This window comes from Vanessa atalanta, chromosome 14, assembly GCF_905147765.1.
Source record: "Vanessa atalanta chromosome 14, ilVanAtal1.2, whole genome shotgun sequence".
NCBI classification, from domain to species: domain Eukaryota; kingdom Metazoa; phylum Arthropoda; class Insecta; order Lepidoptera; family Nymphalidae; genus Vanessa; species Vanessa atalanta.
Genome location: NC_061884.1, coordinates 6,458,664 through 6,747,021, shown reverse-complemented (window position 1 = coordinate 6,747,021; position 288,358 = coordinate 6,458,664). Strand labels below are relative to the sequence as shown.

Sequence of the window (288,358 nt, the reverse complement as noted above, 5' to 3'; positions counted from 1 at the left end):
GATCATCATTATCTATATATACATATATTTATAAATAGTATAAAACGAAGTCGCTGTCTGTATCTTCGCTGAATTCATCTAAACCACTAAACGAATTTTGTTGTGATTACCATCAAGAGAGAGAACGATTAACGAGGTAGATTTTTATATAAAATTCGTAAATATTTTGTACAAAATGGCTGAACAATGACGGCGCTTTATAAAAAAATTTTTTGAATGCTGTTTAAACCATAACAGATAAAGAAAATAGTGGGGTTTAAAAAAGTGAAAAATTCGCAACATAATGTACGTCTCTTAAGGTAACTTCTTATCTTTTAAGGTAAACTTATACAATCTGAATCTATTTATTACAAATAGATAACAAACTATAGTTTGTTTTCGAAACCATTTTTAAGTAATCATTATTAAGATAAATGTGTTAATTACCTTGTGCATTTAATATACGTTAATATTGACTTTTACGTTAAAACATTTGAATATATAAACTATAGAAGATAACATCGTTGCCAAATCATTAAAAAAAATATATCGTTCACTGCGAAACGAAACAGGTGGTCGGATAATTGGCTGTAACAAAAACATTTTTACTTTGACATTAAAAAAAATCGAAATTTGAATTTATAAGCCGTGGATACATTTTGATCAAAGTTTCACAATAGAATTATAATTCAAATCTTTCATGAACTCGACTCTCTATCAGTATGTTTAAGTTCTTAAACATACTGATAAAGAATCTTGACGAATAAATGGTCATATACGTAAATAGGAATTATACGAATAGAAGGCGTTAAAGATTTTCGAAAGGAAAATGCATAAAACAGACCTCTTTTATTACAATTCATATCAAATTATTGAATTTCCTTACATACGGTTAAAGTGTCATTTTCTCTAGTTCCTGGGACGAATTCACATAGTTATTTACCTTTATTAAGGTTAGCTCAACATCAAGGGAGGCTGGAGGGTATTTGTATGTTTGTCATATTATATTATCATCAGCCTAGTTTAATTACATTGGAAAATGACTAACAAAATCAGGGCACCTAGACAACGATTAACTACACTGTATAATCATCAATTTCTCTATATAATAACTTTTTTGGCATTGCATTCGTTTATAGTGAGGTCCAAAAAAATGCAATCTTGAAAAGCGTTGATTAATTTAAAACAAGTATATTTATCGATATTACATTTCCACGTATTTAGCTTCTGGACTGTTTGATATTTAGACTGTCTGTTTGATACCGGTTTTATTAACTCCAGCGATGATAGGAAGACTGATTTTTGTTTAGTAAGTATGAATTGCGATTCATCTGGGAAATATTTCTTGCCTCCTTTCTACTCCGTTACAATCGCTACAGTTGTTGCTTGTAATTTTAAATAACAATTTTTTCTATCCTTTTTATAATTGAATATTAATTGTTTAATAACAAATATCTATACCCAATACTAATAAATACAGTTAACATTGAAAATTGGATGAATACATTTAAAGATATATTCATAAAGTTTTTTTTTAAATATTTGACACGTATTGTCAATAATATTTTCCGTATGATGAATAACAATCTAATTGTTACTGATGTATATAACAACATACTCATATTATCTCTTTGTCTTTGTTCTGGTGCTAGATATTTTTGCAATTTTTCTTGATTCTGACTAATTGGATTGATGGAGCAGCCCTCACAAATCTGCCAGTTGTGGATAATGAACGAGCTGGCAAAATGAACTTTTGTCCACGAAGGGGGAACTATTTTCCGCGTAGTGGTGATCTTAACTGACATTTCGATCTTTTATAACAAGGTAAGATATAATTCGGATATTTCTTACGTCAATTATTAATTCAAGTACTCAAGGCATTGACGTAAAAAAAAAAATAGCGCGTTCAATAAATGCTGTCAAAATGTCACTTTTAAAATTATTATTAAATTAAAAAAATAAAATTATAATTTAATGTCTTGTTATTAAGATAAAATATTTAGTTATATGTGAAAACTAATAATGCTTTGTTTTAAAATTATGGCATATAAAATAATAAACTCGTTTAATCTTAGAATTAGTAGAATTTAAAAATATCTCTATTTAAAATTAAACTGGTACAATTTAATGGATAAAAATTATATGAAATATTCTATTACACAAATATAAGCCAAAAATATTAAGAGTACAAGCTGTCCGAACGACACCACGTGTAAATTCAAAGCGTTCGTGTTCCCGTCGCTTACGCCAACGTTCCATCGTGTGAAGGTAGCAAAAAACCGCCGTGAGCGCAGACTCATTTACTAATTTCAGTATTTTGCTAAAATATGTGCTTACAATAACATAAAAATATCCAAATAATAATTCAAATTATATCCATTTATTTAATTAACTTCCTATAGTAAAAATGCACATTGCTTATTAAAAAAAATAACTGTTTCTCTAACTGCGTGAATGATATGTATACAAATGTTTTCTTACTCAATATTAAAGTACATATAACTCTATTTTATCCATGGTCTAAAATACATTCTATGTGATGGTTCAAAACGGTTTTTCGATAGCTTTGCACTGTCAATAACGTCCACAACTTGCTTAAGTTGTGAACGCAACTGCTCTTTCATAAATATCGCTATGTGATTTTTAGAGCTGAAATAAATTTTACACCGAATAAAAGCAATATTAAATCGTAGAAAGTTATATCAATGAAGTTATAGTTCGTATTTTTTAGCATAAAAATATAAGCATAGAGTAAATTATACAATTATCACATATAATATTTCCTTAAACTCGTCACTGTGATGTTGTTTTATTACAGTTCAAAGAAAAGATGGAAACAACTTGTCTTTGTAAGTTTTGTCTTGTACTTGATTCTTCACGTCGTACTCTGATTTTTACTATGCCATCTGCATTTTCGAGTAATGTTTTACCTACCAACTTACATAATAAATGAGGGTTCCGTGCCAAAAACGGAAATAATGGTGTGTACTCAAACCGACATGAAAAAATACTCACGACTACCATTAATTTTCATTTCCTACAATGTCCAAGGATTGCTGTCTTGAGTAAAGCAAGCGGGTATCAGGAAAGAGCGATAGTCATTTTATAGGAGCTACTATATAAATAGTTCCAAAGTTCTACACTTAAGACGAAATTTCTAGACGAAAATCGTGTTATTTCAGTTAAGTTTTCTGATTAAATATTTATTAACATCAGATGTTTTATTTCTAATTAAATTTTTTGGTTCTTAAATAAATCGACTTTTATTATTATTAATAATGAATAATATTTTTAATTATGTTACATTGTGGAAGGTTGAAAGTGAATTTAGTTTTCATAAAATGGGAATAAAAATTTGTGCAAATTTTAGATCGCGATGTTTATTTAACTGTATAGAATAAAAGATTCTATGTTATACAAAATACATACATGAAGTGATGAGTAATAGAAAAACACTCTATTTCTTTTTTTTAATTATTTTCATGCAAGCGTATTTTAATATTTTAATTATCGATTTTCTTTATAGTTACAATATTCAAGCACGAATACAAAAATCGGTATACTCGTATTCGACGACTGATCATTTTCATTAATATTATAAATGTAAGCAATACTTAATTTAGAGTAACAATATATGTATATCAATAAACGAAGTGAAGATGAGCAGTATCGATGAAGATTTAAAAACAAATGAGGTAAAATATTGGAAGCAATTGCCGAATGTAAGTATTGAATTACTAATTGATCGTATTATTTTATATAGAAACTTCGAATCAAATTATGAATACTTAATATAATTTTATAAAACGATTCGGAATTTGCTTACTTTGATATAATGTGACGGCAAATCCTACAATAATATGCGTGGGCGACAATTGAATAATTAGGCGTTGTTTGAAATGCAAACCCAGATTGTATTTGCACAATGGCCCTAGAGGCATAATGATATTCTATACAGGTATAACCATTACCCATATATCAACTTACAAATGTGTCACAAGATGATTGAGCATTTCGTATAAATTATTCGTGCATATTGATACAAATTTTAGTATATTCGTGTTAGAGAATAAATACAAAATAGACGTTATGTTTGTATCAATACAATTCTTAAGTTTTTTTGCTACATATAATCTTGTAATACTGACGAAGTTAATCCACAAAATATTCTTACTAAAATATTTTATGTAATGTAAATCAAATAGGTATGTAATCATTATCGATACAGAGGTAATTAATATGTACTCTTTGTGTCTGTGTTTGTGTCTTTCTTACGTCCGTACGTCGTCTGGGACGAATTCGTCCCAGATAGAAAGACACGCAGACAGCCATCAAAGGCACACACACGCACACACACAGCATTTTAATAATTAGGAACATGGAATTCCATTTTCTTAATTATTAAAATGCTGTCAATTATTTGAAAAATTACATACCTCAGACTTGAGAACCGGTAAATGAAACGGGACGAAAATCGCATTATATCGTTATAAGGATATCACTGAAAGTACTCAATCGATAAATTTAGCACGATGTTATGATTTGAAGCTTATTTTTTAGGAATTTCGAAACCTATGATAGGTTTTGTTTTGATTTCATTTCATTGTAAAATGCAAGTCACTCATCTACAATTGGCGCCAAAATGATGGAACCTCTTTTAAATGATGTTTTTAATATCAAATAGTAGACATTAGTTCAGTTAGAACTGGAGTTTGTTGATAACAATTTAGTTTCATTTTTTTCTTATTCAGTCGTAGTACCGCTTTCTAGCCGGCCAGTAACGTTTTCCCGCACTCAAAAATCAATTATTTGTTAAATTTAATAAATTGCAATCAAGAATCCTCTTTATCTTTCTGCACATATACGGCTGGAATTTTTCAAAATTAGACCATAACTGATTTTTTATATGCAGCTATTTTCCCATGATCACAGGGAGAAAAATCGGCTTAAGCTATTAATATATAAGATTCGGAAAAAGAAAGTGTTGCCATACTGGCAAAGAAAATAATAAACACCATATCAAGCGACCTCGTTGACGTTGACAACAATGTAAGTATTAATGAATAAATTAATTAATATTAAAAAAAAAAAAATGATATTGAAATAAAATAAAGATTCCGCTAACGTTGTATATATTTAATATCACGTGTTTTATTTGAATGGCAATGACAAAAATTACATTTTATTGTAAACTAGTTAATTTCGCTACGGTCATATAATATTTACATGTTATCTATATACATGTAAAGCCCGTGTCGTACATACCGAGCCAGCCACGCGTAGAATTAGTCTGAGCGGCCGCCGTAGTACATGATTTTGACGTATTTAGTATCTATAAAGTCTGTGATAATTTAAGCGTTACAAACTAACTACATAATGTCATCCTACTAGAATTGAAATGTTCTTGCTTTATCATGACATATATTATTATTAAATATAAACTTAATTGTTGTAATTTTAATAGTAATATCGTGGAATTTAATTGGGGTAAGATGTTTCTTGTCGTTTCTTCTCAGTCGAATCTTCATTTTACATTCGGAATCAGTTACGTTTAATTAAATCTAAAAGCTTCTTAAGTTACGTATACTACTTTTATATAAGTAAATTCCTACAAAATACTGTAGATATGGATTTTTTACTATCACAATGGTTTTTTTTATGACAAAGGTTGTCGGACAAGCAAATAGGCCACATGATATTAAGTGGTTACCACCGACGATAGACAAAGGCGCTATAAGAAATATTAACCATTCCGTACATTGCCAATGCGCCACCAACCTTGGGAACTAAGATGTTATGTCCCTTGTGCCTGTCGTTACACTGGCTCACTCATATATTGAGTACTGTTACTTGGCGGTAGAATATCTGATGAGTGGGTGGTACCTACCCAGACGGGCCTGCCTGATCGTAAAGCTAATTTATAATACGTTATTTATTTATGCAGAAACCTGAAAAAATATCACTTTTATTTGACAAGGGATTGCTTTACATTATAGTATAATTAAAAAACAAAACAATTTTATTTTTGTGTAATATCCAAATATTTAGTTTAAGGTTATTGAAGGAAATAGTTGTAATATTTTAGTGTTAAAAGTTGTAAAAAATATTTGTAATATCGCTTAGCTATAGGTTCCTCTGCCAAAATGATACATATCATACAACGCTGCCACACGAATTGGATGCTTGTCCTAAACACTACCAACATTATCATAAGCCAGCGACTCGCTTAAGCCGGGTACTCACTTAGAGGCGTAGCATGTGAATATATCAAGTGACTACGTTTTACGCGAGCCTTCTGCGAGCCGCCAGTCGGTCGGTCTGATGGCGAATTTTCCCCAACGTAAAGATGCCATTTCATCTACGCGAGTTTCAAACGAGTAAACAGCATGAAAGATATGAAAGTTTAATTGAACTAATGTTGTTTGCGTACGTCGCGAGCAGTGCGGATTCGGCTCGTAGCTAACACGCACACATACATACGTAGGGACATTGTATAAGGTGTATTCACTTGTAGATCGTGAAGTTATCAAATAACAAACTAAACCTGTACTGACATATTTAAAATGTATTTTTGTATAAACATGTTATATTCACATAATGTAAATATTTAAAATATTTGTTTATTGTAATTTTTTGTATATCATGAATATGAAAGTTACTCAGTTCAATAGCCTAAATTTAAAAAATGTGAAACTGCTAAGCGAATCGAATAATATTATATAGTAATACCATCTCTGAAACGCGATACATTTATTTTTATAATTTAGGTAGTAGGTGAATGGACTACCTAATGGTAGTTGTCACCATCACCTATTGACTGCACTAGGAAATATCAACCATTCTTTACATTGCTAATGTGACACCAACCTTGTTCCTCTAGTTACACTGGTTCACTCTATGTATAAATAATTTGAGTTAATAAATAATCTAAGTTAAGTTCACCATATGTTTAAACAAAAACTGACAATGAGTTTTATCGTTATAGATGAATATGAATATATAAAATACATAATTGTTCTACAAAAATGTTTAAGTATATATTTTTTGTAATTATGCGAAATTACGTCACACACAATGTCCCAACTTTATTATCTGACTACGTTAACCTAATTAACTTTGTCTCATAAAATATACAACATATAAACATACGATAGTCCTTCGACATCTTGAAGCTATAATCTTTCATGGGATGAGTTGATTAAATTAATCGTATTAGTAGTATTTCCGTGCTAATATTGCGAACAAATGTTTTTGTTTGTAAGAAAAGAATTTAATACATATATTAAATAAATAAGAAGAACTAAGATGTACATTATGTGGTTTATGGTAGTTAATATGAAAACCTCATTTGTTTGAAAGTGTTCATATACATTTAAGAATGCCTGAGGAAAAATTTATGGAATAAGTTGTGGTAGCAATGGGCCGTTTAATTGGCTACGGGTAGAGATATCGCTTGACAAAATACTAAGCGAATTGTTATATATATGAATATACCTACTATATTTCACAGAGATCTCGGAAAAAACTTTGACGTTACCAGTATCGTCAAATATATTAAATTAACACATTTAAATGAATTCAAACTCATATTTCTTACAAAAACTGAGTAAACATATATTAAATATCAAAATGTAAGCATCGAGTATAAATATATTATTTCCATATGCCATGTTTAAATACGAACAACAAAGGATTATTTATTAAGTTACATAAAACCCTTATCTTTCTCAAGCTACACATCACTCTCAACAAAGGAAACTTATTCTCAAAGGAAATTAAAGTCAAGAATTGTATTGTCATCTGCGAGAAAAACACAAACGTAAACATTAAACCTACAGTGCTCCATTTATCAGCATAAGGGTTTTTAGAAGAATTAATTCCAGCAATCACTCTCGGCAGTTATCCTCAATTTTTTTCGGAGAGAACTAATTAGTCCAATGGACTGAGTTGTTGGATATAATTAACTCAATGATAAATGATTACGGAAGTCACGTAGAAAGATTGTCATTTATTGATACGGATTTACAAATGTTAAATGTAGCATCGCCTTAACTGTGTTTGATGGTATTTGTAACCGAAGATAGCAGGTTCGATTTCAGTTCAGACTAGTCTAGTGAGTTTTTATGTTTTATCTTTGACTCGATACAGGAATTTGAAATTAACCTTTTAACATATGTTAATGTTCTATGTTATTGTAGATATATTCTTAAGAATTTTAGTGTGTAAAATTTAATTATAAAGAAAACATAGATAGTTCATAAAGTAATGAGGTATGGCAATCTAAGTATAAGGAAGATCCGTTCTCATAATCTATTTATTAAGATTGTAAACATTTTCCCATCTCACCATTGTAATTAACAATTCTTTATTTGATATTATAACCTGTGAATTTTAACTAACGATTACGGTTTAATTATCGTGGAGAAAACTATATGCGTTGGGATGAAATCCTCCCATATATTGGAGAAATAGGTAACGACATCTAAAACTTCTCCTCGAAACAGAGAGTTCCTTTACTCAGGTACATTTATTTGAACTTTTATTTTATTTAAAATTTGATAATAACTTAAATATAAAAGTCGTAGAGTAAATTTACATTTCAGACAGGAAAAATAAGATTTTCTCTTAAAATTTAAGCATTATCAGCTGTATTTATCAACTCGTGATTGTTACAGTTCACGTTCCGGGAATGTTTGTAACGTCGATCACAATGTTTGATTCGCCACACGCACTAATGTTGTTATCGTATACGATGAGACATGTTTCCGAATTACACAGATTGTATTCGCTTGTCTCTATTTCTGGCTTGTTTTATATTTATCAACTACTAGTTAGTGCTCCTCACTACATATTTATTGACGTAAAAAGTTGAAACTGCTAGGTTGTTTATTTGAGTCGAGTCTACAGGATCTACTTATCTGATTTACAAAAATCTTTTTTTTACTAGATAGCACATTTATTGAGAAATATTAAATACTATATAACATGACGATATGACTCAGCACTAGGCTTTTTTTTGGTATTGGTTGGCGGATGAGCATATGGGCCACCTGATGGTAAGTGGTCAGCACCGCCCATAGACAAAGGCGCTGTAAGAAATATTACCCATTCCTTACATCACCTATGCGCCACCAAAATTGGGAACTAAGATGTTTTGTCCCTTGTGCCTGTGATTACACTGGCTCACTCACCCTTCTAACCGGAACACAACAATAGAGAGTACTGTTATTTGGCGGTAGAATATCTGATGAGTGGGTGGTACCTACCCAGAAGGGCTTGCACAAAGCCCTACCACCAAGGCTACTTTTAACGCAGCGAAAATACCACGTAGCATCTACATCTATCATAATAAATTACCAATTTATTCTTATTTACATAATTGAAAATAATTATCTTTTTCAATAAAATATTAAAAATCAGCATCAATTTGTTGGTGATTGAAAAAATATCAGACCTGTCTTGGTAGATGTATACAGCAAAAAAAAAAAACAAACATAAACAGCCATTATTATTATTATTATGAGTATTCTTATAGCCATTGGCAATAACTTAGATTTCATAGTTGGCAGTGCAACTTTATGAAGAATTGCTCATACTTATCCTCGACTTCTGTATACACTTAACTTACAGATAACTTAACGATAGTAATATAAAAACAATAATACCAAATAAAGATTTAATTTTAACACGAAATTTTCCGATTTCAATATTAAATTTTAAGGAAATAAAATATATTACTTTCTCATAAAATACGGTCTATTGTACATGCAGATCCAGGCAATCAATAATAATGAGGGTTAATAAAAATCGTGATTGGATACGTGGCTCCGACAACAATCGGATTAAAACGCGGGCATAACGAATAATATTTCTAGAATCGAATTATATACACTGTTTTAATCTTACAATATAATTATAAAGCTTAAATTCGCCTTAAAATTATTTATAAATAAATTATAAAAATGATAAAGCAGTATTTAGCACTTTAAGCAGTTTTATCGCTGAATTTTAAAAGTAAAAAGTCACACGGAAGCGTCGCCTAATAAAAATTTAACAAAAATATTGTAACATAAATTAAAACGACATCATAACGTATGGGGTTCGCTTCGCTCCAATTTTTCTTATAAAAGCGCTCACGTCCAGGGCTTCGCAAACGAGAGAAAAAAGGTATTGCTATTAGAACCGCATTGCTCGTTCATCAGAGGCAATTCCTGCGGTTCAACGGAGGGGCTATATTGCTGATGTACGTTTTTGTTTTAGCGCTAAGAGAACAATACGTTCGTTACAACGTATTCGCCTTTAAATACCCAACAATTCAATTTATTAGATTGAGTATATTTTCAGATTGAGATATTTGAATTTGAACGGAAGTTTCGTGGTCGTTGGATATGACACGTGTATTTCGGGGTGGTTTTAAGAACAAAGTTATTTGAATAAACGGAAAGCTTTAAACTTTTTTGCCACGGTTCCTAATGAAAATGTCGGAGCTGAAAACAAAACTATTTTAACGGATTTAACTTCCGGGCTTTATTATTTTTAACATTTCAAAGTTACATTTCGTGGATTTGAAGGTACAAATATAATATTTAAAAAAGATTTAAAAAAATGTTGGATATTAATCCTAAATCAAATATTTACTAAGTTGTTTTAACTGACTGCTTGTTATCTATGTAAATAAAACTTTTAATTTAAAAATTAAAATGAAAATCTACATTTTACACCATTCAAGGTTGCTTGCATTTTTAATTTTCAGTTTAAAACGATGTCAACGGGAATTGCTGTTGAAGAAAGAATAAGTACCGCTATCTCAAGTTCATTTAGATGTTCTCATTACTTTCCTTATAATGCATCAAAAGACATATTGAAAATAATAATTTATTTTCACTGTATCGAATATACAATTTAATATATCTTATGAATGTTGTACCTATTATTCGATATTCACTTACACTCATGTCTTAGTGTGCGTGTGACAACTATAAGTAAGGTCAGCAAAAAAAAAACACAAAATAGATTATATATATTATAAAAAGTTTATGTTATAAAAACGATAATATGTAGTAATACATACATATATTCGTGTGCGAAGAGACCGATAGAGTAATAATAGAAGAAAAGCTCTCGAATTTCTTATTCAGATGATTCAATGGGACTGCATTGAAACCACCGATGAAAGTTCAAGTAAAGCCTTTGGTTTTTGAGGCTAAAACTGTCAACTTCGGACTGCAAGTTCTTTGATAAAAACATCAATAACTTTGCTCGATTGAAATCCGGAGCCTTGGGATCTACAGCCGTATTAACTAGTCGATGTTTTAGTATTTAATTTATGTATTTTTTATGAATATATTCTGCACACAAATATATAAAATAAAAGGTCTATTAAATACAAATCAATTTGTCATAATAAGAGTTTATATTTGTTTTTCATACATAGTGGCGTATTGCCAATGCCGGTACTAAAATTATCAGAGCGAGAAAAGAAATATCTATTTTATTTATTAGCTCCTTTTAAAATGATTCACAGCGGCATACGTAACATATTGCTTATATTTTACACTTTAAATGTTAAAAAAAAAAAACTAAAAATGTTACGATAAAATACCTATATTGATAAAGTAGTAAGTGATATTTTTCCGAACTCGTCTCTGGGGATGATAAATATTTAAAAGCCATCAGGGATTACTGTTCCCAAGCTTAATAAGTATACATTAACGATACAAGCGCAATCATAAAGTGTGTGTGCTTCCGATAAAGTGACGTATAATCGATCCATTAAATAGTCTTTATATTGATCACGATATTTATTTAACCTTAGGAAAAAGCTAAATGTGATGAAAATACACAACGTCGGTAGTTTCTGTACGAGCTACATATAGGCACAGTAGTGTCGCAGAAGATTGATGAAACTATTCGGTTCGACAATATTGTGTGCACCAGTTTAAATAAAATAGATGTTTATACTCTTCTTTCAATTTCATTCACTAAAATTTCAAAATATTTAATAGCTTTTAAATAGATAGACCATCGATCCGTTTTAGACCTGGAAGGTCAATGCTATGAATTTCCAGGTCTAAGCGTCCCACGTGGTTTTTTTGATCAGGTGGTGGTCTTTTCCTTATGTTGTCCATTTGGTTGTTGACGTCGTCCTATTGTAATTGTCAATATTTGAACTCTGCTCTGCCGGGTCCGAGAAGAAATGGCATGACACTCGTATAAAACAAACCAGATTTACAATGATGTTAGTATCCAAAATTATTCTTGTTTGATCAGTCCTGCGCTAGAAACCGACCTTAAACCCAAAAAGTAATCTATATCTAATATGTTTTATAGTTTTCTTTTTACATATATTATACAGTATTCACTGACTCAGAATTAATTCACGATGATACAAATTAACTGCTCGAAAGATTCTGTGTATTTTTTTATTATTTTAGAGTATTTTACTTTTATTTCATTGACAGAAATTCATACATTTTTATTTTACAAATATGTAATATTGTTTCAAAGTTTAAGTAATTGAAGACGAGAAGTGTAAATATACATTAAAACATAAATTTATTGTCGACAGCGATAATCATGAAACATTATCTACACCGACTGTATTATTTGATTGCCACAGTTTATATTTAATTTCACAACATAAACCTAATATTGGATTTCAATTTAGCATTCGCAGCAAGTGTTTTATAAAATAATTTTACAAATAATCCGTTTAAATCAATAATCCGGTTATTGGCGGAAATAAGTGGAAAATGTTTGTTTCAAACCTTATTTTAATATTCAAACAATTTTGGTATAGCATGGAGTTTTCGTGTAATATATACATATACCTAAACTGATTAGGTGTTCAAATTATGCTTAAACAACATCAATAAATTTAATAAATAATTATGTTTGCAAATTTTTTATAGGTATATAAATGTAGCAATCCTTTGTAGGATTGTTGTTACGCTCGTGTTTATAAGATGTCTTAGTGTGCGTGAGAGGACTAAGAGTTAAAATTTAAAAAATATAAATTGATTATATTTGTTAGTTAATTTTAATACAAATAAATTATTTTAACGCGCCTTCATTAGAATAGGCTCTACATATATAGCCAATCAGTGTAACAACAGACAAAAGGGACAAGACGTCCCATCAGGTGGACCGTTTGCCCACCCGTCTACCTATATCATAATATATACTGCAGAGCCGAGATGGGCCAGTGGTTAGAACGCGTATATATTAAACGATGATTGCGGCTTTAAACTCAGGCAAGCACCGCAGAATTTGGAGTCATAGTTAGCCGAGATGGCCCAGTGGTTAGAACGCGTGCATCTTAACCGATGATTTCGGGTTCAAACCCAGGCAGGCACCACTGAAATTTCATGTGCTTAATTTGTGTTTATAATTCATCTCGTGCTCGGCGGTGAAGGAAAACACCGTGAGGAAACCTGCATGTGTCTAATTTCAACGTTATTCTGCCACATGTGTATTCCGCCAACCCGCATTGGAGCAGCGTGGTGGAATATGCTCCAAACCTTCTCTTCAAAGAGAGAGGAGGCCTTTATCCCAGCAGTGGGACATTTACGGGCTGCTAATGCTAATGCATAGCTAGGATAAGGAAAAAATCGTAAGGAAACCTGCATGTGTCTAATTTCAATAATATCCTACCACATGTGTATCCGCTAACTTGCATTCGAGCAACATTGTGGAGTAGGTTCCCAACCTTCTCCTAAAAATTGAGAGAGGCCTCAGCCCAGCAATGGGACATAAGTTGTCGCCCGCGGCTTAGTTCGCATTTTAGGTGTTATCCTTTAGTTGTTAGGTATATAAGTAGCCTATGACCTTCCTTGGAGTTTAAGTTTGCTTCATACAATATTTCACCAAATTCGATTCAGTGGTTTGGCTGTGAAAGACACACAAACAGACAGACATAGTTAATTTCTCATTTTATATGAGTTTTGGTTATGTACTAATTTGAAATAAAATAACCTATTTTTGAGAAGAATATTGAATTAGCTACTAACGTTGCTTTTAGATGACGTAATATGTACCTAAGTGATAGCTACGTCCAAGGTTTTGCAGTCTATGTTGCATAAAAGCTTGAGAGGTTGCGACGAGACGGCTCGGACGTTGAGCGAACAGTGGTCCATGTGAATGTTTTTGTTCTATTTCAAACTTTATTTCTTTATCCTTAAAGACTATAGCAAATTACATATATACATGGCGCAATACGAGTATAAGATCCCACACTTGTAGCACAAAGCGGATTTCACTGAATCCCTCTTTGCTTTTCGTTGCAACTGCAAAATTGGCATGAATGAAAACGGGCTACTTTCTGTTTGGAGTTTCCAAATCGTTAAGTATCCATACTTTGGCATTCATTTGATGTACAATCACTTAAAAATCCTGTCACACATACACACAATACTCAATAATGTATAAAAATATCGTAAGTATAACTTAGGTTCGCTTACAAAAACTCTAATAATCAGGACCCCCAAAATTTACGCACACATACAAGCACTACTTAACCATATGTTAGTAAGCCATAACTCACGAAAAATAAGTGTTGCAGACGGTTTCTCCTCTTTCCCTTTCCATACGTATGGCTATATGTATTCCACTTACGATCTTACCGATAGACCAACGAGCGGGAGTAAAATCTGCTTTCAATTACACAACTAAGGACATCAAATTGTTGGTTTTTTTCTCAAATAATCACCATCCCTTCCGAAGTGTTGTCAGTTCTTTGGTGTATATCTCTATCTATTGTTTTGGTTATGTCTTCTTTGTATGTGTTTGCATGTTTTTATTTCCAGGCAGCATCACAATCATTTTAATTGGACTTTGTAATATTGTGTATGTCTACAAATATATTCCGGCGAGTTTTATATTTTTTTTAATTTATAACTTTTTTGGCCCGGAATGTTGTGTGCCAGTTATCAAATTGATGGATTCAAAATATAAACGTGGACTTTCATTGAAAATTCGATTATAATCACATACCTCGTATTTTTTTATAGTACCCTCGATATATTCTATAATATACCCTATGGTTCAAACATTTACAAATATTTTTAGAGAAATCTGTCTATTATTCTTTAATTATATTCTCGTTGTCCAAATTAACATCAGAAATACATGATAAATATCACAAGTGTTCGTGTAATATAATAAGTAATGAAGCGTATCATTTCAATAAACATTTATATTGCAATGTTTATTTATGAAAAAATAGTATAGCGATGCAAAAGTTTAAGCTGATTAGAATCAACATGAAGTGTGCTGGAGCTGCAGATTGGAATTCCGTTACGTTACAAGGCAGAGGTTTCGAGTTTGAAGCCGGGACAAATTTAATTACGTACTCACGCAAGAGTTGGTTAGACACTGCCCACGATTCATTAGTCATTTTGTCGCTGAAAATATTATATGGTGCCATATATCATCCGCTTTAATTTATTTATTAATAACGTTTCACCACGACTTTGGCGGCGGTAAAGATATTATACTGTGTACACATTTTTTTTTTGTTTCTTTGGAAATATTTCCATCAATGTATCTCCAAGGTCACTCCCGTAGAATTACTATATTACTACTAGGAGATAACAGTTACTGTTGCATTTAGAATATTAATTTGACGTTTATATCTAGTCCAAAAAACCTCGTAATATGAACTTTACAGGAACTTCTTCTTTATTATAAATATAGGTACTTGAGCAATCAAATACAAGGTACATCGATACATTATATGATTATTAAAAATATTCATACAATGATCTATGATTTTATTAAAACCAAATTTACAAGCTTAATCATCTTACTAAGCAACAATAGAATATTAAATAACCTTTTCTCAACCATTTTACTTTTAAACAGGTATTAAACCAGAACCAACAGCCTTAGTAATTAAAGGTGGTTTAAACCGTAAATGGCCCTTCACGTCTGTACTAACAAGTAAAGAAATGCGTTTAATTAACAAGTTGAAGGAAAACCTTAACATTCATCTCTGAATGCACGAGAACCTTGTTAGAATCGCTCCACATCTCTTAAATACTTTACGCCTTCAATGCATATAATTTCCGTATTTTTAATTAATGGCCTTACGCTTGACATAGTGACTTAGATAAAATAATGCAATGAGCCGAAACGGTATCCATTCCATAATATTGATTGATAAAATATTATAAACGATTAAAATAACATTTATTAATTGGATTAATTTATAACATTAACAAGTGTTACGATAAAAAAGCATTCTCGCTCATAAATTCAGAGTTATTGTATAAGTGTATTCATTGAAATAAAGAACAGATTAAAATTATTAATAAATAAAACAGCTATTAAGTAGTAATACTGAAGCCAACAAAACATTGTAAAAGTCAAAGAAATCCACGGTAAGTCCTTTGAACCTCCGTCTGGTTTTAAAAAGAATACTTTCGCCTCTCATCCGAGGTTGATCTCATTAAAATTGCAGCCGGAGTAGACTTTCCCTTAGGAGTTCTATGAAACATAGATTTATCAATAATTTGTATTTATTTATTCAACTATGAGGATCCATTTCAGAACTCGTTTCCGTCTTAACGCTGTTGTGGCATTAAAGGGGCTAAAAAATATTACGGGTGTATATATTACAATATCTTAACTAAAGATTAACCGAGCTATGAATATGCTTGGGGTATTTAGGACAACCTTGTAAAATTTCATTCAAAATGATTCTGAAGCCGCGAGTAAATAACTTTTGTGTAGCTTTTATATTTATCTGTCATATATTTTAAGAATTTCAAAGTTAATTATTCCGTAACTTGAAAGCAAATAACAATTTTATTAAATTCATAATGGATACTTCCGTTAATTAACTAAGAAAATAAGAAAGAAATGAATTATTATCAAAAACTCGATTTTGTAAAAATACAAAACAAACTAAAATCACCGACCCTCTCGAACAAGCACTCGGTTGGTAGCGAGGCACCGTTTAGAATGCAAAAGTGTGGACAGTGCATTCAGACAGCCCTTGTCTTGTAATGGTCAGTAGATTTTTAAAGGCCTTCCCTAGCCTTGCTCATTAAATTTGCATCATAAAGCCAGCTATTCATGCTCCCTCGTCTAACTAAACAGCGTTAAGTTTTAAAGGAAAGTAACAGTTGATATTATGTCGAGATTTATTCAGCTTATTAAGGTTATTACTTTTGATCTACAACGTTTAAACCAGTATAAAATATATCAATTACAAAATTTTGTTAATTTATGAAAATAAAAAAATGCACTTTATTTAAAGCATATTAATATTTAAATTCATATTTTTATAGATACTGTATTAACATAAACAAATAAAATTTTATTCACCTGTGAATAGGAGTATTATTGCAATTATAAAAGGTAGACTGTTTTTTAAAAGTTATCTCCGCTTTATATTATCTTTTCTAGAATTTTAGTTAAACTAAATTTTCCTACATATTATGTTAATTAACACAATTACATCTATGTAATTATAATTTAATGAAGTTGATTTAGTAATGTTCATAATGTTAGTTTTATCTGATGCTGTGTTGACTCGTGACGTAATAAAATAGATTTATGAGGAAACCTTGCATTTTATACCTGGCATATACCATGTTTTCGTTTAAAGTGATTGAATTCATATTTTAAATGATTCTCAATCTTATAGTTTAAAAAGTCAATAAGATTAACAGCAACATAATATTTATTTCAAAGGGAGTGCCGAGACATTTATTTCGTCGTCTCCGCCGAGTCAGATTTGCTTTTTCCTGGTCCCTCAATACCTACTAGCTCTGGACTATGACAGTCTCACAGTATTAAGCAATGGCCCTCCGATTCCTTGCGGAGTATCATTAACATAATGACGTGCAGTAAGAATTCTGGTCCAAACTCACGGACTAGGATCTGATGAATGCCAGGTGTTACATATCGCCGGCGCTTCGATACCGATCTATCATAGTAACCAGTTATTGCCTGTGTAAATCAGAAGATAAATCGCTAATAAAGCAACGGCTTTCGCCTCATCCATAGACATCAGTCTTTTCATGGTACCTTCTACCTTATCGATTGGGATGTTAAGGCACTTGAAGTGCTAATCGTCCAGAATAAGGTCTAGGTATTTCATATTTCAACTAGAAGTCAGAAATGAAGACAAACGAGGTAGTCGAATTAAATATATGTATAAAACATACACATGTCTGTTTTCACAAAACATCAGATTTTACTTGGTGGTAGGGCTTTGTGCAAGCCGGTCTTAATAGATATAATATTCTCATCCTACACCGCAAAACATGGCTTGCTTAGTATTGTTGTTGTGTGAATCATAGTAAAGTAGTACGTAATGCAGGAGTGACCATAATATGAATTGGCAAAGTTATTGTGTGGTGGTGACCAGTCACTCTTTCGGGTGGCGCATCTGCACGTCTGCCTATCATATATATCAAAGTCATTATTCAGGATTCTTTAAGCTAACATAAATTAATGTAATATTTACGATGGCCAATTCAATGGGTATTGAATAGGAAAATATGAAAAAGGTTAAGTATTTATATGTATTACAGTCAAGTACATTCGAAAACATCTTCAAAGGAACTCATCAATTAAATGAACCGCAAAAACTCCTTTAATACCATTTCATAAACAAGTTCCCTTATTTTTTCTACGAATTATGAAAAGCTAATTTGATTTGTTTCAATAACCTCAGCATAAATTTAATTCTAGGTACCTAAGCTATATTGTTTAAGTTTTCTTTTATATTTTTAATACGAAAATAAAAGTAGATAAATATAATATGAAATACGTTAAGAGCAAGATTTATTTAAATAAAGTCTACTAGTGATATAAGTAATGTGATTGACCTATTTTTGCTTTATTTCTTTGTTATGAGAGTTGTAGTTGGAAATTGTTTTTATATACAAGAAAAAACAATAAGAAGATATCTCAAATTCGTAAAAGGAATATATTGGAAATTAAAGAACATTTATATAAGTTTGACATTTACGAGATTTTTCGAGAAATCCGTCGTTGATATAAAAACTCTTTTAGCTTAGTTAATTCAATATAGAATGATAATACTTACGTATAAGTCGACTCTCATCCCCTACCAGATACATTAATTGAGTTAAATCCGAATCTCTAAAAACCTACGTACCTTTTACCAACTATTTCCAGCCAATGTATTGTTACTGTAGATTGGAACTAGTTAGCAACGCCACAGTTCTCTACCAACTACCAGCGGTTTACATTCAATTCCAGTTAAATTGCGTTAGCAACGCGACTGTTTCACAAAAGCGAGTATTGACTTTTGCCGGCGATACGATGATAATGTGTTTACGAAGATAGCACTGATGGTTCGACGCTTTAACACATATATGCATAATTCCATTCATGAAAAGGCATATCATTAAAGTATTTAAATATGCTGTTTAATAAAAAAAATGTCAATCTTCTTAAATAAACTGTCACAAGCACTTTACTTATTTTACAATAATAATGAAAACCACGAAGAGCTGGAATTAATCTCACGTGGACTATACTTAAATTCATTGCTTACAATTATATTTTGTCTATAGTGCGTGAAAATCAACGACTACGAATTCCTTATCCAATCACACCGTACTGTTTTGCGGCAAATTGATGGATATATATATCAGAATCTCCTTCAGCACAATATGTATATAGATTTGACTCGTCAATATATATATATTGACACAAAAAATTAGAAGTCCATGCCCGGATATAAGCATACAACATTTGGTTATAAATACCTCAACCTTTTGGGAAAACGTATTGAAATTCAAAAAAAATCTATAGCAATATACAGACAGACAGGATTCCACAGTTTCATTATATGTATAGATGTTGGTAATAAAGTTAAACGATTTTAGTAGCATTTTCGTTATAACTGAATACTCCTGCATCGCAAACTTTGTCAAGTAGCATATTGCGAAACTTAACATTTTTCTTTAACCTAGTTACGACGTTAGAGGGTACGGGTCGACGACAACTTTTAAATGCAAAAGAATTTGAAATTGGTCCATGAAATTCTCAGTAAAAAAGAACATTATAACCCACCTATTTCAAAAACGAATAACTTTGAAAGAAAACTAGTTTTTAACGCATTTAATCGCGTATATTAATTATTTTAACATCCATATACGCGATTAAATCCGTTAAAAACTAGTTTTATTTCAATGTGTAATAATCGCGAAAATCTAAGACAACATTACGAATAACTTTATTATTTTGAATTAATGGTTCAAAGAAAGTAATATATAAATCTTGTATAATTTTCTTCTCAATTACAAATACATTTTTTATTTTATATAATGTATTCGGGTATTAGCCGCGATCATACTTTTTTAATTTGTTCGACTGTTTGACAGTTACATCTGTCATGACCTGACTGAACTCCACGCGCCCACGGACAGCTAATTTCCGAACACAATGTTTAAAATGGATAATATACAACCCGAAAATTTAAAGCATTTATTCAATTTTGAGATATTGTTTGGTAAGCAGGCAAAAAGGAAAAATTTGTCTTCCATCTTCAATCATTCTCTTATCAGCCCTTTTTTAAATGGTTTTATCATAAAAATGAGTTCTACGAATATATAATGAGATATAAAAGCTATAATTGTAAAATCTGGAACTATTTGACATTTATTAAGTGTAACGCTTCTATATTGAATAATAATTTTTGACTTTAATCACAAATAGAAAATAATACCAAATACAACTAATTAATATGTTAGGCTAATTAATGGGCTAAAAATGATTTTGTATCATCTTACAAAAAATATGAGAACAAATTTAGGCGTTATGTAATATTTTGTATAAAGCTAGGTTAAAAAATAAATATCCGAATATCAGAATCGTATTGTCTTAACTTCATTGACTTGAAAGGTTGACCGAGCCCAAGCAATCGGTCTCGGTTACCATCGCAAATGTGATAGTAATCTTTAATATATTAGACACCTCTAAAAATATTACTGGATTATTTAAGAACCAAATTATTTAGGAAAATCTCGACTCAATATCGATTCATTAAACCATTTTCCAATAAGACTTGTAAATTAAATTATACCTAACAAATAATTACTCTCCGATAAAATAATTAATAGCTTTAATTTTTAAACCTTAGAAGATCTTCATTTAATCACCTTTTAAGTACTTAAATAAATAACCGTTATTATCTGTCAGAAATCATTTTATTTTGCATAGTAGCTTTAAAATAAGATATAATAATATAAGATAAGATAAGATAAGATAAGATAATAATAAGAATAAGTATAGTGAAATTAAGATGTAAAAACTATATTTATAAATTATTTTAATCTTAGGCTTTGTTCAGACGAAGCTAGTACCCAAGTGTATTTAAAATGGCAGAGCAAAGTTAATTCCACGTCATTGTCGTCGAAGCCTCGAGAAACATAAAATTTACTAATAATCTTCTTTATTGCCCGCCCATACATAAACAAAACATATCACTGACACGCGCTCTATCATATATTACGGTCTGCATTTATTACCACTCACGAGAACACCATTACCGTATATTCGCTGTCATTTATATCTAAAGTAAACATCATACCGGCCAAGTCATAAACCTCATATCTGGTGCATACGAAATTATAGCATTTTTATGCTTTACCATCTTTGAACTAGCACTGGCACCTCGTAAAATGTGTTCACTTGATGTTCTCTAGCAAATTCAATTCAATACGGCTTTTATGACATCACTCTGCATGAGTGTAGGACGTAGGTGCATCGTGTAGCTCACCGTGGCTGTATTGAATTATTGCGGTTAACTGGCTTATCGTTTTTCCTCGTTCCAGGCTTCCTCGGGCTAAGTGGAAATATCAAATATATGTTTAGTTATTTTGTATCTTCTATACAATTTAATTCGATTTGAATGTTCCAATATTTTATTATTATTTACATATAGTTTTACACGTGTTTCCTCATATTTTATTAATTATGTCTTATTAATTATTGTTTTATTACTACAAAAAATATATACTTTATAAAAAAATAATAAACTATAGACTACTGATTTATCTCGCTGTGAAAAATACTCGATGAATTCGAGATAAGGTCTGCGTAATAATCTATACAATTCCGCGGGTCGATATATTTAAATAAGCATTAGCTTATACCCGACTGTTAAGACAGTTGCGAAACTTTTTGAAATTAGTGCGTTTCTATATACATTCTATACAAATACACCTTGCTATCAAACTTCATGTCATAAATGTGAAGTTTCACAAAATATCTGTCATAGTTTTTAGGTTGATTTGGATACCTATCCTCAATTCACCATTTATAATACCGGTAAATAGCAATGCTCACTGCTCCGTATCGCTGTGTTTCGGTTTGAATGATGATTGAGCCCGTGTAATTATAGGCACACGGACGAATCGACTATGTAATAAGTTGTTTATCTCTTTCAATGTAAATAGGAAAAGATTTAAAATTCAAATAATGTAGACAATTATTACTTTATAGTTTCCGATTAAATTACTCGACTTTGAGAAAAACAAGGAAGTGTTCATTAATCGTGTTCTGTTTTATATCGCCACGCTTATTAACAGTCTTCAGTAAATGGAGAATCTTTACAAATACAGTTGCTGGGTAGAGGTCTCTCATCTCTAGAGAGCTTAGAGTTCATTTTTACACGCTACGCCAAAACTGATTGCTGAATATACACGTGGCATAGCACGCGATATTTTTTAGATAAATATTCGGCAATACAAGTAAAAACATTAACAACTCAGCTCACTGCTCTTTTTAAAATTTTTGGACTGTTAACTAATAAGGCTTTATTAAAAAAAATAAAAACGGAGGATTGATAAATAAACACAATCAAACTTATAATCGGCTAAAGTTATAAATATGTATATTAAAAATTAATCTGGTACAAATAAGTGTTAACAATTACTTTAACTTTTATAAATAATATAAACCATCCGAATGGTACCACAAGTAAATTCAAAGAGCGGCTCGACGTCCCGTCGCTCCTGCCAAAGTCCAATCGTATGAAGGAAGCAACAACCCGTCGTGAGCGTGTCAGATTAAGTAAAAAATAAATAAATAATTAGTCGTTACAAACAAGGCTTAACTATGTATTGTATGTTTTAATCAATTCTGTAAAAATAATATTTTAATTTAAGTTATTTTTGAATTGTATTGATAACATTGATATTAAATCCCTCTTATTTAACTTACTTACTTTGACTTTTCTGTTCAATATTGTGAGTCACGTTATTCGTAGTAAGGTTTATATAAGTGATGGAAGCTCGCTCCATAACACTTTAGATCGACTACGACTTATTACTTATCACTTTGATCCTGGACCAGCAAGGTGCTAATATTTAAAGTACGATATAATTTTGTGATATAGTATAATTGTTATTGCTTGTTAAATTATTGATGAATATATGAATTGTGTTTTTGCAATTATCAATATAGAAAGTTAGTATTATATATATAAAGTTAGTATAATTGTATTTAACTAACATGATTGTATTTTTGGATATTGAAAAGGGGTAACTACTGAGTTTCTTGCCGGTTCTTCTCGGTAGAATCTACATTCCGAACCGGTGGTAGTTATTCTTTTAAATAATTTGTTAAATGACGATTCTAAAGTGCTTGTAAAAGCCTACTTGAATAAAGTAAATTTTGATTAAGAAAATTGGTTTTATTGTAATTAATAATTGATAAAAAAATCTAACAAGCGCAACTTCAGTCGTTAAATTCTGGAAGTTGCCAACAAGACACTACATATTAAGATGTCCCCTTTTTATTATAGTCCAAGGCATATTATTCAAGTTTATTTAGATATTATAATTCTTGGATAATTCCAAATCTTCCAAAGATTTGGAAGATTTAAATATGAATTATATATATATTTATTAAATCTAATTTTGACAAATTAGAACAGTGGAATTTTATGCCAGTCCGCAAAAAATACATTCAGATCTCGCTGTAGCTCTACGTTTAATTGACTTGGGTTTAAGCAATTAAAATGACGGCTTGAAAGTGCTTGTCTAAAGAGCCTACTTGAATTAAGTATAATTTGATTTGGATTTGTGAAATCTTCATCTATTTATACAAGCTCAGTGTCGAGTTAAACCTTTATTATAAATAAACTGTAATATTTATACGTTATATTTAAGCAAGCCCGAGCTTTTACCGCACGTTAAAATATGAAGATTGCAGTTTCTAACTCGGTCAAGCACCTCTGAGTTTTCATATACTTAATTCGCTTATAACTCATGTAGTTTTCGGCGGTAAATTACATATTAACTATAAGGAAAACTTTTTTACATTATTAAATATCATCAACAGAACATCAGTCCTCATCACGCTTGTTAACCTTTTCTAAAGTATGTTGTTATTACACCTAATTATGTTTTTATTTATTCCCTTATTCTGCCATTATCACAGTCCTATAATCACATTGTTAATAATTGGGTTGGGTTGGAATTATCAGAATGGTTGAAAAGCGCTCGCGCGGTCGAAACCTTTTCATTGCTGTCACATGTGCTGTTCAAATATTATCTGCCTTTGAATATCTAAGCTTATTGCATTATTACATTTATTCACACAAAAACAAATTCTTAATTTTGTATATTGGTAGATTTTTTCTATTGTAGGTAACAGTACTTCGTCTTTTGAATTAATTCATATATTTCTGTAGTATTATTATTATAGAAACATTTATAGAAACATTACAACAAACAACAACAAAGAAATTATTAAATATTTAAGAATCGGGACTTTATTGGGTATAGTTGAATGACCCAAAAGAATTGTAATTTTATTCCATTGGTAGGCTGCATGGTAATAGCTATCCGATGTAGGAAATAAGATCGTAAATTGCTTTCGAACGTTATAAAAATTTTGGCAAAAACGAAAAAGTTTTGATCTTTTTTCCACGGAGACATTTTGCAATATGGCTCTCGTTCGCAAACTTCAGAGGTGACCCGGTCAAAGGAGGTGAAAGAATAAAGGAGTTTTCTTTGCCCCTCATCACTTTCAAGATATATCGCATGAGTTACGTTACGGAAAGTGAAATTGTTTTAAAAGAAACAGGTGACGAGCCGTGACGTTTTCTTATATTGATATTTTTAGAATGTAATTTATACTTTTATGTCAAAGAAGTAAAAATAAACATTATCTGAAATTATTTTGCCTTCCTTATTAGTTTAATTGTTTTCATATTTTTTTTCCTATTTCATAATAAGAAAATATTATATATTTTTAGAGTTAACAATAAAGTTAATAGAATAGCAATAACGTGAATTATTTTAACTTTATATTAAAACATTTAAATCTGCGTTTTATATTGATATAAAAAAAGAAAGACTTTTTTTTTCTACGTGACATTTCATAGAAGGTATATAAATCCGCGTGGGATGTTATTCTCCTTAATGCGAATTGTTTCTTGATCTTTGTAGACTCTTATTCTTTGTATAATATACTTAATGAGCCTCTGGATATACCAAGCGGATCTATCACAAAATTTAAGCTTCCAATTAATCTTAACAAAGACATATTCTTTATTTTTTTTTATTTATCTCATAATCTTTGACGATAAAATACTTTATAATCTCCAATGAAATTATTTATATTTTTTTATAAATATAAAATTTATACAAAATAGTTCTTCGCCGACTTGTTTATATGCTAATGAAGAGCCAAAAATTAAAAAAAAAATAGGGAATCCAATATGCTTTTGAAATCTTTATACTCTATTACAGGTTTAATCACAAAATAATTTATTTCGTAACAAAGTATTTAGTGCTACTAACAATAAGCTACATACTATTAACAATAAACTAAAATTTTTAAATAATAATTTTACACGGCGTATTTACGCACGATATAAAAATATTCACAGAAACACACGCATACGCTCATATTCTATCAAACAAACGCTTATGCATATATTTTTATAAATTTTATTTTGTATAAGAACCTATTTAATTGAAATCAATTTATTATCTGTGTCATGTTAGCTTGATTTGTACGTTTTTTTAATTAATATATTTTTGTTTTGTTGGTCCTAGTAGGACGAGTTTGCCCCAAATACAAGTAATTATTACTGGCTTAAAATGTATATTTTTATTAATTATGAGTATGGGTTTGTCGAGTAATGCATGCAGTTAATTTAAGCTAGTAATGATAAAATAATTCGAGGAAGTTTTTGCCACAATAAAAAAAATCTTTCATATATTTTTTTTATTTTTATCTATGTTAAGAACACTGCAAATTTACCAACGTTTCTAGATTTTTAGCACAAAATAGCTAGAAAGTAGGTCAGGCGCTATCGTTGAATTAAGCGACCATCTGATACCTTTTTTTTAAGAACAAGTGCAACGCGAAAAAATCCTTACAATTGTCGAGTATAAAACATTTTAAATTAGTTATGGTATATTCGGTTTTTATCAGACTTTTCTTATTAAATTATTTTTTTTATTTATACATTTGCTAGATGTTGATTTTTAACAATTGAATCTTAAACAAGACACTATATTGTATAGGGTGTTGTTATGAAGACGTTATCATTATAACATACAGTTCCGAACACTTGTGAAGATTATCAACGTCCGACCGCAGAGGAATTTCGGAAACTCGCATATCCCTTCTATGTTTATGAACGAGAACTTCTAAGAAGGTTTACCATATTATTGAAACTATGGAACTGTATTCTCAGTTCTGGATTCCGAGACTTAGCTTATACTTAAGGATATTAGTGAAAATTACTTCAAACTCTGCAATGCAGCTCTTAGAAAGGCGTGTACTGTAATTAGAAAAGCGTTTTAGTGCTTCGTACCGTTGAAAATTCTGCACAATATCTAAGTTTTATTTTATTGCGAGCAAATTGCGCACCTTCCTCTATTAAGGAGTAGTGTAGCACTATCAAGCTTAGTGGATATACCGAAACCTGTGAATAAAATTTAACGTAAGTGTTTGCTAAACAATTAGTTGGAGCGCGCTTCAAGCACGCGCAATGTTTGTTAGATACTTGAACTAGTTTTCGATATTATTTTCATTTGAATCGTGAGATTATATAAATATACTTTAGTGAATTTATTTTCTTATCATAATTGAATTAATTCTTTTTTAAGTTTTGGTTCGGGTTCATTCACAAGTATCGGAGTTTAAAAAGATATCTAGAATGTGTAGATTTCGTACTTAACATTCATTTGGTAGTTTTTGGGTACGCCCGTTTGGGTAGATAACACCAACTCACCGTATGTTCTTCCACCAAAACGACAATGCTTAGTGTTGTTTTGTTCCGGTATGCAGGGTGAGTGAGCCAGTGTAACTACAGGCAAAAGGAATAAAATCTTAGTTCCCCAGGTTGGTGACGTATTGGCAATATGAAGAATAATCAATATTTCTTACAGTACCAATAGGCACCGGTAACTACTTACCAGCTGATGGTCCATTTGCCAGTCCGCCTAACTATAAGACATAAAATATGTCTTATAGTTAGTTCGTGTTTTTGTTTTAATTACTTAATTTCGATCCATTTTCTATACCATATTGTTATAAGTATAATACTAGATCACACTTAAAGGCTGCTCTATCAGGGATTTCATTCATAAGCGGAGATAAAAAAAAAACGAGGCTTTTCTCTGGGTGTTTTATTGCCCGCTATAAAAAACCGATTGTAGTGCGTCCTTTACGACACCGTACGGTCAAATCATGCAAAACACATTGAACCAGCGTGCATGGCCAAGGCATGGGGATTTGTACAAAATTTATATTGGAATACTATTTAAAAATTGTTTTCCAATATTTCAGAGCAACGTATTCCGAAAAACATTCCCTATTAGTCATAAAAAGGACGCAATTCCATACCCACTTACAATTCTATTATACATAGAGCACTGGATTATTCTTTGATTTACACGACGATGAAATGATATTTATGTACACTGGTACATAAATATTTTTTAAATAAATTATATAAGCAATGTAATTTATTAACAAAATAACTATTGATTTCCTTGTTGTTACTTATTGTTAGAATTTTAACACCCGAGTCGTTGTATATTTAATTGAAATGATTACCTTGAAAAACGACGACGAATTGTCATTAGAACCATCTCGAACTAATTCAATTATTACTTAATACTAAATATGCTATCAAGTTGAAGTTACAACTTTTGACATTTAACTGACATTAACTAGTTATTTGTTAGTAATTATTGATTAAAATTGTTAAGCTTTTTTTGGTAATATTAAAATCCTGAGTTATTAAATTTAGTAAACGAACATTTTTGTTTTGTAATACTTTACTGATTAAAAATGTAAATATAAATTTTGTAATTAAGAAAATAAATTACGTTCTTGTAGGTTTAATTTCAACGCTTATTCGAAAGTATTCGAAAATTTAAAATAACAATTAAAATATTTTAAATAGTAAATTATTTCTCTTAATAAGGCTTGAAGAATGGAAGTATTTTATAATGTTCTTTAATTTAATTATAATAAATTGTGTAAAAAAACTTCATACTCCTGGAATACTATCTCGTCGCCTCGTGAGCATAGTTGTACCTCCAATCTTAAGAATACGCAGTTTTCTCTTGATGTTTTTCATCTCCGCTGAGAACGAAATAAAGTATAAATATAATTTATAATGTTATATAATCAAACATAAAATGAAAAATATATAATGAAACTATATGAAAATAGACGAAATAACGTAGAACTCGTGAATTTTAACCGCGGATTGGGTTTTTAATGTGTCTTGATTTAGCACGCAATTATAGATGAATGAATATTATAAGTATTTACACAGATTAAGAGACAAGAACACTTTAGAATTAGAATATGTGAATAAAGTTGAATCTCTATAATCTTATTAACATTATAAACGATATATTTTATACGGATGTATGTTTGTTACTCAATCACTAAAGAAGGATGGAAGGCTGAACAGATATGAATGAAATATGACATAAAGATACTTTATAGTCTGAAATAGTATTAAATAATACAAATAGCAAAACCAACCTAACCCCGCAACTCACACGCGGACGAAGCCGCTAAGGGAAATTAGAAATTAAAAATTGACTTCATCATATAGACTGAGAAGCTGCTTCTGAGAAGAACAAAACTATCAAAAGGCTAGGGCGACGCGACCTCCGAAACTCGAATAACCCGTTCCATAGAGTGGGCGATCGAACAAAATTGGGGGTCAAAAGTGTTCGTTCGGCCTCTTGGAGCCAACTGACGAAGTGAACAAAATCTTCTGGTCAAGTCGTCGCTTCTAAGCTGGAAGTTCTTTCTGAAATTGAAAACCTCTACGGCCTCAATATTTACGTAGCAAAAATTAAAAAGGGGTTACAATGAATTACATTTACCAATAAATTTCGGTAAATAACACAATATGGCTTTATACGGACGTGTCACATTGTTATTTACCAGTGGTACGTTCCAAATTGGAAACAAATTACAAAGCGATGGTAATATGTTGTAATCAGCGTTCGAATCAGGTATTTAATCAAAGGGAATCAATGATTGTCCGGAACGATTGTGCATGTTGATTGTCAGTAGTATTCTGCACTAACTTCACTACGCTACATGAATTGTATTGGAAAATATTTTAAGCTATTTTGGATAAACCGTGATTGACCAATCAACGTGCTAAAAGGTATGTTTGGCCTTTAGGTTGGGACAAATAAATATCAAACTCTGTACAAAGAGTGTTTTTATTTTTTTATTGTTATACATTTGTGTATTTAAACATTTGTAAGACGTTGGTAATACTGCTGTATTTTATCACTGCTTAATTTAATTGTATGATCATTAATTATATATGTTAATTAATAAGACTTTTTTTTTTAATATCACCTTACATACTTACGTTGTAATTATAATCCATCGTTTTATATTACCTACTAGCTGAATTTTTAAAAGAATGTTCGATAAATATTATATAACCATGCCATTTCCCCTTTAAACTAAAATTTCCAAAAATACGTCCTTACTGAAAGTTTATGTTATACATATTAAAAAAAACCTTCGTTTCAAACATCTATCGCTCTAGATTCAGTAGATAAGGCAGTGCGTTGATATAGTTAGTCAGGACAAATGATTTTATAAGTAAAGACAGGTATCCGTTCAGACTTTTCACGGGTAAATTAAGGATTATATTTCGTGCTATTTTTAAAAAATTAGCTTCGAACATGCGCTAACCAATCTATCCCGTATAACCAATATAACCGTGCTTTGAAACTATGACTTATCTAACTAACAAGCTCCAATGTAATGTCTATCACGCCCCACACATTTTTTAAAACTGCTTAAAATTATAAAAATTAGGCAAAATTTATTTACAAAGAACGTTTAATATTAATATATTATTTGTGTCTGTATAATAAATTGAAGTTATTATTGATTAATCTCTATTTTTTATACATCAAGAAAATACTGTGAATAACATATAAAAAATACCTATAAGTTATCGTATACGTTTTTATAGACATATTTGGGACCTGAAATTTGTTTTTATAAAGTTTATTATAGTTTCAACAGCGTCTGGACCGATTATTTTCTTCTCGAGTCATTTATAATATCAACCAATGTCTGCCGGTTTCACCAGAATTGAATTGTATTGTAAATCGAATAATAAAAAAAAAATCTAATAACGTTAACTGAAGTAAAAGAAAGCTTTTTATTACATCCGGTGTACTGACAAATTGCGTTAGATATTTTAATGACCAAAAAGAATTGAAATAAAATATTTTGATAGACGCTACTGATATTTTAATAAAATAAAGACTTGACTTTACTTTGGAGTACTCCCTAATTATTACTAATAATTAACCCGTCTTAAAGATTATATCTTACACACATAAAAAAATAAAAATAACGTTTTGATAAAACCGTGTTAACTTAAATAAAAGCTTGTAAAAGGGCAGTTGTTTTGAAATAATAGACTAACATATAATATTATTTATTGGTACAAATAAATGATCAAGCTTATGGATAACACGAAGAAGGCACAAGCGAAAAAACAAACGACAATCTATTTTATTTGTACAACGTAACAGATTAATGTTTAATTACCTATACGACTGAATACTTTAATCCTCATTATAATATGCATCTATTAGTAGGTAGCTAAGAGCCGAGATGGCCCAGTGGTTAGAACGCGTGCATCTTTACTGATGATTTCGGGTTCAAACCCAGGCAGGCACCACTGAATTTTCATGTGCTTAATTTGTGTTTATAATTCATCTCGTGCTCGGCGGTGAAGGAAAACATCGTGGGGAAACCTGTATGTGTCTAATTTCAACGAAATTCTGCCACATGTGTATTCCGCCAACCCGTATTGGAGCGTGGTGGAATATGCTCCAAACCTTCTCCTCAAAGGAAGAGGAGGCCTTTAGTGGGTAAATTTACAGGCTGCTAATGCTAATGCTAATGTTAGTAGTTCTATGGAGGTATTAAATTAAATTAGAACAAGGTAGCTACTCTCACATTTTAATCCCTGTCTTTTCGCAAACTGCACAAAAAAATTCAAAGCTGTCGGCTTACTGTCATCTTGTCTCCTTTGTTAAAGCCCTTTCAAATACCTTTCCTTATCCGAATTTACCTTCTTAATTGCAATACAGCGCCCAGCATTGTATCGCTTAAGAAATCGGCCTAACCGTTACTTCTATTTTTCAAATGCGATTAATAATTGTTTCTTTACAAAAGTATTATTCGTTTTGTTTCTTAAAAGAGTTGCTCAGTAAAGGAATATTAATTAAATTTCTATTGAATCAATCTCGAATGATAAAAATTTGATACCTTTCTGAAATGTTTTCGTTCAAAATATTTACATTTGGAAATAAACATTGAAAAGGTGGATGTCTTCTAAATTAATTTGTAACCCTATAAATGTAAAAGGAACCTGAATACCCCAATTTAACGTTACAATATATTTCAAGTATACATATATGTGGAAATTACCAGTAAATTTTGGCGAAAAATAAATAAACAGGCATACACACCTTGCCATTTTGATCGTTGAATTATTCATGATGTCTCACGCGAACCCACCTGAGCGAGGGTAGGAGCGAAAACTCTCCTAACACAACTAGTATCATTTCTTGGGGGAGTAAAATGAAATGGGTAAGCCACCGGCTCGATTTAAAGGCCAAATAAAAAATAACGGATCTTTTTTCTGCCTGACTCAAATTTTTAAATTGCAAAAATAATTTAGCTGACTCTAATTTAACTAGCCTTATAATAAGTATTGGCAGCTTGTACCTACACCTTAATAATAATAAAAAATAAAAATGTTGATACAGTGACTTAATATAAAATTGACACATTTTTGTCAGATAAAAATATCATGGCAAGTATTCATCGCTTATTACCAACACCTAATGAGTTTTATATTGAACTACAAGAACGAGCCGATCTTGCTGAAAACAGGCGTCATAGAAGATTTCTGGCAGTTTTGTTTTTGCAGCGAATGACTCGAGGCTACTTGATTAGAAAATATATTTCTTGGTTATCTAAAAATGCAACTACAATTCAATGCGCCTTTAGAATACATAGAGCGCGAAAAGCATACCGTGCGGCCTTGAGAAGAGCTGTTGGATACAAACACGCTAGGTATTATGCTCATGCAGCAACTACAATACAGGTAAAGTATTTAATATTTCTGGAAAAGTTTAAGCTTATAAAATTTAAATTAAGAATTAAAAAAGATATCATTATATAGTTATTTCTAAAAAAAAAATTCTTTTAAGGCTCTTTGGCGAGGACATTACTCGAGGCGTACAAAATTCTGTTATCGGTCATATAGAAAATGGCTAGCTACAGTAAAGGAACGAGGTGAAAGACGTGCTGCAGAAGCCGCTGAATTCGGTATAATAAGTAGAGCCGATGACTTGAGGATTTTGGAAGAAGAAGCCAGGCAGTGGCTTGCGTTCGTCGTGTATAAATTACATCACCTACTCAGAACATACGTTTGTGCTGGTGTTTATTCTCAATCTGAATCCACAGAACTGTCAGATTTTGAGAAGCTTCTGAAATCTATTCATTATACTGAGTATATGAGAAGACTAAAACGAAAATATAATGAATTCGTTAGAAAATTCCGTCCGCGATTTTCGAATAAAAGATTGTTTCCAATTATCGGCGATGGCGCTGATTATTGGTATCTTTCATTACCAGAAATGTATGAACTGACAGCTCCTCATTCAAAAACTTCAGATAAACGATATCATGCATCACATCATGGCCCGATTCATAAAAAACCCTTTCTTTGGAAGAGAGTTAGGCCAGAGCATTTAGAAGAATCTAGGGGACCACATAAGATTCCTAAACCTTCAACTCCATTGTCGCCGCCACCACCAGCGCCGACACCTAATATCGATGGAAGACCTCAACAAGATCCCCGATTTCATTTATACGTTAAATATTATACTCCTCAACCAGATCTTTTTGATTACGTTGACTACCACATAAATGTTCTCTTAGCCAGGAAATGTTCAATTCAAAATATAGACAAAGACACGTAAGCTTTTTTTAAATCACGAAGTGCTCGTTAATTTTTTGCATTGATATCACAATGGTCTGTTTTAGAATACTTGGTAGAAGGCATGTTGAGTTTTTCTTTTCTTGTTCGGAAATCCGTAATCAGGCTGCTGAGTTTGGAAGGGTCGTCCGGATGTTGCGAGCCGCGAGCCTTTTGTTGTTAAGCTTTTGTTGTTCTGAATTTTACACTTGTAATTTATTTGAGGAAACGCCTCGGTGAGAAAGAAATTACATTAAACTCTCCAAGGCAAATGTGTTTTGTAAATTAACATCTTGCCTATGTAGGTTTTATGGTTGAATTTTCTTTTATTATTCCGAATTTATTTGCATGTCGAGTAAATTTTTACAACATTTAATCACTCTACTGAATTTGTATGCCAATAAGGAAAATACTTTAATTTAACATTTTATTTTTTCCATCTCTCAAAGATAATTAAATTTAATAGACGAAAAATCACTCAACCATCGACTTCTCGATTTTTAATAATCAAGTCCTTGAATTTCAAATTTAAATTATTTACAATATTAAATTACAGCTAATATTGCAGCTAAACTTAGTCACATGTAAATAAAATAAATATAACTTATAGACAAAATAATAAACTGTTTTGTACTTTAAAAGAATTCATGAAATAATTAATTTATAGTTAGTGTTATTCGCGATGATGTAAGGATTTTAACGATTCCCATACATCCAAATTTATTCAGGCATTTAAGAGTTATGATAGTATAAAGAATCTCAGATACATATATACAAGCATACATATGTGCATACGTGACTCCTGAAAACAATACACCCCTTTTTAGTGCAGCTATGTAATAATATACATCTTTAGTTTATATTAACGTTTCATAATTTACCGCCGTAAGTGCCAACTTTTCGTGGTTTCAATTTAGAATGTTTGCCATATTGATTGGCGAGTTTGGTTTTCACGTACTACAGATTGTAGCATACTACCTTCACTAAGGACAGATAGTTCCCGAGATTAGTGCAATCAGCAAACCAAACTGTCCAGCTTTGTAAAATGAAATTATATTTATGTTTATTAGTGTTTGGATATACATAGATGTAATAAAAGATTAATTTTGGCTTTACTTGGTGGCTTTGTGCAAGCCCGCCTGGATAGATACCATCTACTCCTCAGATATTCTATCGGAAAACAGTAATATTTAGTATTATTGTGTTCCGGTTTGAAGGGTGAGTGAGCCAGTGTAACGAAATGCACAAGCAACATAACATCTTAGCTCACAATATTCCTTATAACGCCACTATGAATGTGCGGTGGTTACCACTTACCATTATGTGGCCTATTAGCCCGTTCGCTTTCCTTTATTATAAAAAAAGACGCGTTTTTACTAATCTCATAAATATTTATGAAATTTGATTGACAATACTTTTGTTTAGAATATTATTAAAATTAAAGTATTATATGAATCTATTAAAGTAGAATATTTACAACAGTACAAATAAGCTGTCGCAGCAAGCACCTCTAAATAATATGTTTAACACCGCACGTCTTAGAACTCATTTGTCTAACAATGCCTGTTTGACTCGGCAAATTTATTAGGGTCAGAATAATTCAGCTTGTGGGTTTCTGAACCGGCTCCTTATTGCTGCGTCTTGGGGGGTAACCATTTGTTAGATGTATAATGGTTGACCCACTTTACGTATGTGCTGTGCCGTTTGATATTGGGTGTGATTTGTAAAGCAACAAGACAATAAGTCTCGTGTTTAATGTAGGCTCCATACATCATTGCCCTTTATTTGAGTGCTTATTTCAAGACTGTGGATAAACTATCCGTTGTAGGTTCACTCGACTTTAGTTCCGCGAATTTGTGCGTCAACTGAAACTGTCAGGCTCGGTGAGGGTGTTTGGCACATGAATAATGTATAGGGTAAATTTGCAAGTGTTTCAATTTACACCCGACGCCACTCCGCGCCCGTTCATACGCACCCGAGAGCCGTTGAAGTGCAAAAAGAAAACAAGAGAGGCACACAAATGAGGACAAGAGACGGTCGAATTAGCACGTAGTTAGTTTACATTGTATATATTTTGTCATGTTATCTTCAATCTCGATTGGTTTTGATAATAAGACCATTGTATTTTAATTGAGCATACTAATATTTTATTAAAATTTATATTGTCAAAAATGCAACGTAAATTCATTAATGAAGTTTAAGCGACAATGGTGTACAGGTCGCAGGATCCATCCTGACCCCTTGGCTATTGTCGTCCGCATTCCTAACACAAATGATAAGCTTAAAAAGAGGGGTAAATAGGAATTACTACTATTCTATTCCATTAAAAAAAACGAAATATTACACTCTATTACCGATAAAACAGTTGCATCGTTGACAGTAATTTAATGTAAATCACAGTTACTAGTTAGTTTTTATCGTACCATATCAACACAATGCATGAAAGCATATTGAGAGGTGGCAAAGCCAATTGCGGTTACCTCAAGGGAACCGTCTTTCACCGTACCAACGCGATGAAAACTACTTACGACGGTTTAATTTCATTTCATTTCTACGAACGCTCGCTCACGTCCAGGTTTTCTCGGAAAACTTTTCATTTTCATCTCATTCTTTAAATTTTAGCTTAATATCTTGTTCGCTTTAAATTAAATGACAAAATATATAAAATGTCTTAACATATTTATTTCTTATAGCACCTTTGTTTATGGGCGGTGGTGCCCACTTACCATCAGGTGGCCCATATGCTCGTCCGTCAATCAATGCGATATACGAAATTAAAAATAAAGCTTAAGCAATAATGAGTAAGGTTATATACCTATTTAGTTTTAGTTCAAAATTGTTGTAATTGGTACTTACCGCGCCAACGATACATCTAACTACGTTAAATGTTTCTGCTTCTTTAAATTGGTATTATGTGCGAACCAAAAAGTTACACATTTAGGGTGGTCCCACACCGAGAGCAATCGCCTTTATTGTAACAGTTCAGGTAGCACATTATATAAGTATGGTGAGAAAATCAGAGCATCACAGTGCGAAACTTGTAATGATAGAATTTGTAACATTACATAACGAGAGAGAGGAACATTGCCCAAATTTCCAATATTGTGTCTTGTAAATTATATTTTAAATATAATTGAGTCAATATTATTACAGTAATTATAAACGTTACGTCTAACAATGTAAAAACGTATTGACTGCAAGTGAATCAATAATCAAAATATTTATTATTCAACAATGCCATAATTTAATAACAAATATAAGATTGTTTCATAACAATAATCGAATCTTAGAATGTTACATTACAGACGAATGCTTCCGTTGACAGACCGCCCTTACATTTTACTTACTACCTCTACATACGTTGTTGTACACATATGTAAAACAATTTGGCTAGGCAAAGTTCGCAAATATAATTAAATTACACAACAACAAGAAGAAAAACAGATTTTACAACATCGCGCAATATTAATAGAAATTCTACTGTTAGGTGTTTTTTTTTTTCAAATAGGAAATAATTAGACAACAGCCGATTAGTTATACGTATAACTTATCCAATAATGAAACGTCAAAATTGGTTCGAAATTCGTACTGTCGTGGAACACAAAAAAATGTATATACAACTTATTTTGAATTCCGCTCCAAAATTTAATTGAAATAGCAAATCATTCGATCAGCTGTTTCTTTGCTCGTTAAATTGTGAATAGTATACAGTAGCTTGTATAGCTCAACCCGGGCAGCTAACTCACTCATTATGTATATATGTCTACATACAAAGTTATATGTAGGGATTAATTAACCTCGCTATGCAGTCAAGTCATTATATTAAATTGTTAATGCATACATTCAAATACATTTGTTTTTAATTACACATGCAAAGTTTAATCATGCTTTCATAATTATTATAAGTAGGCAAATGAACTATTTAAACGAAACACTAAAGACTCAACGTTCAGGCAATTAGTATTTCTTTATAACTTTTGCTGAAAGAACTGTTCTAATTCATTAAGTCTTCTTTGTAGCGGAAGCCTTTAAAGATATTTAAGGATGCTTCAAGAAAATTGTTATTAAAAAAAAAGTGTTTTCATATCAATTTCTTTTATTTTGTACTTTTGTTTGCCTTTAATAGTAGATTCCTATACATTGTGGTTATGAGTTCCGACAGAATATATGTGTGGAATGAAATGAAATGAAATGAAAAAATGGGCCGGCAACGCACCTGCAAGCCCCCCGGTGTTGCAAATGTCCATGGGCGGTGGTAGTCACTTTCCATCCGGTGAGCCTCCTGCTCGTTTGCCACATCTAAAATAAAAAATGTTTTTTTTTTTTTTTTTTTTATGACATATTTTTATTACCGTATTTATAATGATTGCACTTTCAAAAATTAATAAAAAAAAACTGAAAACCTTTATACATAAAAAAGAACAAGTAGAGAAAAATATCGATATCAAGCTAAGCGTTCTTTGCTTATCCTTTTCAGGTTTTACATATATTGTAGATATATTTCCACAATTATATTATATATATTAAAACCAAGACGAACAATTAAACCGCCTTATAGATAGTCTCACACTGGCACTGAAATATCACTCACTCACTCCACCAACCTCGGGATCTAAGATCTCTGATGTCTGTAATAACATTGGATAATAAGTCTTATAAATAATCATAGCTATAGAGAACATCGGTATATCGTAGAATAATATTTTGCGACTTTTCTAAAGCTATTAATTGAAACAGTGAAAAGTATAAAAAAATATTTTTTTTTTATCAGAAGATGTTTATTAATATAGTTATAATTAATTAATTATCAATTAAATCCACACGAAAAGATTGTTAATTTTTTTTAGTTTGGAAAAAAGTTCAAATGTTATTTCGTTTAAAAAACTATTTTATTTACTTTCATTAAGCAGTACTGATCATCATTTAATACAAACTAGAGTAATTTAGGAATTAGTTTAGGTTCGTAACTTAAGTGGAATTCTCATTTATAGCCCCTAACAAGAAGACTGAGCTCCACAGTATACGCGGTTAGAAAAGTTAGACAACTAACTGACGTTGATACTGCTCGATTAGTACATTTTGGTTATTTTCGTAGTACTTATGTTATACTTTACGACATATTACTTTTCTTTACTGTGAAACTGTTCTAATCTACAAAAGATCCGTTCCGAAGAGCTCTGTTTATATATATATAAACAGAGCTCTTCCTTCAGAGTCTTGGAGCTCGAGACTCTAATTTCTAACTAGAATAATTACAGTAGCATCACAATATATAACTGAAATATAATTAATATTGTGATTGTATAAACTGAAAAAATAAAGATTATATTAATACTTATAACACCAAGTTTTCTCCGCGCAAAGTTAAAATATCAAGATATAAGGTGTTGATTTCCACAATAAGATATTCCACTGATATATTATGGTTTCATCATTTCTCATGATTAAATTTTATATAAAACTATCAACAATACTTTATCATCAAAAATATGTCGTAATATCTAACGAATCATATTAATTATGGTTTTTAGAATGTTACACGTTTTTATTTCGTTATAAAAGACGTAAATCATTGATCCGTAAGTGAGTCACGCGTAATTGTAAACCCTTTTCACCAAAAAAGTCCCTCACATTCCACCAATTTCTTCACGGAGCCCAAGTAATTCTCAGCAGAAGTTTCCAATCGATCGGAAAGTGAGTCCGTGATCTGTATGAAAAATGCGAAGCGGCTTGGTGGTACGCAGTAATTAGTGAACCGGAGACGCTTCGGTGCGCTAACTTATATTTCTATATTATGTTAGATTCTTGAGAAAAGTAATATGATAGACCAAAGGTGTAAGAGGAAATTGATCAATAAAATCTTTCTTATATCAATGACGCTAGATTTGATATATGTATGTATATTATTATTTAGAAGTACTAGATCCTTCAGATTAATGATACATTGATTGCAGAAAATTAAAACCATATACTCATAAAACTTTATCTTTAACTAGCTGCTCGTCCAAACTTCGCTCGACTATATTAAAAATTATGTCATATATATAAAACAAGTACCGTTAACACACCGTACGCAACGTGAATAATTTTCCCTCGTTTTTGCAACATTTTTCTTTGATACTCCGCTTCTATTGGTCGTTGCGCGATAGGTATATAAATTATAGACTTCTTCGATAAATGGGTTATCCAACACAGAAAGATTTTTTTTCAAATCGAATTCGTAGTTACCGAGATTAGCGGGTTCAAATAAACGAACTCTTTAGCTTTATAATGTTAGTATAGATTAAACCAACTTATAGATTTTTATACTAAATTGGATTTTGCTTCGTAATATAATTTAAATATTGCATATATTAACTTTGAATATTGAAGCGTTTTAAATGTTTCACCGGATATTGAATCGGCTGCACCACCAACAATAATGAACGTTTCTAATCAAGCAAAATCAAATTCAAATAAACCTAAACCCCAAATAAGTTAGTGAATTAGAGTCAAACATTTATCATTCCGAAACGATTGAATGTCAACATTTCAAATTCAAATTCGCGGAGAGCTTTTTAATTGAAATCTGTAACTGCATGCGAAATAACAATTTTGATGAACACTTCACAACTCGTATAACGCTGTTTTAGTGCAGTAAAAGGATTTTCAATTTAGTGAATTTTTAGTTCGGCTTAAAATGATTTATTGGATGTTTTGGTACGTTTAGTAATAGTTCGAAATACGCTCATCTCGTAAAAATCGCTACGCTCATGAACATATGAGCAGTATTAAGTCTACGAGATTCCGTCAGCACATTTTTTAATAATATAAAACATTTATTTTGTATAAGAACTCAGACTGAAACGAAACTCTATTTCTAAATTATCTAATTTTGTATAAAGTATATAATACAATTGCTCTGGCCATAAAAACATTTTTAAGAAAAATGTAAAATAAAATGAGCAGAAAATTAAATTTTAATCTGAATAAAATAGCTGGCGGAAGCAGTCGTGCTTTCTTCTGATTTAATTCAAAATAGTTTCCAGAGCGACCGCAGAGTCGACTGACTGTGACAGGCCTCACTGCTCCTTTAATTTGTGGTCACCGTGATCTTGACTACAATACTTTGACTGCTACATTTGTAAACGTTATTAAAACAGAATTTAATTAAAAATATACGAGTACAGTTTATTAAAATAAAAGCAGTACTAAGTATTTAATTAGTTTGTATGTTACCCAAGATAAAAAGGCTGCAACTTAATTCTTAGCGGCAAATTGGCACTTACATTCGGTTATTTGCCTTTCTGAAATAAATGAAAAAAATAAATGTATTTGATAAAATATTTCTATGACCCACCATTTTAAGCTGCCTAGATCTGTATCCAACACTACGAATTAAATTAAAAAAAATATTATTTACAATTAAAAATATGTATATATAAAAGAATAATACCATAAATGAATTTAATAAACATCATATTCGATTATCGTAACGGAACAACACGACGAAGGCAATCTCTAGCATCCGGAAAATTGCAAGCCACGAGAATTAAAAATAGTATTCCATAGCAATTTTTATAACAGAAACAACGCGACACGTTGCATTCGAGGACGTGTGAAACGTAAAAACAAACTACTGTACTGTCGCTTGCACTGCGAGTGGCTCAGTAACTTGAAAGGTTTTACTTGCCTGAAGCAAAGAGTATACAATAACTTAGGCCTGTAGTCACTTTATGAGAAAGTATAGAAAAGCAAGGGTTAAAACCCCGTTAATATTTCTTTGACTTTAGATAAGATTCTTTCAAACAATTAAAAGTATAGCGAACAAGTTAACTTCGCTGCTTATATGGGAGAAATTTTCATGGAAAATATTAGTTTCATACTAAATATTGTTTTTTATCATCTCTTGGAAATTGTTGAATTATATGACAAACAGGGTACAATATCACAAGCCACTGATATTGCAACTAACAAGAATCCAGACGTGCAGGAAATAATAACAAAGAACGTGCATTCTGTATCAAAATAATCCCCTTGATAAACGTCTCAAAAATTCTTTTTATTCATATAGATACACTCTGGTTATTATTTAGAGTGTGTGAATGTACTACGATATCATGTAGAGCGATGTGATATAATAAGCTTATATTATAATATATATCTATAGTATTTATACCATCATATAAAACTGGTGGTTTATTTCTTTGAATCACAAATAAGTCAATGGTTTGAACGCGATCAATTCAAGATCTACCATTATATTTGATATAATGAATGTTTATAAGAAAATTCGCCATTTTAAAAAAGACACATACTACACAGTATACGCAATTGGATATTTTTTTGTAATATACGGGTCAATACTATAAGACTTTTTTTAAATAAAAAATAAAAAAAAGGATTTATAAAAGCGTGAGAAGTTTTTATATAAAGTTCGTCATTTTTTTCGTTAGCAAAGTAGAAGTTATATATTCTCCTTAGTCATTATAAAGAAATAATGACTACAGACTCTGAACTAATTACTCACCACAACCAAAGGTTTAAAAAGGGTACAACGTAGCAGGTTACCCAAAAAGTTTTTAACGTTTTGACAGCAGTAGGATGGTTCCTGACATGTTGAAACATATTTATGACATAGGAAATGTCATAATATACACAGTAAACAAGATTTTCCTTTTATATTTATACTAGCCTCGCTTATAGGAAAACTTTACTTAATATTTTGCTTCAAGATCAATAAACTACTGAAATTATATGAGTAATACTATTTTATGGTAACATCTTTATAAAAAATAAATAATAAATACTAGTATAAAAATAACTTACACCCGAACCCGAACGAATTTTTTTAATCTAATTTTCATTGGAAATATACATATTTTCCGATCTGTTGTAAGAATTCGTGTAGCTTCTTAAAAATTTAAAAGCAATTTGTCAAGCATAAAATAGTTCCTGAAAGAATCGTAATTTGTTTAACTACTATGAACTATTCTGCAACTTTTTTATCCAGATCTGTTAAATGTTTAGTTCCTATACTACCAGACTGATTCGTTAGAATTGGGTCTGATACGAATGTTTCCAATTGAGCTCGACACATTTGAGCTCAAAAGGTAATTCGGAGCAACAGTGTCTGTCGAACTTTAAGCAGGTTCCAAATAAATATAAAATTTATGATAAATAAAAACAATAAGCAATCATATGAAAAGAAAATATTATAGATAATGAAAAAATGTCGAATTGTACTTGTTATCATTATAAATATAATTAATCCATCAATGTGGCACTAAGCCTTCTGAATGATTGGACCGATTATTTATTTGGGTGTATATATCATATCTCTCGTACAAAGTTGGTACAGGCAGTAATTAAATAAATTTAATTGTAAATAATACCGACTCTAAAATCAATTTTTTAATAGTTTTTGCGGTATAGACTAAAGTACTGTTTAGTTTGAATTACTCAAAAACCACTAACCCGACTGGTATGAAACTTTTTATTATAATAGTTTACAGTTACAGACGAATTTAGCTAAATGGCTTGTTTATATGGTTTATATTGAATTACATAAATATAATAAATTATATTTATGAAATCGCTCAACTTTTTCGTCTCTTTAAAATTATTATATATATATTAAACACAATTGAAGACCAATTAATTTGTTATAAAACAGTTTTTCACAACGGAAGTAATGCTTTAAAATTGAACAAATGTGATTTTAACAAAAACATAATGTAGTATGATACCTAAATACGCTATTCGAACTATACAGAAATGTGTTGAAATGAACTACAGCTTCAACATATTAACTTGAAATGCTCCCCTTCTCTAGCTCCGCTCATCTAGACTTCATACAATGAACCCAATTGACATAATAGCCACAATTAGAGTATTGTTAAAGATAATGGTGCTGACGGTCATTATTTGTAGCGTATGAAAAAAAAAATTGATCGAGAATAAAAATAAAATTTTACGTTTATTAAATTTTATACTATCAGTTACTATCTTTATTTATTTATTTAAATGCTTTATTGACCACCATAAAGCTAATGGGACAAAAGGCGGACTTAATGCCTGAAGTCATTCTCTGCCAGTCAACCTTTGAGGTCAAACAGAAAAACCATGAAATGCGGTAATTAAAAATTAATTAAAAGTTAATTAACTATATATAACAATATATGCATACACTTATATAAAAGTACATAAAAAAAAACAAATATAAATACATATCTATATAGTATTATTATATTTAAATTATAATGTGTATTTAATTGACGTAGATATTATTCATCGTTGCAAAAGATTTAGCATATTGTTTTTTTTAACGTGAGTCAATATATTCGCGGCAAACATTGGCCTACCAACTATAGTAAAAATGGTCTATGAACATTATACAAATCGAGGCGAAGAAATCTTTAAGCAGTCTTAGCTCAATATGATCAATACAATCTAAAATAAGAGGAATTAGTGTAGCTTGTAATAGGCAGCTCTTAAATTAAAAACCTTCTCTCAACAATGTCTATGACTTATTGCCTTAAAAAACATTAAAAATATAAAGAAAAACAAATTTAAAAAGGTTTTAATATGAGGTAGTAAAATGTATGCATTCCTTTCAGTTAATTTATTGGGATAGGTTATTAGAACCAGAACATCTGACATTGTATTAATGTCATCTCTCATTCGTCGACAGCCGTTATTAATGGTTTGTGTAATTATCTCGAAGACTGTACCGTTTACATATCCTCGATTCTATTTATTTACTTTGACATTTAAGTATGAATTATTATTTTCACTTCATTTTACACAATTATTCTTTATTTAATCTTTTGTTTTTGAGTCTATACATATAATTATTTAACAGTCTTGTTGGTGTGGTGTTATATTAGTAGGCAAAAATCCTCCCGGAATACGGGTATTTTTTGAAGATCACCCCTGCGAAGTAAAAGTAGATCGGTAAAAGGTTTAGAGTTTACTAAGTAACTGTCAAGAAATTTTCAGTAGCAGGACAGGTTTAGGAAATTGGTACTGTTAATTTCCCGTGCATGTAAACCGTTATCATTCGTTCTGTCCATCGAACAGTGAGAGTTCACACATGTTTGAGCGCTATAACATCTCTTGCGAAGTTTACTCCTCTTTGAGAGCAAAACTCCGCCGAGAAAACATATTATAGGACCAAACGAAAGTTTACAGATAAATTAATTATTAATAATAATTTATGTTAATGTCAGTTTGTTAATTTATAAATGAACGGTATGTCAGTAAACAAGCTCTGAGATTCTTAATACGTATTTAGACAAACGATTCATCATCATTAAAACTTTGACGCGCTAATGAAATACTCTCAAGAGCGTCATGTGTTCCGACAGAACCTTACACTTCGCTATTATCTATTTTATAATAAATAACTAAATTATTTATAAATTAAATAAATCAAACTTTCTAGTTGTGATTGATGTTGTTAATTAACTATATTCGTTTTAACTTTGGCTTGTGACATAGTTTAATATTATTATAGTTAAAAAGTACAGAAAGATTAAATGGAACCGTTCCTTAAAAACTAAATTACTTCTCTTTTATCTTAATTAATGAAGAATAAAAAAAGCAACGCAGTCATTTTATAGTACTAAAATTTATATAGTGAATTTCTACTGTTATGTTATATTTATATAGACTTCACACACATTCAAAAACATCATATAGGTTTTATACATACATATATATCTGTATAATCTCTCTTAATTTATTTTTACAGTTATGTTCAGTTTGTATAATACTTTTATTGTGTCTTATTTAAAACCAGACTATGAAACAATTTCATGTGCTTAGTTTGAGTGTATTTAATTGATGTGTCGAATAAAATTCTGCAACAATAGCCGGTTTCACCGTTCGGTCTATAGAATATCATTGACGGATAAACAAACGACGTACTTTTATAATATTAATGATTACCTATCATCAATTTTATATACGGTATTATGTTCTAACTTTTATCATACACATATTTTAATTTATTTTAAATAATATTTTACAAAAATGAATTTCTTTCATTATTTTTACGCGCCTAATATTAAAACGAAGTTTTTACGTTAACCATTTTATCCAAAAACAACCAACGAAAAATGTGATATTTATTTTATTTTTACGCAGATTGCCATAATATTTTCACCACATATTAAATATCCCCGTTCTCTATCCGTAAATCTTTCGCGATGTCATACTAAACAAAGCCTCATAATTCACACACATGAATATAATAGGACGGGCGCGTAGCGTGACGCCGTAGAACCGAATATATACGATGCCACGGTCTCTTGACACTTCAGATCAAATAATGGCTTTGATTTAATTATTTTTTACGTAAACCTAACAAATTTCTCTGATGGCTTTTAAAAAACGGTCATTAATTCGGCAATTTGGAACTTTTTTGTTATGTTAATCAATTTTAATAAAATAAAATTCCCACTGCTTGTAATATATTATTTTAATGGCCAAGTTAAAACTTCTATGATTTTAGCCATTTATCTGAAAACTCTTCTCGTGACGAACAATTTATTTAGTTGCACTTAATTCGTAATCGTTGATAATATCACCTAAAATATTCATTCCAATGATAATGTGTGAAAGGTAAGGTAAGGCCCAAGGTGACTGGCATACTTATCTGAATAAAGACTAATAATTAATTGGAAAACATTTCTTCACAAATAACTTCTAATTTGGTACTAAACTGTTATAGATAGAAATAGTTATTATAACTGTACCTTAGCAGAGAGACATGCTTTCCCGCACTTTTTGTACGCCTTTTTAGGTCCTACATCTTTTTAGTACTTTGTTCTGATGTATCTTCTATCGTTTAGCCAGCGTTAGCTATATAAGAAAACTAAAACAGTTTTACGAATATGAGACGGACACAGTTCAACCAATTTGAAAAAATAAATAAAAATAAAGTACGAGCATATAATTCGTTTATGACGAGATTTTTTTATTCGACTTATTCTTCAAACAAAAATGATATATGTGTCTCTGCAAATACTTCATTAATTTAAATAATTATTAAGGACTGTACTTTTCATTGCTGCATACGCTATGGAATAATTAAGTCTGTCTAATAAAGGGTATATTTTATATAATTTCTCACATGTTGAATTGGATATAATTTTTTTTTCAGAAGTTTTTTTTCAAAAATTCTAGGTCGGCAAATAGATCATCCATCAGGTGGAGTACTCCACTCAACCTGATATTAAGTGGTATTGGACCCTAGCTATTTTAGCTCACACGATGTCTCTTCTCGCCTCGTTAATAGTAACCCAACTTGTATGAAGAGGGGAACACGTGTTGGTAGAGTCTAACTGTCAGGTCTTTGCCGACCGAAGCAACGTTATTTCCAAGAGACTGACGTAAAATTATTGCACACACCGTCGTAGTATGCTGAATTATACTAACAAGCGTGACGTTTTGATACCCCTGATGGCAGCTGTATGGTCTGGGGCACTTAGGTGGATATCAGGCAGTGATTCGCATAACCAAGAAGAGCCTGATTCTCAACCTGATACTGGGCTGATCAACTAATTAGGTCAATCAACCCATCTGTCAATCGATCAGTATACAATCCACCAGACAATCATATAGTATCCTAGATATAAACGGGTCAGCGCCTTCTCGACTAGACCTTCTGCTGAAATCTCACCTGGTAGAATTAGCCTGGAAGCATTTTTATATAAATTTTATTCCTCACAAATTCAGATATATTGACATAGAGATTTGTTAGATTATTTGTTAAAAAATTAAGGAATTAAATACTAAATTAAAAAAGTATCTTATATTTATCATATTAAAATAAATAAATGAAGAATCGCAGATTGCGCGCTCGACGCGATTACATATGAATAAGAATTTAAAAACAATATCATCATTTATTTAAAGTTTTAATGTATTCCATGTCGGCACCGAAACAGTATGTGCAAATTTTAGCTCAATCGTTTGGGTGAAACTGGTTTAAAATTCAGTTTCAAGATTTGACCCACACATACTAACTGATGAAGTTAAATTATATTGTCTCGCTGAAATAAAGTTGTGTATTTTGTCCGCAGTTTAACTACAATGTGAATATTTTACTTAGTTTTTCATTTAAATTTTCCTCTGAGTATATCCAAATAATCTCTATTTGTAGGATAATAATGTAAAGGTTATGTTTAATAGTTTCAAAAACAAGGGTTATAATGTTTAGGTCAATTTGGTCTTATATATTTTTTACAAAAACTAGCTTATTAATCAAACATTATATAAATTAGTATCGCTCAAAACAATATTCCATTTCAAACGACACAGAATGACCTTGACATACTTATATATATATATTTTTTCTATTTTGCTTAAAATATACATTGGTGATTCGGTGACCTATCGAGCTATGAATAAAATAGACAAACAGGCATTAAAATTTATTATAAAGCATTTCGTTATTTTATTGAATTTATGAAACACAAAAAACTAGCAACATTTAAGAAGATAATATAACTTGAAGATTATACGATCACCTCCAGGCTGATTCAAATAAAATATCTAATTATATTTATTGTAAGAAATAATAATTGTAGGAAAAAAACATTTATTTGGTCCGTTTATTTGAGGTCTTAAATGAATAAGTAGGTAAGCTTAAAATTGATTTAATATTTAAATCAATTTTTAAATATATCTGTAGATTATTGTTTTCTAGTAACCAATTTCCAACTGAATGTTCTTATATATTTTTATAATGTCAATTTCAATTATAGTATCCGTTAATATAGAATAATATATATTTACAATAATTTAATCGATTATTTACTTTCTCCATCTTATCAATGTCAATTAAATTAAGACTTTCTCATTGTTTTATCAAGTATTTTCCGTAAGCAATATGAAGCAAAGAAAAACAAAAAAGCCATGATACTTGTATACGAAAATGAAAACACAAATATTTTGTAATCAATTTAAGTGATTGCTTTTGAAAAATATAAATAAATGTAATCTATTAAAATTAATTAAATTCGGAATTTCCTCTGTCCAGTGAAATGACTTTTCATGGGATCTTTAAACTTCCGTTTTATATAAAGTATCAACTTGGCTTGGAAATCATATATTATCAAAAAACATCAGGATGTGAGAGTCAGATGCAAAACGCACCAGTCTGCGACGTCATATGACGTCATTTGTCACTGTCGTTCGGACACGCCCGGTGCAAATTGACTACATATTTATAACGTAAACACTTTTATAATATAGCATTAATCGTCTTACTTATTAACGATGCTTAGCGGGTTTTTGGTTAAGCACAGATTTATCTTGCTCTTGCTCTTTTTGTCATCATTATTTTCATATTCAAAAGAAAAAGACAAGCATTGTTAAACTAATCACTCTTTCAACCATATTTATATGTTAAACGATATAATCAGAGTTTCTGGTTCTATAATTGAACAGACTACTCTAGTTCGTTTATTTAGGTGTGTTTTTAAATATGTGTTAAAAATTATTTAGATTTTAGAGTTGTAAACGTTTTCATAATCATAATTTATCTTTTTTTGTAATAAATCACATTTGAACAAACAGAATTGAAGCGGTAAGATGTTTTAATGATAATTAAATGATCGTAAAGGAATCTTATAGAAAAACAAAAATAATTTCACACATTTCAGTTTTCACACTTCAAACAAAACACGTAACTTTTTATTTCGAAAAGTTGTAAAATGTGAAACTTTTAATATACGCGAAGATCTGACATCTTTTATTTCTTGAATTTTTGCCACATCAATCTTGGTTCTGCGAGCAGGTTCATTCTTGGAGTTGCTCTTTATTAAATTTACTGTGCTTGTATCGCGCGGGTCGTTGTCACGTCTCAAACAGATTAATTTTGAGTCACGTCAAATTTACGTAGGCCTTAATTTCGTCTTGTTATATTAAAACATTATTTTGTACACGATTAATGAATGAGTGGGTTTCATGTTTAATTACAGACGTCTATCACGTGTTCCAGAAAGTCAAAAATAATGTAATTTGTTCATAAAATAAATAATAGATAAGAAATCTTTCAACCCTCGCTGGTCAAAGATATATCTTCTTAAGAAGGAAGACTTTAAACTTTGTTTTATTAAAATATTCTTTAGCGGATTTTATCCAACTTTCATAATATTATTAATTCATTATTATATTTAAGCGGACTAGCAAATAGACCACCTGATGGTCCACCTGATGGACCTGAGGTCGCCAATAGAACACTATTAGAAGTTACGTCCTAAAGCTACACTGGGTCACTTCAAACTAAACTATGCCACTCTTCAAATTGAAACACAATGATTTAGTACTAAGTAGTTCGATTCAACGTTAAATTTTGTAATGAGCGGAGCACCTACCCGCACATTTAACACCACCAAGTAAATTTGTATTTATTATAAAATTTAAATCAATAAAAAAGTTGACAAGCCAAAGACGTGAAAGGGAATTAGGCGTCATTTCTCTGTAAGATGTTTTTATAGGTCTCCCCTAGTCTTGCAGATTGCAACTACGTGATCTGAAACTCCAAGTATAACCGTGGAAGAAAAACTGGTTAGTGGATTATGTGAGATTATTACACTTATATGACTAGGATTTTGTAGATCAGACTATTTGATATTAGAATATTAGGAAATACACTATGTATATATGTATAAGTAAGGTATAAATTAGTTATGATTTTTGCAACAATATCGATAATCTATACTAAGTATTCATGAAGGAATAATGTACATATATTATCTCATACCGATATCACTCGTATTCTTATTTTCTGTTCAGGTATATATATTTCCGTAATCTCTTTACACTTAAATTCATATGCATGTATAAAAGTATATGTATAATTTTAATATGAATCACATCAGATAAAATAATGCTTTGATCGATTGAATACTTATACCACTCTGCACATACTAATAACATTGAAAGAAACCTCAAGCTTTGGCGGTTGCCGACTTTGTATATTAATATTTAGAGATAAATTAACTTGTGATATTCTGCGTAGACAAGTACTCCACGAAGCTTTGTTACACGAACATTATCAGGTAGAAGTACGTTAAATACTTGTCAATACATTACATCATTGAGGATCCTAAAGGAAAAGTATTTCATGAGAAAATTTATAATCACTACGTATTTAAGATAACGTTTGTTATTATTTTTCGTTGCATGTGTATTTATGTGTATGTACGTATGTGAATGTTTATGTGTTTGCTGATAAATTATTTACGTATTAATATTTTCTTTATCATGACATAATATTAAAATACCCATCACCGTCTAAATTATCAACTGTCAGATATTTTAAAAATAAAAATTGTAATATATTGTGATTTCCGTAAAATGAATAATAAAATAGGCTATATTGTGTGGTGACAGAAATTAATTGAAATCTATGACGCGAAGCGAGCGCCGCGCCATCTGTTCGAAGGTTTAATTAAGGAGGTAAATGTAGCTAGGGTTGTCAGCTACGAATTATTAATATATTTAATTATATTATAATTAACATTTCTAAGGATACTCATTTTGCGATATCAAAATTCTACCTAAAACAAGTATCAAAGACGGCAGTCAACATGAATGTAATAATTTAAAACATCAAAGTTAAAAGTTAATCTTTTATAATGATTATAATTTCTAATATTACTTTAGTAAATATTTCGAGTTTATATTGTAAAGCTGTCGGATAATAGAGCAGAAGCCAATTGTATTGAAGTTTCCGACTGAACAAAGTCGATTCATTCCTCCTGTAGTTACACACAGACCTTCTATCGTCGTGACACCTTATGCTATAGTTTATCGAAGACGGAATTAATATAAACAAATCGATTTGTTAATAGCACAGCTATGTTGTGTGCTAATAACAGTCTTGATTCATATGTCTTTATTTTAATACAATGCTAATTCACTTAACTACTTATATCCACTATAATTTGACTTTTAAAGTTCCGATAATAGCTTCATAGACGTTTACAACGCATTTTTTTCGAATATCCATAGTGAATATCATAGATTATTTAAGCTCTCGACCAATTATATGGCGTGAATTCGATGTTAAATGTTTTTTATTTGGGTTTTGTTCTTTTGTGGTCGGAATAGACTATTATTTGTTCACAAATATATAGGTATATTGCTGCGGTATAGACGTGCCGTGCTTCATTAATATTTGTATAAGCATGATGTTTTAATTTAGTTTATAATATTTAAGTTTATATTTTTATGTTATTATTTTCATAACTTCTAAATATATATTTATATATATACTAGACGTTGCGGCTTCGCTCGTAAGGCTAGTCATAAAAAGTAGCTTATGTCCTTCCTTGTAGTTCATACTTGCTTCATATTTCATCAAATTCGGTTCAGTGGTTTCCCGCGAAAGAGCAACAGACAAGCAGACAGAGTTACTTTGGCAATTATAATATTATTATAGATTTTTAATAGACCGTGACACCTGTCTTTTTTTTGTTTCATCATCCCTAACTGTAGTGGCCCACGGATTCAACTGAAAGTTGTGATTGATGACGTGTATACGGATTACATGCGTATTGCTCGGGTCGAAATTGTCGACAAATTAGCTATCAATTTTATCCTGTCTCTGGTGTCATCGATCTTTATTATGTTCTGTTTAATTAAATACATTTATATAAAAAAAACAACAAACACCCTTTTTATTAGCAAGAGAGTTCAAATCAAATTAAGCATTGCTTGATATATATTTTTCAATGAACCGTACTTATAAATTCCATAATGGCTTATGGGTAGTATTATTTATTCTATTAAATAGACGTTTTAATATATTTATACTTCAATAATAGTTGTTTTGTCATCTGTTATTAAATACAAGGTACACGTATTTGCACATCGAGGTGGGCGATACAGTACCGAGACGGATTAATTCAAGTTTAATAATAATATGTATCAAAGTCAAAGTTAATTATTTATTAATAGATTCGGATATAAATACTTTTAAACCTAAGAAGAACATTTGAACAAAACTAAACTTTTTTTCAACGATATAAAAAAGTTTTTACGTAAATATCTAACGCATTAAATTTAGCATACAAATTAAAATATAAGCATATAATTAGTTCATTTATTTGGTTTGGCATCGACTTCACAGTATTGAGGTACTTTAAAAAATATTTCTTTTTTTTTTAGAGCAATTAAAGTTAGTGTTTCGTAAAAAGCATAGGTCGTTGACAGTCTCGTAAATAGAGTTATTTTTAATTTTCTAAATAAAGGTACGTTACGTTAACGAAATTTATTTGAAACTATCTCTCGACCTACTTCGACTTTAGAATGTTGATGATGATGTGCTCCACACAGATGCCGACATAAAATTCGATTTACATGTACGTAGGTCTTCTCATAGTCCGATCAGATAGTAAATCCGACAAGATCGAAGAGTTCAGTCACAGGACCAATGACTTTAAGTGCTTACGAGAGTGTAAAATTAGCCAATTTCCAAAATTTATCCACAGAAAAACCCAATAACTTTAACCGGGCGTATTTCTCTATATACTTTCAGCCCTGATAAGAGATTAATTTTCATTTCATAATCTATACAAAATTCGTCTCCCAAATATAGTAAAGTATACATATATGGAAATTTTATATTATATAGCTGTATAGTGAAGGCAAAGAAAAATAATTTAGCTTATATAACGCCGTTGTATTCTAATAAAAAATATATTTAAATACATCAACAAATAAAACAAAATATCTCATAAACGAAATAAAAATAAGCTAACATACACGAAAATAAATATACATTCGCTTAACGTATATATTTATTCTTTGAAAAAAGCACAATAGCAACACTTTGTGGCTTAAACCGCAACGTCTACAACCGCAACAAACAATTAAATGTTTTTTTTTCCAGGGACACATTAATCTATTCTTTTAAGCTCAAAGAGGATTGACTTTTCTATAAAATGTTCGTCGGTTGTTGTTTATAGAGAAACTTCGCCGATATCTTGTATACGTATGAAATATTATTTATTACAAGTAAATTCTGCCACATGTGTATTCCGCCAACCCGCATTGGAGCAGCGTGGTGGAATATGCTCCAAACCTTCTCCTCAAAGGGAGAGGAGGCCTTTATCCCAGCAGTGGGACATTTACGGGCTACTAATGCTAAAAAAAAAATACAAGTAAAGGTGACTTTATTCAATACAAACGGCGGTTAATCTATGTATTTGTCCGGCATGTGGTATCCCGCCACTGCACTATGATTACCCATGTGAAAGTCAAAATACTGTATAATCAATGTGTATGCGAATAAATGACCGTTTAACGTATGTATGTATTTATGTTTATCACAAAAATTGCAAATTACTAAGTGTTATTTTGACAAAAAATTTAAATAATAGTAACTTTTAGTAATAGGATTTTCGTTTATTTCTGATGTTATTTATTTATGAATCAACAAACGTCTCCTTTTTGATGAGAACTTTTCAGTGGCAGCCAGGAGTCACAAGTAACAATGTCATTTTTTTTTAAATAATATTTTATATTAAACTAGAATTGCTTATTTTAAACCTTATTATTATAACCTTATATTTTTGTGGCTTTTATCTGCCGAATTAGCGCAGATTATTGCGCCAAAGTCACGTGTGAGCGTTTGTATTGCAAGGGCATTTGTTTTGTTGACATGTGTTTAAAAATTACTCCCAATAAAATACCGGCTTTATTTAGATAATCTGCTTTAACCGCCGCCGAGTACGAAATAAATTACTATCAACATACATTTTGTTAATGGAATTAGTTACCCCTAAATTAAATATAATTTATACACCCGTCCACTTTTCCAAATTCACAACAATCCACTAATATGCGGGTTAGAACGCTTTCACGTATCCACATGTCCTGCTATATTTTCATCTTTGCGATGAACTCAATGGTATTCCATTATTTAATAGATAGATTACCTCGAGACCAATAATTATAATTTCTAATCTACACAGCTTGAACACACATAATTGAAAGAAATGATTATTTAAATCAGCACACATTGCAAACAAATACTGCGACAATATATATAAAAAAAATGACTTAACCTATTCGAAGTAAATACTTTCTAGAAATAAAACCCATCGAAATCTTTAACAAAAAAGTAATGAGAAGGAAATAAAAATAAGAAATAATATATTATATCAATACATACTAAAAAGTTATAACAAATAAATTAATTTAATTTAATAAATTATTAATACAATTTAGTATCTGCAACATTGGCATAAATCTAATAGACAAACCACTTAATATAGAGTTAGGTATCTGACAAGAAATAATACTATAAATATAAATTATATCAATTATTATAGTCAACACGAGCAGCAATCACAAAGAACCGTTTATTTCAAAATTCAAATTGCATTCCATAAATACCGAAGCTCTAATAAATAATTAATACCTTAAACAATAATTAGTTTGCAGTAATGTCATCATTGTAATACGGATATGTTATGTAATAATTATGATGTGTGGAGTATCATAGTGTTGTCTTCGTATGTTATCATCATTATATGGGAGGTAACTTATTAATTATCACGGCTCGTGACGCATGGCGATTTGAGGAACGGTTAAAATGTTAATATGTCTCAGCAGGGCAAAGGGCTCCTACGATCAAGGAGAAGTTTAGGAGATTATTCCACTACGCTAGTTCAATACGTGTTTGTGGATAGTGGCGCATTAACGATGAAAGGGATGTTTCATATTTACTAGAACGCCAATTTCAATGGGCAGTGGCGACCATTTATACTGAGGTGGCCTATTCGCCAGTCTGCCTATCAATAGCTTCCCAAAAAATCAATAATTAAGTTAATGTTGCATTAAATCATATAATATTGACTCATTGGCTGTATAATTGTCTCCTTTGAATACATTAGTCACAATACTTCATGCGCGAACATATCGGCATTCATGCAGTAAGTGATGCAAATGTTGAAGATCATAACTCATGCTACCAGGATACGGGCTCGACTTAAATTACGACGTCATGACTCTAGATGTGACCCACCACGCATGACTGGACACTGATATCGAGAGCTCTTATGTTTCCGATAGACAAATGACTATCTGCCGCTGATAGGTATTTCGGTGATGGTGTGTGCTTTACCGAAATACCGATAACTTTTGAAATATTTATGATCTTGCCGTTATGCGTCCTGAATATATGATGACAGGATTGTACTATTATAGCTGTTTGATAAATAAACATTGATATGTTTTATTAACTGAAGTAAATAGATATATTTTATATTTCTCGAAGGGTCTATTGAATATTATTTTTCATTGTATTAAGTATATGTCTCAACGTTTCGCGGAAAAAGTTTTAAGGAACTATATTTTATCGGGCACAACTTCGGCTGTTTCAGTCCGACTTTTTGAGCCCTAACACTAAGCGCTTATATTATACACTTATATTAATATTAAATTCCGGCAATTGTTTAGGATTACTATAATAATATTTGACAGTCATTTTAGGAAAGAGAAGACCATATGGTCTCTTTCCTAACTCATAGTCCGTTAGGACGACACATCGGCATGACCATAAAAATCAGACGAAAGTGCTGTACCTACTTTTCAAGGTAGGTTCTCGAGAAATTTTTGCAGAAAGAATCCAATGACTTGTCGAGTCCAAGACGCGACGTCAATAGTTTCAAATTAAGAAATGAATATTCAGAATAACTTCCTGAATAGACTTTAAAGAAACAAGAGAAACTGGAAAAAATGTTGCAAATATACAAAAGTGAACAAGAATAAAACTGCGGGTGGAGCTTGTGTTACATAAAACAGGGCGTGCGTCAGAACTAACAAGAGCGTCATTAAGCATGTTAGAATGTTAGGTAATGGCGACATGGCCTAGATGAAACGCGCTCATTCTGTTACATCCATCAAAAGATGAAATGATTTGAAGACAGATTAAAAGCAATGTTTTCATTTATTGCTATAACATCATACATGACAAATATTCAAAATTGTATGTAGTTTTAATACATACTATTTTAAACTGTATAGAAATATCAACTCAATCGGTTAAATGATGATTTAAAATTAAATTTGAAGATGTGACCGGATCTGTTTAACGGGGAAATAAGATAATGTATTAAAATATATATTTTGATTATGATTATGTGAGGACATATAAAACTAAAAGAATTCGTAAAATTTATTTATTATTGATATAAAATCGAAATAGTTTAAAAAAAGGAACAAATTTTAAGATGAAACACAACATAAAAATATAACCTGAACATGTTAAGACATGCAAAATAATTACTTCAAATAACATCAATGATTTTATATGAAAATTTTAAATTTTATAGTTTTTTTTTGTAAATTTAATACAACTAAATGAAAACTTGACAAAAACAAAAAACACTAACCACACTTTATTACGTAAACGACCAGTTGAAAATCTAATTATAATTTCAAAAACAAACACTTCAAAAGTAAATAAAAATTCAAATTTTACATGCAATGTTACGAAAAACTCTGTAATAAAACTCGTTCCCAGTGAAAGAAACAAAATATTGCGCAACATTATTTTCAAAGTAAACTTTGACTAAAGCTTAGGTGCAATATAGAAGCTAGAATCTGTTAGTTTCACAAAGAAAACTTTTCAACTAAGAACATTTACAACTTCGATGTCGAAATATACTATGCACTTTTATGCCCTGTTGTTTTTCCGCTATAAATATGAAACTATTTTATGAAAATTGTTTTACTGAATTTTTTAAATTTATTCCCAACGCATTAATAGTTCCTTGTTATAAGAGCAGATACTTCTATGATATTTAATAATAATATATATTAATTTATTAATAAAATCAAATAATATTTAATGGCTGTTGTATATTTAGATGATATTGAAAAACATGATTATATTAACGAAAGTTATCTTTAAATACTACATTTCAATATTAATAAGTAGGTTTTTTTTTATTTTTTTTTTTATCATGTTTGAGTATTGCTGTTGGCCCTACTGGCCTTTACAGCGTCACCGAACGTTGGGGCGAGTGTTACGACTCTGCCTTAGAGTGAACCCTTTTGGGCTCGAGAGTGACGTTCGTCCTGAGGGTGTCTCCTATGAGATCGCACCTCGGCTCAGAACGTAGTCGGTGGGGTGTGAATTTAAGCACTGATAGAATTTACTGACGTCACGGCCGCCTCCGTGACGTCGCCAATCTGGGTCCTCGTTTCCGCCGGCGGAAACGCTGTGGGTGTGAATTGTGTAGTGTGGTGGTTGTTGTTTTCCCTACTACTAATGGTGCGTTTGCGATAGTGAAGCTATCGTCTTCGTCGTTCAGGACGTGCATAGGTCGCCTGAGTCTGTTAGGTAAATTACCTCTGAGGGAGGTGTATTGACAAGCTTGTGCTATCAACGGATTGCTATGTTGCTTGGCTCTCTCAAAATACGCCGTGGAAAGTATTTTGAGGTGTTTCGCGATCGAATCGATGTCGAAGTCTTTGTGAAGGTCTACGTTACGAATGTACCACGGCGAATCCGTGGCGATGCGGAGAAATCGATTTTGTATTGTCTGCAATTTTTTGATTTGCGACGCTTTGATATGGGCAAAGACAGGGCTCGCATAGGTCATGATAGGACGTATGCAGGCTTTGTATAGTGTCGTCTTATTTCTAAGAGACATTTTACTCCGCCCGCACAGTATCATATACAGTCTTCCTAGTACGAACGCTGCTTTGTTTCGGACTCTGGTGATGTGTGAGTTGAAGTTTAGTTTCCTGTCTAGTGTGACTCCTAGGTATTTGGCTTCCGATTTCCACGGTATCGGTTGGTTGAATAATTTAATGTCTCCCGGTTTGCCCTGATTCCATTTGATGTAGATGGGATTTCTAGTGAAGTGTACTGCTACGCTTTTATCGGGGTTTACCTCGATTCTCCATTTCCTAAACCAGTTGCCTAGTGCGTTGGCTGCGGATTGGAGTCGTGTGGTGATGACTTTTGTTGAGGTCGAGGTGGTGTATAGTGCGGTATCGTCCGCGAAGAGGGCTAAGTTGACCTTTTTAGTGACGTTCGGTATGTCATTGGTGAAGAGGCAGTACAGAATCGGGGATAGCGCAATAAGTAGGTTGGTAATAACATATTTATATATATAATGGTGACTTATTTATGAGATCTGTAAGCTTGTTACAAGCAGTTCTAAATCATAAATTTACAAGATTGTATGAAATAAAGAATGAACAACGTTTGGGAAAATAAATTCTACTAAGAAACTCAATAGTTACCCTAATCCAACAATTACAAACACAGATGTGTAGTAGTTGAGTTATCATATATCTTATATTTATCTTTTTATGTTGGCAGCAAACGCTTGGAACATGTCCTGACCAAAGTAAGCCATCCCGAACTGCAACATAATAAAAACATAGCATATACCAAACAAACAAAATATACCTCTTTATAATATAAGATCTAGTACAAATGAGAAACACCTGACCAATTGAGTGATGCTAGGAAATCTCTCCTTCCATTAACAAGAAGGACGATTCTGATAAACTACATAATCCTAAATGAGTGTACGACATTTTACCTTCATCATGCGTAACGAAGACAAATTTAAGCTCACCTATTCGGGAGACCGGGATTACAGACTGCGAGCGATGCGTAGACCAGATTATTCGTACGGGGACTTCCATATTTACAAGAGCTGTCGCATAAAGAAAGGAAAAAACATACATAATTGCATTTATTTAATGATAAGGGCTTCCAACATGAATACATACCAAAATACGACTTTAATATACAGTTTTTTTTCTTCATGTAATAGGTTGGCGGGCGAACACATGGGCCACCTGATGGTGAGTGGTCACCACCGCCCAGAGACAATGGGCCGCCTTGAAAAATATTAACCATTCCTTACATCGCCAATGCGTCACCAACCTTGGGAACTAAGATGTTATGTCCCTTGTGCATGTAGTTACACTGGCTCACTCACCCTTCAAACCTGAACATAACAATTAGGAGTAATGCTGTTTGGCGGTAGAATATCTAATGTGTGGGTGGTACCTACCCAGACGGGCTTGCACAAAGCCCTATCACCACCATAAAAAAGGCGTCAAAAACAAAATTTATTTTTTCAAGCAATATTGGATCGTCATTTTACAAAACTATATTAAGTGAAACTACCACCAGGTTCAGGTTCGGAATACATTCCGAACAATTTCTTGCCGGTTCTTCTACTACAGATCCATACTATCTACAGATCCCACCGAGAAGAAATTCAGTAGTTGCCAACGTTTAAAATACAATCTTAGTTAAATACAATTATGTATGCATAATATATCCTGTGAGTTATAAAATTCAAATTTGACCTTGAAACCTCTCACCGCGCTCAAACGAGTATCACGTCAAAGTTATCACAAGTATTATATATTTTCATAAATTTACAATTTAAAATAGAGACCGATAGTAAATTTTCTGCTCTGCTCGTATACATTGATCACGGTAGGAGCATAAGTCATGAAAGTACATTATCAATGCGCTGCCAACCGTGAAACCTAAGTAGTTATGTTCCCTAGCCTGTAATAACACTGTCTCTCTCGCCCTTCACACCGGGGCATTGATGCTTGACTGAAATATATTGTTAGTGGGTACTAAACTAGTCTCGTCGGCTTTTTTCGTCTCAATGAATGATGATATATTTTAAGAATACAACTTACTAGATCGTTGAAAATATAATTTTCACACATTTAAATTGAGAACGTTTTAACGAAAAGTTTTGAAAATTAAAAGGGAAATGCTGCGATTCGTGGATTTAACCTTAATTTAAGGAGATAAAATAAGCGTTTCCTGTCGCTCCTACGCGGCAGAACCTACGTTCAGAACCGTGTTAGCTTTACCATTTACATTCAATTCAATCCTATAAAATGTCGATTGAATGATTCAAAATTACTAAGCATTAGCATTAGCAGCCTGTAAATTTTCCTACTGCTGGGCTAAAGGCCTCCTCTCCCTTTGAGGAGAAAGTTTGGAGCATACTCTACCACGCTGGTCCGATGCGGGTTGGCGGAATACACATGTGGCAGAATTTCGTTGAAATTAGACACATGTAGGTTTCCTCACGATATTTTCCTTCACCGCCGAGCACGAGATGAATTATAAACACAAATTAAGCACATGAAAATTCAGTGGTGCCTGCCTGGGTTTGAACCCGAAATCATCGGTTAAGATGCACGATACTGATTTTATAATATTAACAGTTTTTTAGTACGTAGTTTATTTATTTGTATGTAGAAATTGACTAAGAATGTTACAAACATTTTGGGACCGGTGTTTCTATATACCATTGCGTTTATAAAAGGTTATTAAAATGACAATATATTTTAACATTTTAATTTAATTTAAATACATTTCAGCGTTGTAATACAAACCATTTCGCTAATCGTCCAACATAACAGAACGTTAGTTCAATCTGCGTCCGTCTTTATTCATATGCATAGTCAATTGCTCGTAAATTTCGTATGTTAGCAGACCTTTTACACTAAATAGCTAATGGTTGGCTTATGTTATGCTCGCAACATGAGTGTAGTTAAATGTAAATTGTATGCCGTAAACGCGGTGAGAGAGCCATGTATTTTTAAGAGACACACTCATCTCATATATTCGTTGATACGCACGATATGGAGTTTATTAGCGTGAGCAGCTATTTAGCGCATATTTTTAAATATAAAAAAATACCAGATAAACCTTCAGTAGATAACTACCGATCAACAGAATTTTACCTCCAATTACTTACCTATTTACCGTTTCCATAGTTTTTGATTATTTATTCCATAGGATATAATAACTGCGATTGATATTTATCTCAATATTTTTACCGTTTACCTATAGTATAATATTATCGTATTTTAAACAAGTCGCAATTTATAGTATTTCATTTAATTTTAGCAACTATAAAATACAATATAACGTATTAACATAATAACTCATCCTTATCTAAGCCAGTGTTAGAGGTGCTTTATAAATATTATGTTTGTTATTTTACATGGTATAGTGGAGGTCGTCCTAAGCAAACAACTAAGTGGGCAGCTTTCACAAAATGTAAATATGAATCTCGATAGCATTTAAATTTACCTACATAAATCTGGCAACACTCGCTATGATTTTCCAGATTTAAATAGTAGGTAATTTATTTTGTTTACCTAACAAAACGAATTTTGTTAATTTTTGTTGGTTCTCATAAAATATATTAATTTGAATTAAGAAATGTTTTTATCAATTTAAAATCAGACTACGACGACATAAAAATATATATTTTCATATTATTATATGTGCTAAGTGTATTATTCTATTAGGTGAGTACTTGCTGAATGAACTAAATATTTTCAAGCAGCACTATTTTAATTCCAAGCACCATCTTCAAGCGACGACTAACAGCTCAATTAGCCCAGTAGGTCATATAGAGTAGTCGGAATCTCCAACTTCACTTTTTTAATATGTTTGTCATTAGCGAGGATTAACCTCCTTTTGAGTTATCTTCATTCATAAAAAGAGCTACATTTATTACAGTGTACCTTTTTAATTTACATTTTTATTAATAGCAATATTGAGTAATTTTAAAGAATTGAATCTAATTATTTGACATAATAAAATAACTAATTAAAGTTAATAGCACTGCATAAAGATTAAACAGTCATATATGTAACAGCGTTATTTTATTTTTCGTTTTATCAAAATGTTAATAATATAATTACGTACACGATATTAATCGCATTATTTAAGCAATCTTCTAAGCTTCTTATTTAGCTATTTAATTTCTCATCTTTCTTTGAAATGCAAAAGCAAACAGCGACGAAATAATAATCAATAACGTTAGAGCGTTCCTTTACAAAAAAACTTTGAATCAGCGCCATCTATTTTTCGTTAGTTTTGATAACTTTGAAGTTTGACATATTTTTGCTAGGTGTCGCTAGTGACTTTATCTGATGTTACATGACATTTTGTTGCTACTACCCTCTGCTAGATGGCGTTGAATGAAAAATAGTATGAAACTAAGGAATGTTTTGTTAATATTACTTTCATATTCATATTAAACAACTTGTATTAATAAGTACGGTGCTTATTAATTATGTTTCATCTTTTAAATGGTATATAATTTAATAAGTGGATATAGTCTCACGAATGGAATTCAGGTCGAAACAAAGGCAGCTGATGAATATCCTGGAAAAAATTGCTGACCTTTCACGTGTTTAAATTGTATTTATAATTTATCAACTACCTTATTAGTCTAGTAGCTAGTTTAGATCGCAGCAGATTCCTTGTTCTTGGATTTGAACACCGGACGGGGCAAAAAAACTTTCAGATTATCCGCCGATAAATTCTCGATAAAAGCACGTAATCTGGAAGTATATCCGTTAAGCTTAGTTACTATGAATTCGGTCAAGACTACATCGAGACACACCTGTAGGAGTAGGATAAGATCCTGCCAAGTCCACTAACTCGTACTAGAACGGTATCGTGACAATAGCTCCAAGCCATGGCGAAGCATTTGTCCATTTGTGACATATTTCCAGGCAGTAACTGATACAGTTTTGGTTTTTGTATAAAATGTATTTCAAACGGTTGCTTTATTTCAGATATCAATACGTAGCTTCATTTAAATAACTTCTAAAAATCCAATAATAAACAAGTGAGCGATTTTTGTTAAAACAGCAATTACGTTGATAAGTTCGGTTCACTGAGTTTGTTTCGAAAAACTGCTTTTTGAATGCTTTGCGTGCAATTTGTAGGCCGGGTAACGGCGGCGATAAATCAAATGAGTTCAGTGATTCGCTACGAGTTAATCTGGGTTGTTCGAAGTTAGTCGAATTTGTTAGACTTTGTTTGTGATATTGGCTAATTACATAATGTTAAATATTACGGAATAAATCAATCAATTTGAGATTTATTTCAGTACTTATCGGACCGCTTAAAATAAATGCGTATTAGTTTGTATCTAATGTCATTACAATTTATTTGAAACAAAATACTTATTTTATTTTTACTTCAAACCTACACATATAAATAGGTATTGCCGATAGGGTTGCCAGTGGGTAGATACATCCTGATGCATCCTGGTAGATGCCTCCAATGAAACAAAGAAATAAATATTATTGCTTTGTTTCGTTGGAGGTCAGCGAGGCCGTGTGATTAAGGATACAAGAGATACATACAACATAGTCATATATATTACTTTGATACGAAACATTTTTGGTATAGAGGTATAAGGAATACTTATTCAGCCCCGACACCCGGAGCATAAAATATAAGACTGTTTACATATGTCTATAACCTCTATGGGGTGACCTGTTTTAGGTTGCCCTGACAAATATGCCAGGTTGGTCTTGTACGCAGTTGTGATAATCGATATCACCTCCTAAGTTGAACTTCATCAAACCACGAGTAAAACATGGCATGGCATCTCCGAATCACGTCATGAACGACGAACGCAGGGTTTATGATGGGTAAAATCTTATAAAACAAAGATTCTTACTAGGAAATGGGTACATTTCGAATATTTCAACTGGATAATGAAGGTTGAAGGATAAATTTGATGATTTCACCAGCATCTCGAAAAATAAGTTATATTATTTATTACAATATTATTTTCAGCCTCTCAGCCGATAATATCTTATCTTTTCTTATCGGAAACATTAAACTAAACGTAAGCTTACATGCAACTATTTACGGTCAAAATACTCTTATAATAATTTCACCCTATCCTTTACTCATAAACATACGCGTTAGCACCGATCTCGTATATAAAGAGGAATGACGAATGGTCAAACAATCTTTCATCCTCCGTTTAACCCTCTCAGGAGTTGAATTTTAAAATAGTTGTGCTTACTTGCGTTCCATAACAAATTCCTATGCAAAATAACGTCCTGTCAGTCAGTAATTTAGAAATTTTTATTAAGTAGACTTCATATTATATAATGTCTTGAAATGTAACAATTTAAATAAATAAATTCATTTCGTACCATTTTTTATAGTATCGGTTGATTAAGTAAAGTCGTTTATACGTTATCAACAGATTTAATCCTAATAACTATGACATAAGAAATATTCGTGTACCTATAAAAGATTTACAAGAATAAGATTTTTCTACCTAACCTTTGGTTCTATTTTTCTTAATGCATTGTTTTGTCAACATTTCTATGTAGAAAGTAAATTGAATAAAATAAAATAGTATTGTTGTTTTGTTTTTTTTTTTTTTAATTAGTGTTTCTGTACTGTACCATCCCACGCTAATATTACGCAATCACATGCAACTTCAAAAAACTTAGCAGGAAAACAGTAAACGCCAAACATCGTTTTACTTCATTGTATTTGCAATTCAACGAGTCTAGAAGTTTAAAATTACTTTGGGACAGTTTTATCCTTCGTTTATTATATTTAAGACGAGTCGGAATGAGATTTTAAATTAGCTTTTTAACTATAATGGATTTGAAATTATACAAACATGATAACTTCTGGAGGCTCATACTACATTGTATATTTTTAATTTGTTCCTTTTTAATCACGCAACCTTATTTTAAGTTTTCATATCATGTTAATTGATATTTTATTTCCTAGTATTGCTTTTTTCATTTGTATGTTTTCTGGTTAAAAAGTAAACCGTCGACGTTAGTCTTCAGTCCGTTAACAATTTCTATAACAAGATTCAAAATTTAATCGTTTGTGCCAAAATAAAAGCAATTTCAAGTGCAACACAATTCCATACACAATATGAATAAGTAAGTAAGTATTATTACAGACTATAGAGTTTATTTAAATATCTTCTATTGATCTTATATACACATTTCTATTTGTATGAGATTAATCGTCTTTGAGACTTTCACCGATCATTATGAAAGTTGGTATTTAGATGTGTTTTTCATAAAAAAGCTTTAAATGCTATCCACTTTGATAAAAATTACTACTAAATGTTTTGCAGCACCATCAACTTCTATACCGCTCATCCGATCGTCATGACAAATATTTAATTGTATATACAGGCAGACAATTTCTCATAGATTTTACCTTAGCCTTTATTTTATTAAAATTATGGTTAATTATAAAAGTGTTCCATATGAATTCGAATATTTTTTCAATTCGAAATTCTATATTCGAAAGCTGGCCAGTTGTTATTGATGCATGTGTGAAGGATTCAAGCACAGTACCACCAATTTCATGTTCTCATAATCGATTTTGATCATGGCGATCATTAAGAAGGGAAACTTGTGATCTTCAGAGGACATATTCTATTCCACAAATGTGTGCGCTAACACAAGTGCACTTCTCTCATTCTCATAATCCAATGGGACGTTAAATTGGACGCGACTAGAAATAGTGCTAACGCAAGGTCAGTGGTTTTACGTGCGTTCTGCGTTACATAACAGTGTAAATACTGCTAAGTTCAAGACTGCTTCTTTCTTAACAGATAAACCCAATAACTTTTTAGTAGCCTTACTAACCGCCTGACAAGTAAACGGACAGACGACCGGGCGTGTAGAGAATCTCAGAATAAGGATCAAACGTTCATGTAATACCCATTTCACAGAAATAAACCTATTAATAAAAATATGAATAAAATCAAAATATTAAACATTTATTCACTTGATGGTAGAGTCTTGTGCATGTCCGTCTGGGTGGGTACCACATACTCATCAGATATTCCACGTGTTTATGTTTCGGTTTTAAGGGCGAGTGCGCCAATGATACTGAAGACAGGTTTGTGGTACATTGGTATGATGTAAGGAATAGTAAATATTTCTTCCAGGGCCAATGTCTATGGGTTATAGTGGCCACTTACCGATCGGTGACCCATATTCCCGTGCGTCAAACCTATTACATAAAAAAATCCTAAAGACTGTCATTAACAAATTGAGAAAAATTTGACTATACTGCCAAATGTAATATTGACCTAGAAATAATGCTGACTCTAACAAAACGTTATATTATGATAAACGAAAATATCCCAAAGTAGGATTCTGATAAAATATTCCCAGTAGTAAAACAACTTTATTGCGATAATTCAAACGATATCAAACGAATTGTAATATCGACTTCCACTAAACTCGGATTTGATTCCATCATCGGTTACCATGAATGCCTTGAACGCTCTTTACATTTGGCGTCTGGAAGCCGACGAATAGACCAGACCTCCTTTACTGTTGTTCGATTCAGTTTACATTCCGCCTGGAACTCGGCAATTAGACCCCACTATGATTGCTATAAGCTTTCTGCTGGATATTGTCCCGATTCTTTGCGTTCTCTAAGGCTTTTGTAGTTGAAATTAGGTCCTATTCGGTGTTTGCTACTGAATACCGATGTCTACTTGTTTGATTTATGTTCTCAGAAAGACTCATCGTGACGATATAAAGAGGTAGCTTTCAATGTTTTTATTCCAATATTTTCATTGCATATTTTTAAGACATTTATTATGTCAACTTCAGAGGCACTCATCGAAAAACGCTACATTAACTCTTAGGAAAATAAAGTATCGTTATTTATTTTATGATTAAAATAATAGATTAATAAAGAAGAATAATTTATTCATATAAAAAACTTTTAACATGTAAGCAATTTTCACGGTCAAATACCGTTCATACCTTTCTACTGGTACTCCCTTCTTGGTAACCGATTTGTACTGAGTACAAACGGAGAGGTAGTAATAATTATTATGATACTTATATTCCTTAATATAATATAAAGCGGTATAATGATACTTATATTCCTTTATACCGCTTTATATTATATTAATTAGGTACATATGTTACAATAAAGGTTAAGTACGTGACGTACTTTCTATCCATTTTGAAATACACAAACTGTCCAAATCAGCACTACATAACTTAAACTAAAGCAGAGACTTGAGACTCGAAGTTCGGATGAGACCTTTGTTTCGTAATATAGAAGCGCTCTAAGCGCTGCAGTGTTATCGCGATTTTTTTCTGTTTTGATTTTTCTGAACCACTACAATAAACTGTATTAGTGCTAGATTCTTTGTACACACTGAGGTATCTAGTTATGTTGCGCAGTACACTGTTTCTGCCAACTAAGGAATCTCCGGGAACCAAACCTTCCTTGAGTTTCCAATAACTTGCTGATTCCTTAAATTTAACATTGTATAGTTTTAAGCGTAACAAATCACTACATGATTGGCATCCAATTCTGTCGCATGGATTCATTTTATAATTAAGTTTCAATTCCTTTTTAAAATTCAATTTAATTTTTAAATAAATTTTAATAATTTTTTTAAACAGTTTAATTGAAGCTCCCGAAACTTGACTAGACTTGACTAGTACTATTGATGTTATTAATGTATATTATTATTTCATATCTAGTTTTGAAAATGACAGGTTACAATTCTTGTGTCAGATCGAATACCTAATCGATTCTGAAATTCTTCCAAACCCAAAGATCATCATATTATTGTATTTATTTACAATCTGTTAATTCAGACTTCTCGTATTTTGTAATAATATAAAATAATAAATATTTACAATAAAAATATTGATGAACATTTTTTATTTATTAATATTTTTTATTCTATGCGGTACTGACGAGAAGACATTAATTGTCTATCCCTTTTTTATTTCTACAAACATCCGACGTAGGCAGGATTATACATTGTTAAATGTAATAAAGTACTAGATAAAGTATGTAATGTATACAAACATTTTATTTTAGCAAATACTAAAATAGATAAAGGCGCAAACTCAACACGAAAACAAACAATTTCGTTAGAATACAAATAAAACATTTTAGATTTGCCGGCGCAAGCAAACACGAATATTACACAAGTATACGCTACGTGCCGTTTTAGATTTTAAGTGTAAAATGATAAAAACGCTATTCTAAAATCGTTCACCATATGTTCAAGTTTACTTTGGTTTCATTCAATAACTTAGAACAAAGTATTACAGAAGTGGTATCAATTACATTAAAACAAACGTAAACAATTATCGGATGTTTCTTGCGATAATATTTCCTAATTAATTATATTCTTGGTTATTATAATATCGTTCTTTTTTTGAATACTTAAAGTATAAAACAATTGAAGTGCGGCTTAGAAATACTTTTAACTATATAAATAGATGGTGTAAATCTCTTTGAAATTAATATACTTTGTTGTTACTCGCTGCTAGATGCCGCAACAATTGTTATATCGGAATAATACCAAATAATTGGTCTATAATTTGGCTCGGCCAGCCTGAAATGTAACTTTAATAAGCTTAATTATGGTTATATATATAACATATATAGTGTGTTTATGACTACTAATACTCATAGTATTAGTGAAATTCACTGTGATATTAATAAGTATGTAGATTTACTAAACTGGGATATTTTAAACGATAAATTAATCCAACGGTTCTTCAATTTTGTAAGAAATAAATATGAAAGTCGATACTTGGCCCCCTGAATCGTAAAATCTTAAAAACCGATAGAGATATGCTTTTTTAATACGAATGTACTTCAAATATTATAATTATAGTTGTCAATTTCGTATAACACATTATGACATTTTACAATTGATTTCTACGACATTTTTTTAAATTTTTTCTTATAATACTACATTTATTCTTCTAAGCCGGTGGTATTATTTGGCAATCAATAATTTTCCATAGTAAAACAAAACAGATTGCGTGCAGAGAGAATACGTAGCCGAAGGGGAAAGCTTCTTTGCGCTAGAAACGTTTTATTATAGCATTATATAAAGATTTTAAATTCGTATCCATTTATGAATAAATAATAAATATATAGGCACATATCATTATATAATTCGACCAAGTTGTTTAGTTAGTTCTTGTGATTTGGTGAAATTCTCGATGACCACGCGTAACACTTCCCTGGACTTCTGTTCCGAGCTCAATTATGCAAAGCCACCATTTGTTAACAGATTTTAGGTAATTCAGGAAACGTCGACTCGATTTATGTTAATCAGCTTAGTGTCCGTTATTTATTATGCTACATGCTTACAAACATTTCACGGTATTATGTGCCGTTTCAGTGACAACGTTATTTAAAGCAATTAATTGCAGAACTCGCTACTGTTATGATTTAAACGGAATTAATTCGGTTGAAGTGTTTTTGTTTAACGGTTATTTTGTGTTAATTCTCTGCAAACGGTTAGCTTTAAAGCGCACTAAAACTAGAGAAACCATTTGTTAAATACAGATAAATGATGACTATTTGTTTATATAATATGTTAAATCATAATATATATCTTAAAATAATAATAGTCTATTCTTAAAGTCGTAGTATTTTCGGAATATTTCGTGAATGTCAAAAAGCTATATTTAAATTAATGTTAAAATAGCTTAAATTTAAATCTAAAGTCTATGGATATAATTTCGTCGTATTCCGGTCGAACTAAACGCTCTACCCAATGCGGTTCTATTACCGTCACGATCACCTACAGTGACGACTGTTCGTCGCCACAAAAGTGAACAATTTTCTGATTGTCATCAACCCTGAAATGATTACCGTTGACACGCCAGTTATATTTCCATTTGTTACGTACATCGAAATTAATATCCCAAGTGCATTACTTGTATAAACACTTAACATTTTTAATTCGAGTCTGCACGAGTCGAACGATTATACTCGTAGCCTTAAATGAAATTATAAATGAGTTTTTTATTGTTACGCGATTTTCACACTATTTTTCTTCTGCTTAAGTAGTTGGCATTGTAGTAATTTCATAGTAGACAATTGTGACTAATGGTGATTATATCTTTAAAAATAACTAAACAATAATATAATTGAAAGTATTGATATATGTCTTTTGGACATTAAAAGTGGTGATTAATTCACAACCAAAACATTCCAATACTAATACAGTATAATAACTCTAATAACAGAAAGGTGATATGTATAATTTAATTATTTAATATGAATTTCATATTGAAAATAATACGTCATATATCAAAACATCCTATCGAACAAAATGAATCTTCTATTTATTCAGTATGAGTTTTATACTTATTACTTGTTTTAGAAAACAGCTTATGTTACATTCTGAGGTGTATTATAAATAAATGTTAATAAATCGATATTATTTGTTTCAGATGCAATGCGGAACATTTAAAGTGTCAAGATAGGTAAGTGATAATTACAACATGAATATGCTTTGCACAACCCGTACAAAATATCCTTAGGCAATAATTATGTCGATGTATTTATAATTCAACGCGTTCGTGTTCACTACCCCACAATTCTATGAACGATTGTATTGAAACTTTTACATGAAACTCTAATTGTAATGGAAACGTTGTTGATAAGGACTTCAAACATAATATTACATTGAGGAATATACTTTTTATATCGAAATGGAAATATATACAACATTGTACACTTTTTAAAACGATAGTCATGTTCTATTTCGTCTCCATCGACTTGGTCAAGCTTATTACCTTTTGAATATTAATTTCACTACCTAAATCCGAAATAATTTCTATTATCAATTCCGTCGAGATTATATTAAGCAATCCCATGGGTCAAAAAGGTCTAGACGAGCTAGATAGACCATTATGATACACAAACGTTTCACAAATTACACGGTTCGTTGGAAAATTGAATTTCATACAAAAAATATGATTTAAATGAAACGCTGAACGTTATTTTTCAATCAAGCAAGAATTCTAACGTTCAAATGAAAACTAATATCATTTCATGAAATTAAAGATACGCTCAGTTACACGCGACACACCTGTACAATTCCGTTCCATTTCACAATTATTGTCTTTAATTACACAATATTAGACTAATTTTCTACCACTTGTTTCTGACAGTCTTTGTGACGTCATAACGAAGCTTCAAAGGAAAATTGCTAACAAGACTTTGACACGAGCATGTGAGGGGGCGATGATGCGTCTGTTTCGATATATAATTGTATTCAAAACCATTAGAAATATATTCTTTGTTTACAATATTGCAAAATAGTTTACTAATTAGGTATATTTATATATGTATAAATGAGAAGATTTTCTTATAGAATGAATAATTGGTATAGCTTCTGAACTAATATTCATACTAGTTACACCAGAGTGCATTTCGGTGAAGGTTTCACTTTATTATTATGTTAGCAACTGCGCTTCGCAGTATCTCCGGTTTTAAATTATTTTATTAACGTGACAAGCGTGACTTATATATTATTGTTATTAAATTTTTGTATGGATTATACGAAACTCGAACCCTAAGGGGATAAAAGCTGGTTGGACGTTGTGTTTTATAATAAATTTCGCGCGCGAAAAGCCGCAGGTTAAACTAGTTTTATACATAATTTCCCTGCGTGTTGTTTTACTGCACTAAATATTATTTGAATTTTCAATTATATTCAACTTTTAGTGTATATGGGGTCAAATTTTGTGACGCAGTTTTTAAACCAATTCTATTCAATCCACTGAGACGAGTTTATTACTATTGTACTAGTGACAATGGTATATTAAATATTGTTATTTTATATTATATTACATCGAAAGCTTTAATTTAAGATGTCTTATTCTCGTAATTTACTTTTAATTAATCTTTATAGCGTATTAATTTTCATTTCAAATGTACTTATTGTCCTATAATAATATTTATTATTTGAATGGTATTTAGATAATTACTGCTTATATTACTAAAATAAAATATTAAAGGCAAATTATTTGTATAATTCTAAAGGTATTTTTGTTTGTACACAGTATATTGATGGAAAAAAAAACATTTTAACACAAAACAATCGAAACGAAATAAATTCCTGAGTCACGTTATCCATCGATATTTATAGTATTTAATATAATAATTCAATAACAATATTAATCTGTACGGCTATTAAATGTCAAAAGAACTCATAAAATTGTCAAAATAAATCACAATGCGATACAGGTAAGCCTTCGGAGGCAGTTTTATGTTTAATTACGCCCACATAACTGACGTGATTGCATTTCCTGCGGCTGACGTGCCAGTTTATTATTTCGCCAATTTGAAACGTTATTAAATTCTTGGAGGTGAAACTGGGGCGTGTGTCGTTAGAACTATTACTAGCAGTTAATAAACAATTCAACTTTAAATAGAGCCCAATATTTGGTTTTATTAACAGCAATTTTTTTATTAATAACTTAATTTTAAAAAAATGTTTTAGGTTAGTTATCCTTCTGATGTAGAACAAACAAATTATACATGTTATAACTAGTTATCGTTCGCGTGAGAGGGGATTGGTACTTGGAAGTTTTAGTTCCTCGGAGTCTTCTTCTGAACCCTGAAAACTTGTATGAAAAGTTTGTGATGATTATTTTAGAATTTAAACGACGTGAAAGCGTCACAAATGCACAAACAAAAACAATACTATTAATGTCAAACAAACTCAGTTTGACATTAATAGTATTGTAAATAATAAAGTATTAAAAGCAATAAGTACTGTAAAGTATAAAGAAAACTTAGTAGTTGTTTAAAAGTATGTATTTATGTTGCCAATGGTAACTAGCAGTGGAAGACACCCAACAATTATTTAATATAATTCTCCATTGAACACACGTCAAATTTTAAATTATAAAGATAGCAGAACTCTATTCAGACAGCTTAAAGTGCATTGATCTACTCGAATCTTCTCTGAACTTGCACTAAATTCAAATATTTTTGCTAAGTGCAGATTCAAGAAGGTCCTTTCAAAGCCATCGCAAGATTCTTTTGCGATTTTAGAATAAAAATCCTTCAGGTATAAGGTCAAAGCGAATGTTCGTGCGCTTATTGGAAGGTACTTATGATGTTCTATTTTGTCTGACTGATTCGCTTCAAGATGTAAATATTACTATATAAATAAGAGTTAGTTACTTTTTTATAAGATAGAAGTTGGATATGGGCAACTTGATGGTAATTTGTCGCAACTAGTAGTCGCAAATATTGGCACCGTTTTACCCTTTACATCGCCGATACGTTAAATTTGATAACTCAGCTCTATAACTCTTATTTAATATATTTATTCATAATAGTAAATAAAACTGTTCCAACTTTACCCTAAAATATTATACTATAGTGATCCTATTTCTCTTTTCAACCAAGTACAGAAGATTAAGTAAGGAACCTTATTAATACGATAACATCAGCTACTGTTGCGAGTGATAAGATCTGCCCTTAAATGATTCATTTAATCCTATCTGAAGTACTAGTAGAGAAAACAAAATCCATGGTAGTCTCGGTCTTAAACCAAGCATAATAACTGCTTAGCATCGACACTGTAATTGCACTTATGAAGTTTACAGAGGATTAAGTAGATGTGCGATAGAGATTATTATTATTATTGAAAATCGCTAATAAGCAGTTGCTATTGGACGACAAAATTATTTGAAGAATTTTACGATCTTTTAATATTTCTTCCTCTTCCTGTAGCTGGTTATCTTTGTGAATGCTCAGATTGTGTACAATTGGATGAAATTCACTCAAATATGGTTATTTTAGCTCAGATGTTCCTCAAGGCACTGTGATAGTTATTTGAAATATTAATTCACACTTTTGCGAGAGTAATTCCTTTAACGTTTATGCTACTGATCTACAATTTCATCCCCTTCTATAGTATTGTGGAGGTTGCATCTGCTACTTCTGGCATTACTGATCTTTAACAAATTAGTGGCTTCCGTCTTGTAGTTAAGCCATTAAAGTCTCAGAAATAAATGTTGGCAGCCAACTTATACATATTTATTTTATATCTAAAAATACTTTTACGATAAAAATGTAACAAAAACTGTTTTTATAGATATTTTATTCAAATGATTAAATAACACAAAAATTTGAATAAAGTACATTTATTTATAAATTTGCAGACACTTTTGGTGCTAATGTCGTAAGTAGTTAATATAATTAATTCCAATAAATGTTAGAGATGTGAGAGATTGATTTAAAAAAAAAAGTTTCTTTCATTTAATAAATTATAATTCAACTATTTTCCTAATAATACTAAGGTTTATGGCAATATTAATTAGATATTCGACCCGTGTGTATGCATTAAATAACCTTACAAGCGCTATCTAATTAACGCGTAATTAACTTGTGATTAGGAGAATTTAATCAGCTGTTTAATGAATTAACAATCGAATAACATCACTGTTTGATTAAAGTTTATTTTGTTAATAAATATAGGTATTTGTTTATCATAATAATACAGGTTGCTCTACTTCGTTACCAAATAAAATTTGCATTCGGTAAAGAATCGACTAATTTTTGGTACAATTTGTTATTTCGAGAAAGACTCATTTCATATTATAAAAAAGGTACTTACATAAAGATTAAAAATTTAATAAATTGAAATTATAAAACATATTTTTTTAAGTTAAAAATATTATAAATACTCAATTACATGGACATTCAGCGCGAATTTTTCACTAATATTATACCTACAAATCAAAAGGGCAATAAATTTCATAAGGTAACTTAAAATTATCGACTTCTGTATATGTATCTGCCTCAATATTTTTTTATTTATTTTATATGTATTTGTAATAAAACAAAAAGAATATTAAAGTCGTAATGATTCGAATAAATTAATATGCGACATCGGGTATAGTCGGTATTCTACGACGATTAAGTGTTTTAAGTAATTAGAAGGAGAAATTAACCGTCATTATGAGTCCTTTATAGACTGCGGAAGCTTTTATTTAGACGTTATATATGTATTTATTGTATTGTATTGTTTTCAATCTATATATGAAGATATTATAGGTATCTCCTATTATTTCTCTATCTTGATATATATTTTTTTAAATTATGAACTGTGTCCAATATTTAAAAAATAAACTATTTTAATGAATATTGCATTGTTACCTAAGGACGCTCAAATAAAATCGGTGGACTTTAATGCAACTAAGTATGGCGATAGTTTATATAAATAAGCTCATTGGTGTTCCGGTTTGATGGGTGAGTGAGCCAGTGTAATTACAGGACATAACATCTTAGTTCTCAAGGTTGGTGCATTGGCGATGTAGGGAATGGTTAATATTTTCCACAGCGTCTTTGTCTATGGTGGTCTAGATTATACATATATAATAAAAAAACTATTCTTAAAAATGACGAATATTTTTCGTGTTATGTTGGCTGACTTATAAGTTATATCCATTTTACAATTTCATTTTGTTTTATATTTTCTGTTATTCTAATTTAAAGTATAAAAGGTCACTTAAAATAGTTTGTACTATTAATAAAATTCAAGATATTTATTTAAAAAAAATGTATGACAAAAAGGGCGAAAGCAACGAATTGTCTATATATTATTCTTTATTTAAAAGTAAACAAGACTGTTATTCGTAACAAAATAATTTTCAAGGGAACAAACATTTGCGATATATTATTTACATCAGAACTGAAAAGACTTTTGTAATCAACATTGGACAACTTTTAACATCCCGACTTTTATGGACCATCTGACGCCATTACAGCAGTACTCAGACGCCGCGTTACGATCTCTTTATTATTATTCGTACCTAAACGACGTGTGTAGTGAATTTTCAATTTGAATGGAAATGTTTTCGACACTTTATTTTGGATGTTTATGATGTATTTTCACAAAAAAATCAACTAGTACTTGTTGTTGCTTTGTAATAACCCGTCCGGGTAGGTACCACCCACTCATCAGATATTCTACCACCAACCAACAGTATCTAGTATTGTTATGTTCCGGTTTGAAGGTGAGCCAGTGTATGTACAGGCACAAGGGATACCATATCTTGGTTCCCAAGGTTGCTGGTACATTGGCGATGTTAGGAATGGTTAATATTTCTTAAATGGTCATTGTCTATGTGTGGTGCTAACCACTCACGATCAGGATAATTTGCTCGTCTGCCTACTTATATTATTAAAAAAAATATTAACGTTTAATTTAAAGTGTATCTTCTCCCATAAATGTTAAAGAATATCAACAATTTTCTTCATATTCGTGGGATGCTTCTGTGCTTCTGGAGATTGACCCTCAGATTAGCGAATTCATCTGCTTTGAACCGTATGGATTACAGACAGTATTTCACAAAAAATTGAAATATTATCTATTTAGGGGAAGAGTTAAATTTCGAATTTACAGAGTATTTAATAATCCATAAGTCTTTAAATTCACGCACAAACAATACATCTGATATTGCGTTTAATAAAATAGTTATTTCGGTGATTAAATGAACGCCGTGTTAATTAATACCTTCCATTAGTATCGTCGGCTCAACGGTCTATCGCTAACGCAATTAGTTGCGACACTCAGACACTAGACTGGCAAATTTATAAAGAAATTCGACCGAAACAATTCAATATTTTAATAACATGGCCTAAATATTAATGAGTTTTTATATAACTTAATTTCAATTGTAGATATATGTATAAACGTATTTGAATATTGTATTTTTTCAATAAATATTTCAAACATTATTATTTCATTGTTAAAAATATTTCAGATTGTTTATTAAATACTAAAATGTAAGTAGAAAAAAAACACGTGTAAAACAATATCGTATTTATTTATTATGTTTAAAAAAGGATCATAATTTTGTGATAAATTATCTTAATGTATCAAGAAGAACTCTTCATAGGATCTTATGAGTTTAGAACTTGAGAGTGGTTTAAAGCTTTTATTAAAATGTATATTCAAATTGATACGAACATATGTATACTGTAAACTAACTGTAAATATCCAGCAGCAGGGTTAAGACCTTCTGTCCATGAGAAGAACGTTTGAAATTCATTCCACCACGCTTGTCCAGGTTTCTTCACCTTCACCGCCGATCACGCCATGAATTATAAATTTGAATTAAGAATCCCTAGCAACTAGATCTTCTCGACTTTCTAGGAGCTGAATATTACGATTTTCGTTACAATTACCGCAGCCCAAGGGTTCAAGATTAATCTTGTAACTTTCAGATCGCTAGGCTGCCCGTATATGGTTAAGTTATTAAAATATTAAATTATAAGGATTAGTTTTTTATCGGTACATGAACGATGTTCAAGGAAATAGATATATTTCGCAGATTTGACGTAACGCCTGCGTTAATTAATACCGTCCATTAGCATCGCTTGCTGAGCGCTCTATCGCAAACGCAATTAGTTGCGACATTGAGACTACGACACCACGACACCAGCTTTCAACCTAAACGCAAATCATGCTGTAATACAATATTCCGTAAAGCGTTTTATGAAAATGTTTGTTTAAGCTGTCACTAAGATCATAGCAGGCAATCGATCTTTGGCTTATGATTTAAATTTATATTTTTAACGTGTAACGTCTATGGGAGTAGAACCGACTCGTACGTCGTGACGGCTGACGGCATGACGCGTTTTCGCTACCGCTCTCAATTTCTTTGTGTGCGTGGCGCGTACTATATACTTCGTTAATTCTTGTCTGTGTGTGTACTATACTCGCTGCAAAAATATATTGATATTATTAACGGAACATATTTATCGTCTGGATAACCGTAATGATAATTTCTTACAATAATCAATTTATTTGTTATACATATGCCAGGCGCCCCATGATCGCTAGGTATATTTATTTTTTTAATTGACCTTTAATTTAAATTTAAACATTTGTAAGTAAAATTAATAAAATACTTTAATAAAATTGATTCAACAAGAGCCCTTAAAAGTAACTTAGACGCTTTCTCTTAAGTTCAAGCGAGCAAAATGGTATTAGGCTTTGCGTCGGTTCAATGGTTCGCGACGTTCAGATATCACCAAGACTTTAGCTCTAAAAGTTCGCATACATTATATCGAATCGTCAATTTTATCGGATCTTCTAAGTTTTGTTAAATTATCATATAACACCATTTAATTAATAACAGAAAGATAACTAAGAAAAAAGTTTAAGTTGCTTTTAAAGTATTCAAATATTTCATATAAAATATGCTTTAATTAAAATTATTGCTAATTCCGAATTCTCCGAGTCAAAGCTAAAATTTCTTAGAACATAAAATTTGACAAGCAAAGTTCTCATAAAAGATATGAGATCTGAGAACATATTGCGGGACCACTTTAACAGTGGAAACGAACTCAAACGCAAATTATTAGAGCAACTCTAACCTCCCTTTCTTTACCATCCGACTTCGCTCCGTGAACTCTCAATAGATTCATTAGGACTCTAACGAGATCTTCTAAAGAGAATTACAAATGCTTTGTTTCGCTAAATGCGATTTATATTATTTATAATAATATTTCAATGTCGTTTCTTACGCCAAAATGACACTTATATTTTCACTTTTTAATAAGAAGCTTGGAGCAAGATGTTTTAATTAAAAGTATTATTCTATGTATCTCCTAAAATTATTAAGAGATTCACATAACTATAACTTCAAAATTTTGTGCGACGTGTATTTTGATAAGGATTCATTATTTGTAATGTTTTATGTCATTAGAGTTTACGTTTTTTATTAAAGGATACTCAGGTATATGCTACATTTGATTTTTCGGAAGATAATATTTTGAAGATCTAAAAATCATTTAAAGTACCTATCTGTTGTAATTTTGGCAAGATTCTTCGAAAAAGCTTGTACCATAATATAATCAGTTTTGTATAATCTCTCATCTTTGATCTACGATTTCGTTATCTAACTTAATAAATAAAGTTAAATAATTAAAGTTTTAAAAAATATACAATAACATATTTTATAGCTTATTCCTTCTTGGCATCATAAAGGTAGTAACTTATATATTTTATGTATAATTTATATTAAACCCGAAATAAAAATATTAGAAATGTTCAGAATAAGATTATATACTAAAGAATTAGAGCCAAATCGATTGGAAGTGTCGATTTGACGCCTACAAAATTGTGAATCCGAAGAACGATATTTTTCAAACCAACTGCAGCCACGCGATAAGAGTCTACGAAAATGTGACCGAATTTCAATCAAATTTATGACTTATTATTATGATTATAGGTACGTTATCTGCGCGTCGCATAAAATTTGCGATTTGACTGAAAAGGTGTACTCTACCGTTACAAATTTGTCGGCAATCGTAAGGTGGCGATAACGATTCGGAAAATTAATCTCGGAGTAAAAAACGTTTTGAAGGGGAGTCTATTCGGATATTCAGTAATAAATGTTAAAATTAATGGCAAAATTACTCGTGCACTAAGTTCAAATCGAATGTTCACGTTTAAGAAATAAGAAGCAATTTATTGTTCAAATAAAATAAATATATATTTCGATATAGAATTGCTTATATATTATACTAAATTGAAATTTATATATAATCATATTACGTTAGAGAAAATGATTTTAAGCGTTAGTGAGGATTAAAGATATACAATACATAAGTATTGATTTTAAAGCATTTATAGGTAAACTTATTATTAATTTTAAATAAAAAATGATATTAATTTTAACTTGAACTTACAAACCCTAATAATCAATTCTACCCTAATCACCAATTGAGTTTGAGTTTGAAGTCTCAAGAGAGAAAAGTCTAGTCAGCCTGGCCTCAGAGTGAATCATTAAAGAAAAAAAAAAGTATTTTTCTTTTAATGCAATAACATATTATTTATTCGGTAATTTCATGTTATATTTTTTAATAAGGTCATAGAAGACTGCAGTAGTATACTACTATACTCTAAATATATAATATATAAATTAGTTGAATATATTTTATATGTATTTAGAGTTTCACCGTAACTTGTCACCAAGTTAATCCGTGAAGTATTTATATCAACCAAGCAGATGCAATGACACAAAGCAATGAATTAATTATTATAAATATATTACTCTATAAAATTGGAACGCGAAATCATTTCCAGATGTAATAAGTTATTATAACACTTAGTAAAAGTCACCGAATGAAATCTTTGTTCTTCGCCACCCCGGGGAGTTGCCGGACCGCTCGCAGCGATTGAAATTTAAAATATTGTACCCTTTGCCATTATGCGAGCTTATTCACCCTTGAAATATCCCTGGGGGCGCCAGGTACAACGATTGGGGAAAATATTTTACACTTGTTACTAAGGATGTCGCTTTCAAGTCTGCTTTAACGCGATCCTAATCGTTACACTGATTCCGACTCAGATGCCCGGTTTTAAAGTTGAAAATTCATCCGACGTTTAAATAATTTCAGTGAGTATTTATGAAAAGCACTTAATTAGTGTGTCGAGAATGAAAAATTGTTATTGAAACCGAGTTGATTGAACTGGCATTTCATAACTATGTCATTTTGGATGCGACGTTAATGAAAACGCGATTAATCACCGCCCATATCTCATCAACGCTTTTAGTAAATGGTACCCGACGCGTAATTCTGCAGTTATTCACTCGGGAGAAACTATTTTGTTCACGTGATTGTGATATACAGTATATAGTAGGTACAAGCGTACCTACTTCAGTCTGGTAGTCTTAGACTGTTAGTCGTAAACAAATTATTTCGATCCTCCTTGAAAACTCTTTGAACCTTTTGTTGAATTTCTGTGTGTTGAAACGTAATAAAGTTTTTTATTGCTTTAAAATAAATAAAACATAAAGCTATCGAAGTTATATTTGAAAGTGAAACTTTTTTCAAATAAAAATTTTTGTTTATAAAATTGACTCTATAAAGTTTGAGAAAAGGTGAGATTGTTTTTAAATTAAACACCAATTAAGTGAAACAATCCGATTGTCTTATGTAGAATGGTAACTTTATACAATGTAAATCAAATAGGTACATACTTTATAATATTAAATAAAATTTACATTATTCGAAAAACATTTCAAAACACAAGTCAATAGCTGCCATTGATGTCCATTATAAAATAAATTATTAAATTAAACCATAAAAACAATAAAACAATGTATAAATTTAAGCCAGCTTTAAATAGTTACATAAATATATTTTCAAATATTTGTGGCAGCACCAATTTTGATTTTGGGCAATAAATTCAGGTTTATGAATTTTGTATAATGTACGATATATCGATTCCTGAATTTCATTATTCCTTAGAGCCTTATTTTTTGTCAAGGCAAGTCATACGCATTACTTATGAATGTTCGCCGTTTACAACGTTCAAGTGTGATTGCGAATATATGCGAAATATAATTATAGAGAATTTAGTGAAAATGTTGCGCCGAAGCCGATATTTTTATTTACTCAATTATCTGCAAAAAGCACATCGATGAAAGGGCGTTAACGATGTATGCGTCCGCCATTTTAACTCCAGTTATTTGTTTATAATTTATCTCACATCAATGCAATATACAATAAAATCAAACAGGACTTACTAAGCGGTAACACAAAAATAATTAGGCAAATAACTTAACTCATTAGTCAGCTACGATTCTATAATAATAATAGATGTAGATAGAGCGGTCCGCCCGCATTACTGCACATTAGGTTCGGTTCAATGAGCGGAAGGCCAACGTTTACTTGATAAAATAAATTTGAACAAAACAAACGCATTCGTTGCGGCAATATGAATCCTCTCTGAAGTTGTGCTAAGCGGCATGGAAGTGGAAAAACGGGAGCCGGCACGGGCTAATATGAGAATGTTCTGCATACCTGCTGATGAGGTTGTCGCCTATCGCACCCGCATCCCTTATCGGTTTTATTACATTTTTAACCACATTCGAAAATACAACGGGAAATATTTTATTTATCATTCTAGTTAATTAAATAGAACTAGAGTTTTTATTCGTCTACGTATACGTTATAGCTTTACAGACTTTATTGAAATATTTAATATAGAAAAAAAATTAAAGCATATTTTAATACCGATACCGATACTGAAATTGTAAACAAATATATGTATCAAACAACAGTCAGTCACTATGGTATGGTTGTAGGTAAAGATCGATATTGTAATGTACAATATTCAGTCTTCCAAAAATTGCTCGCAGTAGCTGGGAAATCGGCGGAATGGATTTCAAAAGTTTCATATCAACGTCCATTCGTCGGACATGTTAATTAACTGCAATATGAAAACGTTCAAGACACACCAAAATTGGAAATCACAAACTCCGTACAATTTGAACTGACTTAATTCGAGCCGAATTGAAGTGTCAAGCGTAACTAGAGACGGGGTCGCCCGAATTAGAGCGCTCTCACACGGTTCGGGAGTAAGGATTAGAGTATAAAATTCAGTAGATTTTGACTGTAACTGGGGCGAACCGAAAGCATAAATGTTACTAGCATTATCTGTATAGTTAACAATTTGCTTACCAACACATGGTTATCAATATTTTAAAAATAAATTACGATATAATATTTAGATAAAAATAATTTAAGATAATTTAAACTTGTTTGTTTTGATTTTTAATTATAATAAATGACATGTAACATACTCCAGGTTTAAAGATCTTTGAAAATGTCGATTCGGTGTATTGTGAACATGCCTATTGGTACCAACTCGCATGGGGTGGGGTGGTCATTCGTTAGTCTAACTCTTTTGGTAAAACGACCCCTGGATAAGCCTGCAATGTTAACATTCTTTTCAATAATGAGAAGGGGGAATGTGAGCTCTGTGTCTTGTTTATTGGATTTTTTGTTGCATCTACATATGAATAGAAACTACAATCTGTTGGACGTTGGGCATGTATTGAGCAGGTTTTGTTTGCACGTGTCGTTATTAAATATTTATAAAACTTGTTATATTTCTTAATACTTTTTGATATTGAAATATCTGGTTCAAGTTAACTGGGTATTGTATTTATTTAAATTCAATTCTCGCGATACAAATTATTAATTATAAATATATATTAATAAATTGTATTTTTGTATTTCAACTACACATCTTACTATGCTTTATATATAAAGCCCTAGCACGAAGTATATTTTTATTAATTTGCCTGAAGTTTGGCCATAGTTGGCACCAAAGTTGGCTAGTGACCTCGAAAGGTGCTATTGGCGCATAAATAAAGATAAAATTAAAAATTTAAATATCGATAGTTGTAGTTCTAAATCTAGACAAGCACTATTGATTTTAAAAGTAATTGTATGAAGTAATTCCATTATGTATCCACCATACATCGGGGCAATGTGACCGACTCTTTGTCTTTAAACTTAGATTCCATTTAAATTGGAAAAGAGATTATTGTTCAGTTCATTTACTAGCTGTTACTGGTCATATTGTCGTAATGTACTGTTTGACTATAAGTCAAATTATATAATTTGAAACTTGACTTACAGTTGGAACAGATCAAAGCTATGGTAAAACTTCTTTTTGTACCTGTGATAACAATTTACAACTAAAAGTAACTTGCTTTTAGTTATCTAATTGTTTTCAAATATATCGTATATTTTTTATAGAATGTAAAATATATTATAAAAAACTAAATTAAAATACGCCCGACCCAATGGTTTTTTTTGTCCCTAAGCACACACCTACTTTAAAGTTTTCAAAAGTAACACGCGTGTTGGTCGCTTTAATAAGTGCCGCGCATGATAAATCGGATCAAGTGCGAGCTCGTACCAAGGCTTTTGTCTCTTTTTCTCTTGTAAGAAACTTTATTACCCTTCTTTATCCCTCTGTTTAGGGTTGTGGGCTTAATACATCGCTTGCGTAGTAGAAAACTTAATGAAAGTGTAGCTGTAGTGAGCATCATTATCGACGGCTTTGCTCAAAGATAAAAAGGCTTAAGCTATGAAAACGTATGTCGCTTTAGGGTTAAACCACGCATGGCGGAACAGTTTGAACTATCGCGCTTGTAATGAATGTTGTAAGGTAAATTTGTAGTCGATGTGAAAGAAAAATACGATGAAATTTTAAAGGTATAAAGCTTTATTTTTACCTAAATAATTCTATAATAAAGTTAACGAACGTTTTTCTTATTATTATAAACATGAGTTTAAGTCAGAAGGTATTAAGTACAAACATTTTTCTTTTTCGATATTAATAAAATGCTTAACGTTTCTCAAACTTTCCTACTTTCGTGATATTCGTAGCAATTGTATTCAAGCAACATTACCCGATAAAATAACACTTCGCACAAGACATTAATCTGCCAAAATCAGGCCGCTGTACCAAACAGAGCGAATCAAACAAAATAGTGTGCGTGCATCAAAATACGCCAAAGCTTATCGCACACAAAATACATCGCGTCATATAGCACAACGACACAGAGTCCTTAGAACTAAAGCTTACAAAGGACGGCCAAGACATTCGAATGCGTATCTTTGACCCATATCACGGCGTAGTGCTATGAATCCAATGAACGGTCAACCTTAAAGGTACAGCTCGATACAAGTATTAATCTACTACTAATGTGTTGCCCGCATTTGGTCTGAAACACGTATTGATGACTGCACTCTGTCTATGTCGACTGGCTATTACATCAATAGTACTTTGAGCACATTTCTAATGTAACCTTTTTAAACGAAAGGGGTATTCGAAATTCAATTTGGGGTGATTCTAGTGATTAAAATGGAAAGATAAACTGTTTTGCTACACTTAATACGATTTATATCGGGAGATTTTCGGTTGCCTATTTATTCGAATGTGGAGCATTTAAGAGTTAACTTAAAGATGAAGGTTTCTTAGGTAATAGTGTTTTCTCTTTTCTTTTATTTTAAATATAAATATATTGGACAACATCACATACATTACTCTGATCCCAATGTAAGTAGCTAAAGCACTTGTGTTATGGAAAATAAGTAGTACTCGACCACGGAGGTAGTCATATGTGCTTGGTTCGTAACTATGAAGAATAAGGTATACGACTTAGAATTAATTCCTAATTTGATTATAGGTTTTTGTCAACAGATCCCTTCCCCAAAACCCTTGTATATAAATCATGTAGAACTGACAAGATTTGTAAAATGACAATTCAAATGTTTGCGAACGATGTATTATATGAATAAAACATATTTTGAGTTTGGTTTGAATTCCAGTCTAACATATATGAAACCTTTATCAGATTTATCTTTCCTATACATATCTATATAGTTTACATTAACATATCCTATATATACTCAGAAGAGCATCGTAACAACATTCCCGAAAGCTAGATATACATAGTTTGCAATTCAAAACAAAACGAAGTATCCAAAATTCAAATTAAGGTCTCGATGCACTTGGCCAGCGTTACTATACCAACAGTGCCCATTAAAGTGGAGCATGTGTGCGGAACTAATTCACGTACGGCAGCCCTAAATAAACTTTTGTTTTGCATAACCTTTATTCTAATAGGAATAAAGATTGTTATTATACACGTCGCCCTGTGTACTGGCTCGTCGTTCACGGTCTTCGAACATATTGTATTGTAGCATGAACTCCCGTGATTCAGATTCATACTTTAATAAAGAAATGTGAAATAATTAATTTAGTAGCGACGATGTTTATAAATGAACTTTTATTGTTCAGTTTGAAACAAACAATCAAAGTAATTTATAATGACATGTTGAGTTACAAAGTTCACTAACGGCTTCTTAAAATGCCGACACTTGAAACTCATTAGAAATATATTTTTAATTACATATAAATTTTCATTCAAATTTTAAAAGACAGTCGTATATTTTATTAGCTTAGTATCATAATAAGCTTTTCTTCTTATAATTATTAATGTTATAATGAGCGCGTACTTCTGAAACTTTAGTCGTTAAAAATTATCTTAAAACCCTTTTAGAAGGTGCAGCTATAATCCTCACTCAGGAAGTAGCAGGTGGGCCTGGGAAAAGTTTATATGACAATTACTTGTACTTCATATTTACATTTTGTAGATATTATCGGTTGATGGACAAGATTAAAGGAGCTGTCTTGTAATAATACTTTTATCAACGCATTGATAAATGTGGGACTTTACTGTGCTAATTACATTTGCAGCCTGTGAAAAATAACAAAACGCAGTACTATAAGTGGATGAAAAAATATACGAGTTTGCATATACGGGTTTAAAAAAAAACCTATTGCTGCAAATGCTGGCTTACACATGCATACTTAGAGTTCGCTAGTCTTAGATTGACAACAACTTGACAAACAAAAAAATGACTTTGACTTATTAAAAAAAAAAAAAAAGAAATTAATTTAGTGCAAAAAGTATTGAACACATTGTTAGAAACGATTTTATCGAAATCGAAAATCCAAGCAAAATCCTTTGTTACAAAATCATTGACTTCATTCATAAAAATAAAAAAAGAATCTCTACATAAATAGATATTTTGGTTTAGTACAATGATTATCATAATGCTCATAAATATTAAATACATTAGTCCTATTATATCACAAAGCATAGGTCGCGAGATTACAACTATTTAATTTGATGTTCCCTCATTAGTCTGAGGATTTGTATTAGTGTTACGCTAATCTGTTAAACTATACGGTCGATTAAGCCCACCGCATTTGTGGCATTATTTAGCGAAAACAATTTTAGGTGTCACCGCATATTAATATTGTATTTGGTATTTATTTTAATGATTTATTGTTGTAATTATTTTCGAAAATACAAGCATAACGTTATGTTGATTAAAAATTACACTTGTATACATATTATATTAAGACTAACTGCCTAAAGCCTAAAAGCCTAATTTACAATAATAGATCTTAGTATTAAATACATGTATCATATCGATTTAGGGTATACATTTAATCAAAACACATAAACTCATATGTAAGTTTTCCACCAATTCCTTTGGGTTATCTACAGTTTTATATATAATATAATTATATATAAAAAACGTTATCAGACGTAAACGATGTTATAAGTATTTATATATATACAGTCACATATTATGTGTATGCTGGAATTACAGATGTTCATTTTACAATATAATAATGGAATTCGTTTTTTTAATTCAATAAATTATAATAAAAGCTATTCATAAATAAATATTGGAAAGTTAATCATACCTAGCATTATTATACATAGACCAAAACCAAATTGTTTGGACATATCGCCTGTTGGAGCCCGCATCACGCTGAAACCACCGAACGGGTTTTAATGAAATTTGCTTTACTAATGGTTTATACCTTAACTTAGTATATAGGTTACATAGGTATATATCCAATATCCAAAATAAAGAATAATTTAATAAAAAGATGCATCTAGTCGCTGAAAATAAAATTAATTATACTATTTTAATATTCTTAAGCAGATTTCAATAAAACTTTATTAGACTACGAAAAAAAACAATTAAAGAAAACTTAATATTGTAATCACAATGTGCAAAGGAATGTTTGTATACGAAAGGATATTGTACTAATAATTTAGAGGTAATGTATTTCTTGAATAATAGCTAATGTTACTTTCTACCAAAAAAAAAAACTTACTTTTGACATTTTTCTTAGATCACTTTTTTTTTTTCAGTGGTAGTTTTTATCTTGACTATCAAATAAATAGTAAGTGTAATGATTCCATTTTTAATAAAAAAAAATTAAAATTAAAATTTTCAATACGATCATTACTTTGCTCATACCGTCTAATAACGTTTCGAGCAATCGTCCTGTTTATTGATACAGAACCCAAACAGACCGTAATCTCATGAAAATATTTATAAACTCAGGTCTATCTACTTACGTATGTATACGAGTTAAGAGGTAGCGACAAATAGCTCCCCATCAATAGGGGGTAAGTAGTTCTCTTTACAAATGTCCCTGGAACGAACAACACGTATTACGACAAGACAATTTACTGCAGACCTTTATTTCTATCGCATTTAACAATCTACAAATGACTCATTCGTATTATTATTATATATAAGAAATATTTAGTTCATTTAAGTGGCTCCTATGGGAGGCCATTTTTAATTAAAACGCTTCATTTCGTCCGATCGTAACTTCTTGAGAAATATTAAGGTTCGTTTATAAATACGGCGCTTTTTGTGAATTTTATCGCTGTATAAGATCATTTTTTACGTAGAGCTATAACGCGGGACGGTGTAAATATAAATAAAAGAATAATATTGTATTAAAATAGTACTGTAAATCGGATTTCAAGATAACTATTATATATGTCTTGATGACATGTTTTTTATTATTTTCTAATTATATCTTTACAGCAACTGATCAGTGCGTTACTGGTATATTCTCTGTAATTTGTAGATACGTTATTTTAGTGTGATTGGTTGTATATACTGTTAGATGAAGTAGTGTTTATAGTAAAAAAAATATATATAATAATAATAATATAATATATATATATTTTTTATAAATATAACTATGTATAGTTCAAGCAAAATCGCATTCAAGTTGAAATGTAATGACAAAATTAAACGTTAGATTAAAAACATCACAAGCACTCAGACGGTAAACTTGAGATATTAAGTGGAATCAAAGTCTAGGAGATATTTCCTAAAACAGTGACTTTTCTATCTCACAATCTCTAAGTTAATTAGAGTAAAGCAAGCGGAAAAAGCATTCAAAGAAATTGGCCGGCTAATTCGAGGAATGGCCTCAGTTACGGAGAAAATTTAATTAATAACTGTCGCCGGTACAAAAGGTCTCGAGTAGTCAAAATTAATATCAAAGTATTAAGAATGTAAACTTTCATCTTTTGATGTTACTTTTTTTCCAAATATTTTATGAATGAGTTCTATTGATTCTATAAAAACCTATTATTGAAGTTTTTGTGCAAATAAAAATATGAGGACGATGTTTGATGAAGGTTACAAAGTAATAATAAATTTTATGTTTTAATATTATATTATTGGAGTAGTTTTGAAGTTTTATAAATCTATAGTGTTTATATAGAAATAAGGTCTAGTAATAAATATTTAAAAACCTTGACAGTTGCTTGGGAAAGTTTACGACGCTTTTGAATTAATAATTACGTTCGTAGGAACCAACAGACAATTTCACATAAAGCGTCCGTCAGCTTCAAAACAGCGTAGTTTTTACACCAGCTTTGAATTTCACTTCAAACTTTGGTATTTTTATTAAAATTTAACAAAACTTTCTAAATGTTTCGAGTATTAAGGTTTTGTAGTTAATTTATTTGAACCTTTCAACTATGTTGTGAATGGTTCAAATAAATAATAAATATCTAAGCGAGGTTTCGAATATTCGAAAACTTGTTAGTTTATTTTTGTACTAAATTCTGGTATACTTTCAATATTGAGCTGAACATAGTAATAATTTATTTTTATAAAAATAATTCTTTTGTAAAACGGGTATTTTTAAAAGATTTTAAACACTTTTACCTATTGTGAAATGATTAAATACTATTTTGCAAGACATTAAGCTTTTAAAATATTTAGTTTAAAAATAAAATAATATACAATTAAAGTCTTTCTTATTTATAACAAAACTGTATTTGAATATTTATAGGACATTCTCTTGACAAATATTCTTTTCGCGACAAAAAACCGTTAACGTCATAGCAATATATATATTCTAAGTTTCATCAAATGATTATTCGTTCCTAAACATTTCATCTTGAAAGTGCTTTTGTTTTAAAGAGACAATAATTTAATGAATATTAAAACTTTATTACACTTCAGTGAGGACGTTGCAAATTCGTTTATTAATACAATTAACTTTCAACGTATCGGACTTAGTACTTAGCGGGTGTTTAAAAATTTAGCGCCCGAGCCTCGCTTCGCCCTACGAGGCTTCACTCTTAATTATTACTTTGGGAAAATTAAGACTGTCGCTTAACGCAGAGTGCCCGACTAAAGGTTCCGCCATCCATTTATCTAAATGTATTTTATCTCGCCAGGGGCCCTATCGAACTATGGAGTTGGTGTATATTGTATACGTTTGTACTCTTCGGAGGGTTCGAAATACGATACTGTGATAAGATCGCTTCACTTCTTCAAGGTGTCTTTAAATTGGAATAGTGAATTATTCCGCTAACATCCGTCGTTTTATTACGTAACGTAAGAGCTAACTTCACTGCTATACTTGTATGTAAAAACATTAAAATAAAAGTTGGTATGTGGGATAGAATCATATTTCTAAACTAAAGATAAATAATGAGAAATATTTTGAATTTATGATAACACACTGATAGCCATATGACATAACTGTAATCAAATGTTAGTCACTGGTCCAGGTGACTATCATATGGTTAACAGATCTCGGAAATTCTGTTGACACTAGCAGATTGTTCGGCGAAATTTGCTATAACACTTCGATAGATGAACAAGATATTTTTTGAACAAATAATATATTGATATATTTACCATGTAGACTTCTATTCATAGGATCCTCTTGTCTTATTATTTAATAACATTTGATATCAATTTACATTGTTTTTTATAATGTGACAATTGCATAAGACGTGTCGCATATTCTCTAGTTAAATAATTACTGTGGTAGCAATGTCATTAATCTGAGAAGGTAGAATTTATCTAATTATAAAGGCGCTCCAAGGGTCCCCTGTTCTCTATGCGCCTCAAAGTAATGACGCGTACTAGGCTACGTTAAGTACATTACCTATTGTAAGTGTTCTTTGAGGTGCCTACTCTGTCGCAGATCTGACGCTTTCACTCTAATTATGAACCTTTCCTTTTACATTTGTGTCTTATATATTAGAGGAACACGGCCTTAATACTGTGTATTTCTGGGTTTTACTTACAATATTATAATAAAATAACGGTGATATATGAAAATGGAAACATGTACGTGGGAGTTGGTTTGAACATTTAAATTTTACGTAAGATGATTTTGAAACGAAATATACAAATCTACTATATTTTAGAAAGCAGTTTACAACTCTAAGGAATCGTAATTATAATCATCTTGATATTTATATATATTACTAAAAGTAACCAGTAAGAGTCATATAGCTTATTAATAAACATTTTATCAAATTGGAAAGAGTACTTGATATTAATGTAGAAAGTTGTATTTAAAAAAAATCTTAAAGACATGAAGGTCTTTACGACTTTTCAATACATCTTACACATACTTGCAAAATGCACGATTGCCTGCCTAGATTTAATCCTGTGACCTTTGCGTGCCATCCATTTGATATTATTCGACTAGCTTATAAAGCTGCGATTGAGATTGAGATTCTGGTTGAGGTTGAGGTTAAAATCCAATAGCCAGCCCGATACATGGAATCTGGCACTACTTACGCTCCTGTATTAAAAAAAGCAAGACAGTAGGTCATTTGCTTGAACACTCTCTCTGTTATCCCTATGTTATCTCCGCTATCTCATTGGACAATAAGGAGAGAATAGAAAACGTACTTGTCCTTGCACACACATTTTATTCTCAGCTGAGATTGTCCACCGTAATCAATATTGGTCAGAAGGTCATATATATATATATATATAATTATTATAAATAATATTATAATGTATAAAAGTAATTCATGCTTGTAGACTTTCACATTTACCATTCATTTTATATTTAACTTATTTATTGTCTTGGCTGATGTATTTGATATACTTGCACCCGTAGTTATCACGAATTTATTAATTAATTTATTACATTAACATCACACATTATAAACTTTATAACAACTATGTTAAACTAAAGCATTTTTTTACATCTGATATATTTGTCAAGTATAGTAAGGTTCTATATTGATTAAAGGTATTTGAGTTTAAGTTTAAAGATATAAACATCTTGTTCTCAAAAACTGACTGTCTATATTTTTAGTTAACTATGTAGACTGAAACTTCAAATAAAGGTATTTGTTTTTAAAAAATCGAATGTATTATACATGTCGACGATGGCGGATAAGTCATACTGGAAAATATTGTACACATAAATTTCTGTACATGTTTTAGATTTGATAATTTATATTTGGATAAAATATCAAAGATCTGTTAACAATGACCAAATTAATGGTTAACCAATTTAGCAAAGATTTCATTTGCAGTGTAGATTTGCGGTTGGGTTTCATTTTCATAACGTTATAAATAGCAAATTTTAATCCATTAGTTAAGAGGATAATTGGTAACGCTTGGTTTGTAGAAGTTTAATTATTTAAACATCAAATAATTTTCTAGTACTTATATAATTAACGAGTTAAATGATCTTTTCGTAAAGATTAAATAATTTTAAGTTAGTTGATTTATGATTTTTTTTATTCAAAATGTGTTGCTTCAAATACTAAATATGCTAATTTTCCAACAACTTACTCTTCCAAAATAGTTTTCTTAAGATTTTTAATTGAACAAAAGAACAATCCTTTTATACTAAGCAACTTGAATATTTAGCTGATTGATATAAATATGTTAACAATACCTCGATTTTATTTATATAAAAATGCTTATGAGATGATTGGATAAACAAAGAAGTGTGTTAACTTGTTTGTTGACAAAAATGAATACCTATATGATATAAAATGATGATTATTTACAACAACGCGATTTCTAAGGCATTTTCTGCTTCGCACAGCCATTCTGGGAATTAGCTTTCGCCGGCGGTTTTTCCGACCCGATACGACTTTGGAACTTTAAAAAGAAGAGCCTACACATTCTTGAACGCCGACAACGACCCTGCAAACCAACAGTGTTGAGATGCCTATGGGTGGTAGTCACTTTAAATCAGATGCCTCCTGTTCGTTTGCTACTTATATAATTAAAAAAAAAAAACGTTGTTCTACTATATATTTAATAAAAAAAATATAAGACCGTAAATGAATATGTTAATAATGAATTGGCGTTATCTGTCCATGTGGAATTCACAGACACTTAATAAAAAACGAAACCGGCTTCGCGAAACACGTTAGATAATATAAGATCGAACGAAAAAAATGTATCGTTCAAATGTCTGCTTTATAAATAACTGGCTAGTTGAACCCAGACGGGTAGCCACCCGTCCGGGTTTTGGGCGGATATAATAAGGATCTACATGACAAGTTTATAATGAAGTTAGAACATACAAAAAAATCTTGTTATTTTGGGACCATCGCGGGCATTCGTAGAAGATTTCTCCAAACTTTCATCTATCTACATCTCATATTAGGATATAGGCAGGCGAATGGACAAATGAGCTAGGTGGCAAATAGTCACCACCGCCCAAATAAATTGGCGCTGTAAGAAATATTAACTATAACTAAAACTACAAACGCGCCAACAACCTCGGTACATAAAATATTATGACCATTGTTCGTGTACTTAGTCATCAGAATCGGACGAAATAGAGAACAAACATAATTTTATTTTTTTAAAGGAAGAAACAAATGACACTGCCAGTCTTGCCATAATATTAAAATTTGTTGAAGATTCAAATAATAACAATAGCTATACCAACTAAAGTTATGCGGGTCCCTTTTTGTTTAACATCTCCGAAGCGAATAGATTAGTGTTGCATATTTAATTAAATTCATTTTATTGCAAGCCCCCTGCAATTAATTGGGGTTGGGGAGCAAAATAATTCAAGATACCTTTCACCTAATTAATGTAAGTAATTGCTACGAGTTTCTCAATATTGATGTTCTGTTTCAAATGATCGAAATTAATTTACATTCTTAATTTTAAATTATGAAATTACATTAATTACTTGGCTAGAAGTAATAAATGAAATATAATAATCACTTCATATTCATTTCAATATAAAATAACGGTTAATTTCTCAGCACGGCAAATCGCTCCTCTCCGATCAAAGAGAAGTTCAGCGGATTATTCCAGTACGCTAGTCCAATGCGTGTTAGTGGATACAAGGTTGGTGGCGCAGATGTAAGGGGTGTTTAATATTTCTTAAAGATTTACCACCAGACGACTCATTTGCGATTCCGCCTACCTATATGAAGTAAAATAAAATTAAAAAAAAAAATCCCAGAAGTTCCGTTTTGGCAAGCGTATATTCCTTTCCACTGACAAAGAGTTTTATTGCAAACAATGTATATCTCATTTGACAAAAGAATCGATTTTCAAAAAATAATTCGCATTTATTCAAGGTAACATGGTTACATGCAAAGTATTTAATATCATACTCTTGTTAAATCATATCCTTCTGTGTTTCTCTCTCGAAAATTCTATTTTAATATAACGAGATTACGTTTGTGTCATGATATAAAAAAAATATCAAACGAACTTAGCACTGTTCTAAGCATAATGCGGCTTTATTTAAATGTCTCGTATTTTTACTGAGCTCATATGTTTCTGCCACAGCAGGATAATATTCTTAAATACATTTTCACTCCACGAAAGCAGGTAAATAATATTATCTTGCATTAAGTAATCTTCTTTGGACAATGTTATAATGTCATTGACATGTTATTTATAATAAGAGTTCAAAGACATCAAAAATTATTATTTAAATAACTAAGATCTTACTTTTATAGTTCTCTTGAAGAGCTCTTTATGTTTATCATTTATCGTTCACGTGAAATGAAGTAAAATAAATATTATATTACAGTTCGTTTCGAATTTCGAAAACGAAAAATTAATTCGCTCTTTTTATTAATATAAACATGTTTTTAAGTTTTTTTAAGGCATGGGATATTTTAAAAGCCAGACGTTAATCTTGTCGAGGGGGCGATGGCATAACACCATTTGATACTTTGCTGTCACAACTCATCTGAAAACTCTAATTATTATATAGAAAAACCTCTTTTATGGATATCATGGGTCTTAAATAAAAGTCGACTATTTTAATCCTAGTTAGTTATCCTAGCTAGCTAGTAAATTAAGATAATTGACTGTGTGTGAGTATATATATATATAGGTATGTACAACAGCCGAAGTGGAGAATAGATCAGATCGTGCACCCACGAAGAGTTGCCTACAACTTAAATCTTTTATCAGCGAGCATTAATGAATATAATCTAAATTGTATATTCTAGCCATCTTTAATCTTAATTACTCATCTAGTAAGCAAGAGCACTCACACTAATGCACGTCGATAATTTTTCGTGAAGACGCGCCTTCCTTGAATAGATCTCTCCGCGTAATAAACATAAAAAAATCCTTTAAAGCAGCACAAAGATAAGTAGCATAACAATTCAGAAAAAAAAATCTAATTTAGAAATTCGTTGTTATATACTCTATACATCTAGTAAAGATTTTAAAGTATTTTGATTCGGCTTATACTATAAAAGACCGTTTCTCAAGATGGGATTTAGCGCATTATACCCGTCTGAAACAGGTCTACAGTATATCATAGTTACATTTAAAACCCACTGAGGCATAGAAATAAAAGGTCTTAGTAATAATATTTTTATCTGATTTCAGAAAAATGATTTTGATAAATAAACGATAATTTTATTACTTATACTTGACTGCTAAGCGGGATTTCACGGTCGGACTATAAAACCGAACGCAGGTGTTAATGCTCTAACATTAATTTCTGCTCTTTTAGAGCGGGCCTTCCTCTCGAATGCCCTGTTTTTTATTGCTTAAAGACGTAACTCGTTACTCGACTACGCTTCAAACAATAAAGAACAGTCTCACAAACTGACCACTCGTAAAATCTCCTAAATTGCATTTAGAGCGAACTTTTACACATGTAATTTTGTTATTTAAATTTTTTGGTTATTACAGCAAAAGTAAAATTTTTGTTACTAAAAGTTTTTAATTAGAAATTTATGAACATAAATGTTTTCAAATTTTATTGATGCAAAATATTTACCTTAGATACAATTCTTATTATTCTATATTATTCTTAGGCTATTGATATGTGATTATGTTCAAATATATTTTAATAAAAGTAGTTGTTGTTATGTTGTTATTGTTGTTGTTGTAAATATAATTAATACTTGAAGATTTCTTGCAATATGTTGTTAAAAAAGAATTTTCAATGCTGCCACTACATATAGTCTTGAAAGGAAATTGAACTGTCAAGTTTTTGTGCAATAAACAGGTACTGATATATGACCAGTATCCCTTGACACTTCGTGAAACCTGAAAAGCTATCGCTTTCTTCAAGTACACACAACTTACAACAAAATAATATTCGTTTCGCTTACGCATAGGAGCTATAATTGCATGATTGAAATCCTAGTCTCTTCATAAATTTGTTCTACACTCCGTTATTTGCAGATTAGGCTGTAAATAAGTAGTTGAAATAAGGCCTCGTAGACAACTATATCATACTGAAGCAAAACGAAGCGGTTCTTTAATATATCAACTGGGTATTCGATAACTAAAATTACTACTTAAAATGGAAATGTGAGAAATCAATATTCTCATGAGACATCCTCTGAAATCCACTTATGAAATATCCATAAACAGTCCTCCGGCGACTTTATTTATTTCTCTAGGAGACAGAGAAAGATCAAATAGCCTTTGTCCTCCCCTTTTTACTTATTCAAACAAAATTACATATGCCAGCTTCTGAATCGCCATCGCCCGAAATTTTACGCGCTAGAGATAGTGTCATGAATATAAATCTATCGTAAAGACACCAAGGAGAGGCCAGCTGAGTTTACGGCATGGCTCACTTTGCATTCTTTGTACAACGGCCCTTTATGGTCGCTTTATGGACTCAGGTCCTTTGCATAAAGCCTCAACGTCGGTCCTAATGTATTAAGATCGGTGTTCACGAGAACTGGATTATTTTTCACACTATCATGGTATCCATTGTTAAACACCACACAAGATTGTGACGAACCAATACTAATATTGTATTGTAAGGTTTATTTAAAAAATTATCCTAAATTTAAAGTAGCTTTACCGGGAAAATGTATTTTTTATATGAACTGGGCACACTGGTGGCCGCTCGGAGGAGCGGGGCATCTAAAGAAGATGGCGGTTGGTTACCAAGCGCGGGAAGCGATATTTTAAAAGTTACTGTATTGTATTTCAAGAAATATAGTCATTGTCAGCTAAATATTTGCGTTTAACTATAACCTTTGTCGACACGTTCAGTGACATAAAGGGGATTTATTTTTACATCTCAGAAGTGGGATAAACCAATAAAAATGTAAGTACACGCCTACAACTTAATTATGACTTATAAAGTCCGATTGTTAATCTTTGTAGTTTGTTTTCACGATTAGAAGTATATTATAGTGATATATATGATCCGAACCAAAAGCCAAAGCATGTTGAAACCGTCTTGTTAAATAGACTACCTACATTGAACGCATGATATTCACGAAATGCCACTTACCTTCGAAGTTCAAGCTGATGTTATACTTCCCATCTAATTCTAAAAAGTTTTATCGTATAAACTAAGAAAAGTTTAAATTGAAAGTAAAAAAAAAAAATCTTTATATAATAATGGGTATTAAATATAAAAAAATAAAGGTATTATATATAATTTATAAGGTGGATCAAAATTTCGTTATTTTTGCGTAGGACGCATACTTTTCATGATATTAAGGATTTTGTCCTTTCAATAAAAATCACGTTGCCCGATTTTATATCTAATGCACACAATTTCCGGCTACGAGTTTCAGATGATGGAATCAAACGATGTTGGCCGGACGGCAGAAAGTCCCCGACGCGGCCGATCGCGCTCCAGGCGCAGCCTTACTCTCGGGCGTGATCGGCGCAGCCGTAGTTACTGCCGCCGGCTGCAGGATCGCGAAGAGGCGCTGAGGAAAGAACGGAAGCGGGTTCGCCAACTGGAGCTCGAGCTGCAACGAGAACTAGACGTGGAGCAACGTCGTCAGCGGAGCGTACGCCGCGGGTCGCCACAAAGGGCGACGCGGGAGAGCCGCAGCCGCAACCGAAGCCGTAGCCGTAGCCGTAGCCGCAGCTGTAGCCGTAGCCGCAGCTGTAGCCTTAGCCGCAGTCGTGGTCGCAGAAGTGGCCACGAACGCGGCCAACACCGCAGCAGCAGTCGCGTACCCGAGCGAGACTACCGAGGAGATTCTAAAAGGTCACGTAGCCCATCCTTTTCTTCTAAAGACGTAACTCAAATAATTAAGTCTATTAAAGATATCTTTCCGTCACAGCCGAGCCATAGCACACAAATTTCGAATAGAGATAGCAAAAACATCATACCGGAGTTTAACCCTTCGGAGAAAAACCAGCGTATGGATATTTGGCTAAAAAAAGTTAACGAATGTGCGATGGTCTATGGCTGGGACGAGAAGAGCACAGTACATTTTGCTATGCAAAAATTGTCCGGGTTAGCTAAAATATGGTACGAAAGTCAGAGCTCGATTTTGTACAGCTGGTCGGAATGGCAAACAAAATTATTAAACGCCTTCCCTTGCGAACAAAATTATGGGCAATTACTCGAAGACATGTTAAAGCGCAAAAGTAAGATTAACGAACCTATCCAAAACTATTTTTACGAAAAACTTTCACTACTTAACCAATGCGATATAAGCGGCAGGCGTGCAGTCGACTGCGTTATCCACGGCATCAGCGATAGGACCACAAGGTCCAGCGCATTAGCGCTACGGTGCGATGAACCTGACGATCTATTGAAGTTCCTAATTAGCAATAATAGAGATTCTTACACTCCTCAACCATTGTTTTTGAAGGATCGTAATTTCAATACGAATGACGATAAAGTAAATAACCGTTCTAATATGAAAACCAATCCTGGGTTATTTTGCTACAATTGCAAAGAGAAAGGGCACCCGTTTTCAAGATGCCCAAAACCTCTAGTGAAATGTAGTCGTTGTGACAAAGTGGGACATAAAGCTGAACTTTGTCGTTCCAAACAAGAGACGGGATCGAGGGAAACCGACGGGGTGGCGAAAACCATGATCATAAGTAGTTCAAAGTCTAACAATAAATTTACGAAGGAAGTAATTGTAGAAGACATTCCATACCAAGCGTACATTGATCTGGGCAGTGAGGTGACCTTAATCGCACAGTCGTGTTTGGCAAAACTCGGGTTGTCTCACGACCAGATTCCATCCACTATGAAGGGTTTCGGCAATAACCTTGTGAATTCATTGGGCTCTGTAAATCTAAACGTGTCTATAGACGGTGTGGGAGCGACAGTTTGTTGCCGCGTAGTAGAGGACCAGTTCTTAGAGAAGGACTTGCTTATAGGACAAACTTTCACTGAACAACCTCAAGTAGTTGTTTTTAAAGACGTGAATAGACTACAATTTATACATGTTGACTCAGTACTACCTAACTTTATTCAAAATGATGACAATGAACGGTTTCAGAAGGTCAGTATTGTAGCACGCTGTAACCTCCAAGGAATTGCTAGCGTCAAGGTCAGAACTGGAACGCTATTTACCGGCAGTATGATAGTTGATACGAAGGTAGTGGGCAAACTAGGTGAGCAATACATTATTCACGGCGGAGTTTACAAAGTCAGAAACGGTTCATTCTACGTCACAGTGCAACCCTGCGCCGTCCCATGTAAGCTTCAGGAAAACTTGGTGGTTGCCAGGGCCGAAAGAATAGAATTGGTTTATAGACTTGCGAGCGAGGAGATTTCTACAGCTATGGGCACTCGCACCGAGTCTACCTCAGCTAAGAAATTCGATGAAAGTCTAGTACAAGTAGACGAGATGGTTTCTGATGAAGCCAGGACCAAGCTTCTAGACGTGCTGCGGCGCCATGAACAGTGTTTTGCGCATAGCTTGGCAGACCTTGGATGTACTAACATGGTAGAAATGAAAATAGAATTGAGCAGCCAGCGCCCTGTAGTTTATAGGCCGTATCGCCTGTCTCACTACGAGAGAGAGAAGGTTCGTGAAATGGTCGACGAGATGTTAGAAGCGGGTATCATTCGAGAGTCAACTTCTAACTACGCTAGCCCAATAATACTCGTGCGGAAAAAGAACGGTGGCGTACGACTATGCGTAGATTATAGACTGCTCAATTCCCTGACCATAAAAGAGAGATACCCCATCCCGATAATAGAGGACGAAGTGGCGAGGCTATCGGGACAGGCGTGGTTCATTACTCTTGATCTCATGTCAGGTTATTATCAAGTACCGATATCGGAGGACAGCAAGCATTTAACTGCTTTTGTGACCCCCGACGGTCACTACGAATATAATCGTATGCCGTTCGGACTGGCAAATGCTCCAGCTGTTTTCCAAAGGATGATGAACCACGTTCTGGGACAGGCTCGGTTTAATAAAGCCACAGTGTATTTAGATGACTTATTGATTTTTGGTGAAACTCCGTTTGAATGTATAACTCGTTTAGAAGAAGTTTTAATATTGTTAGAAAAGGCGCAGTTGAAACTTAATTTATCTAAATGCAACTTCTTGCAAACCAAAATCGACTACTTGGGGTACGAAATTAGCGCGGCTGGCATGCGCCCAGGTTCTGCCAAAATTCAGAGCGTAGCGGATTTTCCCTTGCCACAAAATGTGCACAACGTGCGCCAGTTTTTAGGACTTGTGAGTTATTTCCGGAAATTTATACAGTCATTTGCCCAGATAGCACACCCACTCACTAAGTTGTTAAAGAAAAATGCAACGTGGGAGTGGACGACTGAGCAGAAAGACTCATTCGATGTCCTGAAGTCCAAACTGATAGAAAGGCCTGTCTTGGCATTGTATGATCCTACAGCCGAAACAGAACTCCACACGGATGCGAGCAAAGTAGGAGTTGGAGGGATATTGCTCCAGCGTCCAATGGGAAGTCAAGACGCATTTCATCCCGTGGCGTATTACAGCCGCCAGACGACCCCAGAAGAAAGGAACTTCCACTCGTATGAGTTAGAAACTCTTGCAGTTATATGCGCATTGAAGAAGTTCCGGGTTTACCTCTTAGGGAAGCCATTCAAAGTGGTTACTGATTGCAGCGCACTGCGCTCTACTTTTGAAAAACGTGACCTGATACCCCGGATTGCCCGCTGGTGGATTGCCTTGCAGGAGTTTGACTGTCATATCGAGTATAGACCAGGTACAAGAATGGGTCATGTGGACGCCCTTTCCCGGAATCCTACATACGATACGGACACTACAGACCACGTAAGATATCCACCAGTACTGGCAATTTCCGACGAGGATTGGCTACTGACTTTACAACTAGGGGACCCTGAATTGTGTAGGATTAGGGATATTGTCAGTAGTAAACTAGATCCTAAAGGACTAGCTTACATAAGAGACAACTATGTGTTAAAGGATAACAAGTTATTTAGGTGCCTTGGGAGCGATAAAGAGAACGTCAGATGGGTGGTTCCGAAGGGTGCTAGGTGGCAGCTGTGTAAGATGAATCACGATGATATAGGTCACGTCGGTTATGAAAAAACCCTGGAACGCATGAAGAAAAGTTATTGGTTTTCAAAAATGAAACGGTTTACGAAAAAGTATGTCAGTGCATGTATAGATTGTGCCTATGCTAAGAAGGCTGCCAATGGGCGAGAGGGATTGTTACACCCCATAGAAAAAGTTGCGATTCCATTTCATACGTTGCACGTCGACCACCTTGGACCCTTTGTGAAATCGAAAAGGGGGTTTACACATACGCTAAATGTCGTGGACTCCTTCACTAAGTTCTTGTTTATCAAGCCTGTACGGAGTACTAGTACTGCAAATGTTATAAAAGCGTTGCAAGACATTTTCAACATATTTCGAGCACCTGATAGATTGATTAGCGATCGAGGTACTTGCTTCACTGCTCATGCATTCCGAAGGTTCTGTCTTGAGCGAGGCATAAGACACGTGTTGAACGCAGTGGCAAGTCCTAGGGCCAACGGTCAAGTAGAGCGCTACAACAGGACCATACTTGACTGCTTGACAGCCCAAAATTTACGCGACAATGAGAAGGATTGGGACAATAAAATTGGGAAAATACAATGGGGCTTGAACAACACCATACAAAAAACTACAGGAAAGACACCAGCTGAAATCATGTTCGGTACGGCAATGTATAGTGAAGTCAAGCCAGCCTTAAACGCAGTCGTGAATGATACTCGCGATATCACTAACTTATCTGATCTCCGCACTGAAGTCAAGGAAAAGATCGATGAAGCCCAAACTGTGCAAAAGGAGCAGTACGATCGGAATAGGCATGCTGCTCGTACATATAGAAAGGGTGATCTAGTTAAAATAACAAAGGTTGCGTTTCAAGGTAAAGGTCAAAGCACAAAGCTAATGCCTTCTTACGAGGGGCCTTTTAGGGTCATTAAGGTTATAGGGAACGATCGTTACAGGGTTGCTCCAATCGCGGGTTTTGTGGGTATGAAAGGGAAACGCAAGACCACGGTTGCCGCCGACAGAATGAAACCATGGATTCATGTAGCTTCGTTAAGTTTAGATGAAACAGACAACGAACAAAGTGATACTGAATCAATTGAATGATTATGCTCTCATGTCTTCAAGTTCCTTCCGACCAGTTTCAAACTACCCAGAGCATAAATACAATTTTAGTTTAATGTATGTACGTTGTGATTTAAATGAAATGTTATGCGAGGATGTTGTTTTGTGGTGTTTCAGGTCGGGCGCGAGCTACAGACACATTCGCGCCTGGCCTGATGCCGCACAAAACAATCGCCAGAATTTATATTTAGAAATTAGATAGCACGCTATTGTGATTTAGCCCTGTCTAACTGTTGTCTAAAAACATATTCATGAATTTGAGATAAATTGTGTAAATATTACTTCGAGTTTTGGTAAATAATTTATGCTATTATTTATATATAAATATTTATGCTATATATAGTGATTACAATAAATCTTTCCGATTTTAAGATGATTTTACGATTATAAAGTTAGTTATAAATGGTTATAAGTTTTCAAGGATTGTTATAAGTGGTTACAAGGTTACAAGGATAGTTATAAGTAGTTATAAGGTTACAAGGTTACAAGGATAGTTATAAGTAGTTATAAGGTTACAAGGTTACAAGGTTACAAGGATAGTTATAACTAGTTACAAGGATAGTTATAAGTAGTTATAAGGTTACAAGGTTACAAGGTTACAAGGATAGTTATAACTAGTTATAAGGTTACAAGGTTACAAGGATAGTTATAAGTGGTTATAAGGTTACAAGGTTACAAGGATAGTTATAAGTGGTTATAAGGTTACAAGGATAGTAAAGTTATAAGTTTATATTTGGTTTAAAAGATGAAAATAAGTTTTTGTTAAATTATATAGCGAAATTATCGTTACCGTTAGTTCATTTACTTGCATTATGTCTCTTGCTAATTTATTGATGATGAATAAATTTTATTTAACGGTTAGTTTATTATTATATATTTGCAAATAATAATTTTATAGTAATTATTATAATGAGTATTATAAAATCGAATAGTGTATAGTATATTATTTGAATGCCTCGTTCTGCCAAGTGTAAGGTTTTATATGGTTCCACCTGGTGCATGCATGAGGACATGCATGTTATCAGGATGGTCGAGTGTAAGGTTTATTTAAAAAATTATCCTAAATTTAAAGTAGCTTTACCGGGAAAATGTATTTTTTATATGAACTGGGCACACTGGTGGCCGCTCGGAGGAGCGGGGCATCTAAAGAAGATGGCGGTTGGTTACCAAGCGCGGGAAGCGATATTTTAAAAGTTACTGTATTGTATTTCAAGAAATATAGTCATTGTCAGCTAAATATTTGCGTTTAACTATAACCTTTGTCGACACGTTCAGTGACATAAAGGGGATTTATTTTTACAGTATGATGACAACATAAATTATATCGTCCAAGATTTATGGTAATAAATATAATTGGAAATAATCACAACGGAGAGTTTAATCAAACCGTTTACATATAAAAAGTGTTATTTAAAGCGCCAAAAATTCTTAGCGCCTGCAACGATCCCTGTTAACTATTAATCCCATTTTCTTTTGCTGGAGATAACGAAACTCATTTAAGATATCTCGCGAACGCCTTTCAGCCGTTTTGGGGGTACAGCCGTGGAGCGGGCAACGTCAGTGATGGAGTCGCGTCGTCTCATAAATGTAAAATGACTTTAAATTAATTATAAAATACATGATAACATTTAAATAAAATATTTTACAATCAACTCTATTATAATCTGCGTCGTTATGAGTCTAAAATATAATTTATTATTATAATCACATTGTCAATGTCAATTTCTGATTTAATTTATTTACAGACGGATAAAAATAATGTCAACTGTCACTATAGATTTCTTTATGTTCCGTACATGTGGTGTTGATTGATTATGTTTTTAAAGTTAGAATAAGTTATATACAGCCTCTTTATGAATAACTCCTTTATTTAATAAAATCGTTCAAAAAATTGAAGATACCTATGACACATCAAACTTGTAATAAATTCGATCTCCACAGATTTCTTTATTCTTTAATACCTTCGTATTTCGTCTCGGAGACCAAAGGTTTCTCTTTATGTCTAATAAAATTTTCTTCAAAGTATTCTTAATTGAAAATTCAAATTTATGCATAAGTTCTGATTGTAGCATTGTGAGGTGCTGGCTACAGGCGTTTACGAGAGCTGCGAGATGCCTTTGTAAATTATACGAGATTAGGTTGACGATGGAAATAAGTTAATTTTATATAACGCCTTAGCAAAAATGTTAACAAGTAAGAATTTTGCACGACACTCTAATTAATAAGTCTCGTAATTAAATTTCGTATCTCGTTTACAATAAATATATTGGACTTTATGAGTTCTATGATAAGGAATCAACAAACAGCAATAACATTTAATAGAATATTTAATGTTTAATATAACAGTGATGATATAGGTAAGAAATGATTCGCTTTGCTCATGGATATAATTACCAACGAATATATGCCATGATGGGTGACTTTTAAAGTATTTAAATAAAAAAATATAAACAATAATTAGACAATTCTACAATACGTTGACAAAAAAAAGTACTTTTTTTAAAATAGTAACCGAGTGTTATATCTGATATACGTGTTTGTGCATACGATTGCATTTTCTTTTATTATTCTCCTGAGGACCCTTTTCCGGGGATAAAGGTACCGTATATTGACCCCAAGAGTTGTTCGAGATATCACCATAGTCAACTACTTTAAAATCCTTGTAGTTGTACTTATTCCGCTTAAGATGAAAATAAATACCTTGATAAATATATTACAATAATTTTCACGCTACATCACTATTTTAGTAATTAAAATGGTAAAAAAGAGTAACGATAACGAAGCGAGTTTCTTGCCGGTTCTTCTCATTATAATCTACTTTCCAAATACCGTAACATGATAATTAAAACGTGGTTTTATGAGCCTACTTGAATAAAGACAAAAAAACACGTATAAGTTGTTGTTCTCAAATATATATTCTTAAACGAAACGCTCTTATTTATATTTCGTTCTGCTTTTCTTACACTAATGATTTTTAACAACGTAATAAAGCTGAATATTTCACGTACTTAAAGTTTTGATCCTTACCTAACGGCTTAAGCCCAAAGGATTATGTAAAGTTTTAACTAAAGTATCGATTTTGTTTGAGACTTGAAGAATCTTTGAGTTTTGGTAACTCGTTTAACATATTTTCATATAAAAAATAATATTAAATTATTATTTTAAAAAAAATGTCGTATACCATTCTATACTAATATAAAAAGAGGTACAATTTGTTTGTGTGCATGTAAGAAGTAATCTACGGAAATGATGATCCAATTAAAAAAAAAAACAGTGGTAGAATACTTGATTGTTCCTTGATGCTATATGATACACCCGTATCCTATAAATTGTACCCGTGCGAAGCCGGAGCGGGTCACGAGTTTGTATATAAATTATAATTAGACATTTGTATATAAAGTATTGTGCAAAAATGTTTCAAACCACAGAAACACAAATAAAAGTAGTATAGATTTAAGAGATAAAACAGTAGTTCTAGTGACATTTGTGTTGTGATTTTAAAGACATTATTACAAATACATTTCATAACTTATTTTTTTTTTTTAATTTTATAGCATAGATTATTTTCTTTTGTTTCTATGTGTTTGAAGTGCACAGCACGTTCCAATTTACGTTGTAAAATATTACAGCATAACCTAATTATGTTAAGGAGTGATTAGTTTGATAAAATAAATCTACTTCTTTCGAATGTCAAACAAAATTAATCATGTAGAGTTCAGTGTGTGTGTGTGTTAGATAAACATCCACAAAACAACGTATGATGAATAGAATACAGTAGAATATTAAAAAAACAATAGTTTTTTATTAACTAACAGGAAGTTTTAACTCAAAGCACTTACGATCGCAAGTGTACTAAAACAAAAGAATTATGACTGTAACGTTCGTAGTGTGTTTTATCTTTAACGTGAGACTTTTTTGGAAAATATGAGGTTGAAATTTCAGGTTGAAATTTGAGAGCAACATTTCTATATGTAACATAAAAAAAATCATTCTGTTGCAAAAAGGATGGTACTTAGGTACTTGTCTAGAGAAAGAAAAGGACAAAACTATTCTATAAATTTCATTCCTGTCAGGTGTAAGAGCTGTAAGCGTTCTTTGTTCAAGTCACTATTGGTTTAAATTGTTAGGTATATTGTATATTCGCCAGAAGTATGAAAAATTGTGTAAACGACTATAAACATAACATCAAACACAGTCAACGATGAACCCTACTTGGCACTTATGTTTATGCTAAGGAGCTACGAATTTTGCGAAAATAAAATTAATTCATTCATTGAAAATATTATGATAAAATCTACGAGGTGAGAGCGATCGGGTACAATAAACAAATCGTTGTCAAATGATAATTCCGTAAAATATCTGTTTCAATTGGGGCTTCACAATCGGAAAACGCGCCCTCTTCCGCACATAAATAATCGCCCGACGTTTACTTCGGTACGGAAGTTTGATAAGGCTAGATGAAATTCTCTTTCTGTATGTATATCTATACAAGTATTCTAAAATAATCGCGAATAAATATATAATAATGTTTTAATTTCCATAGAATTTAATTACATTTAGTTGATTTTAAATTGTGTAATAATATTTAAGTTAATTTTCTTTTAGTAAGATAAAATCTCAATTAATTAATTTTGAAATTAAATAAACATACATTTACTGTTACAAAATAAATGTTGTAAAAGCAATGAAACATAATAATGTATTTATTATTTTCTATCGTTAATTTTAGATGTCCACAGCGGTTTATGAAAGCTAAAATAATTTCATAAAAGCGTTATATCTTTGCCGGGTCACGTAAGAGGGCGCTTCGGGGGAAAATTACATTTTGTTTGGCCACGTTCACGGAGACATGGGACAACTCAGTTAACGAGTGTTCAGGATTCTCCGTAATTCTTTCATATCTCTCCGCGAGAGATAAGAGAGTTGAGAAATCTTTTAAATCGGTAACTCGGTTATTGTTTTGCGGTCTAGTCGATATTGAATAAAACATTTTTCGGTTATTTTGTATAACAGATCTTGGAGAAGGATTGTAATGATATAACAATGATTATATTACAGGCGTTATTTCTTTGTTTTAATTATTAATAATCATTCTTTTCATTTACTACTAAATATACATTTATTTAAGACAGGCGACTTTATTGTTGTACTTAAATTTTACAAGGAAATAATTTTAACAATTTCTAACATCGAAGGTCCGTAATTTCTCCCTCCAATTTCCCTCACCTTAATCCTCATAAATAACTTAATCAAATTGGTATCTGTATCTTCTATATAATAAAATATTACAGAACTGTCTTTGAACATTTCTATATGAATTATTATTAATATTTTTAAATATTATTACCATGAATATCATTTATCAAGTCACGGTTATGAAAAAAAGATGTCTGTCTCTTTATCTACGCATAATACTGAAGCGACTAAATAGATTTTGATAAAAATCAGCATGATGATATTTTATATAATATAATATTTTTTTTATATGTTCATGATTATATATAATAATATTATTGGGATTATCTATAAAGAGCGAAGTGAATAAATAACGAATATGTGCTAACGATGTGATAGACTCGAGTCAAAAGAAATCACGCAAGTAAAAAAAGTTTGCGTGTTGTTACCGTAAAATTCTACTGATAAAACAACGTCAACTATAAAACTTTTAAAGTTAATAATAATGCCTCGTTTCTTGGAATGTGAACTGCTTTAACTGAGCGTTTTGTTTGTGTACCTGTTATTAAATATATCAACATTGGTTTTACTGGTTACATAATAATTAGTTTTCATTTATATAAATAATCTGCAATTATGTTTAAGAAATATTTGCTCAGAAGAATTATTTCAGTTTCATTGTAAGTTATTCTAAAGAGGGAGAGAAGTAATATCAGATAATGCCTTGTTTTAATTTCAAACCGTAAATAATAATTTGGTCAATTTTCTCCATACCATTTCGGTTGCGTGCTCAAAGTTTTTATTAGTATTTTATTGTTATTTAGGCGTGTTTGTTCCTTGTTTCAGATTAGATCGGCGTTTTAAAAGCAGCCGGGCGCTAATGTGAGTTTCTGAATTTTCTCTTGTTTACATAAAGAAAATGTAATTGAAATTTCCCTTTGCTGCCGTTGCAGAATTCACGATAAAGTTTCGGGTCCAGTCCATCAACTAGCGTAATGACAAAATCCCTATGTAAGTGCGATGCCAGATACGCTTTCGTAATGTGAAACAAAACTACTGGCTAGCGAAAGTTTCCAGAGGGAAATTCAACGGGAGTCAACGGGAAGGTATCCCAAAACTATGAGCGTTAAGAAACTTTTATGAGCGGCCTAGCCGTTTAACCGCGAGTCAAGAGCTAATCCCACTAGCCGGATACAACTACGGCGCACCTGAGACCGGCTTTTTATTTCTCATTCACATTTCCACCTAATTTTAGCCCGCCGCAAAGGCTGTTGAGGTGGGCTGAACTTTGTCGGGCGTCATAAATTTATTTAACGGCCTGAAGGCAATAAGAGGTGGAGTGTAAAAAGAAAAATACGATACCAACGTGCCTAGCCGTTATTGCAATTAAACAGAGGAAGTAAATCTTTCAATACGAGCGCAGGCGTTCGCCTCCCGTTTCCTGCTTTAATTTATCGCTTTGTTTTAGTCAGTGGCGCATCCAATTGACGGATTGCTATGTATTTGATTAAAAAAAACTTAGACTCTTTCAATTGTCAATCCATTACAAGGTGTGTTCACACTGTTAACTATGTCGCGAATTCATATTAATTTAATGTTATAATAGTTATATGAAAGAAGAAAAATATTAACTCTATTAAAAAGGTTACATTTATTAAAAATAATAAAAAATTAAGTGTTCATTTTATTTAATTCGCTCTTAAATATCAAAGGTGAGTTATAAGTAACTTATTTTACACTGAATATTTCTCTATGAGTCATTGGAATGCCCTTTGACTTCTGAAAATTCGAACAAATTATATTGCGTTAACTACTAAGAAATAATAAGAAATTCTAAGATTTTAACTTGATTGTAGTTTTATTTTTAGTGTCTAATTATATTCTTATTGCTTTTAAAAATATACTGCAAATCCATGTAAAATATTTAATAACTTGTTGTACGGTTTTTAATCTTGCAAACATGACGTAATTCTTTTCATTGCTTCTTAAATTTTCTAAGCGAGTTAATATACCAGTCTTTAAACCTCAATTTTGGTAAGCCTTGTAAGCAAATCGTGATATTTTGTGGCAACAGGAAAATGAAGGGACGAGTGTAAAATTCAAATTGCTTAATGGTTCGCGAGCAAGCATTTCATTTTCCATTCGAATTGATGCGTAATTTAGAGCTGCGTGCGCGCGTAAACGATGCGAGCTTGTTTTGTTTGCTAAGCTTTCTAGCTGAGCAATTCCTTATATTTATTTTATATACATTTAATCTAAAGTATTTTTAGTGACAGTCTTTAATGTTACAATAGTATAAAACACGTTGCGTTGAAACTCGACCTTGCAATTTTACTTGAAAACCAAGCTGCTAAAATGAATTTAAATAATTAATTTTTAAATAGCTTTGAGACGCTCCTTAATCTGTAAATATATTTAAGTAGATTTACTTAATGAAAAAAAAATCTTGAGAATCATTTAACACTGTATTAAAATTAAAAATATATGTTGAAATTCATTCTACGGAAAAACTAGATTGAACACAAAACATTTTTATCTTTAAATTAGGTTTTCTTAGCGGAAGCGAAGTTTAGATTAAGGTATTCCTAAAAAAACAATGTAAACCAACCTCATATAGATGTACAAACATTTTCCATAACTCATATTGTGTGTATATTAGTTAATAAATTAATAATTAATCAATAGAATCGAAGTTCGATCGCAATCATTATCTGTTATTAGAGGGGATGGATAAATATAACTATTTCAATTAGCCGATTGTACGCGTCGTAGTACATAACACTGAGTGTTTAAATATTCATAGCCTGCGGTATTGATTCCACTGCGTCTAGGGTCATATAGCTTGAAAACGGAAAATTACACGATACTTTTTCTTATTGGGTCAAACTGAATACGATAAATAATAAACGTATATTAATCAAGTTAATATTTATAGCAGCTGCATATGAATGCCAAATTTAAAAGTGAAAAAAAATAAAGTTTTTTATGTAAAGTAAATTGTAATCCTGCCTGGTAATCTCGGCCCTTCCACAGCCGCAACGCCTGGGATGTAAAAGATAAGGCAAGACCCATTGTGTACAGACCTAAAGGACATACTATTGAGATTCAAATACAGTTTTTTTTATGGTATAGGTTTACGTATGAGCATATGGGCTATCTGATGGTAAGTCACACCACTCCCACTAGCACTGTAAAAATGTTTACCATTTCTTCGCCAATGCGCCACCAACCTTGGGAACTAAGATGTTATGTCCCTTATGCCTGTAGGTACACTGGCTCACTCACCCTTCAAAAAGCACTTTTGTTTGGCGGTAGAATATTTGATGAGTGCACACACCCGCAGACGGTCTTGCACGACGCCCTACCACCGACTTTGCACGCTTTTAACGCATTATCAGTATAAAGATTTCTAAATAATTTTCACAGTTATTAAATGTAATATTTATCAATAACACATACAACACAACATTACATACATTTTTTTTCTTGTGACAGCCCTAACTATCCTTGTGTCTACACCCCACTGAAAGATGTTATCGGTCGCCGCACCCATATTATTACAGGCGATGATGCAGTGTATTCGTGTCCTAAGAGTAAACACTGTTATTATGTTGATCTTTCAACTGTGAGCTTTTTAATATTTACTATTACTATTTTATCGTACTGCTAATAATATATTTCAAAATAATACTATACTTAACTTTTCATGACTTTTTTAATACATTTTACAAGGAATAAAGTAGTATCTACTAGAATTGATTAAGTTGGATATGAACGTTAATAATAATATTTTATATCTAATTATGCTGAGATAAAAATATAAATTGTGTTTATATTGAAATTCACATTATATAAGAGGATATACAAATATTTAAGAAAATACATGCTTTTATCCAAAGAGGTGACAAAGACAGAGCAGCAATAATGGTGGAGGTTCTATAATTATTTATTTTATTTTATTTTTTCTGGAAACAAACAAAACAATATCAAATAATTTATAAAAAACAATAAGTTAACATATAAACCTATTAACTTTCCACCAATAACTAAAACAAATAAGAAGCAGAAAGAAATAATAAATATAGTATACTTAACCTAGCACCAAAAGTGACAGGAAAAATTTCAGAGCAAACAATTAAATCCAACTGGCAAAAAAATCTGTATCAAGATTTGACCTACACATACAGGACCTAGAAAGTGAAGGTAAATAACATTTATGTAATATAATTCCCAAGACAATTTAAATACTAAATGTGTTCCAGAAACCATACAATGTCCACATTTGACTCGCAAATCTCGTTCTTATAAAAATAGCACTAAAAGCATTTTATATCCCCGTTACCAGATACTAAGCTGCTAAATAATTAACAAGTTTTAATAACTTTCCTCATAAAAAATAAAAACACGAGTCCTGAAGGTGAGTTATTACGTTGAAATGAAAGTAGATGGTAAGTACGTTCTTTTATTACTTGGTGTAATTAGACGTGCTTTGGAATATTTCAAGATATCGTCCTTGGGAAAAAATAAAACTTAGATTAAATTGAGTCGACTTTTTAGTTTTCTTTGACCCAAACAGCGTTCTATTTTCAAATTGTAATTTTTTATTTTTATAACATTGTATAGTAACAGTTTATAAAAAAAACCCTACTGATGGGCGAAGGCCGTCTCTTCTGTTAAGTCTATTAACAAGTTCTATCACGGTGCTAGAGGTCTAATTGTTGAATATGCTTATCATTATTACATACAATTTCATCCAACATAGGCTTTTCTAAATCGAAATGAATTATTGTAAGCAAAAGGCAGTTGATAGTATTGAGGTATTTGTACGGATTTTAATTCGCAATGTCGGTCGGTCAAGATTCATGTAACACTGGAGTGTTCTCGAATAATACGAACTTCAATTTATTAAATTACTGCGAATAGTAAATAAGAATTACATCATCAATATATTATATACAACATAATTGATCGATCTATGACGTAATCGATTAATGTTCAATAATAATCAGAACACAATCTAATACCTCAATTAATGAAGGACCATGTCCGATTCCCTGGATTCAATTATATGGAATCGAACTGCCTAATGCTTGGCGTGCACAAAGACTGATGCCATTTATACTCCGAATACTAGATTGTCTTTATCAGATTCTAATTAAGATAATTCGCTAATTGAAAACGTATTATTAACGCTTATCAGATAATATTAGAGATTGAATCTTAGAACGCATCGTTTTATCAAAATTGAAATAGATTTACAGATTAGATTTTAAATATTTTATTATGAAATTTAAAGTGTTATCATTCATTACATAATTCATTGCTAAAATATATTCGCTATTTAAAAACAAAGCAAAAAGATATATGTCTTATTTTAATGTATACATCTTAAAAATATCTAAGCACAGAAATAGTTAAGTCATAGTAACCACTATTTCATTTAAATATGTAAAAATAGATCAAAATAAACGGTACATTTATTTGTCATCCAGAAATAATTCCCTTTTACTTTCAAACCACTATTTTTAGAAATATTACAAGATTTTTTTGTCAAAACCTTTCTGTAGTAGAACGTTTAAATGTCCAAATAGACGTTAACAATACAAACTTCCTTAATCTTGGGGATCCATTGAATTATCCGTACAATCTTGGAACGAAAATAATACAAATATTATTACCAAAAGTGACTCTAATATATTTGTTCGTTACCTCATCACGACTAAACTATTTAACCGATCGCTGAACCGACCGATGAACCGTGAGCTAGACAAGGCACATCAATTACAAAATCGTTGAGAAAATAATTATTGTGGTCGCAGTCGCATCTAATTTTAATAATAAATTCATATATTCGCTATTAAATAGGAAATGCACATTGTTGAAATATAAAAATATTCAGTATATTTAAGAAATTTAATAGATCAATCGATCATATTCATATTTTTCGTGTGTATACTTATGAAATAAATATAAACCTTATTAAGTTCAATAAACATTTCAGTTCAGCTTGACATGATATAAACTTATGGTATTATATTATGCAAATTAACGATGATTTTCATATGTGCATATGCAAATCTGGAAGCACAGGTGTCTAGTGTTTATACAACTGATTTAATAACTGGGCTCATCGTGAATCGAATCAGGGTTGTATGCAGAATATCAATGATATGCAACGCATTAGTGGAATAGACAGAAATCAAACAATCGGGGGTCGCATTCAAAAGGACGAAATTTGAACTTATATTGTAATTACTTTTATTATAAAGACAACTTTGTCGTGTAGTTTGTGATTTACTTATTAATTCTATAAGCAATAAAATGTTTTGTCTTTGAATTATATAAATGGAATTTAAAATGTATTTTGATAGTATATTATTCTTCAAGAATTTGAAACCGACTTGAGAAATAAATGAATCATTTTTATTTACAAAAGCAATTGTTTTTTTCTTTATGATTGGATTCAAATAAGTATAAGCATTTATATGTTGTGACGTTAGAAAGTAAATTAAATTTAGTTTATATAAATAATGTTCAAATTTGAATAGAATGTTTGTGAATAAAATATCAATTTTTTTTGCATTTGTATTTGAAATCATCCATTTTCTTTTTTGTGTAGTTAGCTTCCGTAGATATAAAATTTTCATACAGATTTTTTATTTTGAAATAGTTTGCTCACAACATCTGTTTCTTATCGCCAAGGTCACGTGGCCTCATAATGTTGCCGCGTAGGCGTAGTATTTCGCTGAATGGTCAGCGGTGACCACATACCATCTGGTGAACTATCTGCCTATGTGTAAATAATTCTTGGTTTCTGCTAGTAAAGGGTCGGAGATTAAAATTAAATTAATATTCCAAGAAGCATGTCACCTGCAACTCTAACTCAATATATGACAACAACGCTTTATTTCCTTTAATTATTGTAAAATGTCTGATAATATTATATAATTACTATTATATTATATCAGTATAATATTTATACTGATATGTTATACATAGATACCAAAATATAAACTTCCTGTATTGCTTAAAAACATCTTTACTACATATATTACAATATAAGAAAACTCTTAGATGACTATGGGTCGTAAAAATAAGGTTGATATTATTAAGGAAAGCATAAACTTCAAAATATACGTGTCATTTCCGTTCCTATCTAGTTCCGCCCTGTTTTCGCGACTCGCTACATCAAAACTGATAAGGGAAGGGTGAATGCACGAGTGCGTCCAGGTACTTGATAGTGATGAGCTCACGTCTATCAGGAATAGCATTTTTATTATATAGAACAATTGTAAGATTCTTTTACGCCTGTTTGAATTTTTTTTTATCCTTTAAAAAGTTTCGATTAAAAATGGTAGGTGTACATTTTTTTAAACGAATTAAAGTATATCTTTTTTTTATATCTTTGTTGAATAGAGCTTCGATATTTTTATTTATAACTTGTTACTTTAATTTGATTTATATTAGTTATAATTGATTAGTAATATATAAAATTTTCAAATGCAGGAGCTGGTCTAATAATACTCACTAGCGATATTAATCTGAACTCGATTCTAAGAATCGATTCGTCTCATCACTAGCTAGGGGGAGGGTGATGAAGCCTCCGCACGGTTCAGGAATACCAACGTGATTAATGGATTCCCAGCGCACGGTAATGATAATGACCGCCCGCGACTGAATCATCGGAATCAATGCTGAGCAATCTAAAGTCCACTCCACGATCCGAATGCGGTAATGAGGGGTGTTCGATTTGTTTAGTTAGATACCTCGGTGAATAAAACAGTTTTAAGCTCAGTAATGAAAGAAATGTAACTAAATGAATGAATAGTAACGATGAAACCGTTTATTCCGGGCAGATGTTATAAAGAGCAAAAGGGTCTAAGTAATATTCATACGCTCTACTCATAGATACTCTTTTGCCCTGTTGCCCCGAAGCTCATACCTAGAGAGAAATTTAAATTAGCTAAGCTTATTAAATATGTTAAAGTGAGTAGAAAATATGATAAAAAATGTTTGTGAAATTTCGAAGAAACAAGGTATAAACCAACCAACGTATTTGTCTAAATTTTATTTCTTCACCCTTCTCCGATACGGGTTGATGGCTACACAATTACATCCAACACATACAGGTGTTAATTTTCTTCATCGCTGAGCACGAGGTAAAGAATTATAAACACAAATTAAGTAAAGCATGAAAATTCCGCGTTGCTTGCTCGGTTTCGATCCTACAATCTTCGCTCCATACACAAAACACAAGTCAATGGCTAACACTGAACTATCTCAGCTCTTATATAAATTATTAATATTACAGTCGGCTTGTTTGTCTAGTGGCTACATGGCCGCCAATCCCGAGGCCCTGGGTCCATACCTTCAATCAGACTGATAAAAGGTTGTTGAGTTTTTGTGGCGAAAATTTCTCAATAGCAACCTAAGCGTATACACTCCCGTACCTCGGAAAGCATGTAAAGCCGTTTGTCCTTCACCTGATCTCTTTCTTGGTCGAATTATGAGACAGGGAAAACAGAGTGGATCTGTGTTTGCACACACACTAGTGCACTATAATAGTTCCTATGTAGTTACCATAGAGCGAAATCGGTCAGAGCGATATCATTGTCTTCATTCATAAATCAATTTATTATTATTAAAATACAGCACTATGATTTGGTTTAAGAAATATCTAATAAAAAGTACCTTCAGAGAAATACTATCTGCAATAAATAAAATTAAGGATATTTAAGGATTATAAACGATATCACGACTAAATTACAAAACCTATCTTATTGTAATTGTATACACAAACAAATTAAGGATAAATAAATTAAACACGATAGGGGTCGCGAAATTCAACTAGTAATAAATAAGGCAAAAAATGTCCCAACATTTCGTTTATCTCGTTCACCAGTTACTTTCATACGAATACCATCTATTATCTCAAATCCGTCTGAACGCACGCGCAAAAATAAAAACAGAAACAAATTCACATATTCTTTTGTTTTTTCAATGAAATTATCAGCGTACAATCTATGAATGCATTTCAAATAATAACTTTTGTTCGATGTATCGAAGTGAGTCGATATTTCGAAACAATTTACATGTTCAACGTAAATTATCACTAATAATAGTTTAATTTTTATATATCTTACGTTGGTAATACTTCATTACTAATGATTACGTGTATTAATAAGGTTGTATAAAACCGGTATTTATAAAATTGAACCGTAATAATAAAAAATAAAAATCTTATATCAAAGCAACATTGAAAACAGCTGTTGTGTCAGTGTTTAGTATAGATTTTTTTTTTCATTTATGGAATAACTTTCATTACAAGAATACGAATAATATACTATATTTTTTATGATTTAGATAGGCGGATGGACAAATAAGCCGGGGCGGGTCACTAGTATATGTTGATATTTAGGTGGAAATAAATAAACGATTACTTAGAAAAATGCAACGAACGTATATTGTTAGTACAAAAGCTTACATGACAATCACCGAATATGAAAAAGGAATAAAATATTAGTTGTCAACTATTAACGGTACAAATAAGATTGCGTTCTTATATGTCAACAGTATATAATATAGAATCAATTTAACTAACATAAATGTAAAAGGATATTAGATTGAATGTAGGTAATACTTTTGATCTTAATCGAACAGCCAATTGATTTGCTAATCGAATCAAGCAACAACGAGCCTTCTCGTAGGATGTTGATGTATTGTCAGATAAAACGTGAAATGTGTAAGTATTATATATATCCTTTTATTAGGCATTTTGAAATAATTCTAAATTTATACAATGTTTTCAAACATTTTCTTCCTCAAACTGAAATTTTGATGGTGGCTAGTTGAAATGTTTTCAAAACTAAAATAATAATTTTACAAATCTAAGATATGATTTATCAAAAGCATGGATAACATATATCTGGATTATAACAGTAAGAAATAAGCATTTAAGAAAGGCCGTATTTGTATACATATATATATTACCCAAGTATAAGAAAATCAAGGCAACAAATTTTCAATAAATTTAAGGTGGATGATCAAAACGAACGGAAAACGTTTTGGTATCCATAATACGAGATGTAGTATTTTAATTTAACAGAGAACATTCCGTAGCGTCCGTTCCATACTCCATAAGTCAGCTAGGTGGGATAAGCCGTAAGTAAATCATCGAGCAATGAATGCGCTGAGAGGACGAGAACTGCTGATAACGGTTAAATATGGCAAACGTTCGCACTGGACTTAATATACTGAGTCCTGATGCTGGGAATGTAGATTCATTTTATAGGTAACGTCCGCGTTCTATGACAATGTATTACTCAATGGGAACAGAACTAGAATTTTTAGCTTTACCCAAATTGAGTCTTTACCATATCAGTGTATTAGTTTATTAATCAAGTCCTTAATTCTGAGTTTAAAAATGAGACATGTGTTTGAATATATTTTAAACGATACCCATGTTTTAATCATTAATTGCCTGTAAAAAACGAGAATTGTTGGAATACCTAGTTGTACCGAAGTTAATTATGATATATTTTATTATTTATTACATGAAAGGCACAATGAAATATATTAACATCGTCTGAGTAATTAAAATAAAATGAAGGAATTGTAATAAAATGTTAATGACTTATGTATTGACTATAAAATTAAAATAAAATTATGACAGTAAATGAATTTCATCAGACGTCTTTTATTATTTGATAATACACATTTACTGTTCGAAATTATGGCGACGGTTGAAGTCTTAGACTACTTTCGGCCTATTCGCAAAGTGTCTGGAGTTTAACATTGGATATGTAATATTGTTTCAAAATTATATTATTAATTAGATCTTTGGCTAATTAACCTGTCGTTAATTTTAATTTAATAGTGTTATCGAAATGGCCCATTGAGCCGAGATGGCCCAGTGGTTAGAACGTGTGCATCTTAACCGATGATTTCGGGTTCAAACCCAGGCAGGCACCACTGAATTTTCATGTACTTAATTTGTGTTTATAATTCATCTCATGCTCGGCGGTGAAGGAAAACATCGTGAGGAAACCTGCATGTGCCTAATTTCAACGAAATTCTGCCACATGTGTATTACGCCAACCCGCATTGGAGCAGCGTGGTGGAATATGCTCCAAACCTTCTCCTCAAAGGGAGAGGAGGCCTTTAGCCCAGCAGTGGGAAAATTTACAGGCTGCTAATGCTAATGCTAGTGTTATCGAATATTATTTATCTTGTCTCTGTCTATAAAAATGCACGAGATCGTAAAATACACATTAGACGACCTCCGTGATCGAGTAGTGTGTACACCGGTTTTCATGGGTACGCCACTCCGAGGTCCCGGGTTCGATTCCCGGCCGAGTCGATGTAGAAAAAGTTCATTACTTTTCTATATTGTCTTTTGTCTGGGTGTATGTGGTACCGTCGTTACTTCTGATTTTCCATAACACAAATGCTTTAGCTACTTAAATCAGGATCAGAGTAATGTATGTGATGTTGTTCAATATTTATTTATTTTATTTTATATTTCAAAGACAGTTGCAGTTTTATACATTGTACGTATTTAAATAATATATTATGTTCGTTTTTTCGATTACATTTGACACATGCCCTTCTATACACATTTTCATTTATTACTTCTAGTTCGACAGTTTGCTTGACGTTAATTTCAACTGATCCGCTTCTCATGGTCGTAGCGTAATATTATTTAGCCTATAACCTTCCTCAAGGAAGATTATAGTCGATGAATAATATTAAGTTTTCATCGATAAAAATACTATCTAAGCATTCCCATCAGACTGATACACCAATGTACCTTTATTATATTATTCCATAAAAACCTAATAAAGGACGAAGCGTATCAAAAAAAAAACAAAACAATAATTATAATTAAAGATACTGTGTATGAAACCTTTAATAATAGTGCATAACTTTTCCATTAAGCATTGCAGTATCAATAAGAATTATTAAATTATTTTTCCGTCCCCAACGTACGTAGTATCGACTCAATAACCAAACGCGATTAACAGAAAATAAATGTCGTTTTGATAAATCGGCCCGCTGCGCTAACTGCTAAATAGCGTGTGACTAATGACAACAAACTAACCGCCAGCATTGTATTCTACCTATCTTGTACTCAGTTGCACTTATAAGCTGCATATCTAATAATGTTGTTTGGGTATCGTATTTCAAGCATTTAATATCATTTGTGTTTACTCCAAACTCGATCGCAGAGTGGTGTGATATTAATTGCTATATTTTTTATAAACTATCATAGACGAAAGCACCCTATACGGGTTCAAATCTAAGCAAGTATTTCCGTTTTCATTTACTAAACGCCTATAGAACTTTTCTTGGTGATAGTGCTTTTATGTAAGCTCATCTGTGTAGGTACCACCTCCTCATCAGATATTATACCACCAAACAGCATGTACTTAGTATTGTTGTGTTCCGGTTTGAAGGGTGAGTGAGCCAGTGTAACTACAGGCACAAGGAGCATGGCATCTTACTTCCCAAGATTAGTGGTGCATTGGTGTGATGCAAGGATTTTTTACTATTTCTTACAGCGCCAATGTCTATGGTGACCACTTACCAACGGGTGGCATATTTGCCCGATCGCCTACCTATTACATAAAAAAGTACCCATAACAATTACTTAGTTAGCTATTGTGTCTATGTACTGAACATTGAAGGAATTCATTTTTACGTAGTTACAAATATAATCATAGTTTTATATTTTCTAGTTAACCATCTTTAAAATAAAATAAAAACATATAATTATAAGTCATCAATAGGCCATTATCATCAACATAGTATATTCCCATATTCGTTGAAAAAACACACTTATTTGACTGTAATAAAGTTAGAAAACTTAAAGATTAGTAGTTGTTCTGTATATATTACTTTTTAATATTGATTAATTTAGTTCAAGGGCGGTCGTAAGGGTTTTTCAATGGAATGGAATTTGTTACTTGTGTTTATATTACCCTATACTTTACTAGTTTTAAACTAGTATCAATAAATATATTTTAATGAATAAGTAAGACTTCGAGAAAAATATAACACTGACCACTAATATTTAAATAAATAATTAATAAAACAAAAATAAGATAAGAGTTGGCTTAAAAAAAACCGTTATGTACACTAACAGTAAAAACTTATTTTAATATTTACACCTATTAGGAATTCGAGTTTTGCCGAAACGAGGAAAGGCAAATATGATTAATTATTGCTTTTCATTATATCCCAAAAAAAAACAATGTGTTCTTTTATCAAAAAATATTAATCCATGTTTTAAAAAGAATTAAAAGCATTAATAAACGAGTAAGATTGCATTGTCATTGTGAGTACTTAAAGGGTTTCTATTTCAGCTTAATTTCACGCAAACCTTACTTTAAAATTCTTTAATAAGATTTGACCCACACACCGATAATTCGATGAATTCAAACAAAAACATATAATTAATACTTTGTTATCGAAATAAAGTACTAAATAACATTATCTAATATTTCATTTTCGTATATTTTTCGAAACACGGCTCCGAATTTATGCTAAATAAACATAAATATAATTTTAAAAATTAGATTTAAAAAATCCAAAGGTCGTTTGTAGTTACCTACTCAGACTCGACTTGATTTGACTCAGGGCGCGTCATTGTTCGTGATAAAAACTCAAATAGAGTAGTCGTATATGAACAATGTGAATGTGTATTTATTTTAAACTTCGAACAAAAGTTGATAATGTACACAAGTAATTACAAGTAATAATCATGATCAAAAGTGGTAAATGAAAGAAGTTTCGAAGTATAACAAAACTACATTTTGGTTAATATATTGTTTGTAATGGACAAGTTTTCGTATTAGCTGCGTTGCTGTTTATGGGCCTTTTGCATGCGACTGTCGACTATCATGTTCTGGTTTAATGTTAGAGCACTTATACACAAGAGAACTAAGTTTAAAATACAGACTAAAAATTTGACAATGGTTTTTTATTCTCTATTAAATTTTAGCTTTTATAAAAGCAAGTTATAATATGAAGGAATTATTAACTTTTCATTTTGTATTGATTATAAAAACTTTATATATATATATATATATATATATATATATACTTATCACAGACTGAGCATTTGTTCGTGTCCTGTTTTAACAATTTTTTTTTTGTTTTTTTTTTTAGTTCGCTGTTGGATTTGGATATTCTGTCGTTTAGATCTGTTTTTATTGTACATCATTTACTTCATTTTATCTGATATTCACAAAATAACCATGTCTTGCTGAAATAATTCATTTCTTATTAAATTTCACTGATCCCGTTTGTTTTATAAATGACATAAAAACTATATGCAATTATTTCATAACGGAGATTTTTTCGCTTAATAAACTGTAACAATATTTTTGTTGTGCTCGGTATAATGGATTTTTGTTCAGAGTTAACGGAACGGGCCCTTGTTTTGAATATACATTTTGATCAGAACTGAAAAAATATTTGATGGTGGCTACTAGTTTTGTTTTCACTACCGTAAGGCAAATATTGAATTTTTTATGTCACCGTTGCAGGCAAATATTTCATAAGCCCTTTTCAACCTATACTTTTGAACTAATATACAAATGTCACTTGGAGTCGTGATGGCCGACTGGTTAGGACGCGTGCATCTTAACCGGTGATTGCAGGTTCACCTCACGCTCAGCGATTAGGAAACCGGCATGTGTCTAATTTCTGCTCAAAGGAAGAGAAGGCCTTAGCCCAGAACATTTATTTTTTTACTTTTTCTACCTAAATCAACCTCGGCAACGAATTCAATGATAATTGACTTTTTTTAATACAAGTTTGATTTTTTATTAAAAAGAGTAAAAAATAAAACATTTCCCGAAAAGTTTCGTGCTTCACGAATCGAAACCAATAACTGTTTTTCATATCATCGCCCGCAATCGCAAGGGTCGGTTGCGTGAACATTTCAGCCGCGTATCATACACGTAACTCACTTTCATTATGTTGATGCATTTTAGTCTGGTTGTCCATTGGAGTTATCATAACTCACGAGTACACCCCAATTGCTCAAACAAGATTCACCCTTAACGTCCATGTTATGGATACATTACACAATAAAATTGAAAGTACAGTATTATAAAATATAGCGCTAAATATTTCTGTTTTCAGTGAATCATGACGCTTACATTTCTTTAGTACCGATTCTTTTGAAGTTTAATACCTTTAATAAAATGTTTCTGTTATGTTAGCAAATATCTTTGTATATCATATTCCATTACTATATTTTATTGCTCGATGACACGACATTAGAATATAATTATAATATCTTAGCACAATTTAAATGATTATTTATCAAAATTTACTTGAAGGTTTAACAAATTAATATTAAAAAAGGTAAAATCATTCAGTAAATATATTTTAATTACTTCCCATTTTCATTTCGCTGCATTCGAATTAAGTATTGATTAATATAACGACGACCACAACATCCAAATATAATTTAGCTCGTGGTAAACATTGACGAATTTGTTTATGATCGGAGGCAATCACTTAATTAAAACGTTACCAGGATCTAATATCCAGAGGGTACGGCAAATATAGGCAATACAGAGAGTACCTATCAGTTTGCGGGGCATCCGGCAGTCAATAGTGAAGTACACAACACACCACCGACGTCGATAAATTAAATTGCACCCACCGCAAGCTCCTATTTTGATAATCGCTAAATAATCGACAACGACGACAACGAGCCTAACAGCTTAGCAGCCTTAGGGATAGATGGGGATTGTAATAGGCCTAATTTTAGGGGACACGTTTGGGATAACAGCTTCAAATAGATTCTAGTGTTGAGTTCTTTATCAATTTATTGTTTCAATTACGAATTTTCACAGGTATATAGAATATGTTGTGATTCAACTAGTTAAACAATTCATTGCTGAAGAAAAGATATAAACTTAACTAAGATATATTGACAATTATTGTTTTTAAAATTTCATCTTTATTCGAACAACGACGAATAAGAAATTTCCGTGTATTTATACGGTACATATTACGAGAAAAACAAAAATAAACTACATCCCCACATAAATCCGCATCTAAATCCGACTCGGCTTATTTAAACAATCAGTTAACAAGTATGTACATTGTTAATTCAAATAAAGAAAAGCGCAAACCCCTCAAGTGAACTAACGTATCGCTAACATCGCGAGCTACGAATCGATTGCGCGGACGCGGCAACCCCTTATCTCGGCGGTGCGCACGTGTGAATCCCGTTCAATTTTAATTTCATGCTCAAACAATGACGCTATCGAGCCAGCTATTATTTTGTATCGTCGAGGGTTGAGTTCATCTAAGCCATCCCGATAAGCGCCGAGCTCTTTGTCGCCGTCTGCGATGATAGCTAATTCCAGATCGTGGATAGCTTCGGGACTGCTCAATGGCCACTTTTAATTTGTCATTAGAATATCGGGTTGTTTATAGGAAGGTACGTTATCGCGTTCCCTTGTTTAGTTAACTATTCTCGGCTTTCACATGTTTAATTAAATCGTTTCTGGGGATGTTTGTGTAGTGACATAATTTTGAATCCGATCGAATATTTCGATTTGAATAAACAATACTAGTTGATTGGAATTTATATTTATATACCTACCCGGACCGGTTTTGCACAGGCAGAATAAGAGTCTACATAAGACGTTTATATTAAAGGAAAAATATACTAAGATAAGAAAAAAATCATACATTTTTTTATGCCAGCAACCTTCGAATACACAAAACAACTCACGAAAATTTCATCACAATCGGATGAATCGTTTAAGCATAGAGACCAAACATACTAACTTTCATTTATATTTTTTAAACATTAAATTAAAGGATACATAAGTTATTAACACACATAATAATATCAACAACACAAGTTGAAAAGTAATATTAATAAAGTGGGAAGATAAAAACATATTTATGAACGTATTTATCAATTTATTTATAGATACATGTTCATAGGGTCATTAATAACATTTGTGGAATTTTTTGAACCGCTAAGAATGTGAAATAGATAGATAATGTCCACCAAAGACTTGCACTCCCGTTAAGGAAAAGATGAGAAGCTATTACATATTACACTAGGCTGTTTAACTTTGAACTGCAAAGTGTTCGAAACGTCGGGATGTTAAAAATAATTAATATACGCGATTAAATCCGTTAAAAAACTAGTTTTATTTCAATGTGTAATAATCGCGAAAATCTAAGACAACATTATGTGAACCTGTTTAACTTTGTTAAATTTTAAATACTTACTTAGTTTTTACCACGTAATCAAAGACAATGAAATAAAATTTACAATCATAGACATTCTATGTAAAAAATAGTAAGTACCAGCAAGATGTTAACTATGAGTTAAAGTATTTAATGCAATATATATTGGATAGATTTTCAAAACTAAATATTTCATTATAAAGTTAATCAAAAGCTATAATGATACTCCATACAATATCTATCATAGAAATAAAGGGGGATCAGAGAACATAATATTAAATCAGAAAGTGTTTTGATAACTATGCACATAAAGGGTCCGATGGGTCGATTTAAACAGTTTGGTTATTAAAACTTCGTATTTAAATTTAACGTCAATGTATAAGCTGTATTATATAGAATTAGAATTAAAAATTCCAAATTCGAATGCAAAAACAGTTCGTACAGCTTTTGCGTAAATGATTTAAAAAAAAAATTACTACTTTCAAATATTATTATATATACAATATCGAAGGATAAATGTGAATTTTAAATGATTATTTTAATTTAACCAAACTAGTGAGCAAGCAAATAGAAACTGTTTGGAACAGACTTGAACAAATGATTAAACCTCTTTTCAGAGATATAAAATGCTCCTAAACATTTTCTATTTTAATATAATATGTTGAACTAAATTTCTAAACGCTGTTAGCTTTAATTTTTTCTACTTTTACCTTTTTTTTAAAACGAAATTCCAAATTATTTAAACTTAATATGCCTTTGCTTATTAATAAGTAGATCAGTATCACTAAAAGAGCACTAGATAATAAAAAGGATATTAAATTGTTTTTTAAAAGTATTAATATCATTATTATCACTTGATGGTAGGGCTTTGTGTAAGCCTATCTGGGTAGGTACTCATCACATATTTTACCTCCAAGCAGCAATATTTAGTTTTCCAGTTGTTTTCTGGTTTTAAGGGTGAGTCAGCCTGTGTAACTACAGGCCCGAGGTCGGTGGAGCGTTGGCGATGTAATGAATGATTTTTTTTACGGTACCAATATTTATGAGCAATGGTGACCACTTATCATTATATAGCTGATTTAAAAAGAAAAATGCGTACAATATCATTATTTTATATAAAGAGTGGTCAAAGAGTTCGTTAATTTAAAATAAAACAGGCTTAGTATACATAAAATTTATGATATATATATACATATAGTCTAAGATCTTTGCCTACATATAAAATATGAACATGATAAATTTATACAACAAAACTAAAAGAACCCTTTATTTGAAATGAAACAATCAGGATGGATTTTTAGTTGGCACACCTAAATCATGTTTGATTTTAATTAACGGTCCAGACGCCGAGAGATGAATAGAGAGGTTCTATATTCAGCAATAATGTGAAAATATTGCACTGCCGTCTGCAGACTAAATTTAAATGTGACTACTTTGTGTATACATTTTATTTTCCAAATATCAGACTCGTTGTGATTCTCAGAGGTATTCGAACATTTTAAATCAATAATAAATGCGGTTGACGATATAAAATTGCGACGTTTTCGTAGCAAAAGTTATTTTTAGTCTGAAGTAGTTTTAGTTTCTATATATTAAATAAAATATTGGAGATATAAATTGTTAAAAGTTGTATTGTATTTCGTGTAGTTTTTTAATACCTTATTATTGTAAAAGACGTTTAAAACAACACAATTGTTTTTCGCTAATATTTATACTTAAAAGATCGTATATCTACCTTTCAGTTTCAAAATAAATGTATGTTTATTTTGAAACTAACCAATAGGACAAAATTATTTAATATGTATATTTTCATTAAAGCTTACTTTTATTGCTATTGTAATTTTCCTGAATAACTAACATATTTTATTTTTTTTAAATCACATTACCCGTCCATGTTTCAATTTTTTCAAGAAATATATATTGGAATTTATTGGCATTTATTTGGAATGTCTTAATTTAATAACATTTTGTATGTACTAAACTTTTTTCTTGAGATACATTAGCAACTGGACACCTTCGCTTATCTGTATTACAATTATACAGTCCAGGCTCAGCCAAGAATGGGATCTAAGATGTTATACCCCTCGTGCTTGCAATAACACTAGCTCGCATTGCCTTCAAACTGGACTGAGCAATACAGAGTACTAATGTTTGGCGCTAGAATACTGATGAGTGGCTGGAAGCCGTCCAGACGGTCCCGCAAAAAGTGATATACCTTACTCAATCTAAAAGCTAATATATTTTTTATAATGTAGAATTAAATATTAAAAAAAAAACTTTATATAAATTTATTGTCATTTAAATACTTAAAATATTTAATGACTTATTTTTAGTGTTGTGGTTTCGAGCTAGTAAAACAAGACAAATCATTGAATAATGTGCTAAATTATTCAATGATTTAAACTTCTAAATTATTACATGCGTCAAAAGATATGTGTGTATGAGAAATCAATAACATAAGTGAGGAAGAATTTCAAAATTTAAAATTTTTGCTTACCCTCCGAATCTACAGCTGTATAAAACCTCAAGTCGAGGCTATACTTGGATTTTCTGTTGAATTCTTGTTAGAAGCCTGGAAAAAGTCGGCAGTACTTCACTCTCTTGCCTCGAACAGCACGTAAAACTTATCTCTCTCCGCTCATGTCAGATTGCCTTCCGATTAAAAATACTATTAGAGTCTAGTGCATTCTTAGAGTACACAGGTGCACCTGTGCATATACTCTACTAATATATTTTTATCTCTTAATATCGTTGTCAATCGTAAAAAAAAATATTTTTTTAAAATAATTTAATAAAACACAACAATACTGGGTACTGCTGTTTGGCGATAGAATATCTGATGAGCGGGTTGTACCTACCTGGACGGGCTTGCACAGAGGCCTACAACTAAGAAATTCATAAAATAAGATTTAAATGTGAATTACATACTTTCAATTGGAGCTTCAATCGAATTTCACCTGAAACCTTCAATCACGAAAATATCTTCAAATTAAAATGGAACCAAATGGGAATAAAATGTACAAATTGGTTCATAAATGACATAAATGAGTTATGAGGGAACAAAAATTTTAAAAAAGCTTTCAACCGAATTGATAACCTCCTTCTTTTTTTGAAGCCGGTTAAATGATCGTATCTGGGAACCTGCATTATAAGTTAAAATAAACATTACTAGAGATTACATATACTTAACTACAACGTCAGGTTTTATTTTTTCATCAAGATTGGGTACACATCTCGTTGTAATGGCGTAACTTCTAATAAGAAAACTTGTAATAGACCGTTTGAAGTCGGATCCCAGGAATGATATCGGACTAATGTACTCAAAACGATGGCTCAGTAATAATAACCCCTAATCAAACTTATCGTGTGCAAAATACTAGCAGAATTATACAATTAAACAAGGGGATTCATTTTCACACGTAGGCGATATTTGGGTAGGTTACGTTACAATCACAGTATTATAGTAAAATGTTTATTAAATATTTCTCCTAAAGTATTTATATCCTATTTTACACGACTTCCCAAAAAAGGAGTGCAATGCTTTAAGGGTTAATGTAGACTTCAGGTTCATTTATGTACCTATGTCAGTTAATTTTTCCATAACTTTTAAATGCCTGAACAGAATTATTTGTATCGTATCGTAAGAATCCCTACATCATCCCGAGTGACTATAAAGTTATCAATTGTTACAAAAGTTCAACAATTCACCAATTACATATTTATTGAATTAGTTTTGGGACGCTAAGTTTATAGGGAGAATACGTAAAAGTTTAAATTAGACACGATAATATCGAAAAATAGTCGTCATAACTTTTAGTGTCGCTGATAGTTTATCATTTCTTAAAATTGATCTGTCCCGGTTTTAACTTAAGACCGGGACAGATCTAAGCTTGGTTAAACAGTTTTTATTCATCGCTGAATTTATTATTTATATTAAAACATATTTATATTATACATTATTTTTATACATGTGTGTGTGTGTGTGTTAAAAATATTTTAAACATTTTTTTTAAGTAAAAGACAAATTAAATAAATTTTAAAGTTTGAATTGCTTTTTTCTTTCTAGTAAATTTTAGTTTAAAATAATGCTATAAATCGGGTACAATTTTAACACTGGATGAAAACGCAACATCTCTAATACTTTAACGACCTGCCATTAGAATAATCTTCACATTACTAATAGTTATTTTAATATCGAGTTCCATTTAATACTCACGTATTATGAAGAAGATATTTCGCTAATGAAATCAAACAGCTATTTTTACTAGGGTTATACTTCAATGTGCCAAATCTTTAACGTTCACTGAACTTAAGCTGATCATATATTTTTGTGTAATCAACCCTTCAAACAAGGAAATAGAAACACGGATTAAAGCTCTTTGGTAGTATATCAAGCGAGTGGTCACTCAGTCGAGCCTACGCAGAACCAAATCATCATGAATGAACATTCTAGGAACGTTACGATATGATTCTGAAATAGAAGGCTATTCCTGTTCCGTATTTACAAATCTCTAATAGCAGAGACAACAAAATAAACCCGTTTATGTAAATAAGTAACACGACCCATAGCATTGCAACTCAGTTATCAGCTCCGCCCACTGATGGAAATTCTTGTTTGCGTTATCTCAATTAAGTCTACGTTATGTTTGCGTTACCGCTTCCGAAAACAGTACTTTGAAAATTTTGTTTTTACCATAATGAACAACAAATCCAAACACGTTAACCATTATATTAAATCAACGCGATAAATTCAACTGATGAGTTTCCGATTTTAATTAATTTTATATTTGTGGCATAATTATTAATTAACAATACAGTAGTGATATTTAATTGTGCGGTTTTAATTGATATGACCTTACGCTTATTTACATACGTATAATTTTCATTTATTGTTTATGTTAATGTATGTATGTATAGCAGTTAATTCTCTTAATTAAAATATTTTGACAAACTTGATTTTGTTGAATCGTTAATTACTGATTTATTGTATGGACCTTTTGTAATTGAAAACAAATTATTTGATGTATTTTTAACAATCGTATGCGTTAGATATATTTTTTCATATTTCAAGTGCTATAGCACTTGAAACAAAAAACCAGTTGTAATACTTTATGTGACTATCAGAGACACTTATAGTCAAACGTACAACTTTTCATATAAATATTCTACGTAATGTCCAGCGACTATCGAGCTTGTAAACTCATAGTAGCGGCACAGTTGTCAGTTCGCAGGCGAGATGACAACCCGAGCTGAGTTAATTGAAATCAAACAAAGATTAGACACGATTGCGGTCGGATCATAGTGCATCGAACTTATCTCTCTTGTCGGCTTTTATTTTTATTTCAATTTCCGAGAATTTCTTCATTGAAATGAGAAAATCGAAAAGTGTATGTATGGCTTAATAAATTACAATTAATTAACTAAAGCTTTTAAAAATGACCCTTTAAATATGTTTTAGAAACTAGCCTTAAACTTTAAAAAACAAATACATATATTATTTTATGTTATTATATAAAATACAATGTTCGGGTATTAGCTGTATCCAAATATATACAAGGTATAATTCACTATTTGCTAAGAATATTCAACAACGTTTTCAGTTCCAACTGTGATCGTATCATGTCGTAGACATCGCTATCAAAGGGTCCGTTAATTGAAATCAAATTAATTTTATCGTCTAGATCACAATGCATATAAAATCTTACTTTGTTTTCAAACTTGGAAAAGCACTCAGCACTACTTCATTACTTTTCTACAACGCTAATTTTAAATAAATATATTAAAAATTTAAGAATAGTGAACATACCCATTTTAAAATTTAGTACATGTGTCGGCATTACTGAACATAACTAAAAGAGTCCTTGACTTAAATTATAGTATTCAAAAAATAATGTAATTATAAAATCTAGAAAGTATATTTATAGTAAAAGAAAAAAAAAGCTGTGGAATCGATTTTTTTTCGAACAATTGTTGCTTTTAGAGATTAATTTATTATTCAAAGTACAAAAAAAAAACAAGTTATAGGAGACTAGAGAGTTAATCTGCCTATATGTATATACTTGTATAAAAGCAAAATACCACTCACTGATTAATCATAAAATCTCAGAAACTATAACACCCACAAACTTGAAATTTGGTAGATTCCTTATACATCCTTAGACATCCGCTAAGATTTTACGAAACCCTTAATGGTGTAAAACAGGGGTAGGAGGTTGTGATTTATAAATTTCGCACGGGTAAAAACATAAGGAACTAGCGAAGTGTTACAAGTTTTTTCAAGGAATTGTTTATATTTAAATGTTTACCTTTTAATATTATGTTCGATTGTTCTGACTCTAAGGCTGTGTAGATACCGTTAAGCTTTTATTAGTGTTAATTAGCATTTTTTTTTAAATAAAAATAATAAATAAATACTTCTTACTTCGTAACGGTTATAACACTTATGTCATAAGATATATCCTAATTTTTTTTTTATTAAAATAATGACATATTCCAAAAACAATGAAAAACCATCATAGCCTATTCCAAATAAAGAAGGCGTAACAATAAACAAATCTAATTTACATACTCTCACTCTCTCACTATACTCTAATTTTTTTGAATTTTAATACATACAGATAGAACCTTGATAAATATTTGTTGACAGGGCTTCGTGGTTTGGTACCACCGATTCATCAGATACACAGTAAGCTGCAGTATACATTATAGTGGTATTCCGCCTAGTAGAGTGAGCCAGTGTAAGCAAAGGCACAAGAGACATAACATCTTAACTCCCAAGATTGGTGTAGTATTGGCGATGTAAGATTTTTTTTAAATATTTCTTACATGGCCATTGTCTACGGGCTAGTAGTGATCATTTATGCTGTTTATTCTCTTATTCTCTGATAATTACTGGTTTATTGTATGTACCTTTTATAATTGGTAACGAATTATCATTGTTTTGCTCATCTCGTTTTGTTTTGCGTAAGCCTATTTAAATGTGGAATTTCACCAGTTTAATTAATTATTGCTTCAACGGGTGTTTTCGTTTATGATGTGATAATGAACTATTCAAGCACATTTTGCTCCGCGCACATATTAAAAAAAGGACCAAGGAAATCTGAGACTCCATGAATCATTATGCAAATATGATTGCCAATAGATTCTTGATTATATGAATATGCTCCACAACGAACAACATAGTCTGGTCAACACATAATGCGTAATGTTACAATTGTCAGAATCCTGAATATAAAAGGATAACAAGAGAAGGCGCCTAATTATATTCAGAGATTATTGTAATGTTTCTTATGACGAGTCTATCTCGACGTGCAAATATGACAATTACTTAAAGTCGATTTATTCCTTGTCAATGAAAAATAAATTTGTATGAAAGCTTTCTTGCTTAATTTAGCAATCTCCATGGCAAAACCTAATATATTTGGCATATATTTTGTTCGAACTCGAAGTTGGTCAATATTTTTTATATATTTATACGTTTGTCTTTCTCGTCGACCAAGTATTCATAGAGTTTTTATTTTGCCAGCATGCAATGGAAATGGGCCGACTATTTTATTTTAATAACTTGCTTTTATATCTGATTGTGTGTATTATTGTCTGTTCGGTACAGATTTGGCAATCGATTTAAACTAACTTTCCCATGAAACTTCACACAAGATAAAAAAATACAGCAGCAATAGTAAATTAAATTAAATTAAAAAAAAAACACGTTTTTCTTCTAGGCCACAAACACTTTTATAAACTCGAAATAAAATCTGAAAATTAGTAATAGATATGTTTTTAAAGCAAAATACTTCTATTGCAATTTAGGCATGAATAGTTCACCTGTTACTCAACTGGCAACATTGTTGCGCAGCAAACGACACGAAGTGTTTGATTTTTCTTAACACCCTTATATTTTTTATAAAATTACAAATTCACGTTGAACACTTCAACATGCTGAGCTAGAAATAAGACTTGTCGTAAATTAATTAAATAAGAAACAAGGTATAATTAAACATTACTTTACGCCAAATAACGTTATATTATAAATTAAAATGAGTTAAGCATAACCAATTACAGTGTACCCTCACAATACTTCCAGCGATTTTCGTCCCTTTACGATTATTTTCATTCGTTACAAGCCGAAATTTAATATCAGTACGTGCAGTCGAGTCATTAAGTGGAATTAAAACAAAATAAATTCACTTTCTCCATAAGTTAAAAGCGGGTTTCGAGAAATATTATTTTATTATTTCTGCCAATTAAATACGATTGAAGTGTGTGTCCGCGTGTTACTAAAATTCGTGCAGAAATTACAAAATCGCAAATGTATGTATGCGTTGTGTACATCCACTACACATACTTGAACATGCTTTTTAAATGTACCTTTTATATTTTACATGTATTAATATTCATGATGATTAAACCAATCAATAAAAGCCTGTACAAACTTTTATTTCTATAAGCTGCAACTGAATTTATTACGAAGTCGTAACTCAAATAAGTGAATTCGCTTTTATGTAGGAAAAACTTAGGAAACTCTGAAATTGGTTGAAACCGAACAATGGATCTTCGACAATGCCGGTCACGTTTTGTCGCCTTAAAAATACGACGCTTAAATCTATAAAGTACTCCCGAGTATTACTATTCCTTTTAAGCAGTTCCTTTGAGCACAATATTATAATATTAAATATTTCTCCTACACATTTTCAAAAGTATATTGATTGCAATCACCTCGAAAAAAATTAGATCTATCAGATATGCAAAAAGTGTTTTGGTTTAAATTAACTAACTCATTTTTTTGTTTTATATTTATACTTTTGAAATTGGAATAAAATTATTTTTTATTTCTTAAATAAAGAAACCTGCGAAAATCTCTTTAGTTTAATATTAATATTATCTTTCCTGTACTAAATCATTTACTACACACCCCATTTTTTCACTTATTTTTTTGCATTCTATGATTCAAGTTGAACCTACGGTGGCACCAATAGTAATCTATGGAATGGAGGGGATGGAGTTGGAATAGATTATCTTACTTAGTATAATATTTAATAGGAACTCTTAAAAAGTATCTATATCACTAATGGGCTAAGACTTCCTATTTGAGGAGACGTTTCGGATCTTATTCCGTTATTAACGTCATTTGGTTATGAGTAATCATTTAACGATCATGTCGATTCTAAAATAGCTGCAATAATAGGAAAAATCTAACATCACACTGTGATGGAGTTCATGACTAAGCAAGGAAAATCCGTTCAAGGTATAATGAGTGAAATGGAACCCGTTAATGGAACTAACTAGTAAAACCATGATATTGAAGTAACCGTCTATTCAAACAAGACTCGACTGAATTGACACCTGTCATGTAACACCGATTGAGACCATGTCGTTGAACAATTCTTATAAGAATTCTGGTTTTAAGACAAAAATAAGAAAATCATAAAAATTATGTATGTCATAAAATATCTCGCTATGAAAAGCATACCTACTTTTGTAAATTCAAAAAAATATTTTTTGGCAATTAAATTTCATGTTTTCAAAAATGTGATAAATATTGTAAAATATAGTGAAAACGTCGAATGAAAGTTTTGCAGTTCCTACGGACAATGATAAATGATCGTTAGGTGGCAATCCCTATAAAATAATAAAACTTAATTTCAGAAAGAATCAACAAGATCAATTATTGGTCTATTAGTTTACTTCATATGTTTGCGAATTAATTATTTTGTACTCCGTAAAACTTACATTTCAAAAATACTTAGAATCAATAATTTAGTATATTGTCCGCATAAAAATTTTTCATATATATTATTTTTATTTAATTTTTTTTGTTTATAGTACGAAGACGAACATGATGTCGATTTTATTTTCTTAAATTAATAAAAAAATAGCGTTACATACTAATAATAGAAATTAGACAAAAGTGTAAAATCGCTTCGTATTATATGAATATGCTCTATTAACACTATACCTCTGACGAAGTTTCTATACCTTATATAATCTATAACATTTCTCAATAGTATCTATCAATCGCAAAAATATTTTTATAAATCACGCTGGTTTATTCTGAGATCAACTCGTTCAAACGAACACACAATTAAAACTCATTTGTAATATTAGTATATTTATAACTTATAATATTAGAGTTACGAATTATTTTTATCTGCTTGTAAAGTCGAGACAAGTTTTTAGTTAGTCAGCAATAAAGACTAAAATTTAAACTTTACAATTGTTCTAAAGTATTAATGTCTAAACAAGGTACAAGCCCTTCCATTCTACCGTAATTTAACAAAGAAGTTAGTTACGTTCTTTGAGAGAAAATGTTAAAATATTGTTTTCATATTTTAAATAAACAATTGGTTTTAAATCAAATTTGTATTTTTTTTTTAAATAAATAAGAAAGGGTTCTTTTTTTATATTTATTTTAAAGCGTTAAAGTGATTTATGATAGTTGGTTCAAACACGCAAAAACACAATTAAGATGTAACGAATGAAAGTTTAACTGAACACTTATTTTATGTTAAAAAAAACTTTGTAGTTGTTTGTTTTTCATGAACAATATTTATCACATTTCCAGCAAAAAAAAACCATTTTTTTTAAGTAACATTTATAGACATTACTCAAATGAGATCCTATTTACCGTGACTCTGACTTCATAGGAGAGTTCAGGGGCCAGCTTAAAAAATCTTACTGAATTTTACTCTATTTGTTAGGGCTTTATGTAACTTAATTTAGATCGGTACGTCCTACTTAACATATATTCTACCGACACGCAGCAATACTTAGGATTATGTTCTGGGTTGAAGGGTGTGCGAGCCAGTGTAACTAAAGACACAGGAGCACAAGACATTTTGGTATCCGAGTTTGGAGGCGCATTGCCGATGTAAGTAATGGTTCTTACAGCGCTAATTTATATGTATGGTGGACTTATACCTAATAATATGAAAAAAAAAATATTTTACTTTTCATGTGTCTACATACTTTTATTACCAGGCAGTAAGTAACATGATCTAATTTTTAGCATCAGCTGCGATTTATTCGTGATAGATGTTAAGAGTTCTCAAATACCAACACAATCGGCGCTCTATGCGCGGATTCAAAAATGGAAATGAAAATATTCTTTATTCAAATAAAACTCAATAAATAGCAAAGTACTTTGGCATCGTCATATTATAGTAACGAATTAAATGTTAAGCTAACACCGGTTAGGGCAGCAAATTCATAAACAAAAAAAAAAAAAAACATCTATAAAATTAACATAAAAATATATTTGATCTGTATGCATATTCAAAATTCGACACATGGTCGTATATAAATAAACTTAAAAAAGCAGTCTCGACCACAAAATCTTGTGACATTACATTGATTAAATATGACTATTTTCAGTATTAAAATCATGAGTAATAAGGTTTTATAACATTGTCCTATTGAAGCATTCCCTTCATTATCGACACTAATTTATTAGACAGTGGTTTGAAAAACGGAATCATAAGCCCTAGAGACCTAACCAAATGGATGCATCCTGAATGTGTGGATCCGAAGCCATTAGTATGATAACACTACGTCCGTGCAACTTATTAAAGCAACCTTGCGGCTCTTTCAATAATGTGGTCTATGGGGATACAAACGAACGGGCATAACAAACGAATGAGTTTTCTAGAAAATTATAATCAAGTAACTATTCCCTTTAAAAAACATTATTTAATTGCACTTTCCTTCTGGTTTTCATAACATAAACAGAGACAAAAAGTCACGAGTTATTCCATTATCAGACAAATATTATGGATTACCTAGTTCTAGACTAGAGTGTGAGCCAATATAATTAGAGTCACACAGGAATATAAAGTAAAATAACAGCTTGAACATTTCACATTTAAGCCTTCTCCTCCTCCTTTTTGAGCTTACACACGCTGCTTATCCTACTACATGTGTATCCTCCAACCTGATTTCTTATTATTCTTGTATACTTCCTCACAATGTAATAAAGTACAATTTGAGTAATAGAAGCTTAGTTATGAGTAACTGTAAGATTAGCTTTGGACAAATTTGCATTGATTTGCCAAACAGTTTTTTTTTTATTCATTATAAATTAATCGCAATATATTTATTATTATTATTTAAAATGCATATATAACCAATTATTTTGGAAATAACACGACTTCTGGATGAAGTAAAAACAGCACAAAAGAAAAATAAATTGAAATAAACAATTAAAAATATAGTAATCGTTGTAACGATATGCAGTACTAAAGTGCTTTTATGCAAATCAAATCGAATCAAAATGTTTTATTCAAGTACTTTTAACAAGTTCGTTTGAACCGTCAGACGCAACCATGATTCCGATGTAAACCTATTGAGAAAAACCGGCTAGCGTCTCATTAGTTACCGCCCGTACATTAGTTCTGATACAAGCTCTTAGTAATAATTCCAATTCATATATAACATTTTAATGGCCCACTAAATTAATCCCTTGAAATGATTATTTAAAAAATAAAAAGTAAATTTAAAAATCTATGAAAGAATTTTAAATACATTATTTAGTAGTTTTAAAAATTAAAACACCATTGTTCTTGCCTCCATTACATAAATACGAAACCATGCCCGAAAATCCGAGTAATCTCATTAATCATCTTTGAAATTCAATACATTGACACGCTGGCGGCCATTACGGAATTCCGTGGATTTTATGATGTTTCAATTTCTATAGACATGGGCGGGAATTATTGGAATAACAACGCTTAGGCATTCGGATATGCAGACGACCGTCGGTATGCGATTCTATTGATTGCTTGTTCAGCTTCGTTTATTCACAGAGAGATTATGGTTTCGGTTATTTGATTCGGATAAACGTCCACGATAACAGTTTCTAAACTGTTTTCAACATTATATAACAACACGTCAAAACAATTAAACTATACCTTTACTAACATTTGATTTGTTTGTCTACCTAATTTAAGCAAGCTTTCACTAATCAGACTGACAATGTACTTTTACATAATTGAGAATCAACATCCTTATTATTGGTACGACTGTGTCTAAAACGCTCTTATTGGGCTATAAAAGTATAGAATTAAAATATCTTTTTATTATTTATCTGTTTAATTAATAGAGTAATTTATAATATATTCCGTTAGTGAAAATTGTCTTTTAATTTAAAACATGTTTGAAAGAACGTATAAGGGAAAAAAGACACGGGACGTGCGGTAAGATGTATTACCAATAGATAAACTGACTGGATACGAGCGAAGAGATCGTTCACACGATACTGATTCCTTCTATTTTTATATTAAAAAATCTCGCTATAAAATCTTAATTATATCGTACGTGATCCGTGATATGTGATACGTATCGTATCGTATAATCAATACGTGATGTTTTACATGGTATATTTAAAGTGACCTAGAAATTACCTCGAACGCCGTTCCAATACAACATAAGAAATCACTCTATAACGTAGAATTATACAGATAACTAAATTACTAGATGCTTTGTATTATGAATATATTTATACATCCATCCATTTAACTATTTAATTTGATTTCCCTTAATTATTTTATTTTGATTATGAAAAGGTGAACCTTTTTAACACAGAACTGCGAGGCATCGAAAAAAATCTGCACCCGTACGTAGTTGACGTATTTAAAACACGTACGAAACGATTTGCTTCCTCGTTTCTGATACGCACCGCCAAGGTCTGGAATACCGTCTCGACCTCCTTATAACCCACCACCTACCTATAAGTCAAGAGTGAATAACCTTCTAGGCAGGTGCGCTTCAACTTAGACTGTATCATCACTTTCCATCAGGATTGATAAATTTCAAGCGCTAGATTAGATAATTTAAAGAAAAAATTTACACTGTATATTGACGAAAGAAAATGACAGAATTAATTATTTAGGTGAAACTCTTATAAGTAATGAGTATATAAAACCGTATAAATATTATTTATTAACCCGACCCGCCCCGGCTTCGCACGGGTACAATACTGATACTAAATATCAGTATCAGTATTTTAAGGTGTACAATACTGTATTACGTTATTTTGATCTATCTCGTAGAGTTCAGCCAGCGTTTTCAATTTAAGCGCAAAAAATGTGGTTATTTACAACATCACATTAGGAACCTCTAAAATTATCAGTGTTTTTCTACTACACTATGCACGTATACATATAAACCTTCCTCTTGAATAACTCTATTAAAAAAAACCGCATCAAAATACGTTGCGTAGTTTTATAGATCTAAACATACATAGGGACAGACAGACAGCGGAAAGCAACTTTACTTTTTACTATGTAGTGATTAATTATTAATGTTGCGAAAACTTCGAATAACTTTGCGTGTTTCTTGTACACCTATGTTAAGATTTTTTCTTGTCTTACGAGCATATCAGTGGAATTTTTATATATAGGGTATCGTATAACCTGCAGTAAAAACGAAATCATATTACAAAACTACAAAATTTTAATAGTAATAATAATAAAGTCACGTTTTAACGTAAATGTATAACATTCATATGACAAATAAAACATACTCTTACATTCATAAAAGTCATAAAGACATAGATTGATGGCATTCGAATGTGTATCTCGGCATTTTTCAACCAACCTTATTTCACACTACTCGCACAAGACGGTGTACCTCATCAGATTTCTCAAGAGCGTGGCGAAAAATATCCTCTGAAACAATAGGCTTAAGCAAAATATCATATTCGGAATAAAAATATATTTACTTTTTTAATATACATGAGATATTAAGTCGGTGAACAGATGTGCTTACTAGACACCTTTTTGTTAGAATCATCACCGTTACAACTTTTATTTTATCATATTAATAAAATATCTGTAACATATTTACCTAATTCATAAATATATCGATAGGCCTGTATCTCATAATAACTAAAAGTAAAAAAGTAATATGTTACATAAGGTTAGGCGAATGTTCCTTATTCGACTAACCTTATGTTAAACACAATTTTGAATCGAAGTTTTATAGATAAAATTGAATGTAAAGCTATCACTGTTTTGATATGAAGACCGAGAAGAACTATCAAGAAATATCGTCTTCACACATTTATTGAAATTAAATTTATAAATCCTGTATGAAAATTAGGAACATGAACTCCACGCCTTTATATCATCTGCCTACTAGAACGTTAAATTAAAACTTGCAACTTCAATAGTGTAAGTTTAAAGCGGGTAAAACTGCAAAGCGCTTTATATAGTAATATTATATTATATTAAAACCTTCGAAACGACCTGTATCTTCTGTTTAGGTTTTAATTTTAATAGTTTAGTTTTTCAATTAAGTATTACGAAAAAAAAACATCTCATCTTTTATAAGTATAGACAGAAATATTTCTGTTTTGCCTATTAAACCTTATCAGTTTTTTTTTCACACAAGACTTAATTTATTAATAAACAAAGTAAAAAATATCTGCAAAATATTGTCGTTGAAATTGATACCTTACCCTAAGAAGGATTTATTGACTTAGCTTAGTAGGAAACTTTCTGTTATAAGATTATCCTTTTTCGTATTTACACAAATCAAGATTGACACAGGCTCAGTATATTAATAACTGTACATTTTTTATAACTCATAGATGTTTGTATGTAAAAATTACAAGAGCCATACCATAAATACATACATACATACATACATGCATATACGCACATATATGAGTTGTACTTGAACTTATATCCACATACATGTGTCTTTACATGAGTTATTGTCAAAAAAGTAACAGGTCTTTAGTTATAATCGCTCCGTATTTACAACCCTGTCTTAATACAATGAATACTTGATATTACAAAAAAAAAAAAGATTTTAATCATAGTTAAATTAAAGGTAAATTCAATTTAAAAGTTAAATGAAAAAAAAAAAAACATTGTACGGACCGAAGTGGACTATAATTACTTAATTACATATACATGAACCAAAATCGTTACTAGTTGAATCCTTTAATCACTTACATTTTACCACAATCTGTGTTTTTATTTAATTATTTTGAAAAGATTTAACCAACAAATGTTCCATACTTTGTAACTAAATATGTTTTTTTTTTTTTTAATATATTATCTCCGATTTATATAATAAAAACTACGTTAAGCTGCTTTTTCACCTTTCGATAAACTTTATAAAGTTTCCTTAACAAACGACCGGGGTTATCCCGAAAGTGTGAAAACGTGTAAAAAGTGTGGTCTCTGAAAGGGGAATCTCGCATGACAGACGCTGCCGCAGGCTTTACCTGTTACCCTTACAGGGGTCGGAATTAGGCCATCAGTCTGAAAAATCGATGCATACCTTCTAGATTCTCAAACATGAACCGAATACCAAATGAATATATATTTTTTTAAATTCGATTTTTTCATGTTCATATGCATACATATGAGAAAAACTTAAGTTCTTTCAATATAATGTAAAATTATTAAAATATTTAATTATTATATATACCTTAATATTACTGATATTCATTTAGATATTTTCGGTGAGATTTTTTAGGTGCAAAGTCAAAAATTCGTTTTCCAACTAATGTGGCTTGTAGGCACCGCCACTTTGACGATTAAAAATTTAAATAGTTCAGAAAATTCTCGAACATTATTCACAATTTAAATTCTTCCTATAAGTATGGCTTATAGTTTTAGAATTTTCTCATAATATAACGGTAGTCTGTCGTTCAGGTCACATAACCGGTGTCTCCATATTTCATACTTGAAAGGGGAATGTCTGGCATGCGACGGCTGCACGTTAAGTGTTGGTCAGCGTCAGGCATTTCTGACTAGCTTCATTATTATTTCACCATGCAAACCTATAGGAATTGATGGGCCCGAGCTCCCTATGAGTAATCGAATAAACGTTTACGTGCAACTAAGTTTAACGATTCGACAAATAAAGACTCGTTTACAATTTATAAGACGTCGAAGAATCGCTCGTATAAAAGAAAATGTTCATAAAATTCGATAATATATACCTGGAGAGTCATGAACGTGAACTACGTTAAATTAAATTGTGACGCGACACTACAATTAATATTCACACATGCTGGCTTCTATTGTTGAGTTTTTTTTACAGAAGTGAGAAAAAGGAAGGCTCTGTTGTTCAAAGGTGCGAACCGAGTCTCGTATTACCAATAGACAAAACGGTCCAACAGCAAAAACAACCGCGGATAGCGACTCATATGTAAATCTAAACCAGCAAGCTATTTTGAATTTTATATCACAGCTCCAGGATTCAATTTCCCAAGAGAAACAAGAGAGATTGGTCGTATTACATTCAACAAATATACTTCATCCTTGAAGACCCAGAATAGACAAAAGTCACCCCGCTGTGGTCGGAGTTTCATTTAATAATGGACTTTATTATAGTGCAGGAAGATTGCTGTTTAAACTTCATTACGTTTTGACTTCCATTGGAAAATGTCATCGTTACAGAAATAGGCGTAAGTGAACGCGTCAAAGTGTAAAATGAGGGTTATAGCGCCGTGTCAGTGAAAGTCATTAGGAATGGAATGGATGAAAATTGCGTGCATATTTACCTCTCTAAGTTAATATGAACGACGTAATAAAATTTAAATCAATATTTTTTGCCTTCAATGTTGGGCATAAATCCATAGGTTATTCAATTCGTACTCTAGTTTCGAATTGTTTTTATATCATGAAATATATGGTAGTTTATGATTCAATCGTGTTCATGTTACTTTGCAGCAGTATTTGCATTTATAGTGCATTGTTAGTAAAAACCGCATCAAAATTAGCAACATGTTTGAAGAAAAACCTGCATTCTACATGTGTATCGTAGGTAAAATCAGAGGGAACAATGGTTTAGGATTGTCTATGCGGTGAACACTTCCCGCCACTTTTCTTACTTTATGGATTAAAACGTCGTCGTCTGAGAGTTACTAGACTGACACCGTACTACTGTCAGAAAATAACGGACGACCAAAAAAAAAAATAACACTTAAACGTAATGTAAGTATTTATGATACTATATATTAATATTGTTGGCTCGTTAATAAAATAATAGAGGTGCAAGAATTTCATTACAAAATATTTGTATAAATAGGAATATTTTGTTTAACTTAACGTAAAACAATAGACATGGAAATTTCCATTAATTGATTTTAATTTTTTGAATATTAAAACGCCATAAAATAGTCATTATTTTAATATACAGATAATCAAAAATACTTAAATGTATGTGTAAAAATTTACTTTCAACGCATTCAATAATACAATATTGGCAGTTTAAGGTTTAATAGAGACTTAATATTAACACAATATATTGTTTTGTCGTCCGTACTTGATAACCAGCTCATTAAAAGGTAGAGGAGTTGCTTATCTTCATACATGTACTTGCAGGTTTTCTACACAGTTGTGCGTGCTTACTACAACTAAACTTTAATACGAGATTTCTGTCAACCTTTTTTTTGTTGAAACTTTATAATTTTCTTTAGACAATACATGTCTATTAAATCTTATTTAATTATTATGAAAAATTAAATAATATTTATGATGATAATGAGAATATCTATTGGGAATAGTGTATGTTTTTTTATTCGATAGTATATAGAGTATTGTAATTTAAATTAAAACATAATAGCTGTGAGGCCGAAATAATAGTATAACTTAACAGACTCATAAGCTAAATTAAAAAAAAGACACGACTTAAATGTAAAACTATATATTTCTAAATAGCGCTGACATATATAAACACAATAAAGCCACGAACACGCAGCGTGTTTAAAAAAGGCATAAGTACCCATATTTTTTATTTATCTAAAATATATTAAAATACCTAATTGATTTTAATTAAAAATTTATTGACTTTTGATTATAACCTAAAATTTAAAAGCCCTGCTTTAAGCTTTTACATATTTTGAAGCATAGAGTTGGAAAAGCATTTGATATACTATTTCCACATTATAACGACATTTCAATGATTGTATTATATTCCTTACTTTGCTCTGTGTGTAGATGAAGTCACTTTGATGGCAGCGCCAGGCTCAAACGATTTCTTTGTACAAAGGGCTACGTCCAATACACTTGTGTTTCTAAAATGCACCTCTGGTAATGCATTTTTTAATAATAAATTTCTCAATTTTTTAGGATTTTTAGTAGTAAACCTTGTAATAATTAAATTTACCAATGATTTTTTTATTAAATTCCTTGATAAATAATTTAAATCAATGGTGTTATATTAAGTAAACTAAGAAAAATTCCGTATAATTTTCACGAAACAACAAAAAGCACTTGTCACATACACGTCGTGCACTTCAATTACGTACAAATAATTTAATTTAATCTTTAATTTTTTTCTACTTTGTTTCCATCTTTAGAGTAAAACATAAATATTTATACGTATTATTTTTAAACAAGTATTAAAACCTCTTTTAGAAAAAAGGTGCTAAGCATATTTTTTAACCACGAAGACCTTGTTGTTTGTTATTAGCAAAGTATAATATTCCTTTTCAATTATACAATTGCTTTGAAATTTTCTAAGTAATTTAGTATTATATAAAGTATAAAAGAATTTTTTCTTAAAGCAGAAAGTGAACTTATATAAAAAAGGAAATAAAAATGAAAAAAGCTAGTTAAGAAAGAAACGCTTCGGTCGCTCACTTAAGCTGTTGGTTTTCAATTAGATTATTTTATTAAAATAAGTTCTTTCTTAAAATATATAACAAAAATAGATGTAATATTTTAATTATTTTCAAACGTTTCTTATCCTTCAAATAAAACAGGACTCTGAAACAATTAAAAATCGTTTGTAACCAAGGACATATAATAACAGTGTAAACTGTTCAAATAATTCTACGTTCGAATATCGCAATAATACTAATCTGTAGGAAAGGGATATGAAATTTTAATATCCGACGTCGGTTTGACATAAAATGATAACATCACTTAAGGACAATATCTGTATAAAACGGTAGAATTTAACTACCGTCTTGATTATCTCCTTAGTCGTTCTCACAATACAGCGTCTAAGACAATGTCCTGTTCATAAAATGCTGTATAGGCTCTCGGGACGGCGCCATTAAAATAAGACATAGCCGAGAGAGTATTGTCCTGTACCTTATTCCCGACCGTCTATAATTTTGATAATAGGCTAGAAAATATTCCTTTGTCTCAAACAGACTATCAGTCGTAAGCTCCGGTTCGATTATTTTCAAAGAAATCCGCTTTTTGCTTTCTCCGAGTCTCGTTTACTGTTATTGCGTCAATAAGCAGACAGCTTCTGGTTCTTATAGCAGGCTGTTAGTTTCATTAGTATTGTATAAATCCGTATTGTGAAATTGATTCTTTTGATTTGATAATTGGCTTCAATTAAATGGGCGCTTCACGAAATTACATTCGACTTATGGCTATAATTCTCAGGTGATTACAATGTAACGCATTGCGGAGCCCCCAGCTCTCTTAAACTATTGTTAATGACCCGACGAGGGCATAATTGCGTTTTTTTCACACCCTGCTAATAGCCATTCCACTAATTTCGCAGGTTACCGGTGGAAAGTTTTAATTTAAAAATAAAATATTTTTACGTAGTTTTAGTAGTAGTAATTTTTCACTTAGGACGTGAAAATTATGCGGCTTATAATATTATTTCAGAATTTTCTTAACTTAACACCAGTTACGGTTAGTAAATTGATTATAAATATAATTATAGTAAGTTTTCAAACAATGTAATTATTTAGATTTACATAATGTAACAGAATATCAATAAGACGTCGCTTCTAAATATCTTGTTAATTAATTAAACTAATTTGCGTTTTACTTTTAGTCAACAATCGACGTCGACTGAAAGACTTTCAAAGGTCGTCGATTTCGCAAAATACATCATTTCAAAGGTTATTGCTTATAAGTGTAAAAAAAATACTTTGCATTAAAATAACTTGTTTGATATTAAATGTCATTTTATAATATAAGCCAAGAATTCAAAATATAAAAATTCAATTACAGTTTAGCGTTTCTATTATTATACGTTTATATATTCAGGATAAATAAAATGTTTTTAAATAAAGTGTTTTTATATATATTTATTATTGTATCTGTATAAGATATAATTTATTTTATAAAGTTAGCTGGCAAATAAATCTTCGGTTGGTCTACAGCGGTAAACTTATAACAGATGTACAAAAACTGTATATTAAAGATTTGAAGGTCTGTAAGAGGACAAAAAAAAACAGTAACAGCCTGTAAATTTCACACTATTGGTCAAAGGCCTCCTCTCCTTTTGAAGAGAAGGTTTGGAGCATATTCCATCACGCTGCTCCAATACTGGTTGGTGGATACAAATGTGGCAGAATTTCGTTGAAATTAGACACATGCAGGTTTCGTCACGATGTTTTCCTTTACCGCCGAACACAAGATGAATTATAAATATAAATTAAGCACATGAAAATTCAGTGGTGCTTACCTGGGTTTGGAAGCCACAATCATCGGTTACACGCGTCTAACCCAGTGGTTAGCCCAGTGGCTATCTTACCGAAATTTAAAACTTCATTACCAGTTTCCGTTGCCATTTTAACGATATCTTTCGTTCAATTTACTTGTTACACAACAACATTTTAAATACGATCCTTACATAAATATTACCATCTACAATTTACAGTTTGAACAAATATTTCCAAATATATATTATATAATTTTTCAAAGGGATGGTTATAAACCAATATTCATATAACACAAAATGTGTTGTTAGCAACAGTAGGTAAAAATTTTTAACAACACTCGTATCTCAAAATGACAATATCTTAATTTAATAAGAAACAAGGAACTGACCTAAAATATCTAAGTAGCGAAATCTAGTTTGGAATTCTGGGCTAGTATAAAAAATGTAAACAAAACTTGCGTGTAAACTAAATAAATAAATATTAATCAAATATATTGAAGTGAAATTTTATCTTAATATAGAAAAATAATATTAAAAATCTGATCATGCAGTGCACTACCAAGCCGATTCTTTATAAAGGAATCCAGCTTTTAGTTTTGAAAGTTACGATTGCGGTATCCATCTGCGTTCTATAAACTTATATTATGTTCTTTCCCAACCTACTAACTTTTTCGATAACCATAACGAACAAAAAGTGTTTGGCGTTGTCTATTGCGTGAGTCCTAACAGCAAAAGGCAACTTTTGAAGTTCAAACTAATCTTGGTAAACTTTTAGAAGAGGCTACTAGGCAAATAACTTCAGGGTAAATATGGGTCGTAAGTATTGTAAGTAAACTATGGAAGGTTCTTGGCGTTTTTATTTCATAGCAATCTTTTAGGTGTGACCAAAATACAGTCCAATCAGCATCAGCATCGAATCTTCAATCTTTTTGAAAGTTCAATTTGTATTCAAAATAATATTATTAGTGAATACTGTTACTGTGTATCAGAATATATATATCTGACATAACTACTAGGATTGAATGATGACTGGATTGATTTCGTTAAGAATTTATCAAGTTGTATGTTTTTTTAATGCTTGTTCGTCTAGAATCAATATAACGAATCAATTTAAATGTACTTGTATTTCTCTACATAGTATAAAACAAAGTAGTTTTTCGTCTGTACTTTAGCTCTTTTAAATTACGCAAAGGATAAAATTGTTTTTATTTTTTTTCTTCTATGTAAAGATTTGATATAGAAATACATTCAGGTTACGATTACGAGCTAGTATTGATTAAAACTCTATCCAGACAAAAATAACCAGTTTGTATACATTAATTTAAGAACTAAATACCATACTCATATAAATCATAAATTGACTAGAATATATTTGCTTTATAATAAAAATTACACGTAAGCAATGTTAAGTAAGAACTAATAGCAAATAATTGATTACTAAAAATATCCTATAGCGACCAAATCACTCTCGTAAAAAACTTTTATTCTACGATTAAGCAAACACTTTGTTGAAATCAGTGGCTATACAAATACTATTTGTCCTCTTTGCGACTTTTATATGTTTTTAATGACAACATCGTGATTTTAATTTTGTATAAATAAAACTAAATTTACGCTAGGTCTCCCAAGCTCTGAATGAAAAAATATATCAAAAACCAGGCAAAGAAGCATTCATTTTGTGAACGACATTAAAGTTTATAGAATATCGCAAAAAGTTATAAAAGTATAGGTAGGCCCGAAGCCATTCGCTAGCAGTTTATTAAGCCGAGCCAACAAATAGTGAAATTTAAATAAAGAAGCTGCGCTAGGATCAATTACGTTTTAAAAGACGGCAGCCCTTTTATAATATTTTTAGAGCTTTTCATTAAAAATTTTCTTCAAAGGGAAGGGAGCTTGTCTCATTATTGCATAGGATTTGAGAAACTGCGACGAACGACGAAATTCAGGTGCGGTCTACCTAAAGTGAATTTTGAGTGTATTTTATAATTTTAATTAATTTTGATTAGCAAGGCTTGCAAGATAATATTCTATTCAGTTTCTTGTATCCTATAGCACAATAAGATGAGTTAAGCCACTCAGTTAAGAATTTGCAATAGTCTGTCTTAAACTGCATTGATAATAACAAAATTATTTTTGTGTTTTTTTTTCTACACTATCACCAACGTGGAAATCCCCGTTTGTGATAAGTGATTCTTATTTGAAATCTTTGAATTGATCGGATTTATTTTTATTTTTATTTGTTTCGATTGATTAGGTTTCAGGTAGATGAAAAGTTTTGTATTAAGCTGCAATATTAGAAATATTAAAATTTGTATGTATAAAATCTATCTAAATTCCTGTTTGATATTTTAATCAGACATGAAACACGTTTGCTGTAATTAGAACGCCTACTTTTCCTCTTAAGATGAAGACGGTATAATTTTAGAGAACCCGGAAACAAATTTTCTCGAGGCACTGAGGCTACTTTCGTGTATTTTTGAATTCGCTCCTAACAACATTTATAGTAATAGTTATTTACATTGAAAACTTACATAAATATTTTTTAAAAAATTAATCCAATCATAACCGCGAGAATTGGTGAACAACATTTCTCCGTTGAATCGCAATGCCAATTATCTGGAAGAAAATGAAACAGACACCAGTGGGGGTAACAATATGAGGTGCTATATTATTTAGAAAAGGTTTTCCGCTATTACTCTAAAGCCCTTGGATCGTTGTTTCAGCTACAAACGGCACAAAGATACAATATGTAATTATATACGAATACATTTTTTACTCTTTAGTGTTTTCCTTATATTGTTCTTTCGTTGCAGCTCTGGCATATAACTATTATTTTCTGGCATAAAACAAGACGAATGTATTAAGCGTTCCACAAGAATACCATCCTCAGGAATCCAGAATCAGTCTATCAAGTGTTTTCCATCATCAGAACTAATTCAAAGGGCTTCATAAGAATGAGAACGTCAATAGTAACAAGAGAAAGTAAATAATAGTTATTCATCAAGCTTTAAATATGATTACGTTTATTTGTATGTATAAAATACACAAAGAACTAAAATTATACCACTTTATCGGGAAACAAGAATATAATTTATTATAAACCATTTTTTTTTATTCTGACAACCAAATATTTCATATGGTAAAATTCATACTTGAGCTTGGATTTTAAAAGGTTCTCAAAGAGTGAAGAGGGGACAAGACAATAAGGGTAAAATGACTACGTAAAATCGGACCGTCGGACAAACGAGTGATCCAATAGGGGCTACTTTTTGCTTTCAAAGACTAAAAATGCAGATTTCTCCATCACTCTCGTCGTGAGAAAGGCTGGCTCAAAGGATTGAACGTAATTATTAGCGCCTAAATGTCCATGTGATTATTCGACGACGAGAATTCTGATGATTGCATCGCTACAAGCCATATGAAATTCTTGAACTGTTACTAACACGTAATGTAAATATATATGTACACATTATATCTATATATAAAAAAATTATAGATAAATGACCGCACAGTAGACACTGTAATTCAAGTGACTTTAAATTTAGAGGTGACATTGGTTTTGTAAAGTTAAGATGAGCACTAAGACGTCGTCCCAGAAAAAACCAGTTATCACTATGATCGTAACTTTTGAAGTCTTAATTTATAAATATCAAAGGAAGTCATGAATTTTCAGGGAAATATTCCTAATCGAATTTATGCAAATTCCTTTGCCCAGAATAAACTCATTTCACCTTAAAAACTTTCTGAAAAAAGAAATCAAGTTTGGAAATATATTTTTTTGGACGCTTTATTTGCCAAATTTTATAATATTGAAAAGAAACGAACGGATTTGCGAAGTTGAACTTTTTCAGTTATTATTCATAAATGCAAATCCGAAAATTTTGGATACAGTTATTCTCAAGTAAAGGATTAATTGGAAATTAAAGATATAAATTGCTTTTTATCTTTTTAATATGTCCGTATTCGTCACGACAGCTGTCCCTTTTTAAAGAATCCTTATTTATTCTTAACAATGGCATTTTTTTATGAATAACTAAACATTTAATATTACTTATTGGTAACAGTTTATCAATAAGTATGAATATATTAGCTACAATATTATTATGTTTTGTTTCAGATTTTGCGATGCGAAGACGTAGATAATCATCGATGATGGATGAAGTAACGCAACCTATACGAAGTATGGCTTTGCTATGGATCCTCTCAGGCCTCGTGGCAGTGGACGCAGTCAAAGTCGTCATAGAGCCATTGCCTAAAGGTATGGTACAAATTTAAATATTTTAATGATACCCATGATTTCTGAAATGTATCTAATATAATTAGGCTTTACGTTAAAAGTATTATAGAAAAATTGTAAATTAAACGGAAACATAGGTAATACAGAAGTTGATCCTAACTAACTTTACAAAAAAAAGTAACTTTTAGACCTGTCGCTCACAGCAAGGTAAACAAAATCGGGCGTCCGCTCCTAATTTACTTTTTTCGACTTGAAGCACGCTGAACGGTCCCCCGAACTTCCTCCCTCTGATGCAAGACTTCGTTTTAGTTTCGTTTAATTTCCTATCTCTCTTGTCGTAGCGTTTATTACGGACGCGCACCCACACCGACGTTCTTTTGTTCAGGCATCACCACTAATAACCATACCAAAATAATTTTTATTCGCGTCTCCTCATCTATTTTCGGACGCTTTATTGTATTCGCATTAATTTCGCAGTTCGCAGCTGCAAGTAACGCAAATTTCTAAGGAGTTTTTATCTGCCGCCAATGTTCTTTCTTTTGAAAGTGAGAGCTCCTATTAATATTAATTAAAAGTTTGAATAATTGAATGGATTTGGAATTGTTCTCGTTGTTGGGCTTCCCTGGGAATGAGTCGCGGCAATAATTAAAACTTGAGAGGGAAATGGGTTCGAGTCCATTATTTAATATCTGTTTAAAACAGTTTTGTCAACTTTCGTCTGTGTTTTCGTAGAATGCTAATAAAGTATGATACTTATAAGGAAAAACGTAAAGGCCATGCATATCTAAATGAGTAAAATTTATATAACTTGTGATGTCAGTCACGAACTTAAAACAGATGCAATTAAGAGCTCATCGTCGGCATACTAATGAACGAATTATTTTATTGCTATGAAAATGTCATCATGAACATCATTAATAGAATTATTTTTTCAAATTATTTAAGCGTAGTATTTTTTTTAAACTTTAATTTAGGAATAGTTCAAAGGTACATTCAGATAACCAAGAAACCCCCTATGTGAATGTATTAGTAGCACACAAGTACAACAAAACCGACATGTACTAGTGACCTTTAGGTTAATGCTTGATTTATGGCTTCAGATCACGTGGTTATGGTATCGCGATTGAAGAGTAAATAACTAAAAATGACATCAAGCTTGCTTTGACTTATTAAAGTGAAAGTATTTTAGATATTTTATATTGTTGAGGTGCTGGGATTATTGCGATAATTGAATGTCCTTTTGTAAAGATACAACATGGTAATATGCGTTGTCATCTTTGTCAATGCGTAGCAACCATGAAATATCAGATCTTATGAGACTCGTGCTTGTAAAAGTACTGAAAGTAACTTTTTTGGTATAGCTTGTAAAACTACAGATTCCAAAGATTGTGTTCAAATTATGGGATGAAGTGTCTCACTCACTTTAGCAATTTTTTTTTGTCGTGTATTAAGCGATACATGACAGAAATGTTTGCAAAGACATAGTGATTTTTAAATTTTTACCTTGTGGACTTACTAGCTTTTTTATTACAGACACTTAGTTTTGTATGTATTGTTGTTATCATTTTTGTTTTTTTTTTCTTTTATTTTCCTATTCTCAGTCTCTTTAATGTTATATGTGAGAACTGTTATTGGCCTAATAGTTATTAAGTATTTGTTATTTTTGTTTATCAATGGCTGTATGTTCTCCAATTAAATAAATAAACAAATATCTGCCAAAAAATATTAGTAGTATAACCCGGAATTCGAAATTAGTTGTCTTACATTCTTGTATGAGTACTTACTACACAAACAGTGTGGACTATCAAAAGTATTTAATGTTAACCATATACGTTCCATCTGTACGAAAATCCGCAACCGCGCGATTTTTAAGCGGTTCTTTTATTTTTTGCGGTTTTTCCAAACCGATACTTGGGAACCTTCAAAAAAGGAGCCTACACATTTTTTAAAGGCAACGCACCACTTTCCATCACGTGAGCTTCCTGATCGTTTATCATCTATACAAACATAAATACAAGCTGTGCTATTGTATCAATTTTTTATAGGTATGCCTCTTCTACAGACTATGAAGTTCTTTGAAAAAGAGTAATCGTATTACCACTCGTACCTATATACTTAGATGATGTACAGTTTAGCTTAACAAATGGCTTACGTGGGCTTACAAGTATCAGGCATATTATTAGGTATACCTTAAGTTTTAATAATACCAGTACAAAAACTGACAAAAGTAAAATAAATATTTTTAGTGTTAAGTAATTAAATAAATGTTGTATATGAACATATAACTTCTATTGCTTTCTACTAAATAAGTTTCACAAAAATAAATAACTCCAGTTTAAAAAAATTATATACATTTAACTATGTATAAACAAATGCATTATTCATGACTTTAATAGCCGCTGTATTCTATGAAAATTAAAAGCGAAAATTGTATACTACTTTTTATATTAAATTAAGTAGATAGATTGAACTTGAACCCGATTCTAAGATCTAGATTTTAAATTTTATTCAAAAATAATTTTTATTTAATATACGATAAAATATCCAACTGAATTTTGTAAAAAAGCCTGTCCTAGTTTAGTAATAAATAGGATCACTTTTCGCAACTGCATTCAAAGCAGATATATCACCAAAACGAATGGTAGGAATTGCCACATGAACTTGTTCCACACATCAACATGCCTGGCGAATAGGGCAGTAGATCTACTGGTGCCAATTAAAAGTATAGATGGTAACATGTTGGCGACAAATGGTGTGCACTCATACGTTGGACATTGGCGACCGTTATTCGCCAGCCACATCCAATAGTGTATAACGAAATTCGTTTTAAAACAACTTATGTATTACTACAGTATGTATAACGACTTAATTGTAAATAACTTATTACCTTTTACGATTTATTTGTTTATTTTACGACGCTTTGTGTTTCTCAAAACTCTTAACATAATAGAAATACAGATAGTTTTAGACAATTTTATTTCGACCTTAAAAATTTACTTTTATAACGCCCGAAAAAAAAACCACGTCGACGAATCTCGATAGATCAATTCTGTTCAACACTAGTCAAAATATTGCAGTAATATTTGTGCATCTATAAAATAGATAAAAAAAAACTAAATATTATTGCAAAAAAATCTTAACATGCTAAGCATGAAATATGTGTAGGAAATTTTAAATTCTTTTACAAACACGCAGTGGAGGAACGTGATAAGCTGAACGCTCTTATTACAAGAGGGCTTTGTGTCTTACCGTGAGATGAAATTGCCTGTTATTTTGCTATAAGTTGGCATGCAAGCAAGAAACGATGCGGATGTCACTTATCCTCAGTAAAATCTGATAATATTTTTTTTACTTTAAGGATATTTCTTTTTACGGAATAAATAGTTTTAAATTAATGATACTATTACTTAGCTATGTTGCTGGGCCTCTAATTTTTTTTTTTAAAATAAGTATCTAGTAGTTTAAATTTGAATGACAAAATTAAAAAAAAAATAAGTCATCGATGATTTTTTACTTCAACTAAAGATTTTTATTTTAATTTTATCTTATACTAGTTTCCGCCTATTTATGGTGAGGCAAAAGGTAGATACCCTATGTCCTTTTTTGTACCCCTACGTGTATTTAAAAACGTAATGATGATGGATTGAGTAGTTAAGGCGTGAAAACGTAACAAACAAACAAACCCACATTTAAGATATGATTCTCCGAGCTCCGCGTTCACATTTTGGTTACATTGTTTCAAATTTATATTGGTCTTCTCATAAAAGATACAGCCGGTTGACTTTCGCCCAAACTAATTTGCCCGCAAAGACAGAAATTACAAAGTTTTCATCTAGAATTATACTCGCGCAACAATATTGCGAATTCATTTAAACAACTTGTAAAAGAGCCACTTCATTTGTATGTTTTGTTGTAATGAATATTTTAATGATAGTCATGTTTTCGAAAGCCGATTATAGCCCGGTGGTAAGAACACGTGAATCTAAGCCAATAGTTGTGGGTTCTAGTCCTGCAAACGACACACACTTTTTTTGTACTCAATTTATGGAAATAAATAATTACCAATTATGTAATATATAAAGAAATAATTCGTTTATTTGAATTAAGGAATAACTATTGATAGAAAAATACAAGAAATACTTTTTCGATTCAATTCAACACCTTAAAAAGCGTTGTACTTTTGTTTTTCTTTACTTTCTGAAAAAAAAATCACCCTAACCATTAGGGTAACTTTTAAAATGTTCGTTTGTTTGCAAGCACTTTGTTATTTGTGAGGTCGCCGTGGGGAAAGTTTGATGCTGAAACAAATGATGCACGTCCTACGCCTGATTGACTGACGAGTAATCGTGTATACTGTGCTGTCAAATACGTAGATTACTCTAGCTTATTAATGGAAATAATATATATTATTATATGTTAGAAATAAAATATGTTATTATTTGAAGAGGAATATATTTTTATTATATGGATAAGGATTAGATATTATTAATAATATTAAGATTACATACAATACATAAAATTTTTGGAGTGTTTTATTTTATAACATTTAGAAGTAAATAAGTGTCATCGTACATTACATACAGTTATATCTCTCAAAATGCATTTTTCGAATAAATATGATAAATTATAATTTTATACACTTAGTGCAAGTTTTTTTTTTCAATAGTTTGAGACCAAACCTCAAAGTATATTATTATTATTTATTCAGATGAATTCACAATAGTCGAATTACACATTTAACATACACATTACAAACAATAAACCAATAGCTTCTGACTTATATTCTATTCTTTCCTTTCCTTGTTTTTCTTTTTTCAAATTAAAATAGTACTCTAAAGTTATAGTCGACCAAATAAAAAAGAATTATAAAAATCCGTTTAAAATCATCGAAATTATTGAGGAACATATGTACAAAAAATAACAAGACTGTACCAATAACCTTCTTCTTATTTAAAAGTCGCTAAACATGTTTTATATTTAATATTTACACCTGATAATAAAAAGGAATTCTCCGGAAAATATTTATAATACAAAGAAAAAACGCACCCGCGTTGTAACCGAGCTATTTCTGGAGGAATGGTGTTGCTTGATAACATTTCAGTTTTATTCAAGAGTCGGAAACAAAAATGTCCTCGAGGAAATGAACGAAAAATCCACTCTGCGGCGGAAAGTCTCGTGTCTCGCGGGACGCCACAAGCAGCGATGATTAACGTCCTTTACACGAATAACTGTTATTCTCCGTCGCAAACAATATACGAAAATTATAACACACGTCCATTATTTATTATGGGCATTTAGCTAAAACGATACGTATGATACTTTTTCTTTAAAAGAAAACTACTTTGGTCAAATGAGGAAAGTTTTAGTGACAGTATTATAGTCTAACGGCTTATTACTTTACTACTGTTTGTTTCAGAAATTATTTTGATTATTTGATAATTTTCAGCTATCGGTTACCATTTATTAAAACGAATAGAAATTTAAAACTGTTATTTCGTAAAGCAAAAACAATTAAGAAGCTAAACTCTCGATATTTAGGAAATATCACATTTTCGGTAAAATAAAGAGCAGACGCTCTTGAAATTACAATTTCTAAAACGGTAAATGAACATATAATTGTGAATAGATATTAAAAAATCTAAGCATATATCATTTAGATATGTGGCATCATTGTTTGAAGAGAAAAATAAACAGCAAAACCCAAACAATATTTATATATAATAACAAGATTTTGCATCACAAAAAAAAACAAAGGAAATTAGCCGTCAAACTTCTAACGCAAGAGATCAAGTGGAGCCTCGAAAACAATAGGAAGAGATCTCATTTCAACCCCAAATACGTTTCCGATATTCAATATACGCTTCAAATAGGATCACATGAAAGTCGTATCGATAGACCGTAATATACAATAGGTATAAAGAATAACGCGCTTAAAGTAACCATATGCAAACAGGTCGTAGGAAGCGTTCCCGCAACGTCTCTCTTTGACGATAAAATACTATGTTACTGTCGTTACGATATTCTGAAAAAAGGTATTATATATATTTTTTAAAACTAGTTGATACGTTCATATTTTTATGAATGCTTTGTCGTTTATGTAAAGTGAAATGAAAAGCAGACGTTATGTTAAAACCAAAAGTGCTTTGATTAAAGTTACGTGCAATATGATATATATATATATATTTTGATTTTCAATATTCTTTTATACGTTTGTATGTATACCTGGCTACTTACATATCAAAATGATAGAAAAAAATATGACTAAGACTCTCAGCTGCACGGGCTAAGATTTTTTTGCTATTTTCGTTAAATTAAGCCCTTTTAGTTAAACTAAACACATTTTTTTTAATTTTATCTAGACAACATATTTGTATAAAGAATGGTACACTGACTCCGATGCAAGTACACGATCGATGTCAAAGAAAAACCGGATAAATAAAGCAAACGTCACCCCTAAGTTTTGTAAACGATACAAGAGTATGAGTTCTATGATCCAGAGAAATACCAATTATAATTACAACAACATATTTTGAAACAAAGCTAAGTGTGGCGTGCGTTAAAAATGTTATATTTTAAAAAGGAATATAAGTTAATGATAACTTTAAAATCGTTCAGATACTAGACTCAAGAGGAGTGTATAAACTTAAAATAAAATCAAGAAGTTGTATATTGGCAGTAAAACAGGAACAAAAGATCGCACAGATATCAAGCACATATCAACAGTTACTCAAAATAAAAGAAAAACGGAATTTTAAAAATATTTTCTTAACCTGCTAAAGTTGAAAGGAGTGGTCAACCAATTTCACACGTGGATTAAAAACGTACTGAAGATCCAGCTTCAAGAAAACGGGAACATGAAATAATTAACTAATATAATAGTTTCCAATATTTATATTTTCCAGTTTTTGCTACAATTATCCATTATCTTCCGTTTTTCAACAAAGCTTAACAATTCCAATGTTAAATTTAAAAAAAAAAAAAAACTTTTTCTACATTTATTTATAAAAACGTCAAACCAAAAAGTATGTATTACATTAATAAAATTATATGATTGAACATAATTCAATAGCAAGAAGCTATACAACCTTTAAGAATTATTAATAAACATTTTAATTAAAATAATTTATAGGCTTACAGTACGTAGACACTACTGACAATACAATAGACACTGAGATTTTCTAAATGTAAATCATATTGCTTTTATTCAGTATTGAAATAAAATAATGAATTTAAATTGAATTTTTATCCGACTTTTGAAAAGGGAGAAAAGAAGGTTATGAATTTTAAGAAGTCGTTTTTTTTTTTGGTTAAATAGTATCCAAAATACATTGCTAAGATATTTTAAAACTAATTGTCGTAACCCATAGAATAAAATAAGAAAACTTCGCATGGACAACGGTGGTGAGTTTTGTCATACTGAAATGGAGAACTAGCTGATTAAACATGTATAATACACCACAAGATAAATACATACAAGCCTGGTCAGAATAATGTTTGTCAGAGAGCAAATAGGGCTCTCATTGAAAAGGCCAGCCTACTCTTTGACACAGAAGACTAAAAAATAAGTTTTGTGCAAATACGGCCGTATATTTGAAAAACAGATCTGTTACCTCAAGCTTGAAAAATGTAACTCCATATGAATCGTGATATGGAAATAAACCAGACATATTTGTTTATTAGGATGTCCTCTGATGGTTGACATACCCAAAAAATATATTAAATTCTGTTTAAGAAATTGATCAATCGATTTTATTGGTTTTTACGGAAAATGTGAAAGTTTCTTATGATCTATGGAAATATTTTGTTGAAAATTTGCTTCAATTAAAACTTTAATTATGTTCTTGTAAATATATCTATTTCTTAGTCTAGCAGCGTGCTTGAAAGACTGTGTTTAAAAATGTTCTGTTTGATATTACTGAACACCTGTATATTGTAAACATTACATCGTGATAATACTCAAAGTTTATCAATTATGTAAAATAACCGACTTCAATATATATATATTTCTTAAAAAGAAATGCCAACAGACGGTAAGTAGCCGACAAAACAAATTCATGACGGAGTTCTGAAGTAAAACACTTAAAAAAACAACGGAATTGATAACTTTCGTTTTTTGTTTGAAGTCGGTTAACAAATTAATGTAATTGATAACAAATCAATATTATCAATACAACTAAACATACCGATATTCGATACAACTACATGAGATAGTTTTTTGTAAAAAGTAAATTAAATTACACTGAATTCGACTTGCGAACTTCTTGCTGATTTGGTCAATAAAGGCTTATTCTTAACGAATTCTTATTTTAAAAATAGTTTATAGAATCAAGATATGTCGTTTAAGGCTGTATTTTTTACTTGATTAAATATTATTTGACTTACATTTTCAGTTCATATTGATTATTCATTATATTTGGTAATGTATTATAGTTATACATATGTATCAGAAATTTAAAGTTAAAAATGCTTAAAAAAAAGTAATCGATACTATTTATTTTACCTTAAAATGTAATAAAACTGTCGTTTGTGATAGAGAGCATATAATACTTATAAAATAAAACCTTATAAAAAACGATGAGAGCCGTCATTACACGTAAAGTAAAGGAACATAATACATAAAACTATCGGACATATCAAGAAACAGCATAAAGTATTATGTTTTAGGGAATAATATTATTAAGGTACGGTTAAAACGGTATCTTTGTATTCAGATCATGGGACAACAAGCCAACTAACTTTAAGGCGGTATTCCTGAGAAATATAGGTTTATTTAATTGACGGAAGCTTTACATATATATCCTATTGAAACGTGGCCGTTTTCGGAAATTCAATATTTTCCTTCGTACATTGAAATATTATCAGTTGTAGAGAAGACTTATGAAACAGCCTACTTCGGAAAAATTTATTTAAGTGTTCGAGTAGGTAACGAAACTCGATATTATATATTTATCGAATAAAATCCTCACGGTTTCTTTGCATTAGCGTTACGAAAGAATACTTGATTAAAATGTGTATTTTCAAAATCGTTACGACTACTTACACGGCGCGGATTTTTTTTTTTTGTTTTCTTTGAAAAATAGTAATTAATTGAGTAATTATATATTCCTTATAGAAATAAATTAGATTTTTTTTTTATATTAAAATATGTATTTTTTGTTTAATAACTCATCAGTAAAAAATGTTTTAACAATTTCAAATATTATATAGGTAGTTGATAATTAAATGTTTAATTAATTTATGTTATTTAATGAAAATTATCATAATTAAGTATGAAACAGCAGTCCTAATTAAATATATTAGATTATAATATATAGTTCGATATTTATCGGATATTATTTTCTCGTTGACTAGAAAAAAGTGTAATGCTTCTATTATAAATACATTTTGAATTTCGAGTTAATTCTTTTGTACAAAATAATGCTGTTGAAATAAAAATGTATCGCTTGTAAACCGGAATAGTAACTATTAGAATTTGTTTGTACGTTTTACGTTTTTATTTTATTAATACGTTAAATTTCTCACGTCTTCCTTTTTAGATAGATATTCGGAGTTTGTAAAGTCATTTGGTAATTTATACGATCTAAAAGCCGTTCGGCTACATTGATACTAGTAACGTATTCTGGTCAGCACATCCTGACCTTTCAATATCATTCCAACCGAAACCGTCTGCGTGGAAAAAGAAGTCGATTACCCATGTTTACGCACAAAATAAAGTTTTCTTCTCATTGGCTCCGAGATAAAGAAAGACAGAGATTAACCTCGGCTCGTGTTTGCAATGGGACCGCCCCATGTAAACGATGCTAAATACAAATAAAAAAAATATCATTTGGCATAGCGTAATGGGCTCTGAAGAAAGGTTGCTTTACGACTTCTTATTTGGCGTCTTGTAATGAGTTTTGTAACGAGAAGGGTCTTGCAACATCGCTTTGAAGTTAACGCGCGATTCGCTCGCGATGTTTATAACGTTGAAAATCTGATTTGTTTCGTGTTGAAGGTAATCGCTGGATATACGAGATCCCTCATCGTTTTTTGAATTGAATCAAAAATTGATAATCGAGATGATATCAAACATGTTTGTGATAAAAAAAAATCTAAACATCTTATGGAAATATAATTTATAAAAGAAAAATGTATATTTCAGAAATGAAAAAGATTTTATTATCGATTATTAAAATAATTTTCAATTATACAATGGATCAATTTTTACATAATTTTTTTTATTTCTCAAAAATGTTCATGTAAAAATTTAATTTAATCATCTATACAGGACAGATTCTAACAGAAAAAAAAATGTATCAGGTTTAAGTATGATTTAATAAATTGAATGTATTTTTACACGTACATACTTAGATGTATTATTTTATAGTAACAATACATAGTATACAATGCTGTTAATCGGAGTTATAATCAATGACTTATTTATTGAAAAAGCGAAATAATCAATATTTGATTTTAAAAGTTATTCAATTTAACACGTTTCGGACTCTAATTTTAATATCAAAGGGACCGGTATCGTATTAAGCACAACATACAACAGGGTAAAAAAACTAAATAATGGTATTCTTAACCTTGTTTCTGTAATCCTGTCACTTTGAATTTCGCCAGAGGTGATCCTTGTTACCTCCTTTTACGTCGGCAATGTTTCGTCTTCTTTACGAGTAACGCTAAAACCGAAAGCAACCTTTTCGCTCTTCAAATGTTTTTTTTTGTATGACCATGGAATAAAGAATAGAATTTTATGAATGCGAATTTTTCACAGCGGACTAGTATTTTCATCAAGATTTATTATTCTATGATAACATTTTATATTCATGTGAAATAAATATTTAATTTTTATGTCGAAGTTACTTACAAAAGTAAATTTGACATAAAATTTTAAGTAATATTTTAATATAAGATACAGGTGTTTGATATTATAAAGCGTATAGAATTTACAATATAATAAAATATTATTAATAATCGATAGTTGTAAAACGATATGTTAAACGTTTTACACAGATTATAACAATTCGATATATAAAAACTCGGTACACCTATAATAAAAAATATTTTGCCCTCAATATTCTTATAATCTGTTTACCTTTTGTAAAATTGAAGAATTAACATTTGCATTAGCATTAGCAGCCTGTAAATTTTCCCACTGCTGGGTTAAAGGCCTCCTCTCCCTTTGAGGAGAAGGTTTGGAGTTCCACCACGCTGCTCCAATGCGGGTTGGCGGAATACACATATGGCAGAATTTCGTTGAAATTAGACACATGCAGGTTTCCTCACGATGTTTTCCTTCACCGACGAGCACGAGATGAATTACAAATTAAGCTCATGAAAATTCAGTGGTGCCTGCCTGGGTTGAACCCGAAATCATCGGTTAAGATGCACGCGTTCTAACCACTGGGCCATCTCGGCTCAGTATTTAATCGTAGACCAGAAAATAACCTTAATTAAAAAAAAAAAAAACGTTCTACTTGTTCTAAAATGTTAATAAGACAGGTAACCACGACCTCTAATAGAATACTTTTAAAGAAATAAATAGATGTACGATTTATTTCTGTGGATAGATGGATAGGCTTAAAACAATACATAATCAATAACAAACGAATTTATAATTGTGATAAGTCCATCTTGAATAGTAATAATAAAACTAACCCGTTAACCTCATTATACTATAAATAAATAAATAAATTATTTTAAAAAGTACAACACTAAGATCGTGAAAAATAAGGATACCAACGTATTACATAGGAACACGTTTCAGTGGTCGAGGTATACGATATGATCCCTGGTCTCAAGGGATCCGGACCCTAATTGGACGTGGGCTGCCTCAGAATCGCTCGCCGATTATTTAATCTTTAATACTGGTATCTTACATTTTATATCAATAAAATGTATACAGAGTCTAGACGTTTGTCGTAAATACATTTTTTTTATTATTTAGAATAATTCTCAAAGTAATACTTCAGTGTAATACTTAAGTCTATAATTCCAACATTTTCACTTTTAATTATATTTAATTTAAAATGCTTTACAAAAATTCTAAGTAATGTCATGTCGTACAACAAAATAATTACACAGGCATAAAAGACTTAATTAATTAATTTGTTTAAAAATAATGACCCATAAATATGAGTGAACATTTTTTGTATTCGTTTCTTTTTCATCTATTCCATATTTGGGCCAAATATTTATAGCCAAGGACAACTTCGACAGACATTAACAATTATAATTCAAGGCTGCATTGTTAAGTGAAATAAAAAGGGCTAATTAAAAAAATTCTTATTCTCCGTATAAATTAACAAACGTAAAATCATTTCAAAATGTGCTTGTTACAATATAGTGACGATATTTAAATAAGTGTCTGTATATATTTTTATTTCACGGCGTAATAATTTACCATCAGTGCGCATTGAACAAGCATTTCCATTCATTTCGCATTCTCCTTATTAGAAGGACTTTTTTATGATTAATGTCTTATCAGATATTCTACCGCCAAACAGCACTGTTGTGTTCCGGTTTGAAGGGTGAGTGAGCCAGTGTAACTACAGGCACAAAAGACTTACCATCTTAGTTCCCGTCATTGATGGCACATTGGTGATGTATGGAATGGTTAACATTTCTTTCAACGCCATTGTCTGTAGGCAATGGTGACCACTTACCATCAGGTGGCCCATTTGCTCGTCGTCGCCTACCTATATCAAAAAAAGTAAAACAATCTCGAAAACGCTGCTTCTCGTTAAATTATCGTATTAATATTAATTATATAATCTTATTTGTATCTTTTTCTTACTGTCTTTACTGAATGTTAGTGGATCCACTAGGCATCTTGTAAGCAAGAGCGTCACTCATAACGTCACGAAGGCACGTCGTAATTTAACGTGGAAGGGCGTGCCTTCGTACGTTCGTAGATCTTTACAAACTATTAATGTATAAATATTAATACGTATTAATTTAGATTAAAATATATCGTTTAGCTTTTAGTGTGATATCAGTTCTAAATAAGAACCACTATAATAACTGTAAAACGTTGCATAAAGACCATTTCATTTCCGAGTTTAATATGTGCTATAAAGTAAGACGTCATAACTACGACATTATTTCAAAAGAAATGCAAACAGGCTAGGTGTCGGTAAGCGCTCATCTCTGCCTTTTGAAACAGTGCTTAGAAAACATTCCATGCGTTATTTTTAAGATATTCTGGCCTGCTTTTAGTCTTTATGTAACAGAGAAAACTAGGGTAAGTAAAATAATGAACAGTATGCTCTTTGTACACAATTTTGTGTCCATACAGATGACCCATATGTAGCTCTACTTTCCAGCTTTTCAGAATACACAACTGATTATTTTTTTAAAAAACAGTTTTGAGATTTATTTCAGGAGTGTTTATAAACAACGATTAACAATTGACGCTTATAAAAAAATAAAAAAGAACAATATAAATACCTATATAAATTAATTTCATAATTTTAAAAAAATATATTTTTATTTTGCTTTGTCCTTTTTTAATCCCTTAACATTCCTTTAATTATATATATTTTTCACTATCTTATAAAACATAAATAGGCCTATTATATTTATAAATACTATACTTTTATCAAATTAATTTTTCTATTTTAGCCGAGTATGTTTATTGTGTGATCGTATTTTAGCTTGACGTCACGTGAAATATAAGCAATAAGTAAGGGACGATTTGTTTGCGGCGAGTTAATCTTGCTTCATGACTATTAGCCTCCCGTCAGCCGTCTGTCCCAGTCAATTGTCCACGACAAATGAGTTTTCATATCTGTCCTACTAACATTACTACTGTGTTTACACTAGTTCTAAATTATGAACTGCTGACGTTAGGTAAGAAATGTTATAAGAATTAGACACATTTGTGTAATAATTCGTTTTTATAATTTCTATTTCTTTATAATAATAAAGAATCCATATTATTATCTATGTAGTATTATATAGTTACCTTTTCACTGAGTTATGGATTTTAAGAAAACAATTTATTATATAACTATAAATATTTCTTTATAATATTTTGTAATAAATAATTAATAACATAGCCTAAGGGGACAGGGTTAAACTATAACTAATGATAATGGTTAGTTTTATTATCTGTTAAAAATGAATTTATTCGATTCATCTCAAGACATTATGTGCTCTTGTACTCGTTAGAACTTGGAATTCTTTTTACTTATCATTCTCGTTCAACTTTACTTTTTATTATATTACTGATAAAAACCTAACTAATGACTAACTTGTTCTTAGTAATATAAAAAACGAAGTAACTATTACTTTTATTATTTCGATGACTAGATCTTATCTATTAGCGCAGTGATTACATAATACTGATTTTTGTGCTACTGGTAAATTGATCGAACCTCACTTACATTTTTTTTAAATTGGGTGTTCCTTTTTTGAAAATGACGTATATTGTATACGTGTGTATACTTATATCGAATAAGTTTTATCACAGATGATATACATTAAAGACTCATCTCAATGGGTTGTAGATGTTCTCTTTTTAAAAATCTTATATTTCATCTTTAAAAAAACTTTATTCGCGAATTAATTAAGCAACCCTTAAACTCCGAGACATAATCATTTGTATCCGAGGCCTAACTTATGTTCTAAATAATTACGTTTTACTTTTGACGTTGAATATATATTCACAGACATATTCAATAACTAACCTAAGTTTCGACAACACCTTAACATATTTAAAAGCACAAATACAAAGGCGCTACACCGTCCTTAAAACAAGAACAGACTTAGACTTATGATGAATAAGCGATGTGACTAACAGACAATTGTTCTAGTACATTCAACTTGAAGTCAATTGTGGCATCGGATTAACTACTCGGTGCGAACCAACGAAACTCCGCCGACGATATCATTTCGCTCTAATATTCAATTTAACTTTGACACTTCGCTCATCCAACTGATCCAACAAAACCCCAGCCAGCCTTTTGCATTAGAAATTATAAATGACAGATTTTCGTAAAATATTTCAACTTTTCTTTTCGTTCGTATCAAGGCCTAAGTGTTAATCGCGTCGCTCAATTATAAAGTTTAAAAAATCTTTAATATTTCTTTCTTTTTTTTTATTATTACCTAATGAATAATAATATAAATCATGAAAAGATTTATGAATTATAATATTACTCACAGTAAATCCTCGTATTTAACATTATCATTTTATTGTTCTCATATTCTATTGAAACGCATTATAGATAATAATTATTTTATTAATTATAGTATAATATGATCAGTGTTTATAGCGTATCAAAAATATTGAAAAAAATATTCGTTTAGATATTTAAAAGTATACATATTTAATAATAAATTATTAATTATTACTTAGTCAAAGTTATATTCTTTGATCGGTGGAAAGCAGATAAAACGGCGTTAACAATATAGATGTTCAATAAATTTTCACTCCACGTTCCTAACTCCTTTAAGAATTACCATAAACTTATGCAGACATCTAATACTAACTCTTAACTAGCAATACCTAAAGTGTAACAAGTCTTTAGACTGCCTTTGAATGGAAAAGCTTATTGTAATCGATTTCTAAGCACGTTGAACTTCTAACAATATTGTTAATCTATTATTATTTTTAACTGACTGAGAACAGGACCTCCTGTGGTTCTGTGTTTAATCTTCACATATAAAATTAATGTAAAGTAACATTGTAGGTATATAGCAATATTGTTATTGTCGAGTAGTGTGTACACCGGTTATTCTTTTTTTTGTAATGTTTAGTAATCATCTATATGTAGATTTCATAATTATAGACCTAAATGTTCGTTTGAATTATTTCTTATTAATAATATAATAACATCTATTAGAAACAACAATCCATTATACTAAACATTTACTACTTAGTCCTTATAATTTAAAACTATACATAAGACTTAAACAATAAGAAGGCTAGCTAATATTTCTTTTTTTTTTTTCAATATTGGCTTTTATTTGCTTCGAGAGGGCACAGATTATATCGCCATGTCACGTGCGAAAAGCTAGCTAAATTCAATTAGAATTCGCTCAACAAAACCTACGAAGAAAAATGTGGGTAAAAACTTAACTTTTATACGTTGATTAGAATTTACGTAAATATTCTTACTTAAAACTGATTTGAAATAATTACAACTATAAAACCTTTTTTTAGTCAAATTACAAATGGCAAAATCTAATAATGTCCATTTGTTGAAATAGCAATGCCATATATCATTTATATCGACCTTGACACACGGATAGGTATACACGAATTATTAAGTCTTAGCAAATACTTTTTTATTTAAAGGACTAAGAAGATGTAGTTCATAATTATATGCATTTATTTAACTCTGCCTGTTAGTTAGCATGTGTAGGAATCGTGCTAAAGAATCTTAAACCAATTGCACAAAATCGATTACGTATATACTGTGCACGTAAATTTGCTGCTTAATGTCAGTGTACTATCTAGTTTATTAAATTTTATTTGATTTAAATAAAAGCTTGCTTTAAAATGTTTTTTTTTTAACTTTCTACATACGTATTTTAATTAATAGTTTCACATACTCTTTATACAAATGAAAATTCATTTTCTAAATAAGAAATATCGTTTTATTTAAAAGACGTAGTAGTGAATACTTAATATCGTCGCTCACGGACGCTCAAGATAAAAAAACTGAAATTAACTGGGCAAGCAAAGAGAACTGTTTATATTTTTAACCTCTCTCTCTCTCTACCCTTTGACCAACCTCTAGTGTGTCTGACAGGCAATTTGCTATATAACTTTGTGTTTATTTCCTTCTAATAAATATGCGAAATGATTAAAACGTTTCGAACTTACGTTACAGAGATAACTCTCAGATCTCATGTTAACACTAATAATATACAATATAAAACACTTTAGAATTCATATAATTAGCTTATGGGAACAATGTATGATGAAAATAAGATTTATTTCGTCACGATCTTAATCCTCCTTACTTACTTATATTTAAATCTTGTAACGATTAGGATCGCTTTTATCGACGTCTTAAATATTTTTTATCAAATAATTAAAAATTAAGCCTGTAACAAAAATCTTCAAACTTACTTTCAAATCAAAAATACCTGTATACAAGATAGATTGTTTTTGAATTTGATTTCAATAATTTAGTATAAACGACACGCTATTTAATAATATTTATGAGTAAAAAAAATCTTATAATTATGACTACGTACTATGCTTTTTCAACTTTTACTTTTAATACCGTATTTTCTTAATAATAGAGGTTAAGCGGTGCAATAAAGATTAAAGATAAGTTAACATTTTGACCGTTAGAACAAAAAAGGTGAAGTTCGATTCGAAAACCGAGTAATTTTCTTTAAGACCCATAACGCTAAATATGAAAACTTTTTATACCTTTCTTTAATGAATATGGTTTTAATGGCTATAAAAATATACATTCTAAATGAACTCACAACGAAGTCGTTTCGAGAATCCATTTACGAAAGTTATAACTTGCAACATAAAGAGACGGTTACTCATTAGATGGTTTTGTTAAGTAATTTACATTTTGATTTTATCGAATTCACTAATACTAATAAAAAAATTAATAGTTTAAATATAATACAAGCGCTTTAGACTTTTTATGAAATCCATTTCCAATGCTAAATATAATATTGAAAATTGTTGTGAACAAATCTCTCATTGAACATCACCAGCCTATCCTAAGGTACTGCTGAATAAATGTCTCCCTCAAGGCGAGACATAGCTTCCTGTTCTATGTCTTCCGCATCAAGTTGGATTAAGCTAAATTCTTCTTCCAACTGCTCAGAGATATTATAGTGCAAGTGTGCAACTTCATAACCTGATGAGACGCAGGCTGAGTACAAGCGGCTTTACGTACTTTTCGAGAAGAAAATATAATACTGTCAACTTCTTCGCTCAATCTTTGTAATTGATAATTTGTAGACTATGTATTTTATTGACCCCACCTGCTATCTTAACCCAGAACATAATGACCTACAAAATTCTTTCTTTTTTTTTAATTAGAAAGAGTTCTGGCAAATACTAAATGTTAACACTGTCACTTAAAAATATTTTATAACATTATATTTTTTTAACAATCAACTTACCAAAGAAAATTATTATAATTTAGTTTCGGTAATAACCAAAAATCATCTTATGAATACAGATAGCTTCTTTATATATAGCGTTTGGCTTATTTACTTGATCATTAGTAGTATAATCTAAGAACATTTTTAGAATAATCAATCGTTTAAGACATCAAGTCATTATTTATCTACTTAGTTAACTTTATACATCAATTCAGCTTTAAATTAAATATACAGGTTTTTTCGTATTGCTTAAAAATATTTGCGTCTTTTTAAAATAGACTGAACAAGTAAAATACTAGATAATTCACTTTATAGTCAATAAAGGATGTCAAAACATGATGCAATTCCATCTGTAGACGTAATAGATCATCAATAATGTCTTAAGCCTCAGATATCGACCGGAATCCGATGTACGACAGTTTTGGTTTCGTGATTTCATTGCTATTAGGGCGTCCGAGCCGTCCCACGTTTATTGTCCAAGATACGAGTGGATTTGTGGAAGCAATTTCCTTTATACATTTTGTTTTGTCCTTTTTCCTACAGTTTGATGGTCCACTTCGTGAGTTGTAGCTCGACTTCGATTTAACGAAACTCCCTCAATCGAAACGATACGCATCTCTACCGTGACCTGCGAATAAAAAGGAAAACTGTAATTATTTAAACAGATCACGTATTCGAGATTGAACGAAAACTAATTTAGCAGCAAGTTCGTTTCGTAAAAATTAATCATAGTTTCAATTTTGTGCTTTTTAGTTTTGCCGAGCCTGTCTATCTGAATTCAGTAACTAGTGAAATTCGTTTAAAAAAACTCAAACAACTAAAAAGCAATTATACAATTCCAAAAAAAAAATACGTGTATCTAATTCGAATCGAAAAAGTAATTTATTTAAAAATATATTATTAAAATAACATCGTTTCTCTAAACTGTTTGCCGTGTCATCCCATCAAGACATACTTAAAGATTCATGTAGTTCCTTCACTTCAACGTCACCTTATTTTCAAGGAAACACGTCGTAGTTAAAGTACTGTGCCTCCCTTTTTAAGCCAAATAAACATGACATCGTCATTCAAACGGACACCGTGTGTGAGGGTCTTAGGTCTGTCGCCTCGACCTCTCCTTTATCCGTCAAGTTTGTGTCACTTCTCCATTCACCCTAGCCTACATTTGTTGGGAATGTCGGTCCCACCGAACACATTTTCTCTGCACGGACATTGTACACACTAGGGTTCTGATTAACACAATAGTTTATATTCTGGGCACCTTTCAAATAAAACAGGTTTCTTTTGTAATAAAGACGGAAGTTGGATAGACATTTATTTGTGAAGTAAAGTAGATCGCGTAGTAATGTATCAGTGGAAATAAAGTGAGCACAGAACGATGCCATTTGAGGAATCAATCAAAGCCGAACGTTCGCACAATCAGCGTGCGTGGACCGGACAAGCTAATCAAACTAATGGCCGCTAGAGGGCCGCGCGATTTGGCCGGAGTCGACGCCGCAACAAATCACAACAATAACAATGACACCTGATTGATTACAGCTACCGATTTCGTTACACCTGATACTTATATCACTTTTGAAGATTATATATATATCAAACATATATGTTAAAAAAAATCTTGCGTTGGCTATTAATAATCCAGTTTAGCGTATGACTTGTGTTAGGTGTGCCAAGTAAAAAATACCCTCAGTAATCAAGACCGAACCTGCCACGTGCAAATCGCAAGACGACCCGCTATTTAAAAAACGTCTTATTTTTATTTTGTAGGGTCATCTCCAATAACGAAATTGTCCCGTTTATCTAGTCCTAGTGAATAACATGCACGGCTAGCGTTGATAGTTCTGGGTTCGAATGCAAGTTCGGCCCTAAAAAAAAAAATATGTTGCTTGATTGCAAGCAAACAACAAGCAATCTCAACAAATTAAGGCTTAAAGGTCCTTTGAGTTATGCATTTTTGCATCAAACAAATACTCAATAACAAGAGCTTACATTCTATTTACTTTCCCTAATAGTATATCAGACAGTATATCAGTCCTCTAAAACTTAATTCAGAAAATTATAATTGATATCAATCATAACAGACAATAGAATATCAAATATTATACATACATCACACATAGGACACACTTACACATATAGAATTTATACACACACGCAAGGGAATATCTGTAAAGTTTATTTTTACTTTGTTGTCTTGGATTTTATATAAAAATAATAATTCTTGTACGTTTTCCATTAATTATACGTATATATAAGCCTTATTTTCTTTTAGGTCCTTTTGTTAATTTCTTTTTTTGTATTTTAGTAAACAAAGTCATTATCAAAATATTTATTCAATATATTGGTTGTATATAAATACCACAGACGTGACGAGACGTCCTTCATATCCAAGAAGAACTGGTAAAAGATTATTGAATTATTTTTAACAATTTTTGCATAAATAAATGAAAATACCGTCCTAAAGGACAGTCATCTGTATTGGCCAACGATACATCAAATTATAAAGAAAAATAAACAGTTATAATAACCATTTTCATCATCTGACTTCTTTGAAATACTTGAAATGCAGTTACTGAAGATTATTTTTAGTTCTAAACGTCGCCGTCAGGTGAACGTCAAGTTAGTGTCGAGCCACGACCATGCTGCGGCGGCGCTAGCGTTTGGACGTTTATTAAGTAGGAAATACGAATTTCGAACCACACAACACAAATTGAAGTTGTTCACTGGATACAATATTAATAGGTTAGTCGATCATAGTGACGTACCATTTAGCATTAACGTTTATATGAAGTCAAACTTGTTAAACTACATACGTCCGAGGGAATATATGTATACAAAGTTGCAGTTGCTGAACTGACAAGCGTTCACAACAATAGAAATATCTTTTAGTATTCACCTGTCGACGCAATAATTCCATCGCGCTTTCCACAGCGCACGTGCATTTGGTGCGACATCCAGCCAGACTTTTGCGGATACAACACAAAGGTAGTCATCTTTTTGGTGTCCGACGTAAAATCTAAATCAATGGTTAGCTCACTTTTGTTATTGCCACCATTATTTTACTGGCTCTCTTCGTGGTGCGCTATTTTGACCACATGGAAACCAGACTCCCATTGCAGGAACATTGGGAGCCCGCCACATAAAAATTCATAGAAATACGTGAATAATGTGATAGTACTATCTCTAGCGTCCGAGCGGCCTTACATTTTGCTCGATTTTCTCCCAGTCTAAATTCATGGAAGTTTTATAGTACAGCTATAAAATTGAACGCTCTCATCGTTTTCATTTCTGAGTGAAATATGTTTAATTTCCTAAGCACGAAGCAAAAAATAAATAAAAATGTAACATGTATTTCATAAAGAATACTGCTGTATCGTAAGATGAGTAGGATTATCCTGCGTCTATGCACATTGGCCCGTTACAAAGGACACAGAAAGTTTAGAAATAACGTCGCGACCATATTTTTATAGTCGGTCTCAAAGACAGGTAACATTACGTCATCTGTCATATATCTTACTCCGCAGCATCTACAAAATAAACGAAGAGCTGCTTATTGTATCGCTGACAGCAAAGCCGTGGTGCGCCATTGTGCAGCTCCTTCTAAGAAATATAATAGCGACTTACTTGATCCAGAGACGCAACAATGCGTCGTCATTATTTCGCGCTTATCGAGCCCCGAGGCCTCTTTTCACTCTATTTCCACGGCCGAGCGACTGGGTTTGTCAAAACAATTGACAGGAGTATGGGAGGTATTAATATGTACGTTTTAAAAACTTAATATATTCATGAAAATCTTGAAAAAACCGAAATTTAATTTTTAGAATTAGTTTATGATAAATGGATATAAATAATGACGAAATTAATCTCAAAGAACATTTTATGTTTATATTATTTATCGAAAAAATGAGTAGGGTAATACAAGTAACCATAATATCTTTAACAAGTTTCGTTAGGATTTTTATACAAATCTCCGTATTGGTGGGATCCGAGAAGTTAATGAAGTGTACCGCGAACACTTTACCCGTGTCAAACTGTCAAGAGCACGTCATATTTCACATGTGTATTTTTGTGTTTTAAACGCTACGTCAGTTCCGATAAGACTACGGCAACTTGATCAGCCTTAGAAAACTTCACGCATAGACTTTCGAATAGCAAGATTTTATTTGCAGCTGTCACTTATCGTGAAGAATGAAAGAGGTCGAAGGAGGAGGTGTAAACATAATACTAATTTGTGGGTTTGTTACGTGGAAACATATTGTATGTTGTGATACGGTGTCGTGATGCGTTAACATCAGACGACCGCCGGGGCTCCGGTTTCGCAGAAGTGTTTCGCTTAACGCTCTCTGATACCCTCCAAGTTATTTTTCGACAAAAAAATATGTTCCAAGGGAGAATCATGCTGTGACATATTATTTTCACAATCTTTTTTATTGTGGTAAGTTTTTAATTCGCTAACCATTCGTAACAACACTTTTTAAGTTTATTAACGTACACTAGAGCTAGAAGTAACTCATCCAAAAAAAAATCCGACATAGTAAGTACGAAACAGAACTAATTACCGAAAAAAGCAAAAAGCCAACATAGAAGCAGACATCTTCATGGGCTAAGGAGCACTTCACAGAAAGTAGTTGCCGCTAAGGCATATCCACATGTAGATTGTAAAGCGGCCAAAATTTGAAGCGCGTGTTTCACAGACCTTGCACCGCTACCTGCTACTTTGTGACATCTTGATGTAGGGCTGTTGCTTGCCCTACATTCGTTGTAACTACTACATGACTATTATTAAAACATATATAATTGACACTGACTTTTTGTCTGTTATCCACGATTTAAAAAACATTATTGAAATTAATATCAATATTTGAATTATTAAAAATACTAAGAATCAATTTTATTTTATTTGTAAAAATTAAGCAACATAATTCTTTGTAAAGTGTAGTGTCAAAATCAATAAGGCTTATGTATTAGACAATTGAATATTTTTATTTAGGATATAAATAAAATTTTATATTCAAATTAATGTTACAAAAATTTACCTATTCCATATTTTGAATTATACAACTACATAACATTTTTTATTTGCATTCCTATATTTAATTACAGTAGTAAAATTGAGTCACTGCTTTTGAAGTAATTAGCATAAGTATCGAGTGACAGCCCTAAGAGCTTCATCTGCCACTTGAACGATCGAAAGGTACGACGGCGCGCCGGTATCAGGAAGGAATGTATAGTGGGTGACTTGAACAGTCCCTGTCCCATTCTCGCTCAACCGGCTTTCCGTAAGCTAAATTTATGCGCCGTCTCACTCATACACGCCAACATTTTCAATACTTACCTGCGTGAAATGATATACATCTGTTCGGTAGTGAAGTCTCACTCGCGCTCGAACTCTGAAATGGATTGTTGATATTGCCGTCCTTTTCTAGTTTCATGAACAGGGGGTAGACAGTGTACGCACGCATTTGTGTTGGTGTCCGTTTATTTAGTGAACTTGGAAGCTCGCTCTCGTGTTTGTGCATAGGGTGTCGAGCGTAGTTGTGTGCGTAAGTTGTAGAGGCGCGACATAGCTTTGCCGTCTCCATGACTTAAAAGTTTTGTATGGAATGAAACCGACGAGCTAGTTGTGCGCCGGCCGGCACGCTCGACGGACGTATGTTTCGTATTCGCGCCAAACTTCTCCGTAACTCCTCGATTTCAAAAACTTGTCTTATGATATGTTTCAATAAATGATAGGATACAAATTGTGATTATATTATTTATAATAGAAAATAAAGTGACTAATTGTTTTTAAAGACGCTGAGTGATGTTTATTTTTTTGTGTAACTGCAACGTGTTTGGTTCAACGGACTGAGAAGGTTGGTCGTCACGAAATTCTTGAATAGAGACTGTAACAAATCAACCTAAAACTCCAGCATTTTTCGAACGGCTTAGTTTATTTATACGTAAGACGTCGACAAACTTACGCGAGACATATAATAAATATTAGATTTTACTCTATCAATTAAATTAATATAAATTGTGTTTTTAATAAGATAACCTTTTGTATAGCCAAAATAACTTCTCAATAACAATAGAAATCGAATTTATTTTTTACATATTTTTGCAGACGCTCGAATGAAAATTCGGATACTGTTAATTGTCGTGAAATGTAATTATCGTTCTATCATTTATTATGAATAAAACGATTCACTTTTGTGGAAACGATCTTTTGTCAGAATTAAAAAAAAATGCCATCGAAATTTTTCAAAAATATTATAATCTTTGCTTCTTTAAACCAGAACCGTCGGGTTGAACAACCTATGGTAAAAATAGACATTAAACACAGAATGTTCACAGAACATGGAGTCCCCTACATATATTACTATTAGTTGCCCAAATATATTATTACTATGTATACGTAAAGATAATGGAAAATATACACAATAAGACAAAAGCAAAAAAAAATTGTAACTGACAAAAGATTAAAAGGAATTTAAAAACGTTTGACAGAGGCAGGTAAACATATCACAATCAACAAATACCTTTTATTATCCGGTCTTACTATTTAGGATAAGTACCAATAAAAAAAATACAAGAACATTAGGAACACTTATTTTGAATTAAGAATAAAAGAAACCGTTACATTTGAAATACAATCTTATTATTGTTAACAACAATAACTTCATCTATGTCAGGTTCATTCAGCTTTGAGAAGTGATGAGTCAAAAATATTTGAAACGTTCGTTACGTTATTTTTATTAATAAAAACTAAAATCAATGATTAAATAATGATGACATCGACAGAATTTTAAGTTATTAATGAATCAGCACTATTGGCGACAGCAATTTAACAGTTATACGAAACGTTTTTTAATTTATTTAATGGTAATATACTTTCCGAATATAACTCAATTTTTTATAAAATATGTAAACAAACGATCAATTAAAATTAATACTTTTCGTAAATTCTAATCCGAAATGTCTCTATTAGTCTGGTCTATGTTAAAAGTCAATCTACTAATAGTAACATGTAATAATGATTATTTCGATAGTACATTTTTATTCATTATTTAATTAAAACGATATTGGTAATGATATCAACTTGAGCATATTAATTAATTACCTATGTGATACATCCTTTTTTTTATTTACTTCACACTGTTCAACAACTGCATATATAAGGCACACATTGATTACGTATAGTTGATAAAAAAACTACACACATAACTGTATTCATATTTACAGTGAAGTCATCAATATCTAATGATATAATCCCTCGTAATAATAACTTCGCTGATCTCGATAGCAACAGAGCGTAACGCCACTAACGCCCCCAATCTAAAAGTATTATCCATTGCCACGCTGTATCTCCTTGTCCGAAACAATTGATATCAATATTTGTATCAATAATGCGAAGCAGACGTTTACGTGTATTCGTACGTGGTCTGAATCCAGTGTACCCCTAACCAGACTGCGGACGCAACATTTATTGTAACTATGGATAATGCTTTCTAGCAGAATTTTATTATTTCTTCCTTGTGGCATTTAGAATTATTTAATACAGAAAATATATTTTCGATATTATTCACTTCAATTTCAATTAATTTATAAAATCGATATATATTATAATTGTTATATTAGAATTTTAGTTTTCTTGTGTAATTTTAAATAGAAAATATCAAGATAACTTATTTTTTATTAAATACAAAGTCCATTCTAATAGAAAAAGCTTTTTAGTTGGGCAGGATACCATGTTTCCAAAATAATCTAAGCAAATAAACCTATCTTACCTAAATAAACAGAATGTCTGCTTCAGGATTTTTTACCCATACGATAATAGTTATAACCACGACAGAAACGTGACTATCGAGTTCCGTATAGCTAAGATTGTAATGTAATATTGTGTATTTTTTCTCAATGAAATAAACAAATTGAACACTTGAAGTGATTTAAATGCTTGTAAATATACTACGTGTCGATATCGTCTCTGACCAAAGCTTCCTTTCCTCGTAAGAAGAAGGGTGGTAAAATATTCTACCACGCCGAATTTAATTTAATGAATCATCATGATTTTCTGCACCAAACACATAAGCCTACTTGCGTTATAATATGTACATAAAAACTTAGATTGATTGTCATACAGTGACTGACTCCAGTTATCACCTCAATCGAAGTCAGCACTTGGACATAATAGATCGTTATGTTTAAGAAATATTTCTTGATTGTTTAAAACCTTAATCAGTAATTTTAGTTGAAATCATTTTTTAAGATTTTATATATTATTTTTATTACAAAATCATTTTCAGTCACTTACAGTCAATTTACTAAGTCCTATAAACAATATCTATTCAAAATTTGAATGGAAAATTTGTACGACTTCTTATTTTAGTGTATCGCGTCTGATTTCAACGTAATTTAACAGTTTCAATATGTATATAATCAATCGTTATTGTTTGTATGTTCGTTAAGAGCCTTTGTATCTTGAACATTTCTTGAGGCTGTGGTTGAGGAACCATAGCGTTGTTAGCATTTAATTGATTTTGTATCCGGAAACTAATTAGAATTGAGGTTTATGTAACCGAACAGTATTAATAACTTATAAGCTGGTCCTGACGCAATCTACTATGCGACTAGTATAAGGTTCTTATCACATTATTAAACATTAAAATATGTATTTAAATTAATTAAAAAAAAATCTATGTATATAATATAACAAATGAAAACAGTTGCAAATTTTATGTAATGTATTCAATTATACTTTACGTATTTATTGTCAGAAATAATAAAATAATGAATAAATAAATATTAAAAATATAATAATTATATTATTTGTTATAGAAACTCTAGGTCTAATGTATGCAACATTAGACCTAGAGTTTCTATAACAATTATATTGAAATTGCTACGAAATTTTATCTCGTTTTGTATTTCTCAAGTAACGTTATTGTATTTCTATTCTTAATAGAATTGTATTTTCTAAACGGTTATATGAATAATTCATCGGAAACTTGGAAAAACCAAGCAGACCAAAATACAAACCAAAAACACAGTTGAAAAATATAAGTATTCAATAAATATAGAAATTTTCAATAAATCTTTAATAATATTTTATTAATTATGAAAAACTATAAGTAATGTCATTAGCTTGATCATTCTAAGTTATGAGTTACTTTTGACATTCGACATAAAAAACGAACAAACTTTTCGAAAATTGGTTAGAAATAATCTAAAATGTACTATATGGTCACTTAAATTCATACATACATATACTACATACATTACTTAATTTTACCTAATTTAGTCACAATAATATATTCAATTCATATTCAATGTATACTACAATCTTATATATTCACAATGAAAAAAGTAAAGTTATCCTAAGGAGTCTTTTACAAGTTACTTATACTTAGAACATAAATTAACACTATTAAATTTGATTCAAAGCCACCACTGGTGTCTCCGAAAAAAACCAACAAAAAACATAGTGATCACTTTTTACACTTACCAAATTACATTTTTTTATACCATACATAGAGCAATGACCTAATGCTTGGTACCACAAATATTGGTACTTTAAGAAATATTAATCATTCCTGCCTGTGCATCAAACCTTGTGCCTGTTGTTACGCTGGCTCACTTTCACACAACCTTCAAGTCAGAACAACAATACTAGGCATTGTCCCAGACGAAACTTCACAAATATCCTACCAGCAACTAAATTATACTTTATATAAAATCCAATTTAAATTAACAACTCCACGCTTTTTTATCACTTATAGCACATGTCCCTGATATTACATAATAATGGTTTTTAATATGAGCCTTAACGTTATGACCGGCCAAGGAATCCAGAATCTCAGGTAGACAAATAACATATCTTCAAGGACACATGCAGACTCTTATTTAAATTGCATATATGAATACCAAATCCTAAATATGATGTAACTGCGATGCTGTCTGGTAAAGAAAACATGCAGGCATACTAAATAGAAAAAATATATTGAAACTATAAATAAGATACACCAAAGACGAACAACATGTATGCGGAGATACAAATATAACAATAATAAATAAAATAAGTATGTGCCTTAAATGTATTACTTGAAATTGTATACGTTTTTACGGAATAGAGCCGAATACTCAAGATATTTATATCTCGAGTTTTCGACTCGAATTAGAGGAGTCGCTAAAGGTTCATAAGTTTATTTTTATACATTAATTGACATCGGTTGAATATTAAAATTAAAGCTTATTTTAACCGACTTCAATGCAATTTGTTTGAGGTGAACGATTTCTTCTGAACATACATTGCTTAATTCCTTGCGACTAAACCAATTTCGATGATTTAAGCTTTATTTTATTTAGCCAGATTTCCAGATGGTCTCATAAATATTCTTTGACGTACTCTAAACCGTTTGTCAGAAAATAGGGAAATTGACTGACATAAATGTAGATGATTTTATTTAACAATAAAAAAGTAACCGACATGGATTATTTATTTAAGGTCGAGTATTTTTACAGTAATCGTTTTATATTTTCTTAAATTTTATATTTATTAGACAATACCGTTCTTTTATCAACATGCTTATTTCTTGATAACTTGAGCTCAAATTATTTGACACGCAATATTAATACTTATAAATTTAAAAACAAATTAATGATAAGCTTTTCACAATACTAAACTTTGACTGTATAAAGGGAAAAACCAAGATACGACTAACTAGTCTTTTCCAAGCTAATACTAAAATAGTTTTTAAACAAATTGAACCAACATAAAAATAACAAAATTAGTGTTCAAAGTGGAAATAACTTAAATAACAAGGGTTTATTATGTACTACAAAACTGTCTGAAGTCGGATCCAAGTCCCATATCCCAAACCCCAATAACGTATGTACTATGTTTCACTTGTTGTTCTATTCTTTGCGTTTCCGATTGAGTTGAAACTCAGTACAGTACAGAACATACAAGGAGGTTTCTCACATGGTATAAACGTACAATAGATAACGCTAGAGTAGTATCAGATAATTGGTAATGCAAGGCCTGCAAGCCATAAACTATTATTATTTATAAGCCGTCCATAATACACGAATCACAGGGATTTATTAAAAAGTGTCCTCGTGATCTTAAGATAAAAATATTTCATACATCATCGTTTACACGCGATATCCATTGTTATTCTATTAAGCTAGTCCCCAGTCACTATCGGTTAAACGATATTTATTCAGCATACCGTTAAGGAGCTTATAATTCAACATTCTAACATTATTGTATTAATAATTCAAAGAGAATATCCGCTCCGAACCGTATCTCCTCTGGGCAGCCAATTAGCCTGCCTGGATTTCACCATTTTCCTAAATAATGTTCGAATAAAATTAACGATTTATTTGAAATGTAAATCATAACCCCTTTTAATTACAAGTTATGATACAGTTTTATTACCCAATCTACAATAATATTATTTTGATCTTTGTATTGTGAGTAAAAGCTAATATCTACTTAAAAATAATACTGATTTGAGGCATAATGATATAAAATGATGTACAGATAGGAATCTAAAATTTATTATTATATATTTTTATTTAACTTTATAATATAAATGTAAGTTTTCTTTAAAAATTCAACACAGTAAAGTGAAATATTCAAGGTATCTGTGCGGGGCAATTGCATTACGATTTCAAGCTTTGCTTACAAAGGCAATATGCAGAAAGCAAGCTATTTGTGGTATGAAACGGTTTTAGAAACGCCAACAAACTATATAGTTTATTTTATTCGTTTATTCTATGTTACAGCCGCTTTAACACTCACACGTAATCACCTCATGAATTTTAACTCAATTCAGGTCTTTAAAATATTACTCCTTTTTAATTTACATAAATATTATTTAATTCAACAATTGAAATAATCCAATTTAAAACCCTATTGAATTTCTTATATTAATATATATATATTAAATTATACATATTGTTAAGTTTAAAAAATAAATAATCTCTGTATAAAAGTTGAATAATACTTACGAATACATGTTGTACGTTACGATTTAAGTATTGACGTGTAAATTAAACGCGCACAAGTATTACTTACCGATCGAAGATGTGTCGGCTGATATTTTTATGGGGTTTAATGACGTGACATGGATACGTGCTGCAGAGGAAACATCAAGTATTGTGTTACGGGGCTCAGTGGTCTTTATCGAAGCAAAATTTCATTATACTCCTACCCCTGTTCCACCTACCATTCAATTGAACACCTTCGCACAATTGGAAGGGTTGCCTCAATGGGTTGTCGGATGAAATTTCTTAAGATTCTTCGCTCATAATGAGCGAAGCCTGTCGTGCAACGGGCAGTAACGGTGTAATTGTCGAACGAAACGAGATCGACAGATACAAAGGCAGATTAAAATCCGCTTAATGAACTCGTATAAAGTAATGTTACTATTAAGATTTTTGGCTGTGGAATCGTTTTCAATTCTCGTTAAAAGTTTTAATTTTTAATTTCGCCTATACAAATTTCAGCTGAGCTGAAATTTGAGACATTTCAAGATTCTGTTGTAATTTAGTTTTATCAAAGATCTCGAATTTTAATCAAACTAATAAGCCCTTACAAATTCTTGTCAGAAGATATTTTATAATTGCTTTTGTTAAATTTATATATTGTATGAGATTTATTAAAATCAGACGAAATACAAATATAAAAACATATGTCAAGTATACTGGTAGAGAATTCATAATGAAGACATCATTACTAAACCGGTTTCAATACTTGGAAATGTCGGAACAACGTACACTTGAGACTTGTCGTGCTACATCATATTACTCAGAAGTTTATTCTATAACAGCGTCGAATATATCAATTTTACCATATAGCTCAATTAAGACTCATATAATTAAATTAATTAAAGGAATACTTTTACACGAGTTAAGTAACTAATATTTTGATCAAATATTTTATGTGAATATAATGTTATAATTTTAAAAAATCGTCACATTAGATATTTAAAATTATAGGGAAACATTAAAAACTGAAGATCCATAATTTAATGGATGATAGAACAATGTATGTATCCAAAATACATAAGAAAGCTTGTAAGTCGCCAATAGGTTTACTAAATCGGTTTATATTACAAATGATTCATAATAATATCTAACTACTACCCGCGGTTTTACGTGCGCTAAACGATACTGCTCTGCCTCCGTGAATCATAGCGTGATATTATTTAGTCTATCACTATATTATAATTTTCTCAATAAGAAAACACAATCTTATAATATTTTAAACTAAAACTTAACTTAAAACGGGTAGTTTCTGAGATTAGCGCAAACAAACAAACTCTTCTGCTTATATTATATTAGTATAGATATATTTAATACTATCGAGCTCGTAACATTTTCCACTGAAGTTAATATCAGTCAACCGTCTCCAAGATATTCTTAACACTTAATGTATCACAATCATAAATATTTTCAAATGATAGAAGCGAAAAAATCATCAATCTTCGATTTTCAAATACACTCTTAACACGTCATTTTGATCCCATTGGATAAAAACAGAATATGAAAAATAACGCCCTCTGTACTTTGAGTGAGGGCAAATTTAAAATTTTATTTACTCCCAAGAATCTGCCATCAATTGAAAAATCATTTACGACCGAAACCCACATCATCAATCATCGGATATGAAATGAAACCTTCTTATGGTGTTTTCATATACACAGTTTAATTATGTGTTTGCGAATCATGGCGTTGGATATATAAACTTTTTTGATTCGAGGAATTTACAACAGGTTAAGCTGCTACCAGTTATTTTGAATATCAAAAAAATATGGTTATTTTATAAGAAATCTTGTTTATTACTTTGCACCTAATCGCGTGTCTTATTCTGATAACCTACTCCACCCCTTTCGGAGTCCCTTTTTTGAGGCTTATCTATTTAATTCATCGCAGGACTCTTTCAGACCCTGACCGCATTCACGATATCGGCCACATGACGAAGGGCCTAAGGATTCGGGTTAAATTTACCAGAAGACATTTATTTATTCACTGATACCCACGATTAAGATCTCTTTGGATAACTGGTTAACGATGAATGATTATATTTTAATATTATAATGGATTAGACAGATATGGGGCCTTTGAAACGTCAAATTTAAATTATAATGGGTATATCTTGTTTGGTGTTGGTAGAGTTGCATATTGCGGTTTCCATTACACGAGGTGTATTTAATGCTATCGTCAATCGTAATGGTCGGAAAGACCATTAACCTACCCCACAACACAACTTTTTCAATGTGAACTCAAAGGCAAAATTGTCATTTTTTATTTTGTAATGGGCATGCATTGTTGCAGTTTTTTATTCCATTATTTCATTATTGGTCTCCTGGTGTTTGCTCTTTTGAATAAAATAACTTCTATGTTTGGCTTTGTATTACATCATTAAACTTTGATTGTACTAAAAACATACACATATTAAGAGAAAAACAAAAATTATCATAGTTATTATTATATCTTTAAGTATATGCGTTTTATATATCGATAAGTATATTTAAAACATCAGGAAACACATCTGTTATTGTTGATGTATGATGATAAAGTATAATACAATGAAATAAGTTACTAACCGTCGCCATAATTTTAAAGTGGACTTTTAGGCCTAAGAATCAACATAATCTTTATTAAAACACGTTCGGATTGGAATAAAATATATTTAGTTTTATGATGCTGGAGTTTTAGATTGATTTTTTTTTATTAAATAATATTTTATATATATTTTTGGTTTTGATTTAATTTTATTTTTTTACAGGATAAAAATAATGAATTCAACGCGTTAAATAATTAACAGTTGTGTAGTGTTGTGCTTACAAGTGACTGTGATCAAGAAAGATGCGGACTATGAGAGCCTTAGCTCTATCTGTACGTTGGTTTGCGTTCCTAGTCGTTAGTGTAGAATGGCAAGTCAATACACAGGCTGTGCAACAAACATCAGAAGTAGACAGTTCCTACAATTTTTATTATGAACAACCGTGTTGTACTGGACCCGTTATTAAGAGCAAATATCATGTCAGACATAAGAGAGGTGAGTCACTCGTATTTATTAATATAAAATATTATTTATACTTAAATATTCATAAGTTTTAGGTCACATTAATATAGTAACCGTTCGTATAATTTTTTGTTCGTATAATTGTTCGTCTTAAGCACATTTTAAGAGTTTCTCTCGATTCCCAGAAGGCTCTTTTGCGAATCATGATTCATGATATAGCAGAAAACATCAAACAACATGCAAAACTTTTAACGTGTGTGTGTGTAAGTCTATCCATGTGTTCTAAACATTATCACGAACACATGCAAAACCGCGACGCTTTCAAGGGTACGTAATGTAAAGTGAGATGGATATATGATTTTAAATAAGCAAGGTGAGACAAAACAATGCTTTTGTTTCAATGCCCTCCCCGATGTCGGGAGATTTTAATACAGTTGTAGTTAATGTTTCTTTATGATCACTGATTTCCTGAAGGTCTTAGTTCTTTATTATCGTATATAGTGTAGTATAAATGTCAGTTAAGTACGTATTACTTTTTCAACTCAAGTTTATGTCATCATTAAAAACAAACTTTAAGTTGCTTCATTTTTAAAACTTAAAAAAAGAGATTAAAATCAATACCTATGCCATCTAATCATTACACTAGAATTATCTATACTATTTTTATACTAAATATAAACGTCAGTAAAATAAAACGGCATCAGTAATTTTAACTCCTCTTCATACATAAAACACGTCTCTTAATATTGTGGACTAGAAACTTTTGATTTTCGCAAAGGAAATATTCACTAATTCACTTTCAAAACTGAAGTCATGTTAGTATGTGCTTTGCCTTTTAAAATATTAATTCGACTTTCCCTGGCCGGTCTAGAACGTGGTCATCTAAGCCGCAATATTAATGTGCAATTTACCGCCTCCATTAAACTGTGGCTTAAAACAGTTCGCTTAGAGCGTAATGAATGTGGAAACTTGAATCATTAAGCCTCGTCACACTTAATGAAAATCCACTAATTCTATACTCAGGTTTAATCACATCACAATCCTCGTTCGATCTATGTCCGATTTATGTATTTAAAATACGAACTATATAAGATATATGTAATATATTAATTTAAAATAGTCTCCCTCTTAGTGTCATGAAAAAGCAATCGGCAGAGCGAACTCGGGTGCTGTTTAACTCAACCGTCATCCAAAGTGTCAATCACGGGGATTTCCGAATAGCAAAACCGATTATCGGGTATATTAAGTCGGTTATTGTTATCGACAGCGGAGCTCCGTCCATCCGACCGTGAAGTAGATTAGGGACATCATATAATGCCATATTTTGGTGCCAGCTGCACGCATCGCATGCACGCCTCTGGCAGGCACATTTTTTACATAATTCCTTATAAAATTCTACTTTAGAGAACACGTCTGTTGAATTTTTATTACATGGGTCATTTCACGCAAAGTTTCTATTTTGTACATTTAAGTACATATAGAGACGAGAATAATAGTGCTATGTCGCTAATTACAGGGGTTAAAACCTTGAACGATGTACAGGGTCGGTTTAAAAGGGACCGAATAAGCTTAGGATAATTCTTTGCTATCCTGAACGAGAGGTTCGTTACATAGTAAACGTTGACTGTTATTAGCTACAAAAAAATGAGTACTAATTATTTTATTTGGCACTAAGACCTTACATCTCATAAAATATTTTAATGAACGTTCCTTTTCGAGTAGAGATATAAAGAAATATTATAATACAATCATTATCTTATCAAGCGATCTTTCTGACAGTGCCCAGCCAGTTAACGCAGAGCTAAAGCAATATATCTTAGCGCACGCCCCAGGCGTTTTTTACTTAGGCCTAACTTCGAACATATTTTTTAAATGTTCGAAAACTAATTATTCAAATTACAAAGTATAAACAGCTTTTATTAACTGAAAATTATATAAGAGATTTTGTTGAATTGTATTGATATTTTAGTAGCATATTCATATTTTACAAAATTTACTGATAAATTTTTGATTTGTTCTGACAAACTAATAGTAAATTTTACTTATCTATGAAATGTTGGTGAAAAATTGTAAGATAATTTATCTTTAATTTAAACGGCTTTAGTATTATTATTACTTCACTGTTTTGTATCAAAATTGTCATATATGTATGTTATTATATATATACATTTATAAGTAATAAACACCTATTACCATCTAAAACAATCAGATATGTTTTTTTTCGTATTACACTTTGTCTCCTTTTTAAAAGAATCCCTAAATCTTTTTATTTATTTATTGTTAGTAATAAGTAGCTTCGGATAAAAAAAGTCGGAACGACAACTAAAAGAGTTGGATCGCTCTATTTATTTTACTAAATTGTTCAAGCAAGGAAGCCAGATCGGAGGCAAATGTCCATGCTAGTGGCGAGCAAATAAAAAGTGTATAGAAAGATTTGAAAGAAAGGACGCACTCAGCCGAGCAAAGTGTAAAAAAGAAACACAATGAGTAAAGGAAGGAACGGCGCACAACGTCCGGCGTAGTCAAAACTTGAAGCGCAAGTTGCTTTGACCGCTGACCACATCTCACTCGAACTGTCCAACTCGCTAAATAATGTTCAACAAGACGGAATATTCGTTAGCATTTTAATTTACAAACAGCAAACACTTGGCAAAGTAAAGTTGAGCTGGAAATCTCGGTCATGGATTATTTATGAAGATTTTTTCATCGTAGTATATAACATTGTTTACATGACTTTTGATGCAATATATTAAAATATTATTGCTCGCTAGTAATTATTATAATTGTAATATTTTGGCAAATACTGTTTGTATGGCCGTAACTGCAATCTATGCCCATCTTAATAGAACCATTGAAGAAGATACAGGGCGTAGGAATCCGAAGGGAGATGACATTACTTATTTTAGACATTCGTACCACAAAACATTTTGTTTGAAATTTGGTCACGTATATACGTAAGAAGGGTGTCCCATATCGTATCTTGTAAGCATTGCGATTGTCCATTGTATTCTCACGAGACAAAGGGTTGAGGGCGCTGGGAAGAAGCTTACCTTCGTCAAACCACTTTTTGGAATCAAACGTTCAGGTATTCGCGACTGATCAACCCACTTTATCTCAGCTGCGTTCACGCTTCAACGAATTCTCCAAATCATTGTGAACATTGTAGATATTCGCGATAAATAAATAATCATAGTTTTACATTCAACTATATATTTTGTTTTTTTTTTTTTTTATTGTATCACTATTATAACAAAATATATGGAATGAAATATTTCAAATGTTACTTTGACTGTTCTTTTTAAAAACAATATAAGTCTATAAAAATAAATTCCTGTATTGTTTGGATCAATTTTAGATTTAAAAACTACAACTTCAATGACGATTGAAAATGTTTTTAAACATACAACTTGTATGTATTTATTATTTCTATATTATATCAGTAATAGTATCATATTCAATTATCCTATTTAAAATATAATTTCAGTTGATTAGAATTATATTGTTTTATAATAAGATATAAATACGCTGATAGCCTAAAATAGGAACAAGCTTGGGGTCAGCTTCGCAAATAATAGTAACCGTATTCTTTTCAGTTTTCCATCTCCTCGAACAAAATGCTCTTATTCAAAGTGGAAGCAAACCTTTTTCTTTTCTCGTGTTGGAACGTTAAAAATAACTTTGCCGTGAAAATATTTCAATGGACAAATATAAACAGTATTTACAATATTGGAATAACAATACTGTTACTACATTTTGATTGTGAAGATTGAGGAAAAACAATATTATTACAAACTATTATTAACTTTTTTTTAATTAATAAAATCTTTATCTTTTTGATAGAGATCTTTTTAAATAACCGTGAGCGTAAAAATATTAACATTATGAATATCTATACATTTGGGTATATGTGTGTGTACTAATATATATAAATACACACATTTTAAGTTAATCTTGCACACAGCCATGAAAATGGGCCACCTGATGGTAAATTTCTCTGCCCATATCCATTGACAGTGTAAGAAATATAAACCATTCCTTATGCTGTCAAGGCCCCTAGCCATTAGATCTAAGATGTTATATCCCTTGTTAATACACTAGCTCTTACACTTGTACCCCTTAAACCGTAACATATTTAATTATAACCACACGAATAATAATTACATGTATATGTTGAGTAAATATTAAACGATTACATCAGATACCTAACAATCCTACTAGTAAAAATATGTAATATTCGTAAATTATTATTTCATATTAAGTATAAAAATAATTCACCAATTACCAAGAAAAACTAAAATTTGTTTGCTAGTGTTATTATTTTTAGCTATTCCGGTTCCACTAACAATATCTATCAAAGATATCTTCGTTCCGCGATGTTAAGGGCCATGTCTTCCTGAATTATGTCAAGATGTGTCTCAATAAATAACGGTTCATTTAGTTGTAATATTATGTAGAGTTCGATAATACTCAGCCGAATGTTATATATCGAATACATAAACATAACATAACAAAAGCAGCCTGTAAATTTCCCACTGAGGACCGAGAAGGTTTGGAGCATATTCCACCATGCTGCTCCAATGCGGGTTGGTGGAATACACATGTGGCAGAATTTCGTTGAAATTAGACACATGCAGGTTCCCTTACGATGTTTTCCTTCACCGCCGACCACGAGATGAATTATAAACACAAATTTAGCACATGAAATTGTGCTTGCATGAAGTGGTGCTTGCCTGGGTTTGAACCCGAAATCATCGGTTAAGATGTACGCGTTGTAACCAATGGGCCATCTCAGCTCTTATAATCGAATAATGTTTTGTAATTTTAGTTTGTATTCGATGCGTTCACGAATAGTGTATTCGATTGGGCTGAAACTTTGTATCGTTGTTGTTTATACGAGTCTATAGGTGGGCTCTATTTGACTGTACGAAGCGAGTCTGGTTGCTGGTCGAGACTTACTTTACTAACCGGGAATTTTCTTATCGGTTAACTGTCTTGCCGACAATGCTAAAGACGCTTAGTTAGTAAGTGAAGGCTTCTGTTATAATGCCATTAATATATACCAGATTAAAGTCTTACAAAAAAAATTGAGGCATATAAACACATGTATGAATTTAGCTTGAGGTAAAAAAAATTAATTACATACATTTTCAAATTGTATTTAATAGACTAATATTTCGTTGATTGCGAATACGTTTGGATTTATTAAGTACGGGTACGTTCTACAAAGTGGACATTTCGATAATTCCGGATTAAGCGAAATATTATCGCAAAACAATTAACGAAATTATTTTAAATTTACAACGGAAACATAACCGTATGATCGAATTACAATTTGTCACATTACAAGCGCGTTGGATCGGTTATTAATATCGAATTGAATTCAATCATTACTACCTATTAATAGTAACTATCAGTATAAATTTTAACGAAATAATATTAAGTAAACAGTTTTAAACGATTTTAAAATATAAATACATTTACGATACTCTCTACAAGGGATGTTCCCAATATCTTTTTTATTTCATTGATGTTTAATTAAATACACTAAACCACTTGCCTCATCTATAAATAGGCTTCAGAATATTAGATTAAAGTCATCTTTTATGAAATTAATCCTCGCATCCTTAGTTACGTTGCCGCGGCATATAAATTAAATTTTGTTCAGCACTCTATCCTCTTTAGACCTTGATCCGTCCACATTAACTTTATAACGCGCTGCTTTGTTCACTTTAAAACAATTGTGGTTGCAAAGAGATCCACAAATTCCAGTCGTAAAATACTCATCACGGACTAGCTGACGTCTACTACGACCATTGTTGGTGAAAGGCATCAAAATTCTTGCCGTCTGGAAAATTTCATCCTTTGTTCTCAGAATGCCCGAACGTCGAAGCCGAACAAGTTACTTAATCTCTGCTCCATCCCTTTTATGTTCCGTTCATCAATACTTTTAGAAGTTGCACCTCAATCGAATTTCGCAACCTCGCTACTTGTTCCTATGTCATTCTTTCTCTTACAATAATAGCGTCCGTCTTTCTACTTTTATATTAGTATCAAATAGATCGATTATTCTAAAATAATATACAGTCAAAAAATTGTGTCTCATTATATCATCACTGTAAGAAATCAATAAAATTAATTTCAATTATTACTTACAATTTTATCGTTTACAAACAAACATAAAGACTAAACTTTCTCTAGTACTTAAATATAACTTACAAGAATATTTAATGTATAAACTAATAGACACAAACACAAAATACTCTCATAACTAAAGTCACAATTGCTCAAGTGCTAGTTATATTTCAAAACGTACATCAAAAATGCAGGACACAAAGATGCACATTTGTTTTAACTAATCTCCATATATAATTTATTCTTAGAATGAAATGTTGCAAAAGAATAAACTTTATGGAGATCTTTGTGAAAATGAACAATATACTCAGCGACTAACACTACGTTGGCTTAGTAGCATTTGCAATGTTAATTTTATTCCACTTTAGACACCGCAACGTTTTTAAAATATCCAGTTGAGTGTATGTTCTAGCCTTTAATATTAACAAGGCGCTCCAGAAAAAAAACCACTTAGTTTATTAAATTAAAATGTCGTGAGCAATACATAAAAATAGGTGATTTATTCTACATTGATTATATGATTGGTTGGATTATAATTATGACCTAAAGAAATTCGAAATTTAAAGTTATGTTACTAAAAAATTGTGATAAAATTCTGATAACTCATAACTTTTATGTATAAAAGTGTTAGTGAAGAAACTTTTCTTTTTAAATTGTTTTTACTTATAAAACTTAGTACTATTCAAACTTGCTAAGTATAAACAAAGTAAGAATATTATAAATATTTCCAGCAAGTTCCCTTCAGGTCACGCAGATTTCGTGGTCATTATATTGAAGTCATTATTCAAACATGTGACAAACTTTTTTGTTCACTTTAATTAAGCCGGTAAAGGTAATCCAAAGTATTATTACAGCATATTGCTATATATTGACATATATTTTTATGCAAGTGAAATACGAACCATATGACTTTAAAATACTTATGATCTTATCAATTTAAATTCATTCTTTCAAAGTAATAATAATAATATTGGAAATTGTAATAGTATTGGAAATAGAAAAAAACTTCTAATTATTTTTATAAAAAAGTAACTCTACTGTAGATTTGGGGATAAAATATTTTAGTAGATCCTTTCCAACAAATAGTAAATTGTTACAAAACAATTTAGGAAAACTGTGACAAAATTATAAACTGTAATACGAAAGAGGTTTCAAGTTGTTTCCGCTTCCATGCGTAATTCCGATAAAAGTATCTACATAAAACAATTCATATAACTATCCGTTCCCACAAATTTCGAGTCATTGCATTACACGTTCTTGTTAGTTAGAAAACTCGTTCTCTTTAAAATTTTCGTTTGTGAAAATAATGGAATAAGTTTAATTAGTTTCTGTTGTCGGTGCCTAGTCTTAATTAAGCTTCGAATTTTACGTAGACGTGGACGTTGTGTAATTTTTGTTCCGGATACCTTAAATTTATATTGAGTAACCTTTTTAAATAAACGTGATTAATTGAAAACTATAACTAATAAACTTAATTAAAACTAGCGAAATATTTTTAAACACAGATATTTAGTTTTTAATAATTACATTTAATTTATAGTAAATCAATAAAAATTAAAATATTTTTTATTAAAAGTACATTTTAATCATCATGTCAAAGAATTAAGTTGAATGTAAAGCTTTCATTGGCTTGGAAAATCGTTTCTACCGCGAAGAACGAACGACTACAAAGGAATATCAGTAGTTACTCTTTTTACAAATGATATTAATAGTAAACAACACATAATTAAATGTAAATATCCTGAAAGAAAACCAACGAAAACGAACTCTACGCTATTTTATGATCTATCTATTCCTGTATTGTGTAACTAAGACTTGTCGAATGTTAAGGCATTCTAAGGCATTCAAGGCTTAATATACTAAAATGAGCGTATAATAATACCAACGTCGAGGATATAAAGACCCTATATCTTATCCTTGAAAGAAGATTTGGCACTTGCCCAGTAGTGGGACACTTACTAGCTATTACGTTAAAAATATTTATGTATTTTATTTATAAATAAGCCATATTTTTTTTTGTTACACTTACGTTCAAAACATATTCAAAAATTTAAATTTTAGGTTTCATATTTTATTAATCAAGAGCAGGTTTATATCCTTGTTTTAATAAACATATTATTATAAACACTATAAATTAATATATAATATATAATACTTGTTTTAATCCTCTTGGATCCTCTTAATATTTTTATATTATATAATTCGAAACGTATGCCATTTTATTTTCATTGCTCTTTAAGGTTCGCTAAAACGCTGTGAATTTAAATGTAAAAGTGCCATTTGTTCAATATACTTTTATAGCAGCTGTCTTCAAAGTTATAATAATAATCATAATCCTTTATTTCGGTGGCGTGTGTCTCGAATTCTCTCGCAAAGGAACAGCGTATAGTTCGATCAATACGTACATTTAGTTTATTCGAATGCATTTCGTCAAAGGTAATTCGATCCAACTGAATCGACGTCCTTTTGTTTTGGCACTTATACGCCTTTAGTTTGTTTTTGCTGTAATACAACACTCAGACGTTCGTGTTAGTATTGACACTTCGCACCAAAACATTAAAGCGATGAAAAAATCGTTTGATTCGGAAATGTTTTCTATATTTAGTTCGATATTCGAAACAAAAGAATCGATATCGTTGTCCACAATAATATAATCGCTGGGGATAATTTATTTACGGGAAAGATCAGACAATACAAATTTTTCATTTGTATGAGAACATTATACATACGTTATAAAAATGTATCGCACAACAAATACAAATTAAAAATATGCCCGTGTAACGAAACATGGTTAGAATATGAATGACATTTATAATAGGCAATTTTGTTGTAACGAAACCTGTCTCCCTAAAAGATATCGTCAATCATGTATTTCATTCAATCCGCGAAACAAAATTGATCTACAACATTAAGCGTACATTTACGATCATGATATAAATTGCCTGATATCACCGCTATAAAACAAACCACAGGATTACCGATTTAAATTCGTCGATAGCAAAGCAGTTAAAGGGAGCCTTTATAAATTAACGATGCCAATTTCCCTAATGACATTGTAAAAGGAAAGTTTACGATTAACGTATAGACGTATATAACAATACGTACACCGTATATAATTGTATTGTGTCGTTGTTTAGGGTTTCGTGACGTTCCGTTCTAAAGATCTGCGCGCACTGTTGTTAGTCCTTGGATTTATTTTACATTAATCGATATTATCAAATGTTACTAACTGTTAGTAACTTACATTACTATTGTATTGCGGTGTAATAATATATAATTAGGAATAATTAATATATAATACATTTAAATTGTAAGTATAACCTTGTTATTTTCTTTATATTCAAGTTATAACCAATTAGTTTTTCTGCCTGCAGATTTAGTCCCTTTCATTTTTACCGTATGAAAAGTACTCTTTCCGATCCATAACCTATCAATCTCTATGAAAAAAATCACGTCGAGCCGTTACTCTGCCGCTGCGTGAAAAAAGGATAAACCAACAAATCAATAAACACGCTTTTATACTTTTTTATGTTTATTATTTTTACTAGCAAGCAATTTATATTCAACTCTTTAGTCTCATGGCTCTTGGTCTATTTTATAAGGTTGCAATAAAATGTTAATCGTAAACCTGATCTGTGTTATCATGTATTGTAATAATGTTGTACTATCATAATGTACGGTACGGTACGCTTGTGCTTAGACACGATCTTTTGCACTAATGTATCTCATACACAGTTTGTGAACTCTCTTGAGATCATCTACCATAACCAAATTCAGTTAAGAGAACTGAATTACTAAAAAAGTTGTATTCACTTACGTCATCAGTAACACGAAATAACGACATACCCATTTAACTAATAATCTTTAAATGATGTAAATGTATTCTATAGTTCATATTATATGATTACATATATATAGAATCCACCCTTTACAAACTGTTAATTGTAGTACATGGTAGGTAATTCATCCAATCAGATTACATGCGCCAAAATAATACGTTGGCGTCTTAAAATTAATTATACACCGTCTTTATCAGGTGTCTGCCTCGGGCCCTTTTGAACTGCGCCGATCACTCTGATATTTTGTTTTAATATTTGTCTACGAAGTACGTTGATGTTTTAAAATAATATAACATGTTAACTCTACCCAGCTAACTCATGTATTGTAATGCTTTTTACACAACTACACAAAAAAGGATTTAATTTAATAAGATTCAGGGTTAATGTACATATGTTTGTGTGAGCTACTTTATTCCACTATTACAATTAAAGACCTGAACAGATTGTAATGTAAATAAAATTTAAAAAATATAATATATACGAACTAGCTGGTATATAAAAATATATGAATTCTAATAGGAAAAAAATCCAAAGGCTTGGACAATACATCTGTAGAGATGTGATTAGTAAGTTAGTTATTTGTAAATAGTATAATATACGACTAGCACGCTACCTATTGTAGTTTGATGATTCTATGCAAGTTATCAATACGAAAGTACTCACACTAAATAAACTCAATTCAATCGTATGAATAATATCAAAACACATACGACACAAACTAAACATGAATTTGTATATGTAGACTGTAAACTAAAAATGATGACAACTTCTCTGACCGAAATGTAAATAGAAAAAAGAATAATGAGAATTGAAAATTGTACATAAAATTACATTTCGAATGGTTATATTACTAAATTATTTTGTACCGAAACATTTCTATTCCATAATGATGGAAATGAATCCCAATCCTTCATTAAATTAGGGCCGTCCCCCGATACAAATAGGTAACGACTTCACCCGCCGTTGCTTCTAAATTATATTAGTTTATTGTTATACTTTTTTTTTTACTTTGTTCCCCCGAACTAACGTAATTGGCTTGGGATCACGCTACTATAACTATAAACTGCGTTATTGGTTTGGCTTTGTAAGGCTATTTCCCATTGTGTTTTAGGCTGCCATTTGTTCAACTATTAACTCTATCCAATAGTTATCGACATATGTGAAAGTTGTTACTTTAATTCGTAACAAAAAAAAATATTCAATATCCAATGTTAGTATTTTATCCTGATTACTCTCGGGTCCGAGGTGTTAATTTCCGAGCCGGTGGTAAATGTTTCACGATTGATTCGCAAGTGTATTGTTACTAAAATGTTTATAAATAATCATCTTTTCTATTTATGTTTTGAAAAGTGAATAATTAACAACTCATGGTATGACTAATGTCGAAACGTCATCTTTTATATAAATCAATGTTAGACATAGAATTAATAAATATGAGATCTTCATCTCAAATATAAATTTAAATAATGATTTAAATTAAATATAATTACAATTACAATACAACAGTTAAATGTTACTGTGTATTCATTTTATGCAGCCGATTGTGATCAAAAGTTAAGATATTTTTGCCGTTCGATTACTATTTAGTGTCATCATAAATCATTAATTTACATATGATTTAATCTTCGGTCCCTCTAAATTTGATTTTACATACTTACTAAAGTGTTCGAACCACTTATCTAAAATGTAGGTACATATATTTTGTTTTTCATTTTCATGTACTACGTTTTAAAAGTTTTTTTTTTTTTAATTCAACCTTTTTAATCTCAACAGACAAATCGTAAGTCGTCTGATGTGCCTGCCTTTTTTTGCATTTGACAATTTGATTTGTCATTTTTTTTTTTAATTTATTTATTAATGTCAGTTATATCACACAGAACATATATACAAATCGCCACTCTAAAGAATATTACGTTACAAATTATTCTTTATTACTATCAGAAAACAAAATAAACGGAACACATACTGTTGTGTTCCGGTTTGAAGGGTCGGTGAGTCAATGTAACTACAAGGGAGATAACATCTAAACTCCCAAGGTTAGTGCCGCATTGGCGCTGTAAGGAATATAAATATTTCTTACACCGTCAATACTATGGTGATCACTTACCATCAGGTGGGCAAATTGCCCGTCCACCAAGTAATCTTAAAAAATGACATTATATTTAGAAACTTTTATTCAAATGAAAATAATAATAAAATTCATATATTAACTTTCCTTACACATATATTATATTATAATAATAAATAATCGAGACGTTTCTATAAATTCAAATTAAATACAAAAAAAATCGTTTATTTCAATATTGCAAAGATTTTGTTCCCATCTGTACATCGTGACTAGACATATGTTTTGGAAGCCAATATCACGTAGGCACTCAGGTCGTGCGTACATGCAGACCAATCGAGAACACTTTGATCCCACTCGATACGAATCGAAATCGCGATTGATATCGGCCATCGAGGACCACTGAAACAATGACCCCTTTATCACGCCGCTGTTGACTCTGGATTAGTGGACTCATGCTTCACACCAGAACCTAAAGCGACCTCATTGAAATCATACTCGGTGTATTATGTTTTAGATATTACAATGCTTTTGATTATAATATTAGTCAGAATTGTATGATCTTAAGTTATTGTGTAAAATGCTTCCTATAAAAGGACTGTTTTATTATTTTAAAATATATATAAATAAGAATTTTCTGCACTAATAAAAACAGATATATAAATAGTTTAGAATAACAAAATAATTAATAATAAAATCACAGACAACCAACAACAAAAAATCTTGTCTATATTTAGAGAAGTAAAAAGCGGGAGGTCTTTTTATAAGCATTTAAATCGTCAAAACGCCATTTTAAAGCGAGTTCTCGTGGAAAAAAATCTCAATAAGTTAGTAGGCTTAAACAAGCTCTTTTGAATCATTAAAAACCCGGTTCAGAATAACCTCAAGTAGAACAAACGACCTGCAAGGAATCTCAGTAGTAAGAGGATTTCGCTTGAAGTAGTAAGTCGTTTAAAAAATCCACTTTGTAATGGAAATTGCACTTACTCCTAATTTTTAATTCAATCGAGTTAATTATATTTTCTCGTAAATACGAGTAAGTTTTGCTGCAATTTAAAATATTTTGCCTCTATTGATAACAGGTTAGTAGGTAACCTGTTAATGGGCTAACCTACATTTAGTGGAGGAAAGAGACGTTCCTTATAATTCGCTACCAACAATGAGTTATATTGTAACATATTGAGTATATAATATATTGAGAATATTAACGTTGAAATAACGTGAACAATTACTATCATAATGAATATAAGAATATATGAGATATTGAGTAATCTTCATTAATTTAAGTTTACAATTTACTAGCAGTGATTTCGTCTTTTAACTCATATTAAATTAAATTAAATTATACGTCTATAAATCGTATTTAATAGAAAGCGTTATGATACGTCATAGCCTTCCTTTTTCCTCGAAACAAACCATCAAAAAAAAAACTTTTTCAAATCAGATAAATAGGCGGACAAACAAAAGGGGCCACTTGATGGTTGTAGTGATCATCCATAGACAATGACGCCGTAAGAAATACTAACTATTCCCTTCAACAACATAGCGCCACCAACCTTGCGAACTGAGATGTTATGTCCTTGTGCTTCTAGTTACACTGACCTTCAAACCGGAACACAACGATATTATGGAGTATTGTTATTTGACGGCAGAATATTCGATGGACGGGTGGTACATTCGCAGGCGGGTTTGCACAAATCGTTAAAAACGAGTAAAAAATATTAAAGTTAAAAAATATAGTTGAAATTGAAATGACTAGTAGAAAATAATACTCGTGAGTTCAAATATTAAAACGGTATGTTATTGAAAATGATCACCTATATTATACCTTTCATAAATTTTTGTAAATCATTATTATTAGGTCGGTCAGGTAGACTGTTTAGATAATCGCGCGACATCCAGTTAGCGTCGCTGAATTAACACGATTGCAATTGACAGTTCACGGACACTCAATTCAACCAGACTCCATTACTCGACGTTTATCAAAGTCATTGATAGCAAAGCACCGTATTTGAATGATAGAAATATTTTGACATTGACATACGAGTATAACCAAAGAAATATAAAAATGTCTTTTCCATCGCACGTGTTATTGGCGAAATAATCTTTGCCTTTTTGGCACTAACAAACGCCACAAAAAAAAAATGTAATATACGAATTCAACAATACCATCTCAATACAAAAATTGAGACAGAATTTTGAAACTAAATACAAATGAGGTTTTTGTTTTAAAATAATTAATACAGTATACAAAAATTATCATTGGTATTAAAATAAATTGTATATGTATTTTCTTTTTTCTGAATTTGAAAAAATAATACATATATACGATATTTTTTGTAACAGCAACAATATTTTTCAATAGAAATATTAAAATGCGAAAAGCAATAAAACTGTCCAAAACCGATCCACTTTAATCCACGTTTATTAACATTTTCCATTTTATCTGCCGTTTCAAGTATCTTAATGTAAATATAATTTCTTATTCAAAGAAAAAGAAAAAAAAACAGAGCAACCGCTGTAGTCAATTACAAAGCTTTAAAATATCGTCGGCATTATTCCTCGTATTTAAAAACGAAGGGTTTCCAATCCTTTAAACCGCTAAAAACAACTCAAGATTCCATCGCATTAAACCAGCTAAATCTGTATTTTTTGCGAGCGAATTGCCACTCCGCTAACCCTGAATATTTAGGTATTTTGTTAATATCCCAATCCTCCTTTTTAACTGAACTCGGACTTAGGCAACGGCATTCACCGTTAACAGTTTCATGATTAATGACTGAAAACTCTTTGATGGCTTTTTAATTAGAGCTAAAATAGGGGTGTAATACCGGCGCGGGCGGCCGTCGGAAGGTTGTTGCGGCCACCGCTATATTTCATAGAGGGTGCGGCGGCTTCGAATTTGCAAGGCTAATAAATTGCGGAATACCTAGGCCTTATTGGCTCAACGCTGAACCGCTCGAGCGGCACTGGATTATATTCGTCAAGTTCCTGAACCGTTTCTCTATATAAATGTAATCGAAAAGTAAAATGCTAAGCGTCTTCTTACCTTTGTGCGGCGATCTACATAAGAACGTTTACTTATCAGTAACACAGGAATGGAATTTCTAACTTTGCATTACAAATTTATTTCCTCGAACCTCAAGGTTCGCCTTTCAGATTATTCCCATTCTTCAGTGAAAATAGCGATTAATATTCAATATGAACAGCCTATTTGAGTGATTGTTTCTGGAGCTGGCTATAGAAATCGGCTTTGTTTGTCGGCACTTTCCAATTCGAGAAATAAGCGGTTCGATTGTAATAAAATATTAATCTTAAACTTAAGAATAATATTAGATCCTTTCTTGATTTTCGTTAATGTGATGAAAGGTACGAGTAACTGAAATTATTTGTTCTTCTAATGGATTCGTACTTTTGTAAAAAATATACTAGAACTAAATCGAGTTCATTTTCTAGGCGTAATTGAATTTTGTACGTTTAATTGAAAATGACGGTCCCATGTAAGGATGGCTTTGTGAAATATTGTTCCCTTCACCTTCAACGTTGACGCGTCGAAAACAATGACTTGCGAAAATGTACTAAGCAGCCACTCTGAGCAATTAGGAAAAACAAAACAGTTTTATACGCCCGCCTTATGTCAAGTAGCAAATTCTTCCAAATTTTGTTGCTTCGTCATTCTTAAAACTCGTAAACAAAACAGCCTGTGGGCTTTATTTACGATTTATTTATACGAGACTTAACGTCTAACACTTAAGGAATAAATATTTTATATAGGTATCAGATAATTAATTTAACAAACTAAACTACGTTAATATATTATCTAGAAGATTTTAGGATAATCAATTATGCAAGTCCTTATGCTATATTTAATAAACTTATTAATGTCCGGTATTCGTTACATCGCTCTTTAAATTTGTTTGCAGACTGTTATCCCATACAACATGCGTTACTTCACTACTACTACACTGTGCACAAGTTCATACCAATTTTACTGTCACGACGATTGGTTAAATGATATTGTAATAGTTGAATTACAGCAGATCTTTTTTGCAGCCCGCCTTTAACTAGTAACACGTAAAGAAGTTACTATAAAAACCTTCTTCATGCAATATATACTACCTATACACATAGGTATGTCAGATTCCATGGCAATCGAACAAACGGTCTCGAATTCTGTTATACCTACCTATCTAATACAGATAATATAATTAAAAGTTAACCGTACAGTAAATCCCGTATCTTTAATTAGACAGATTAAAAATGTAAAATATTTTTCCCTCCAAAACAAAATAAATATTATAAATTTTATAAAATAAAGATTTAAAAACGAAAAGATCTTACGAGACTGGCAATATAAATTTTAACATTTAAGTTTCCCTCTTAAATTATTTAAATGTAATTATTCAGTGAATATTACAAACGTAAAATTAGTACAGTTTTACAAGATGGCGTTAACGAAATCCGGGAACAATGTAAAAAGTTACGCTGCCTGCAATGGCCTCAGCTGCGCCGGGGAACTGTTCGTAATATATGGTTGTTATTAGCGAACAAAGTTTTAATTTCAGTCTAATCCAAATGTAATATATAGCTTGTTTAATTTTTTTAAACAGAATACTATGGCTTGTTTTTAAAATCATTGCGTTTTTATTAAATGTTTCGGTAGCGAATTCGTAATACGCAACAAATATTTATAAAATTTGTATTAAAAAAAATATTGCATTCGTTTGCAAATCAATGGTCCTAATAAATATACTTTAAGAAAATATATTTTACTTGACTGAACGTGTTACAGCTTTTGTTATTTTAACAAAAAAAAAAGATTTTATGATACCTAACCACTAATCTAAACTGGTTTTGTTTATTAAATTATATCGATTTATTTATAACGGTTAAATAACTATAAAAGTCTTCATTTAAGTAAGGTATGAATAATATTTTCATTAATGTAATATAATATGATCACATTATCTGTCTTTTATTCACTGCCAATTTCTTTATCGTTTTATTAGTTGGCATTCCTTCCCCTCGAATGACTCACAGGTCACATATATTAATGGATCCATATCATGCCGATTGTTCCCGATTCTAATAAAAACGGCTGTTGAAGGACAGAATGCCCGTTCATATATTAACATCGTTTAGATATCATTAATACATTTCAGACATTTGAAATATGTTATAATACAAGTTTCAGATACGATTTATAAAATATATTAGTGTTTTTTTTTTATATATGAATACAATATTGTCATATGTCATATGTAATATTTATGTAATCGAATAATATTTTCTTTTTTTTCTGTTCTAAGAATATCGTGCTTTCTTTGATAAATGATTTAAGTGAAACCAGAATAGTACATATATAATAATACACTAATATAATTATAATATTGTACCATAGGTTTTGTAAAAATAAGTCATATAATATGTTTTTACTTCAGTATTCTTATATAAATTAAATCATTATCGAATAGTACTAGTTCGATTAAAGAGTAAAATATATTTAATTTTGTTGATAATAATTTTCATCAACATTCGACCCTTGTAAACCGCTTAAGTCAACAAAGAATACACTAAGCGTTTCCCGTTCAGAGATTAACAGGCACAGCAATTAAACTCACATTAGCCTATAAAATATGAATCGGTCGCACTGCGAGGCGCTAAGCAATTTGCTTAAGCTGCTTGCAAAATGTTTTCCTTTAGGAAACTCAAACAAAACAATTTCTCGGAGTCAGCATCGTCCATTCGGCATCCGGGGGTAAGTTTAACTCCAAACAATAGTTAAAGGAACAAAGAAAGTTAGACTTTGCGGTCGAACCGTATGTGAATCGACAGTCGCCCGTTTGTTTAACGCTTTAACTCTATAATCAATGTAAACAGAAGTTCATATATGTATATACGTTATAAATATATAAAATAATCGTTTAATATTTTTCCTTTTTTCACACGCTTTTGTGATGAAAAGTAAATCTCGTCAATTCAATATAACCTATGTTCAATTGACGAGATTCGTTCAAACCTATCCGGCGATTTTAACGTCATACGTGCACAGATATTATTTTCAACCAATGTTTCATATACCGGCTCGAACCTGTCACAGTTTTATTTTACCGGTTGAACCGTTATAACATATCCATAGATTATTTCTAGCATTAAATGATAAGAAAAATAATCATAGAATTAGAAAACGGGCTATAATTCGGTTGTATTATTTTGTAACCTTGTTATATTAAAATAAATATTGAAAACAATTTATTTTTATAATTTTCTATTCAAAATTCAAGGTTTCTTTTGGTATATTTTCTAGAAACTTACGTTCAAAAGACGCCTCGCTTCTAACAAGACACAGAGCCAGAAAATACGAGTATGTAGGAAATGCCATTAGAGTTTTCACTTGGGTCGATCTGGGTCTGGTGATTTATTTGCGGGTATGAGGCGTGAAGCAAATGAACTGCAGGCGCATTGAGATATATGAGCTCGCGCTAACTAGGGGGAGATCAGGAATGCTGGGATTGTAGATGCAACTTTAATGTTTACTATAATGTGATTAGTTACAGCTAATGGAAACTCAACTCGTTTACAATGTTACAAGAACATTAGGTTAAGGATTTTATATGTCTTATTTGAAGCTGACATTTTTATTATCCATTTAATAAAATAGATATATTTTTTTATGTCGTAATTAATTCTAGATCGTTATTAAATGGTCCTAATTGGATATTTTATTATGCTTCTTGAGTCTATTTTGTTTTATATGGTTTGAACAATGTGTTTTTCAAAGTATTTTTAGATGGATATATACACTTTAAAGTATATAAGAACTCGTTATAATAAGATTTGTTTGTTTCACTTGAGATATTTATTTAAAGTTATGATTGTTAGAATTATTTGAAAACATAATCTGTATTAAAACAAATTATATTAAATAGTTAGTTATATATCCATACAATATGAATTAATTTTGCAGAAAACTCTGACACTAGTTTTAGCTAACTTATGTTTCGATCGAAATATTATAATAAGAAATTATTCTTGGCAACAAAAGGGTTCGAAGTTGTACATGAATAAATCTTGAAATGCATTTGCGTAAATCAGAACCGATTTTCGAGTAAAAAACTGTGCGTCTACAAATCGGTTTGTGGCGGAAGAGTCATGCCAGATCCCGCTTTCGAATTGTCATTGCTAGCGATTAGTCAAGCTGTTAAGTGCTACTTTCCACTTGTTTTTCTCTTCACAGTCGAAAGCTGTAATTTATGCGACTTTACAGTTTCACTGCGAAATTTGCAATCGGCGGGGATCCCGGCAAAACCGAAGGTTTATTTATGGAGGTAGAGTTAGAGCTGAAAGTTCTGCGGTTGCAGTGAAGCCTTTTTTTGTTTCTTTCTACTTATTGAGGGATTAATCCTCTTGCGTGTATCGGATCGATTTTTTTATTCAATACAATTTTTCAAAGCAATAAAGTTCATTGCACTGCTCGATAAAGGTGTGACATAGCTGGTTTAAAGTTTTCGAATATAAACATGTTAATAATACAAGATGACAGGTAATAAAATAAAAGGCATTTACATGAAGCTATCAACTTTGTAACGAAGATCTTTTATTTGCGGAAGTTAAACCGTAACTTAGACGTACAATCTCGTATATACCCGTGTAAACTTCTTAAACAAAGTCCGCGTTCCTTACACAAACTTTATAAGGAAAGTCAACAGCGGACCGAGGTGACAAAGGTGCAAAGTCTTTGAAGAAATATCCTCAACAAATAAAATGTTAACAAATAGGCACACCCGAGACGTTAACGAGTTGTCAAGAAAAAAAAAACAACAAAATATACAACAATTACATTTGTTTATATATTAACCGCTGTATTTAATATGTATTGTACAAAATATAGCTCATATGAGTAACTTTCTAATAATTTCTTACATACTGTACGCTCTTTTGATCATTTATTTTAGGTATAGCTTAATTAATAAATTACACATTATTATAAATAACTTATTGGTATTAATAAAATATATATATAAAAAAACGTAACCATTTACTACGCTATGCATTTTTAACGTAAAACGACCCGAGTGTAAAAATATTTTTTGAATAACAATTTTTTTTAAATATTTGTCATTTTAGTACTCAGGGTATAACCAAATAAATCGTATCTATAGAGTCTCTTGTTTCGCGTTGTTTATTCTTGTATTGACAAGCAATCGTAGCTAAAAGAACCAGACAAACATGAGAAATGGGCGGATTCCGTGATTGCTCAAGGCAGCGCCAATGTTTGCTTATCTAGCAAAGGTGCCTTTGATTATCTCCTTCAGATTTATAAAAAAGTAAACTAAAACGGGTCAAATAAAATATATTCACTAAAATGTTTGCACCTGAAAAGGTTCTAGTATTTAAATTGGAAAGTTGGAAATATCTATGTTATTTAAGGTATCAATTTATTTATTTAAGTTTTAGCCTTTTTAAAGTTTTGATTATATATTTTTTTCTTATATTTATTTTATAAATTTCAAAATGATGAATGTTTCAATTGTAATTTAAAACGTAATACAGGATGCATGCAGTTTATATCTTAAAATTGTAGATGTCATATTCGATAAGTTTCTATATATATTATAATAATATAAAATATTTCATTGTTATGTATATTTTGAACGCAACGAATGTCAATATTTTATATGCGTAAGTTTAATCCACAGCACTCTTCAGTTCGAAGTCACTGTCAAGAGTCGAGTGACTCGTCGCAGTACTTGCTTCCGCCCTTTGATTTATAACCAACCGCCCTCGACGGCTTCACTTTTAACACTTAAAACGATTCAGTATTTAAATACATTTTTTGCACCAAAGCTCAGTGTGAAACTTAATCTCTTACTTGTAAGGTCGAAAGGAAGCCAGCGCTGAAACAGAATCAAAATAAAATCTTGGCTATTTTAAAAATAATTCAGAGAGAAGTTTATTTTTTTTCTGTATGATCCCCTGACCTACTGGAACTTGTTCAACATTACTTTTAAAGATTGTTCTACAACGACTGCTAATATTAATGTACATATACTTTACTTTATAATTAGAATTTTGAAAAGAGTAACTAATGAGTTTCTTGAAGGTTTTTTCTCGGTAGAATCTATTTTCCGAACCGGTGGTAACTTTAAATTTAATTCAACATGACGATTCAAAAGTACTTTTATGAGCCTGCTTGAATAAAGAATATTTTGATTTGATTTGATTTAACAATGTTAAAATAGGTCACCGAAAATAATTAATTAGCATATCGATGTATATACTAACCAATATGGGAATAAACATGACCAATGTTTTGATTGTTTTTACAAGACCACCCTCGTGTTTTTGTTACACGCTGCAGGCGACTCTATTTTGTTTCCTGTCATCGCCATTGTGCTCCTACAATTACAATATATTTACAGGGCATTTTCTATTTGAAAACTGCATAGAAGCGTATTATGGCACTGATTGGCTTTTAAATATTTAATACTATTTTATCATAGCACATAATATCATTGATTCTACTTGTCAAATTGTACAACATGTTTAAAAAGTAAAATGAGAACATAAAATGCTTATATTATGCTTCTTATACAAGTTATCTTAGTATGCGTAGTATTTAGGGGACAGCTGCTATATCATCCAAAGGCATGTCTAAACAAGTTTAGCTCGATATAGAAAAGAGCTTAAATACTCGCAAGTCTCAAAGGCAACAATTAAAACAATGAATAGCAGGGTGGAGTGTGCAGAGTTCAACATGTAGACTTTCAATCATATTGCTTTCTGTAGTCATGATAAGGTCGAAAATATTGTGTAGCTAAACGGTGTATCATACGGTATTACGGAGTGGGAGCAAATGACGTTCCCCATACCGTCGTATTAGTACTTAAAGTTTTGGGTAGGTAAATTGTATACCACCTCGTCTATCCTTAAAAGTAAATTGATAATTTTGAATAAAATTATTTTGTAACATGTTCCTAAAGATCAAAATCAATCTGCGTGCAGTGAAAAATACTTCCCACTTTTTGATTAAAAGAAAATGCATAAAAAAGGTCTACACATTAATGAGTCTATGTAGTGTGGGCTAAGATAGTACCTACGCTCATTAAGTAGATCATTAAATTCATTGACGTTATCCTCATCTTACCCTTGGTTGTTAGCAGCTTTGTATGCGATAGCTCTCTTTTTAAGTATACAAAGTCGAGTCTCCTTTCTTAACGTTGATACATGTAAGGACTACACAAAAAATCAAAAGCAAAAATGTGCCTTCACTGTAGCTATTTCTATGCAAACAAACAAAACTTCGTCTTGTATACGGTGTTTGTTAAATACCACAGACTAAAAATTCACAGACATTTTTGAATTGAATGTGATTTCGAAACTCCTACTTTTGAACCACTTACAGCCGTTCTTCAGTCTGACATCCCGGTCGAATTTCGTATCGGGGTGAGTCAAACAACAAAAGTTTCTCGTATGTACACCTCACTTCTAAAACAATGAATGCAATGTATGTAAAACGAAGGGGGTGTCGCCACACGATAGTTCTCATGACGGCCCACCGATGCGGAAGGAAGCCGCTCTCGAGTTTTTTTTCAAAATGGCTGCCTGTCAGACGTCAGACTGACGCGCAAAACAAGAAAAAACAAGATGGCCGCTCACGTAAAAGGGGTTAGTTAAGTTGTTTAAACAAGGGACTTAATAAAATATATAATGCCTTAGATTCACAAACGGTTGAAAAGACGTTACAATTATGGTTAAAATTGTCTAACTGTTTTTAAATAATAGGAATAAAATAATCGTTTAATTGTAAAATTGTTATTAAATATTTTATTATATTAATGACCTGAATAATAATCGTTGTTAAAACATAACAAAAAATAAAGGTAGATTGTGCATCTTAGAAAGTTATTATTTTGAAACGATATGCCCAGTCATAAATATTGACGTCATGTTATGGCAAATGCATTTTTGAAAAAATATTGTTCCGTATGCCTAATAAAAACACACGTCGTATTTTCGGGTTTTACATGAGTCATTTTATAGACGACCGTCGTCCATCGATAGGTATCCATATTGGAAACCTGTTTAAAAAAAATATCCTAATAATCAAACTAAATGACTAAATATAAGAACATTGTCAAATATTACGCCAAAAGTTTCGAGAAATATAAGAGAATAGCTAAACAGAAAAGAAATTCAAGAAATATATAATCCGTAATTATTTTCTCATGTAACAAAACTGACCTTTCAAACCGCAAAAATATAATATCTAAACGGCCTTTTCCTGTTAAATCAAAGTGAAGGAGCTCTTAAGTAACGGGCTGGGCAATATGAAACAGGCCGATGCGAGAGTCGCACTCCAAAGGGCTCGTCTCAGATGTCACTACGAGAGGCCATTCGCGGGCCCGACCACACCCCCCACTCGACTCGCACATAAGCCTACGCGGCCCGCTTTATTTATTATGTACAGCCATTAACGCCACTGCCATCATGGCGGCGTTTTTCAATTTTTAATTTCCCTCTTATACCACAACACCGACACTCGACAAATAGCCAGAATTGACACTCAAGCTTGTAACTCATTCCGTCCAACTGCTTACCGACATAAACGATCCTATTTCGCGTAATTTTTTAATTAAATTTCAACGTAAAAATTGTTTCCCTTATTTAAACCTATACAGACACGTGACAAAGAATTCGGTGATTCGTCACCACAATGTGTTAAACTTAGTGGGCTTCATATGTTTACTCCCTAATACTGCCACAATAGTGTTTTGTAAGACTTCTAAGGTAAGCCAACAAAATGGCTGACTCTTAATAAAAGAGCAGTGTTCTTTAATCATATTACTTATTAATATGGCGTTTCGAAATAAATTTAACTTGACGCATAAGATTAGTTCAGAATGTGTTAGTGTTATTAAACTTATTTCCGTAACAGAAACAAATTTGAAGACAGCTATTACTAGTTGAGACGACAGAAAATATAAAGCTGAGTACCCATTATAGATTCTTGAATAAATTCAAGAATCAATAATAATATTTTTTCTCAAGAAATTTTAGATTTGAGATATTATATTAATTCCAATAATATTTATGATTCAGATTGTTCATAAATGATAAATATAATTAAGAATGACAGACATGTTTATCTATATACACCCTTACTAAAGTGGAAATCGAGGAGATAATACGGCCACGAGCGAGCCGCAACTATCCGGCTTGTCCGTCCGTGCAAGGCGGTCTCTTGGCGCAAGTTCCGACTACTGATTCCCTAAATTTATTTCATTAAATTTAATTCTAAACTCTAAGGGCCGGCTGGGAATTCGGTCAGAAGCAAACGAGTTAAAGTTCACGAGTACCTCGCCAAATTAATCTTAAGGGAGTTTCGATGTTATCCTCTTCCTAGCCTTCGAGTTGGTACGTAGTCCGTCTGACGTTATAAATTAACAAACCCTCGCCAGTAATTAAGCGGGAGGTGTGCTTTGCATAGAGTTTAACGAACAAAAATTCAATTAACCTAAATTTTATTTAAAGCATTTTTACCACAGCCCGTCTTAATTGAAGCTCACGTAGTGTCAGTTTTTTTTACATCATACGTATATCGAAGAGACGTATTTATTTTATAATAATAATATTTGTTTTGGTTTCAGGTAAATGTGGAATTCAATTTTAACACCAACAGAGGTTTGCTTAGCTTTTTTTCTTAAAATTACAAACACTTTTTAATCGTCATTTCAAATTGTATTAAACGTAAAGCTCCCAAGAAATATCAGTTAAGTCTACTTTAAACAAATATGTTAATAAGAAAAAGACGATGCTCAATTCAAAATTTGCACATCATGCAAATAATATGTTATCGCCATTGTCAAAAATAATAATCACAAATATTTAAATTGAATCTAGTTGTATCTCCCATGTTTAAGTAAGCGTTTAAATAACGTTGTGCTGGAAAGCAGGAATCCGTGAAACATTTTCCGGACAGTCGCGCAGAAATCTCTTTAAACATACATCTGTTTTAGCGACGAACTCGAGCGTTTCTGCCAAATCTAGTCAAGTCGAAACTTTATAATTAACACAGTTAAATATCCATTAAAATTCGTCAAATGAGTCGCCTCTTCATTTGCATATTTTGCAACACAGGTCGCGTTTTCGTGCGGTTAATTTGTAGAAGTCCCAGGACGCTCGTAGGTACTCCTTTTCTGGCTAGTTCACGAAATTAAATTAAATGTTTATTAAATACTTTTACTGACTCACATTAGCGTAGCAAAATATTTGAATTCATGTAATATCGTTTAAGTTACAGTACTATTACTAACAGGTTAAACGGTTTCGGCAGCCCTCAGCTGAGCCCCAGCTGTAAACATGTCATAAATTAAATAATAATACCAATTAGATCGTACGGATTCTATGTAATTAATTGTTGGGATTCGAAACTATTGTAAGGCATTAATATAATGTTGAAACCTAAATTAACAATAGCCTATAAGAGATGTAATAATTCCACTAAATTTAGACTGTGGAAATATAATAATTGTTATAGGAATCAATTGGATTTTAACTTTATTTATATAATTTTAATTATATATTTGTCATTGAGCATGTCGTAATTAAATTAAAAATACAATATCCAAGTATAATATATCTAGAACATAAATAATTTCAAATGTAAGATTATCAATTTTGTTGATTTGTATGAATTGAATATTGCATAAAAATAATAAATACGAACAGATTAAAACTAAATTTAATATATTAAGAAAGTCGAAACGCATTAGTTCAACGAGCACCATGCATTATTAAGACTGGCAGGCTTAAACAAATGCATCCGCAAATGGTATCGCAGAAGTCATTTTCTCAATGCAAAACCACCAGAGAGCGCTCGTCTGTCAATCATTCGCAGTATAGATAGCATAAAATATTTACAAGCGTAATTCTGAGTGGCTGCGAATCCATTATGTGGCCTTTTATAAATACTCGCCCTATCGTATTGCGGTAGGGTGATTTAAAGGCCACTGTACACTATAAATAGACAGTTTTGATATCCTTACTTTTATAAAATACAATCTACTGACCATTGTCATAGAGAAACATTTGACATGCTAGCAACATAGTTTCATATCTAATGTATGTTGGCCTTAACAGACCGGCTTAACTCAAATCGTTAGTTATTGATAGCCGGCGGTCTAGACGCGTTGACTTTTCTTTTTTCACAATTTCCTGTCACGATTTTATAAATTATTTGCTAGTGGAGCGAAATAGAAATGATTTTTATATTTTGATTTTCGTAAAGCATTTACTTTGTACAGTATAAAAATAATTTGCGATCATCCAAAATTGTGCAACGTCACAATCAAAATCAAGACATCCCTTGGCAGCTGGTAAGCCGAAGCGCCCAACCATTCTATCATTGATCATTGTCAAAACTTAATTGATGTTTGACAAAGTGATGTCACCGCTTATTTGGGTAACCGGAGAAGCTTTTAAGAATAATTAATGTACCAATGAACTTTGGGAGATTTAAATTTGTCAATCATTATGAATTATTACTTGAAGGTTTTGTGGAAACTGTTTACGAAGTTATTACAACTTATTTCATATGATTATTTTTATTATAATAATTAGTTTTATAAAAAAAATGGCAGGTAGTACAAGTTAAGATGAAGTTTTGGTGCTTATTCCACAACGCTGCATTTACATCCGTCACATGCAGGTTTTCTCACGATGTTTTCCTTAAACTAAAGCTAGATTGATTACCTATAAACCCAAATTAAGAAATTCTAAATTAATTACTATTTTCCTCAATTTGATCTCACGTGCTTAAGTCAAATCCCAAATGCTGTTTCAAATTGACCATCTTGGCTTATTAATAATATTTTTAATTGAAATATCAAACTAGGCGTAATACTAAAGGAATGATGTAACTGCAACACTTGACCTCATTAAAAAGTACATACGTTATTGTATTCGAAGCTATAGAATATGTTGAAAACGTTTCGTCTTAAGACATCTCTAAAATTGAAATACGACGATACGTAACAGCAGCACTTGAATAGAATCCCCATATAGCCTGCAGCGAGCTAAATTAAGAAATGAAAAATGTCAATGGAGATTGATAAAAGCTATCTACGATATTGAACACAGACACGAACTATTCATATTATATGGACTTTATATTCTACGTTATATGATTTTAAGAATATAAATTAAATGTTGTAGCGTATTTAGGTGTATGCGTACGTTGAAACGTCTATGTTTTGTCTATGGAATGATTTTGACGTATGACGTACTTCTTTTCTCTCTTCCCTTCTGGTGTGAGCCGCGGTAACGTGTGTTATGTGAGTGCGCCGCGCTTTTGAAATTAGCTTGTGTAACGGACTTATCCTTCTCCTATAATATCACCCATCCCTTTGGCTGTGTTCTTCGAGTGTATGAAGACCAAGGGAGCGCTCCCAAGAAGAACGTGTCTTCACCGAGCCCAGAGTTTTGAGGTAACACCCTTTTATACCAAAAATACAGTCCACTTTTCTCTCGCGCGTACAAATGTATATAAGCTGGTTAAAAATAATAATCCCTGTGGAGTTGACTATACTTTTAAAATTAGGAGACAACCTCTTAAGATTTTTTTTTTTTTAAATAATTAAATTAGAGTCAAAGTTCAAGACTGAATATCAATGACTGCATGCATTAGCTTGTGTTTCACTTGGTCGAACTATACTAATGATGGATTATTTTTTTACAAAAATGAGCTTACGACGAATAGTTAAATGTAATAAACGATTTATATAATTGTAAAATATAATAAAGTATTTATAACTAATATTAATTATTGTCATTTTCCCAAATATCAAAGTCATCAATTATATTATTCAAGTCATAAAAAAACGTATAAAAGTTGTCAAAAAACTTATTATTTTTACCTTCATCAAGTTGAAATTTTCTTTATCATCGAGCGACAGTTTGATTTACTATTATGGTACTGGATTTGATGAGATCATTTATAATTTTAAACTTTAATCGCTTATAATTTAACTTAATAAAAACGCTTCATTGTTAAGTTTACTTGAATAAAATTTATTTATTTTGATTTGATTTGTCTTTATTATATTATCAATGAAAAGTTAGACTTTTTCAATTTCAAAATATTTTGAGTAAGTCACATGAAAAGACTTTTATACAATGCTTTAATTCTTTTAAATAAAAACATCCTCTTATTTTTCAATTATATTAAGTTATCATATACGAGTATCCAAAAATAATATTATATCAAAATAAACAGCTTATAAAAACAAAAAACAATTTTAGTTAAAGAAAAAAAATCTTACCTTTAAGGACTAATTTCAATTTTCTTCTAAGACCGCAAATTTCTAAAATCTTTCTTTATCCCTAAAATCCCTTCACCCCTAATCTAAAAGTTGGACCTCTTCGAGCAAATGTCGCGATATCAGCGCTCCTCAGACTAAATAACGAGTTGAAAAATGACAGTAATAACTATAGGGATAATGAGTGGGGCGGAATGCCCTGAGGAATACATGGGGTGCCTGAGTGTACCAAATGTTACTATTGCACCGAGGTAAACCAACCTCGCCGCTCTCTTGTAAAATTTATACTTAAAACGAGAGTTAAAACTAATGACATAGTATTCTATTTCTTCATCATAATTATGTAAGAATGAACTTTATAAATGGCTTCAAGAAGATGTATTATCAAGCTCGCGAATAAAAGTAAAGAAATATAAATTGAGCATAAATGTATGAGAATTATACATTCAAAGTGAAATTCTAATAATAATCTAACGTCAAATGTTATAAAGAAGTAACAATTCAGTGTGAATTTTTATATCTCGCACATTTCTTTAAAAATAGCTTTATATTTAGATTTTCTGCATTGTCAACGAGACACGCTCGACGAATCCTTATCGGAACGCCTCATTTCCACTCAATCCTGTCTAACGCGCCGTCACACAACGAATAATTTCACTTTTTAAAGCAGACGCGAGGGGTGTGTTATTAAAACTCATGTGGTCCTATTAGCAACATCTCAGATTGCCTGAGATACCAGCATCTTGCGAATAATGGCGCAATATACGCGTCTCGTTGTAATGGCATCATTCCATAGCGTCTTTGAAGCATATCATTACAAAAGTCACCATGACTACACTGTGCTCACTGAAATGAGATTTGCAAATGATAATGAGTAAGAAAATGTATATATTTCCTGTTTATAATGTTTCATTATAAACATTTTCAGTGAGTCGTAATAATTTGAACAAAATTAAGAGCGTGATTACGGTTTGGTTTCATAATAGATAAGGATCTTTTTAACTTTTAAAGGACATGTAATTAAGTTTAACAGCACTAAATGTTTATACTAATTTTAAATGAACCTAAAATATAAAAATGTACTATCAAAAATGTTTTTAATCTAGTTTTAAAAAAAGACGATAAAAAATGAACACAAAGATCTTAAAATAGATTCGTTAAAGTAAAGTAATCAACGCAGTCGACTACTTCGTGAAAATTTAGCAAAAAAAAAAAATTGTGCAAAATTTACTTCCATCCCACGGACAGTACAAGTTTACGAAGACACGAAAAACCCAATTAAAATTTGTTTGCGAATGACTGAGTAAACGGAGCAAAAATTGTTACAACGCAAATAAGGACTAGGTAAGCTTCTTCTCAATTTAGGTTCATAATAAGATATTCATAAAGATGTGCCCGTAGAACGACAAAAGAAGAAGACAAGCTCGCTTTCCAACTATAATGTTAAATTAAAAGAACCGAGCCGACTTTATCATGAACACAGTAATAATGATATTCTTGACGTCAAATTCATTTATATATTGCAAGCAAAATGTTTTATAAACATTATGAAAGAATCTCATTCAATGATCAGTTTTATATAAAACAATCAACCCCGTTCTTGGCTTCTCCTACGTTTAGTTGGTTGAAGTTAAAAACAAGAGGGTCCGCTTGTAATCAAAATTTCGAAAATTCTTGTGATAGTGTCTTTATTATAAAATGAAGGTCTCCTTCAAATTTCAAGCCTCTATTATTTATTATTTCAGCTTTTTAAGTATATTTATTTCTTATTATTTAGACCTAGCCGTAATATATATTTTATTATATTATAAGTTCAAAGACAATTTTATGAGCTTATTTGATTTTAATACAAATAATATTCTATAAACTGAATACAAGAACAAGACTAATTAAAAGTACAGTAAGGTAAATAAAGGCTGATTGTTATAGGTCTTAATCAAATGTATATTCAATTGGTCTTTGTCTTATCTTAAATAGCAATGTTAACACAGTGATAGCTAGACGAACAGAAATATTCAGATATATTGACATCATTTAATCCTCCCCTCAACGAGCTCGCGACACGAAAATCTACTCATTTGTCTGGTCTCCCCCATAATCTGACCCTGTCAGAGAAACATATCAGATATCACGTAATATTAATATCGTTAAATTTCGTTTAAAGTCTTTTTTTTATATCCTAGAAGTTCAATGTTGCTACATATTGAGCCAAATATAAGTTCTCTATTATACGATAAAAGTTAAGTTAAATTTTCTCATTTTTTTTTAATATAAATACATTGATATTTTAAAGTATATATATATATATTGATATTTTATAAGTACATGTTCTTTCGACTTCAATAATTTCACTGATCCAAGACTCATCAAACGCTGTGACCGGCCGACAGGCGACTCAGCTCGCCACTTAGACGGCTTACCTCATCTACCCGGATCACTTGGAATAGAAACCCCCACGACGTATTAATATAATCGCAAGAAAGCTTTATTTTATACTCCCCAAACCCCCTAGGCCTGCAGATGTATGGCAGTTATAAGTCAGCTGAATTAATCCCTATCACTTGACAATAAAATGGAAGTAACATCTCGAGAAGTTAATAGAAATTTATTAATGTCGAGGGAGACAGATCTGTGATGAATTTTTATATCAAATCCGAGAATGTGCTCAACTTGCAATCTTTTGTATACGAAATTTTACTCTGCAATATTATAAATGTGTCAATTAAAATGTACCTTTTAACTTTCGGCTTAAAAATTACTTTAATAATTCTAAATTTTTTTATATCTGGATTTGTTTAAGAAGTCCGTTTCAAACCATCAAATACTCAAATGTGTGTACGAACATGCTAAGGCGTGCTTATCTCAAATTTGTTCCAGATCGTAAAAACCTTTTTGCCTATTGTCTAGCTTCATGAATATTTCATTCATCGCGACAAGAAAAACTGTTTTTCCACACTAGAAATAACAGTGCTAACAATCTTATTTTTTGAGACTTCTCTATCAAAATATAGCTAAGAAAATAGTTGTATTAAATATAGATGTATATTGAATATATTATGTTCATATTTTAAAATAATATGTGATTTTGTTTTATATTTATAAGATGAAAAAAAAAATGTTATAAAACATTATGATTATTGTTTGTAGATACAACAATTTCACTTCGTTTGAGAAGCAACGGTTTATATAGCTTATCGTTCGTATATATACAATGATTGGTTTCAAGTTATCCAAATATTCCTAATTCAGTTTAAATCTCATCAAACGCAAGTTCAGTCAAATAATTTTCCGCTATTTCGCCTCCTTATTGCCGGCTGCACCGCGGACCACATTTCAAACAAATTGAAAATCAATTTAACGAAGGGGTCTTCATGGAATAGACAGGCGACGTCAAGAAACAGACCTCTTAGTAACCGAGGGTAGAAATAGGAAAATACATCACCTTAAAGCGAGTAGGGAAGATTCATATCAGACAGGAAATTCGACTCGCGTCCCGCCTCAGCTTAGTGGATTTTTTTAAAGAAACGAACTCACCTACTTTCACTTTCACGTATGGAGTACTGATTCATGAGTTTTATCTGCCATGAAATGTGAGCATGTGAGAATTTATTGAATGTTACCGGCTTGTCTTGGGTTGAAATTAATGGTATTACATATAGCTGAAAATAAAATCATTTTACCTTTAAAATAGGTTTTATTTGCGATTAATGTTCTTTAAAAATATATAATTGACTTCATAACGCTTTAGCTTATGTTATTTATTACAATAAACAGTAATTGAACTTAGATAAAATTTAAAAGAAAATAGTGTTAAATTGTGATTAGCTTAACTATTGTTCCAATAATATTCAATTATAAACTCTGAGCTATATATTTTATAATAAATGTTCAATAGTTTTTCTTTAGATAATAATATGATGATACTGTTTGAAATCGAAGCAATTTTGCCTCGTAAAAAATGCATCCAGCGCGCGATCCGGCGGTGAATAATACTCCCGAGACGTAACTTAATTTTCTGCAAAAAAATTGGCATTCTTTTGTAACATTTGTTGATTCACGCACCCCATTGCGATACGAGCGATTATTATTTCGTTCGAAAACCCATCAAAAGTTACAATTGAAAAGTTAAAGTATTCCGGGCGGGACGCTAAGCCTCCCTCAGTATCTACAAATGAGATTGCTGTTGAAATATTCTTTTGTGTACACAACCAACGTCTCACTCCAATAGTGTACTTAATTACTATCACGTATTTTTTAAGTTTTTATTTTAATCGATAGTGCAAAAAAAGAATCTCGAAATCGCTGTCACTTTTGAACATCATGAAATCATTTTCTATAAAAAATGTATTGCATTTAACGAATTCAATTATAACGCAGTTCTTTGTTTTGAAAAAAAATTGAAAATACCTGAAAATTATATACTTGTCATAAATTTGAACTAAATGCTTTTTTTTTTTTTTATTTATTTATTTATTATATAAAAAAGTTTTTACAAAAACATAAGTTCTCGCCAAGCTGGTATGCTTAACGGCTTTGCTTGTAGGTATATATCTCATATGATCATTTCTAATGAAAAATAAAATAAAAAAAACTGTATAATGTTAAATGTAAATTTAGACTTTTTATCAAATAAAAAAAAAACAAGTCAAATCAGATTCGAAGATGCCGCCATAACATGATAAAAATAAATGTGGATATGTTTACACGGCAAAGTTTCGAAAACCCTTAAAATCGATAGGATACTCAACTAGAAACTTATCTCGTTCCACGCTGCATTCCAAAACAATTTTATTAAACTTTTCTCCCGCCTCAGCTATTGTGGGAGCGGGCGAGATTCTATGCAATACCCTTACTTGAATTCCTTCCTCAATATTTTTTTCAAAAACAAATTACCCTCTACGAACCCACCTTAAAACACGAAAGCACCGCCCTGAATAATTAATACAATGGAAGGTTAAATTCGTCCAAGTGTCAACTTTCCCCTAACTTTTTTAAAATACGACACCATCAAAAGTGCGGTCTGCGTTACCGATGTCTAGACCTTTTATCTCTCTGAGGGTGGTTTATTTAATTTTGCTTATTTTATTGGAATTGACAATGATTTAGAAAAACTTTTCTACCAAAGTGTCGACGCGAACGTTATTTCAAAGATTTTTCTGTAGGGAACGATGTTTGATCCTGATTGACAAATTTATCCCTCCCAAGTAAATAGCGTTCTCTGTGTTGTTTGCGAAGAGATATTTAAGTCTTAAAGCAAATCTCAAAAAGTTAGGGTGAATCTATAATATATGGAAACACATAACAATCATGTACCCACTCAGTTTGCCAAACTAAAAATCTACAGCTTTACCTATAAATATGGTGTAGGGGGTAATTATTCAAACAATTGTGTCTTTTTCTTTCATATGTCAAATCAATAATAACTAAAAAAATCCAAGTATAACTAATACAAGTACTAATAAAAAAATTCAAATACAGAATAATATATTAATTAAATTAATATTTTGGTATTAACTTCACTGCAAACATATATTTTCAAAATGAACATACAATTTAGTATTATAGTCAATTGAATATCTCTATCTAATCGACACTTCACTGTCATGATTACGAGTGCAGTCACGTGAACGATATTCGATAGGATTTGCAAATTTCGATTATAAGTGCACTGTTTTTTATACTTTGACGTAAGCAATGCCCTTTAAAGCCCGACAATAATTTCCCTGGGGAGATTTCGTTGGCCTTTGACAGGGGTATTCCTGGACGTAAGGGTGACTCAAACCAAGAGCATAGCAAAAGGTACTGGGGTCATTCCTACCCGTTTATTGTTCCTTGACGTTTATGGTCACTGAAAGGGACCAAACAAAGGTCAGAACTCGCTGGACCCCAAAAGGTAATTTCGCAGCAATTAATATTATACGAAAGGTCTTCAGTTCCATAAAATTAAACGCTTATCTAATAAGTGAATCGATTTTCAATAACTTTCACAGTATTCACCGAACAAAGGATAAATTTTCAACGTTAATTAAAAATTTATAGAGGTAACAAACGCGTGGATGGACAGGTTTAGTTTTTATTGTCGAATAACGCCTTTGTGATGCTCAGTTAACAATCAATTGTTTATGTATTGAAATTGACGTCATAACGCTAGAGCGCAAACAGTCATACAGAACACCTGTCCAATTTATTGGAAATATTGTACACTGCAAAGTGGGCTATTTAAATACATTGGTAATCTCTGTATATTTAACTATATATTCAAATATTTAAATCTTTACTATACGTACTCGAAGTAATCTATACTAAGAAAGTAACTTCGTCTGTCTGTCCGTCTATGACGCTTTCACGGCCAAACCACTCAACCCAATTTGATGATATTTGGTATTGGCTTAAACCCATAGGAAACACATAGCCTACTTTTCTTATACATAAAACCTGACGCCCAATCCGTAAAACGCGGGTAAAGCCGCAGGCGACAAATAATATACCAATGTAATGTCAAAAGATAATTTAATGTAATAGAAAGAATACTCGAAAAGGAATAAATAGAATCATAGACGAACAATAATTATAAGATAATAAAGGACATTGAGGTTTTAAAAATAAATTTTAACAAAAACTACATTACATTAAACAACAGTATAAGTTGATTTTTTATTATTTAATTAATTATTACATATGTATATGACATATAAATTTATTTATTTTTTGAATTATTGAGAAGTAAATGATGTATTTTTCACAATTCTTACAAAAATACTACTACTACTATGTTTGTTGTAAAAATTTTACCATTTTGATAGTTTTAGATAAAATGTATAATAGGAATGAATACCGCCAGTCTATATGATTCCTAGTCAATCTCTAGCAATAACAATAATAAAGTTTATTTGCACGATATAGATCTTCAAATTTATCCTAATAACTCACAAAGATAGTTACAATAACTAGTACTTTGGTTAAAAAAATATGGGAATGAATAAAAAATATTACTAAAATTACATTAAACCGACATGTTTTATTTTGCTATTCGAACAAATACTTTGGCTGATAGTATGTCGCATGCGATAAGGTTTATAACCATGATGATCTATGATGATCACTCGGGAGGGAATAGGTTGCTACTTAGTCTAGAATATTTGTTTAAATTTTTTTGAAGAATGTCACATGGGCTGACTCATTCCTAATAATTGTACCTGTACGCAGTTGCGGCGAGTGGTTAGTCTAATAAATTTTCCTTTTCGTTTTATTGTATACATATTTTACAAGTGCTTCGAAAAGTTTGTCCGTTCCTTCAAAGTTAGCATTTATTACATAATTTTGAAATAATTTTAGTTTATATTTTTGGTTTAAAACCTTAAAATGCTTTAAAGTCATACAAACGGATTTTGTCTATAAAAATAAAAATGTCAAATTATCTAAAGTAAAAAAAAATTACAAATATGTCCGTACTACACCAACGTAGCAAGCGAGTGTTCGTACGTAGCAGACATTGACAATTTCGTAGTTTACTGACAACAGCGATGGTTGATTTATTTGCCCGTACAATTACTTTTCTAGTACACGATATCGTAATACAGTGTCAAAGCGATGCAACGTTTGTGGATCACGACGCCAACTTAAACGCGGAACCAATATTTTCCCGCATGTATGAAATGCAAATACAATTTAAAAGTTTGCATACACTCACACTGAGACTAAGAACAAGCCTATACGCGACTCGCTTTATACTATAAACTGACGCTATTTTAATTTAAATATGCGCAAACGGAAATAAGCTAAAGTATGTTATGACATCCTTGTTCATTTCAAACTTAATACTAGTTTAAACAGTAAGAATTATGTTCTCTAGTAGCTAGTATTAAAAGTTGTTATATAAACTCGAACAAACCTACTTAAAGTTTGAAATATAAATTGTTTCCCGTGATAGTTCTGTAGGAACTTAAATTAACATCACATTTAGAGTCAACAGAACCACTAGGAACAAATAACTACGTTTTCATTTCATTTTCTTTGCAACAATGAGCCATTAGAACTTTATATAATTATTAATCTCTATGTAATCTCGAAGTTATAATCGATAAACATTGCACCGCCGTCACAAGGCGATCACTTACAATTCAGTTACTTACTAACTTTGTCAAACTTAAAAACATTTAAAAGTACATCTCGGAAGTTCTCTCCGGTTACGATCGCATAAAGTGTCTATTCAATGTACAGGATTAATATTCGCGTAACGTCAAAGAATGAGTCTGGGCCAATGTAAAACAAACTTCCCTAGGACGAAGCATAAAATAAGGATTCATAATTCAAATCGAAAAAACTTTCTCGGGCTCGGTAATTTTTCCCATCTTATAGCAAGTTTCGCCCGAGGGGTCGCGAGTCTTGGCTCGAAGAAATCTAAGCGAAGGTTTACATTTTTAGCCTTTCGCCGTGTCCTCCTCTCTACTTTATATCGTCTTTTGATTACTCTCTCAACAAGTTATGCATATTGTAAGACTCTTCGGCGTCTCCGGGTAGAAGAATTTCGGCGTCTTCTTTATTCGACGTCTTTTCGGCGTTGATGTCTCATTTTTCATACCTTTTATCTCCGTGCTGTCTTTATTATGAATGAATTTTGTTACGACTGATGGGGTTGTTAGACATTTTTTATCTCGCCGCAAACTTACGTGAAAGATTTATGATTCATATTTGTTAATGTTTAAAAAATTATATTCATAAATCTTTGAAATCGCGAACAATGTCTAAATATTAGAGATACGTTTCAGTGTACGTACGTACTTGTAAAGCAGTGCCACATTATATGCGCCGTTAATTCCTCTTAAGACCGATCCACCCTAATTGTTATCGGGGACCCGTAACCGTGTTTCTAATGCGCCTAATGTATTTTTGGACATTCTGCAGCTTGCCCAGAGCCATTTTTCTGTTTGTATGGACCCTATGCATTGGCTGTCCCCCTATTACTTTGTAACTGTATTATCATCGAATATGTTCCCAATTTCCATTGTCCGGCAATGCATGAGAGTGGCAAAGCAAATGTAATGAACATAAATTTGAGAAATGTATTATTTATTTGTTTTGTGTATATATTTTTTATTAACTATATCGACAGTTCTGCCGATTTGTCTAATTGTAGCTACACTTCTAACAAGCGCATAGTAGTTTTAATAAGAATGTTAAGTTAAAATTTTATGTATTTTTAGGATACGACAGCATGTTGTACATAAAAGAAAATATATTTACAATTATTAAGTATATTTTTACAATGTCTCAAAACTAATATATTTAATTATATTATAAAACAACTCCAGACATGTTGTCAAAGTCTATAAAACTGTATTGTAGACATAGTACACTCGAGTCAGCTCTCGTAAAACGGTTTCCTATAAACGTAGCAAAGCGGTAAATTAGATTTTATTTTATTTCTTAAACAATTTGCGGCCGGACACAGACAAAGGGCACATAGTTCGATGCCGGTCAGCAATTCAACGGTTTATGCGGGCACGTTTATTACTTACCTACATGTTCGAGTGTGTTGCGACTAAGTGCCTAATATGACCATTTATCGATACCATTAAATATTATCATATATAATTATTTTAAACTTCAAGCGCGTTCGCATTTAACTAAAAGTTATTATTGTAGTCTAAGTTACTCCTCATTACATAAATGAAGATACCGTCAAAATCGGTCCAGCTGTTCCAGAGATTACCCGGAACAATCAGACAGACAGACAAAAATTGAAAAAAAAACATATTTTGATTGTACCGTGTATACATACATGTGCATTTAGTAAAAAGTGGTTATTTTAATATTACAAACAGATACTCCAATTTTATTATATATATAGATGTAATTTTATATAAGTTTACTTATTTAAAATAGGCTTAAGAAATGTTGGTCTGCTTAAAAGTAATTATGTTGACATACATCCGTATTAGTCGGATTAAAATCGTAAATTTATCATAAGTATGACTAATTTAATTATCCTCAAAACATCAAAACAATATGAAATAATTAAGTTATGACACTCTCTAGATCGGATGAAATTATTTTGAAATAATTCAAATATATTTTTAAAATTATAATAGCAATTAAAATTTTGGTATTATCGATATCGATTAAAATAGTGGTCAATTAGTGCACGTTCCTACTAGATAACGTGGTAAGTTCGCAATGACCACTGAACCCCTGCGAGCCGGACAATGGCCATGTTCTTGTTCGCATTAAAACGCAGTTAAACGTTCTTTATTGTTTTATCCGTAGCAATAAATGTCCACGACTCCTGGGAAATGTAAGTACGATTCGATTTCGCTACCTACGGTCATTAAAGTCGCCCTTTATTACCGAAATTTGCTGTACTTAAATTACGAGTTCCGCTGTATTAAGTAAACAATAAGAATTTTAGAAATATTATAATAATACTGTTCATTTATAAAAAAAAAACTTTTGTAAATTATTAAGTACAAAAATAATTGTCCCTGATTCTATCAGCCTCGAGATATCGAGAAAACTCTTAAACCAAACCAAAGTTGAACGGATCAAACGATAGGTACATAAATAAACAGCCATTGGAAACTTCGACCCCTTCTCATACTTGATTGAACTAAATCCCGTTATCCCTTTTCTCGAGGGCTAAAGAGTATTTCGAACGTTTACAGTTTTCAATGTATGGGAATCACGGCAACGAGAGGGTCTCTACTATATTTGTCACAAATGTCATAAAAAGCGTGAATTTTTTAATACGTAACATAAACAAAGGTACAATGAGCGACCACGACGCCATTAGACGCACCCTGATTTGGCGTGATAAAAGATTCAGTGAGCAAAACGGGGAAAACACAAAATCAGATTGTCTCAAAATCACACGAGTGACAGAGTTACGTACGTGGCCCGCGCATTTATAATTCAAGCGTCGGGGTCGCGAAATGGAATACACTTTCTTGAGCTTAACCAAAGTCGATCTCTTCTGGCTTTAGTAGCCATTTTTCTTAGGGTAAAATTAACTATTGACTTGATAGAAACTTAAACGTTAATTTTTCAAAAAAATTTTGGTTCGTAATACCTAAATACGTATGCTCTTGCGTACAAATGGAAAACGTAATAAACAAATCATTCATTTCAAATGGTTTGTTAATCAGGCTCACTTTAAAAAATAAATTAAATTTAATGTTACCGCCATTTTAAATTTTTAATACATTTACATGTTTTTCTTAGTTATAGTCATATATATAGGTATATTCTGTATTACAACCAACGAAGAAAATTTTTATCATTCACAATATCTTAAATGATAATGTTTTCTTTAAAACATGATCCATGAAATTTATTAATTAGTATGTAATTATAAAAGTATATCAGCGAGATTTAATTATATAACCAAATGCCTCGGCTTCGAAAGAACTCCTACATCAACAACTTAGTGTTTCATTGATTTCACAAAAAATCTTAATATATATATATTTTAATTTTAATAAAGACATTTAATAATAATTGAAAACAATTGCAATCTTTGCAAACGACGTTCGAATCTACAAACAGTTGAAATAAATAGGTTTTAGCATGACGTACATGGTGTCACTATGTAATTCGCTTCGGTAATTACAATCAAGAATAGAATCATGGCGAAGACCAGTAATTGCTTAATTGAGCTATAGCACGTTCTCGAAATTGGCACCCGTTCACACTTCAATAATTATCGGCGGCAAAGTTTTGCACCTCTGAATGAAGGTTTTAGTCATTACTGCAGCGAAGAGTCGAAGTTAGCCATGCATTCGATTCCAATTGAAACTTTTGACCATCCGGTAATAATTATCGTTTTTCAATATTCTTAAAATGTTCAACCTTAATGTGACTTTATTATAATTCATTCAAAAAGTAATCTATCTATTTATTTCATAACATCTTTAAAAAGGGACAAGTATTAAATAAAAGATTTATTATTTTAAAAGCTATCTTTGAATCTATTTTTCTATATAACGAAAATTAATATATGTATAAATGTAATAATGAATCGGTAAACTAGTAGTATAACTGTTATTCTGCAAAATTAAGTTGAAATCGCAAGAATCAAATTGCAATTCAATGGGCTAATGCTGCTAGCATACTTGATACTATTTATATATAAATCCGCTGCAACAGCAGCTATTTTTAATTCTGAATTGTATAAACTTATTTAAGTCATTCATCTCAATAATTCTTATACGAATAAATATAAATATTTATCATCATTATATTGTATCTGAGTAAACGATGTTGCGACAATCCTTTGTAAATAATACAGTACTGTCAAAAGAACATCTTTATTTACAGGAAGTCAATTCAATTAAAATTTCTAATTTAGCCGCTGACGCTGCATTTGCTGTTCTTTAACATCCCCTATGCTGAACACTAAACTTTTCCTAATTAATTGAAAGATTTTAATCATGGTACTGGCATAACGAAATTATTATGGACCGTTTAATTTCCTTGCCCTACGCCCTTCGGCATCTTACTAATGTGTTATAGCGAAATTTTAATCAAGGGCGTGTGGAAATTATTAAATTATGCAAGCTGTCGTATGCACTCGAGGAATATAAATCTCTTGCGTTTGTTTAGGTAATACCTTCTAGTCGTAATTTAGCTACGAACTCTAATAAAATTATAGCTCCGCTCTGTAACATGCCCAGATGGTGTAGCTAATGTCTTATAATACGGTTACCTAAATAGCTTTTGGTTAGAGCAGCTTAGGAAATATGTTAAAACTTTGTAAAATATTGTCAAGAAAATATTGATGTTTAACTAAAGCTTAGAATAGATTACTCTTTAAGTGTGTCTATTGTATATACTGTGTAGTATATAATTAACGCCGTCATTGAATTTAAACGTAATTGTTTTAAACTATTCATCTTGTTTTACGAACTTAGTACTTTTTGGAATAGAATTGTTATTTTGGAACGAGTTTAGTTTCTTTGACACGAATCGGCACTTTAGTCGTTTGCCAAATGAAATAAGTGTAGGAGCTTAGAGAGACGACAATAAAGTTCGCTTACATGTTTACGTAGTTTCTCTACGAATACACTTCGAACGCTATGTTCCGAGGTCGCAGTCAAAATATCCGAGTGTAAAAATAAAATCAAATTAAGTCTGTGATCTTGGCGAATGAATTGCGCTGAATTGGACTCGTGTCGGGCCAGATCAAATAATTTTCGTGAAAATGAACCCGGGGTATATTTAATTAACTCAACTTCCCCTATTAAAGTGCACAAGAATTCCCCGGTGAAACAACATTAGCATTCGTCAGGAATTTAATTCGTGCAAATGAAAAATGTTTATTTACACTTTTTCACATTTATTCTATTCTCCCTACCACATGTACATGCATGCCAGAAAGGGAAAGCAATTAATTTTTATTGGATTTTCTTTTCGCTACAAAAGTTTCAATTACTGCGGAGCGGGAGGTGCGTCGACCAGTGCTTTATAAAACCGCGCCTCCTCCCTCGGATCTCTCTTCAACACAAATTATTTGGTGTGGTCACATTATCTCTGATATTCGCTCTCAGTCTCGAATATTTGTCTATCTCATATACACAATTTATTATACAATTCGACACGATAACCCTGCAGCAGAAGTAGTAATAATTGCTACATAAATTCCACGAATATTAAAGTTAGCATTGGCGTTACGCCGTATTGTTTTATGCTTACATAAAGTATTCTGTATTTAATTAACCAGATAGAGGAAACAAACAACCGCAGAAACGTGATCGACGTTAGGCTTAGATGTAGCAGCTTGTGCGTGTAGAAATTAAGGAGGCCGAATCTGAGCTCATCAAACATTAAGTCCTTACCTGGGGCCCACTAAATAAATAACATGGGCAAATGAAAAACACCCACGTCCCACTCGGATCGAACGGTGAGAATTGAAAGGAGGGCAATAATAAATATGCATAGCGCGTCTATGCCACATCCTCTGTGATTAGTAGGTACGTGGGGGCGCGCGACTGATACGGCTAGGTGAGTGATAGCGAGGGGGCAAAGGAACTAAGGTACCCCCCCTAGCTAATAACGGAACGTGTCTCTCTCTCTATTGTATCGTCGGAATTTCTTGGATATTGCCAATATAGGGTGTTCACGTGTGCGTACTTTTGTTTCTGTCATTGCGCGTGTCACACACGGCTGCGTCTAATAATATTGTCTTTATTGAAGGGATGTATTTAATCCAATATTTGCATTGCCTTATTAGCACTGCTAGAAGCTTATACGAGCAATATACAATAAGATGTATATGATTAACAACATATAGGTAATAATATCGATATTTTAAACTTACTAGCCCTATTTTTTTTTTACTTATTGGCCCTATTTTTATCACAATTCATGTTTGTAAGTATGTTTGCGTCAAATCTTATATCGGAATTATAAATCCACGTCCACTGTCATGATCAGGTAAACTGAAAAGCTGAAAATTTGTTGCTAGGGATTGTAATTTAGTAAGTAAGTAAGCTTGTTTCATGGCTCATAAAGTGTCATAAAGACAAAACAGTTCTATACATTTTTCCTAACACTTTGTCAGAACATTTAATATTTTAATATTTTTAGATCCTTGAAAAAATATGTATATGGTCGAACTTGGACCAATGGGCGACTAGAATTATTAAAACAGACGAGTCTCACTTGTATAAATAAGTGTTAAATGCTTCAAAATATTAATCAGAATGTTACACATTAAACTAGGGTTACTGGCTAAAAACTCGAACCAATTAAAATAGGATTACACACCCAATAATAATACTTGTAGCGTATGCAGTGATTCACCTCCACGGATTATATTTATTGTTATTGCACGCAGATTGCACGAGAGGCGTTGCCATAATCGAATTAGGAGCCCGACACAGTCCTAAACAAATTTCAATTTCCAATTATGAGTTCCAGGAGAGTCCGTTCGTCCCTCGAGGAGGCTGTGACTTATTGCGTGGCCGGTTTGGCGACGGTAACGTATTCTGAATAATTGTGCCCAGTACAGAGACCGATTGAATTTGGCCCCCAGAGCCATAATGAATACGTTCGGTATTAACTACGTCTGTCTGTACGTTATGATGTTGATGACTCGCATTAAAAGCTTCTATAATAACCGTCGTCTGAAATTAAAAATAATTGTATTTGACTCGACGATCGGAGTGTACTCTATAAGGAAAAAGCAAAATAAAATATAATGTAAAGATATATTTATATGAATGTATAAAGAAACATTGATCAACTAATTTCGTATATAAAAGCAGCTTTCATGGGTTTTATTAAAAGAGACGTCTCAGAAAGCATTTGCAGCGTCACGCTTTCTATTGATTTCATATGGCAATAAAAGAATCGAGGCAACTTTAGCCTCCCCATACACTTTTACCGGTTCAATGAGCGTAAATTGCAATAGGATTCCATGCCATGGATAGACCCAAATTTTTCTATATGGCAACAAGGAGTTGAAAAAATTACCTGAGCTTATTCCTCTATTGTAAATATTTATAAAAATCGGTTAGCTCCGTTCCTGTGGACGGATTACTCGTTACACTTGGATGAACATGAACCAAATCAGTATTATTTTAGAAAATTCCGCTCCAGGTCATGTCTGGCAATTATTTGTTTTGGTCAAAATTAAAGTTATATATGTACATATTATGTAAACTTTGAGTGGTTAGAAAACATCTTCAACAGTGTTTTTATTATACTTTATGTAATAAAAAAAAAAACATATAAAGAGTTTTTATTTATATATTTATTTTAAATTCATAAATGAATATATTTTTTCAACAATTTAAATAAGAGCAATTGAATATTCAATAACATTTGACTTACATGATGTACGCCATATATAAAAAGTGCGAATATTGAGTTAATTTAAATAAATTTCAGTGATAATTTATTTTCCACTTTGTTAAAGTACAGCGTGATTGAAGTAGAAAAATACAGGCATCGTGTCTACTAGACTGGAAGACGATCCTGTGATTGAAGTTTACTCAATTCACTGCGTTTGCTTAAGATTTTATGTAAATTATTTTGGAGCGCTAAGGCTCTTGTAAAAATACACGTTATAAATTTAAAAATCACTCGTGGAGCGTAAAATTACTTACTTTAAAAATAAAACACCTTAACATAACCTTTTTAGTTAATTAGAATTATTGAATTAAAATAATGAACCTTTTTGGCTGAAGTAATTAAGATATATTTATAATCCGATAAATATCGATAAATATATATAAGAATAAACTTATAGATTGTTAGAACTCGTACTGATTTAATTACAAGAAAAGATATTTTTTTGTTAGTTCATTTGATTGAAACCGCGTGTGCAAGACATGCGTTTATCAATATTCAAAATATACGTGGCAATCGACGAGCGGTTATATCAATAAACGCGATGCGCCGAGATAAGAGTCGTGTGTTTTATCGGGATTGATCCCGCTTAAAACACAATCGTCCTTATCAACTGTAACTTGTAGCTTAAAAACACACTTGATTATAGTTACTTTTTACGACACGACCACACTTAAAGAACCAAATCGAAAAAAATAATAATATATCTTTCTCAAGTATTAATGATGACGATGACGTCATCAGGTCCGATTTCGTCACGACTTTCTCTTGTCAATGAGAAACTAGTCAACTGTGCATAACGTATCTTAGTTTCCTAATTTGTGTGTAATCATAAGTATATTCTCTATTTGTAGGGGAAATCCAACAATGACGGGATAAAGTGCAGACTCTGAACTGGCTTAAAGTGCTTTACGAGGCATGGAACTGTAAACACTGCCAACTCAAAATAAGTTTTTAATTACCCGACCCGGGATTGAGCCCATGATTGTGCCTCGAGATCTGTAGCCTTATAAACTTGCCACTTGTAGAACAAAACATATCAATATCTATACAACATACAAAATACATCTTACATTTACATTACGCAGAATTACATATGTGTAATAAAATGTACAAGTTATAATGTCATAAAGTATAGAAAATTAGTATTAATAAATTTCATTTGCTATCACGGTTCAATGTTAGGAATAAAAAAAAAATCTCTTCAGATGACTCTAATTACGTAAGCACACTTGGAAACATTTAATGTAAATCTATTAATGATAGAATGTACGAATAAAATTAAAAATGATTAAGCGAATTTGTGTCCGATGTTTGTTCATTGGATTTTGCCTGATGCTGAACGTCGATTGCAGTAAAAATAAACACCTCATTTGACTTGGTAATTAAAAATCTTTTTATTTATTTTCGATTAATTATTTATAGAGTACAACAATTTATATACGTATGGATCATCGAATCAGTAAAAAGGAAACATAATCACTGAAAGTAGGTATCGAATTCCAAAATTTACCATTAGCAAAGCAAAGAAAATCTGCAGTCCCGGGGGTTTGAAAATCAAACAATACGAACGTTTGAAATATAATATGCTACCTTATTAGTACAAAAATGTCGGATTAAAAAGCAACGTAAAACATAAGATACCATACATCTTACCGTTAGCAAAGGAGAAACGATACAGAATGTTTATAGTGAACATTCCAGGGGGTAATACTTGTAATAAAATTTTATACACCTTAATATTTTACCGAACGATGAGTTGAGGCGTGTGAAATTATGTAGCTCCAGCGCGGTGCCAAAATTTACAACTTCTCCCCGAGGTGTGAATGTATGGTAAGTGTATTTCGCTGTATGGAGACAACTGATACTTCTACAAGATATTGTCATGTATTTAAAAATACAAAATAAACCTCGTACAATAATTTTGTAAATTATATAATATTATAGTAAAAAATATAATAGCAGTGTACTAAGTCTAAAATTTTTGTTATTCTTTGAAATTTTGGAGTACATTAACCCCAATAGAGGTATAACAGCATGTCGCATTACCAAGCGTCCCGAAGGCAGCTTACCTCAGTACGGCGACACCGTTTTTCCTGCGAGATAATTTATGTAAATGAAATTCCCATTACCCTGTTTCTTATTCGAAGCCGTGTACGCGCCCTGACATGTTTTCATAGCACGTTTATTGCCGTGTTTTGTCTTTATTATCGTGTCTTTCCTGTCACTACTTTCAGCCTGTCGGCGTAGCGCTGTATTTCATAATTTTTTGCTACTCTTCATGAAGCACACATACGTTAATACCATTCGCTGAAAGCCATCTGATATATGTACGTAGCCCGTATATAAAAACAAACACTCTCTAATTTTAAAACTCATTTTAAATTTAATGACAACTTAAATAACTTTTTTTTTTACACAAAAGCTGTTAAAGTTCACGTAAAGTGAAATGAAGATTAAAAAAGTTAATGAACTTCGAAAAGATATTTAAAAAGAATTACTATATCAGTCCTTATATACTCGTTGAACAAAACACTTCAAACACCATACTGTTTTTTTTCTAAACTATTACCATGGATCCTAATAAAGGCTCTAAAGTTTTAAGAGCGCGTTTGGTAAAAATACGGTGTCGCAAAAGTTTTCTTTATTAGTTTCCCCCCTTTAATCCGACCAGGCGTGTCCCAATGTCTTTATGGCGAATTTTCAATCTGAGTCTGGGCGGAAGCCAATAAAAATCAACTATTTGTTCCCTGATTCCCGTGCATCGGTTCGAGGGGAGTCTCACTTCTTTACGACTTCTTTTACGATTGGAGGTGCATTCGGAATTAGTCCGCGCAAACGGGAGAGCCTTTTCGTGTCTGCAAAGATGAATGGCAAAAGGATTACAATGACTAACAGACTAAACTCCTTCCTTATGGTTAAAATATCGAACTTTTTGAGATGAAACCAAAACCACAAATGGAAAAATCGGCAAGGAAGCTATTTTACAAACTAAGTATCCGAATTTTTATAATTACGAAGACAAATTATTTCACATAATAGATAAATTATTTTTTAAATATAATTATATAATTAATGAAACTAAATTATATAAAGGTAATTTAGAAGTTTTAATAATATTTTATCTCTGTTAAACAACCTCCATCGAAACGGTTAGGCAAGATCAAGTTATGTTTATTACATGTTAATATCTCTTTAGAGTTCTTATGGTTATTAAGTTATCTAAATAAACAGTGAAGGGTGAAATTTCGGCAATCCGTCAGTTTCACTGCTCTTCATAAAGAGCGACATATTAAATAACGAAACCTCGCGCAACTTGTCTCGTCCAGTAATTAAGTATTTGACGCTTATTAAATGGAATAATTAATTTTCTTAATTCATTTAGATATGAAAATTAAAACATTTTAACTATCATTTCAGTATTTTGATAATATTACTTATTCGTGTAATTTTTACTGAATGATTGATAGAGAGATTCGAATGTTCTTTTTTTTTTAATTTCGAAGTAACTACATATCTTGATTTTTGTCCATCAATCAAACAAATACATGCGCTCCTCCAGACAAAAACATGGAAGCGTTCCACCAGCAAAAGCGAGTTGAGTTAATGTGAAACCAGTCGAACGTTTTGTGCGTTGCACCAACTTCAAATAAATAAATCTATCATCGTTCATACATATATTAATGTAACATTTTATATATTAATAGCGTAAATCGATTTTTACCTTTTATTATGGGACGATAGCTGCAAGAAGAAGAACGGTTATGGTCTTATTTTTTTAGAGGTCCAGCCGTAGATGTTCTGAAAATTAAAGAGGATTCTTGATTCCAATTTATTAAATTGTTACAATTTAACAAATAATTAATTTTAGAGAGCGGAAAAAAATTACTGACCGGGTAGAAGCGTTTTCTTTTATGGCTGTATAAAAGAAAACGTGCGAACCGACGTCAGCTTATAATAAAATTAAATAAAAACAAAGCCTGTCATAGGTTTCGAAATTCCTCATTTTGCCGTCGACCCACTAGTTCAGTTTAATAATATTAATAAATTAAATAATTGAAAGTAAAAATAAATAACTTACAAATCATGACCGCACGAACAACAATGTTTGCAGCATTTTCCTGTTGAATCGCAATTCCGATTCTCTGGAAATCGAACCAGCCTGCTTGTCAACAATGGAGGCAATCAGACAAAATGTTATATGTTTTATAAATATAAAATGTTTAATAACTCATATACAATAATAATGCACTTAAAATGTTGTGACTCATCAGTTTGTTCATAACATCGTAAGGATGCGTTGTCTTTGAAGTCTCTGTTAATACGCTATTACGGTTCGTGTGAGATTACTTGGTTTCATTTTACGAGAATTTTAATCGTAACTTTGTTTCATGGACCTCAGCAAAGGGACAACTTAATGTCAAAAGATAAGATATGGATACATCAACTTTAAATTAGAAAAACTTTTTCTTTTCCATATAAATTAATACCATAATTTTATATATATTTGATCTATTTACGTAAGTATTTATAACAATAAAATTTGTGATATTAAAAAAAATATACTTAGAACTATTACTTATATCGGAAAATAAACAATCGAATCGAATTAAAACAAAATCTTGTGTATAAACAAAATCTACGTTGATAGATCGAAAATAACCTTCCCCAAGAATTTTCGTTTATTATTAAGCTATCAAAAGCAATAACAAGTTTTGAGTTTAGCGATTTCCGACAAAAACAAACAAACTCATTAGCTTATTTACATTAATATAAATAAAGAAAAAAAAATTAAGCAAATAAGTATAAAAATATATATATATATTGATATATAGTTTAAAACCGTTGAAATATCTACATGATTATAATAAAATACGAGTTTAAATTTAATGTTATAACTTAAACTACTAATACTTAGTCCTTTGTTAAGCGTCTCTTGTACAAATGCACTCAATTGTTCTCAGAGTAAAGCATAAAGCGACACTCATTCTAGTCATTGTTCAGAAGCAGAGCGACAAAATGTTTATCTTTCAAGAGAAAAGTGAACAGTTTTATATGAAAGCGTTAAAGAGTTGTTTTAATTAACACACATATTTGCTAAACTTGGCAACTTTTAAGGTTAGAAATTATAAAACGTAATACGTGTTATTTTCTCTATATCATTTAAGTGTCGTTTGCCTGCCCTTTACACGGGTAAAATTAATTTTGATACTTAATAATTTTTTACTTGGTGGTATGGCTACTACTAGCCCGTCTGGATAGGTACCACCCACTCATCAGATATTCTACCGCCAAATATAACAGTACCCAGTATTGTTATGTTCCGGTTACAGTGTCATTTTCTATAGGCAGTGGTGACTACTTACCATCTGGTGGCCGATTCACTCGTCCGCCAAACTATATCATATAAAAGAGATACATATATAATTATTATGATCCTAATGTCCTCCTGAATACATAATGCCACCATTCATTCATGCAAACATACCTAATGAAGATTTGACAAGATATCAATAAATATTATACTGTACAAGTGTGTCCACAAGTGCACTCTTTATTCTCTCTCCCTTGATCCGATGGGACTGGAATGTGATATGACATGAGAGAGATTACGCGCAAGACGAGCGCAAGCTTCACGTGCTTTCTCAGTAACGGCTACTGGGAATATCTTGACAGAACATTTCTGTAACTTTTTGTTATATCAAGTAAATATTATACTGTCCTTAACAAGCCAAGCGATCTATTCGTCCGTACTTCAATGTATATCTCTCTCTAATAGTATAATTAATTTTATTGGAACTTTCATTAAACATTTACGAACTATGTGAAATTTACTAAATATTAAATATAAATTGGTCGTCACGAGTTATGAAGGTACAAGATATTCAATATTGAGCATAAAGTCGATGCAAAGCGCTTCAACGTTTATGCAGTCGGTACATTACATCGACGCGTGTCGCGATTAACTCGCTTAACTCACTTCGACTTGCCGTCTGAGTAACGGTGTATTCAAGGAGATCGTGACTGAAATCTCATATTATAAGCAAGTTAATTTAGTTCTGCGGTAGTCGGAGATGGCGTGCGAATGCTAGGAGTCATTAGTAGTATGAACGAAAAGGGAACTACATTTTATTAAACTTGATATTAAAATACATTTTATGTTGACATGTTTCATTTCTTTTTTCGGGAAAACAAACAATTTTACTACACATAAATTTAATAAAATAAAAGTTGTAAAAGTTACAAAAAAAATTCACTATTAAATAACTCATGAAAAGCAAAAATAACGTAAAATAATAATTTATTATTAATCATCATCAGTTTGTTAAATGATTAAAGAACTAATTTAATTATTTAAAAAAAACGTATTAAAATGGTGTATTTGAAGCCACTGTAATAAATTTAAATTTAAAGCGACCTTTTTAATTTCAACTTCAATAAAAGCATATGTTATCTTTGTATATTAATAATACAGGTTCATCAAATTTTAAACAGTGACTCCCGTTAAAATAATAATTCTAATCCCACAAAAACCCAACGGATTCCGCCATAAAAACGTTCATAGCACAACGCACAATATTTAATTTAGAGTTTGTCGTGTTATTGTTAAAGACAGAAGCGATAACACGGAACACAAACACCGCGGGGCACGTTCTAAATTAATCCAATCCACGAAATAGGTATTACAGGGCTAATGGGGCAAAGTTTTCATGTAAGCCAATTGTGTGCTGTTAATCTAATCGGTACATTGTACACTGATATCGCGACCGTAACAATTGCCAAATGAAAAATACGCGGATATCCTGTTGGTTCTAATCGCCTGGTAATCCATCAAAGAAGCCTTCTAATATGCTTTTTCACGGAATGTTTACATTATATGTTTATTCTGCTATTTCAATTAAATCCATCAATAAATAATGAGGTTTTATTTTGTTTAAAATTTGCGATATTTTGTCTTTTACGGACACTGGAAGCGGTGTTTTTTCTACTTTTTTAATATTCGTATTAAATAAATTGAAATATTCGTATAGATTTAGTATTTTATGGAAAATTTTAGTTGGACCTTTTTGGCATTGAGTTCATATCTATTAACTTAAACCCAAACCGCGGCTTCCAAGAATTGCAGGTTAAGGTTTAAAGACCTAATTTGACAATCCATTTAAATGAAATATAATCTAAGTATCTCCCTATATTTAATTTCAAAATACATGCCATAAACTTTTCTCTCATAAATATTTATAATATAGTTTAAAAAAACTGTTACAATTATTTGTGTATAATTGTACTTTTTTTTAAAGTTTAATTGTAAAGACACTCGCAGACAAAGTACTACATTGTTTGTCGCTTTCCTACGAAATTGGTAACGTCCACAATGTAATATATAGCTAGAGTTTGCTTAAACAATCCTTGACCAAAATAGTTTAGCACGATAGCATCTCTCAGAACGTGCGTTGTATAACTTCTTCGACTCCAGCTGTGAGCTTGACCCCATCCCTCTTAACCACTTGACCAGAGCGACCGAGCTCATGCGATAAAACAATTACCCCGACCGAGTCCGAAACACGAAAATTTACAAATCGGAAGGCCAAAATTATATAATAAGGTTTAATTAAAACTTCTACCTCGTTTATACTGAAGATAAAATCTACTCTATTTCGAAATAAACAGCAAGAGTAACTAGATTATATTTATATTACTTAATTAATACACTTTTTATTAACTGGCTAATTCTCTTATTAATGATTTTTTTTTATCCTCAAATATATAAATATATATATATGTATATATATTTAGTTTATTGTAAAATATATTATATCTAGTTTTAAGTTTAAACTGACTTTAGTCAACAATCAGTCTGTAACAAATAAGAGATTTTATCAACTGGAAATTATTAATAGATTTGCAACATACATAATACATTAGTACATATTTAGTAAAGTTTTTTTCATGGCTGTCAAAGTCCTACATATTTTTATATACTTTAATAAGGTACTTATTAAAATAATACGACTGAACGCATTGGTCATGTTTTCTGTCACGGGATAAACGGTTTGCGTGTCGACAAGGCTCATTGGAATCTTGATATGGCACGGCTACCCGATAATTATACTCCGAATCCTAGGCCTTTGTTAGAACATTAAATAAATAAACTATGTTTATGCAAATCAGGTACGGATAAGATTGAAACGATTGAAGTGGTGAAATAACACAGTTTTTTTTTAAATAAACAAGCAAATTAATAGGATTATAAATCCTTTGAAAACTTCGTCAACAAAAGTTATAGCTTTCATTGTTATCAAATCTTGATACTGAACCGCCTTTAACCTAAACCATCGCTTGTGTTCTTACAAAATATAATTTATGAAGAAGAGAAATATAAAATTCACGCAAATGCATAAAGTTACAACAAAAAACGTATCTGTTAAAGGCAAGTAACTAATGTATGATATCTACTTCATATACCACATGGTGCTTAATCACGTGACTCAATTTGTTCTAACAATTTTTGTCTTCGACCGTGAAGAAAAACGACGTGAGAAAACTTACATAATTGGAAGACGTCCCGAGATGATCCAAGATGCTGCTCTACAGCAACGTGGTGGATTAGGTCTTAATCCTTCCTCTTGATATACCTCCCACCCGGCTGTGGAACTTATATATACTTGCAACGCAAAATACATCAATATAAAAAAAAAATATTGAAAACCTCCACCACATAATCAAATAATTTTATCACTACATTCTTCTTCAGCTTCAAAAAATACGTCAATATTTTATGAATTTTTAATATTAGCTACACATACATTCAAACAATTAAATACAAGCGGTATTATCATAGTACAACTATAGATTACAGATAATAAAAATATAGGTGGAAATTACTTCCATAGTTATCGTTAAGTTCCATCGCATATAATCAAAAACATAAAAATCCATAGTAAATTACATAGAACGAAACATGTTGTACGCGAAACAATTTAATAACACGACCTATAAGCAAACTCAAAATACAATGTATCATATTTTATAAAAGCACGAAGTTTAACGTAATTCTTGTGTAAGGAGATTGAGTGATGAAAAATGTATCGCCATTGAATACATGATTACGAACACTTGCAGAGATAGCGCAACGCCGTCACATAACTAAAACGTGGTAACTTTAAGTTGTGTTACCGCATCGTACTTCAGAAATTTCATAGTGTAAAATTTATTACATTTTCTGGAACATCTCATGTTAAATTTTAAGGTAAATCTATAAATTTTAAGGTTAAAAGTGGCATAAAAACATATTTACTTATTTACTTTCTTAAACAAGTTTGTATTAATTGAAATAATTCAAGAGTTAATATCATAAGACGTCACAAGTATTCTGGCGAACGACAGAATTTTTATTATAAAACCTATTAAAGAAGTATTTGGGCAAACGTATGTAAAATTCTATCACGTAATACAGTGCTGAAAATTTTCGGTATAAATTTGTCTCCTTGGCGTCTTTATGTAACGTCAAAACACTAAATATACACAAATACCGCATCGTCGTATTTCTCGGTAAATAAAATATCGAACACCTCACATATGCAAATTCAGGATACAAGGTTGTCGTCCCAGCGGCGTCGCGAACAGCAATACCGATTCCTGATTTGCACCTGCTCAATTCCCTACCCAATGCACTACCTGTTCTAACTTCATTTACTGTGAAACATTGTCACTTTATCGCGACTATTAATCGAAGTTCCTGCGCCCCGTATTAGCATATTGGAACTTACTTTAACGTGGAAAGTACTACTTACGCGTTTTATATTAAAAAATGCTTTTTGTTTCAAAACGTACTCTATCGTTAATTAATTTGTCTTAATTAGATTTTTTAAATAATATCTTGTATAACGAAACAAATGTTTTGTTTGATTACATAAGATTATTAATCGCCATAACGTTAACATCTATGATGTAACTAGCCACTTCAAGTCGTAGTTTTTCGTGCGGAATGTATAATATATATATCCAAGTATTGGAAAAAATGACTTTTTTTTCAATAACAAATAGAGCATTTGAAAAGAATAACAATCGTCCGATTGAGTAGCAACTCTAAACATCTGAATTTAATTACGAAACGAAAGCTCAGTCAAACGACGAAATTCACAGACGTCACATTACCGACTTCTTTGTAATGTTTATTTTTCTTTGTTCGTCAATCACGTGCGAACTACTCAGACCAACTAAAGAGACCAATCGCCACGGAATCGTAAAGACGTATTTTTTTTAATCCATTGATAATATTATGTCAGATCATTCATCCTTTCCTCCTTGAGAATTCATAATATATAGATAATAACAAACCATTACTTTATTTAATCCTTGAAAAATGTTTATGTAATAACAAAATCTTAACGCGATATTTTACTTAAGAGATTCAAAGTAATAAAACGAAATATTGTGAAGAACGAGTCATGGCTTTAATTTCTTTATTCAACACAAAATGCAGACTTGTGTAGTATAAAAGACAGCGACGGCTAGCTTCGTGAAAAATATATTCCATATAGAGGCGTCCGACAAGCGAATAAGGTGAACACATTGAAAAGTCTTCCGCGCGAGCTAGGCTCACTCGTCAGGCGAGATGTTTGGGTTTTTAAACTTCTCGACGTTATTTAGAATAGAATTTGTAAAGCTGTATCATACGAATATGAAATTTCTTACATTCAAAACTACAGTGTTTGAGATTTCTTATATTACTGATTTTAGATATACTAAAAAATAATATTATTTTTCATAAAATTTGGTATTACATTACTTAATGTAATAATATATATCATTGATTAAAAATAAGAATTCATTTAAAAACTGACATGTCCTTTATGGATGTAGATCACCTAACTTTTACGATTCGTGGTAAATTTGTTTACGATTTCCTATATATTCTTACGACTTGAATCACTATTGGTTGTAAAACTATTGGGTGCTTGGTGCGTGACTTCATCCCCTTTGCCGTCATCCCTAACGTGTCTATCCTACTTTAATAATAGATAAGCACGAAATAATTGCTTAAATTATACGAAGGCAAAAGTAGCTACGAATTTTTAATACATTAAAAATATTAAATAGCTATGATTGGTTTCAAATCGAAGTCGATTCTTTGATATATTAATATCATAAATTATGTTGACACGCGAACATTGAAGGCTCTTTGATCTGACATATTAACTATGATCGAAAGCACCTGCTTCGTCTAATCTGTTCAATTTCATTTTAATAAATAATTGATAATTTTCTTGTCTGTCTTTATAAAATATATTTTAAAAAAGACCATATATAAAAAAGAGTAAATAAAATATTAAAAAAAAAAAAATCGTTTTTATTAGTTATACGATACATAAATTTCACGCTTATCAAATATTACTTCAAAAACGAAATGTATTTTACTAATGCTAAGCTGCGTTTAACAAATTGTATTGTAAATATATAACATATAAATTCATAGCAATATTTCTTTATTTTCAGATCATGTACGGGAATTCTCCTGCGGCACACTCTACTATAGAACCTTCTTTGTGGATTCCAAACGCGATGCGCTCTACGTCGGAGCGATGTAAGTTTCATATTTCGTTATTTGGTACATACATGCAGATAATGGATGGATTTAAACATTGAATGTAGTCGAACTGTCTTATAATTTTTAGAAAAGTAACAGCTTCAATTTAATTTACCATTGATGCGCAAGTGAAGTTTTTCATGGTGTACCATGCTTCTTCAGCGTGGACTACGGAAACCGCTAAGCTCATGACCAATTATTATCAATACAATGGAGGCAAAGAAAACTCAGTAGTGCCTTCTGAATGACCATTGAGCTATATCTGCTCTTTATAATATGTGTATATCTTGCATTAAAACTTACATATACATCATTCTTTTCAATTTATTTTAGCAGATTTATACTTATTAATTTAATAATACAGATAGTTAAATACGTGCTATTTTTTCAAACATAATTATCTGTAAATAACTTTAAAATTACCGCTTTAAAATATTTATTTTAGGAAAGTAAAAAATCAAACTTAATAGTTAGTTACTGTCGCCCCTAAACACAAAAACTGTAAAGAATATAAACTTCCAACACCGTCAATGTATCGCCAGCCATGATAGCTATGGTCGTTGTCCCTATCATAATACTGGCTTACTCACAAAAGTCTTTTTTTCTTATTACCTTATCACAATAAATCGATTGCAAGACGTAATATACCTTTTTTCAGTTATAAAACGTTTTCAATATACATAAATTGATGGTCTCACGCAAGCTATGTGACTTTATTGAAAGGACTCATTTTTGACAATAAAACGATCATTTAATTCGCTTTTTATATCATTATTTAAGAAAGTTAACTTTAATATAGCTTTGTTGAAATTTACATGTAGTTAAAATTATTTCATTTTTATCTTTACTATTTCTATATCAACCTATTTTTTTTTCACAGGGATCGACTCTATCGACTTAACATGAACAATATCAGCTCCTCACACTGTGATGTATGTATAAAAAAAATGGATATATTTATAGAATTCGTATTTTTATTGCAGTAAATAATATTTTATTTTTGGTTCACAGAGAGATTCCATAAATCTGGAACCCAGCAATGTTGCTCAATGTGTCTCCAAAGGAAAATCTGAAGTAAGTATTTATTATTTTACTATTTACATAAATTAAATTATAAAAACTAAACGAAATTGAATACATATTCAACATTATATTTTATGAATGACTTTGTTTTATATACAATACATTTATTGACAACAAGTCACCATAATTGAAGCTAAAACTTAAATATTTCTTGCACTAAAACAACATTGTAAATTCATCCGACTTCTAAAACTGAGAAATAAAATACCGTAGATCTAGTTTCATGATACATTTAGCGCACTTAACCGTAGAGAAGTTGCCATTATTGCCTCATTAAATCAATTGAAACTCCTTTGTTCAGCGCAAAATTGCACACAACTAGCACTATTTCCATCAGGGATTAATCCCATTTTTAACTGAGCGGCGGGCGGCGGCATATTTCATAGCGGGAGCTCAAAGCTGCGTTCCACTCGCTATATTAAGGCCGTTAATTTTGATTTACAATCGCGGCGTAAAAGCAATATTTGTTTTATTCCCCGTCTCCAAAGATTGGGTGATTGTTGCGAGTTACCGCACTGCACGATCCACTAATTCGATAATGTTCAAGACGCGAGTGATTTCTGCGCTCAAGTGAACCTCTGTTTTAGGGTACTGCAGTGTTTGTAATTGATATAACGACTATTTTATAGATGTTATTGTACCAGCTATTTTTTTTTCTATTTCTTGGCTTCAGTATGTTTTTACACACTACATATACACTCAGCCACGTATATATAACATTGTCTATTATTTACTCGTCAATAATAATATTGATGTTTGAATTGTTTTTTTTAACAAACTGCTACTGTTAGACTATTGTTTTTTAAATACATTGATACAATGATATGTTATTACTAATATAATGATTCTTTACACGAATTTAATATAGGAACAATTTAACTTAAATAAATTTCTTTACAAAAATAATTTTAGAATTGTTTATTACGTTTAGTGTTTATCTTAATAATGTTAGTAACTAATTACTAACATAATTAAGAAATAAGAAAAGAAAAAATCTAACATTTTCCCACAAGATTTTCTATAAACAATATGTTGAGGAAATAAGCTACGCCAGTAAAAGATCGAACTTCAGTAATAGTGCGGAAGTAAGGCAATAGACCACATGCTACCCTTCAACTCTTGCTATGAAGAAAAAAGTAAATTTGTTTTATTAGTATTAAAGAGGGCCATAAAAAAGAAATATCCCCGAGTCTATCACCCTGATCGTGGGAGGAACGACTACTCGTGAAAGCTATAATCAAAGTTTCTCGCTGTAGACGAGTTTTCCTTTCTCTAAACACGATGTCGTAACACGAAAGAGGCTGGAAAAACGCCGACGGCGAAATTCTGTAAGCGGTCACAGGACCGACTCGTTTTACCGATTTAAACTGGTTGCTTGCTTTCTTTGTTACAATAACGGAGAAAAACACATAGATAAAGAACAATTATTTATAATTACAAGTTGCTTCAATTATATATAAGTATTATATTCTCTGAGACTGTAGTATTTATTTTATATACCGTTTTATTATTTCTATCATTAAAGTTAAAATATGATATAAAAGCGTCTAAAATAACAGTATTCAACATTGAATGTAAAGTTACTTAAAGAAGCGTCACCAAGAAAAACAAGTCTAGTATTCGTCGTTAGCAATGCTAATGAAGTTCGTATATCAGCACCAAGAAGCTATTTGATGTTAAAAAAATAAGTACAATTCAGTGAGAAAACCATTTGTTAAAAAAACGCGAGGAAAAGTAAAGTCCGCCGTAAATCTACTTACGTACAAAGTGGCGAATAATTAACGAAATGGACCAATCGAAAGCATTAGTTCCGAATGAAGTTATGCGAGAGCCCGGCTAAGTGCCGTTAAAAGAAACTTAGACGTGAGCCTGATTGTTCTCCTGCTTAATTCTGATTGTTTCCGAGCGCAAAACACTTCTGTTCACGTCAGTACAACAGCTGAAACGTTCTAAGTATATTAATCCGATAATTACTTTAGAACAATCTCTAGGAAAGTTACCTCTGTGAGGCCGAATCTAAGAGAGCGTGGCATAAGTTTTTACGAAGTAACAAATAACTCGAACTAATTGTTTATGCCGTGCCTATTGTAAAAAGTAGATTATATCAATACACTTTAATATATGTATATATGAATATTTAAAATCTCACTTTGTAAACGAAATATAAAAACCACTCGTATGATAACTCTTAAATCAAGCAACGTGACAGCCCGACCGGGACAAAAAGCATTTGTGGTATTTCTATTCCGTCCTGTATTTCGTAAATTTCAAAATCTGACAGAATATCCGTACAATAGTCGTGCTCGTGGACGGCTCTCGTCGTGACGTAGAGAAAATTAGTTTCAATCTCTCGTCCCGACACGGCTACCGCAGGCCCATCTATTCGTATAACTTACTATATTGCTTTTCAAAATATGTCAAAACAACTGGTGATTTTAATGTCATTTTATAGTTTTGAACGATCTCGGTTTTAGCTTTATTGCATATAAACAATATCCGCTTATAATAATAAATAAACGCAATAACTTTGCTTAAACAATTTGAGGTCATTTAGCAGCTATTTGTATAAGACACTTGTATTAAATATCATCATACCAAATTTCATTTATATTTCTTACTTTACACATAAAACGCACATGAACAAATATGCGGACGTAATATCAAGCAGATATACTATTCAAACAGAGTCAATCAATGAGTCTTTTACTTTTATGAAAAAATACTGAATGACTAGAACGAAATCGTTTTATTTCATCAAGACCAAATCAGGTGTGTCGTATTGCACAACAATAACAAAACCTAATAAACGCAAACATGGAGCAATCGTTCATTTTGAGCCGCGTTTTATTCACTAAAGCGGTCATCGCATATTCCTGTCGTACGGAATATTAATGTCCCGTTCAATATTTATGTTGGACGCAAATTTGCATAATCACAGCCAGCGAACACTCACCCACACTTGCCCGAATTACTATTATTTCGATAAAATTTTCGATGCACCCAATATGTATTCCTTCATTGCAGTTCATTTATTTATCGTATCGGCTAACCAATTATCCGTATTGCACCAATTTTGATTGAAATGTAAGAGAATGAGTGAATTAACTGTAGTAATTAGCCTCAATTCTGATTTATGCATTTAACTTCAATGGCTCTTTACCTAAATTAGCCGCCGATTAGTAGAATTTATAATAATAAATACATTTTGACGTTTATGTTACAATCGTAAGGTTATAATTGTATGTACTGTAGTAGGTACTAAGCTATCGTGTACTTATTAAACATTTGCACGTTAATTATTATTATTATATCTTTCCTCTAAGTAGGAAATAACATTATCATAATATTAGAAACCCGCCCTGGACTCGCGGTAGTATCATTAGGCAGATAGAAATATTATAATGCCTTAGCCTTTTCTTTAGAATTGTTTAAAAGGAAAAAAAAATACAATGTTATCATATATCATTTTATGTCTATTTTATATCTTAAAACAAATTATTTTGCATAAAATAAATAAGGGAATATGTAATAGCAGCAGTTTCTAATTAGCGTGAAAATATCAGTACATTATATTAATTAACTACATACTATGTGTTCAAAATGTTTTTTTCACATTTCATGTTTATACTAACCAAATAATGAAACGAAATTCAGATTATGATTTATTGAGACTGCTAAAATCATAATTAACTTTTTGATGCAATAAAAATAAATATTCGTAGTAATAATAACGATTATAAATGATTACTCATACTTTTTTATTCGTTATAAAATATATGTAGTAAAAGAAAAAAGGATTTACTCTAAATTCCATACTTTACTTTCAGTTTAATACCGTATACTTTAGTGACTACATTATTTTATACAGGTAGATAATCTGTAAGACAACTGTGTTTGTATGTTAAATATTTATATAGCATTCCATATCTAAGGAAAATATTGATAATATTGTATATGGTCGGATCACGTAGGAACCAAAGGATAGGTTTTTATGAAACTCAGTTTGGTGTTTGCGTATAGCATTAGCAGCCCGTAAATGTCCCACTGCTGGGATAAAGGCCTCCTCTCCCTTTGAGGAGAAGGTTTTGGAGTATATTCCACCACGCTGCTCCAATGCGGGTTGGCGAAATACACGTGTGGCAGAATTTCGTTGAAATTAGACACATGCAGGTTTCCTCACTATGTTTTCCTTCACCGCCGAACACGAGATGAATTATAAACACAAATTAAGCACATGAAATTTCAGTGGTGCCTGCCTGGGTTTGAACCCGAAATCATCGGTTAAGATGCACGCGTTCTAGCCACTGGGCCATCTCGGCTCATCTCGGTTTGCGTATAGCCTGAATCGATATATACTCGTAGGATACCCTCTAAGCCAAACTAAGCTAAGCATACAAAACAGCGAACATCGATCAGCGAAAATCATAACACAATATTATTAGGCCTATTTTTAATATTCTTTTGCATTTGTTAATATTGTTTTCTGTTACAGCACTTCGATTGCCGCAATCACGTCAGGGTAATCCAGCCAATGGGCGATGGTGCAAGACTGTACGTCTGCGGCACAAACGCACACAGCCCTAAAGATTGGGTTCTTTATGTAAGTGTTACCAAATTAAATAATTAATATAAAAAATATATTGTTATTAAAGTATTATATTTTTCATTTTATTAAGTAAAATTGGTCTAAAAATTAAGACCACTGTCTAAATTCCGTGCAGCCAAATAAAACAAATGATGCCCAATTACTCAACTCCAAATATAACCAGAATATTTTTCCCCGACTTACGAAATCATGAGATTCGACCTCATACAAAATGATAAACAGACAAAGAAGATCAGTTTTCCTCTTTACCTAAACTAACACTTCAAAGATTTAAAGTTGCATAAGATGTATTTTCACGTGCATTATTATACTTATGACGAATATCTCAAATGATTCATATATTTAATTAAACAAGCCTTGGCAACAAAACTAAGTTAATTGAATGGACATTACATGAGCTTTAAGTTAAAGCCGTCTATCTTAAGCCGGATATCTTGGCACTATACCATTACAGGCTATTATTATCTTTAGATCCACTTCAAGTTATCCCAACATGAGCCTTGGACACGAGCCAAAGACGCAACAGTTCCTAGGATATCCGCACATGTGTTACATAAATAAAACACAATAATAAATTTCCTTTTATTGCACGTTTTTGCACGAGTCGTACTTAAGCCTCCATTCTTCGTGCAAATGCACCCGCAACGTACAGCAATAGCTTCGCGCCAGGAACCGCGACAAATTTCACGGATACTGATTTCAAATGACGCCGTAAGATGAGAGCAGATTTTTCCTTCACGTTGAAGTTTCTAACCGAACGACTCCGTAAAGCTTGCAACCAATGAAAATTTTACGTGGAAATGTATATACGTCCTAAACATTTTGAATGGAAAATTTCCATTCCATATAACCTACCCAGTGTTTATGTCGAAGCATCGCATACTCGTATTTTAACGGGACTCGACCACTCGAGCCGGTCCGAGTGTGGCGCGGCGTTAAGTCGAGAAATTTTTATTAAATTATTTTTAAAGTCATAAAAAAAGCTTTTCACAATAGGTATCGAAAGCAGACCGCAATAAATTTCCTGTGCTCTGTTCACCTCTCACTTACCCTGCTCTTGACTTTCATATAATTTTATGATGTATCGGCGGTCGTTTTGACCCTTCACACGTTTTATCGCGTTTCAGGCCGAATGGATAGCAGTTTTTACGATCGTTTTGCAAATTTTCATTTTTAAAGTATGAATACGATAATAGGATATTACATGCCACGAAAGCGCATCGTTTTTGACGCTGCTAGCCCTCAACGGTACTTCCCGATAACGAAAATAATGATTCCATTTTTCGAACGCGCACTCTTTCCGAAATACGTTTACTGTCAGAATGATAAACGCTATTATTTTTTTAAATTGAAATGGTTATATTACTCTTTATTTATATTTGAAATGAATAATTCTTAAATAACGAAGTCTTAATTAAACATTACGACAACAAAACGTTTATTGCCTCAACTTTTATACGATACATCTAAAACGATAAATCCTATTAAAAGTCGGAAACACAACGCAGTGTGGTTGAAAATTGAAAATATATTAGGTTTGTGGGGAAGGAAACAGTGAATGCGAATGTTGATACTTGCCCGCCAATCTATTCCACAGAGCAAAATGCTAATAGAGACAACGTTTGTTATATAATTAATATTTCTCTTTGATTAAACTTATTAAAATGTTCTTTATTACAATTTTTATTATTTCCTCTAGATTTGAGTGGTTAATTAATAATAAATTAAATTTCCGAATGCAGCAAAGGTATGCAAAAAACATGACGGTGCTATCAACTTTGATCTACACGAAAGTAATTTTATTTTTAATCGCGATCGAATTGTAGTTTGGTTAATTTATTCTCAGATGTCATATTATAAATTATAAGGCAAAAATATTGCGGTATAAGCTGTGGTTTGAGTAATGCGTTCACTCCCTCGCTAAGGGTAAGGGCGCGTCAGTTTCAAAAATTGAGTGAAATCACATGTACGCAATTGATAGGCCAGTAGCGGTGACGCACTTGCTACAGGACGGTTTCACATACTATTTTGTTTAGAAATAATATACAATATACCATACAAAATAATTGATTTATTTCATAATTAACATATAAGGATTAAAATAAACACTTAAATAACAATAGAGACACCTACACAAGCATATTGTGTATATGCGTGGGTGTATTAACAAACAAGCGCTTCAACTTTAATATTTTAGTACCAATACATTTTATAGGTTAAAATATTTTCAATTAAAATTACAGCGTTTCTTGATACTGTCTCAAAAAGTGTGTGCGTAGCCTTACTGCAACCACCAATTTATATCTATTCTGTTACAAATGGCGGTTTTCGATCGGAGGGACATCGGAAACAAATGACAGACGCGATTGCATTCCAACCGCTTGATGTTTATTGTTTTATTTTCGTGTTCGGGCGATGATAAAAATACAATTTTTATAATAAATTTCGATTCCATCACGTTAAAATAAACTTATACGCTCCGAAGATACCGTCACGAAATATTAAATTAAATTATTCAATTCTTTGAGTGTCGTTTTTTGAACTCCTCGAACGCGAAGCGAGGAGAAGTTCTATTATTACCTAGAAATCGCGTCTCACTCATCTCAAGTTATTTCTACGAACTATATATTGTATTTATATAATAAAAGAAGTACACTATACTGTATACAAAAACATGAGAACAGTTCAATAAATATAAATACAAGACTGTTAATTAAGATTATTAATTTTTAAAATATCATGGCCATCCGTTAATCGGGTATATGTATGGTCGATATCTCCTAAAACCTAATGAATATTGTATATTTTATTTTGTTACGTATGGATTTTAATTATGTAGAGGTATATTGAATATCTCTATTGTAAGCCGTCATATCCATTATTAATTAATAAATAAAATAAAACCCCAAACTGATATAGCAACTTTAGCCATTTTTGTATACAAATGTATAAACCACGGTTGAAAATCTCAGTACGTAGTATCACGATTATTACATATATATGTATATGTCGCCACGGCTTCGCACGCGTTTTAGGGTTTGGTAGTCAGGTTACAGGCATAAAAAGTTGACCATATCCTACCTTGCGACTTCAATTTGCTGCTACTCTTTGCTGCTGCTTCATTAAATTTGGTTCAGTAGTTTGTCCGTGAAAGACAAACAGACAAAGTTACTTTCGCATTTCGACACCAAAAAATACATAATATTTTTTACAATTAATTATTACAGTCAGCATTCAAAATAAAGGCTTATAGCATAACATCAGCATAAATAAAACATTAAATAAACATAGACATAAAAACCTCGCAATTTTGCTTACTGAAAGAGAATAAAAAAACAATGAAATGCAATCGTTATCCTGAAAAGATTAGTCACTGTGAGTAATAAAACGAAAGTGATTCGAAACAAACAAAGGTATCGTTTGTTACCATTAGAACCTGTTTACACGTTTACGAGGCGACTTTTGAACTAAAAACACCGAATTTTACTGCGATGATTTCAATATTAAAATTTCAAAGATAATAATTTAAGTTTGTAATTTCTTTAAAAAAATATACATAATTGCACACATTTTCAGCTATACAAATATAGTTTGCTTAAAATAGTACGTGGCGATAATTTTTAAATGTGACCATTTTTCATGTTTGCTTTTTTCGCGCGTGACATTGGCGAAATAATCTGTGCCCTTTCCGCACAAATAAAAGTCAAACTTTCAAAAAAAAAAAATGTTTTCATTTTAAAAATAAATTGCATTTAAAAACGACCCGAAGTCTTAAAACGTCAACGATCTAATGTAAACGTTCTCTTAAATCATTCGCATAACAATAGAACAATTTGTATAGCTAGCAGATTTAAAACACATCGCATTCATCTTGTTCGAATAAAATGCGATAAGCCCCGCTTATTGATTGTTCCCATTTAAATTGAAAACGTTAAATCTGTTGCTCGTCACACGACTGAAATAAAAGTAATAAAGGTACGGTCTTGTTATGCGAAAATATTAAATTGATGATGATTGATATTTCATAAAAGAATTATAAATTGCGCTAAAAGAATACATTGATAAATTTTAAAAGTATTTTAATAAGCATTTCGATTTTCATTAAGTAATGAAAATTTTCAAATTAATCGCATACAAACGGCAGTACCGCTGGTGAAATAAGCTACACTAGCGGTATTTTTTCATGCGGAAATTTAAGCGTATATTTTATTTCAATTGGCTGCGGCGATCTACTTGTTTAGTGTCATACGCCGCCATCATTACCACAATTATAACGAGTGTAGGCCGCGACGCCGTCGCCGCGTCGAGAGCACTCTGCAAAATCACTTTATAAGCCATATAGTGCATTCAGCTCGCACGCAGATGCTCTCATATAAACATTTTTCTACTAGAATTTACGCTGGCCGTTAAACTTAATACGAACTACGTCTAAAACAGTAGCTATTCAGACGTTATACTCGAACATTTTTATCGTTTTCTCTCATTAAGATTCTAGTGGGTGGATAGCAAACATGAGTTTATGAAGGAAACTTGCTTCAGTGCTCGTACAGTTGTTTTCTTACGGCGAATGCTTCGTTCTGAACTAAGCAATGTTGATATGCGAAACACGGGGTAAAGTTTCTGTGGGAGCGCAGCAAATTGAAGTTTTGCCGAACATCAGTTATGACAAACCTAATATTCGCTTTTAAAGTTATTTATGTACAGATTTTGTAAAGTTACTTCGAATACGTGAACGTAATCGAAAATCATTTTCAATTTTATATTTTTATTTAGCATTTGCATAATGCCAATGTAGGTACGAGCATATCTATAAATGAGGAGGGTTTGTATATTTAATTTATATCATTTTGTACAAATTTCCTGAACTACGATAGTGTTTTGTCAAATAAACTATTTCTGTACGCTTATAAAACTAGCTTAACCTTTTGAGATACGTCAAAAACATTTTAGGAAATATGATCGTTTCCAAGATATGTGCAACAAAAAATCGTTCTCGGTCAAACAAGTTGTCGGATAACTGGCTGTAGCAATAACATTTTGACCTTGGCAGTATTAGCTAAATAGATTCAAATATTAAGCTATAAGGTTTCACAATTATTATTTATATAACATACTTAAATCAATAAATAAATCTTATAAAATAAATATACCTGTTAAATATTTTTTTGCAAAGCGCAATTCTTAATAAAATAAAAAGTAACATTTATGGCTTTTTAAGAACGGTTATCATTACCATACCATTAATAACACATTTAAAATAAAGTTCTTATTACATCACCTACAACTCCTCTAGGCATGATTAATACAACAATGTCTTTTAACTTTATATATTAATAATATTAATATATAAAGTTAATCAATCTGGAAATCATCCAAATGAAAAGGAACACAGAAAATTTCCAATTTAGAATGTTCCAAGACATGTTTCCGTGCGAGTAAATAAATACTTTTCGATACATACATGTTGTATATACATGTTTACGGTTAGCATGTACAATCCAAACCCATATTTCACGCGACAACGTAGCTCAGAGCTCAGGTGCAGTATCTATCCCATTCAGAATTAGGAGCCAATATCGCCTGCTGTTACATTCATTGCACGTTGTTTTGTGATAGCGCCACATAAAGGTACCATTGTAAACACTGTAATGCTTTGAAATTTGTAGAGCAATTACTATTACAGTTTAAACTTCCTGTTCTAAACTGTTTGCTTTATTCTGTTATTGAAAATGTTATAACGGTTATTATTCGATTATTCATTTAACAAGCGTTATATTATTATTATTTTTTTTAGTAGTTATTTGATCTTCGTTTTATACATAAAAGGATTTCTTAAAAAATACCTGAAATTGTATATTTTTAGTTTCTTTAGTCACAATTTTGTACCGTCAAGATAAACAAGTTTACAAGCATGCATCAGAAATATTTTAACCTATTTTTTTCATAGCGTAAAGAATAATGACGTTATTTCCCAAGTTACTTTAAAATTTGAACTTATAAAGATCTTGTTTCAAACTTTCTGTGCGAATATTCTATTTTCTTCTATTTGACTTTGAAAAAAATGTTGATTCGAAATTGACACTTAATCTAAACTGTAAACGATCGATTAATGAGACAAAATCAATTTACAATAAAACGCTTACAATTTCGATAGTTTGTAATCTTACAAGTTAGTTTAATGACTTATCATTATAACACAAATTGGATCTTCTTTTTTTAAATTTTCATTTTAAGAGCTGTGTCATTTGGGTGACCAGTTGCTCTGGAAATTGGATCTTTATATCAAAAACAATGAGCTGTGTTAATAATTTTCCACATTTTACAATCTGGCTAGGTTTGTTATAAGCTTACATTTTTTACAATTTTACAACAAAATCGATAACATTTCATTCGTTAGATAATAATAATTTTAAATATACAATATGTTTCAAATTTCTAACAAATTAAAGCATATTTTAATAAATTTTAAAAGAGACGTATGTTTCTACCTTTAGCTATTTTACAAAACATAATATCACCTTTTGTACCTCTATTACTATTACAATACATATAACCAGTTATGTGAACCAAATAACAATATATGTAGAAATTCTGATACAAACATAATATTTCATCGCCACCATTACGATATACATTTCATATGACAAAGTTCGTTCGATCTCATTATCTGATAGTGACAGAGTTGCCAAAACTTCACTCGCGGCATTCGATAATTTAAAGATCCTTTGTGTTTCAAAGCCACCCCATCACAATAACGTACGATGACTAAATAATATATGCATATTGTTTCAATCAACACTAAAACATAGCCTTCTATGCATATCATATATATAAGTACAGAGGACGTACAAATATGTCTGATATTGTTTATTGTATTATGTTTAATTTAAAGTTAACGATGAATAAAGTCGGTGTAAAAGACTATAACTGCGTAAACATAATAGTGTACAATTGTCAGTGCGAACATAGTCATTCAATTGACTCCATCTCATTAGACTCCACTAGATGATATCAGAAGCAACGTTACATGATTTTCAAAGCAAAGGTTTGCGAACTGAATTGCCGAACTATGGGATTTGACTTTATTTTTTTACCGCACAAATTAATGACTTTTAATGTTTCGACTCCGGATTTAAATTTAGAATCCACAGCGAAATAAAACATATGTCACAAGACTAACGAGGCAATTGATTATTATTATTGACTTGTTTTACTATATGTAAATAATTTAAATTACATTTAATATAATATGGTAATATACTCATAAGAGACTACTCTCTTATGAGTATATTATATAATTACTAGACTTGAAATAATGGTACGTTAGACACCTGGCGACAAACGCCGATCAATACCGTACTCGAAGTTAGTCCTGATTTTATGTTAATATTTTCTTATAACAATATTCACGGACCCAGTGATTCTAACACACATATCCTTCTACTCATTAATAATAAAAAATTTAAACTCAGGCAATTAATAACTGCTTATTAATTACTTAAAATCTAAATAACGAAGTCAGATAATCATATAAAACTAGAGAATTATGACAAAGGTAATATATAATAAAAGCAAAATGTATGCTAAGCTACGTTTTTAATATTTCATCGTCTGTTTTATTATCATATATGTCTTATTTTATAACAATATCTATCTAAAGTATAAATATTATGAATTGTCGGCGAATTCTTCTTATTACTCAATTGAAAACATTTCTTTATAAAATTAATTATTTCATTTCGCGTTAAATATTATTCCACTTTTGTGAGTCTTGAAACTGTCAAATTGAAAATGATTTTTTTAATCCGGTAGATATATTGATTCTTCTAGAGATTAGCTCATTTAAAATAAAAAAAAACAAAGAAGTCTTCAGCTTATTAGTATAGATATACTTCTAAATGATTTCACTCGCTATAGCCTAGATATAAATAGATTGTACACATGTACATACGTGCCATCTGATCAACCACATAGAATCCAATGCAATATGACACCTGAGTTCACTTGTTTCACTTTATACGACCTTTCCGAAGTTTTTACTTTTACATCTAAAATTTTTATAGCTTTCATTTTACAACCTCTTTGCACATGATATTACAATAGTTGTCGTAAAATAAATATTTACTCTTTTTTAAACTTGTTTTATTCAATAAAATTCTTAAAAGTTAAAAAAAAAAACTGTACGAACACAACAATATTTTTTTCGATTTAATCGAAATACATAATACAATACTTTAAATATAACTTTTATTTGATATACCTCCTGTTTGTTTATACGTACAATTGCCAACAAATGAAAATAGAAAATTGAGAATAATATTAAAATGTTCCAACGTAAAAACATGCAAATCCCTTTTACAAAGTTTCACTCAATGTGTAATAATTGCCACAGCGGACGATTCCTTTCTGAAGCTCGAAGATGCTAATTTTGTAAACAAACAAAGCAAAGGCCTAATGAAGGTTGCGAGTCTGTCCACAACTTTCTTATTCTACGAAGGAAGGCCCCGAGCTCTTCCGTCCGATTCATTGAGTTGTTTACTCTGGACTTACGCTCACTTAGATGAAGAAAATAATGATGTACTCACTATGAATAGAATACCAATGTTTTTATTTTATGTAGTTCAATATTGTAACGCATTGTCTTTATTTAATTTCATGAGTCGTCATTATTCTTAATAAACATTAGCATTAATGATAAACTCTTCATTGCAATTTTTTCTACGGAATTACGAGTGAGACCTTTTTTCCGACGACAGCTCACGCCTAGTTAGCCGATTATTAGAAAACCCTTAAGAATTAGAATTCATTAAAATTAAAGCTTATATAAATATAAAAAGTAAAGGACTTTACATCCAATTATAAAATAAATTAGTTAATGAAAACTGTGATCATATTCGTAATTCAAATTGACACCTTAATTGTTTCAAAATCATTGTCATGTAGTTTGCTTAATTTTAGCATTTAATTTAATTAAATTGTATTTACTGGTTACGTTTGAACACGAGATCATCATGATTTATTTTATTATGATGATAAATACACTATGTCCTTTGTGTATTTACCCGACTTAAGAGTTGAAAGTAAAGAATAAGGAAAGGCCATTGTGCCTAAGGCGTCCGTCGGGGGCACGTCCTCGCACGGCTAATTTAATCCTCGGCTTATTGAAATAAAAACGACATAGGTTTTCGACAGGTGCCGCGGGCTAAGCGAGGGATGGAGGGGAAGGCGGGTCACAGGTGCCTCCGATGGTCGCAGCGTCGTTAAAATTTACATAAAGTCTCAATCCACCGCGACGGGCCTCGCTGCCCGCCCCACGTTTATGCTACATTTAGTAATTTTATGATAATTTCGAAAACCTTACCGCCACCCATCGCATTATACTAATAGAGGAGTTCGGTAGAAAACGCCTATACGATGCTGAAAATATTCGAGCTCCTTTCAAATAATAAGTTTCGGTCAATAAATCGCGTCGGACGTGAAACGGACGTGGATTTTTTGGAAAAATTAGTCGCAGATGTGTTTTCGAGTACGGCCAGTTGGAGGGCGGTGCGCTAGACGCATAAATTCACATGACTTGTTTTTTGCATTGCCTTTGATTAATTGCACATAAAATCGAAGTGTAAAAATATATTTAATTTTTAAATTCGTTGAGTTTAATATAAATTCTGGGTACTCATTCTGTAAACATTTTCCCTAAGGTCGTATTTAGCACCCACTTTGTTCGAGGGGAGAACAATTTAGGTGGAAATAAAAATAAATGGAGTTGTTTTGTTGCAGTCCAACCTGACGCACCTGCCTCGTCACGAGTACGTGCCGGGCATCGGCATGGGCGTCGCCAAGTGTCCGTACGATCCGGCCGACAACTCCACCGCCTTGTGGGTGGAAAAAGGCAACCCGGGCGCCCTGCCCGCTTTGTACTCGGGAACTAATGCCGAGTTCACTAAAGCAGACACCGTGATCTTCAGAACTGACCTGCATAACTTGACTACGGGCCGTCGGGAATTTTCTTTTAAGCGGACTTTGAAATACGACTCCAAATGGCTGGACAGTGAGTTTACTGTATTAGTGTAACATGATGAGCTAAAACTTTACACGATCCTAAAGTAACATTTAGATATAATCCAATCAATGGAACTGCCAAAATTTGTGCACAAATATCAGCTCTATCCCAACTAATTATTATACAAACAACATATGATAGACGCAACCATTGTCCTAGAAAGCTTGATGAATGAATTCGTTAATCAGTGAATCGCTACATCACTGATCAGCAATCAGCTGTAGGTTGCTGGTAATGATTAGAACAATTGATACAAATTATCGGCGCTTACACGAATTAGACTGGAATCGGCCTGTTCGCAACTAAACAATGGAAATTAAACTGTTTTCGCTCTAACGAGCTGTAATGTGCCCCAATCTTTGCCCGTTAATTTGGGTGGCGCAGTTACGAAAATGGAAATGCTGCGACAAATTTTCTTGCCCTATAATTGCTTCACTGTGTATCGTCACTTTATCGTTAAATTTGAGGGCACAATAAGAACTAAATGTGTTAAAATCATTGTTATAATCTTTGATCATGTTTAATTGATATTAAGATAAATATATTCATAGACATTGGTTTAAGTTATGAAAATAATTTCATAGAAAACAATAGTGCAATCACGTATAGTTCGCAAAGCAACATCATCTAACTAAATAATGCATGTGACCGATTTTAGTCCCGTATTTGTGGTAACGTGCCATTGTATATTAAAGCCATTCTGATCGTAACGCTTCGATCAAGCGAATAGAATTCACCTAGCCTAATTTAGGACTATTGTTTCATAACTAGATAATATACCAAAAAATTAAATGTAATATTAATATATTTATTTTTGATTACCTCATACATAATATATTCATAACTAATTAATAGATTATTGATTAGTAATCATTAAATGAATAGTTACAAATTTATAACATCGGTTTAAGAGCTATTATTTGTAATATTATAATAAGTACACAATTAAGGTTTAAATAAAACAATATCGAAACTATTAATGACATATCAATAATAGATTAACGCTAATCCGATATTTCATTTTATTAATCCTCTCGCAAGCGTTTTTAAATGTTATTTAATCACACATATTGAATGTCTTTTCGTGAAAAATACCCCGGTTTATCAGCTCTATTAATAGCAATCAAATAATTTATTGCGGCAAAAATTTTATAGGCTTCGAAGCTTATTAAATTTTAATGCTTCTTTAGCTTTATTAAATACACGATAATCTCACCTATGGAAACAATACAATATGAATAAGGACTTATATCGCTGTTCTGATGGCGATAGTGTCACGTGTCTTAAATCCTTAACACGCGGCGATTTCATTTCGGCTTCCAACAAATGAGCACGTATTAATGCGAGCTGCGAACGCCTCATATATGACATAATTGACACACGGCTTCATCTAATATTTATTGCATATCAGAGAGAATAACAGCAATTTGATACTATGGTATTAACATGGGAACGCTCCGCTGCGAATATATAAAATTTATGTTTGTAATTAAACCAAAATATAATGTTAGCAGTTAAATGTAATGTCATGGCAATGAAACCTTTCGACTTACATTATAATATTTATTGAAATTAACAGAAACGCTAGTGTGCTGCCTAATTTATTGATGTCACTTACTAAGTTTTAAATTTAAGGATTTCAGTAATTTATTAATTTTAATATTTTTGTTCCTTTGTTAATAGATAGTCGTATATCACATTTTTGCAGATTATTAATGTTCATAAATTCTTACATAATATTAGATACATAATCAATATTATTATCTTGCAAAAATAAAAGGTAATAAATGAATTAATTATTTGTGTATCAGAACCAAACTTCGTCGGATCATTCGACGTCGGAGAATACGTGCTTTTCTTCTTCCGCGAGACTGCTGTGGAGTACATCAACTGCGGCAAGGCGGTGTACTCACGGGTGGCGCGGGTCTGCAAGCGAGACACAGGCGGGAAGAATATTCTCAGCCAGAATTGGGCCACATACTTGAAGGCGCGTCTCAACTGCAGCATACCAGGAGAATTCCCGTTCTATTTCAATGAGATACGTAAGTAACATTGCAAAATTTTATAAATATTTTAGTTTTACATTAAGTATACCATGATCGATATTACTAATTATATCTATATATGTAAAATATATGCAACATTTGTAATTAATGAAATTCTTATTCACTCTTATTCACGCTCATATATATCCTACATTCTAGTGACTTTTTGTTAACACTCGTAGGTTATATAAAATGATTCAAGAATTTATTTCATTTTTAAATTTCAATAAATTTTGTATTAATAACCAGAAATTACTGACTGAAAATTTCTCAAAACTTTTATATTTTTTGAATCACACTCTACACACATAACCTAATATACAACAAATGACATTCGACTGCCTCGTTTTACAATGACAAACATAATCCCATTTACGTCTTTCAATAAACAAAATTTTGAATAATAAAAGACCTTTCTCAGCTTAAAATATAAAGGCTGCTTTTTTAATTTGAAATTATGTCTAAAGTGTGATATTACTGATTTAATATTCTAATTAAAAATAAATATTATCGTAAGTGGAGCTGCTAAACATTTATCTTATATTCCAAGACACAAAGCAAAAATTCTATCTGTGCTGCATTTTCATACACAAGGTTAAATATTGTAGCAATTTTCTGTACCACTTCAAAGTACGATTCTGTGTATCCAGACTGACTTACCGAAGTTCGACAACTAACTCCGGAGCTGCACCCTAATCCCAAACATGCAAACAGTCACCGTCAATCTCGAGCAAACATTTCACTTCGATTCAATAGTGCATAGGAAGATTTAAAACGACAAAAGTCTAGCCAATTCCTCTCGGAAACCGGGGCTTGCAACTGCGCTCATATATTATTGACGTTTACCGCTCAGCCTTCACCACGGTTTTTCACGCGCCCCTATTGCATTCCTGCATAAGTTATGAGGACGTAATAGCTACATTCGAGTGTGTGCTGTGTACATTTACGTTTAAGCGTGATTAGATTCGTAAGCAAACTTCGGATAATCTGACTTCCCTTTGATTAAGCCTACGTTTATGTTACTATACATTCTATAGGCTTCAGTTGTGTTGAATATGCTTTTGCTTGCAACTTAATCAGTTGTGATAGAAATACATATTGAGCCTTATACACTAATTTTTATTTGGTATCAAGTTTTTTTTTTTTAACTTTTCCCAAATTCGCTCGAATCTGTTTAAAATATTCGGAGTAAAATTAGCTCGATGCATTACAAAACAAATCTATTAATAAGTTAAATAACATATTTTATTAATTAATATTTCTGTACGAAGAAATTTTACATTAAAAAAAAAAAGTTACATTCTGTAAATGTCTTACTTCTGGGCTAAAGTCTTCTCTCCTGCTTTTAGAAGAAGGTTTAGAGCTTATTCCTTATTCCACCATGCTACTCCAAAGTTGTCCGGTATATTATTTGATTTATTTATTGGATTTTAAAATTAATTTGCGAAATATATATAAAACAAATGTCACAGTATAGTTTTATAACTTATTTAAAGTTTTATAACTTATTATAAGTTGATCTTGATTTTGGTCCAATTAAAAATAGGTTAACATTTAACATAACATGTGTTCCATATATCGCGTATTTAAATAATAAGGCCAAGAGTAATATATTTATAGTCGGCACGCGTCGAGCTTTCGTTTGACAACTGTTTCGTGTTGTGTTTGTAAAATATGTGTTTGCTTTTTTTCCCCAAAAACATCGCTTTACGCCTTACCTAAATTTAATACAAGCCTTATTTACGATCTGACAAAACCATTCTTAAGAATATTTTTAATATTTCACCCAAAATAATTTAAAAGCCCAATATTATGGATAATAATTTTGTGTATTAAAATAAATTTTACTAAGCGGATTGACGGTTATAATTGCTTTACATAGTTTAATATTGTGGCAACGTCTGGTGACATGGAGATATAAAGTTCGGAACCACAATTACAGTAATTTAATAGCGAACTCGGGGAAGTTTTGACAACTGTGCATAGATTAGGTTTGTATTAGCACTGATAATTTGAATTATTTGAACGGTATTTTGTAGAAATATGACAGCATTTACGTTAAAGTATTTATGTGAATTATGCTTAATAGTAACATTTTGTTTAATTGAGTTCTTTTAAATATAATAAAATATATAAAACACCCAATATATATCTAGTAAATGTAGTTTAGATGTAATTTATTTATATAGACCAAAATAATAAATTATATAAAAAGACATACGAATTAATTTATTTTGTATATAAATATTTTTAACCATAATAACAGAAAGTATATCTTGGATCAAATATTAACTCTATTTTCTATTACCTGGTATTAAATACTCTACGCAGTATAACTCGCTAAGTTATCGAACAAATTTCAGTTAGAATCTCAAGGGAGGCGTTAAAAGCGCGCTCATTATACTGAAATATTAACTTTGTACGTAAGGTTATTCTGAATGTAATATATAAGGGCGAATTTGGAATAATGACTTACTAATATCATAATATTTTGACTGTTTAGTATTATATTGCTTATATTTGATTTTTATAAATTGACAAACCGTGTAACTGATGAGATATCCCATTCGAATATACCGTAACGTTGTCCTTCTACATATAAACAGAAGCCTAAACACCGATAAACATTATTAAAAACAAAGCTATAGGCTTTTCATCTGTTACAGATGTCCAGATTTTTAATAAAAAAATATGAAATTAAATACAAACTTCCATACACCATGTTACCCCTTAAGTAACGAATTGAGAAAAATCTTCTTCTGAGAAAAGTCTTAGAGCTTTTTCACCTTCTTTACCTACTGGTGTGTGTCGTATATCAATCAGTTATTTAAAAATGTTATTGAGTAGATTTATACAATTTGAAAATGTTTTAATATTAATTTATATATTATAAAATATATTCGATTGACTGACTACACTTGATGTTAACTATGGCGTTATGTATTATTATCTTTATCAAATTGAACCCTTTTTGCGGCAGAGAGTATCTACAAGGTACCCGGTGATGACAGTCGTTTTTACGGAGTCTTCACAACAGCGTCGACGGGGCTGATGGGTTCTGCAATTTGTACTTTTACAATTGGAGACATTCAGAAAGCATTTGAAGGCAAATTCAAGGAGCAAGCGACGTCAAGCTCAGCATGGCTACCTGTAATCAGCAGCAGAGTCCCTGAACCAAGACCTGGAACCTGTGTTAATGATACAGCATCTCTGCCTGACACAGTGCTTAATTTTATAAGGTAAGTTATTGCAGACTGCCTTTAAGATACATTTTCTCGCATTAAATATCATTTGTGTAACTGCTTTAAGTCACAAACACGTCTTACTATGATTTGTTTTTTTTTGCTGTGTTTATAGTATTATATAGAACGAGATAATATTTTACTTCGTAAATAAATAAAGTAGCTAAACTATGTGATTTATCTCCCATTATTTTATCAATCATTCAAATTAATATAAAAAATTTCACGCTTCATGACACTGAAGATTAAGTTCACGTTAAATATTGTCACATTTTGAACACAGTCGCACTAGTCTTTCCGTGTTGCCGCCCTCATTGAAATCCACAGGCACTTTTATCTAGCGACACGTCCTGTTAATTATCCGGCGCTCTCGCCTCGGGAGTGTTCAATTATTTTTTTTCCCACTTTTTACATAATCCTCAGCGTTGAGATTTTAACACTTCACCTGAACCAGTCGGGCGAAAATAATACATAGAGATTTTTATTCGAGCTAGATTGAATTTTTTTAATTAAATGAAGTATGCTGTTGTTGGCGTTGAAGTAACGGCTTTTATCTGCGATGGCGGCACGTTACACTCGTCCGCTTCGCGTGTGTTGTCGTCGTGTTTCCCGTCTCTTCGATATGTCACTCCTCTGATTATTAATTCTGAAATAAACGTTTTTATTACGTTAAATTATAAATTAGCAGACAATTAAATATTTTAGAAAAATAATGATTTAGTATCCTTGACTGAGCTTATCTCCGCTGATTTAGAACTTGTTTGATAGACATTTTACTAACTTTCACATAGATATGTTGTTTATTAAGGACCTAAAACTAGATTAATTCAGGTAAATTATACTTTTCAACAAATCGACCTCGTCGGCGGATAAGGGTTAAAAGCCTTTTATTTATTTGTTTATTGATTATCTTAAAGCGGATTGATTTTATAAATTAATTATAGAAAAATGAATTTCAGGATATTAAAGATCTTTATGTGAAGCAAAATTGGTATCATAACATTGTCAATTTATTTTACTGCTCCATCCTAAATTTCCATTATTAATTTATTAACATAATGATTGAATCTGATTGTATAATATTATAAAATAATCTTTTATAATTGCATATAGAATAATATCACTCTTTTTTATATATATTTTGTATTCATAGGTCGCATCCACTGATGGACAGTGCAGTGTCGCACGAACATGAAAAACCAATATACTACAAACGAGACCTGTTCTTCACCCGCCTGGTGGTAGACAGGGTAAAGGTGGACATGTTAGGACACCAGCTCGACTACACAGTGTACTACGCGGGCACTAGTGAGTATCTAATATCTACCTTCGTCTCATGTATTGACATTGTACGTTGATCCGTTCAAACGTTAAAAATAAAAAAATAATTTCTTATGTGAAATCGGTAATGACAGAAAGAGAGATTCAGTTATTAAATGAACACTCGTAAATCTCTATATTTTCATTAAAACTTTGTCCCGTTTACACGTTAAAACAAAAATAAATTAATCGTAATGTACGTTTTTCATGCACTTAATGTGTCATTAACGCAATAAACTTCCGAGCTGGATTATTATTTGAATAACATTAGCTGAAAATCTATTAATCCATTCAATCCCCAGAGAACTCGGCTATAAACTGAATACATTACACGTCTCCCGTTCCGCTATCAGGTATAAGTTGCTTTAGTTATTCATAATATCAACATAAATTCTCCGGCGCGAAGGTAATAAATATGAAACAAAGATATTTGAAATATATCCAAAGGTTATAAACATGGATGGTATTATTGAATACGATTTAAAATGACTGACGTAATTCAATAATATTGATTGATAAGGGTTGAAGTATCCAGTTGAAGCCATGCATCACAAACAGCATCAAATTCTATATACATTCGTTGTGATTGTACCCCCTATTGTATAATTGTAAAGTTTTTATATAAATATTTATATAATAATATTTCGGTTACGAAGTTTTTAGACTTAAATTATTTAATAGAATTACAAAATTTATTTCGACAAATTATAAGTGTCAGTACGGTATGACATAAATTAGTAAACCGGTTCTGAGAACAATCAGCGAGGCCCCAAACTAGGGTGACACCGGGAACAATCGCGAGAGGACATAAAATTTCATAAAAGCGTAGGAATTAAAAAATGCCTGCGTACTGGGAAATTAAAAAGTAGCGGCGAGTGAAAGTGACACAAAGGCCATAATTCGTCTCGCCCTGACGGCTGGACGTTCGGATTCTCGTCCGAATGCCATCGCCGCTACCTCCCGGCGCACATTTACCAACGAAACAGGGGGATTTAGTGCAAAACACGGAAAACCGATTATACGTTCATTGTTTGTACCCAAATAGCGTGTGCAACACCTCTTTAACGTTTTTTGTCAACACTCAATTTATTAACTTTTAAAAGCTTGCACTAAAGCTTTTAAACTGTATGCCCGTTTGGCTAGTTCCCTGGTATTGCAGAGAGAGAATTTCACTTTTAGCGCTTTAAAAATTCTGTTACGGTCTTGTATTGTTCTTTTCATACCTCTATGTTTCACTACTCTAGAGATTGTTATGTTGTAATATAAATTGTGACGGACGCAACGCATTTAAAATGCTTATCCTGTAATCATGAATTTAAAATAAATATTCCGTATCAATATTTAAAATGATTTCCAAATGGCATTTCTGCGTTATGTTAGTAAACCAAGCTCCAATCGCACCGTAGGTATATGTTCCGGCGTACATAACCACATTTTCGTAGTCGTTTGGCGCAATGTAGAGCGCGCTCGCAGGTCGACGTAGACCGCAGAGACCTCACGTCACATTTTCAACGCCATATAAATTCGAACCACCGGTCTAAACAACACCTCCGAGTGGTAATTTTCGCCTATGTTGTTGCAATTTTCACCAATTTTCCTCGAAAATCGTTCTCGAACGAACAGCCCTACCGCGAGACTACGGAATAGATTAAGCTCACGTAGATATCTAACGAAGGGGGAGTTCGTTTACGGAACAACTTTTACGAAAGGAGAGCTACGTTTGAGTTGGCATTTGAAATGCTTGTGTGCGGAATATTAAATTGTTGAAGCGTTACCTTTGACGTTCCCTCTCGTGCTTTAGCCACGTACCGTAATAATTACTCTAACTTAATCTGCATAATGTAACTTTGTTTCTATGTTCGATAGTTGAGCAAAGCCTTTTGCTGCGTATTAACACATTGTGGTTAACGGTACGTTGATTACAAAGCGGACTGAAACTAACTAGGTCAAAATAAATTCTTTTATCTCAGCTGCTACAAAATGACAAACTTTCGTTAACCTTGTGAGAAAAATAAATACAACTATGAGTATTCAAATTATAGTAAAACTCGTAGGTAATATTCAAAAATCTGTATCTCTCTTAGTTCGCTATTATTTACACTCAAGTACCGAATAAGTTGAGCGAAATTCCAACACAAAGAGCCTGGAGGCGTTTCGTGTAAAAGGACAGTTTACTCTTTCAATAAAGAGTTCGTTCGTGCCGAGTTGTCTGCCGCAATATTACTTTCCCGCTTAGCCCATTTCGAGTGCTTACCGCGTTATAATATGCATTAAACTGCACCGGAATCGGCGCGGTGCCGCTATAGTACCGGCAAAGTTGTAGCGGCGCTCGAGGTGCCGGCAGACAATGAGAAATGAGCGTATGATGCCCCGCAATGCGGGCCCGTCTCGCTTCATTCCATTTGTTTTATCGCGCCTAAATCACTGTTGCCACACAACTTCGAGTCCGTGGGCCTAATGAAAGTTTGACAGTGACTGTCATGTACATACCCCCCTGTTTGTCAATGCAAGGGAGCCGAGGTATCAAAGACGTTAAGAGTATTTAGAAGTTAACGAAGTTAATTAAATTCCTCGAGTTGACGTCAACACTGAGACTCTTTAGTATCAAGGGCGCCTTTGTAAACAACGAACGCAATATTTATGTTAACATATCACACACAGACAATTTCTCGTGTTAACAACGGTCTCAACACTTAATTACAACGTTTCGAAACATAAAAGAAAGTTATTTATAATATGCGCCATACGCAGATGGCTGTGGTTTGGTTCCCCAAAAACTGGGAAATCAAATAGTACGCAACTCGCCCTAAGCTAGCTTTGACGTCACATGCGAGATACGGGGCTATTAAAAACGATTTAAAATTCACAGTCGGCTTTACGGTCGAGTCACCACTGGAAATATGATAGCCGTTTGATAACATCATTACACCCGAAGTCGTAAACGCTGATCCTTTGATGGTCCAAAATTCAGTTTTCATATATCGAAGAATTCATTGCCGTATTTCGACAAAGATATGGACCGCTCCATGACGGCACGTAATAATTTAACATTCAAATTTATGTACGCTTGGATCGGTAATTTGCAATCTACTTACCATATACATATACGAGTATATTATATTTAGCTGTACGATACGATATCGCTTTTATAAGTATCGGAAACCCATTTTGCTGAGTGCATGAAGTCCAAGTTTTACCATAAACATGAAATGCGATTTCGGTAAAATGATATGTGGAGGTGGTTAAATTATCGTATCCTCTCACGCCATATATTGCGATGTCTGAAATCGAGGAAATATTCTTCCCAAAGCGTCTTGTAGTTACTCTGACGTAGTATCGCTTCGGGCTTCATCAACTTGCAATGCTCATAAAATAAATGTGAACAATATTAAATATGAAACTCTTTATTACAACACATTTTATGTATTCTATTTTATTAATTAAAATTGAAAATATTCGTTTGTATTTATTTACGCGAATAATAATACTTTTGTTAGACATCTAATTCTAAATACAGATTTTAAACTTATCAACCAATAAAAAACGATTTCAATTTAACACAAACACAAACAATTAGTATGTTCGTAATCAGTATTCAAATCCCGTCCAGTGGGAATAAACATTGATTTTTTTATTCCCCCAAAACTGGAGGGTAGGCCGTGGTCGTTGGGATCAGGAATACTAATGCGTTCACTTTTGAACGCTTATTCGCGCCCCGCTAAAGGCGCCCAACGTTTTTTGCATAAAACATCTCATCAAAGGATTGCTTAGGTCCCGCAGTATATTGAATATCAAAAGGTGTACGGGCGAGAAATTTTTGGGGTGGCGCGGTCGCGGCATCCCTAATGCTCTGGCTACCGAAAACCGTCTTTAAAAATACACCTTTGCAACGTGTTTGGAATAAATATTCGGTTATTATAAAATAAGAAGAAACAAGTACACAGCTTTCTCCCTTTACAAATATTTACTATATGTAACAATAGAAACTAAGTTAGATTTGAAACATAAAATTTTAAACATATTTTTACCCAACAAGTAAATGGCTCATCGAAGTGAATCGTGTTATTTTGTTGAGTTTTACAAGCATTGTATGTTATATCGATTAGACCAGTGACTTTGTGTCCTTCAAATGGAGAATACAAACGAATCCAAAACGCTAATAGTCGCAGAGGGATGTTTGACACAATACAGAAAATTATTCATATCGATCGAATCATAAGCAGTATAAAATCGGTCAAAGGGCTCATTCGATCACATAAAATTTCTAACGACAAATCTCATAAAAGTCGGTGGAGAGCTCGTAGGCAAACGTTAGAAGGCGCGTTTTTCGATTTACGGTGCCTATAAAATACATATTGCAATTCGTGATAAAAGTCCGCACGAATTTGTCGATATCAATCGCGAATTTATATTATACTGCGTGAATAAAATTACTAATTTTGTTCTAAGTTGTTAATACCTAATTGATTATACTTTTAATCAGTCTTTTTAAAAGTTTTTTGTTATAAAGTATATTTTAATTAATTACATATTTATCACAGTGAATATAATATTCTATTTAATTACAAAATAATAATTCTCTTATGTTTTCTTGAACTCCATTATAAACTATATCGTTATGAAAAATTATTATTTTGCGACTTATAAATCTGGTTTATCCATTTCAACCTTAAATTGTTTATGAACGCACATTAGCTCCTGATGTTGAACGATAAAAATGCTACGAGGACGGCTCGCATTGAAACATGAAAAAGTCGATAGGTAAAACCGTCAAGGCGTGAGAGGTGGATTTAAAGGAAAACCTATCCAATTGGCTACTGGAGAATCTATAGGTTAAGCAGGGACTTTTTATGAAAACCAATAAAGATGTTAGAGCTACTTTGTGTTTGGGAATTTATACCACTTCGAGGAATAAAACTTATATTGTTCGGGGGATCGCAAAAAGTTTTCACTTAAGGTCTGTCGAAGCGAAATCTTTATTGGATTGCTGGATTATTTCTTTGAACCTTTATTGAAGGTTCCTTGATCATTGGCCAGGAAAATATAAAAACATAATTACGATCTGCAGCAACCCTTACCTTGCTACGAATACTCCAATTTTATTGAAAATAAACTTATTATACAGCGTCTATAAGAATGCTGGGTTACAAAGACTTGTACATTTTGTTATGATTTATCAACGAGATACACGAAACATATATTATATATATTATAGCCTTTAACTTTTTTGTACCAAATTACGTTTCGTTACGTTTACGTGTTCCGTCATGAAATTGTACGTGAACATTTTCATCTCTTTATAAAAAAAAAACTTTTTACAGCGCCAGTCAAACACGCACGCGTGTCTGAAAAACCGCAATTTTCTTGTATTGCTGATTGTATGTTTCTCATTTGACGCGACCCTAAAAGAGTTTACGGTGAGACGTGCCTCGTGCTACCTTATGTACCTAATTCGTTACTAAAGACGGATATTCCTCAGGGAATCTCCGATCACAACCGATGTGGGATTGTTTAATTATTTTGCTAGACCCGACTGTGATCAGAATTAATGACTATAAGTAAGGGAATTTATAAGCCTTAACATTAGACGGATTACATTCATACAGTATCGATGTTTGAATCTAATTAATTTTCCTTGCTTAAATAGGAGTATACCGCGAGGAAGATATTAAATTATCGCTTCAGTCTTTTGTACAATAATCCTATTAACTTCTTCGAGATTTAATTAAAAAGTCTTATGATGGTAGGAAAGCGCTTGCCTGGTGTAAAAAAAATATTATAAATAATAGTTTAAAAATAACTTCGACATGATTATGTCATCAAAATCATTTAAGTCCAAACCATAATACCTTTTAACTGTCACCATTCTTTTTAATTATGAGATCAATTAAGAATTATACATAAATACGAAAGGTAACAGTAGGCTTATTTCAACTTTCTAGACTTATGTATACCTACTGACTTGTTAGTTGCGTCCGTGTGAAGCTAATACATATAGCATGAAATTTTAATGATCAAGAAAAAATCATTGTTTATCTTATAATAATATATAAAAATAGATGTGATGAACAGGTAACCTGTTCTTATATATCACTTTTTCCACACATATACCTTTGTGTATTGTTGTATATTTATCTGTACACTATAATAATAATTATTATCTTTACTCTCTTGGTGTAAAATTTCCATTTTTTTAAATGCGGAATTTTGTATTTATTATAGTTTTTTTTAGCATTGACCTTGAACAGCGCTCGGGTTGACAATTTCCTCTTGATCTACTTTAAAATGGAAAGACTTTAAAAATTACTCCCAAAAAAACATATATAAATACTATTATAAACTACATATTATTATTTACAACCTTTATATTAATTTGATCTGAAAATGAAAAGAAATCTAATAGTTATATTATATAACAATTTAAATAATGTTCTTTTCAAATGCATAAAAATAACACTGTTTAATCTAGAAAAACACAAATGTTATGCCGACGGCAGTGTTTTTTAAAAAATAGTTTTATTTACATTTCTTTGCAAAAGTTAATATTATACTTTCACGAACAGAACTCGTCAGCCACAGACTATATAATACAAGACAGAAGAGTATAAAACATATATTTGGCCATGTTTCCTAAATGTTTACTTAAATAAGACTCATGTAATTTTACTTGCGTTGCAAGGAATAAATAACGATTTTATAGCATTCTAAACAAACTTATTCATTAAATACCCACAGAATGTTACCATTGGAGAATTGTTGTTTGTTCACATTACTACATGTCACGTCTTAAAGCTTAAAACGTGTAACAGGGTTGCCATAAACAGATTCGAATTGCGCCTCCTACCCCAAACGACCTCGCGTATTTACTAACAAATACACTGAACGCTTTCCCTTGTACTCTATTATCGCATCAACTTGATCTTCACATGAAGCAAGGCTTATACATTATGCCAGAAATGTCAATGAAAGTTCCATGTATGTAAAATAGGTAGTTAACAAACTTACAACTAAATTTGAAAGCCTCGTGCCTACTCAGACATTTATTGGAAAATCTGTTCAAATTTGCAATATAATGTTATGTTTATACGTACATATGTACGTTATTTAAAATTAGAACTGGATAGTACATATAAATATGTATAATCCTGCATAATATTCTTAGTTAACAATGATTAATAATTTTAGTTAACAATGATTTAATATGTATGTATTTGAAGTTTTATTTCATTTGATACATTTTCTTGTCGTAATATTTTGTCAACCACAAGTACCGTTTCAGACGTTTAAATAAGTAACCATAATATCCAATTAATTAACATTCTTTTGTAAACCTTATTTTCAGTTGTTTGGAAACACTAAAACGAGCTCATTTAATATTAATTTCAGGCCTTTTCCGCAGTTAAGGCGGTGATTAGGGTTGAGCTATGATTAGATCTATACAACGCTAGCGAAGGCCAAATATTAAGGTATCGGGTAATTACCTTCTATGGCAGCTTTACGTTGGCACAATTACCCTGAATGTATTTCTCATTATCCTTTATTATACCCCTATACTAATCACGCATTCAATTGCATATGGAATTACTATAATTGAATCTCGAAAGTATTTTGGTTTTGATGTTTGCTCGATAATGATTTTTAAAATAGGCAGGCAAACTGACAATTTTGGCACGTTACAGTAAATCACCATCGCCGATAAACTTTTGTAATGTAAGAAATATAAACTATCAGTTATATCATCAACAACAAAGCGCTAGCAACTTTGGGAACTAAAATAGTATGTCCTTTGTGCCTGCCCGTGTACACTGGCTCAGTCACACTTTAAAATGGAACACAACAATATATTATAATACGTGTCGGTCGGTAGAATACGTGATGAGTGGTAGCTATCTGGTTAAATAATCACGTGTTACATCGACTTGGTGACAAGGACTTGCTTAACGACGACCAAATTTAATAAAAATACATTTAAGTTAGAAATAACTAAAATGAAAGACTAAACGACAGACTAGGAAAATTTGTTGACTTCAAATATATAGTATTCATACATACATGTTACAAATCGTACCTTCTGCTTCTGAAACCGTGTTCAATGTCAAATTAACTAATTTCACTTTGATCTAAATCGTTATTGGTCAATGGCAGCCGATAACGCATTAGGCGCCCAATGAGCGTTCAATATTTAGATTTGCTCCGATTCGTAAGTCTAACTTTGACAAGCGTTTCAGAAACTTAAGATTAGAAAACTTCAATGGAAATAATAAAAGAATATATAATGATTTTTTTTATCATTTTATCAATATTCGTGCTGACGGCCCGCTTAAAAGAAGATCGCAAGTTAGACGTACTAAATACGTATTTACAATTAAATGAAAAACATTGTTAGAAAATCTGCATAAGTTTTAAATATTCTTCCGAAGTAGATAAAACTCTTAGTCAGATATTAAAGACCTTTTCTCTGTTATAATCATTTTTTAAAATTTAATTATAATATCTTTTTAGATTGATTTCTGTTAATTAAAAAAAATGTTGGAACCAGATTTATCACGTGACATCTTTCTTTGTCCAATGTAACTGATCAGTCTCAATACATCGTATCGTTCTGTGCACGACAGTTCATAAACTTTCCAGCAAGAATCTTAATTTCTCTTCATTTCAAATATTTGGTTGAGTCGTTGGATTATTTTTTATTCACAGAATATCTCTATATTATTTTAAAATTCCTTTATCATTTATGGAATGAATATTTAATTTCTAATAAATGAAAAAAATGTATTATCAAGGATTGGAATATCTTATAATGTTAGAAAAAATAAAACAAGTAAAACCAGGCTCTATGAGATATTAATTAGCACCGTTAGGTTCTAGGACTTCTCATTTTTATTATAATACGCTTAAATTAATTAATAAGGTTTTATTTTGATTACAGATATTGTCTGTTAGCTATAGTTCATGAGGCACACTAAGTACGTTAATCCGCTATGGCCATACCCGGCAACGCATAATAACATATTCTCTCTACAAAGTGATTTACTTGATAGTCGGCAAGACAACGCATTGTAGTATACAGATTAATGTTTAATCATAATTCCAATTAAAAACACAACTAGACAAATGTATTTATTTTTAAGTGTCTCTTAAATCATTCTTGTAATAATAAATTAACGTAAATTTTTGTTCACAAGCGTAACAATAATTTAAATTAATAAAAAAAAACGGTATACTGAATACATGCAATCTAAGGGTACCTGGTAAAGTACAATATCATTATTATTACCTTAGTGTTTAATTGTGCCTTCAGGGCCAAGATTATTTCTCCAATAATACTCTTCATATTTCTCTTTGAATGCAAAGCAATCGATGAATTATTAAATATATTTAATTGTTTAATTACATTCTCGAATAGCAATTTAATCAGTCAAGCGTTTTGCGTACGAAAATTCTATATGTTAACTTACTTCGTTCAGTATTCAAAGAACATAATTGCTAGTGCTTGTTCACGTCAATCTGACTTGTAGTTGTTCCCTTAACTAACGTGACGTCGAACCATTCCTAACTTTAATATATATCAGATGTGTATCGCATATAACTCAAACTATTTATATATATTTAATAGTTTATTCAAAATTAAAAAGGAAAAACAAAATTGCTACGTCGTAATTTAAAAAAAAATAAATAATTTTATATTTTGTATTTTTGATGTTGTCCTATCAAAACAATAAACAACACAGATATTATTTTTTACGCATTACACTCTAACGTCTTAAATTACTTATTTAATTTATTTATTAATTTTAAAAAAAAAAACGTTTGTTTAAATAATGAGATTTGTTTTTTTTTTAAAGTAAAGTGATTGAAATGTAATTAACAAATATCGTGATTTAGGTTGAAGTTAATTATTCAGATTGAGGTTCGGTCTATCGACTAACACATTTTTAAGATCGATTTAAATCTCAGATTGTATATTCCGATGGCAATATATTTCGGCTAAATCTGCTAAAGCTATACAATAATAATAATTACTATTATTTTACTTTGTAATTAACGTTATAACGGTGATAATACAATTTTGATCTTACATGTCAATTTATATTGACTTTCTTTTTAAGATCATAAAATTGTCTGTTGATCGCTCCTTAGTGATAAGACCGCCTTATTGTTCACCTTAGATATTTTTATATTACACATATCGTAAAATTGATATCTTTGTAGAGTATAGAAAATAATCTTGTTATTATTATTTAATATCTATTGATCTAAGTCGGGCATGCACAATACACAACCGAGAGTATGCTTCATTACGAACGACCGTAATACAATAACTGATTTATAGCGCAGCTACTATAACTTAACGAACACAATAGCAATGAAGATTTGGGATGGCAGTGTGAAGTACAATCACAACAGACGGTACGCTAGGGATGGTGATCTTAATTTAAGGAATCGAATTTTTGAAAATTACAAATTATTAATTAAAGTCGTATCTTGATGTAGTAGTTTAAAGTTACGTAAAAATAATGTATTTTCAATAAGAAGCACTTATAAATATCTGTCAATATTAATATTAACGAACGAAATAAATACGACCTGGATTATCGCAGAACTCTGAGTCCTGCAATCGTTCTATTTAGTTTTCGCTAATTTTTATTAAGCAAATTAAATATGTATGCGTTCAATAGTAATTGATATTAACAAAATATCAGAAAAAAATATCATTAATTTAATCTTATTATAATTTGAATTTAAAAATAATAAAGTTATTATTATGTAATGAGTGCATTTATTATGAGAAATATAAACTCTAATTCTTATTTTTTTGATAGCATTGAATAAAATAAAATAGATTTTTTCATAAAGAATGTAACAATTTCATTGGACAAAAATCCAATATTAAGCCCAACATCTTCAACAAATCCTACTTCAACATTGCAAAGCTGATCACCCTAAGTATGACACGTACCCAGTATATTACTGTTCGCAACTGTGTTAGGTAATTTTGGTACATGTCTAATCCAATTAGCTATTATGATTCGTGGTCCGAATATTAATTTCATGGTCGTTTTGTAAGGCTACATTCTGCGACCTTATGTTAACAATAGAGATGGCACTTACCCTGATCACGTATCAAACACAATTGCTCTCCATACTGTATTTTAATATAATCATAAATAACTATTATTATTCGAATATTGAGAGTACCTTATTTTATTACTAACAGTATTTAAAACGGGATATTTACCATGTTTTTATTTATATTTGTTGGAGCTCGATATTTCGACATTATCTACGAATGTCTTGTTCTCGTGAATAAGACATTCGTAGATAGTAGTAGATTCCCGTTTTAAATACTGTTAGTAATAAAAATAACCATGTTAATTTAAAATCTTACCTTATTTTAATGCGGAAATCGCTCAATTCCTAGAACACGTTAATCGTGAAGATTGCGGATTCAAAACCAGACGAGATTGATGAAAAGGAGTAACTGAATTTCTTGTCCATTCTTCTCAATAGAATCTACATCCCAAACTGTCGTAACTTTAAATATATTGTATCTTGAAAATTACGATTCGAGTGTTCTTGTCATTTGATTATGTAGATTCTTACAAGAAGTAGGTGCTCTAATGAAGTAAAATATTTTTGATTATGATATAAACTATGACCACAAACACAAATTTTGTTGTTGATTAGTTCCAAATGATCTAGCTGTCGTTAGAATAAATGGTCAACTATTGTTTTAACAGATTTTGTGGTATCAAGTTCCGTACAGTGCAGTTCGCGGTTGCGGGTCGGCGTGGTTTAAACCATTCGCCAATGTTTAGTAAAAGCAACAAACCAACAATCGCGATTGGTTCGTTGCATGCCTCGTTTAATGGCTTGTGGTTTGTTAAACGCTTCAATGACTGATTCTAAGTAATCGAAAACTGAGTTTATAGCGATATTCGTGCACGCTATCTGCCGCCGCCTGTTCGGCTGTATGGCCTTTTTTAAGAAAGCAGAAATTTAAAAATTCTCAATTTATAAAAAAAAAGTAATATATATATTGTACGCTCGAGAAATAAGTGGACTAAATTAAGATGAGTAAAAAAGGGAGTTGCTATCTCAAAATCCGGGCTCTTACCTTCGAAGACACTTTCTTCTTGTGAGCGCTCCCTTGGTCTTCACACACATGAAGAACAAAGCCAAGGTGTAGGTGATATTATTCGTGGGTCATTAACAGGATAGTAGTTCTTTACGCTAGCTAACTTTAAAGCACGGCGCGTTCATGATACACACGTTGCTGCGGCCCACACGAGAAGGGAATTACGTCATACGTCAAAATCATACCATGGACAATTATCCTATTTACACTACATATTTTATTAATTGATATGAAACTGCTTATAAATTTACATATATTAGAAGCCAAGTGTGCCTATCAGTCTTACCACCGTTAAACTTAGATACTTATATCGTACAATTGCCAGATTAATTTCAAACTAGCTAGCTCGTATGAGCTACATTCCTACTAATCCAGAGATTAACATATTCGAATATTCCAACATTCCTCTTTACAATATTTGTATAGATTATTAGTTTGACGCTTTAGAATTAGACCTCAATAAAATATTATTTGTCATAACAGCAGCCGAGGTGTATTTCATTATAATTGTCGTTGGTTTAATTTCTTCGCTATCTTTAGTCGCTTTGTTTTCTAAACTTCATTGAAAACTTCTAAAACAAAGAAATGCAAAAGCTTAATACCTTTACTAAATTAATTTACTCCGAATGGGTATTTTGAAGGCAAACGTTTCCTACGTTACTTACGGGCAAAAGGCATAATACACACAATAAACAGTCGCCTTGCAGACTTTACTAATTGATCCCCGATGTAACGAACCATTGTAATTTCTCTTACGGCTAGACGCTGCCTCCACAATTACACAAAACCTAATTACAACGAACGAGCTTATGGGAGGGATGGAAAAGATACAAAGATGGTTTTATATCTAGAACGCAAGGACATCAAAAGGGGTTTACTATTTTGATGTTTCTTATTATTCATGTTAAACATTAAACTAAACCACTTTAATACTCTAACTAGTAATTGTTGCTGTACCTAGAATACGATGCTTTTCTTTGTTATATTTTGTTCTATATTACGGTACGAAGTTCTGTAGAATTGTTATTTAATAGAAATAGCTTTACAATCTATTATACCCAAAAGTATATACAGTTATAATAATATATAACCAAACAGAGATGTTTTTGTGTAATGTGTTGTTTTATAAACACGAAACTAAGATGATTGATGAGATTTTACATTCAATTCCACTTTTACAGATCTATTACACATTAGTTCTATTTCATTATATCTTCTGATCAAAAAAGATTTAAACCACGTAAGATGACGTTCATAGCTCTGACAATTTTCTTGTTATTAATTAAAATATGTCATTGAAAGTATCGAATTACAATTCTCGGACTCGTTTATAAACAATCGTTAATATAATAAATGTGAAAGTTTGAATGGATGTTTGTTACTAAGTCACGCCAGAACGTCTTAATGAGTCATGAATACAATTAAGCTCAGAAATCTATTATAGTCCGAAATAGCACATACATAGGTTACTTTTATCCCGAAAATCCCGAAGACAAAGCCGCGAGCAGGCCTATTTAAAAATTGCATTTTATTAAACGTTCTTTAAAAAACCTACCTGTTTAATTTTGTATTTACTACGTCATTATTTAGAGCCTAAGAAGTAATAATAAGTATTTTAGCCCAGAAAATGAGCCTCGTTTTTGAAAAACACCTTTTATCATAAAAACTATCATTGAACTCAATCATAAAGTTTATTGCCTGCAGGTAATGTTAAAAATCAGTAATGTTAAATTTCAAAAGATAAAATATAAAAGCGAAATATAATTACTATTTAACAATGACAGTGTAGACATACATTGACATTTTAAAAGACTACCAACGCGAAATGACTTTGCTAGTACACAAAATTAAAAACAACGTTTCATAACATTTAAGTGAATTAAGTCAAACGACATTCCAATATATTCATGATTGTTACAGATGAAGGTAAAATTCATAAAATCGTGCAATGGACTCGGAACGGCGACAGCCAGTCAGCTTTACTTGACATCTTCGACGTTACTCCCGGCGAACCAATTCAGGTATGTGAAGAATAAATTGCATTTTAACACCCGCTTTTCACGTATGAACGTGATAAAAATTGAAGCTGAAACTTTAACATTGATGACGAAAATATTTTCGAGTGCTTTTACTCGGACAAGTACTCAATTTTTAGTCATTACAGTCAACTCGTTACGAAAAATTATTATTAATGATATTTTTGTATTAAATATTTATTAAGATTTTATAACCTCGTGTCACATCTTTTATAAATGTTATATTGCTCTTAGAATTTAATGAACAATCAAACCCTATATCAGCTTAATCAAATTTTCAAACACAAGACCCTCTGGTATAGTCTTGGCTGAAATTGACCCAGAGGAAATTATATTCAATACCAACCGATAGAGTTCCAGAAAACAACATATTTCGAAAATAACTAATTACTTTAGATAACAAAAACAACAAAATCATAAAGTTACTTCTAACAGGCAATGGCGATATCCCGTGTGCACGGCTCCTTGTACGCAGCGTCAGACCGACGCGTGCTACAGCTACGCCTGGCACTGTGCGCGCGCCGCTACGATGCATGCGTACGTTGCGCGCGCGATCCTTACTGTGGATGGGACCGGGATGCTGGCGTGTGTCGCGAGTATATGCCGGGGTAAGTTGATTGTTTTTTTTCCAGAGAGCTTTATTTTTATGTCATAACTTCAACAAATAAAATATTATTTTTATACACGAATATTTGACCTTAATAGCATCTCATTGTATATTCTTGACATTGTATATCTTAGTTTAAATTGCCTTTGTTTCATTTGGGCTACTTTTTATTTTATAAACTATACATACATTTGTATTTATACATTCAACAAAGCGTAATAAAGCTTGCTACGTGTTACCGTAGAGCATCATGAAATTTAATAATATTATGGTACGTTCTATTAGCTAATCAGACAACACTTTGGACCGTGCTCCATGCATTGAATAAACGGCATCCATTGTAAACACACTCTAATAATGTCCAATTAATTTGCAATGTGCAATTCTAGACTGTTATTTAACACAATTTTTTTTATAAGACTTAAATTCATAAAATTTAAATTGGTTATAAGCGTTTTGTGATTTTAAGTGGTCATATCTGTTTCCTAACTTTGGTATCGTAAGTATCTGTATCTCCCTAACCGCAGCCTTCTCCACAGTTGCCAAGCATGGACTAAGGTGATCTCTTAGTAGGGTATATAAACCCGTATTAAGCTTAAAAATATCTATTATTATGATTTTAAAATATTTTATTTCTAAATATATATTTTTTCGTAAACTATTTTGAACATAACATTTTGTGAAATATCTATATCCGTACGATATTTGATCAAAAATAGAATTATAATCTAAGATTATGTTACTAGACAAGTAGTGTGGTGGACAAGGTTCAGTAAGCATCTGAAATCAAAGCACGCCGAAACTCGCTCTCAGACTCGACACATTATCACTTGTGTTTCCTACTGAATTCAATGATAATGCGGTATTTTGATATCAACACTTTTGCACATTATCGTCAATACCTTCATAAGTGTATTTTTAGAAAATATTAATTTGGGAACAAACATTAGAATTGCATAAATTCTGATTAATGTTGCTCAATGCTATATATCTTAAAATATTTATATGTGTCGTAACTACATAAACAAATCAAAGGAAACGAATTCGTGGACATTACTTTATATATTTGATCGAAGCAACTACTTACGTACAAAATATAAAAAAATAGATATATTTCATTATATTTGAATCCACAGGTTAATACAAGACGTAGCAAATGAAACAGCAGACATATGTGACTCGTCCATCGCCCGCAAGAGCGTGTCGGCAACTTGGGGTCAGAGCCTGCACCTCGGCAGCTTTGTCAAGATGCCAGAGGTATTGCAACCCAGGGCTGTCACGTGGTTTCACTACTCCAGAGATAAAGGAAGGCATCCTATTACTTTTAAGTAAGTTCAATTTTATAAAAAAAAAACATCAAATTTATAACCATAGCAAAATATATATGTTTAATTAAAAAATATCTATATACTTTAGAACCGTAATCTATACAAAGATAATTATGTTTTTTTCTTTGTGCAACACTGCAAAATTATTTTTATTAAATTTGATGGATACTTTTCATAAATTCAAGTTAAATCATCACTAAAAATAATATATACAATTAAATAATATCATTATAACCTATTGATTTAAATTAGAAGATCAAAAATTCGATATTGTAATTTAGCACGATTTAGTTCCAAAATCAAAAGAGAAACATATATAAAAAATACTTGCAAGCCTTTTTCCCATTGCAACGTTTATATAAATTTAATAAGAACAATAAAATAATAAAAATAACAACAATTAATTGTGCGAACGAAGTGAACACGCGTGTAACAACATTAATTAAAGTGTTTCCAAAACCACCATTATCGCACTTCCTCTGTAATTAAAATGCAGAGGGAAACTCGAGATTCTGGTACATTCGCCTAGTCCTATCCTTTACGTTTTTAAGCGAGGGTTTATTTCGTTAGCGGAGCTGTAATTATTTCTTAAAACACAGATAATAGGATATCAAATTCGTTAAGGTTAAATACGAAAGGATTTAGAAAAGACAATTATGTACGAATTGTATTTGTTTATTTCCAGTAAACGTTTGCTTATATTACGTAAACAACGATCTTATTTATTTTTTCATATAATTGAATACTTCTCGTTAACCTATTTTTTAATTTTCAATATCAATGTCTTTATTGAAATAGCATGCAGAAAAAATCTTCGTATATACATATATCACCTCAAAAATATTGTTTTTGTCCAGAACTCGAAAAATTGCTTCGTTGATATAGTAGCTAGCTTGTATAGCTCTAGAGTATGAGGTTTCGGGGTCAAATCAAGAAAGGCAACGCTATAGTTTGGAAAGCACATTAGTCCTTTAGTCCCACGTCTGATCTTTTTCCGGTAGTATCAGATTTTTACCCCATCAAACTATAAAAAATTAGGAAATATATCTTCTTCTCTATCTAGTCTCCACTAAGTATGACGTCATAATGACAATAAAAAAATATAGCTTATCGTACCAATTTGTTTTTAGTAAACCAGAGAAGTACATCGAGACCTCAGAGCACGGTCTGCTCATCATATCAGTGACGGAGGCTGACGCGGGCCGTTACGACTGCTGGTTGGGCGGGTCCCTGCTCTGCTCCTACAACATCACCGTAGATACGCACAGGTACAGATTAATGTAATCTAGGTATTACTCATATGTTAATGTAAACGTCTCAGTTTATGCTATGATTTATATTACATTAGTATAACGCGTCAAAATTAAATTAAAATAATATGAAGACCCATATAATATAACATGAATATGCTTCGAAGCAACCGGCAATTTTGTAGAGTAAATCAGTCAATGGTCTTCTATTAAATAAAATTAAAGTTGCATGTCTCTTCTGTCTATTTACTCGCGAACTCCTATCATATCAGACTTCTCTTTCGGATTAAATAAGTTTAATTTTATTACTTATTACAGTTTTATTTAAGTTAGTGATCGAGTAATTCCAGACAGAGACGAAATATTGCGTCCGTTTCATAATAATCGAATGGGATCTATAGTCTTCTTGAAACAAGAGAGAATTTCACGATAAATAGCGTAAGTTAAGCCGAAATAATGATCATGAATAATAATAATAACATGGTCCATTGGTACCCAGTTTCTATAATGAACTAATCATGATTGTACAATCCGATCCGATAACCGATCGCTTTTGAGTTACGTGTAACGAACCGTTAAAATCGTTCCTATACGTCAAATATTTGCGAGTTCGAAAATGTGTCGCGTTTTATAAAAGGTTTTAGAATATCGCCTCGTAGACAATTTTACCATACGTAAGCTATACAAATAGTGATTAAATCTACGTGTAAAACCATAATTTATATTTTGTGTATAAGAATTACTAAATGAAATTAATTCACAGATGTTCACCGCCGGAAAAGAGTAACGAATATCAGAAGATCTACTCGAATTGGTGTCATGAATTCGAAAAATACAAGACGGCTATGAAGACTTGGGAAAGAAAACAAGAGGTAGATTAAGGTTTCCATTACCAGAACATTGATTGATTTAATTTTAATTAGGAAAGTTTGACTTTACATAAACGCCGTTAATGAGTTATTATGTAGAATTTTTGAGTTAAAACTAACTTAACTGTAAATTAATTAAAATCGATTCGTCTGTACGTATAAAATACTATGTTTAATAAATATAAGTAAAAAGATATAATGTTGGTAAGCTAAGCTAAGCCTAAACCATTATATATAATAAATTTTAATAGAACCGGCATAACGAATAGTATAGATACGAGAAAAATAAAATCATAACCCATATATATGCATTGGCTTCATGAATCTGCCTTCAAACGTTTCACTTCTAACTAAGGCTCTTTGTTAGCTTGAGAAAAAGATTTCGAGATTATACCACTGCATCCAATACGAATTATAGCAATAACTTTAACTCCGATGTCAACTATAACTATGTCCCCCGAAAATGATAAATATAAAATTAAGCATATACAAATACATAAAAACTTGACAAGAATTTTACTTTTTATTTCTGGTAATTTGTTAAAACTTGTATTATTTAGGTTATTTTATTTTCCAGCAATGCTCGAGGCAGAACGACTCGAATCAGAACACTCATCCAAACGAGATAGTGTGATAGCTTCTGAACATCGCCTATCTCATGTTTCAATCAGTCAACTACTACGCCGGAGCGATACCAGTGCCGTACGTCTCAGCGGGCCTCAAGTACTTCAACATATTCTCGTGAATTATCCACAATTAACAGTGGAGAGCTCATGACCATAGTGGCCCATTAATGCCAAAACTTATAAAAATACAGTGAGAGCGAACAAAATAACTCAATTAAAAAAATCCAGCCACGTTTAATAATTATGAGCTCAGCGTAGTGAACCAAGTGCCCCATATAAAATTAAATTACTAAAAAAACTATACTGAAACTAAATATTTTAAACCAATCAAATTTAATTTAAATAAAATAGCTCAATACACGGATTTGTTACTAAATATAAACAAGAAGACCAGACGCGGATCATTAAATTACAATTCAGTATTAATTGGCTTCAATTGTAACGAAATTATCTATAAAATCAGTGAATAAAAGCTCAAGTGAATCACAACTTTAGTGTTAAATAACAGAGAAATTGATAATTAATGGTACAGAATTATTGATCTCGTGAACCCAGTGCCCCATTAGATTTTGTGAACTCCTCGTGATTTGTGACAGAACATTTCCAACAACACAGCATAACATGAGAAGGCGATTGGATAAAAAAAAATTATGGACCTCATTTATTAAAATTAAGGACAGTTTCCTAGCGTCGTGCGTTGCTTTGTTGGAATATTGAATGTAAAAAGGACTTATCTAAATCGTAATGTAAGTACGCTTCTTTCGTTGAATAAGTAGAATTCTTAGCGATCAAAATGGAATTAATTTTGGATGTAAACGATAAATTATTATCACCGAATATTAATTGCTATAAGCCATATCTGTAGTGAGCGAGTGCTATTTCATTATTATTTACTGTATTTATTCCCCGTTATTTCCTATTCCGCTAGCGATCTGCATATTATTTACCTTTTAAATTAATGTGTTCGAGCGGTAATTAACCGTTAGATTTAATAAGTGAAGTAAAATAAATTCAACAGTTATGAAGCTCGGTTGATGCCCGATGTAATTAACTACATAGTATATTGAAAGTTTTAATGCACTACGTCCGATTTTGATATTTGATTAACGACATTAATTTGGAACATTTACTAAAATGTAAAAGTAAAAGCAACAATTATTCAAACAACTTTTTGCTTTTTTCTCGATAACAACAAACCATGTATCATGATCCAAGTTGTAATTAAGTTTGTTAGTAAATGATCAAGAGAAGTTATCTCTCTGCTCGACTAATGGGTGAATAATACGTATCGTTTCGTGTTTTCAAATCTCCGAGGGTTGTGGCTCGCCTCATTATTTTTTCCTTTTCGTGTAAATAGTTACTTATTCTTTTACTAATGTAAGTGTACTATAGAATGCACGTCCCTAAACGTAATGAATATAATTTAAGCCTGTGATATATAAGAAATTCGTTTAGGTGATATAATTTTTAAGTGTCTACTCAAACATACACTGGTATTATAATCGAGAATATATTATTTAAAATCAAAATTATCAAAAGTATAGATAATAAGGACGTTTTTAAAGTAATATTATATGTTTCTAATGTCAGAATTAATACTTTACAATAAACATCACAGATTTAGTGTAGATTAAAATAGATGTCACATTCCTTTGCCACTGCCATTTAAGTATAGATATATAATTATGACGGGTTATATTTTATATATAATTCATTCAAAGTTTAAATGAAATGACCCATTGTTCTTAGACGTGAACGAATATAGTTATATATTTAATCCATAAAAATGTAAAATAGACTTTATGCGGTACAACCGTATAATTGACGTAATAATACAGCAATAATTTTTACTAAAATTTCAGCAAAACTTGCTCATTTGAATAATATGTACGCCTACACATACGGAACCAAAACATATTAGACTCCATATCTCTTAAAACTTCTGAGTACAATAAACTCAGAGAAAAGTAAATCAACATAGTTTACTTTGTTATAAGAATTATAAAGTATATTGTCAAATTTATCTTAAAAAAAATATACTTACTTTCAAATATTGAATCCGACTGTACTTTATATAGTTACCATATGTTTTCGCGTACATATTTACATCATTAATATTTATTCATATATAAATTGAAAAATGAAATATTAGCGTAACGTAGCCAGTGTTTAGGAAATACTCTGCATATTTTTGTACAAAAAAAATTAATCTAAATGTGTTTAGATAATTAGTATGTAATGTTTATCACGTATCATTCTCATTGGTACCTTTTTGAACTAATTTGTTCCGTTTACACTTACGCTTTTTTGTTCTCATAAATTATATATAATATAAAAATTGCCATGAAAAATGTATTATTGTGCTAAAAATTTCATACTGCAAAATCAAATTACTTGAACTAGAAATAGCAATTCAATTCAAAGAACATAACGAGAGCGCGGAAGTGTAAACGAAGCCATTTGACTTCATATCATTTTTACTACGAGTACATAAGAGCTTGTATCGTATTGTACTTACGTCATCAATTTCTATTTATAACGCAGTCGAATAGAATATACAAACGAATTGCATTTTATGAAATCATAAAAATATATTTTCTAGTATTTTATTGAAATACCTTAGCGTTATCAGCTATATTTATCGTATGTAGTGAAATTATTTAACTTGTATCTTGAGTACCGTGGACACCGATTCATTTGTTCTGATCGTAGTAAAATGAAACTTATACCGGCCATTTTATACAGAGATATCGATTAATTCGTTTATGAAAAATCTTTTATGTATTCTATAGATAAATCAAAAAGCTCAACTAATAAAATAATCGTTTACATATTTATTCCGCCATCTAGTATAATTATTGTAAACTTAGGTGCTTATTATTACATTGTGTTTGCAAATACGTATATTTTCTGTCATATCATGATGTAAATACGTGAATCGAAATAGTTATAACATAGAAGTAAATATCTGAGCTTCGTCGTTTATTAAATTATGTATTACCTAAGATATTGTACTTAAGAATTTTAGTTATTATAAAACTAAGGATTTCCCAAATTTCGGGATGATCTTGCGCAATAATTATAGCTAAATACTTACTATTGTCTGTACTATTGGAATAGCTCTGTAAATTTCACATGTTACTACTATGTAAGTTAAATTTCAAATGTAGTCTTAAGATTTTATATAATAAATCTATGAAATGTATCTTGCAGTTTGACTTTTATTTATCGCATCAATATTTTTTGTGTTTTTATTGAACAATATTCGTTATCCAAGTTCGATTTGTTTTTAATTACGTCATCACGCTTTACTTGCGAATACAATTAAATCCAAAGTCAATGAGAGTACGCATATAAAAATAGAAATGTTTCTGACCAATTTCAGTTATGGTTGTAATTCTAAAGAGAGGCTAGACTACACTACACAATTGAATTCCCTATTTTCTCACTCTCATAATCCGATGGTAATCAAATGGATTTTATTCAAGTGTAAGACCAACCGCTTACGTGATATCCGAGGCATAGGCCAGCAAACTCTGATCTGCTACACAGATTTTCTAGTGAAAAACCCGCAATAATGGCTGATCCAGGGCTTGCAACCCAACCTTAAACCAAAGACCTCAACGACGAGTATTGCCGCTTTTTAACCAAGCCACTATATCAACGAGGTAATCATTCGTAAGTACGAATAAAAAAAAGCAGCCAACCCCGTCACAGATTTTCTAAATGTACCATTTATTATTTTCACTACAGTGTATTTTAGGAATCAAATACATTACAAGAAAAACGATATTGAGAGGTTCAAGAGGAAGGAGGCATGTTTAAAATAGTGTCAATTCATCAAGCCGCATACCGGGTTGACATTTTCGTCATAACAGCGGTAGGGGCCCACCCCACGGACGAGGGTCTATAAAAAGTGAGGGCACGTAATTATATAGTGCCACTAAACTAATTTCACGATACATTGCCTACAAAATCTGTGCTTGGCACCGCCTCGCCTGCCAACGAAATGTGATTTCGCCTTCGGACGCCTGATTACTATTGTTATTTGCTATTTCGTATGAATTACTAATATTACATTATGTTAACGCAAATTATTCACGATCGTAGCTCTGTTGAATATTATTATTTATTTTTGAAATCACATAGCAATTTATGTAGTAATAACATAGCGTTATTATATTATTTACAAGAACATGAAAACCCTTGTCACGTCAATATTAAATATAATTTAGAATTTTATGCAGATGAAACGACTTATGTCAATATTCTACGGTCAAACAGTAATATTTACTACTGTTGTGTTCTGATTTGAATGGTGAGTGAGCCAGCGTAACTACATGCACAAGTGACATAACATTTTAGTTTCCAAGGTTGACGGCGTGTTGTCTATGTCAGAAATGGTTAAATCCTACATAATAAAAAAAGTAATAGTATTATATGATTGCATCTTCTGGTATTTTCAAAATTACTCCCACGTTTATATGTATAAATAGATATAGAATAAATTTATATGAAGATTTTTATGTAAGTACATTAATGCACAGACTACAAAACTATAACAAATAAGTCATTTATAACTGTCATAGATACATTTTCAAAAAATTCGTTTTCGCAAACCGCAACTGTTCGCATTAAACATTAAAAACTTACAGCATAAGACATAAATGTTATACAATACAATGTAAATTCGAGCGTCGTACGACAACTTAACAGTTCGTCTCAGGATGCAGTCCGAAGATTAGATTGCAAATCGCGTCATAACCGGGGGAAAGTTGGTAAATTTGTCAAGCAACACCACCTAACAACTTTAACTAACATATGACTATTATACGTAACAAACTGCATATTGCCTGGAGTTCTAGTACGTCGTAAGTTATATTACTTCGTGTATGTTCTTTTAACTTCTAAATAATGCACGGGAATTATTAGTGCGGACGGCAGACGGCGGGTAGTACTATAAACATGCGATTATATACTCGCCTGTTTCTAATGCAAAAATGTTTTTAAGAAAATTATGCAGATATCGGAAACTTTTAATTATTATTGCTGTTTTGTTCGTACATTTCGAATACATTTACATTTTAACCGCCTTTAACGACTTTGTACGTGGTTTTTAATTGTTCTAATTTATATGTAGCAAATTAGTATGTTTTTATTTGTCATTTAAGCTGATTAAGATTCCTATATACTATCGGTTTTGAATACATACAATGTTTAGACGTTGATTAGTTTAATAAAGCTGTCTTCTATTTTCGAATGTCAAATTTATTCATCATAAAGACGAAGGGACTTATTGTTTAAGGATCTTTGAATAAGATATAAAAGACGACTAACGTACCAAATGTTTTATATAAATAAGAAGAGAGGAAAGATAATTTGAGAATAGAACTATATTAAGTTCTCCAGAACGAATCGATGTGATCAATGGATGCGAGGCGTATAATCTTATATTTCACGGCGAGCCCGCTGCGGACTTCATCTCCATTAAATAATTACTAGCATCAGAGTGTAAGGAATAGTTTAGTGGTCGTAAATGATTTTACACCAAATGTATTAAAATAAGACCTCTTGCAATAATAGTAATAGTCAATTTCGAGATAATTAAAAATTAATTATTTACATAACTTGAATCAACTGAAAACTCATTTTATCGAGCATCAAAAGATAATAAATACTTATCATGTAAAATTACACGTATATTGTTTATCAAAAATTTGTAATCAACATGATTGCATAATTTTCACTAAATATTTGATTCTACAGCTAGATTAAAATTGAAGATAATGGCGAAATTTGTTCTTACAACATCCTGCCGGCGAGGGTCTTGAAATCTTTATTGGAAATTACTTCCGGCCAATATGTCGCCAGACAAGGGTCCATGTCTTACATTTGACATGAAGGGCCTAACAACAACAAACTTTATCCCATCATTTCTTTAAATAATAAAAAACTTCACGCTCTCAAGATTACATATAATTAACAATACTAATAGAGTGAAAAGTCAGATAGGACTATTTCTGAGATATCTCAGATCCTCCTTTGTTGTCGCAACCCTAAGAAATAAACAGAAGGCATCGTAGACTGCAGTGCGGTCAGGTCAGGCGTGTAATCCTTTATTACAACGCGGGATATTCCGTGGTGCTGTGGTGTCCCACTCTCGTAAGCGCATTATCCGAATTAACAATTAGTCATGCCTACGTCTGCCGAAGTTTGCACAAATTTACATAACAATAAAGCCCTTTCGTTATGGCGATTTTTAAAATTAATTGGATTGCGAACCGTAGAAAATTTGTATTCCCCTCGCTGTATTCCATAATTTTGTGGTCAGCTTGAAACTCGTGAAAATTCAGTTTTGATAAAAACTTAAAATTTAAAAATGTTGTTATTTTCAATGTTATTAATCGTAAATCGTAAATATAGGCATTGAATTTTGGTAATGGTCGATTATACTTTTGGTTTAAGTGTGTCTATAGAGACATGATGTATGTGTGTCTAGACACACATACACTATGTTTTAGACAAATATATATTGAAATACTTGCATTCACACTGAAACTGTGAATAGAAGTGTCTCAATAGAAAATCCTAGATATCCTCTAAAAATATTTTATCACTCCAATGAAATTAATATTCTATTAACAATTTACTATTAAATAGTAAATTTACTTTTACTTTAAATTTATAAATTTAAATCTGAACACGAAACAAAATCTTTAAGTCAATATACATAGATACAGTCACATTTTGTTTACAGTGGATGCTTAGGCAGTTTCAGCTTATATTCCATGTTTTGTTTCGATTTAGACATCATCCTTTTTAGACTCCCCATTGAGAAACACAAGCGTATGGAAATGATGTTAATTCCAACTAAGGAAATCATTTTAATCCAATGTGTGACTCCCCCACGCTAGCCACAAAGGGTTAGAGAGGTAATGGCTTTGATTTTGTATTAACCAACTGCTTAACGCCGCTAGGTTTGATAACCTTTGATATCTGGACGAATGAAGTTGACCTTGATCGATATTCAATTGTTATCAAGGAAATGTAGATACTAAAATTTATACTCAAATTAGTAAAATTATAATATAACAAAATTAACGTTATTAATTCCAAATATATAATATGAAGAGTTATATTTTAGTACGTTTTATTTGTAGAACACTTTGGTTTCTTATACTAAAAATTCAATTTAAATTATTTTAATCAATTAATAAGCATTACTCTTGCTTATTGATAGTCATAATCAAAGTTTTGAAAAGACGTCGACCTGAGAAGATCAACGAAAGGAACTAAAGGGTGTTCTTGCCTTTTGTAATTGTTTACAATTTTCAATATAACAAAGGAATATATACATGACATGATATGAACACATACATTGAAACCACTGAAGTGAGTGTACGTCGGCGTCGCACCCACTATTCAAATGGATACCGATAAAAGCGCAAAACTAAATCGCGAGTCGAATGAACAAGAACAATGCTAAGCTTAAACTGTAGCATTGCGAACGAACCGAATGTGATGAAGAATGGGCTCATTTGCCTCTAATAATATTAACGTCGCGACCCTTATACCATCAGTTTTTGTTTGTTAATCTGCTGGAAAGGGCGTAACTCATTTTGTCAACATGTAATTTAATTTCACTTGAACCCCAGCTACAAGTCGACGTTCTAACTTTGGGACAGCACCGGACATTGGTTTAAATAATCTGTTTAATCCCTTAATTAAATGTTTTGTATGCAGATGTCTTTGTAATAGTTTTTGTCTTCTCAGGATATTAAAATCGATATAAAAATTTTCCAATAAATAAAAAATT

At 31.4% G+C, this 288,358-nt stretch overlaps 2 protein-coding genes and 1 long non-coding RNA gene across 4 annotated transcripts; all 3 read left to right on the top strand.

Annotated features, from left to right (window-relative positions):
• The first annotated feature begins 32,323 nt into the window (after positions 1 to 32,323).
• Positions 32,324 to 33,500, top strand: LOC125068994. The gene is made up of 2 exons (XM_047678399.1): positions 32,324 to 32,620; positions 32,727 to 33,500. The coding sequence occupies exons 1-2, from the start codon at positions 32,324 to 32,326 to the stop codon at positions 33,498 to 33,500; spliced, it is 1,071 nt and encodes a 356-aa protein (XP_047534355.1).
• A 69,438-nt stretch (positions 33,501 to 102,938) lies between these two features.
• LOC125068761 lies at positions 102,939 to 103,100 on the top strand. The gene is made up of 3 exons (XR_007119791.1): positions 102,939 to 102,963; positions 102,994 to 103,023; positions 103,070 to 103,100. It is a non-coding gene; the product is annotated as an uncharacterized LOC125068761 (long non-coding RNA).
• Positions 103,101 to 108,457: 5,357 nt separating this feature from the next.
• Positions 108,458 to 282,087, top strand: LOC125068759 (semaphorin-2A). 2 transcript variants are annotated; one of them, XM_047678063.1, is made up of 16 exons: positions 108,458 to 108,493; positions 150,333 to 150,473; positions 239,241 to 239,328; positions 240,212 to 240,263; positions 240,343 to 240,405; positions 244,907 to 245,014; positions 254,798 to 255,068; positions 256,892 to 257,122; positions 260,106 to 260,364; positions 261,521 to 261,675; positions 275,747 to 275,847; positions 276,298 to 276,470; positions 277,606 to 277,797; positions 278,928 to 279,065; positions 279,811 to 279,919; positions 280,494 to 282,087. In XM_047678063.1, the coding sequence occupies exons 2-16, from the start codon at positions 150,365 to 150,367 to the stop codon at positions 280,548 to 280,550; spliced, it is 2,106 nt and encodes a 701-aa protein (XP_047534019.1). In that variant the 5' UTR covers positions 108,458 to 108,493; positions 150,333 to 150,364; the 3' UTR covers positions 280,551 to 282,087. The 2 variants fall into 2 exon arrangements, with proteins under 2 accessions (XP_047534019.1, XP_047534018.1); XM_047678062.1 differs by lacking the exons at positions 108,458 to 108,493; positions 150,333 to 150,473 and adding an exon at positions 183,339 to 183,576.
• The last annotated feature ends 6,271 nt before the right edge of the window (positions 282,088 to 288,358 follow it).

What these genes read in the sequence shown, in the direction of transcription:
- LOC125068994 (XM_047678399.1), top strand. Translation starts at nt 32,324, where the DNA reads ATGGCAAGTATTCATCGCTTATTACCAACACCTAATGAGTTTTATATT. An exon ending in ATGCAGCAACTACAATACAG is followed by an intron (nt 32,621 to 32,726) that starts GTAAAGTATTTA and finishes AATTCTTTTAAG; the next exon opens with GCTCTTTGGCGAGGACATTA.
- LOC125068759 (XM_047678062.1), top strand. Translation starts at nt 183,384, where the DNA reads ATGCGGACTATGAGAGCCTTAGCTCTATCTGTACGTTGGTTTGCGTTC. An exon ending in CTAAAGATTGGGTTCTTTAT is followed by an intron (nt 245,015 to 254,797) that starts GTAAGTGTTACC and finishes GTTTTGTTGCAG; the next exon opens with TCCAACCTGACGCACCTGCC. An exon ending in CGACTCCAAATGGCTGGACA is followed by an intron (nt 255,069 to 256,891) that starts GTGAGTTTACTG and finishes TTTGTGTATCAG; the next exon opens with AACCAAACTTCGTCGGATCA.